The sequence below is a fragment of the Callospermophilus lateralis genome, chromosome 10 (assembly GCF_048772815.1).
Source record: "Callospermophilus lateralis isolate mCalLat2 chromosome 10, mCalLat2.hap1, whole genome shotgun sequence".
Classification (NCBI taxonomy): domain Eukaryota; kingdom Metazoa; phylum Chordata; class Mammalia; order Rodentia; family Sciuridae; genus Callospermophilus; species Callospermophilus lateralis.
Window position 1 is genome coordinate 56854137 of NC_135314.1, and position 233502 is coordinate 57087638.

Sequence of the window (233502 nt, forward strand, 5' to 3'; positions counted from 1 at the left end):
TGAGCCTAGGGATAATTTAATATCCAGACTATAGCACATAGGAATGCAGTCGCCCCCTGATTTCTCTCCTTATAAGAAAATGTTGAGAGAATCAGATTCTTAAGTCTTGCCTGGAAAATGCAATAGAAGTATTTGGGGTTCATGCATGGTCTTTGGCAGGGCATGTAGTCTACATCTCTGCTTAGAATGATTGGATCCTAGCAAGTATCTCTAGGATGACCCTTAGAAATACTCTAGGTCTTTTTGCCTTCCTTCTGTCCCACCAAGGGAGCCTTATACCTTCCTAACTTGGTTCTTCTCCTCTTTGAAGAGTAGAATGCTAGAGATGAAAAGGGTCAAAGAGGTTATTTCAGCTAGTTCACCATCTTATAGATAAAGCCATTCTTAGACAAAAGTGACTTATTCCAAAGCCACACAGTGTGTCAGTGGCAATGGGAGGAGACATTCTATGCTGACTCAATACCCAGTGCTCCCTCTTTTTCACCTTTAAGTATTTTTAATGCCAAATATACATGATAGTACATAAAATATTATCATCAATGCCATGTATTTGATACTACCTAAATTTAATTATTACATTTTTAGTGTATTTGTTTCATATATATATATATATATATATATATATATATATATATATATTCATATATGTTTTATATATGTTAAAATCTTTAACATTTTATTCATAAAGGACATTCAAAGTATTCCCCAACCCATTTCCTTTACTCCCCCCTTCAGAAGTAACGACATTCTAAGATTGGTGAGTCACATTCCCCTGAATGTTCTTACACACACACACACACACACACACACACACACACACACGCATGTATCTTTCATAATACTTCATGATATTGTTTTGTGTCTTAACAGTTGTCTTTTGTAGCTTTTAATTCATAAAAATATTTTAATATTCATCCACGTTGTCTCTCTTAATAATTCATTTTAACAACTGTGTACTATTTCATTGCATGATTGAATGCCACACTATTTGTTTATTATGTCTCCAGTGGAAAGTTGTTTCCAAGTTGTGCACAAATTGCTTTGCAACTAACATCGCTTGCATACATGTCTGTGTGCACAAGAACATGAGTTTCTGTGCAGTGGAGGCCTAGAAGGGAAATCATGAGGTCCTAGGATATGTACGCCTTCTGATGTACAAGCTGTTGTCAAATGGTTCTTCAAAGTGGTTGAACTCATTCACCCTTTTCACACCTTTTCCAACACTTGACTGGCTCAAATTTTTACATTTTAACCAGTTTGATGTATGTGAAAATCATGGATTGTTTTAATTTTTATTATCCTGATTGGTGGTCCAAGTTAGTGGTCCAAGTTGAGCATCTTTTAATGTTTCACAGTGAATCAAATTACCTCTAGGTGAATTGCCTGTTCATCTGCCTTGTCTTTGGGCTGTTTCCTACTGAATTTTAAAGAGTTTTTATATATTCTAGGTTTTGCAGGGTTTTTTTTTTTTTAACCTTTTAATGCACAATAGATATCTTTTCCTAGTTTGTGGTTTATTTTTTTCATTTTGTTTTGTTGCTTTTATTTTACATAACTTTTTAATTTAATATAGTCCCCTTATAGTCTCATGCAATAATTCACATCTGACTCCAGATATGGCTATTTTCCATCCACAACATAATTCTTTATTTCTCTGAGAACACAGACCCTACAATTTAGCTCAATTCTGACACTGTGTACCTGGATATAGGGGACAGAGTCAGATACCATAGGTTAAAGTCTCGTCTTCCAAGACTGTGCTCCCCAATTTCAAATGTCAATTGCAAGTGGAAATGGTCACCTGTGATTCTGATTGTCTGGCTATGTTCCCACAACTCCAGTCCATGGTTCCCACAACTCCTTCCTTGGGTTCAATAATTTGCTGCAATGGTTTATGGAATTCAGGAAAACAGTTTATTTACTAGATTACTAGTTTATTTTAAAGGATACAACTCAGACATAGACAAGTGGAAGAGATGCACAAGGCAAGGTAAAGGAGAAAGGGTATGGAGCTTCCATGTTTTCTCTGAGCACATTACTCTCCCAGTACCTCCACATGGTCAGCAACCTAGAAGCTCTCCAGAGCTCATCCTTTTCAGGTTTTATGGAGGCTTCATTACATAAAGCTACTATTGATTAAATCATTGGCCACTGATGATTGAACTCAAGCTCCAGTTCCTCTCCTCTCTGGAAGCTGGGAAGTGAAGCTTAAAGTTCCAACGCTCTACTCACATGGTTGGTTCCTGTATGAGTCAGCTTTGAACCACTATAATGAAATACCCAAGATGGGCTACTTACATAGTAAAAAGAGGCTTGTTTTGATTCGTTGTTCTAGAGGTTAAAGCCAAAGATTGGGCAGCCCCATTGGTTTGGGCCTCTTGTGAGGGTGGCACATTGAAAGCAGGAGCCATGTGTGGAAGTGAGTACTCACATCATGAGCCGTATGAGTACTCATATCATGAAAGATGAATGGGAATGACACAGCCCCTTTTGACCACACATCTTTAATGACCTAAGGACATCCCACTAGGTCCTACCACTCAAAAATCCAGAGAACCTATCAAATGATATCATCCTGAGGGCAAACCCACACATGGGCATTTGAGGGACACCCATCCAAACCATAGCAGTTCCCTTGGCAACCAGCTCCTACCCAGGAGCCTTCGACCTTCAGTCATCTCATTAGCTTACAAGAACACTTATTACCTCAGAGATTCCAAGGTCTTTAGGAGCTATACTCCAGGGGTGGGGGTTGGGAGTATGGGTGGAGAAAACCAAATAGCATTTCTTATTGTGTTACAGTCTTATGTATATCTTTTAAAATGAATTATGTTTTAAAATTTCTATTTAAATGTCATTCTTTTCTTCAAAGTCATATGGATATTCCACCATATTTATTCTAAAACCTTGAAAATTTTTGTTTTTAACATTTGGAGTATAAGAAGTTTGGAATTTTTGCATGCAGTATGAAGAAATGATACATATTTTACCTTTTAACATACAAAAAGACATTTGTCTCAGCTTTGCTTATTAAAAAGTTTATGGTTGTCCCACTGGAATATGCCACCTCTGTTACATATGAAGTCTCCATCACTCATAAGGGTGTGTACTTCTTGAATCTCTTTTATGTTTCACTTGTCTGTCTGTCTGTCTGTCTCCAAGGATGCAAACACCACACTGTTTTCCTTGCTCTAGCTTTCTAGTTTTGAAGTCTGTTAGAGCAAATTCCCCCACTTCCTTCTTCAAAATTGTGTTGACAACTTACCCCCCTATAATTTCTATTCAATTTTAGAAACAGTTTGTAAAAAATTCTAGGGAAACTTTTCAGATTTTTGTGAGCAATATATAGAATTTATTATTTTTGGAAGAATTATAATCCTTAAAGGTATTGGGTATTCTCTCCAAGAACATGATCTATATTTGGATTTATTTAGGTCTTTAAAAACATATTTTCAGTAACTATTTATGATTTTCTTAAGATATTCTATGTATTTCATTAAATTTATTTTTTGTTACTTTTCAGGTTTATTGTTATTGTAAGTGTGTATTTTAAACTCATAATCTTTCAAATGTATCTTGCTGGCATATTCAAATGTCAGTGACATTAATATATTGACCTTGTTTCCAGCAACCTCATTTGCTAGTCCTTACATGCAATGCATAGATTCCCTTAGATATGCTGTGTAGATAATAGTCATAATATTGTAAATAAAAACATCTTTATTCTTCAGTTCCAACCTTTTTATTCTTTTTTTTTCTTATTGTGCTGATTATCCAGTAAAATGTTGAATAGGATTGGTAATTACGGAACACACTTGTTTCAAAACTTCTTTCACTAGATTTTACCAATCTCTGACTTTAGCCCAATTTCAAAATGAACTGTTTCCTTATATCCTACTAAGCAAAAATAGGTCTCCCAGCCCCTACTGACCCAGACTTCCCCACACAGTGATGAACTCATTCACCCAAACTCATTCAGCCACTTCCACTTAAGAAAATTGTCCAGCCATCCATAGGACTTTTATTTGGATGATCTACTATTCTCTCGGGTGTAATGTGTCTGAAGTGATTCAAAACCTGCTCTTCTCTCTGTGTATCTATATTCTTCACATGCAGGACCATTCATCCAAGGTCAACAGACAGAAACCTATATTCTTCCCTCAATCACCACTAATGATTGGTTTGGGCCCCCAGTATCTTCCACATTAATTATAGTTACAATTCCTTCATTAGTCTCCCACTTTTGGTTTCATTTCCCACCTACCATTTTTCTCACTGCTGCCAAGTTTATCTTTCTACAGTGCACTTCTGCCTCACCCAACTTAAAAATGCTTCGTTGGCTCCTCATTGTCTATTGTATGAAGCCTTAGTTCTCCAGCTGGTCAGACAGGCCTTTTATTCACCTTAGCTAGATCTCTATCATACTAGTCTAGCAAAACTGAAGCACTTATAGTTCAGCTGTGATGTTCCTTGGTGCCGTGATTTTTATTTATTTATTTATTTATTTTTGCATGCTGATCTCTCTCTTCTTGGATTGCTTACAAAGTAAGACTCATTTTCAAACCCAGATCAGATGCTACTTCCTCTAGGAACTATTGATAAACAAATATTTATTGAGTGTTATTTATTATGTCAGGTACTATACAAATGCAGGGCATATAAAAATACATGAGACATAGTCCAAGTCTGCTAGCATTAGTTAACTATTCTCATTTCTTGCCTTCCATTAGTCTTAAGTGCCTGGTGCATGATTTTAACTTACATGATTCTTCACTTTCTTGTGAGTCTAACAAATAATTTCCATTTTTGCTCAATACACTCAGAAATGAGTGAATTTACATTCTTTAAATACAGAGGCATATGCCCAGTACTCAGAAACCACACAGTATTCAGCAACATTCATGGATTAAGTTTCAACTAGGAAGTATAATAATAAATAATGAGATCACAGCACAGTACTGGTAGTCAGTCCCTGGCTCAGTCAACACACAGAAGCATAGTATAGACAGGGTGGTGATTAAGGGTACCTCAGCAGACAGACTGCCTAAGTTTGCATCTCAGCTCTGCTGCCAATAAACTTAGGAAATCTGGATAAGTTACTAAAACTTTGTGCCTAAGTTTCTCCTTTTTAAAATAAGGACAATGATACCTCACTGCCTAACATACCAAATTGGATTTTGGATTCATATCAAAAAAATGGTTGTTATTATTATTAATTTGTATATGAGAATAGTTATCTCTCACTATCAGCTGGTCAAGCAATATATTTTTTTTTTACTTCTATGTCTAGCAATGAGACAACTGTCTGTTGTTCTGAGCCAAATAAATACTCTAACTTAATGTTGATTGAACTAATAGCAATGTTGGAAGAATAACTGACTCAAGAGAGTTTAAGGCTTGGAATTGGGATTTCCTTTATGTTTGAATGATACAAGTGGAAAAACCTATATTAACATACACTGATAGAGTTGGCCAGCTATGAACACAGATTGAGACACACAGAGGTAAGGGTCAATGGTATGATAGCTAAGCTGGAATCAGACTGTCTCACCTAGACTCAGTACTCCACCTCCAACTAGCTTTGTGATCTTGGGCAAGTTATCTCTTTGTCATCTCAGTTTTCACATCTATAATAACAGCCCTTTCAGCATACAGTTATATTGTGGGAATTTGATGAGCTAATGCATGTGAAGCTCTAAGCATACTGCATGGCACATGGTGCATAATAATTGTGAAGAATAAAGATGCACATAGTAGACAGAGAGCAGATTGAAATAAAATTAACCTAAGTGTTCACCAAGAAAAGCTACAGAGGTATTCAACTGAATAATTCAACTGAGTAATTCCTAAGAGAAAATAAGGCGATTCTAGTTCTTGATTAAAGTCATTTTGTTTGTTTCTACCTAATTTTCCAACTTATCTCAATTATGTTTGGTTTAGAACACCAGGATTTCACAAAATGTGTTCTATAGAACATCTGCCCTAAAATATCTATAAGAAAAGGGTTTTGAGTGATGCTGCATACCATATTTTCCTTGGAGATTCAAACATTCAGTAACACTCCAAGGGTTTAGTAAGTCCTGAAATTTTGATTCATTTAGTTTAATCCAGCTTTTCTCAAATTGATTTGACCTTAAAACACTTTTTGAAGTAAACTTTTAAAATTCCATGAAATTACCATTCCATGGAACAAACATGCAGAAATAATTGCTTGATGAGTATCAGAGTGGCATTTATATCAAAGCAGGGACTGAAGGGTATGGGAAGTAAGTGGGAGAAGGAGAAGGCTCAACATCACAGACATCCAAACATATACAATGTTCCTGGGTTTATGTGCAGAATCCCCCCAGGGGGTTAAACCAGCCCCCCCCCCCCCGCCCCCCCCACTGCCCTCCTCCTGCTACTGCTGTGCTGGGATCCTATCATGGCAGATCTAAAGTCTCTTACACATACTTGACCATCTGCTTTTGGCCACATACTTCCTGAATTTACTTCCTATTTTCTGGGAGAGACTACAAGAAAAACATTTACAGTGAAGAGGCCTATTGTGGGAACCAGAGGCAGACCCAGGAGCGGGGGTGGGGGAGGAGGGGTGAGTTGAGACTTTAAATCAGATCCAGGACAAGCATGTCCCCCTGAATGAAGCTGAGATGAAAGACACAAGCAGCACCAATAAAGAGGACCCTTCATAGCAGAGCAGGGCAGGAAATGTGCTTAGGAGAAGTAATAGTGAGTTCTAAAGTAGTGACCAGAGGGGAGCCTCCAGAAACTCTGTTTAACATGTTTCTATAATTCTGTTCTTAAAAAAAAAAAAAAAAAAAAAAGGTTATGGGAGTGGTTGTGTTTGTTACAGAGGGGGAGCAGAGTCAATGAGAGAGCACTGATAAGAGATAGGTATTTAAAATGCTTGCTCTCTACTTACATCAACCAGAGTTATCTGTGATTTTGCAAGTTAATGTTGTTGTTTGGTTGGTTCCCAAAGGCAAGTGTGCCTTTCTCCCCTTTGCTCTTCCTGTGGGTCCCTTCTAGGAAGAGAGACTGAGATTCCATCCTAGGTGGCCTATGGTAAAGAGACCTAGTTGTCTTTGTAAGTTCAACAGTCAAAACCTTGACCTTGGGAGAGCAGCAGAGAGCAAGGAAGGCCTGGGCGGGGCGGGGCTGGGCGGGGACACATTAGTGATGCCTACCTATGGATGGTGGGAGAGGGCTGTTTTATTAAAGTTTCATTACATTTTTTTCTACTTTTTCTATAATGAGTTTCTGTTAATTTTACAGTCGTGGAAAATTGTTTATGTCTGTGGTTCACACCTCACGTTCTAAGATCTTTAGTTTCCAGAAAACTTGAATATACATCCCACATAAATTTCATTAGTGTTTGTGTCGCGGGGAGAAAGTTTTCTAAGCATAGAGGAGGGGACGGAAATATAACACAGGAAACACCCTAGAAAGTTTTATCCACATAATTCTAGAAATCGACAGGGGAGAAATTTGCAAGATGTGAGATTGCTGATGAACGCCTGGAGGAAAATGGCAAGGCGGGCGGGGCCAGTGGCAGGAGAAGTGCTTCGGTGGGAAGGACGGTCACCAGGCAGCCTGCGGCGGAGGTGTGTGGGTGGGGGCGCCAGGTAGGGCAGGTGCCCGAGGTCCTCCGGGAGCCGGGGGCGGAGCAGGAAACCGCTGCCTGGCCAGGTGCAGGGCGGAGCCTCCGGGAGCGCCGCAGGTGCGGATGAGCGGGTGTCACCTGCCGGGTGACCAGAGCCGACCCTCCCACCGAGCGGCGCCGGGTGAGGGGAAACCCGAGGGGATTCTTTGGAGATGAGCGTCCTGGGCGGCGGCTGATGAAGAAAGACACAGAGTCCTGAAACCCCTGAGCTGAAAGGGGCCAGCATGGGCTCAGAGCTGCCTCCGTCTTGGCTGCTACTCTTCACCTGGCTCCCAGCAGGTGAGCCGTGGAAAAATGGGTCCCACTCTGGGCCCTGGGAGACAGGCAGCCATTGCTTGGCCTTGCAGAGCTGGCCACCGGCAAGCAGTGGAGGCCTGGGCTGCACTCTGGCGGTGCTCGGCGCAGGGACTGGATCGAGTTTCTGCCTGTAGCAACCTGTTGTTTTCCTCTTTCACTAGCCCTGGTCCTTCCAAAAGAAATCCAGAGCATTTGGACTTTCCCTCCAGATCTTTAAAGCTAAAGTGATAAGAGGGAAAAAAGCACCATTCCTAAAATTCCTAATTACTTTCCCCGTTCATCTGATACTTGCTTTTTGGTTATAGATATGCTAGCGACCATATTGGCCCAGAAGTGCATTTCTTTCATTTTCGAGAAGTCATAGTGTATCATCAGCATATGAAGGAACGTTTGACAGAATCCTATTTTATAGGACCCCAACATGTGCCTTTTTGCTAACAGTGTTCAGTGCCACTTTCCTACTCTGTAACCACTCACTTCCTTAACTTTACCCCTGCTTGTTAACTCTCCTTCAGGTGCCCAGCCACCTACTGTCTCAGCTTCAACCTCCACACTAACTCCCTCTCTACTTTGGAAAGCATGATTTTGAGTGTCTGGGTATGGCTCTGGAAATAGAATTGAAGCATGCACCAGGTAGGAAAGGGTAGCTGGGTGACAGAATGTGCAGGCTTTTCTGGCCTTTTTCAAATTTAGGTGTAGGTGTGACTTTGCAAACAAGAATTATAAGTTCCCTTGGAAGTTCCACCCTGTTTTATATCATTTTACCTTTTTCCCCCTACCAGTAGCTACCCACTTATCTTTAAGTTGTCAGTGGAAGTTTAGCTCGAATTTGCTCACAGATCAATATGAGTACGGTATGTTTTTTTGAGCGGAAAGAAAGTTGTAATATGGCTATGTAGGCAGAATTTCCTTTTTATAGGTTTGATAGGACAGAAGCTGTGCTCAGGAGTAACCAAATCTCACCCAGACAGGATTCCACAATAACTTAATGCTAAGAATAAAAGCAAGGAGGATTGCGAGAGGGTAGGAAAAACAAAAAGTTAGTATTGCCAAGGCCCTCTGGCTTACAAGATTTTCTGGTGGATATAGTTCTTATAAATTGTCTGATACTCACTAGACAAGATATTGGACACCCACAGTGCTTAAGAAAATGGGCTAAACCTCACCTAAATTTAAGTACCCAAAATTCCACTAGAGCAGTCACCAGCTTAGACTGTGAATGCAAATTCAGAAAAATCCACAGCTCACAGTCTTTTCTCAGTGCTCTGCATGTTCATCTCAAACTCCACAATTCTGGGGTCTTCAGAAATTATCTGGGCTCTCTTTTCAGAGAAATAGGGGTCTGCTCTCACCTTCCACTGGGAATCTCATTCTCACAGTTAGGATTTTAGAAACAGCAGTTACCTGGGTCAATAAAACAAGAAAAGAAGTCTTACAGATGAAAATCCCTGTAGGGTATTAACTCAGTCCTTAAATCATCAGCATAATGTTTTTAAAAGCTATCTAACTCTAATGAACAATATTGAACACTGAACATTTTTCAAATACAGTGATTATAACCAAAGAGTATATTCTTAGAATAAGCAGCTTGCTAAATGGTCAGGGACTTAAAATCTCTGTGCACCTGCCACAAGATATTAGTAGCTCAGACACTGAAGTAGTACAATTACATAGACTGCTGTATTTGCCTGATGTGCCTTAAAAGGAAGCCTGTCTGCATGATATGTTTTAGAAAAAGAGAGTGCCAAAAGAAAGAAATTCCTAAAATGAACACCTAAGTCCACTTTCATTTCATACATGAGAATTTAAGATTTCAACTTTAACTCCAACACTTTGAAGGGAAATAGCTATTTTAGCAGATATTTTCCCTGGGTGGGGGATATATATAATGTAAATAAAACTGCACTCATCTATTTAATGTGGTTTTCCATCAGTAATGTTTATGTGACTCTAGGCAATTTATGAAATTGTTCAAGGTTCCAGTAAATAGTGATGACAATAGTACATGAAAGGTTTTTGTGATGTGTAATTAAAATGAAATTTTAAGGCACTTTGTTCAGTGCCTACACAAAGCAAGAATAATAAATATCAGCCTGGTGATAATAGTAGACTCGATTTAGGACCAAGTAGGATTGTTTAAATATAATGTTAAAGAAATTAACTCCCCCTTCCCCTGTGGCTAAGAAACTGAACAGAGAGATGACTCTGTTTTTCAGCTTTTCATCACTGTTACAAAATAACTGAGATAATCAACTTAAAAAAATAGGAAAGACTAAGCACAGTGGTGCATGCCTGCCTGTAATCCCAGTGACTTGGGAGGCTGAGGCAGGAGGATTGCAAGTTCAAAGCCAGCCTCAGCCACTTAGTGAGATCCTAAAGTGAGACTCTGTCTCTAAATAAAATACCCAAAAAGGTTGGGAATATGGCTCAATAGTTAAGCACCACTGGGTTCAATCCCTGGTACCAAAAAAAAAAAAAAAAAAAAAAAAAAAAGGAAAGTTTCATTTTGGTTCATAGTTTTGTAGGTTTCAGTCATGGTTGGCCCCATTGCTTTGGAGCCTGTGATGAGGCAACACAACATGGTGAGAATGCTTGGTGAAAGAAGCTGCTCACCACATGCAGTCAGGAGCAAAGAGAGAAAGAGAAAGAGACCAGGGTCCCAATAACCCCTTCAAGGGCATGCCCCAAGTGACCTAAGACCTCCCACTAGGCCCTGCCTCTTAAAAGTACCATCACCTCCCAATGGCACCAAGCTGGGACCAAGCCTTTAATATCTAGGCCTTTGGTGACACTACAGATCCAAATTGTAGCAATGATTATCAGGTAAGAACTCAGAATCTACTTCATGTTAACTGCCACTTAGGTAAATTAATTGAACTCCCTTTATCTGGAAAACAGATAAACCTCTACTAAGTAGCCCCCTGCAAACCCAATAAGGCCACCTCTTGTCAGGTGGATTAAGATCAAGCACAGCATCTATAGCATGGTCAACACTCAAGAAATATTAGGGATGAGTCCATTCCTTCTGTTCCCACCTCTTTCTTTACTTTTAAAGCAAACCTCCCCAAATGTCTCTTGAGATCAAACTGAAAATCAAGCTTCCTTTCTTTCTTTTCATATGCTTTTCACTATTCCCAGCTAAATACAGTTTACAATGGACATATATGCACATAGGCAAGGTTTATAAAAAAGAAACAAAAGGGTCACAGAAGTCTTGTTATCGTGTCAGATAAAATCATAATATCAAATATTTAAATTCATATAAATTAATCCTGACGTTAAAACTAGTAAATAGAAAAATCCAGTAAGTTCATTTCCAGTAAATATGTATTTTGGAAAATCCTATACTAGAGTGTGTTCATTGTGGTCCATCACCTGTTCTCTTCTGTTTTCAAAGAAGAGTCATCCCAGCTCTCTGATTAGCATTCAGATTCCCACAACTGCAAAGTATAGGCCACTAGTATGATGGTGTCTGGTTTAGGAACTCATTGGTTAGTGTGGCTTGGGGCCCTGATGGAGGTTCTGAGGTCAGGGAGTCTTGTGAACTTACCGCAGTCCTCATGCTCTGAGCTACGGAAAAATTAGCTGACAGAGGTGGGTGGGTTTTGTTTTAAATTTTTTTAATTCTTTGAATTTTTTTTCTTTAGAAATACATTTTTATCACTCAAATGATGCCTGGATACCTGCTCCTTAGTGCAAAATATTAAGATAAGGTGAAAGTACCTGTAGCTCTTTTGCATTATTTGCTAATATCTCTGGTTGCCTTCACCCAACCTCAAAGTTTATTCTTGGAATGAAAGTTTATTCCTGTCCCCTACCTCCAAATTCTAAAAGGATGTGTGTCATTTGTGCTTTTGTGAAAATTGTTAACATTGTAGAATGGTGTTACCTTATAGAACCACCAGTTATCAACTTGTAATGTTTTGGGAAATCAGAAAATGTATCCCTAAGGTATCTTTAGATGCCTTGGAAAGAGAATATCCAGACTAGTAATCTCCCCTGAATGGTGGGGAAGAGGAGTGGGTTATTCCACAGACTTCATGAAACCTGATGTGATAGATAGCAGAGCTTCTCTGTGGGGAAGACACAGATGATAGATAAGAGACTGCCCACTCAGCTTCTCCTTGCCCCCTTGGAGGCTCCTGAAGTACCTCCCCAGAATCCTAGTGCTCTGTGGACACAGGCAGAACTCCCATCCTCTGTCTTCCCCTCTCAGCCAGTTGTACAGATAGGGAAATCTTGTGTCTTGGACTGGGACAGGGGAATGTTTGAGAGCTGGGACGAGAACTCTGGCACTCTCTAATCCTTTGCTCTTTGCCCTATCTCATACGGTGGAGCAGGTTTGTTTTGTTTGATTGAATCCTGGTATACAGAAATAGAACCAAGTTTGTCTGCCTAAATGCCGATTATTAAACCCCTGACCCCACCCACAGTACAGTGGAGAGAGATGTTGGGTAATTAATGGATTGTGGACCTGGATTTCTTTTAGCATAATAATTTGTTTCATTATTTGAAGTCCTAGGGAGAAAATAAAATTGCATGTTTTAAGAACTGGGAAGATTCCCACATCTTATCTTTCTGTAGTTCTTATTTCTAGATCTCCTGGTTTGCACATGTTAGAGGATAGCAGTGTGATATTTTTCTTCATTTCCCATCTTCAGTTAATCCCCAAATACGGTTGCTCAGTCCCACGATCTGCTGCTGCTTTACTGTTGTAGGCAGCAGTACTCTCAGTAGCCTCTGTTGAGCACTTTAACTCTGTCCTCCCCTCTAGGTCTACTACCTCTCTATCCACTTCCAACCATCCTCTACTCAGATGATAGGTTAACCTACCTGGATTAATTTTTCCCATCTTCACTTGAATTGTGAACCTCCCTATAACTTATAAGCTTTTTGTTTGGAATTCAAGGCTCACTAACTTGGGCAGCCTTGTTCCCACTGATATGGGAAATGGTTTAGTGTACCCCATGTCCCCCTAACACACACGGTTCTTCCTTGCTTTTAGTCTGGCTATTCTACAAATAGTTAAGTTTAACCATTTGTTCTATGAATTTTTAGAGCACTTAAAATTTGTTCCAAACCTATCTTGCATACATTCATTCTTTCATTCAGCCAGTGCTTAATAAGCTATGTGCAAGGCATTATGCTGGCAAACAAAAGCAGTCGTGGCCCTCACTGCCATGAGACTCACTGTCAGGAAGGGATGCAAAGACATGTACAAAGGCAACTGTGAAAGAGGCATATGGTACTACAAGAACACGTAATGGATGGATTTTGTGCAATCAGGAGGCCCTCCCTGAAGACACAATGCTTGAATTGATAGCTGAGGAATGATCATTCTAAGCCAAAGGAATAGCATGTGCAAGATCACTGGATGGGAGCTCAGTGAGTATGAGAGATGGGAAGAATGCCAGTGTGACTATGGGGAGGCAGCTGCTGGGAGTGTGGTAGAGACAAAGCCAGAACCGTGGGTAGGACCAGGTATGCTTGTTTTCATGGACCATAGTAAGAGGTTTAGTATTTGTCTTAAGGGCAATGGACAAGCTATTGGAGGTAAGAGTTAGGGGATGGAACAGCAGTATAGAATCCATATAGAGGGAATTGGAGGGTGTGCATGAATGAGGGCAGATAAGGCAGAATGCAGACTGGAGGTAATGGCAGCTTGTACTAGGATGGTTGTGAAGGTGGAAAGAGAGAGATTCCAGAAATATTTAGAAGATAAACAAACCCAACCTGATTACAGATTGCATATGAAGAGTGGGGGAGAAAGAGAGATCAAGGATGATTTCTAGCTTTTATCTTGTCCATTCACTAAGATAATAAACATGTAAGAGACCCAGGTTTGTATGGAAGGATGGTGATTTATGCTTGATTCAGAATATGAAACAATCAAGAAGAGTCATCAGGAGCATTGGATTCATGTATCTGTGTAGTGCCTTTTTGTACACAGATAAGATTTAATATTTAAAGCTCTAGTAGTTTCTGAGCCATACTGTAAGACTTATCCATAACAAAGTATTTTGTTTATGTGTTTATACTTGTTTATCATTGACTCTCTCAGTGAATATAATTTCTAAGAGTAGACCAACCTTGTCTCTTTTATTTGCTGTTGTATCCCTGTCATCTAGAATAGTGCTTGGCTCAGAATAGGTACTCAAAAATTGATGAATATGTGCATTCTCATGGGGCCAAAATTTGCATGTGCTCTGAGATTAGTATGTGGGGACATGAGTCACTAATCTGGGTGAATGGCTTTGGGAAACCCCGAGTGTCTGCCCTTCAGCCAGGTCTTATTCTTTACCCCTAGTCACCAAAGGAATGTTAAATTCAAATCACCTGAGTGGCTTTTTTTTTTTTTTTAACCTAATAGTTTATCAAAATTTTTCGGTGAAGATTGAAATTTTCCCCTTTTGGAAAGATTGTGGTGAAGCATGGATCTCTTATTCATTGTTCACAACATTTTTTCCCTAAAATATCTATTAAATATCTATTAGAAGACTTATTCCCTTTGACCCAGCAAGCTCACACTGATATACATATTCTACTGAAATAAAAGTATGCATGTAAAGATATACCTATGTAAAAATATTCATTTCAGCCCAGCATGGTGACATACCTTGTAATCCCAGGGGAGGCTGAGGCAGGAGGATTAGAAATTCAAAGCCAGCCGCAGCAATTTGGTGAGGCTCTAAGCAACTTAGCAAGACCCTGTCTCTGGGTAAAAAAATTAAAAAGGGACTGGGGATGTGATTCAGTGGTTAAGTACTCCTGTATTCAATCCCCAGGACCAAAAAAAAAATTTTATTTCAGCAATTCATGTCAACATTGTTCGTAATAGTGAAAAATCAAAAGCAACTTAAATTCCCACTATTAGAAAAATGTGTAAATAAATTACACTTCATCCATGGAGTAAATTTTCATATAGTCACTAACAAAAATTAGATCTGTATGTACTAATATAGAATATGCTATTCATTTGAAGAAAAAGTTGCAAACCAATGTGTATAATATGATTAATAGTTTTTAAAAATAATGTAGGAAAAAGTATAGAGGGTTATACACCAAATTATCAACAATAGTACTTCTAGAGAGTGAAATTCATGGCAATCAAGGAGGAACTTTCTATTTTACCCTTCTCTATTGTTTATTTTATATTAATCAACAGAAAGAAATATGTGATTTTTTTCTTTCTCCCCGCACCCCCCCCCCCCGTATTAGGGATTGAATCCAGGGGTATTTTACCACCAAACAATATCCTTAGTTTTTTAAAATTTTTATTTTAAGACAGGGTTTTGCTAAGTTGTTAAGGCTAGCCTTGAACTTGTGATCCTCCTGTCTCAGCATTCCGAGTCACTAGAATTACAGGTAGGCACCACTACATCCAGCTGAAATAGTGTTTCTGTACAAAATGATGGAAATACATTTGTGAACACCCCTTACATTTATGAAGTCTCCTCAAAGGGTCAAATCTCATTTAGAAAACTTATCTAAAAGACAGGTGGCACATTAGAAACAGCTTAGGCTCTGTGGCCTTATGTAAGTTAATGTGAGAATTTTTTTCACCCATGATATCGAGGGGGGGAAAAAGCCCACATATCTCCTGTTTTGTTGGGGTTTTTCTTTTGTAAATATTAAATGAGATAAGATAATGTATATCAAAGAACTCAATATCATGTCTACCAAGAAAGTAAGTGCTCAGTGTCCATCACTGTCCTCCTCGGCATAGCCACATGCTTAGCTCCCTGCCCCTCTAGCCTAGCACTGTTGAGCGGTGCACACCAGACCTTGTTGAACACACGATACCTGGACAAAATTCCTCCCTCCTATCTCACTGTCCTCACCCCATTTCTCCTGTCTCAATACTCTCTCCTTTCTTGTCCATTATTCATTGCCAATCTCTTTCCTCCTTGATTCTTCTAGTATTTACACTGTTATCTAAAGAAATGTAATAAGTATTGATGGTAAATATACTTGGGGAGATAGCTTGCTCAGACGTAAACTCTGATAGGATTGAACCTGTGTACTTTTTGTTAACCTGCTGAATAGAGCTGAGGAGCCTGTGTATTTGAGAAACACACAGAACACAGAGCCCCCATCCGTGTCTGCATCAGGCTGCAACCATTACCAGGAATGACTATGCTCTGTGTCCCTGCCTACTACCCTGTGTTAGTTAGCTTTGCAAAACTATAACAAAATACCTGAGACATCAACTTGGAGGAAAGGATGATTTTGGTTCACAGTTTTGGAGGTTTCTGTCCATTGTTCATGGCCCAGTTGCTATTGGTCCTAAGATGAGGCAATGCATCATGGCAGAAGCACATGTAGAGCAGAGCAGCTCATCTCATGGAAGCCGGAAAGCAAAGAAAGAGGTGAAGAGACCAGCATTCCACAATTCCCTTTGAGGCCCGATGACTAAAAACTTCCCATTAGGCTCCACCTCTTAAAGGCTCCACTTCCTTCCGTGAGTGTCTAGCTGGGTTGTAAGCCTTTAGCACATGGGCCTTTGGAAGACATTCCTGATATAAACTATAGCACTCCTTCTACCAAGCCAGACCCCTTTGTATGGAACAGAGGGGGAAACACCGTGTAGTCCCCTCAAAGCACTTTTTAATTTAAAATATTTTATTTTGCACCTATATTCCTATACTATGTAGATGAATCATCTATGAACTGGAACATCTTCCCCAATTTAATACAACATAAAAGAGACAGACTGAATTAAAAGATGTACAATGATAAACCTGTGTTAGGGAATATAGGTATTTAGCTGCCAAATACTTGGCTTTTATTGGTCTATTTTGCTTTTACTTTACCCTAGGATGGTAGTGTCCCCTTGGCATAGCACCATGGTCTTGGAAAGTACCTTGTGGTGGGAAACAGAGAATCCCCTTCCCATCCGTCCTTCCCATAACTCTAACATCTTATTCTAAAGTTTCCTTTTCTACCCTTCAATGACAGGTCTCCCTCTCTTCCTCTTTCACAGATGAGGCAAACCAAATAGGCTCGCTGGTATACAGAGCTACAGAGTTTTTAATATATTAATTCATTTATTGCAATGAAAAGACTATAATGATAGTTTTCATTTGTATAATTTTAATTCTTTCAAAATGATTTTTTTTACATGCTGGCCTCAGTTGATCTTAGTCTCCTAAATTAGACAAGATAAGTACAAATGGTACAAATGAGATCTGACGTGTATTGAATGCCTACCATGTGCCAGGCTCTTTGCTAAGTAGGGAACATTTATTATCCTCTAACCCTAAGAGGCATGTATTGACGTCACACCAATTTTGCATATAATGAGAAGGTGTAGTTTGGAAATAACTTACCAGGCCTTTAGGGTGAGGAGTGAAGGCAGGGTCTGAACGTATCGAGCCAGACTCCAAACTTAAAGTTTTCAAGAGCAAATGATACAGACAATTAGGAGGCGAGGGATCTGGAAGAAGGAAATGCCCTTAAATGAAGGAAATTTAAGAATTTGGAAACTTTTTTGGTGCTAAGTTTGAAAGAACAAGGATGCCACCAAGATGTTTATTTTGAAATACTCAAGAGGGTATTTCTCTTTTTGAAGCTGCTCATATTTTCAACCCAGATTCTGCTGGGTTTTGGTCTCTTCTTCAAAACCCTACCTACTTACTGCTTAGTGGGGATGCCCAGTGTGGTTCGTTGTACAGAGAAGCAAGAGACTAAGGGTAAAGAGAGATGGGAGATTTTGGCCTTTGACATAGGCTTTTGCTACTTACTTTTTCTCCTTCCCAATCTGGAAAATTGATATTTTAACAGTCCAGTGCCTGACTTCCACCTTGGAAGATTACGCTTGCCTACTTGGGAAAAATTGAGTTTTAGTGTCATTCAGGACCTAAAATCATATCTTGGTGCTGATACGCATTAGGTTAGGTATGTGTTGGTGTGCACATGGGGGCTTGGCTAATATCCTCTGAACTTTTGTCCACATAGGTGAGCAGAGCTGATCCTGCTCTAAGGGGGGGTTGAGAGGATTAGAGACAAAGAACATATATTATCTGGTGGACAATAGATGCTGAGGGCCAGCAGCAGCAACTGGGAAGGAAGAAGTTTGCTGGGTTGTTAGGACCTCTTCTCTGGGGACTCTTTCATGTGTGTGGGCGTGGGTGTGGCAGGGCAGAGGGTGAAGGTGTGAGATCTGTGTGAGATGATGTGAGGCTGGCATTCCCCTGGAGGGAGGGTGAGTGAGCTCAATATGCTCAGAACACGTGGGGACCTCACATATGTCAAGCCTCAGAATTCATACGGGGGTGAAGTTGTAGAGAGAATAAAGAGCACCAGGCAGCAGGGCCAGCACTGACGCTGGCAAAGGTGAGTTGCGTTCCCCAGACGTGCCTTGCCCATAATAAGGGCATTCACATAAGGAGATCTAGTGTGTATTTGGTGATCAAGGTGATCGCCCTTGTCCTCATTTCCCTCCCTCAAAGGGATCATATTCACCAATCTTCAAAGCTTCTGGCGCCAGCCAAATTTTTTTTTTTTTCCTGACCCTCAGCAAGCCTGCCCTCCCCTCTCCCAAATGCTGGATCTCTGTACAAGTAATGTTGACTAGAGTCTTTGAATAGACTATATCAAATTACCATTCCACCAAATAAAGAACGGGTAGGTTATTAATCGCCATGCTAGAGTGGCAATTAATAACCTGGTCCCAACCACCAATTTGCAAACTTTGAATACTAATTATTCTTCTTTTTGTAAGAAATAGCCAAGCAGAGTGGCAAGAACACTGCTCAGGGACAGAATGTTGACTCGGACTCCCTTAGAAAAACATAGATGGAGACGCGTCACTTAACTTTTCCAGCCTCAGATGTGTTGCATATGAAGTGAGCACAGCTTGTCTCCTTCCAGGATCATGTTTAATGTGTATATATATATATATATATATAATTTTTTTTGGAAGGTGCTCTGTGAATCTAAGGTTTTGTTTTTCTTCAGTCAGTATGTTTTACTGAATAAAACATGCCCTTGTTGACAAAGGCAGTCTCCACTCATTACCAGAATCTTATCTGTAGTGCTTCTATTGTTCAGTGAAATCTGTGATGGCTGAAGGCTGCAAGGTCTATTTCAGGACACTTCTGGAAGAACAAACAAACATCAAAGGGGTTGGTGAGGGAGGAGCAAGAATAAAAGAATCAGACTGTGAAATAATCCATGATAGACTTAAGGTACGCACAGGGGCCTTCCATTCTGATTGGCCTGAGTTCTAAGAATCCTATGGTTGGTAGAAGTAGCAGCTGTTTTCCCCCAAACTCCTGAAGGTTTATTCTGAAAACAATGCTCTTTTCCATTCACAGCTGAATAAGGAAGTCATCTATCTTCTACTTTGATGCTGTTACTCTTCTTTAGAAAAACATACAGAAATCACCTGTGAATTGGTAATAGGCAGCGGATTGTGATTTAGATTCCCCACCATACCCCAGCCTCCCACCCAAGGCTGCCATCAGCCCCCCTTGTTTATTCCCCCACCTCCCTGGCAGCCAGAGGCACCAGCTTGAGTGGATTCCTCTAGGCTCCCTAAGTAACTGCCCCTTCCTGATGAAAGTCTTTGCTTACTCTTTTTCTTCTTTCCTCAGTGAGTTTCCCTGCCCTATCCCTATTTGCCTGCATAATCCTAATCCCACCTGAGCCTTAGGGTCCAGTTTAAATCCCTTTATTCTGTGCAGTCTTCCTGCCCACGTCTCCCCTGTCACGCAGCTGAGCCCTCTTCCTCACATCTGTCATGGGAGCAGGGTGGTAGGGAGGGGCATCTTCATCACAGCCTAGTCTTGGGGACCTGACAAGTCATTTCTGAGGGCCAGAGCCTGCCCTGAACAGCATTCCACTGCCCCTTCTGGACATGAGAAACTCAGTACTTCAGAGGATGTACTTCAGAGTACTTGACAGTACTTCAGAGGATGGTCTCATGAGGGCTGTGGCCAGAGATGAAGCAGGACCCAGAATCACAAGGCTTTCGCTATCAAGACAGGCCCACGACAGGCCCACTGAGCTGCTTTGCAAATGGGGACACGCCACCAAAATGAAGGTGGCTCCCCCTGAGAACTCTCTGGAAGAAAATGCTAGAATCCCCTTCTCCTTGGCTCTCATAAGGGAAAAGAGGGAAGACACTCAGACAGGAACACAGCAGTGTACGTGTAGGTTCTGATCCAGGCATCAAAAGTGAATTAGTTCATTACATTCTTGCCAGGACCTGATGAGGTTAATGCAGGTTAATGGTAATCTCTTTCTGGAGATGCTTGGACCCAGAAGTGTTTTAGATTTTTGAGTTTTTCAAATTTTGGAATATTTGCATAGATTTTACCTGTTGAGCATCCCTAATCTGAAAATATGAAGTCTGATATGGTCTAATCAGAAACTTTTTTGGGTATCATATTAGCATTCAAAAAAGTTTTGGATTTTGGAACATTTCAGATTTTGGATTTTGAGATTAGGGGTGCTCAACCTATAGTATTATCATTATTTCCACTTGGAGCTGAGGAAATAGATGCTTAGATAATAAATAGCTTGTCCCATGTCAATGAAAAAAAAAATTGATTTGAACCAAGTTGTAACTGAATCCAAAGCCTATGGGTTGATTTTTTTTTAAATCTACTCTAGACCAGTGGTTCTTAAGTATGGTCCCTAGAGTAGTAGCATCAACATCTCCTGAAAGTTTATTAGAAATATAAGTCCTTGGGCCTCACCCAAGTTCTATTGAATCAGAAATTTCTGGCACAGGGTCCAGCAATCTGAGATGTCTCCAGTCCTGCTGGTGATGCACACTCAAGTTTGAGTGCTGCTAGTCTATACTAACTCTCCCCCAACAAGAGGCCCCCTGCTAACTCGGCCTAGAAACCATGCTAACATAGGAACATGCCAAGACATGGTTACTGATTGACCCCTGACTGTGCCAAAGTCCCACGTGGTGCTTCTGTGCCACCTGGCTCCTCCTCAAGGTACGCTTGGAACTTTAAGGATGCCTACAGGTTTGGAGGGTTGTGTAAAGGAATTTTTTCAAAGAAACAATTTCTCCAAGTCTTTCTTAATATGGTTTGTCACCATCTGACCATTTATGTTTGATTTGCTCTGTGATTATGTTGACTGGCTGTCAGATTTTCACTGGTTACTGTGTCCTTGGTCATTCAACAAATATTTATGGAGTGCCCTATAAGTGACAGTCATGGTATGAAGTGTTTGTGTTTGAAGAACAAGCTAGAGACGAACCTGCCAGCTGTCCCAGAATCTCCAAGGAGCAGACTACCACCAAGAAGTGGGAAAGGTACTGCCTGATGTAGGCAAGGTTCTCTAGAGTTCGTGGGAGTTAGACTTCTTTTTTCCTATCCCTGCCCAGGGTGCTGAGGGCATTCTCCAGTCCCTGTTCTGCCCAGTAAGAAGCCAGGCTCTGCCTGTGAGCTCCCAGCCAGCCAGGCAAGAGGACAGGCAGTGAGTTTTGCTCATTTGCATTGCTTTTATTATTGTAAGAATGAAAGTAGATCACCTTCCACATTGTCCCCTGCTCTTGCCTTCAGGGTGCCTGTCTTTGCTGGTGACGGTCCAACACACAGAGCGTTATGTCACTCTGTTTGCCTCTGTCGTCCTCAAATGTGACTATACCACCTCTGCCCAGCTCCAGGATGTGGTGGTGACATGGCGCTACAAGTCCTTCTGCAAGGACCCCATCTTTGACTACTTCTCTGCCTGTAAGTGTCCTCCCCCTTCTTATTCTCTCCATGTCCCCAGCACCTCTGTGATGTTCTATGTCTGGGATCTAGAAATTATTTAGGATCACAAATCCTCATAGTGAGAAGAAGCCACAAAGATGCAGTCCCTTCATTTCATAGAAACTGTGCATAGGCTGACAAAATAACTTGTTCTAGGTCACATATAAGTTTATTTAAAGTTTTTTGTTTCACCTTGTTCTGAAAAGATTTAAGACAGCTCAGACATTAAGCAAAAGCAGAGCTAGTCCTGCCTCCTGGTCCATTCTTGGGTCAAGCCAGCGTGCTAAGCTGATGATGCCGACCGGTCTCCCATCACCCCAGGGCCTTAGAATGCAGAAGAGAAAATTCCAATATCACTTAGGATGCAGGGCCTTAATGGTCATTTGTGAAGCCTCCTGCCCTTCCTCAGCCAGCCCTCCTGGCGAATGGCCATTCCTCAGTGGTCTGCACACTTGCAGTGGTGAACAGCTTGCTTCCCCTGGCTGCCCCTTTGCAGTTGCCCCTCTTGCTACTACACAGCCCCTCCTTATGTTCAGCCAAGTCCCATCTCTCAGTAACAGTGGCCTCACTCATGTCAGCTCTGCTGTCTGGAACCAGAATCCAGAGCCCCACAGTCATCCTGAGACAATGAGTCTTTTGGAAATGTTGAGAATAGACGTAGATGCCCTGTTTGGAGGAAGGAAATGCACTTTCTGAGATGAGGCAGAAGGAGCAGGAGGCATCAGCTTGCCATTTTTAGCCCTGGGGTATTTGAGTAGAACCACAAGATCTGACTGTTTGAGCCACTTACCAAACCAAAGCCACTTATCACCCCCAAAGACTCCTCTCTAAATTGAAGCTATTTCCTGGGGTTACTTTTAAAATGCTTGGGTCAAGTGGGGAGGAAGGGGACTAGCATAGCAGACACTGGCTACCAGCAGATTTAAAAGCTCTCAAAGCTCCTAATGGAAGGGCAGGTGGAGGAACACCGGGAACAGAGACTGGGGAAACTCTGTAACTGAGACAAGGGAAGTTGGGCTGGGAGATGAAGGATACAGCCAGGACTTGGAAATAATGACCTGTAAGGGGGCTGGAGGCTCCTTGCTGAAAGTGGGGTTTCTGCTATCACCTGTGGTTGAGGAACATCACCTGGGAATTTACTGGGCATCAGAAGCTCAGATCCTATTCCAGACCTGCAGAATCAGAACTTCCTGTGTGACTTGAGTGTGTCCTCTCTCCTCAGCATACCAAGCAGCTTTATCCCTGGGCCAGGACCCCTCCAATGACTGCAATGATAATCAGAGGGAAGTTCGCATCGTGGCCCAGAGACGGGGACAGAATGAGCCAGTGCTGGGGGTGGATTATCGGCAGCGCAAGATTACCATCCAAAACCGTGAGTGTGGGGGAGGTGCAAAGAAACTGGGGGTGGGGGGAGGAGCAGACTTGGGTCTGGCAGGCTGAGTCAGCATGGGATTTCCCAGTTACTTCTGCTCCTGGGCTCCTTGTTCACTCTCATTGAGGAAAATGCCAGATTCTTAGAATGTGCTGCATGAACTAAGGTTACTTTCCTGGAATGTGTGGACTAGATGTTCAACAGCTTTGGCTAAAGGTTTGGATGGAATGAGTTTCCTTGCTTTCCTGAGATTCATGGCTAAAGTGTGGATTCCGTTCTTTTGATCCTTTCCACAAATTATTCTCAGGGTCTACACAAACCCTAGGTCCTTGAGTTCCTCTCGGGTCATTCTTGTTGCCCATCCAAAGAAAACAGGGACTTGCAAGTAGGTGGCCACTTCGAGACCACTGTCCTCCAGTGAGAGGGGAAAGGGCACGGGACTCAGATACAAACCCCTGGTGAGAATCTCACTGCTTCTGCTCATTAGCTCAGTGACCAGCGACAGGTCAGTTATTTCCCCTGGCTTCTTCCTTCATCTGAGAGTTGGGCATAATGTGATGGCTTTGTCTCCCCACATGTGATGTATAGGAGCTGGGTCTACAGCAGTTTTATTCTTTGTGCCCAGTGCGGGGAGCACAGCCAGATACAGGTGTGGCTGCCAATTCTGCACTTGGAAGGCAGGTGAACTTGGGCAAGCCCCTTTAAAATTTTTAACCTCAATTTCTATATAATGGGACTTGCCATAGTACCTATCTCAGAGATTTCTGAGGACTATGTAAGATTTTGTGTAAGAATAACTTAATATTCACTGATTATACAGTGATCATCAGTTATTCATCAGTACATTTTGTATGAATGGGTGCATTAGCTCCCCATGCTCCTAACCTATGATCCAGAATTGCTGCAATGAGTTATCAGCACGGTATTCAGAGCCAATTTCAATGAGTGTTATGTGCTGTAATAACTTTTTTTCTGATTAACAAAAGGGAAAATATACCCCGCAGGCCACTCGAGATGCCCATAGCTATATCCTGAGGAATCAGTGAATATTCAATGACCACTCAAAGGTAGATCATTTAAAGGTCAGTTTAATCCTTGCTTCCAACTTTCTCTATAATTCTGAAATCTTATCCTTTTACATTCAACCTCTGATTTGCTCAAACCAGCCCTTGACTTCTTGGCTTTAGGAAACCTTTGTCCTTCTTCCAGTCTCCAAGTGCATCCTAAAAGATTCAAGGTGGCTTTACTTTCTCCAGAGCCCCAGCAGAATTAGTTCTGATCCAACCCCAAGTTTAAATCCTCTTTCATTAGCAACCCCACTTTATAGTTTCCAAAGGACACAAGTCCTCTTGGATGATCATCCTTACTCTTTTGTCATGTTCTAAGTCAGAGCAGTACCTTCTGCACCTCCACTTCCTCATGCTGCCTCTTCCTCATTCCTACAGGAAAGCAGTCTTTCCCCCTGGGTTTTATTTCTGCATCTCGGCTCATTGAGACTTCCTGGAGCCTTTGCTTTCTGATACTTTCATGGCTGTGTTTGCATCATTTGAGATGCCCTTGTCAAATCAGTTCTTGGGTCATCTAAAATATTAACCTATCTGAATGTCCTTATTATACTGACATCCCTTAAAAAAAATCTGTCACTCCAATAAAAAGATGGAGCAGATTTACAATACTTATCAAGCTTAAGGGGGGCTTTCTCTTAAAGCACTTTCACTGTTCTTCCAAGTCTAGGGTGAGCTTGTTTATGGGAAAGGCAGTGGGTTTGGAAAATTGTGGGTAGGAAAAACATCACAGGTACTGACGTAAAAGAGAAGGAAACAGAAGTCAAAGTTTGCTCCAGTGTTGCATGACCTTGTGTTTTTGTTTCATTTCCTCAATAAATATCTCTTGACAAACAGACAATAAAGAATCGCAGATATGACCACCAACTAGGCAAGAGCAAATCTACAATACTAAGTTCTTTGAGACTAGCCAATGTTCTTTTGATGGAGGGTAACAGCAGGTACTGCCATCATTCAGGGATGTGGAGGCTGCTCTGCTACCTCTGACTGGCTTTTAAACCCTTCCAGGACAGAGAAGTCCTTGTTCCTCTTCAGATCTCCCACAGTGCCTGACGTGGTGTTGGGCCCAGGAAAGGTCTTTAGTGAATATTTGTCCAATTTGCTGAACTTCAACATGTATGTTAATATTTATTGTCACAGGGGGGCAGAGTATTCAGTGCTCATGAGAACTTCAATTCTTTTCTTGGGTAACAAACTCTTAAAATATTGGCATTTCATTCATACTGCTTCAAGTTCATCTCATAATCAGTCCCTTCAAGATCCAGAGATACTTGCTCATCTCTAATGAGGGGTCCAGGCCGGAGAGTTTTTTTATCTGGTTTGGAGAGGCCAGTAGAACTGTGTCTGGGAGCACTAGATTTGAGGCAGAGAGACACGGGTTTGAACCCACCTTCTGCACATTATTTGGCCAACTCCCTGGGCTATTTATGTTTCATTTTCTCATCTTAAAATGCAGTGAAATTCCTACACAGCAGGTAGGATTAGATTGAAAGTAAGCAAAAGCCCAAAATATTAGTGCCTTAAGGAATAAAGAAGTTTGTTTCTCTCTGATGTACAAAATCAGAAGTACATAGCCCAGGCCTAATGTGGCCTTGTTCCATTAAGTCCTCGGGGACACAAGTTTCTTACAGCTCAACAAGAAGGTCATCTTCTTCCTCTTAGCCCAAGATGGAGCTGTAACATTTGTTCTTCAGATGTATTAGTCCATTTATCTATTGCTATAACAAAATGCTAAAGCTGGGTAATTTGTAAAAAAAAAAAAAATTAGTTTTATTTATTTAACTCCTCATTTTGGAGGCTGAAAGTTCAGGATCAGATGGTTCTGTCAGTTTGGCCTTGGAGAGGGCCGCCTTGGCTGGATGGAGGATGACCTCATGGTAGGAGTGTGTGTTAGAGGCAGAGATCTCATGGTGAAATAGGAAACCAGAAAGCCAAGGGAGCCAGGCTTGCTCTTTTATAACAGTCCACTGTCTTGGGAACTAACTGAGGTCCTACAAAAACAATGTTAATCTCCTTCCAGATTAACATTGCAATAAGCTCACCTCTTATAGGTTCCACTACCTTCCAACATCCTACACAGAGGACCAAGCTTCCAACACAGGAAACTTGGGGGACACCCTCAAACCCTATCCAAACCATAGCACCAGGTAACAGAGAGGAAAAGATATATGGGAAAAGGGGGAAAAAAGTGTTCTCAAGCTGTTTTGAAGAAAATTCCTGAGAGCCATCATGTGACACTTCTGATTGCATTTTATTGGCCATAACTGAATCACTTATCCACGTCCATCTGTAAGAAAGAATGGAAAACACTTCCCTTATTTTGGATGCCCCCTATTTTGTGCTGCTATATCAGAATACCTGAGACTGAGTAATCTATAATAAGTAGAAATGTGTTGGTTTACAGTTCTGAAGGCTGAGAAACCTGGTGATGGTCTTATTGCTATATCATCACACAGCAGAAGGTGAGAGCGTGAGAGGGTCCCAGACTCACCCCTTTGTAATCCCACCCATGAAGGGGGAGCCCTCGTGGCCCACTGGCTTTTTAAAGGCCCCATCTCTTAATACTGTTTTACAAGGCAATTGAGTTGTGGCATGAGTTCTGAAGGGCCAGACACTCAAATCACAGCAGCTGCACATATGGCCCAAAATTCAATTCTGTGAAGGGGAGCATATATGCTGGGAGTCAAGGGGTAATTTCTACCTCACCCACTTACAGGGTCTCAGTGGGAATTGAGTGAGGCCATGTATGCAGAATCCTTGTGACGTGCCTCATGGTAGGCTCAGAGGTAATAAACTCCACCATCATTATATGGAGAAGGAGGAAGGAGGAAGGTCTCAGAGGAAGGAACTGATACCCATTTACCAGGCTCCTGAGGATGTGGAAGGATAATGCTGGGGTCTTGAAGCTATCGTGGGTCAGAAACCAGTGCCTGTCTACTGGCACTTTCTCCTTCTTTCCCATGTAGGAGCTGATCTTGTGATTAACGAAGTGATGTGGTGGGATCATGGAGTGTATTATTGCACCATTGAGGCCCCAGGGGACACATCAGGAGACCCTGATAAGGAGGTGAAGCTCATCGTCCTTCGTAAGTGCTGCTAGAATTTTCTGCTTGACTAACCCACCACTGTGACACTTTTACACAGGGGAAAACAACAACAACAAAAAACCAGAAACATACCTGTTATTGTCATTGGATTATGAACCTCTGAAGTTCCCTTATCAAAGCTAAACCTAGGGGCTGGGGCTGTAGCTCAGTGGCAAAGCACTTGCCTAGCATGTGTGAGGCACTGGTTCAATCCTCAGCACCATATGAAAAATAAATTCATAAGCAAAGATATTGTGTGTCCATCTACAACTAAAAAATATTTTTAAAAATTAATTTAAAAAAAAACAGCTAAATCTATGTTTCCAGCATATTGCTCAACTTTACCATGTGGGTCAAGAGCTGTGTTTGCTTAGACCTCTAGAGTGTTAGAACAGGTGGCATTCTGCTGAATATCCAGTACACTGCTGCTCGTCGTCTCCCCTGCAGACTGGCTGACAGTGATCTTCATCCTTCTGGGAGCACTGGTCCTCTTCCTGCTGATTGGAGTGTGCTGGTGCCAGTGCTGTCCTCAGTATTGCTGCTGCTACATCCGTTGTCCCTGCTGTCCTGCCCGTTGCTGCTGTCCTGAGGAAGGTGAGAGGGGACAGACCAGCAGTGAGATGGGGTGGGATGCTCAGCACTCCAAGTAGATGGGCTTCCCATGCCAAGATCAAGTCCCTGGGATCTTCCTTTTCCCCTCTCTGCATTCTCCCATCACAGGCCCAGAGGACATTAGCCTCAGCCTTGTAAATGATGCTTGGGGAAGCTGTAGAGCCTTGCAGAAGGTGGCTGATAAGAGGATTTCTGCCTGTCCACCTCTTACTCTGCCTAAAGCCCCTTTCATATATCTCTGCGTACCGGTGGCGTTTCCTCAGTGTCCCTGACTATCCTGTGCTACAGGCTTTGCTCCCAGCACTGACCTTGCTTGGGCATGAGGTATCTAGAGCCAGTGGTGTGAGAGAAGGCTACCTGTAAAGGAAAAAACAAAAACACCACTTAGCACACCTTTGATGCCAGATGTGAAATGTGGTTCCTTCTTCCCATACCACGCAGTTCTCCAGCAGACACCAATTTAACTCCCTTCTGACTCTGTCTCCCTGGAGGTAGCAAATATCCCCAGGTTAAGTGTTCAGTCCTACAACTGCTCCCCGGGTCTGATGCAGTTGCAAGTAATAGGATGTCACCTATTCTTCTGACCAGCTGACTATAAATTGGGATTTCCCCCACCCACCTCCTTGGGTTCTATTCATTTGCTAGAGTGGCTTGCATAACCCAGGGAAACACTTCATTTACATTTACCCATTTATTACAAAGCATATTTAATGAACAGCCAAAGAAAATGAACAACGAAAGAAAGAGACACATAGCGCAAGGATTGTGGAAGGGGACATGGAGCTTCCATACTGTTTCCAGGTGCACCAAGTATATTCTAAACAATTCAGTTTACCCAGAAGCTTCCTGGACCCAGTCCTTTGGGTTTTTTAATGGAGGCTTTATTATAGATGCTTGATTGGTTAAATCACTGGCCACTGGTGATCAACTCAACATTCAGCTCTTCTCCCCTCCCAGGAGGTTGGGAGTTGGGTAGAGCTGAAAGTTCAACCCTCTGATCATGCATTGGTCTGAAGCTATCAAGAGGCCCCTGGTCACCAGTCATCTCACTGACATACAGAAACTCACTACTCTGGAAGTTCCAAGGATTTTAGAGCTTATGTCAGAAACCAGAGGCAGAGTTCAAATATGTATATTTCTTATTCTATTATAGTTTCATGGTGCTCCTTCAAGATGATTGAAATAACAGGAGAAAGGTATTAAGAGCAGTGATTCTCAAACAAGCTCACATTAGAATCGAGTGGAGGTTTCTTCACAGTGAACTGCTGGCCCCACTCCCAGAGTTTCTGACCCAGTGGATCTGGAGTAAGGCTCAAGAATTTGTATTTCTCAAAAGTTCCCAGGTGATATAAGGCTGCCGGTCTGGGAGTCATATCTTTCCCTCCATGTGTTAGGGGCAGGGAAGAGGGAGCAGAATATCTTGTTCTTACTTTGGTCTTTCTTAGGACTAAAATTTGATTCTTTAAAACAACTACAACATGCCCTCAAAAATTTGGCTGTAGAATACTTGGTAAAGGTGAAAGAATAAAAAGTTATAATGTGAAAATCTTTTCTTAGTGAATGAAAGGAGTAGAATCAACTGCTTTAAATGAAAATAATTATTTGAAAATAATATTTCCTGTTCCTGATCATGTAAGTAAAGTACCACATTGTGAAGTATTTGGGAAATTCAGGAAAATGTAGACTAATCTGAGCACCCAGAGATAGCCACTTTTATCATTTTAGTTCACTTGAAAGTAAAGGCTTTAAAGGCAAATACAGAATTGCCCAGTAAGATAGAAACAAAACCTAACCTGCAAGGTCAAAAAGGTCATTGGTCATTGTTTCAGGCCTGTGCTCCAAAGTTACTGTCTTACAGGAAAAGAGAACTAACTTTTGTTGGGCAACTATAATGCATATGTCCTTTGTATATATTTCCTCCCAACAACCCTAGAAGTCAGATGTCATCACTGTTTAACAGATGAGGGGACTGAAAGTTGGAGAATTCTCACAGCTAGCAAGTAGCAGTGGCAGTGCAGTGTTCACTCCGTGTGCATCTGACTGTGAGCGTCTGTGTGTCCCACAACAGGGGCTGCCTCTGCCTCAGTGGGTATGTCATCCTGGGATGGGCTGAGACAACATGGACTCCTTAAAGAGGAGCTTCAGGGAGAGAGCCCATGGAGAAGTCACAGTTGCTGCATAGTTTTATGTGAGATGGGAGGAGAAAAGCTCTCTCAGGTTGCCTTCCTAGAACCCCTAAGCCTGTGGGGCATTAAACACGGGCAGAACTAGGGACAAAGCGAGCACAGATGATAAATGCATCCAACCAGTGAGCTGATTAAACAGAGGTTCCGGCAGAGAATAGTTTCTCCAAGTGGTTGGAGTTCATGGAAAAGGACTGGTAAAAGGAAGAAATGCAGGCCACAAATAAAGATCCCTGGGCTTGAGCGGATGAGGTCACTTCCAGAGTACGTCACTAGGGCACCCTGTCCTGAGAACTTTGATGACAAGAGTAGAGTTGCGTGGAGGGGAAGGAATTGTTCACGAAGGCTCTCTGATGGGGGAAGCAGGTCTAGACTAAGGTAACTCTAAGCATGTTTGTAAGTAAAGAACCAAGACCAACAGCAAGGAAGGGAGAGATCACTGAGGGTGAGGGCGCTAGGGTGGCCGGGGTGGGGGCAGGGAGCAGTGGCAGGCCTATAGGGAAAGAACTCGCCTTAGAAAGGGAAGGGAGGGAGGCATCCTGACCTCTGATGAGGCAGAGGAAGTCATTAAATGAGGGAGGAAGCTGACCCAGCTCCTGTCAGCCTGTCTTGATTTCCCCAAGTCAAAGCACTACACACAGAAGGGACTTTGGGAAGGATGCCCGTGTCCTGGAACTTCTCTAACCACAGTCTGGCTTCCCCAAATGTGAGCCACCTTCCTGTGAGAGGTAAAAGCAGAGAGGAGAACAATGAAAGTGACACCCAATTTTAATAGCCTATGATTATCCACTGAGCATGGTGAACAACCCTCAGTAGGACTCACAGATGAAAGTTCTTGAAATTGAGTCATTTATTTATTTATTTATTTATTCCATGAGAACTGGAGAAACAGCTTCTCAGTCCCTGGGTCGGTTACTGGCCCTGTTCCGCAGAGAACCTCCAGGCACACCCCAGTGCAGGGCTAGTTCCTTGTCCTCAACAGCCATGATGTCACCAGCTGAAAGTTCATGGGGGAGGGGAAGCCCTGAGAAGTGGGGAATGTTGAGGGTGCTGCTGGAGTGGAGGGAACGCGTGCGTGCGTGCGTGCGTGCGTGCGTGCGTGCGTGCGTGCGTGCGTGCGTGCCTGCGTGGTAGACAGATAACCTAGGAAAACCCAGTTGGGGGGAGGGCCATCTGAGGCAGTGGCCCGATTGGGTACAAGGAGCATGGCTGGTGCTTCCCCAAGGCTAAAATGACAGGAGTTCAGGGGGCCTAGGGATTCCAGGAAGCTCTTGAGAATGTCGCTGAGAAGACTGGCTGGTCAAAGTAGGGGAGACTGGTAGTTTGGAAAAAAAAAAAAAAAGGACTGAGTGATTAAAAGGAAGACAAAGAAAGGGGATGGTAAGGACTGGTAACCAGTTTACTGGAAAGTGAAGTTAGGGGCCTCAAAGGCACAAGTTTACATGGTGATGCATACTGAGGACACCTGCTGGAGGGGAGGGAACATGCTGGTCTCTGTAGGAGGGTGGGGTGTTGAGTGTCACTTCTGCTACACAGGGGATGTCTTAAAGAATGTTCCCTGAGCCTGGCGTGGTGGTTCAGGCTGTCATTCCAGCTACATGGGAGATTGAGGCAGGAGGATTGCAAGTTCAAGGCCAGCCTGGGCAATTTAGCAATAAGACTCTGTCTCAAAATAAAAAAGGACTGGGGATGTAGCTCAATGGCAGAATGCCCTGGGTTTAATCCCCAGTACTGAGAACTGAGATTTTTAAAAGAAAGAAAAAAAGAAAGGAAGAGGGGGAAAAAAAGGGAAAAGAGTACAACTTAGCTTTTCCTCAGAGATAAAGATTAATATGCCTTTGGTGGTTTAGTCTCCTGTGAGTTCTATGGCAAAAGAAGCAGTTTATTGCCAGGTGTGGAGGTGCACACCTGTAATTCCAGCAGCTCAGGAGGCTGAGGCAGAAGGATCATGAGTCCAAAGCCAGCCTCAGAAAAAGCAAGGCACTAAGCAACTCAGAGAGACCCTGACTCTAAATAAAATACAAAACAGGGCTGGGGATGTGGTTCAGGGGTCGAGTGCTCCTGAGTTCAATCCCCAGCACCTCCCCCTCAAAAGAAGCAGTTTATTATAACAATTTATTATAACAATGAGAGCCCCTGTCTATTGACCATCTGTCTTCTGTGTTATGCATTTGATGTGTATTGCCTCATTTAACCTCAACAACCTTATGAACAATTATCACCTCCAGCTCACAGATGAAGAGAATGAGCACAGAGACTGGAAACTCACTCAAAGTCCCATGGTTAGTACATACTCAGAGGCAAATTGAAGTCCATGAGACCCTCAAAGCCTATATTTAAGGAAACCTATCCCTGAGGGTCCTTCTCTCCAAGTGTAGTTGAGGATCCTCAGCAGTCACCTCCAAGGTGACTCCCAGCATGTGTTTGTTGAAAACACATACTTTCTTGCCTTCTGTTAGACTAACTGAAGGAAAGTCTCCAGGAGTGGGACCCAAGGAAGTTGCCAAATTCGGGAACATCTGAAAGAAGCCAGGATTCAGTTAAAGCAGTGGCAGTAGGCAGGGCTGTTCCCAATGGAATCAATCAGATGTCCCCAGGCCTTAGGGGCAGAAGCTAGTTGAACTACGTCTTTAAAGTTGTGGAGTCGCGTTAGAGAGATATAAACTGAAGAGGTTCTCCTGGGGAAGGTTTATTGGTTTCATCACAGAAAATAAAAGAGCCTAGGGACACTGTGGTGCAGCAATAAATAGGCTTGAGCATCCGAGAGTCACAGGTTCACACCCTGATTCTGCTGGTCACTGTGGGACCTTGGACTGGGAAGGCCTCCTCTCCCAGCCCAACTTCCTTGTCTGAGTCCCACATTAAGGTTTTTTTCAGAGGATTAGCTAGTTTATGTAAAATGGCCAGGTGTGGTGAGCAAAAAGCATTGTGCTTGCCCACGGTGGCCAGTAGAGGGAGCCAGGGGGGAAGGCTCCTGTTAGCAAGAGGCAAAGTGCTTACTTTGTGGACTTCTCCTCTGCCAGGGCGGAGGGCTGTCAGTTGGCATAAAGGCGTGGCAGCTGAGTGAGCTACTTTAAGTTTGCATCCTATTTCCTTCAGGCTGGGCCGTGACTCACCATCAGGGCTGGAGCTGCAGACACTTGTGGGGGCTCTGCTGCCACCACTTCCTGTTGTGTTGGAAGTTTGCTTCTCACTGGAGCCTCCAGGTGGCCCTCCAGATGGCCCCTTGGCCACTGGCCTCAGCAGACCTACTCTGTGTTGCGGGGTCTGGAGTGCCTGCCTTCTGCTCCCTCCTGCTGTTCTGTGAGGAAGGCTCAGGCAGAGCCGTGCTATTCTCAGGGTGGTCTCAAGGTCTGGTGAATTGAGCGGGTGTTGAGAGCACCAGGCTACGGGATCTGTCATGGCTCATAGGCCAAGCATAACATGCAAGTACGTGTTCATGCGTGAATAGGCAGAGACTTTAGGAGTCATGCAGTGCTCAGCTACACTACCTCAAAATAGAAATTTGTGAACAAAACAAACAAATACTTTTATTTTTAACTTGCACTCATTGTAGGCTGTGTGCTTCAGACCAGCTGCATGTGGAGGGCTCGAGTGACTCTTCTATGGACCCCTTGTGCTGCTTTTTTACACTCTTTTCTTTGCCCTGAAAAGGAGTGGTATTTCCCTTCCCCCTTCCTAACCCCACTCTATCCCTTAGAGATTTCCCCTAATTAGGGGAAACCCCAATACTTCATAAAGTGAGGAGAAGAGTGGAAAAGAATTGCTGGAATCTACTTCAGTTTTTGCATGCTAGGGCCTTTCTCCCATGGCGCTCACCCATGGCACTCTCTCACCCAGAGCTGGTGTTCCTGCAAGAAACACCTCTGGACGTCATGCCCTTCCCTTTGCTCCCATCAATGGACAGCCCTAAGCTTGCCTAGCTGGCAGAACTAAGGAGCCCTCAAGTCCTGACTTACAGCTTCCTCTAAGACCTTTGCATCTGTACCTTTTATTTCTCGCCTGTGGCTTCTGGTTTTGCTGCCTGTGATCTGAGATGTGATTGTGAGCTAGTATCTGTGTATATATCTATGCACTTCAGGTGGTCTGGGAGTGGGCAGGATGAGGAAGTATTTTTGAGGCTAGGAAGTTGAGTTTGAAGAGTACACTTTCCTGGGGTGCAGAGATTATAGTCTTGTCTACAGGAAATTTATTCCCAGCTCCTTGCCAGAAACATGGGTGACTTGCTACGCCCTTAACTCTTACTCCCATGCAAGATGGTGAGAATTGACATTGGAGGAGAGAAGCTGGCCTCGTGGCAAGACTATTAGGTGGACAGAAGTGAAGTGGTAGGTGTGGGGCCTTCCCTGGCTGAGGGTCTGCCTTTCTCCTTCTTCCCCTGCAGCCCTGGCCCGCCACCGCTACATGAAGCAGGCTCAGGTCCTAGGTCCTCAGATGTTGGAAAAACCCCTGTACTGGGGGGTGGACAGGAGCTCCCAGGTTTCATCTTATGCAATGAACCCGCTGCTGCAGCGAGGTAAACCTTGCCAGAGTCTTGGGAGGGGGAGGACAGAGGGTAAGGGTAGGACCATGGGTGCATCTGGGCCTCCATGGGTGGTGTGTATGATTGAGGATGGGAAGGAGTAGAATCAAGCTAAATAATGTGACTTTTGATGTCCTGATTTCAAGGTGTTTATTTTGAGCCAGTAGTTCTGCATGTTCTGTCCTTGTTTCCATTCAGATTTGTCCTTACGGTCCAGCCTCCCACAGATGCCAATGACCCAGACCACCACTCACCCTCCTATCACCAATGGTGTCCTGGAATATTTGGAAAAAGAGCTGCGGAACCTCAACCCAGCCCAACCTCTGCCCAAAGCCAGGTCTGGCCATCCCTGCAGCATGCTGTCCTCCCTGGGTTCCGAGGTTGTGGAACGCAGGATCATCCACCTGCCTCCACTGATCAGAGGCCCATCCTCCTTGGGGAGGACCAGCGACTCCTCACACCAGCTGTGGCACACCCCAGTTTCCTCCAGACCCTGGGATCTGAGGGAGGGGAGAAGGCAGCACCATTACTCTGATTTCCACCAGGAGCTCCAGGACTGGGGGCCAAAACCCTGGGCACTGGGGAGAAGAGAGCTGGACCACCCAGGGAGTGGAAGGCGCCACCATTCCAGGCGGAATGGGTCACCCACGCCGCCCTGGTCAGACAGGGACAGCCTGAGCGATGGCTTCTCGTCCAGTGAAGCCCGCTGCCAGCCCAGCCACCCGCCTCCCAGGAGCCACTGGGAGAGGCCAAGCAGGCGCAGGCCCCGGGAGAGTGTCCCTAGACGCAGGGCCAGCAGCTGCTCCCCGCCACCGCCCTCTGGACTCAGCTCTTGGAGCTCCGAGGAGGAGAAGGAGAGGCCGCCCCGCAGCTGGGGAGCCCGCCGCCACCGCTCGCAGTCCCCGAATTGGCCAGAGGAGAAGCCGCCCAGCTACCGCTCGCTGGATGTCACTCCAGGCAAGAATGGCAGGAAAAAAGGGAGAGTGGAGAGGCGCCCGGTGAGCCTGGGGCATCCTGCTGAGGGTTGGGCGTGGGCAGAGGACCCCTCCAGCTAAGACTGGCTGCAGCTGGCACGGGCGCCTCCTGCTGGTGAGCCGACTGCCAGTGCGGGGTGCAGGGGGAGGCTCCCAGCTTGCGAGGGCTTCTGGGCCCCATCACTCCTGCTCACCTGGTCCTGTGAGGCAGGTGCAGTAGGGTCCTCCTGTTTCACAGGTGAGGAAATGAGGCTGAAATGATTTGCAGCCTGCGGGTGGGGATGCAGGCCTAGGCCTTCGCCCTAAGCCTGTACCTTCCTTTTTTTTTTTTTTTTTTCAAGGCTTTGCCTCCTGTCACAGCTGTGTGGCTTTGCTTAGAACCCTTATTTTCATACCCCAAATTAGAACATGCAGGGGGCTTGAGGATGTTTGTCGATTCAGCATGCAAAGCCCATGTATATGTGAGGATGAGGCCTCTCACATACCCCTGGAAGGTGTCGTTAAACTGATACACAAATCCTGGTGTCCCAAATATGGCCCAAAACTTTAGGGTATGCGAACAGACAAGGTGTCAGATGGTCTTCACCCTATAATGGGAACATAGGAAGACATAGGCTTTTGGGGTCTCCAAATATAGATCTTTCTTCTTTTTTTAAAAGATTATTATATGATTAATACACCCAAATGACAGTCTCCCTTTAATGCTGCTAATTGTTGCCATCACTCAAAAAAAAAAAAAAAAATTAACGAACTTCTGAGAAACAACTTTCAGGATACCATAAAAATCTTTTTTTTCCATTCAACCAAGATCATTTTTCTCTTTTGCTTCTGTTGAGCTAGTCAAAGGGAACTGTAGACAGCTCTAAGGAAGTTCCCAAAGAGTAGAGGGATATTATCAGAAAAGTGTAGTCTCTTGTGGGCTTTGAAGGATACACCTTTCATTTGGAAGTGTTTTTGTTTTTGTTTTTTAAAATCCATCATACATAGTGTGTGCCAAGGAGCAGGCCCCCTTTCTAGAGCAAATCTTGGTTAGAGAGCAATTTTTGAGGAAAGAATAAAGACCAATAGGCATTTCTGAAATAATAGAAGTTGTGGCATATTCTCCCCAAGTAGTCCATGAGAGACAAAGATCAGCAAGCATGGAAATAGCTGGGGTACACAACTGTGGACATCTTATGCAACATCTCCCTTGCATCCACACAGCAATCTGAGTTCAAGCAAGACTACAATTTTCTGATAATTACTCTCTGCTCTGTGAACTTCCCTCATAATCCTTTGACTAGCATAACAGAAGCAAAAGAGAGTAGTGTTTGCACAGTGATCCTCACTTGCAGATGGCACAACTATTCTTCCATGTTAGCATTAAGAAAATTAAATCCCGAAAGAAAGTGCAGAATTAATCAAAGCTGGTACAACTATAGTTACTTTCTTGATATAGTAACTAAATATGTCTTTTCATTTTAACAGAAAAATTATAATTTTTTAAAGTTTTGGTCCAAGATCGGAACTCTACTTTCTCCTAAGTTAAATCTTTAAGTTAAATTATGTGACTTGTAAGTGAGAGAAGTGTTCCAAACACTGGAGTAAAACCTTTCCAAGTCCTATTTCATTTAATCCTCACAACAACCATGTGGGGCACAGAGAAGTCAAGTAACATGCCCAAAGAGCCAATAAGAGTGAAGCCAAAGTTTAACACCCCTCTGACTCTCAAGCCTGTGCCTTTTTCAGTAACTCATACTACCTCCTTAGAAAAAAGGATCACTTAGAACAGTATGTTATAGGACAGATCCCTTCCCCAAGAGGACTGCTCCTTTGCACACCATGTATGACGGATCGTTTTTTTTTTTGTTTTTTTGTTTTTTGTTTTTTTTTTAAGTCACAATAGAACACACACTTCCAAATGAAAGGCATACCCTTCAGAGCGCACAAGAGACTAACTTTCATAAAATATCCCTCTACTCTGAGAACTTCCCTAAAAGCCGTTCACAGTTCCCTTTGACTATCTCAATAAAAGTCAATGAGAAAAAAGGTTTTGGTCAAATAGAAAAAAGATTGGGAAAGGTTGGGAAGAATGACATTTTCTAGTGACGTTATTTCTTCCTAATTTTCTGGAAGTATCACAGCTTCCTTTATCCTCAAGACGTATACAGCAATAATTTTACCACAAGTCAACCAAATTTTCAACCATAAAGTCATTTTTGAGAGGCAAAGTGTTTTTTCCAAGGTCATTTAAAAAAGTTCCATTGTTTGGGGTGTCTTTGAATTTGTTTCCCAAAGAGTTACCACTTGACCACATTCAACATATTCTGACAGTCCCCAGAGGCGGAGAGACAAAGCTGGATTGGTGGATTGATTATTTTGAAGGGCCCAGTGTTTGTGTTATTTATAGCTTGAATATAGAATGCCTTTAGTGGGGCCAAAAGTCTTCAGGTCAAAGTCTTTCTCTCCCCCTCTTTCCTTGGTGGGTCTGGATACTCCCCACAAAGGTTATCTTCCTAGCTTAGCAGCTTGCAGCTAAATTCAGACATTATAGTACTGTTAGGCCACTAGATGGTGATCTTTGATCATGTGTCACCTGAAATTTGCTTATTTATAGAATTAATAGTATGTGTCACTATTTTTTAAGTCAAACTTTAGCTCTTACAGCATTACCATAACTTCAACAAAACATTGATTAAAAATTCTTTAAGTCTTCATAGAAATAGCAATTAAATATTTTTGGCTTACATGGAACTTTCTCTTTCAAGAGTAATGTTTAAGAAACAGAAACCTGGCTACTGGGCACATGATCTCATTGTACCTGAAATACATGAGAACTGTTCTCTGCACAGTACCCAGGAGAAGATGGATCTCCTACCCCACTACAGTTAAGATATCACGTCCACCAAAACTACACTCTCTGAAATAGAAAAAGCAGAAACTTTAAGGTTTTTACTCTAGAGATTACAGACTGAATGGCCCCTGTGTTCTGGCCTCATTAAAATTGATGTTATTTCTCTTCACTCTTATCCTAATAGAAAGGGTTTCCAAAGGAATTTCTGGGTTGTTCCAAACTTGACCCACACTCATCTGTTCTAATACCAAGAGAAAACTACCATGTTTTTCTCTCTGGGTTAACCTCATATTTTCTTTAAGCAATACCAGCTTTTTTCTTTTTGTCTTTGACTTTTTGATTTAATAAAATATTACATTAGAATTTTTATAGCTTAAATCTACTTTAAATAAAATATCTATTCCTTCAACTTTCTAGGTCTTCCTTTAACTGGTTCCTTTTGCCCCATTTCATTGTTTTCCTCTCTCAGAGAATATTCATCCCAGAAGATTTTGATTTAAAAGCATGACCCCTAAAACTCACTTTCCTAATAAATTGGAAACATACTTTTTACAGAAACACGAATGTCCTACATATATGATACCTTTAGAATAGTATATTACAGGACAGACCCCTTATCTCCCTATTTCAAATAAGATGAAGACTTACATGCCCACGGATTATAACTGTAGATGTTCAAAAATGAAGTGAAATGATCTCTACAATACATAATTAGAGAAATACAATAAAGAAACATAAACCATAGTTCCTCCTCTCATCCAACATGTAGAAAAAGCTCAACGACCAAGTGGAATAACTTTTGAAGAAAAGCCACTGAGAGCTGGGGTTGTGGCTCAGTGGCAGAGCACTGGCCTAGCATGTGTGAGGCACTGGGTTCAATTCTCAGTATTGCATATAAAGAAATAAAATAAAGATCCATTGACAACTAAAAATATATTAAAAGAAAGGAAAAGCCACAGAGTTTGGTTAGGAAGAGGTAGTGATTTTTGAAAAATAACTCCAGAAAAATACTAAAATATGAAGCTAAACATTTTAGAAAAGGGTGGAAGAAATGATTCAGGAGATACACATAGGAAGAGGAGACTACCTCCAGAAGGAGTGGGAGAGAGATATTGATGAATGGAACAGGGTATTTTTTTTTTTTTTAAGTCTACAAGAGACTTGAAAATGTTTGAAAAACAGCAAGCAGGAGGCAGAGTGAATAAGACTCAGAACTTTTCAGAAATAAACATTGTTTGAGGGACACTATAAAGAAGGAGGAAAACAGAGAAAGTTAAGCCTGGGGAAGGAGACTGACTCTATGAAGAGTCAACAGTTTTCTTCAGGTTCAGATCTGCAGTACCACAGACAACACTCACTAGGGTGTGAACCAGCGCACCTTGTATGTTGTTTGCACAGACAGTGGATTTCAGCTGACTGGATTGTTTTGTGTTCTTCTCTTCCTCAGGAGAAAGACAGCTCCCATAGTGGAAGGAGTGTGATCATTTAGTCCCCAGGCATGGCACCACTTCCGTGGCTCCATCTCCGCTCCTGTGTGTCATCAGTGTCACCCAGGTTCCCAGCTGACTTGGGGGCAGGGGACACTGCAAGTCTGCCACCAACAGCTTTGGCTTAGATTCTGAGAATCAAATAGAGGAATTTTAAAAACAAGAGTTTGAGGAATTGATGACTAGTTTTAGCCTTGGTCTATGCTCTCTGCATAATTTTTACCGTCTTTGATCTGTAGTGGACCCTAGCTGGGATGTGAACCCTCAGGAACAAAGTAGCCTGAGTCTTCAAGTAGGTTGCAGTGCTAAGGACCGGGGCCATTCTCAAACTGAGATCTCAGGAATCTTTAAGAAGAGATTAAAAGTGCTTCAGGAACAGGAAATCCATAGAGTATTGGGGGGAAATTCCCATGGGAACTTGTCTCCCTCTATTGTAGATCTTGGGGGGACCTTCCATGTTTGGAGTCTGAACTCCTGCTCCCATCTCCACTCCTGAGGAATCCTGAGTTTTCACTCCAAAATAGTCCAGAGATTCTATAGCTGTGAGTCCTTTCTCAGGCTGTTTATTGTACATGTAGAAAAATCACAAAAAGCAGTTTTGCACAGACCTTATTCCTGTCTCCTTTTCTTGCTCATTCCCCCTCTACATCTAATTTATATTTTCTTATATATTATGTATCCATTAAAATCACTTTAAATGTTTCTTTGTAACCACACAGTCTAAATAAATAAGTAAAGTATACTGGGCTTAGGATTCTGCCTCTTATAAATATCTGCTTTTATACTTTGGTATCCTTAATTACAGTAGCTCATTCTTCTCCCTGAATCTAATGGAGTCATTGATAACCTCAGGCAGGGGGACCAGTTGGGAGTCCTGCCAAACAACCATGGGAAGCCCTCTCCTTCCCTCCTGGACCAGAGACTCCTTTTCTTCTGAGGTGAGTTTCTAAAGTGAGCCTGAGGAGCCAATAAGAGAGGCCCAGGTAAAGAAGGTGACTCAATCAGGGAAGCTGAACTGTTTCCTGAGGCCCAAGGCTCTTCTTCCTTGCCCAGAGACACTAGGGCTGACTGGTAAAACCAGGAAAAGAAACCTGTCACAGCTAGCAACCTGGTCCTAGAAGCTATTTTGTGGAACCAAGACTCTCCACCCTGGCCCAGAGAAAGCCAGGTAGCAAGACTCTCCCACATTCCTACCTCACCAACAGATATCTGAGACCCTGTCAGGGGGTATTCCTTCTTTCACAGAGCACCAGCAGAGACTAGTGGGGCCCACGCAGCACCAAATGAACCAAGCAAGCCAAAATAACATTACAAGGGCTTTGGAAATTGAACTTCCATTGGACAGTAGGCAAAGACCTGGATGCAAACAATAACAGAGTGATTCCCTATAAAACAAAATAATAAATAGGACCCAGGGTCACCTAACATAACAGACAAAATGTTTAGAATATACATCAAGAACCAAGAAATCAACTTCATTGAAAATGGAAATCAACTGATGCTGCCACTTGATCAATCAGATGTTGGAATTATCTGATGAGAATTTTAAAAGAAACATAATTACTGTGCAGATCGACTACAAATTCTCTTGAAACAAATAAAAAGAATTAAAAATCTCAAAAAAATTAATAAAAAGTGGAAATTATAGAACTGAAGAATACAACAACAAATTCAAAACTTGCTAGGTGGGCTCATCAGCAGAGATGGAGGATAGAATCCGTGAGCTTGAGGGCTGAGCAAGAGAGATAAAATAGACTGGGTTCTGTGGACAATAACAAAACACAACATTCATGTCACTAGAGTCCCAGAAAACAAAGAGAAAGAGGGTGGGGGTGATTGAATATTTGAAGAAATAATAGCTGAAAACTTCCCAAATTTGATGGAAGTCTCCAACATAGGGATCCAAGAAGCCAAGTCAATCCCAAACAAGACACACCCAAAGAAATCCATGCCAACACATATCATAATTAAACTTTTGAAAAATAAAGTCAAAACTTCATTTAAGCAGCCAAAAAGAAATAGTGTACTACATGCAGAGGAACATTAGAGGATTTTTCAACTGAACCACAAAAAAGGAAATGTTCAAATACTTCTTAAGTGCTGGATGAAAAAACATCCATCAATCTACAATTCTATTTCTGATGAAACTACCTTTCATGGGTGAAGGAAAGATAAAAACATTCACAGATGAGTGAAAAACAAAAAAAATTTGTGACTAGGAGACCTATCCTTAAAATGCTGTTGAATAGGAGTTCTTCCAATAGGAAATGGTAAAAGAAGAAAACTTTGAAGAAGAAACAACAAAAAGAGCAGAAATATGGGTTCATACAATCTCTTTTAGGAGTTTGATGATTGAAACAAACTTCAATGTTGTCTGGTATTCAAAACAATGATATTTAAGGATGAGAAAGTCAAAGGGACTTAAATGGAATTGAGCTTCTATATTTCATTTAAAATAGCAAATGTTGATACTTATACAATTTTTACAATAACGTGTAACACCCAGGGTAACCAGTGTGACTTTTTGTGTGAAGAAGCAAACCTAAAACTAGTATAAATAAATCAAAATGGAATCTTAAAGAATATTTTCAAGTAAACTGCAAAAAGATAAGAAAGAGAAAAAGATTAATGAGAACCAGTGAAAACAGAAAATAAATAATAGAATAGCAGATTAAAATGCTAGCATAACAATGATTACCTTGGATGCAAATGTTCTAAATATACCAATCAAAAGATGAAGATAGGGAGAGTGAATTAAAAAATAACCTACATGTATTAATCTCCTATTACATATGAGAAACTCCAAATTCAAACACAGGTAAACTGAAAATAAAAAGTAAAAAAAGATATACCATGTACACATTAATCAGAAAAAGAAAGAGAACAGTAGTAGCAATAACAAAGATTTCAAAGCAAAGAAAATTACCAGAGACAAAATGAGATATTATATAACAATAAAAGGATCAATCCACTTAGGAAGCACAACATACTAAAAGCTAAGCCACAGATAAAGCTAAAACTGATAAAACTGAAGTGAAAATTAGAATAACCTACAAATACCATTCAAAACTTCAGCACCACCCCTACTCCCATCCCCAGTAACTGATAGAGTTATGAGGCAGAAAAATCACAAAATCATGGGAAATCTAAACAGTACAGTCAATCAAGAGGATCTAATTAACATATCAAATATACAACCCACATCAACAGAATACATTTTTCTCATTTGCCCATTGAACACTGACCAAATATACATAAACAAACAAAGTGTACTCTAAAACAAAACTTGATGGCCAGGCATGGTGGCATATGCCTGTAATCCCAGTGACTAGTGAGGCTGAGGCAGGAGGATTAGAAGTTCCTGACCAGCCTGGGCACTAAAAGGTTTGGGGTTACAGCTCAGTGACAGAGCACTTGGATTACAGGTGTGTGCCACCTTCTCCAGCTTAGTAAACTTCTAAAGGGGAATTAACACCTAGTTTACACACTGTCCTTCAAGTAATGGAAGAGGAGGTAAAATTTCTCCTCATTCAGTACAAAACCCAAGAAGGACATTACATGAAAAGAAAACCACAAACATCTATCTTAAACTTAGAAACAAATTCTTAAATAGAATATTAGCAAACCTTTTGGCACATAAGAATAATTATATGCCAAGAACAATTGGGATTTATTCCAGGTTAGTGAGGTTTAAGGATTTGCATCTAAATCTTGGAGAGATGTTTGTTTATAGTTATCTGCTTTTGAGAAATAGGGATCTAATTTCATTCTTCTTTTCACCAATGTATGTTTCTGGCACCCTTGTCAAGAATCAGATGACTGTTGCTGTGTGGGTTTGTCTCTGTGTCCTTTGGCTATTCCATTGAGCTACATATCTGTTTTAATGCCAGTACTGTTATATTGTTTTGTTTTTTACTATCGATCTGTAATATAATTTGTGCCTCCAGCTTTGCTCTTTTTGCTCAGGATCACTTTGGCTATTCTAATTCTTATTCTTCGATACCAATTTTAGGATTTTTCTTTTTCTAGTTCTGTGACGTATGTCATTGCTATTTTGATGTCTCTTGCATTGAATTTGTAGATTGCTTTCAGTAATATGCTCATTCTAATTATATTAATTCTGCCTATCCGTGAACATGGTATGTCTTTTCATCTGCTAGCATCTTCTTCAATTTCTTTTTTAAATGTCTTATAATTTCCTTGTAAAAGTCTTTCTCTTCCTTAGTTAGATTTTTTTCCCTAAGTGTTTTTTTTAACTATTGTGATTCTTTTCCTAATTTCTTTCTGAGCAGAAGAATCAAATTGTTTTAAGATGGAAAGATTTGAATAAAAATTTCACCAAAGAATATATGAAAGTTCCTAATTAGCACATAAAAAATGATCCATGTCATTAGTCATTAGGAAAATGAAAATTAAAACCAGAATTAAATGCCATTGCACTGCCACTAGAATTGTGTGTTAGTTTTCTGTGTGTTAGTTGGCCTCTAGACTGGTGTTTTCCATGACAAAATGCCATAGATGCGTGTCTTAAACAAAAGTAATTTATTTCTCACAGTTCTGAAGACTGTAAATCCAAGATCAAGGTGTCCGCAGGTTTAGGTTTTTCTGATGCTTTTCTCCTTGGCTCATAGATGGCTGCCTTCTCTGTATGTCCTAATCTCTTTATATAAGGACATCAATTGGATTGGATTAGGACACCCCATAAACAGACTAATTTTAAGTTAATTGCCTCTTTAGAGCCTTATCTCCCAAAACAGTCACATTCTGTTGTACTGGTGTAGGACTTCAACATATGAATGGGGGTAGGGCACAACTCAGTCATCCTGTGGTTATTCATACATAGAATTCTCCTACAATAGAAAGGAACACTTTACCAACACATACTATGAAATGGATGAGTCTCAAAAATATTATGCTAAAGGAAAAGAAACCAGATGCAAAGACCTCATATTGCATGATTCAATTTATATGAAATATCCAGAAAAGACAAACCTATAGAGACAGAAAGTATATTAGTAGTTGCCTGGAACTGGGTTGAGCAAGAGATGGTGGCTGAATGAAAATGCTCTTACTGGGATGATGTGAATGTTCTAAAGTTGGGTTGTGGTGGTAAGACAGAGTTCACACACAGGGAGCTGGGGATTCTCCACCTGGACCTACCACATTGCAGTCAGGATCTCTGAACTTCAACAATGAGACCTTTTGGAAGTCAATGGTACCCTACAGATATCAGAGAACAAATATCAGACTGGAATTGTGTGGCCTGCAGGCATGGAGATGGTTGTGAAGATGAGAAAAGAAGTGAAGAGAAACCAAGTTTAGGTCATGTGAAAACTTATCAGACTGAAGTCAAAAAAGGGCACTAAAGATGTGCTATTAAAAAACAAAAGATGGATGGGCTGGGGATGTGGCTCAAGCGATTACGCAATCGCCTGGCATGCACGTAGCTCTGGGTTCGATCCTCAACACCATATAAAAATAAAATAGAGATATTGTGTCCACCTAAAACTAAAAAATAAATATTAAAAAAAGATGGCCACAGTGGTTTACTTGAAGAAATCCGTGCCATGAAGGAATTAAAACTTAATACAGTAACTAAATCTGCTCTTAGTGATGATATTGATTTTGAAAAAATCTGCAAAAAGAAGACTTATCAACTATTAGTGTAGGATGACTTTTTCTCACTGAGTTTCAGTAGCACCACTGAAAAGGATTTTTAAGCCAAATTCTATTGCCTCTGATAGAGCAATTGCCAGGTTGACAATACACTCTCTTTTGAAGAAAAAAAAATAGATGTGCTAAAAGCTTCTGTCCAAGCCTTTAAAGATGCAAGACAAAATGCTACCCAAGTTGACTTTTCAAAAAATACTTCAGAAGAAAATCACTTTAAAGATACCTTATGTTCAAATGATGATACAGGGAAATTACAGCATGAAGAAATTACCACCAGTGATCAAAAAGTGAAAGAAGCCAAAATACTGGCCAAGAAATCAATAAATACTTCAAAAGAAAAAAATAACCAAGGTGGAACATGGATCCAAAACAGTGAACATTACAGATTCTCTGTCCAAGCCTTTGGGAAAGGATTCTGTAGTTCTTTGAGAACCTGAGCGGACACCTGCTGAAACAAATATGAAAACATTAAGTCAAAACAAACAAACAAACAAAAAGGGTCTGGTAGCTCAGTTAGCAGTAACAGTGATAGCAAAGAACAATTATATGAAGAGAAAAGGGAGTATTTTGGTGAACAGCACAGAAGAAAGCTTCTACAGACAGTCTTCCAGTCTGAGATAGTGACAGCAGTGAGGACTTCCTCATTGGGAAAGCCAGGTGGACACCAAGGAAGGAAAGTAGTTTCCAATCTTCAGCTAAGGAACAAAAGCCCCTCCAGCAAGTGTTTCCCAGGGAAGATACACATGAAGCCCATTGGAATATAAGAAGTGACAAAAATACACCGAGTACAGAAGCCAGAAAGTTAGAATCAGTGTTTCTCCACTCTTTATCTGGATCTAAAATCTCTAGAAGGAATTATAGACAACAAGCTCCAAAGAACAAAACCCCAAATTTTCTGGAAAACAAACCTCAGATTGAGAATTAGTTTTAAAAGAGGTGTGAAGAACAGCCATCTAAAATTGCTGTGTTTCGGGGGGGGGGGGATTACATTTGATTAATTAGAGCTTCTTTTTGGACATGGATTTCTATCTAAAGTTATTTTTCTGTTCCCCCCTGTCCCTGCGGGATATATTTTTTAACTAGATTTTTATTGTACCTAATATCTGAGTAAGTGTTATTGGAGGGATTATAGAAGGTTAAGTGAGAGTTTAAGTTGTGTTTATAAGTGTCTTTCAGAAATCAAGTACATACTTAAATTCATTTTTTGTAGTCCTCCTTGGATTATTTCTTCCATAAAAATTTGGGAATTATAGCAATCTTAGGATTTCTCATTTGTTCATATCATGAAGCGTATTTCACTGGTCCAACTTTTTTTATTTGTATTGAAAATAAATGTCCCGGTGTATTTTAAATATCAATAGAAAAATTTGAGGAACTCATTTAAAAATAGATTACCTTTGTTAGAAGTTATTCTTTTTTTCTTGTCTCTCTTTTTTTTATTTGCTCTAATTAGTCATACATGCAAATAGAATACACTTTGACAAATCTGATGTAAATGGAGTATAATTTCTCATTCTTCTGGTTGTACATGATGTAGAATCATACCAGTCACATAGCCATATATGTACATAGGGTAATAATGTCTGATTCATTCTACTATCCTTCCTCCTCCCATAAGAAGTTATTCTTTTGAGCAAAACAAAAGCAGTTACTTTAATATGGTTGTACAGAAAATAAATTACATAAATAAATATTGATTTTTATTATAGTCCTAAAAGAGTTTGACTGTGGAGATGGTGAACAGCTTTGTAAATTTATAAAGTTATTAATCCATACATTCATAACAGATGAATATCCTGTATATTATACCTCAATAAAAACTTTAAATATAGTTAGATGAACATCATTCCAAGTATCTTTTCCTCTGCATGTATAAAATGTAAACAATAGATATCCTTTTAAAATGTACTTACATGAATGCTGTTTTTAGATTTAAAAAAAAACTGGCTTGACTTTAACAGAAGAAAAGGAAATTGAAGTGAAACTGGAGGAATTTTTAAACTTCAAATCTTTCATTTTGAGGTATATTACTTCTTAAAGGAACTCTCTCAGATTATGAAATAAAAACAAAGGAAAAATTTGAGCAACCCTCGTCATTGTGCTTTAAAACCTCAGGGTTCAAATGGACTTCCTGGTATAAAATCATAAATGCTACCACTCATACTTCCATTAATATTACAACCCCTTGCCTCCCAGCTTAGTTTTATTTGTAAAATTAAACAAAACTCCTAGTTTATGTTTATTTTAGAAAATCTTAAAAATATCATTTTTATTCAAGGTTTTTTTCCAACCTCTGTAGGAAAAAAAAAAGAATTCTGTTGGTCATCTTTTAAAAAAAATCAAAAGCTATTCTGGTCTTTTACAAGTCTGTAGAAACAAAGTTACACTTTTTTGGGGGAGGAATTTCCCGGAGAACAGAGGTCATAGACCTCATTAAAAGTTTAGGTACATCAAAATATGAACTGGCCAACCCTTTGGACTTTTGAAATGAGCTCAAACATTGCACAATTCTTAACAAACAAAATGGCTTACATTTCAGATAAGTCTTTAGATAGCATGACGGTATGTGAATCTTAATTTCTTTACCATGAATGAAAGGAAAGCAAATAGAGAAATAATGGGTAAAGACAGAGGATAGTCAAGTTTTATATTACTGGAAACCTTATCATGCCTGAATGAGTTTGTAAATCCAACCTTTCTTTAAACAGCCAGGTCATAAATACACTGCGCTTCCTAGATCCTGTTATCAGACAAAAACATGGTTTACAAGATAGTGTCTGAATTTTTAAAAAGTATTTTTAGTAACTGTTTTTTATTTTGTTCAGTTTCCTTTTACATTGATACTCTTCTTGGAAGCTTAAATTTTGGTTTATATATCTTATTCCTTATAAATGAGAACTATTAATCCATTTACATATGTAAGTATTATTTCATCAAAGTTTATAATGTTATCTGTTTAACAATCACAATTCTCATAATTATTTGGTATCAATTTTACATTAACTCAGCTTCTCCATTCCTGAGGTCTTTATTTTTATTCATCTTTTCTTATCTGGATTTTTTTTTAAAGAGAGAGTGAGAGAGAGACAGAGAGAGAGAGAGAGAGAATTTTTTTTTAATATTTATTTTTTAGTTTTCGGCGGGCACAACATCTTTGTTTGTATGTGGTGCTGAGGATCGAACTCGGGCCGCACGCATGCCAGGCGAGCTCGCTACTGCTTGAGCCACATCCCCAGCCCTCTTATCTGGATTTTGATCATCAAAGAGCTTTTGCCAAAAATTCTTATATAGGCAAAGTTCCTTGAGTTTGTTCATGCTTATGGAAGTTGTCAGTACCTTAAAATGTCAACCACACCTTGGAATATTTTTTCTTTCAAATATTGTAGCAATTGCAACTTCTGTAGGAAAAAAATATCTTTGATATTAAATATTTCTATGGGAAAAAATGAGGACAGTCTGTGGGGCTTGTTTTAATCTCTATTTCATTTTCTCTCTTTCCCTGCTTCAGTAGATCAATATTTCTTAAAGTCTGGTACCTGGGTGATCTGCATCAATTCAATTCCATTTCTCAGGCCCTTTATATCTATTGAATTAGGAATTCAAAGTACAGAGCTCAGTACTTCATTTTAACAAACTCACCCAGTTGCTTTTCATGTACACTGAAACTTGATAACTGATTAAATATTTACTTTGTCTGCCTGAATGCTTGAGAATGTCTTGTTTGAAATTCAGGACAGAATCGAGAGCTCTCTATCAAAATTCGCTGGATTCCTTTTTCAACTCTGGCTAATTGGCTCTTCAGCTTGATGACCATCCATCCTGGGATGATTTTAATTTATGGCTATTTTCCCAGACTAGTGCCTCCTTTCACTTTCTAAACTTCTCTAGTTTAGGTGATAGGGTACATGGTCACTCTACTTATTACCAATGAGCCCAGTTGTTTTCAAAATATCTATGGCTTGGGGCAGGAGGTGTAGCTCAGTGATAGACAGTTTGCCTAGCATGTGTGAGGCTCTGGTCCAATTTCCAGCACTGAAAAAAAAATGTGACTGACCAAAATGTGAAGCCATGACAGGAGAATTCAGCTAGCATCCCATAAGGGTTTGTAGCAAAATCATGCCTGTTTTGAATTATCTTCATTTTGAGAGAGAGCTCTTGGCTCTGTATGGGGCCTTCGTAGAGACTGGACACCTACTTATCTGTTGGACACCAGCTGCTTCATTGATCCACCCAATCATAGAGTCTAGCATACCATTAATACTCCTTCATCATTTGGTGTACTGTATTTGGGATTGGGCTTGAGCAGGTCCAAAAGGTAAGCTGGACGAGCAGGTGGCTATCACTCCTGGTGTGGTATTCCCATCCCACTGTTGTCCTGCCCTCATCTATGTTTAAGCCAATACAGTGTTCCCTATGACCAGTTAAATAGAAAAAAAAGAGTCTAATTTGCACTTTTGCATGAAAGCTGGAGATGAATTTTTGTAATGCTGCAGCCCCATTAAGGGATGACCCTTCAGTAAAAGAGTAGAGATTTCCTTTGAATGGGAGGAATTTTAAGTGAGATATCTCATTGGGCATCTTGACAAAAGGAAAGATGGTCTGAGGAACAGTTTTAGAGTAATGAATGGTTAGGAAATAATGATTTGGCATGTCAGTCAAGGAAAGGAATAAGATATAATAACTTGGAAAAACTTGTCCTCTCTGGAGAAAGGTATGTGAAGGGATCTCCCAAGTCTAAGAACATTTGTATCCTATGGCTCTTTCTGCTGAGAAAGCTTTCTTTTTTAAAAAAAAAAAAAAAAAAAAAAAAGAGAGAGTGAGAGGGAGAGAGAGAGAATTTTTTTAATATTTATTTTTTAGTCTCGGCGTACACAACATCTTTGTTTGTATGTGGTGCTGAGGATCGAACCCGGGCCGCACGCATGCCAGGCGAGAGCGCTACCGCTTGAGCCACATCCCCAGCCCCGAGAAAGCTTTCTTTACCCAGGTAAACATGATAGCCCTCCTATTGGAACCCAGTGATCATTTATTCAATGCCAGTCATTCCTGTGTTAAGCCACCATGGTTACTGCATCAACTCTTCTACCTATTAAAATAATCAATCCAAGCTGTCTCTGATAACAGGATGCTTCTCATTAGTTTCATCCTGAGACGACATCATCCTTATTCAAATCACAGAAGTTCTTTCAACATCAGTATTTTCCATCTTAACCTCTGGGGTATAGAGAACAGACAACACTGTGCCTTTCAAATATTTTGGCACTACCTTCATTAATGCATCTCTCAGTGCTCTTAGGACAAGCTGTAGGGCTCAGAGGTAACAGAATAAATTCATTCTTACATTCTCATCTGCCTAAATCTTTCTACTACTTTATCTACAAGGGATTTCTAGAATTTCAACTCAGCATTGGCCAATTTTCCATCTATCAACAACAACAAAAGGAAACAACTGCATGTATGAGCATATTGGATGCAGAATCTCTGTTAAATACGCCTGTATAATAATGTAAGCTTAAATTTATTTGCATCCATCCCTGGTGCAGTACTCTTATAATTCTATACTTGGACAATAGAAATTGGTGCAATTCTGTAACTCCTGCTCCAGACAGGCCTCTTGTTCCCAAGTTTGACTTTGCCCATGGATATTGTAGGATCTGCTTCTAGTTATAGATTTGGAGGCAATGAGGGAGAGTAGAGGAGGGCAGGAGGAGAATTGGCACTCACTGGACAATTAATCACCCAAGTGGAACCACTAGAAGGTCTTCAAGCAAAGCAAGGTCACCATCAGGCAAGGGTTAAATGGGGCTGCTTCTGATGGTAACAGAAGCCCGTTGGGGTTTATAGTTAATAGATATTGGAGCCATCTGGATCCTCTTGGAGTAATCATTCCAGTTCATGGGTTCTATATCTTCCTAATTGATAGCCTGTCTGGCTACCTCCTTCACCCAGAAGTCTCAGAACAATACAGAAATCAGGTCTGTTAGAAGTAGATTGGGCTGGCTGGGTTTGTTGGTTATGGCCAGCCTAGGAAGCAGGCCTCATGCCATGCCTCTTGCTGCACATTTCAACACAGCCAAGCCCCACTGTACAGGCCTCCTAATTTCTCAGGAACCACCAAAGATCTCATAAACTCTCCCTTGCTGCTGTACCAAACATTAATCTCACCCTTGAGGAGGTTGCCACTTAAGTCTGTTGGGGCGGTGGGGTCGGGCGGTGGGAGGGGGGAGATCAACAAGACAAAATAAAAATCATGTGTGTTTGAGTTTTTCAAAATTATGTTGGAAAAACTGTTCTTCTTCTACACATTATAATCAACACAGAAGACTTCTGGGTCCCTAAAATTATAGAGGTCCTCACCAGCAAGCAAGCAATGAATTCTGCTATAGCAGACACCACCTGGTGGCCTATAATCCAAGTCCGCTCTAATGCTGTCAATATGGAGGAACCCCGGCCTTTTGGTTTTATGGAAACTTCATTGCATGTTGAAGGCTAGTAGACTGAGTGGGGAAACCCAGGAGGTCTCTCTGTTCAGATTCCTCCTTTTCTCTCTACTCGACATTTCTTCCTGCAAGGTATGGGACAGAACTTTCTGAATGGTAGTCTTGTCATCTACTATCAGACTGCCTTTCTCTGACCCACCTTAGGGAAGAAAACTTCTAGTTTTAATGACTTCCTTAGGGGAGGGAGTTATAAGCCAAGAACCATGGACAAAAGAAAATATCTATCATTACATAAAAGAAAGCAATTTAAAAAAAAAAAAAGTCTATGATAGTAGGGGAATGACCGAGAAAAACAGTTTTTTTAAAAATAGGTTTTATTTACAATGTACCTTTTAAAATATCTTAAAAGTTCTGGTTCTGGCCATGGTTGAAGGTTCCATTCCTTTCTAGCTCTCCTGGTAGCTAAAATAATACAGGGCACAGGAAGACCTGAAGATGGACAAAAGAAAGTGGACCCCAGAGACTTTGAGATTTGAGGAACTAGGTGGTAGTAAATTTGGTTTTCTTTTTACCTCCTACATATCCCAGATAGGTGCCAGAGAATTTTCAAGTGGGAACCAGCCAATAAATAGAGAAATAAATAAGTAAGTAAGTAAATAAATAAATAAATAAATAAAAGTCTTCCATTTGTATTCCTGATGACCTTCTTTGGCTCTGTTCTGGGAAGCAGTGAAGTTACTTGAAGCAGTGTGATCCTTTGCATCTTACCTGTGGGATTTGTCAGGCAGATCCAGGACAGTGTTCATTCTAGGGATAATTAATCCCCACTACAAATATTCTCAATAGTATCCCATGAATTGCTAATTTTCCAGTCTAGTTGGCGGAACAACACATTATTCTCTGTCCTGTGTGGCAGGTACGGCGTCCCTCATAACCTTATAACCTTTCAAATAATTATTTCCACAGTTCCAGGTGGTTTCCTCACACGCCTGCACTTAGTATTCTCCTGAATATTCAGTGTGTTGGGGGGCACTGGTCTCTGATGCCGCCCCCCACCAACACACACTTTTGTGCAGCTTCCTTCACTTTGGTACTTACTCCTCTGAATTCTTGTCACTTTGGTTTTCCTGGACTCCTTATCTCAGGGAGTCCACTAGGATAATTAAGTTTTCCCTCTTTTTTCATGACTAATATCTCAAACTCAGCCTTTGTATGGCTCATTTCATTTCTCTCCCATTCAGGGGCAATTGTCCTTTGATATCTGGTTTTTTGATGTCTTTAAAATCAGTTCCATGCCTTTTGTCTGCTTTTATTTGTTGATTTCTTTTTTTTTTTTTTTTCCACATAGGATGGTAAATTCAGTCCTCTTGCTACATCTTGACCAGACGCTGAAGGCGGCTTTATTTACTTTTGAAGAGGTACTCTGGGATCTGTCGTATTTGTGTCAATTAATGCCTCTAGAAGTGGAGCTCTTAAACCCATTTCAAAATAAACGATAATGCAGATTTATCATTTAAAATAGTTCAGCCTGGCGTGGTGGTGCTCATCTGTAATCCCAGAGGCTCAGGAAATTGAGGCATGAGTTCAAAGTCAGACTCAGCAAAAGCAAGGCACTAAACAACTTAGAGACCCTGTCTCTAAATAAAATACAAAAAAGGGCTGGGGATGAGGCTCAGTGGTTGAGTATCCCCAAGTTCAATTCCTGGTACCAAAAAAAAAAAAATTAAATTAGTTCTATGGAAAATATTATAAAACTTTATTGCAAGATAGTAAAAAGATCTAAATACATACAGAAATATACCATGTTTATAGGGGGAGATACTCATTATCATAAAGATGTTGACTTTTCCCTCAAGTTGGTCTATATTTTATCCATATTCATATCTAAATTCATGTACTTTTTGAGGTTTTGGTTGATTTTTTTAAATTTTCATGTCATTTTTCTCTCTTTATGATATACAGTTCTATGAGATTATGGTTTCTCAACTTTTGCACTAGTGTCATATTGGACCAGATAGTTCTTTGTTGCACGGGAAGGGATTGTTCTCTCCCTTGCAGGATGAATAGAAGTATCCCAGGCCTCTATCTATAAGATGCTAGAGCACTCTTGTTGTCGGGGTTTTTAGCCGCCACCCCCATCTCTTCCTGACCTGCGGGAGAAGCAGGGAAAGCAAGCCTTGACCAGGATGAGCCAAAAAAAGGTCGACTGGCGGCCTGCACCCAGCCCTCCCTTGATGGAGGACAATCAGACACACCAGGGAGAGGAGTCGAAGCAGAATCTCCTTTATTGAGGAAGTACACACAACTTATATACTGCACAGGAGCCAATCAGGATAAAGGTCAGAGAGGTGGAGCAAGTTCACGTGTACACCCATTTCATAGTCCATAAGGGAAGGCATGAGCTGTCCACCGGGCAGAAGAGTCCTGGACCTATCCTGGAGGCGGTTTGCCTTTTCCGTCACCACCCACAGTACCGCCTCCTGGCTGATCGCCAGGAGCCATCCCAGCCACGTGTGTGGGGCCCCAAGACTGGGAAGCGGGCAGCCATGCCCTACATCTTGTGATCACCAAAACTGTCTCCAGACATGGCAAAATCATTCTCAGATGGGAACGATCAAAATATTCAGTGACTCCACTTACACACAACACTTCCATCCTCTGAAATACTTTGCTTCTTCACTGTGGTCCACAGCTCCCTCCTCTCCAAATTCTGGCAACCACTGGCCTGTTTTACATCCTATAGTTTTGCCTTTTCCAGAATGTCATGTGAGGGGCACCACACAATATGCAGCCTTGCAGGTGTGGTGTGTTTCTCTGAGTAAAATGCATTTATGATTCCTCTATGTTGTTTTAAAAACCTAGCTTCTTCCTTTTTATTTATTCAACTATATGATTGTTCCATGGTTCATCAATTTAACTGTTGAAGAACATCTTGGTTCCTTGTAGGTTTTGGCAAGATAGATGAAATCTGCTATAAACATTTGTGAACAGCTTTTGGTGTGCACATAAATTTTCAATTCACTTGGATAAATACCTAGAAGTGAGATTTGGGGGTCATGTGGCAAAGCTGTGTTTCAGGTATGAGACAGCCTCTCTAGCTAGCCGTCTTATGGGGTTAAGAGACATACCAGAAAATTAGGAGTTAAAAAAGTCAATAGAGCCAGGTGCAGTGGTGCACACCTTTAATCCCAGTGGCTTGGGAGGCTGAGACAGGAGGAGCACAAGCTCAAGGCCAGCCTCAGCAATTTATCAAGGCCCTAAATAACTTAGTGAGACCCTGTCTCAAAATTTAAAAAACAAAATAAGAAAGGGCTAGTGGTGTAGCTCAGTAGTAAAGTGCCTTTGGGTTTAAAAAAAAAAAAAAAAAGACCCATCTTCAAGGTCATGAAAGTAACATAACACACCAGGAGACAGGAAATTGAGAAGCCCAAGTTGAGAAGCTCAGCTTTCTGAGATTGTGTGGTCAACAGAAATATCAAGAAGCTAGAACCATACAAGATGAGGTCATTAAAATCAAACCCAATGAGACAGGACAATAGCATGCCCTGTAAAGTAATATTATAATATTAGAGATTCTCCTAGATGATAAGGGACACATTCCAGGTGGTGAAAGGCAAATACATGCATATAATAGTCATAGATGTAACTTGCAGTTGCCCTTACTTTATTAGCACAGTAAAAAACACACCCCGTGGTGCAGACTATAATGAAACATTCACACAAAGAAGCGCAATAAAGAAGCGCTCTGGCACAACTAAAACCCCACCTCCACCTGTAATGACATTGAGTCTGGGTCCCTGCCTACCCTACAGACACCATAAAAGCTGTACACTTTTGTCCTCTGAGACAGCCTGACATGCTCTGTCAGAGCTGCAATGCCCTTCAGAGTAGAAGTCCCCATGAAAGCCTTGCCTGTATAGTCACACTTACTGATCAGTTTCATTGCTACCGTCACTGGGTCAGATGGCCCATCTCCAGTATCATATTTAATCAACTTACTTATAAACTATCAAACGGTCTTCAAAAGTGGCTTTACCATTTTGCATTTCTATAAGGGAACAAATGAGATCTCTGGGTGTTCTTTTATCCTCCCCAGCATTTGGGGTTGCTTTTTGTTAATTTTTGTTTTCTTGTTTTGTTTTTTCTTCACATTGTAATAGAAGTGTAGTGGTGTCTAACCATGAGTTTAATTTGCATTTCTCTAATAACAAATCTCTACATGTGCTTCAAGTATATTCTCTGGTGTCTGTTTATTTATTTTGCTTATTTTTAAGTTGAGTTGTTTGTAATGCTTGAGTTTTAAGAAGGAAAAAAAATGAACTACATAGGAGTACATTTGGTTTGATCCCATTTCAATCAGTTACAATAATATTCAAAATGAAATAATACATTGTTTTGTATACAAATATATTTGATAAAACAATTTTTTAAAAAGCAAGAGACTTGGCAGTGAAGTTGATAGTAGTAAGGTATTTTTTTTACCATTTTTTCTTTTTAATTTAACTTTTAATTTTGAGATATAATACATTCATGTGTAGTTGTAAGAGAGAATACAGAGACATCCTTGGTACCCTTTATCCCAATTTCAACATCTTGCAAATCTGTAACATAAACAGTATTACAAGTAGGATCTTAACATTGGTATAGTCAAGAGGCAAACCATGTCCACCACCACAGGGTTCCTCATATCACCTTTTTATAATGTCCACTTCCTTCTGCCCATCCATTCTGTAACCCCTAACAACCAATAATTTGGTCTCCATTTCTATTTTTGTTGTTTGAAAATGTTGTATTAATGGAATCCGATGTTATGTATCCTTTGGGAATTGGTGTTTATCACACAGAATAATTCTCTTGAGATGCACTCAGGTTGGTGTGTGTATCGATAGCTAATTATATTTTACTGTCTAATAAGGATGAAACATAGTTTGCTTAACTACTTACTTCCTGAAGAACATCTGAGTCTTTCACAGTGTTTGGATATACAAACACTATAAAATTTTCATATACAGAGTTTTCCTTGTTCTAATGAATGCCCAGGATCATATGGTTTGACATTTAGTTCTATAAGAAATTGTTAAACTGTTCTAAGGTGTGGCATTTTACATTCCCACCAGCAACACATGAGTGTTTTAGTCAGCTTTTTTATAGCTATGACTAAAAGACCTGACAAGAACAATTATAGAGGAGGAAAAGTTTATTTGGGGGCTCATAGTTTCAGAGGTCTCAATCCATAAGAGCTGGCTCCATTCCTGGGACTAGAGGTGGGCAGAACATCAGGGCAGAAGAGTGTGGTGGAAGGAAGTGGCTCACGTGATGATGGGAAAGCAGAGAGAGACTCCATTTGCTGGTTACAAAATATATACCAAAAGGCACACCTCCAGTGCCCCACCTCCTCCCCACACCCTACCCACTTTGAATTACTGCTTAATTAATCCCTATCAGGGGACTATTCACTGATTAGGTTAAGGCTCTCATAACCCAGCCATTTTACCTACGAATGTTTTTGCATTTTCTCACACATGAGCTTTGGAGGGACATCACAAATCCAAACCATAAAAGTGGGTAATACAGTTTCTCTGCATCCTCACCAGAATTTAGTGTTGCAACTATTTATTATTTTAGCTACTCTATTAAAATGTAGTTGATATCTTATTGCAGTTTTACTTTCCATTTCCCCTGAAGCTAAATGATGTCAAACATATTTTCATGTGCTTACTTGTTATCCATATGTCTTACCTTTTAAAGTGTCTCTTAATATTATTTGCCTGTTTCCTAAAGGAATGATTTTTTTATGATTTATTTGTTTACTTACAAAATTTTTTAACAGTTCATAATTTGTCTTTTTATCCTTTTCACAAGGGCTTTCACAAAGAAATGTTGATGGTATTTAGATTAACTAACTTTCCCTTTTATGGATCATATTTCAGTAGTAATTCTATGAACTCTGCCTAAATCTAGATCTCAAAGATTTTCTCCTATGTTCTTTCATAAATGTTTTATAGTTTTATGCTTTCCATTCAAGTCTGTGCATTTTTAGTTGATTTTTATATGAGGCATGACCTTTAAATAAAAGTTCTTGGTGTTGTCTGTCTGGTTGGATTTTTGTTTTCGTGGGGATGTTTTTATTGTTTAGTTTTTGTCTGTAACAAAAAATGCTTCAGCACTTTTTGTGAAAAAGGAAGTTCTTCTTCCACGGAATTCTTTTTGCACCACTTTCAAAAATTAGTATTCACAATACTGAAGAAGAACAAAGATGGGAAACAGATACTACCTAATTTCAAGAATCTCCATAAGCTATGGTAATCAACTGTGGTATCATCAAAGATACACAAATAGGCTCAATAGAGAAGAACTGAGAAATAAAACCATTCAAATACTGATCTTTGACAAAAAAGCAAAGGTGGTACGATGGAGTAAAGAGTGTCTTCTCAGTATGTGCCATGGCAACAACTGGAAATCACATGCAAGAAATGAATCTAGACATAGGCTTTACATCCTTGGCAAAAATTAATCCCAGATCAATCATGGATCTAAAGGTAAAATGCAAATCTATGAGACTTCTAGAAGAAAACAGGATAGAATCTAGGTGACCTTGAGTTTGTAATAACTTTTTAGATATAACACAAGAAGCATTATCCATGAAAGAAATAACTGATAAGTTAAACTTCCTTAAAAATTAAAAACTTCTTATCTTAGAGAGATTTAAAAAGTCTAATTTAATATTCCTTATTAAAAGAACCATGGAAGCCAGGCACAGTGGTCCAGGCCTGTAATCGCAGTGGCTCTGGAAGCTGAGGCAGGAGAATCACCAGTTCAAAGCCAGCCTCAGCAAAAGAGAGGCCCTAAGCTCAGTGAGACCCTGTCTCTAAGTAAAATACAAAATAGAGCTGGGAATGTGGCTCAGTGGTCAAGTGCCCTGAGTGCAATTCCTGGTATCAAAAAAAAAAAAAAAAAAAAAAAAAAGAAAGAAAAGAAAAGAAAGAAAGAATAAGAAAATCCAGTGAAGCAGACTTAAAACAACACTAAATGGTCAATTGCTATGCTTACTCTCTATATGTAAATAATTAGGCCATATCTAATGAGACTAGACTTACTTTGCAAACAAATTAATCTTACTGTGATTATCTTTGGTAGAAATAGGAGTGATCATAGGGAGAAAATAATGTTTCAGGACAGTAAAAAACTACAGTGCACTCATTACCTGTCCTTTTTATTTCTTTTGGTTTTTGTTAAACTGAATTGGATCTTGAATTCTTCTAGTTCCCATCAATATCTGGCTACAACTCTCCAAACTAACATTTCAATTTTCTCCTACTCTTCTGACTTGAAACCATTAGAAACTAAAACTATCCATTTCTTGAAGTCCTGAAAACTAAGGCTGGAAGACTTGATATAAACTTCAGGGAAATCATCACAAAATCTCATAGGTGGAAAATTTCCATGGCTGTTGATGTGGAAGCCACTCACGGGAACACCCTTCGATATCACCAGAGATACTCAAACTACAAACCAGGAAATTTCATTGGATTGAAACTGCCATTCTAGTTCCACCAGATAAAGATGCTCCAAAATCAGATCTAGAAATCTCAACTGGCTGCCCTCTGAACTCAGAAACTGGCTTTTTGTTGTTGTTGTTATTATTTTTAGATATACATGAGTATGTAGAGTGAATTGTGGCATTTTATGGATACATGGAATATAACTTATTCTTATTATGATCCCATCCTTATGGTTGTGCATAATGTGGAGTTTTACTGGTTGAGTATTCATATATAAACATAGGGAAGTTATGTCCAATTCATTCTACTGTCTTTCCTATTCCCATCCCTCCTCCCTTCTCTTTATTCCTCTTTGTCTAATCCAATAAACTTCTATTCCTCATTCCTCCCACCCTTTATTGTGTGTTAGCATCTGCATATCAGAGAGAACATTCGACCTTCGGTTTTTTGGGATTGGCTTATTTCACTTAGCATGAGAGACTCCAGTTCCATCATCCATTTACCAACAAGTGCCATAACTTCATTCTTTTTCATGGCTGAATAATATTCCATTGTGTTTACATACCACAGTTTCTTTATCTATTCATCCGTTGAAGGACACCTAGGTTGGTTCCATAGCTTAGCTATTGTGAGTGGAGCTGCTATAGACATTGATGTGGCTGTGGCATTGTAGTATGCTGATTTTAAGTCCTTTGAGTATATACTGAGGGGTGGGTCAAATGGTGGTTCCATGTAAAGTTTTCTGAGGGATATCCATACTGCTTTCCAAAGTGGTTGCACAAATTTGCAGTCCCACCAGCAGTGTATGGGTGTACCTTTTTCCTCGCCAATGTTTATTGTTACTTGTATTCTTGTTAATTGCCATTCTGATAATTGCCATTCTGACTGGAGATGAAATATCAATGTAGTTTAACTTGAATTTCTCTAATCACTAGAGAAGTTGTACATTTTTTCATATACTTGTTGTGAAGTGCCTGTTCATTTCTTTTGCCTATTTATTAATTGGATTATTTGTTGTTTTTTTGTTTTGTTTTGTTTTGGGTTTTTTTTGGTGTTTAAATTTTCTGAGTTCTTTATATATCCTGGAGATTAGTGCTCTATCTGAGTTGCAAGTGGCAAAGATTTTCTCCCATTCTGTAGGCTCTGTCTTCACATTCTTGATTGCAGAAAACAGTTCATAATTTACCTTTTTTGTTGTGGTGGTATGTGTTTCCACAGACATGTCTCTTATTAAATACCTGTTTACTAAAACCATATAAAGTCATAACTCTGATGGGAGCCCACCTACAACACTGTCTCCTGAAATGACACTGTAACTGTTTAACTCAAGTGACCTATCCTCAGGTTCTGTAAGATACAGGGCAATCTACTGTCTCAACTGTTAATGTATGAAACTTTCTTTTTTTTTAAAATATCTTTTATAGTTGTAGATGGACAGAATGCCTTTATTTTATTTGTTTATTTTTATGCAGTGCTGAGGATCGAACCCAGTGCCTCACGCATGCTAGGCAAGCCCTCTGCCAGTGAGCTACAGCCTCAGCCCTGTTAATGTACGAAACTTTCTAACAATAAAATTTCAAAAGGGGGACTATGAGAGACCAGAATATACCAACACACCATATGCCACCTTGGTATGGGGATTATTTCATGTTGAAAGAAATTGAGAAGGAATATATATAAGATATAAGAAGAGATACAAGAAGAGCTTTTTAAGATACAAGAAGAGGTTTCTGCTCTCCCCCATTTGCCTTAAAGCAGGAAATACATTTACCAAGGTATCCCTTCTCCCCCTCTCTACCAAGGACAGCAGTTGATCACCAAAGTCAACATTCGCCCTTCTTGGCCTCAGTACCAGAGTTATCTACATAACAAGCTTTACTAACTAGCCTTTATCTGCTACTTATTTGCCTTCCTATTATGGGCCACCCCTTTTCCTCCAAAAATTTGTGTTCTTTGTTGAAGTGATGCTATATAAACCACCTGGTTGATTTTTACTCATCTTCTGGGTAACTTCCAGGCATACATAAGATACTCATGTTATTAAACTTGTTTTTTAAAAAAAAAATTAAAAGAAAACTTTTAGACGAGTTGAATTTGAGATTATCTGAGCAAGGAGATTCATGAATCAGTCAGCCTTCGGAACCCAAAGAAGTTCAGAAAGCTCTGCCCCACAAGGTAGGCAGGCAGCCTTTATGGCCAGAAAAAAGGAAGTGAGGTACAGAAACAGCTTTTGATTGGTTGCAGCTTGGAATTTGCCTGTTCGCACATGGTTGGATCAGTTGGTTGCCTGTGATTGACTGAAGTTTGGCTGCTGTCATCAGCTGAGATTCAGCTATTTGTTGCAAGAGTATATTCCTAAATTAGGCTTTCAGCTAGTTTACATTCTATATTAGGTTATGGTTCTTTATGTAAGTACTCAAAGTGAAAATTCATCCTTGGACCAAATTTAATTTAATTTAAAAGTTACTGTTAAGCGAAAGAGAAGACAAGCCAAAGACTGGAAGAAAATATTTACAAAACACATATCTGAGAAATGACATGTATCCAAAATATACAAAGAACTTTTCAAACTCAATAAGAAGAAAACAGATAACCCAATTTAAAAATGGGCAAAAGATTTGTGTAGATAGCAAATCCACCAAAGATATACAATTGAAAAAATGAGATATAAGATAGACATGTCTCTGAAAACATGCTTAATATCATATGTCACTAGGGAATTGCAAATTAGAACAATAATATACTACTACACATCTATGAAAATGGTTAAAAATCCAAGTAACTGAGAACTCCAAATGCTGATGAGAATGTGGAGCAACTGGAACTCTCATTTACTGCAAAATTGTAGGTTTTTTGAAAAACACTCTGGCAGTTTCTCATAAAACTAGAAATAGTTTTACTATATGATACAGAAATTTTGTTCCTAGGTAGTATTTACCAAAATGAGTTGAATACTTGCATCTAACAAAAACCTGCATAAGGATGTTTACAACAGTTTTGTTAATAATTGCCCAAATTTGGAAACAACTAAGATATTCCTCAATAGGTGAATAACTAACCAAACTGGTACATCTATATGATAGAATATTTTTCAGTGATAAAAGAAATGGAATATCAAGCTACAAAAAGTCCTGGAGGAACCATTAATTCATATTGCTAAGTGAAAGATGCAAGTCTGGAAAAGCTACCTATCATATAATTCCAACTATGTGACATTCTAGGAAAGTGAAAGTATATCAAATATCAGTGGTTGCCACAATTTAGAAGCACAGGGAATTTTCAGGATGATGATGATCATCATCATCATCATTATTTTGGTGGGGGTAATGCTGGGGGTTGAAATCAGGGGCGCTTGACCACTGAGCCACATCCCCAGCCCTATTTTGTATTTTATTTAGAGACAGGGTCTCACTGAGTTGCTTAGTGTCTCGCTGTTGCTAGGGTTGGCTTTGAATTTGTGATCCTCCTGCCTCAGCCACCTGAGCCGCTGGGATTACAAGCATGCACCACCGCATCCGGTTCAGGGCAATTCTCTGTATAATTCTGTAATGGTGGATATGTGACATTACACATTTGTCAAAACCCATATAACTGCACAACCCAAAGAGTGAACCTTGATGTAAAATATGGATTTTAGTTATAATAAAGTATCAATATTTGTTAATTAATTGTATCATATGTAGAACACTAATGCAAGATATTAATAATAGAAGAATCTCAAACTAAAGTTTCTTCTCAGCAAAAGAAACAATCTGTGAGGTGAACAGAGAACCTGCATCTTGGGAGCAAATTCTTACCCCTAACACATCAGATATAGCACTAATCTCTAGGGTATATAAAAACTCAAAAAGCTAACCACCAAATAAACAAATAACCCAGTCAATAAATGGGCCAAAGACTTGAACAGACACTTCTCAGAAGATGATATAGAATCAATCAACAAATATATGAAAAAAATGTTCATCATCTCTAGCAATTAGAAAAATGCAAATCAAAACCACTCTAAGATATCACCTCACTCCAGTCAGAAAGGCAGCTATTATGCATACAAACAACAAGTGCTGGCAAGGATATGAGGAAAAAGGTACACTCATATGTTGCTGGTGGGACTGCAAATTGGTGCAGCCAATATGGAAAGCAGTATGGAGATTTCTTGGAAAACTGGGAATGGAACCACCATTTGACCCAGCTTATCCCTCTCCTAGGTCTATACCCAAAGGATTTAAAAACAGCATAGTACAGGGACACAGCCACATCAATGTTTAAAGCAGCACAATTCACAATAGCTAAACTGTGGAAACAACCTAGATGCCCTTCAGTAGATGAATGGATAAAAAAAAATATGGCATATATATACCATGGAATATTACTCAGCAATAAAAAAGAATAAAATCATGACATTTGCAGGTAAGTGGATGGCATTGTAGAAGATAATGCTAAGTAAAATTAGCTAATCCCCCCAAAATAAATGCCAAATATCTTCTCTGATATAAAATGACTTACTTAGAGTCGGGTAGGGAGGGGGAGGATGGGAGGAAAAGATGAACTCTAGATAGGACAGATGAAGGAGAAGGGGCGGAGCAGGTGGTTAGTAAGGATGGTGGAGTGTGATGGACATTATTATCCAAAATACAAATATAAAGACGTGAATTGGTGTGAACATACTTTACTAACAACCAGAGATATGGAAAACTGTGCTCTATATGTGTAATAAGAAATGTAATGCATTCTGCTGTCATTTATTTTTTAAAAATCAATAAAAAATAATAGAAGAATCCATGGGTTCAGAGAAGGGAGTTCATGTGATCTCTGCTTTTTGTATAAAACTTAAAATACTCTAAAAATAATAAAATCTGTTAAGAAAAAAATCAGTTTGGCATATTTATACGGATCTGCTCCTGGGTCATCTTTTCTATTTCACGGTGTCCATCCCTCTGTCAAAACTACACAGTATTGATTATAGTGATGACATAGTAAGTCTTAGATGAACTAATTTCTCCCATGTCATCCTTTTCAAAATTACTTTATCTATTATATTTCCTTTGTCTGCATGTATAATTTTGGAATTTTCTTGTCTGCTTACAAATCTACTGACATTTTGACAGAAATTTATGTTAAACCCATTTGTCAATTTGGTGGACAAATGATATATTTTCTATGCTAGGTCTTCCAATCTATGCGTGTATCTATATTTATTTAAATCTTCTTTGATTTTTTTTCCATTGGTGTTTTGTGGTTTTCAGATGCAAGTTCTGAACCTGTTTATTAAATTTGCACCTAAATATTTGTTTTTCTTTGGTAGAGTGTAAGTGATATTGTAAATCATGAATGGTGTTGAATTTTGTCAAGATATGTTTCTGTATCAATCGATGTGATCGTGTGATTTTTCTTCTTTAACTTTTTAGTATGATGTATTTAGTCCATTGACTTTTGATGTTGTTCTGAAATGTTAGAGCTTTTATCTGCTATTTTATCTTTTTTTTTTCTGTGTACTCTCTCTGATTTTCTTTTTCTGTCTTCCTGTGGGTTATTTGAACATTTTTTAGAATTCTGTCTTGGCTATCTGTAGTGCTTTTGAATGTACCTCTTGTATGAATTTTTGGGGTGGTTGTTCTAGGTGTTACATCACATTACACATTCACATACCCACACACAGTGATTTGTGTCTTACAGAACATACAACTTTGTTGATTTTTAAAATTCAAATAGAATATTGTAGTGCCCTCAGAAACTGAGAAATTGATGCCAGCTAATCAAACATCAGAGGAAAGATCTCTACGGATTTAAGGAGGAGATTGTCCCTCACATCAAGAGAACCGTGAACCAGCTGCAAGGTCAATGCATTTTAGATCATTGGAATCTACCTTTCCAGAGAAGTTGCTATAAGAATTGGACAAGAGTGGGATGCTAACTGTTTAGCCTTAGGAAGTCCAAGCAGTGATGGAGCTTAATCAGGCTCCAGTCTTGTTGCCGGAGCAAGATTCTAGAGGTGCCCCTTGGTCAATTAACTTGTTATTTTGTGAAGAAGTCCAGGAGGTACCTAGCAAGAGAGGACAGAAGGATGCCGGTGTAGTGAGAGAATATTTGAGGCACTGGATTAGTTGATTACCAACCAGAATAGAGGAAATCTAAGGTATACCCGAGCACACATGTTGGCACAGGCCCTATTATTATTATAGGTGAACTGCCTAGCACGAGTCTGGACATAGTAAGTGCTGGGTTCGTGGCTATAATTACTACTATTACCACTTCCTTCTTCTTCTTCTCCCCTCCTCTTCCTCCTCTCTCCCCTTCCTCTTCCACTGTACTTTATTTTTTAAAGATAAACATCCGGCCTACAACATTGGGCATAATACTTATTTTCTTTCCAAACTTTTCATCACTCATGAAACTAAACCAGGGTTCCCCAAACTTCTCGTGTCTCTTGGTGTCTCAGTAACTCTTTTATGCTCTAGGCCACAAGAATACTGAACTGTTCTATTTTTTAAAACCAATCAACTGAATAAGTATTTATATGCTAACAACTTAGTAGTCATGTAGAAAACTATTACACATAAATTGAAAGGCAAAACAACACTTTCATTTCATTCTTAAGTAGCCGCAGTGCCTACTAATGCACGAGTGTACTTGTGGAGCCTGCACAACCTTTCCAACCCTGGATTCGGGTTGGATAATGCCATGCTCACTTCCAGTCTGACATGATTTTAGTGTGGTATTTGTTCTTTCCAGTAGCAACTACCAAAAAACCCAATTCTGTAATGACTGGTCATTGAGAGGAATGCAATCTGCCTTAATGTTTAAACTATGAACTCTCTCCTTTTTTTTTTTTTTCAGGGGAGTGGTGGGTAACCAAGGATTGAACTCAGGGGCACTCAGCCACTGAGCCACATCCCCAGCCCTATTTTGCATTTTATTTAGAGACAGGGTATCACTGAGTTGTTTAGCACCTCTCTTTTGCTGAGGCTGGCTTTGAACTCACAATCCTCCTGCCTCAGCCTCTTGAGCCACTGGGATTACAGGCGTGTGCAACCACACCCAGCTGAAACTACAGACTCTCTTAAATAGTAGTATGCATAATGTTCAAGAGATGTTTGTATATGTCTCTCTTGAAAAAATTTTAAATGTACCTGGTCCCTGGGAGTTTGTGGCAGTGCCCTGTTATACATTGGTCCACAGTTTGGAAAACTAGGCAACTGCACAGTAATGATCAGTAGTTGGGGTCACCTAGAGCTAAGAAGCCATAAGTCAAGGATCAAGTTTCATATGTCATTGCCCTTTACTTTGGATTCCAAAAGTCAGAATGGTTGTTCCATCTGACTTCCCATGATGGTTTAATTTGTCAATTTTGAATTTTTAAGAGAAGTGAGAACGTACCAAATGAGGAACTCCAGTCCTTGTTTTAAGTCAGCATTAAGGGTGTTCTCTGCTAAAGCTTATTTATGCATGAAGAGGGGTGCAATAGATTGTGCTAGTTTTCCATAGATATTTTTTTTAATCATTGGATTACCAAACTTGATTCTTTTTTCATCTAAAATTAGATTTTCATATCTCTGATATATCCTTGGACTTTCTCCATTTCTTTAAGGTCTGGAATCTTGGGGTGTGATGTTGACATGTCCTGTGTGGTGGAGGGGGGAAAACCATTGTTTCTGATAGAACTAAGGAATTCTAGTACACAAGAGAATTTTTTAGGTAAATGAGGACACTCTCATTTTGCTTATGAAAAAAAGGTAGATGATATATCATTGAATCTCTCTCTCTCTCTTTTTTAAATCCAGTTTAAAAATATTTGCCTTTCAACTGAATGGTTTAATATACTTATATTTGATGTGAATTATTAATGTTTGGATTTACAGCTGTCATTTTGCAATATGTTTGCTATATGTTTCATGTTTTTAGTTGCTCTTTGCTGCCATATTTTGTTAATATATATTTTATACTATACTAGTCTACTTCCTTTGTTGGTGTTTAGTTTCACATTTTTGAGTAATTTTCTTCATGGTTGCTCTGGGGGGTACGATATATAAGTTAATTTAAAGAAATTGAGTTTTGCTTAATACTAATTTAGTTTTAATAGTATTAGAAACTTTGCTCCAATAGAACATTTTCTCTCTTATTATTATTATTGTCATATTAATAACATTTTTATAATGTTAAAACCCTCAAGTACATTTTCATGGTTATTGTACTATGCAGTTGTCTTTTAAAACCACTTAGAGAAGAATAGAAAGTATATTTATGCTGTCCCTTATATTTACCTCTGGAATTGTCTTTATTGATGCTATTCCTTCATACAGATTAAAGTTGTTACTATCTAGTGTTATTTCTTTCCAGCATAAAGGACCCTCACAATTTTTTTTATTTGATGCTATACTTTTCAATTCTAGAGTTTCTATCTGGTTCTTTTCTGTAATTTTTTTTTCTTTATTGATATTGTCTATTTGGTTAGGCACTTTAATTCTTTTTTTTTTTCTAATTAGTTATTCCTGGTAATATGTTTTAACAACTCAAATTTCATCACCTACCCACACGAGGGTTGTTTGCTCAGGGACTTCCCTTGGCTACTTCTGAAAAGGCTGCATTCTTTGCAGTATGTTGCCACTAAAATCTCTACTTATTTAAAAATTTGTTTTGGTTGTTGTTTATACTTTTAAGCCTATCTCCCTAGAGGTTTTCTCTGTGTCTATATAGCTCAGTGGTCAGACCATGATGGGGTAAAAGACTTTTTTTTCTTTTTTGGATTGGGGGAATACCTGGGATTGAACTCAGTGACATTCAACCACTGAACCACATTCCCAGCCCTATTTTGTATTTTATTTAGAGACAGGGTCTCAGAGTTGCTTAGCGCCTTGCTTTTGCTGAGGCTGGCTTTGAACCCACGATCCTCCTGCCTCAGCCTCCCAAGTTGCAAAGATTTTCTTAAATGACCTGGATAAGTAAATCTCCATTTGCTGAATGGATCTGTTTGTGTATTTATATATCTCTTCAACAATCTGGCAATTATGTCTGCCTTAGGTTTCACTTCCTGCTTTCATTGCATCCTGGGTCCAGTCAGGGCTGAATAAGTAACTGGGTCCTTGTCAATGTCTCCTGAACATATACACCTCCTTCCAAATCTCCTTAGAGCTTATCAGAATTCTCTTTTTCTTTTTTCTTTTTGTGGACTTGGGACATAACTCAGTGATAGAGCACTTGCCTATCTTGTACCAAGCCTGGGGTTCAATCTCCAGCACAGCAAAAATAAATAAATAGAATTTTAAAATCTTTTTAATAGACACATGATAATTATACATATTTATGGGTACAATATGATAGTTCAATACACGTATACAATGTGTAATGATCAAATCAAAATAAATTAGCCTTTTCATTTCTTTTCATCTTTTTTACTTTTTCTTTCTCTTCTCCCTCTTCTCCCTCCTCCTCTTCTTCTTATAGTTTTTGTTTGTTTGTTTGTTTGTTTGTTAGGGCTGCTTTACTATTGGGCTACATCCCCCATCTCTTTTTATTTTTTTATTTTGAGTCAGGGTCTCACTAAGTTGCCCAGGATGGCCCTGAACTTTTGATCCTTCTGTCTCAGCCTCTGGAGTTGCTAGAATTATAGGCACATGCCACTTCACTTTCTCCTTATCATTTCTCTGTGTTCAAAGCCTTCAAACTCCACTCTCCTAGCTCTTTATAAAATATATAAAAGGTTGCTGTAAACTATTCAAAGCTTTGATGGAGTTTATCAATGCTTCTTATAGATCCCTTGTTCCTCAGGTCACTCTAAACTTTTTGCTGGTCTCTTACGGCTTCAGCCTATATTGTAGTCCTATATCACGGTTGCGATGCTGATCTTGACTAGATTGCTTCTGATTACTGTTCTAATAGAATATTCCCAGATAGAGGTACTTAGGTCAATTCCTTCCAGCAACAGCAAGTCCTCAAGACTACCTTGCCACAGTGCTGACATATAGAAGGAAAAGGATTTAAAAAAAATACCAAAATGAACACTAGGAAGGCCATGAACAATTCTAACATGCATTTGGAGTTCCAGGAGAACATGAATAAAAGGAATAAAAGTTTACATTCAAGACTTGGAAAACTTAATATTGGAAAAGATGCCAAATCTTCTCAAATCCAGATGTAGAAGCAATGCATTCCAGGTTGAGATCTCAAAAGATCTGTGTGTAATCATGGGTATGTGTGGGTGTGCAAGTTGACAAGGGCCAATGGTTCTAACTAGATAGGTTATTAGGAGTCAGGTCAGGTAGGGCATGTTGACCTTGTTAAGGAGTTGGAAGTTTATCCTTAAAGCAAATAGGGAGCAGTGACAGGTTTTAAAGCAGAAGAGCAACACAATTTGCATGTTAAAATAGATCATATTGTTAGAAGTGTTAAAACATAGATTAAGCATAAAAGCTATTGTCATAATCTAAAGACATGATGTTGACTTTTAATTGTTTTAGTGACAATGACTGATGGGAGAAAAGTGGGTAAAATAGAATCTAAGAAACTTGTTGATAAATTGAATATGTGCAGCCAGCAAAGGGTAGAGTCAAATAATGCTTATGTTCCAAATTTGGAAAATGAGTTGATGGTGTTAAATTTTGAGCCACATGATCATAATGTTGTGATTTTCTTTTGCAGTTCCAAGTAGCCCAGAAGCAGAAATAGATGTAATGTATAGGTTTGTGCAGTGGTTAAAAACTAGCAGAAATGATGGAAAGTCAAGAAGGCAAAAAATTCTACAGTGCTAACACACAACTGAAATAATTGAGCATGAATCCCAGGGTAGTTTCAAGGCAAATGCAAACAGATTAGATTGTAATTTGAGAGAAGTGGGATGTATCAATAGAAGATTATAATGAAGATAAAAGAGTTCAATGGGAAGTGGAGGGAATGTGAAAGTTCAGATCAAGATTAAAAATTTCAAAAATAGAATTTTTTTTTTTTTTTTTTTTTGGTGTGTGTGTGTGCCAGATATGGAACCCAGGAGTACTTAACCACTGAGCCACGTCCCCAGCTCTTTTTTATTTTTTCATTTTAAGAATGGACCTCGCTAAGTTGCTGAGGCTGGCTTTGAACTTGCAATCCTCCTGCCTCAGTCTCCCAAGCCTCTGGGATTACAGGCATGTGCCACTGCACCTAGCGCAAAATTAGAGATTTGGAAGGTAGCATCTTTCAAGACATACTTCAGTTTGAGAAAAAGCATAGTCTGGTGATGACCGTAGGTAAAATGGAGATCATTGGAATTAAAAAAGAGGTCAGAGAACTGGGAGTTAATGGTTTTTGTCTATGGATAAGAAATACTCCAAAAGTGATTGCAGGAGATAAGTCACAAAAGAACTGAGAGCCAGATACTACAGTTAGGAAAATACAATCACTTCAAAACAATTTTGAAAACAGAAAAAGTTTTGAACTCATTGGTGGTAAGAATAACGTTTCAGCTCTTCCTTTTCCGGTCTCGACTACTCCAGGAGCAGCGGCTTATGGTACAGACATGGCCAAGTCCAAGAACCACACCACGCACAACCAGTCCCCAAAATGGCACAAAAATGGCGTCAGGAAATCCTGATCACAAAGATATGAATTTCTTAAGGGAGTAGACCCAAGTTCCTGAGAAACACATGTTTTCCCAAGAAGCACAACAAGAAGGGCCTGAAAACAGTGTAGGCAAGCAACGCCAAGGCCGTGAGGGCACGTGCCAGGGCTATCAAGGCCTGGTAAAGCCCAAGAAGGTGAAGCCCAAGATGCCAGGGGTGCCAGCAGCAAGCTTGGCTGCCTTGCCTTTCTCGCCCATCCCAGGGGTCATAGGCTCTACTAGCCAAAGGCCAAAGCCCAAGCCCAAGCCAAGACCCAGGCTGCAACTCCAGCTCCATTATCAACTCTAGCTCCTGCTTCTGCTCCCAAAGGTGCCCAGACCCTCAAGGGTGCCCAGGTCTTTGTGAAAGCTCCATAGTAAAAGCCTCTGTCTGGAAGTGCGAGAACAGAAGGACTGGTGTGACCCCTAGGCCCCTATCTACAGGAAACTGGTGTCCTCCTGGGCTATTTGTATAAATAAAACCAGAGACAGGAAAAAAAAAAAGTACATTTCATCCATCTTTGTCTTTTGTGTATACTGCACATCTGGAACAAGCAAATACTTGACAAATATTTACTGATTAAACTGACTCCATTGTCCTTTTTTCCTCCGAAATGCATATTTATACATGCTATGTTTAAATGGCTGTTTCAAATTGTTTCAAATTGAAGAAGTAACCCACAACTAGTTGCAAAAATAGCCAACCAAGAGAATCAGAGGAAAGACCATCACAGGTAATGCAAAGGTCCTGGCCAGGAACAAGTGTGGCTGCTTGAGAAGCAAAGATGACTAGTGTAGTTGTAGCTCAGTGGTCAGAGGAGCAGAGAATGAGAAAGACCAGGTTAGACAAATTCAGATCACCCTTTAGATTGGGTTAAGTAGATTGAATTTTATTCTGATTAGGATGAAAAATCATGGAGAGTGGTTATTAAGGAATGGATCAAGATCAGATCTGTTTACTTGAATCTATGGCATCAACATATTGTTAAACTCCCTCTTCTTTTCTAACCTTATCTCCCATTATTACTCTCAACAAATCAGCCTATTTATTATTTCCCCAATCACACTCATATTTTCTTGTCTGTCTTTTCATCTTTGTTTGTGAAGAAAGCTCTATCTGGAATGCTTTCTTATCCCTTGCTTTTATGTCCAGACTCTTGTCATTTTTGAGGTCAAAGCTAAAACACTGTCTGTTCCATAAATCCTTTCTTAATTCCCATGGCCAGAAGTTATCTCTCCTTTCTATGTACTACCATAGCATTTAGCAAATTTCTTTGGTATAGGTCACATTCTATCTTCATTAAACATGGAAAAATAAGAAGCTAAACAAAGATCATTATATTACTATGAATTTAAATGTATTTGTATATTTCTTATCTTCTTTGAGATTCTTTATTTATGACCATTTATTTGTCCCATGATTCCCAACATAATACCTTGCAAAAGAAAGGAGAAAAGAGAGACCATTAAACCTGAACTGTGGAAGAAAAAGGAATCAGGTACACTTGCATATAAATTACCAGAACCCAGGTTTGCTAATAGGAACAATTGCTTCCTTCAGGCCAAAGATTATTGTTTCATGCTGGGTTTACCTAATTGTAATAAAGAGTATGTCTTTTATATTGAATCCCATTCTCCTGGGTTTCCTCTTACTTCCATAGGTCACCTACCTCTTTGCCTTTGTTGCATCCTCCTCTTTCCTCAGATATCTAATGTTGGAGGATTCCAGGACTCAGTTCCTGAATCATTTCTCTACATACATTTACCCCTAGAAAGTCTCATTCTGTTTCATGACTTTAAGTAGCGCTTATATGTTGATGATTCTCAAGTTTATATTTGTAGCCCCAGTCTTCTACTTGAACTTCAAACTCAGATGTGAAACTGCCAGTTCAATATTTCCAGTTAGGTACCATTCACTGGCATCTGAAACTCAACATGTCCAAAACAAAATGATTAGTTACTTTACACCCTAAACCCATTCTTACTCCAATTTTTCTAGTTTCATAAAATTATACTATGATTCACCCTCATTATTCAAATCCAAACCTAGGAGTCAGCATTGATGATTTCTTTCTTTGTCCAACCATGTTCAGATCTTGTCAGTTCTACCTTAAAGTTTAGTTCCCAGTCAAACTACTTCTCCCCAGTTCTATTCCTAGCGCCAATTCAGGAGCTTTTTTGTTGTTGGTGGTGGTGTTGTAGGGACAAAGGAGGCAAGGCACCGAAGAGAGCAGGAAACAGTTTTATTTGGCTGTAGCCAGGTTCAGAGGGCACAGCTTTTGCTGTAATCAATCAATCCCCTGAACCCAGAGTTCATATACATTCAGAGTTTTATACCCAGCATGTAAGGGGAGGGGCTCAGAAGTTCATAGTCTGCAGAAGTTCACATAAAAGCACCTTTTTCTTTCACTGTTCTGGGCAAGTTAACTCTTCAAGGACAACACCTGAGAAGGGGAGAGCTTCTTCTCCCCTTTCTTTCCTCCCCTTCCAGCTGTTACCATGGAGCCCATTTGTAACTTATCTTAAAAATGTAGACATCTCTGTGAAGCCCAGCTCAAGTCCAGAGGCCTTATTTGCACATTTCTACAAAGTACTATACTGGATATGTTTGTGAAAAACTAGTAAGAGGGTGTCCAGCACCTGGAGTGCTGGTATCCTTATATAGATAAAATAAGAAGTTTATCTACATTGAACTCATTCGCAGAGACCCTTTTGCTGACAGTCCTAGAATCAGCCATGGTGAAGAGGACTTTTCTGTGGAGAAAGGGGGTGCCACTTCAGTGGTGGTGCTGGGGATTGAAGCCAACAGCACTCTACTCCAAGCTACATCCCCATCCCTTTTTGTTTTTTTGTTTTGAGACAGGGTTTTGCTAAATTTCTGAGGCTGGCCTCAAACTTGTAATCCTCCTGCCTCAGCCTCCAGAGTCACTGGGATTACAAGCAAGTGCCACCAATACCTAGCAAAGCATGACCATCTTTTGCCTGGAATATTCCAAAGGTCCCCTAACTGGACTCCTTTTCCCATTTCTTCCCGTCTATAGACATTTCCCCACTCAATAGCCAGACTGAGCTTAAATAAAGAACCATATTGTGTCACTCATATTTTTAACCTCTAATTGTTTCATACCTCACTTAGAATGACCTCAAAATATTTTATCACGGTCACAATACCTCACACAATCAGATCCCTAGCTTTCTCTGACTGAATCTTTGGTCTTTTTGCACACTACTCTTGTCATACTCTTGTCATCTTATCCTGATTGCTCTTCCTCATTGTACCATGACTTTCTCAAGGCCTTTGAACTCCCCAGGATCTTCACAGTCAGTCAAGATAAGAAAGGCACCTTGTGGGTCATCATATCATCATATATCCAACAGCTGGTTCAACCAATGGCATATAGTTGAACTCGAAGATGTATGTAAGTGAATAATGACTCTCTTTCAAAACTTTGCGGTAAGCCTATCCTGTCTTGTAGTTTCCAAAAACATCTCATGTTACCTTACATGATTTAACAGAAGTGCTTTGTTCAGAGAATAGCAGTTGCTAGCTCTTCTGGTCTGACAACTTCTGGAATGTTGTACTTGGTTCCAGTACTTGGTTCACTTATTAAGATATTTTAATCTTAATTGCTGTATTTCAGGTAAAGTATATTTCTTTATAAGAGAAAAATCCAGTGGTGAGGAACCATTACAGAAATTGAGAATCTTTAGCTTGATGAAAATTAAGAGCATTCATAGTAAAGGAAAGAACTCCTAAATAGCTAAAAGTCTGCCACTGATAGGGGTTATGCTCATTTTTGTTTGCTATAAAGAAAAGAACCAGTAGTCAGATGTAGGAAGCTGTTGATTCAGCATATCAAAGAACTGCCTAACAGTTTTGTGGAAACTAGTGTTCTGCAGAACATGATAGCACATTAAGCTAAACAATGCCTCGTGAGTTTTTTATCTTATTTTTTATTTTATTTTTCACATGATCTCTCGATCTTTAATATGCAAGTAATAAGATAGTATGCCTCACTTCCCAAACGTATTTGTCCATAGACACTTTTATTCACCAAACAGTGTTAACATTTCTTGAAACAAAATTTACAACACAGTTTGGTTTAAAGCAGCTTAACAATGAGTACAGTCAGATTCACATCAAGATACCTGGGGAAACTGAATGGTATTGCTGCCAGTTTTGTACTTCTGAAACCTTAGTTATGAACACTAAAGTACATAAAACTTGAGGAACTAGGGGAAATTCTCTCACCTATTACATTATTAATAATGTGAGACCCAGCACTGTTCTAGATGAGAATAGCAAAGTAAAATGAATAGAATAAGGCCCTCAGGTTCAACAGAAATATACTACACAGAAAGATCAAGAGAGTAGAGAGAAAGAAGCAGGGGAGAGAGGAAGGGAGAGAAAGGGGAAATATCAGGGACTGAATTAGACCAAATTATATTCCAGGCTTTTATGCGTATGTCAAAATGAGTCCTAGTGTTATGTTTAACTAAAAAGAACCAATAAAAAATTAAATAAAAAAGAAATATACTGCACAATCATATTTCCAGGTCTGTGCCATCATTAATTCATTGTGTGCAAGGTAAGTTTCTCAACTTTTTTTCATTCATACAGGCAAAAACCCCTCATTCTCTGGTCCCTCTCACACACAGATTTTGATAGAATCCTCAGGCAGGACCATTCCCCTTTGTTGAATGTTATTATCACTTAGAACCTCAAATCTGAGAATTAATATTATCCTTTTTGAATAAGCAGGAAATTTCCAAGACTAAAGGAAGAATTAGCATTTATATATTTATGGAGAAAGTAAGCCAGGAAAAATCTTAAAACTTTGAGGCTAAATTAAAGAAAAAAATTAAAGGAAGTTGGCTGTATAAAAGCCTTTTGTTATTAAAGATCTGTTGCAACAAGCAAAACAAGAAGTAATAATAAGAAAAAGCAGTCCTGGCAATACTGAAAAGCTAAGTTGCAAAATTATAGTTAATGTCAATACAGCTATGCACAGAAGAGCATGTAGTCCAAGGGTTCAAACAGTTCCTAAGAGCAATGTGCACTGTAGAGGACTGAACAGCTCATCAGGATTTCTGCAATTTCTATTTGTTTCTATTTCCCAGGACCATGTTTACTAATGTTCACTATCTTTAACATGGTTTCCAGGATCTATAAGTACTGAGAAATGGGATATATGCATGAGTATGTAAGTACTGTGGTAATCAGAAAGATACATCTTCTATATGTTAACAAAATGGCATATTGTCTCCTTCCATTTAAGATCTTATTAAACATGGACAAGCCAGCCACTCCCTGGACCAGATCATACCACAAAAACCACTCTTGAGGTCCTTGTGAAGAACACAATTACATTACTGATAAATTAACTTGAAAAACCACGTTTCTAATATTGTGCATTTTTGCCTCTAAACTAGCACCTCAAAAATTGGGGTCATCAATTCTAGAGGGCAGATACCTTTAAAGGAATCCTCAATAACTGACTTATTTCTTTCTATCACACACTTATATTTTATGCCTATTTGGAGACATGAGGCCAGCTTGAGAATGACAGAAGGTTTACTGAGTTCACTGATGGATGGGAAAACACGGTGTCTTAGGGCCTTGATGAAAGATGTACTAGAAAATTCAGTTCTGAAATTACCTCTACCATGGGAGAAAGGTATAAGAAATCAGCTCAGATATGATATAACCTTTCTCCTAAACCAGTAGGAGAAAAAAAAATTGCTTGAAGATAGGTGATGACTGAGATCAGGAACAGGAACTGGAGTCAGTCCAGGGAATCATCAGAGCTTTGTATTCTTGGTCTCTAAGTTGATCACCTCCCCTTGGAAATGGAGAATCTGCTTATCCGCTGGTTGGTGAATATTCTCTGACTTTACAGGTTCGTAGTAGTAGCCCATGATGGAGAAGATCAGGCACACCACCAGGAGGAGGCAGGAAAACAAAATGAATTCAGCCCACTGCAGGGAGAAATAAATACAAGAGGAGAATATGGAGAAACCTGAAACTAAAGAGAACTTTATGGGGTGGAGACTGAGGGGCACCTTGACTGAAGGTTCACCAATTCAGATAGACTTCTCCTAGGGGAACACTGGGTTCACTGCCCCCTCCTCACATAGGCATAGAGTGGTCATTATTGTCACCCACACATCTACCTCTTGACAATCTCTAGGTATCCAATCCATCTCATATCACAGCACTGAGTGGGGAATGTAGGAAACAGAAAGACAGGGAAAAGGAAGAATAGAAAGTTGTAGGAAAACTTTGAGTAGACATGAACTCCTTGCTTCCCTTGGATCCATACCTGTACCAGGCCACTGAACTGCGCCACAACAAGCACAATGATATTCCCAACTGCAACAGTCAACAACCAGGCTGCCTGGAGTACAGACTTCATGCTAGATGGAGCCTAGGGAAGACCAGGTTTGTAAGTAAACAAACTATATGCCAACCCTTTACCCAAGAAGTCTATCCAGTAAACTTCTCCCACGACAGTTTCCATATTTGAATTTCCCCCACTAAGTTCAACTATCACATTGATTGCAGGGATGGTAATAATGTCAACAGTAAGAAAAAATTAGAACTCTTGAATATTTTAATTCATTATGTCATATAATCTTTATACAATCCTAAGGGATAAGTTATATTAGTATACTTAAAAGAAAAGAAAAATAGCATTTGAGTGATGATAATGCATTTGCTTAAGGTTACACAAAAGTCATGCAGACAAAATCTGAACTTAGGTAGTCTAACTCCACAGAGCTTAGTCTTCATATTTAAGTGTTCTTTCCCAGAGCCCAAACATCATGTACGGCTAGGCTGCACTGTCACGATCCTGGAAGTCAAGGTGACTGTTCAAGGTCATACATAGGAACCCAAGGTCAAAAGAGATGGAGGTCTTGGCCAGGATCACATACTTATGTAAGGCAGTGCTAGAATTAAAACTTGGTATCCCTCAAGCAATGACTCCATTTTTATTTTTCACTTAGAAAGTCTTACCTGAGAATAAGAAAATTCAAGTCCTGTGACAGAGAACATGACCTCAGCAACTGTAACCAGAATATACTGTGGTAGTTGCCATGCAATGGACATTTTATTGGCTGGAATGTCTTCTGTCTTCCAGGCCTGAAGACCTTGATTGGTGATCTTAGTGAGAGAAAGAGGAAATGGTCTTATCTGTAGTCTCAAGAAAATGTGCCTAATTGTAGCATTCAATGACCTATATCCATCCCTTTTTAAATTTTCATCCTTTTGCTACTTTGAAAAGATTGAACATTTCCACACAATTCCAGTTTTTTGAATTTTTTTTTTTTTTTTTTGGTAACACTATGCTCAATTGCCAGACTTCAATCAGTTACATTAAGTGAGAGTGGGGTTGAGAATGTAGCTCAATTGGTAGGGTGCTTTCCTCACATGCACAAGGCCCTAGGTTCAATTCCCAGCACTGCCAAAACAAAAACAAAAACAACTCCCCCCGCAAAAAAAAAACACCAAAGTCTGTGAGAGGGGCTGGAGTTCTGGCTCAGTGGTAGCGTATTTGCCTAGCATGTGCAAGGCACTAGGTTCAATTCTCAGCACCACACACAAAAAAATAAATAAAATAAAGATATTGTGTCCATCTACAACTAAAAATATTTTTAAAAGTATGTGAGATAAATAAATTGATGCCCCAATACCCTTAATTCTCTGAGCTTAGAGGCCATTGGGTCAAAATAATATGGTAAAGATTTCCTGTTTTGCTTCTGTTGAGAGTACAAATAATCTAGGCATCTATTTGTATTTTCTCAGAAGAAGAGAAAATCATGAACCGAGCTTCTAAATCAAGGTCAGATAGTCAAATGTTCAAATTCAAGTCATTAAGTAAATAAAACGTGTGAAATGGAAATGAGAAGAACTATGCGAGGTGGATAGCACAGGTTCCATCTAAAAGGTACAGCCACTATAGCAACAGCCAAGTGACACAGTAATATCTGTTATGGAATCCCTGACTTTATGCCAAGACACGTTAGCAATCCAAGTTCTTAGGTAAAATCTCTTGAATTTTAAATATTAACAATTAATTATTTTATTTTATTTGTCAATAAATGCAAGCCAAACAAGATAGGTCTATAGAAAGAACTGGGTCCCCAACTTCCTTAATAAGATTCCTGTGGCACAAGAATTAAAATCAAGAATCAATAAATGGGATTGACTCAAATTAAAAAGTTTCTTCTCAGCAAAAAAAACAAAAAAACAAAACAAACAAACAAACAAAAAAAACCAGTCTGTGAGGTGAATAGAGAGCCTACATCTTGGGATCAAATCTTTGCCCCTCACAAGTCAGATACAGCACTAATCTCTAGGGTATAAAGAACTCAAAAAGCTAAGCACCAAAAAAAAAAAAAAAAAAAAAAAAAAAAACAAATAACCCAGTCAATAAATGGGCCAAGGACCTGAACAGACACTTCTCAGAAGATGATATACAATCAATCAACAAATAGATGAAAAAATGTTCATCATCACTAGCAATTAGAGAAATGCAAATCAAAACCACTCTAAGATATCATCTCACTCCAGTCAGAATGGCAGCTATTATGCATACAAACAACAATAAGTGTTGGTGAGGATGTGGGGAAAAAGGTACATTCATACACTGCTGGTGGGACTGCAAATTGGTGCAGCCAATATGGATAGCAGTATGGAGATTTCTTGGAAAATTGGGAACGGAACCACCATTTGACCCAGCTATCTCTCTCCTCAGTCTATACCTGAAGGGCTTAAAAACAGCATACTACAGGGACACAGCCACATCAATGTTTATAGCAGCACAATTCACAATAGATAAACTGTGGAACCAACCTAGATGCCCTTCAATAGATTAATGGATAAAAAAATGTGGCATATATACACAATGGAATATTACTCAGCAATAAAAGAGAATAAAATCATGACATTTGCAGGTAAATGAATGGAGTTAGAGAAAATAATGCTAAGTGAAGTTAGCCAATCCCCCCCAAAACAAATGCCAAATGTTTTCTTTGATATAAGGAGGCTGATTCATAGTGGGATAGGGAGAGGAAGCATGGGAGGAATAGAGGAACTCTAGATAGGGCAGAGGGGTGGGAGGGGAAGGGAGGGGGCATGGGGTTATTAATGATGGTAGAATGTAATGATCATTATTATCCAAAGTACAAGTATGAAGACATGAATTGGTGCAAATATACTTTGTATACAATCAGAGATATGAAAAATTGTGTAATAAGAATTGTAATGCATTCTGATGTCATATATAAATTTTAAAAACAGAAATAACTGGGTCTCCAGGCCCCCAATTTATGACTTCTGGTCTAAGTGACTATTCGATTTTGGCATTTAGAATTATCTATGGCCTCTATCTTGAACAGCATATAAGAGAGAATAAACAAAAAATGAAATAACACCAGGAATACAACTGTTACAAGTTGAATTGTGTCCCTCAAGACTTGTGTGTTGAAGTTCTAACACCATACCTGAAAATATAACCTTATTTGGAAATAAGCTTGTTTATAGATGCAGTTAGACACATTGAATTGAAGTCATTAGTATATATGACCAATTTATAGGTATCCTTATATTAAAAAAGAGAAATTTGGATACAGAGAAGCACATAGGAAAAATGCCATGTGAAGATGAAGGCAGGCATTGAGGTGATTGTACCACACCCCAAGGAATACTAAATTTCCAGAAAACCACCAAAAGGTATAGGGGAGGCATGGAACAGATTCTACCCCACAGCCCCAAGAACAAACCAACCCCCCAAACATCTTCATCTCCGACTTCTAACCTTCATAACTGAGACATTAAATTCCTATAGCATAAGCCACTCAGCTTGTGATACTTTGTTAAAGCAGTCCTAGAAAATTAATTGGCCTGGATTGGTTTAATATCTGAAAATCAATTAATGCTGCATGCCATATCAACAGAATAAAAGACAAAAATCCACATTATCATCTAAATAAATGTACAAAATTTCATTTTGCATTTGACAAATTCAACCCCATTTATGATAAAATGATCAGGGGGGAAATAAAATAAAACCTCAAAAAACTATGAATAAAAGGAAACTTCAATTTCATAAGCAGCATCTATGAAAAACCTTAATGATAAAAGACTGAATGCTCCCCACTCCACCCCTAGAAAACATTTGCTCTAACCACTTCTATTCAACATTGTACCAGAACAACCAAGCAAAGAAAAGAAATGAAGGCATCAAGATGGAAAAGACAGTTCTCTCTATTTGCAAATAGCATGATGTTGTAGGTAGAAAGTCTAACGAGTCCACTAAAAAAAGCATTCAACCTAACAAATAAGTTCAGTATGGTTGCAGGATGATATAGAAAGATTAATATAAAAAATCAATTGTATTTCTATAACTTACAATGAACAATTTGAAAATGAAATTAAGAAAATTATTCCATTAAGAGCTTCAAAAGTATTGATGCATAGGAATATATTTAACAAAGCTAATCTAAAAGTTATTATACTCTGAAAGCTACAAAACATTTTCAAAAAAATAGAGAAGATGTAAATATATGGAAGACATTTCATGTTTACTGAACAGAAAACTTAATATTGTTATGATGGCAGAACTTCCCCAAAAATGATCAAAACAGTCTCCAGCAAAATCCCAGTTGGCTTCTGGTCCTAATTTGATCCTGAAATATGCGCGGCAATTCATTGGCCCCAAATAACCAAACCAATGTTGAAAAAGAAAACCAAAGTTGGAAACTCACACTTCCAGAATACAAAATTTACTACAAAGAAACAGGAAACAAAACAATCTGGCACTGGCACAAGATAGACAGGTAGATCATGGGATAGAATTCAGAGACCAAAAATAAGACCTCATGCTTAAGGTCAAATGATTTTCAACAAGAGCTTCAAAACCGTTTAATGAGGGAAAGAAAATCTTTTCAATCAATTGTGCTAGGGAAACTGGATATATACATACAAAAGAATGAAAATGAACACCTTAGCTCAGGTTATATATCACTCAAAATAGATTGAAGACCTTCACGTAAGAGCTAAAACTACAAAATTTTTAGAGGAAACCATAGGCATGAATCCTTGTGACTTTGGTTTAGGCAGTGGTTTCTTAGATATGACACTGAAACCATAATCAACCAAAGAAAAAGTAGATAAGTTGAACAAAATTGAAAACTTTGTGCTTCAACAGACAGCATTACTAAAGTTAAAAAAAAAAAAACAACCACCAAATTATTAAGTGGGAGAATTTGCAAATTATCTATCTGACAATAGGCATGTCTAATATATATAAAGAATGTTTACAAGTCAATAATAAAAGAGATAAATAACCCAATTAGAAATTGGGCAAAGGATCAAAATAGACATTTCTCCAAAGATATACAAATGGACAAGAAGCACATGAAAAGATGGTCAACATCTTCTCTAACCACATCACTAACCATCTGGGAAATCCAAGTCAATACCTTAATGAGATGCTGTTTCACACTACCAAAGTGGCTCTAACCAAAAAAGGAAACCCATATTGGAGAAGATGTAGAGAAATTGCAACCTGTACACACTATTAGTGGGAATGTAAGATAGTGCAATTGCTTTGGAAAATCCTGGAAGCTTTATGAATGGTTAACCATAGAGTTACCATGTGACCCAGGAATTCTACTTCTAGATATATAGCCAAAAGAAATGAAAATGTATGTCCCCACAGAAACCTGCATATGAAGGTTCATAGCACAATTATTTATAAGCCTCAAAAGTCAGAAACAACTCAACTGTACATCATCTGATGGGTAAATAATAAAAAGTGGTATAGTCATACAGTAGAATATTATTTGGTAATAAAAATAAGTAAACTAATTGGTATGAATATACTTCATATACAACCAGAGATATGAAAAATTGTGCTCTATATGTGTAATAAGAATTGTAATGCATTCCACTATCATATATAAATTTAAAAAAAATAAAATTTAAAAAAATTAAAAAGTAACAAAGAAAAGTTTTAAAAAGAAAAAAAGAGGAAAAAGGAAAAAATAAAAAATAAATGAACCACTGATGGATGAGCCTTGAAAATTATGCTACATGAAAGAAGCAGACACAAAAACATTCTATGATTTCTTTTATTTTTATTTTTACTCACTTATTTACCTCTTTTGGTACTGGACATTGAACCCAGAGGCATTCTACCGTTAAACTACATCCTCAGCCCTTTTCATTTTTTATTTTAAGACAGGGTCTGGCTAGTTGCTGAGGTGGCCTCGAACTTTGGACCATCTGCCTCAGCTTCTCAAGTCGTTGGGATTATAAGCATGTGCCACCATGCCCAGCACGTGATTCTGTTTACATGAAATGTCCAGATTACAAAATATCTTAGACAGAAAGTAGAATAGTGGTTGCCTAGAACTAGTGGTTTAGGAAGAAATGGAGAGTGACTTCTAATGGGAATATGAGGTTTCTCTTTTTCTTCTTTTCTTCTTTTTGTAGTAAGGATTTAACTCAGGGGTGTTTACTGAGCCACATCCACTGCCCCTTTTATTTTTTTTATTTTGAAACAGATTCTCACTAAGTTGCTTAGAGCCTTGCTAAGTTGCTGAGGCTGGCTTGGAACTTACAATCCTCTTGCCTCAGTCTCCTGAACCACTAACATTACACATGTGCACCACCATGCCCAGCATATGAGGTTTCTTTATGATGTGATGAAAAATGTTCCAAATTGTACAACTCCGGTTATATTAGGAACCACTGAATGCACACTATGGAATGTTTTTTCTCTATATATATTGAATACATATCAACACATATTGAACACATTAATATAGTAAAAGCCATTGTATACTTTAAATGGGTAAATTATACGGCATATTAATCATATCTCAACAAACATGTAATAAAAATATATAACCCAAAGGATCAAATTAAATTAATCAATAAATTATATAAAATTGTATACATGGTATTCTCATCACACCTCTAAAATATTCCCTCCTATTCATTCTTTTTTATCTTTAATAGTGTCAAAAGTAATTAAATAATAAAATTTAACCCAAGATTGGTACCAAAATTAAAATGCAGAAGTACCCTGCCCTGATTGCTGAGACAATTGTTTTTGATGGACTGATCAGTTAACAGATCCCCAAACTTTGTGTGGCAATTGACATTTACTATTGGTATTGGTATTTCAGACTGTGATGAGTTAGTAGGTTAAATTTCTAGAGAGCTAGGAGACCTGCATATGGAGCCACACAAGGAGACATAAATAATTTTGCATTAATAAGCTTTGGTTTCTTAGGGCTATAATGAGACTGGAGTAGATCATGTGATCTCGTAGTGAGGACTCAAGATGAATTACTTTTTCCCATTCCCAATACGATTTGCCGATTGCTGATGTATTTTATATTTAAATTCCCTCTGAAGAGAGTGGGCTTTCTAAAATCACTGTAGAAACTACCACCTTACATTAGAAATAAGCACTTGACCCTGTCTTGTCGGAGTCTTCTCCCTTTGCCCTTCATCCCTGCCAAAAGGACCCCAGGATGTGGTGGAAGCGGGCAAAGGGAGGTAGCTGTGAGCTACTTACATTAATAATAACAAACAGATACGATGCACCGAAGTCTAGTAGACCCAAATTCAGAGAAAAGTCCTTATCTTCAGTTTTACAATGCACTGCAGGGTATCTGGAAAAGGATGAGTTTAGGTTAGGATATGCAGCATGGCTCAGCACTCATCTCCAGAGAAAAGAGTGATCCCAGCTGTCTACTGATCATGAGCAAAGTCACCTCTTTGAAGAGAGATGCTTCTAGGAACAAGTTATTTTCATGCCAGGTTATTTGCCTCCTCTGACCACGAGCTCTTTATTGCCTGTAAGGTTTTTATTTTTGCTTTTAAGTCCTAAATCTGAATAAAGAAGGCACAAATCATCTTTTGTAGATTTCAGGCCCCGGTGAAGTTTCTCATGCAAATCTTATGACCTGGTGGAACAGGTCATAAGGTAAACACAGTGAACCTGAGTGGGTAAATTCTAAGTAATGAGGTGCCAATGGGACATCCCACAGAGTAAGAGTCAGAATCAATAATAAAGTTTGTGAGCCTCACAGAGATGGGCCATGTTAACTACCCAGTGTGGCCATCACAACTACCATGATCTCAACATATCCCTGCCTAAAAATGGTGAGACTGAGGGCAGGAGGCAAGAGTGGAAAAGCAGTAGGAGTCTGTCTATGCAGATGTTCCTAAGTTCCCCATCTATAGACATAGATAGCATTTTAAAAACAATTCTTGATAAAATTAAAATGTCCACAGGGCAATGCTCTTACTCTCCTCTATGAACAGTTCTGTAAGGAGACACACCATAGTCTTCACCAACACTGATGGGGGTGTCGGTACCCAGGGAGATGTTGACATCTGTATGCAAAGTGTTAATAAACCTGAGGGTAGAGAAATTATTTACAAATCAGACAGATACAAACAGGACACCTGATAAAAGAGGGTAGGGACCTTTTCTATTTTCCCTATCACTATATCCCCAGTGCCTAGAATAATGCCTGGTACATAAAGGTTCATGATACATACTTATCCAGACAAATGAAAGAAGTCACATGTAAGAAGTAATCAGTAGTCTTAACTTTCTCTAACTTCTTCTCCTTGGGGTATTAACTTATCATCTGTCACATTCTCACCAGATCTCTAGCTGGATGGACGCTGTCATGATCACCCAATTGCAACCTGAGTTTCCTTTCTAATAGAGCTTAGGTATATCCAATTTCTTTTCCTCTTAATGGTGGAATTCGCCAACTGAGACTTTACTAAAAAATAATATAATTATTATAATATAATATATAATAGAATAATATATATTAGAATAGATAACTAAATATAAAAGTATTTACATAAAAGTGACATCTTACCCTATCATGAATGAAGTCCAGTTTGACTCATGAAAAACTTAGATCTTAGTGCATAGTAATTTGTTATTGTTTTCTAGTCTCCAGAAACGTTGTACCCTTCCAGAGCCAACTTTCTAGTCTTCTGAACCTAGGTCCCTAGATTAATTCCTCAAAATGGGTTTTTGGTACATTTCTGTTTTGATAGCTTTTGCCTTTGTCTCTGCCACGGGAAAAGAAGGGTAGTTTCCTCAGAGTCTTACAGCTTGATTCCTGCACTATAGATCATCCTGCGCTGATCTAAAAAATACCCACCCTCTTGTAAGACTTAGTTCTCTTGCTTTCTGGCCTCATTCTTGCCTTATTTATTTTGAGCTGTTTGCTTTTCCTGAAGTTTATTCAAAAGCAAGTTATTATGATTGTTCCATCCTTCAGTGAAATTCAGATTTTTCATCAAAACTTCTGTACAACACTCTTCTTAACAACAACTACCTCAGCTTGGTGGCACAGGCACGTGTATCTCTCTTGTGTCTAATTCCTACCACAGACAGCAGGTGACCTCTTTGGTGCTCCATCTCTGTATCTATCCCTTGCTTCAGCTTTGTCTAGATTCAAAATCAAATCTTTTGACTTAAAATGTGAACGACACCACGATGCCACTCTAGATTTACAATAATTTAAACAACAGATTTCCAATTACCAACTTTGAAGAGAAGATTACTTGCTTATTTCTAAATTTCTCTCTCATGGCCACAGAAAGAAAGTACTTAGTTATTTTCTTGAGGTCAAGATAAATGGAGAAAATATAGGAAAAACATATTTGCAGTGGAGCAGAGCAGGCATATGGAGATAGTGTCATTTCTTTAATTCCACATGAGAAACCAAGCCTAGCTCCTTCTCACTGCCCTGGAAGATGCTTTCGGACACCAGTGTCCCTGACCTTCTAGGAGAGACAATCCCTGTTCAGAACAAGTCAAATGAGGCCTCTTCATCTGAAGCCCCAACGATCAGAAGAGACCCCAGATAAGAAAATGGTGTGGCCTGGGGTCTGCCTGATATCCAAACCTGATGGCTGTCATCCCATTTGTTGTTTTGTTTTCTATATCCTTTACCTAGAATAGAGGAAAGTAAAAAATCAGTAACAGCTGATAGAGGGAACGGATGATAAGAACATTGAATCAGCAGACAGATCCTTGATGTGGATGAGCCAGCCATCCTACTTTGAGATGGCAACTTGGAACATGGGCAATTCCTCAACTTACCATCATGCTGGAGACACTTTTCCCGTTCTCATGAATGATCAGACTGTACCAGTTCTTCTCCTCCACAGAATGCTCAGTATAGACAGACAAATTATGATACTTCAGATGGAAGTGGAAATCCTGGCTTTTTGTTTTCAGTTGCAGTTTGGAATAATTTGTTGTTTTCTGTAGAGTGAAGTACCTGTTACACTCACCTTCTATCCCAGCTTGAAAATGTTTTCATATGTTTTACTTTTTGTTTTGGGAATCACTGGGAATTAAACTCAGGGCCTTACATATGCTAGGCAAGCTATCTACCACTGAGCTACAGTCCGAGCCTGCTAACCCAGCTTGGATACTGCAATTTCATAGCATCTCAGGGTGAATGACCCCATCAGATACTAATAATTTCTTTCTTTGAATTAGTTAGTTCTAGGAATGTACCATAGGAAATAGAGGCATTCATAAAGATTCATGAGTAAGGATGTTCATTATAGGATTATATATAATAATAAAAACTTGAATGTCTATAGGAAAATATTTAAATTAACTATATATATATAGGATGGAATATTATATACTCATTAAAATCATGTTGTCATAAATTATCTAAGAACACAGGAAATGTTTACGATACAATTCATGTTAAGAAAAAAAAAATCAAGGTCAATACAGTACATAAAGCTTCTGGTTCATTCAGGTTCATAATTCACCTGAAAGGATTTGATGGACTCTATCAACAGAGAATGATTTCCATTTCCCAGCACTGTCACTTTCACTTCATCATCTGCCAGGTTCAAGATTTGTAGGTAGATTTCTTGTGAACCTGGCTGGGGTGGGGCCATTCCCTTAAAACAAATAACATATATTAGAATCACCAACAAATAACCCTCCCAGAACATGATAACACATAACTTGGTCCTGCTCTGACAACCTAACCTATGTAGTCAAAAGGACATGGTTTTCTCTCTCTGAAGAGCATTTAGCACTTGTAATTTGGAAGGCTGAGGTAGGAGGATTGCAAATTCAAAGCCAACCTCAGCAAAAGTGAGGCCCTAAGCAACTCAGTGAGACCCTGTTTCTAAATAAAATACAAAATAGGGCTGGGGATGTGGCTCAGTGGTTAAGTGCCCCTGGGTTCAATCCCCGGCACCACCCCATCCCCCCCACAAAAAAAAAAAAAAAAAGAAGAAGAGTGTTCGGTTTAGAAAACCCTAATGGTAACTTGAAGGGGGAAACAGTTCAATGAAGCAGGCACCAATGCCAGGAAACAAACTGTGTTTTTCAACTCAGTCGTGACCTTACACTTCACTCCCCATTAGTGGCTATTTGACTGCCAACAATAATCTATTAAGTATTTGGAAAGGCATCACAAAAGCCTGTGTTCCCTAAACAGATGGCTAGATATCTTGGATATTAGTGTTTGGGAATTCCCTGAAAATAAATTTCGAATCATTCATGCAAAAGTTGGGCCTTATTTTGCATCCGTATCTATTTACCTATCATGCATACTTACCATGCACTTCCTACAAAACAAATACTGTGCTAGATCCCAGGGAATCAAGAGTGAACAAGTCAGTACAGTGAACAAGACAGATATGGTCCTGCCCTCCTGGAGCTTAAGATTTGTTGAACTCACATTTATTTTTATTTCTATCACTGCTGCAACTGCAAATGCCAGGCATGCTAGGATCATACCAACTGCCATTTTCCTGAGTGATCTGCAGACAAAAGGGAGAGAGAATTGTTCTATCCTTTAGACTCTACAGTAAGAATTCCAAACTCCTTAGCCTGTCATTAAAGACCTTTCTTAATTTAGTACCAATTACTTTTCAAAGCCTTTCCCAGAACTCTTATTAATACATCTTCTCCCCCTTCTTTTACTAGAGGCACATCTCTTTGTAATTGTACCACCTTTTCCCACCTCTACCTTGACTTATGATTTTCCAATCTATTATGTCATAATATCAAAAACGACAGCAATACAACCAGATTTGTTGAACATTTACCATATATCAGGTCCTGTACATGCTTTAATTTATTTTCTTCTTCAGAAGCCTTTTTTGACCCTGGTGACTGGAAGGACTCTCTCCTTTTCTACACCTTTCTACCATTTTCATCTTCCCTTCCTAGAGAATTTAACATAATTTACCTATGTAATCGTTATTCTCACATGTGCTCTAGCTCCCTTACTATTTAGTAAACCCCTGGATGGGAAAACCTGTGCTTGATTTACATTTGCATAGCACTTGGTCCTGAACTGCCTGATGTCTGTTCAGTGAGTGGTGAGTAAATAAATGATAGGCCATTTGAATGCGGTAAAATAATAATAATAATAGTAATAATAATTTTTAAAGGAGACTTGAAACCCTCCTCTGGAAAATATTACAAAGAATAACTTCTAAAATAGGAGAGAAGGAGTAATTGGGAATAATTCTATCCTCTGCCCAACCCTGTCCCCCACTTGTTTCATAGGGACAATGATAAATTTAAAGGAATTAATTATCATCAAAAACTTTGGGCTTCTTTGAAGAAGCAACATTCAAGGACAAAGCAACAAGTTGGTTTAGGAGCCTACCCTCATATACCTTTGACTTTTAATAAAGCCTGGACCCACCCCTTCAATATCACACACTTACATTCCTAGTGAAGGCTTTGACTCTCATTGATTACACCCAACTCCCACTCTTCAATATTAATTGGCACATAATTCAATGAGGAAAAATAGAAGCAAAAACAATAAACCAAACCCAGACACAATTAAGTAGAAACATACAGGTATTGAATCTGTATCAAAGTGAGCAAAGACTGAATCAGTTTGTAGTTAATTCAAGGTATAGTGAGCACTTACGAGAAGTTAATTCCACACTTGGAAATCAGAGGATAAATGACAAGGTCAAACAATGGGATGCAGACAAGAACCAAAAAGGGATTTAGTACCTGCAATGCATGGTAAAAAAGGATTAGCTACAAGTGTTCTCTCATAAGTGTGAGCACATGCTGGTATTCGCATGCTTGCACTCTCATCCACATAAACTTAGTACATATGGAACGATTCAACATTTCTCAGCCCTTTACACCCAAGTCTATCTTCCTTGTATAGTACCTTCCAAATATCCCAAGGGGCTACTTTCTCTCTGAGAGTGTTTTTCGGCCAATCATATTCAGAGTTCTCCTCTCCCACTGTTACTTTAAAAATTTTTTTTTTAAAAAAAACATTTTTAGTTGTAGATGGACACAATAACTTTATTTTATTTATTTGTTTATTGTTATGTGGTGCTGACGATGGAACCCAGTGCCTCATATGTGCTAGGCAAGCACTCCACCACTGAGTCACCCAGTCCCTACTATGACTTATTTTCATAGCTTAGTTTCATAGCTCAAAGGGAATATGACATAGTCAAGGGAAAGGAAGGAGAGAAGAAAGAAGTAGGTATTGTTGAACAAGAGGCTTAAAAGGGAACTGGGAGTCATCAACAGATTCTGACTTCATTGCTCACACAACAAAGGCTTATACTCTCTTTGGCAATGTTTCCATTACCCACTGCCTTGACAAAAAAAGAAATCCAATGATTATACTTTACCTGTGGGGGGACAAGCTCACTCTCCCTGGAACTGGGAGGCAGCTACTTTCCTAATATTTAAAGTTTAAAAAGAATTTTATCATCTCTGCAGTTGTTTCTCCTCAGTATATAAGAAGAAATGCATCGGATTACAGCTGTTAATCCTAATACTGCAGGTAGAAGGATAGATGAGGAAAGAAACACATCCACATGCCTACAGGGAAGTCTCCTACCTGCATCTGGTCCGGCTGAAGCACAAAAAATCCCTGAAACATTATAATAAATGGTAGTGAGATGGTGCAGAAGACAAGAAAAGTCCAGATGAATAATCTTGCTAATTAGCAGGCAAAAGCATTTAAAAGAAAATTCATCAGATCTTTGGTTGACGACCACTATCTTGCCTGTTTGGGACTGAGAGCAGACTTGGAATGGCTTCTGGCTACATTTGGTGAAGGCTGATGGGCCTAACGGAGAATATTCTTTTCTGTGTACATGTTGAGTATACCTGAAATGCTTGGGGTTAGAAATGTTTTGCACTTTGGAATATTTGCATATATATAATGAAATATCTTGGGGATGAGACCCTAACCATGAAATTCATTCATATTTTATATTTTTCTCATACACATGGCCAAAGATAATTTTACACAATACTCATAATAATGGTATGCATGTAATAAAGTTTCACGGTTGGAATTTTCCACTTGTGGCATCATGTCAACACTCAAAAAGTCTAGGATTTTGAAGGGATTTAGATTATGGATTTTGGAGTTAGGGATGCTCAACCTATACTATACTTTTCTTAGACTTTGGAGAAGATAGAGTTGGTGTGTTTTTATTAATCTCAGCAACTGCAGTCACAAGTGGTAATATTGAAAAGGAAAAGACATTGTTCTTAGGGTGAGGACTCCCACTGACACAGTGCTTCCAAAGTTGTTCTCCAGAGGGTCAACAAGAGGACCACCATGGTTAATCTTGGACTACTAGAGAAAGGGAGAGGTAAAATTATATTTAGCAGGCTGGCTTCAAACATACTGCTAATATGACCCTGTCTGTCTTCTTCAGAACTATACTATCATAACCTAGGAAGTAGAACAGTTGAGAGCATGGTTGATACTTTGAGTGAACTGAAGAACAGCATTTGGAAAAAGAGAAAAGAATATTTACAACTTTTCCATTCTTTCCACATCCTTATTCAAAATGTTCTACCTCTCACAGGTCCCTGCTGGGCCATGCCTGAGAGATGGAACCAGTTGTGTAATGACACCAATCAAACCTGTCCCTGCTTATGTTCTAGGATTAGCTAGAAGAAAATCTCCACCCCAGGTCTGTATCACTTCATTTGATATCCCAGTATCTAGCTACATCCGGGTATACTTATTTCTCATCCTTATGTTCCTGATTTCTAAAGATAAAGTTCTGGGTTTTATTTCATTGTCTGCTCAGTGCTTAGGCTAAATGCACCTCTAAAATGATACTGTATTGATTTTTAGGAAAAAACACTAATAAATTAAATTTTCTTCAATATGGATGATGAAAAAATAAACCTCTCTCAAAAATCTCTTCTACTCACCAAATTCCCATTCATCTTGGTGGCTTGCAGGGTCCATCGTGAGCCCTGGGGCAGACAAATGTTAATAAGTTAAATTTCTATTCTATGGGAGTAAAGTAGTGGAAGAAGGGGTGGCTTTCAAAAGGACTATTCTTACCTGCTGATCCAAAAGAGCCCAGAACATGGGCAATGGAATATAAAGGAACAGTATCCTGGTCAGTGCCTTCACATCCATAATGAGACGCTTCTGCAGGGAGAAAGAAAGAACGGGCAGAATTGCCAGAAGGTCCACTTAGAACAGAAGTGCCCAAAAGCAGAAAGAGAAAAGAGTCAAATACACAGGAGAAGATGTATTTGGAAGACCCCATAGAGCAAGGAGACTTCTGCAGTGTTCACTTACTGGGTACTTCTCAGAGGCCCAGTCCAGCCAGTGCTGTCGCTTTGGAATATCCCCAGAACGGTTCTTGAAGCGGTTGGAAATAGCAAACTAGGGCAGAGCATAGATATCAGGTGAGAGAAAAAGAGGAAACCATTCTCTGCCTTTTCCAATTCTTTTTTTTCCTTTTCCCTCACACACATACACACATACCTTTTGTGACCTATTCCAACTCTTTGATCTCATTAGACATTGAATTTCAGAATACTCAAGATAAAAATTTATCTTTTTTCCCCATTAACATCATATATAACTATATATCAGAATATTTTTGCCAATTTCAAAAATGATTATGCTATTTTTTAATTTAATGGTTAAGTAGACATATGGAGAAAAATAAATTAATCTCAGCTTGTCAAAAACCATGCATGTAGAACAGAGATCACAGAGAAAAATAAAAGGCCATTTCCAAAGGTGCATACACTCAGCATAGCATCTCTTTATTCTTTTGATTGCAAAAGGTAGGTACTTACCCAGATACATTTCGTAACTTGAGCCACTATGTTTCCTTCAGGAGGTGGTTTTTTGTACATTTTGCTTCCCATTGCAAACACAACTGCAATTGATACACAAACAATGTTCTTAGCATGTCATTTGGTGTGCTCGGTGCATCAATGCTGAACTGTAAGAGTGATGGGCAAATCTCATTAAGAGATTACACTTCCTGACTTTGATGTTACAAAAATTACAAGCCAAGAAGAGATAAAATAGTCAACTGGTATCTATTGAGACTTTCATGTAGTCACAGAGATGTAAGTCATCTTTGGTTTCTCATTCTTCTTTCTCCATCCTCATATCTGATGTTACCAACTTTCATAGATCCCCTTTCTTCAATGTATTGTCCATTGGCCCCATTTAGGTTACCGTTGCTCCTACCCTCGTACAGATTTCCCAACTTTCTACCCTTGATTATAAAATGGCCACCAACTTGTTTTTTATCCTCTGATCTCTTCCTTTTTTAATCTGATGCCATATTAAAACCTTCTTTCCAGAATCTTCCTAATAAGCCTGAATTCCTAGAAGGAAAGATTCTCTAAAATTCATTATTAACCTACCATATTTAAGGTTATTTGTACATGTAAATTATTAAGCATTTTACATGCATCAACTGATTTAACCTGACAAAATATACATATTATTATCTTATACACAAATAAATCAAAGATTAAAATATTAACCAACTTGGGCTACAGATGTAGCTCAGAGGTAGTGCACTTGCCAAGAATGTGCAAAGCCCTGGGTTTGGTCCCTAGTACCACTAAACCAAACCAAACCACACCAAACAAAAAACGTACCATGTGTAAAGTTATACAACTAGAAATTGTCAGGAATTTTTTTCACCTGAGACCATTCTGATTCAAAAATCCATGCTCTTAACTACATAAAGCATCTCATTCAATAATCATTGCATCATACACTGTACTAGATACTACCAGGAATACAGGTGAAAGGCATGGCTCCTGTCCTCAAAGGACACCTCAGCCTACTATTTTTTTTAATGTTTGTATTATTGCATTAAAATTATACATAATAGTGGGGCTCATTTTGACATATTCATAAATGCACAATAACATAGTTAGCTCCATTTCAGGCTTCAATAGTTTCTCTTTCCCTCCCCTCCTCCCTCCCCCTAATCACCTTCCTGTACTTGATTGGTCTTCCTTCTATTTATTTATTAATTTTTAATTGGTGCATATAGCTATATACAAAGTTTGAATGCACTGTGATATATTCATACATGCGCTTATCAATGTGGTCAACTTCATTTCCCTAGTTCTTCCACTTTCTCTTCCCTCCTCCTTTCCCCTTTATCTCCTGTCTCTGTCCTACTGATCTTCCTTCCATTTTTGCAAGGTTCCTTTTTTAAAAAAATCCTTTTCTTTCTCTCTAGCTTCCACATATGGGAAAAAACATTCAATCCTTAACTTACTGAGTCTGGCTTATTTCTCTTACCACAATGTTCTCCAGTTCCATCCATTTACCAACAAATGACATAATTTTATTCTTCTTTATGGCTGAGTAGAACTCTATTGTAAATATACACTACATTTTCTTTATCCAGTCATCTATTGATGGGCACCTAGGCTGGTTCCATAACTTGGTTATTGTGAATTATGTGCTATAAACACTTGTAAGCATATATCAATATGGCATGCTGATTTTAGTTCTTTTGGATAAATACCGAAGAATGAGATAGCTGAGTCACATGGTTGTTCCATTCTCATTATTTTGAGGAATCTCCATACTACTTTCCTAATGGTTGTACTAATTTGCAGTTCCACCAACAATGCAAGAATGTCCAACACCTCACCCCCACACATCCTCACCAGCAATTAACATTACTTGTATTTTTGCTAATTGCCATTCTAACTGTGGTGAGATAAAATCTTAGTGTATTTTTTATTTGCATATATTTTTAAATTTCCATATATTTGTTGGCCAATTATATTTCTTCTTTTGAGAAAAGTCTATTTAGATCTTTTGCTCATTTATTAAATTATTAGTTTTTTGATTTTTTAAAATTTTTTATATACTCTGGTTATTAATCTCCTATGGAAGAGTAACTGGCAAAGATTTCTTTTTCCCTCAACCTACTGCTTCTCACCTTATGTTTCATTACTCTTCTTTAGGTACATTATGCTCTAACCACTATTCATCATTCTTACACAAAATTATATTCTGTACCATTTGTATTCTTTTTTAAACATTGTTTAGTTGTCAATAGACCCTTTTTTGCTTGTTTATATGTGGTGCTGAGATTCAAACCCAGTGCCTCACACATGCTAGGCAAGCTCTCTACCACTGAGCTAAAACTCCAGTCCCCATTTCTATTCTTAAGCTCCTCCTGTTTCCTATAACCTACATCTGTATTTTTTATTTCCCTTTTATTTTTCGAATTATTGGCAATAATTTTATGATTATAAAATTTTTATGATTATAAAATAAATTTTATGATTATAAAATAGTAAGTGCCATATTTTTCAAGTTTACTAAACTTCAATTAAAATCAGTGGAAAGATTTCATCTTGGTTCCTCTCTACGTATTTTGCCCTTTAACAAATTTCCCATCTCCAGCAAGATGCCTCTCTAATACATCTCTGCTAAAGATGGCTTTCTCAGTCACCAGTAGCATTTTCCAATATCCTTACATAACAGAACTCATGAGTTATCTTACTTTTTTCCCTTTAGCTTTATAATTTCTCCATCTTCAATCAGATTAACTCTACCATGTCCTCTCAGTTTCCCCCAAAGCTTCTTCAAACAGCATAAATTATCTATCATGACCTTCTTATTGTTGAAATAAATAGAGTTCAGGGAAAGAATGATAATGCTGAGAATGAAGTGGTCAGATAAAGAGGTACAAAAGAAAGATTTTGCATGGGAAATAAATTGCTTACGAAACTAAGAATGATCTAGGAGAGGCCTTATCCCTGTCAATGTTGCAACAGTGACAGTGGAGTGATAAAGGATGGCTTGTAATCAACTTGATAGTGTCACACTTAAATTTTAAGGTCATTTATCTGAAGGAGTCAGAAATGTGTTTCTACACTATCTCCTCCCTCTAGGAGATGATGTTGCTTACTGCACTAAGAAAACTGAAGTCTTCAATGGAAATTCCATTTTCTGTCACCACATCCATTAATTCCTGTGTCCACATGCATCTTTTCCTTCCTCCATTTAGGTGAAGGTGATGTTCCTCCTCTGTCTAAAGCTCATTCTTCCATGTGGCTTTCGTACCAACGATACTGTCCTTCTTTTTTCATCTTCAACCTGTTTCTATACTGGATTTTTCCTAATAATATTTGGGCTCAATATCTCATCTCTTGAATTCCTATCACGTTCCAGCACAAATACTTGCTGTTTTCACTTTTTAAACCTTATTCACTTCCAAATTACTCCAAACAGTCTGATATCACCATATCAATGACATCCTTGTTGCTATAAGGATATTTTCACTTTTAGCTCCTCGCCCAATAACACCTGTCACTCTGAACAAGTCCCTTCTTGAAATCCTCTTTGTATTCAGTATAGCACGATTACCGTTGTGGCCATCCCTTCTAAATTTCATTTGTAGAATTTTCCTCTTTGCCTGTCCTTTATATGCTTGTGTGCCTTGAGGTTTGGTCCAAGGACTTCCTTTTATCTTATTTTAATTATCTCTTCTTTATCTGGGCTCAAGATTTAATTGCTATCAATGTACTCATGACTCTAGGTCTATATCTATAGCTCAAACAATTCCTCAGAGCCCTAAACCAGTTATTTCCAAATAACTATTTGTTGATTATAATTGTTTCAAGAACACCTAAAATGCAGCATATCTAAAACAATATCTAAAACAAAATTCATCAACATTGCCTGTTCTCCCTCACTATCTCATTTGACAACCTCACTATCTACCCAATGGTTTGAGCCAGAACTCTGCATCCAACATTGACTTATCTTCTCCCTTATTTAACATCTTTAATCATACCTAGGCTTGTTAATTCTACCAGGGCCTCCTTAGTGAGTTGCATAAGGCACTTGCCTTGAGCACAAAATTTAAGGGAGTGCCAAAAGTGCCATAATCAAGATAAATATTATCCTTGCCTCACCTTAAACCCAACCTTTCTCCATATTACAGAGACACCATTGCAAAATAAAAATCTAACAATCATTCTTCTGTTAAAAACTTTTTTCTTTGTTGATTCCCATTTGCTTAAAGTAACCTTCATTGTCTGGTTTCTGCCAATTTCTTCTTTTTATCTTTCTCATTTATGCTCCAGGTAATCTGAATTCCTTTGAGACCTTCCAACATATCATACTATCTTCCACCTTGTCTTACAAGTACCAAGTTCTCTTTCTGAATCACTTACATTCCATTTTTTGGTGAATTGCTGCTCATCCCTGAGGTCTTCCCTTAGAACTAATTTCTTTAGGCAAACATTTTACAACTTTCAGTCTTAATCAACCATCCCTTCTATGAACTCTCTCTCTCTCTTTCCTTCTTCAGTTGTGACACTGACCATACTATACCGTCAATTTCTGTTTCCTTATTTGTCTTCCACTCCCTACTAGACAATTTAACTTCCTGCAGAGAGTGAACTGTATAGTTGTCTAATTCACCAATGTGGCCCCAATACCTAACACAAAATCTGTCACATAATAGATATCAATAGCACTCAGAAAACTAAAGCAGCCAACCAATAATGACATCCCTTATGTAACATTTCAATTTATAAAACATTACCCTGGCAGCATCTCTTTTGAGCTTCACAATTACCTGAAATGTAAATTTCCTTATTGTGCAATGACCTAGAGAAGGAGTTATAGTACTAATCAGTGGAAAATCAAAAAATACTTGAGAAAATATTTGGCACTGAAGAGAGAAGGAAGCAGAGAGTGTATGCTCATAGCTCTCCTGGAATACATTTCCTTGGAATTGAGAACTCTGAGAACCACTACCAGCCCTGATTCAATCCCAGTAGAAAATGAGCAGACTGAACATGGAGTCTCTGGACTCCTTGTCCTCTCTGGAGCCCTTTATGTGTTTGGACTGGCTATCTTCCGAGGAGGCGTCACCCTGAGTCTCAGAGTGAGAACAGGTTTCCAGGTCAATGATTAGAAACAATCATGCCCAAGTTTCCCTGTGGCCCGCCTAAACTAAGTAACCCACATATACTCCTCCTCTTCCAGGGTTCTTTAAGGTAAAGAGGATGCCACTTGATCTAAGTTGTGTTACTTTCCAACTACTTATTCTCCTCTTCTTATTCTCCTTGTTCCAAGGACAAATTCCTTGGGAACATTGAAGAACAGGGCAAATATAGTTAAACCTAGAAACTGCTTTAAAAGGCCCACAGAACTGAAAATGCCTTCTATTTAGCAAATAAATAAGTAACAACTGATATAAATTAGTTTGTGAGAGGATTAATTATCTCATTCCTTCCTTATAGCCTTGAATACACATTAGAATCACTTGAGATACTCTCAAATTTATAGATTCCCAGACCCCTGGTAGGTCCTACATGTGGTCCAGAGACTGACTTTTTTATGGGTTCTTAAAAACTTCCTATCAGTTATGGAACAGTGGGCACCTCTTTTTTTTTTTAAAGGGTTCTGACTTCATTCATAATTTATCTCCAAAGTCAAGGGAAAACTCCTATAATAACACTTACCTGGAGCATTAGCCTGAAGAGTGAATGAAGTAGTTTGTGTAAAGTGCCTACAAGGCGCTCTTCCAATTGAAGCCATCAGTGATTCTTAGTTTCTTTCCTTTGCTGGCTGTACTTACCCAGTGCGATTACCATGAGCAGTCCTGGAACTCCAAAAGCCAATGCGTAGCAGTCGTCTCCAAAACACTGCACATCTCCTGAAGAAAATTGGGGGGAAAAATTAAAAAGTAACTCTGGATCTGGACTCTTCAATATTTTATTCTTGATGTAGACATCACCATCGCTTTTCCTCCCATCACCCTTTTTTTGGTTTGTTTGTTTTTTATTTTTTGGCCAGATAAATTCGAACTAAAAGAAATTATCACGGATTTCCAAGCCATTATAAAAGGAGAAGATGGACTTCAGGAAGCTTTGAACAGCTTTTTGGCTGGCCAGAGTAAAGCCTTACACAGCTTCCCCAACACCCCCCCACCCCCACCCCCGACTTTCAAGAGAGGATCCAACCTCTCAGCATGGGTGTGATAAACGTAGAAATCAAGCTCCCTGCATTGATGGAGAGGTAGAAGACTGAGAAGTATCTTGTCCGTTCCTCTGCCTAAAACAAACAGGATAAATCATCAGTGAAAGTGCCTCTAGCTCCATCTCCCCCACATGTTCAGATTTAGTGGAGGTACATACAGAGAGACAGATTCAGACACTGCCTTCATGGTATCTGAACATCCCATTAGATACTTAATAACCCCAGACACACATTTACTTATCTTTCAAACTCCAGTATGAGCAGCTTTAACATTTTTATACCCCTTTACCTGAGCAAAAATGCTCATTCTGCCCTCAATGCCTGTACATATCTACTTTAACATTAATTTCTTTACATTAAAAGTCTTTGTTTCCATTGGCTTTGTGTTCCTTTAGGACAGAAATTGTACCTTACTCATTCCTGTAATCCCTAATTCTTTGAACAGCATTTGACAGATATTAGAGACTTAATAAAGGTTTATTAACCGTATTAGTTAAGTAAATAATAGATTTTGTGGACTGTGTGATAGGAATGGAACAAAAACACAAGGCAGTTCAGTAAACTGTTGACCAAGCAGGATGGAAGATTTGACAGTGAATACAAAAAGACATCAGTGGGCTTAGAAGTGGCCGGGAAAAGTTTGGAATTGGGTTTGTCCTATTAAATAAAATATATATGTGAACCAGCTACTTAATAAAACACCTTTCAAGGAAAGTTGCTGGTGAATGATTCATTATACATTGCTGTGCTTCTTTCTGGCACCTCACATCTTTTCCTGACACAGTAGCACAATCAGTCCTTCCTCATGTTTAATTTATAATGTGCTTTGCTTCTTTTTCTGGTTCCCATTTAAACCTATTCAACTAATCTAATTTGTATAGCTCCATGTACATAGAATCCCACTTGCCAAACTCAGTTATTTTCCCAAGGTCAGCAAGTAATGAGGATCTATGGACTCTTGCACAGATAAAAAGTATAAAATAATCTAAATGGTATGATGGTAAGAGAAACACAGGAAGACAGGAGACACAGAAAAAAAAAGCAGAAAGAGACAGTAGGTACTATGTCAGAGAGAGGCTGGGGGAGGAAGGAGAGTGGGAGAGAGACAGAGGGAGACGGGAAGAGAGAGAGAGAAACATGATAAATAGCTACAAAATAAGGAATAGATACACGAACACACACATACCAAAAAAAAAAAAAAAAAAAAGGAAATTAAGAGCAAAAGATAGGAAGACAGAAATGTTGGCTAAGAATAGACTCTTCTCTTACATCATAGCTCTCTCATATGGGCTCATTTACCTTGGTCATATTGCTGTTTTTCTCCACTGACCATGGAAAGCATTTAGGGAAAGAGGGAACAATCAGCCAGGCAAATTCCTCTATGGAAAGTTATTCTATTTCATTCCATTTAGTCTCCCCCCCCTCACAAAAATCTCAAAAACTAGACATGCTTACATCATCTCCACATCACTCAATAGCTCCCACTCTCAAAGGGCTTACCTTGCTTCTTAAATACCTCAAGGGAGGTCAATTCACTACCTCCAACTCCTACTGCTTGAAGTTTTTCCTTCCATCAATCAAACAGCTCACTTCCTTTAGCTTTCACTCATTGGTCTCAGGTTTATAAACTAACATCCTTTCAACATCTATAAACAACGACTGTATGATACTTTCCTTTATTGTTATCCAAGGTAACTCTCCTCATTTTCCTCAAATGTATTTTACTCCATCTCCCCCTCACCCCCAGTTACTTTTCTTTGGATGTGTTTCAGTTTTTCTATTAGTGACCAGTATCCAGCACTGGACACAATTCTTCAGACAGGATCTAATCAGTGGACTACTTCAATCTTAGCAAATCCAGGTACCCCCCCTTTTAATACTGGCTCTACAGTCTTGAAAATACGGCGGGGGGGGGAAGGACTCTTACATGTTCTTCTTCAAACTGGTCTCCACCGAAAGCTGCCACACAGGGTTTGATACCTCCTGTCCCCAAAGCTATTAGACTCAGACCAACCAATGATAGGATTCTGAAATGAAAAATTTAGAATGCTAATAATTTTAATATTGAACACAACTGCAGAGATGGAATAGTGTGCTAAAGACAGGGAGAAATGTACACAAGGGCAAAGACCCTCTTCACACTTCTACCCGGTGAGTAAGCACTTTCCATTTGCCTTTACTCCAAGAAATATTCATGGGTCATATTGGTGACTTAACTGTCTTTATGACACTTGAGCATACTTTGTGCTAGTATGCATGGGAAGATTTTTGTTCTGGGTAGTTCCATTTACCCTTTGCATGCATCAGATGGAAGCGGATACTGAAGTTAACACACTGGTTCTCAGTCTTGTTTTAGTCAAAGAGACACTTCAATAGAAAGGTTTTTATGGATCCTAATACCACATACCTTTACTAAGCACAAAATAAAATGTTAAAATTCATCATAATAAATAGGAACAGTGTCAATTATTTTTTATAAGAAACCACTAATGAGGTATCTAATATTTATTAAATTTTAAACAAAATCCCTAACTTAAAGAGAAAAATATGTATAGGAACATTATAGCAAGAATAAACATGACCTGATTCTTAAGCAAATATAATCCTCTCTACTGACTGAGCCCAAAGCATCATAATCTACCAAATGCCTCTGGCTCCATAAACATCAATACCTTAAGTAAAGAGGGACAGAGCAATGGGAACAATACATAAATAGAAATATCTCAAACCTTGAATTTGAGTTCTACTATATATTATAAGGAAATACAATTTTTAAAAAAATATCTGGCGAGATGCAGATGCGTGGATGGATGAGTAGGTGAGAGAAAACAAAGGGTGTGAAAGTTGTAATTGTTTTCAAGCATATGAAAGGATTTTATGAAGAGAATAATAACTGGGCATTCTACATTCTCAAGTGCTTAATTAATAAAAGCAAAAGAGTTCTGACAACATAGCAAAGAGTTTGACTGCTCATAAAACTCTTTTCTTAACCAATTTGGTAATAAAACTGTAGAGTGGGAAATAAAGGGATACCTCTGGTAAGAAAATAGAAAATCATCTGTAATGAATTCCTGAGACGTAGACCTGTCTAAAAGAAGAAAAGTAGTTCAGATGACTCTACTCACGTGTGTACCACGTTTCCCCCCAGTATTGGTATCGCACCCAAGGACTTGAGAACATGGCCAAGCACATACACCAGGGAGAGATAGATGATTGTCCTGTGGAGAAAGTTAAATGAGTCAGTCAATCCTGCATTACCCAGAGACTTGGGTAATACAGACTCAGGGGTTCATGTTGTTCTCAGTAAACAGAGGAGGAGGAGTGGAGGAGGAGAGAATTAACCAAGAAACACAAGTAGAAATGATGATGAATGGAGTAAATAGACTAGGAAAAGGGACTGCAATTCTTCCCTTCACGTACCCATCTCATATTTACTCTTCTACACCCATTCCACGCATACATAGATCCCCCACCCCAGCTCACGTTGGTACAGATGTAACAAGAGTAGGGTGGCATTGTAGCAAGAATGATGACGTTTCAAATTAGGAAAACCAGTAGAACCGGATACCTTGACCAGAGGTGTTTTTCCCAAGGAATGTCTTTTGCTCTAGAAAGACAACTCCGAGTTAACAGGAGTGGCTAAAATAAAGGACTTTCTCTAAACCAACACTGGGATACGGAGAGAGGCTAAGGGCTTCTAGGTTCAGTCTAGGTAGTTTGGATACTTGGTTTAATTGTAGTCTCCACCACAGTTTCCTCATAGACAATTGCCAAAGGTAAGAAAGGACCAGAGAGGGAGACCATCCACTGATAAAAATTATACTGTTTGGTAGAAACTTCCTGTGTGTTGTTTTTCCAAGGAATTCAAAAGGCAAATAGAAAGAAGAGCAAGGAATTCTAGTGAGAACACATACAGAGACATACACATTGAAATATGCCACTTTACCACTTATCCTCCTTATGTGTCCTACCATACCAGAATTTTCTTGATTCATGAGTAAAATGTTAAAATTATAATGAAGCTTAGGAGTTATATACTATATATCTATGATGATTTTAAAAGTGTTTTATGCTAGGGCTGGGGATGTGGCTCAAGCAGTAACGCGCTTGCCTGGCATGCACGGGGCGCTGGGTTCAATCCTCAGCACCACATAAAAAATAAAATAAAGATGTTATGTCCACTGAAAACTGAAAAATAAATATTAAAAAAAGTTCTCTCTCTCTCTCTCAAAAAAAATGTTTATGCTAATATGAAATGTAAAAAATGGAATGAAAGTATCAGAAAGACATTAGAGATGACAGAGACCTTAGGATGTGGATTCTTAATTCTAAATACCTAATTTTCTTAGACTGGTTTTCTAGGAAAGAGACTTTAAAGGGTATTTCATGGTAGGCAGGAAATAAGAATTTGGATGGTTAATCTAGAGCCCATGCATATCAGGGGAGAGGACAGGCTTTCCCAAAAGGTCTTGTGTGATCTTGAGAAAAGTTATCTGTTGGAATAAAAAGAATTTAGAGAGAGAGAGAAATTGAATGAAATGAAATAAAGTCTACCTATTAAGAACCCCAAAGAAATGATCTATGCTAGATCATCAGAGAGAAGCAAATAAACCAAGGGCGTCTGAGCTGGAGTGATGGAGTCTGAGAGGAAGATCAAATCTTTATCCAATTGTTGGATTGAATGGATGAAAGAAGTGTAAATGGTTTAGGGGGAAAATAGGCAACCTTTTCAATGAAATACCAATAGGTATGAAGGCATAAGAAAGGAAACTAACATCATGAAACATTACCAGAAGGAGAAAAAAGTCAAGAAAGACTTGAAAATTCTGCATTTGAAATAGGATCATCTACTGGATGCAGAACTATTTTAGGTGGAACTGACCAATTCCCCAACTGTACAAATCAGAACACTGAAATCCAAAGAAGTCAAATAAACTTCCTTAAGTTACTATTTTCATCAGTAAGAAACTTCTGCTTTCTTACTCATAGGTCAGCATTCCTTGAATTTTATGACAAACAAGTTGGTGTGGAAAAAGAAAAAAGGAAGAAGTTACAAACGTTATTTCACCATAAAGATATTAAAAGACAGAACCATTTTAATTAGGTCTTAGAAACTGAGGAGTATATGCAGAGGAAGAGACCTTGCATGAAGTCAAGGTCAGACAAAAGGAAAAGATGCAGACATCCAGGAGCATAAAAAAACACATTGAAGAGAGTAGTTCTAGAGATTTACAAGGTCAAGAACCCAGTCTGATAGGCATGGGTCATATGATGTAAAAACTAGAAACTATTACTACGAATATTTTTCTCTCTTAAAAGCAACTGGACACTAAAATTCCATCCTCTGATATGTAGTTACCCTCTCAGTCAAAGTTTATAGAAATCACGATGAGACCATATGTTTAATAATTTTTGTTTTCTACTATATTGTCATTGGCTAGTTTTCCTCTGTGTGGCCTTAAAGGAAGCCTTACTTCTTCCCACACAGAAGATAAATGGATTTCCTTATAGAGTCAGGGATTCTGGTGTCCATTTTCTCTTAACCAGTTTGGATTCTGGAATATTGAACAGAGAAAGGGTTTTAGCAATTGCTGACCATATTCAGGAAATTGTCCCTTGAACTGTCCATTGAACAATATTTCTAATGTTGTTGAAGGTTTTTCATCCTCAAGATAAGACCTGAAATAGGATCATCCTGAAAAAAGGAAACTAAAGTGAAGGAAGGAGTGAAGGAGGAAGAGAGGGAGAGAAAGAGAGAGAAGGGGAGGTGAGGAATAACTTACAGTTTAAAAAGCATAAATTTGTCTTATGTTCCTCCAGCTAGTGAAGAAAACAAGACTTTGGATTCAAATTAAAGAAGGTGAAGGAGGCTAGCACGGTGGCACACACCTGTAATCCCAGCGGTTCTAGAGGCTGAGGTAGAAGGATTGAAACTTCAAAGCCAGCTTCTGCAAAAGTGAGGCCCTAAACAACTCAGTGAAACTCTTGTCTCTAAATAAAATACAAAATAGGGCTGAGGATGTGGCTCAGTGGTCGTATGCCCCTGAGTTCAATCCCTGGTACCCTCAAAAAAGGTGAAGGAGAATCTTTCTTTTCTTGACTTTACAACTTTAAAAAAAAAAAAAAAACCAGACATAAAATATGATGGGAAGATAATACTAAAGGCTTATTTCTTTTGGATTGTTGTCATTATTCTATTTGTATATGTCTCTCTCTCTCTCTCTCTCACACACACACACACACACACACACACACACACACACAATTCCTGTTTCCTCTCACTCTCTTTCTGAAAGAAATATCAAGTCACTACCAAAAGAGTTTTTATTTTTTGTTTTTGTTTTTGGTACTGGGGATTGAACTCAGGGGCACTCAACCACTGACCCACATCCCCAGTCCTATTTTGTATTTTACTTTACAGACAGGGTCTCACTGAGTTGCTTGGCACCTTGCAGTTGCTGAGGTTGGCTTTGAACTCTGGATCCTCCTGCCTCAGCCTTCCAAGCCACTGGGATTACAGGTGTGCGCCACAGCACCCAGCCAAAAGAATTTTGTTATTAGAAAAAAAAAAACAACAACAAAACAAACTCAAAATACCCACAATAAAATAAAAGACGTGTTCATGCCTGTCCACATCTACACTTAGTCTTGTGCCTATTTGAGGATCTGAGAGTACATAAGTGCATAAATGTATTAATTCAAACATTCATTGTAGTATAGCTCTGACCCAGGCACTGTTCTAGGTGCTATGGATGAAAAAAATATATAATAAATGACTTTGTGCTTCAAGTTTTTGGAAGAAGACTAAGACGTATATCCAAACAATTATAATAAAATAGAGTTTGATAAATGTCAATGATGGTTTAAAAAAAAGAGTTCAGAGAAGACTAGATTACTTCTGGCTAGTAGTAAAAAAGGAGGAGACAGAGAACACTCCATAGTGTAGGTGGTATTCAAGGTGAACCTGAAAGGTTTGTATATGGAAGAGTGCGGAAGAAGGGGATTCCATGAAGTGATATCTCTTTTCCATGTTTACTTGCATCATTTTCTACTTCACAGAATCCCTTTATTTAACCTGCATGGTCAAACATGATCAAACTTAATTTTTCCACCTAACTTACTAGGTTTTCAACAGAATGCACTTTGAGAAATGCTAATTTAGATAAATCTATGAATGATGAATCCACAGAAAATAAATGAGCAATGGATATCCAAGATCCATTTCTCACTTAGAAGGACAATGTTATAAACGACAACTATCACATTATACCATGTATGTCTCTTAGTGCTAGTTTCATGGACTTAAAAGATACTGAAGTTTGCTGGGGTTGTTGTAGCTCAGTGGTAAAGTGCTCGCCTAGCACGTGTGAGGCACTGGGTTTGAACCTCAGTACCATATAAATTTAAATAAAATAAAGGTATTGTGTCCCTACAACATACACACACACACACACACACACACACACACACACACACATATATATATATAATATATATATATGACAAAACTTAAAAAAAAAAGATACTGAACTAAATGGACCATTATTCTAACTCATGGAAACAGCTTCTGGAAGAGCGCCTGCCCTCACACGCGTGTGAGGCACTAGGTTCGATCCTCAGCGCCACATAAAAATGAGTAAAGTTATTGTGTTCATCGACAACTAAAATAATTTTTTTTTTAAAAAAGAATCTACATAAAAAGGCTAAGAAGACAAACAGATGGCAAAAGAGCTAAAAAGAGAAACTGTGTAAGAAGATACCAAAGGAGTTAGGATGACTCAGTCTAGAGGAGATTTGGGGAAAGTATCAAATCACCACATCAAGATCTCTAAAATTATAAATTGCTGATATGTAGCAATCTTAATCCTCACTGAGATCAAAACAAGTAGTACAGAATGGAATATTGAAATTAGATTTAAGAAGGAAAAAAAAATCCCTGACTGAAAAGGATAGGAAAAAAATTGAAAAACCTGATAGTGGAATGAAATAGCTTTTCTGTGTCATCGTCTTAACGATATTCTTATTTGTTATTATGACCTAAGCACGAACAGAGGAAAGAAGCTTCTACACAATGCATCTGTAAAGTTTCTAGGAGAGGGACCACCCATCTTTCTTACTTGAATTTTCCCAGCCACGAGTCAGCAATGATTGCTCCCAGGATGGGGGTGAAATAACAGAGGCTGCTGAAGGCATGGTACACAGAAGTGGAGGTGTCTTCATTCCAATGCAGGAAATACAGGAAATACAGGGTCAGCACAGCTGAGAGGGAAAAAAAAATAGGAGACAAAAAGGATAGATGCATTAAAATGACTTAGGAAGAAATATTTTTGATCTCTGGCCTTGGAAGGTAGTTTGGTTTTCAGCACTCCTACTACTGAAGTAACTGGGGCATGACTGCCAAGCAATAAAGCTGGGCCCATGTGAGAGTCAATGGGCCGTGACAACCACACAAACACAGTACTCCTCCCTTCAGCCTAAGTGCATCCCCGACATCATCTGGGCCAACGATCAAGATAACATGGGGCTTCCAATATCCCTTCCTTCTCCTTTCCAGCAGCAGTGTCATTCATAGACCCCAGGAGAATGGAATTCACACGTTGAGAGCTTTTCCACTTGTATCCTCATAGGCTGTGTTCTGGTTTCCATCTTGGCCAGCATGAGTTATTAGGTGAAATCCCATAAGGCATTTACTCAAGGTCTTGGCCAAAGGAAAAGACCGATTTGCATCAAGGCAGAAAGAGCAGACAAGGGAAACAAGTACATTCGAGATCAGGCTGCTAAAACAGGGTGACTCTAGGACACGAAATTACCTTTCATGCCATAATAGGAAAAGCGTTCACAGAATTCATTCACCACAATGAAGGCAATGCTCAGTGGATAGCTGGAGCCACAGATTTTCTGTGCGACAAAGAGACAACAGGCATGAGCTGTTTTTCTCTGGTTTAACCGCTTAATTTTCCCACAACTGAAAATTTTATTTATTTCAAATCACAATAGTAGGTAATACGGATCTATGTCTCTGTTCTTCATGAAAGAACTCTTATCATATTAAAACTGCTTCCTTTGCTGACTTAGGAGTAACAGAAGCTAATCTGAGTATTACTTTATTCTTCATTGAATATGGAACTGTTCAGACGTTCCTTGATATAGGACCTGCCTACCTTCCCATAACTACTAAATGGAAAGCTGGAGATCTGGGCAAGAATATAATCCTACTTACTGCTAGAACAGAATGAGGAGATGGCCTATAAAATAATTGATACCCAAGCAGTTAGGTTTAGATGTCAGTATCCTGCTTAGCTCCATTGTGGGGACTCACCTTGTCCCCACCTACCCTATTCACCATCTGGAAGGAATCCTCGAAGTATGATGGCTTCCTCTTCAGAGGCTGATGAAATCAGGCAAAGAGCTCAACATGGAGGGCAGAGATTGCTAAAGGTAAACTGATTGATCACCTTGACTTTGGGTGAAGAGTTCTGAAATTCTGTGGAAATTAAATGTCTGCTCTTCTTACTAACGTGATTCTATGGCATCTTCGTGATAATGCTACCAGAACTCAAAGGACAATGTTATAATAATATCAATCAGAATATAAAGATGGTCATGTTTTATTTCAAATCCTTACCCATTAAAATAGCTCACCTAATGTGAGGGTGGAGGATGGAGATATATCTGTCCTTGGGAGAGCCAGATCTTATCAAGAGATTTATATTGCCTCTAATCTCATAACAAGTATACACATCTTTGTAAGTCTTTAAATTCTTTGGGACCAGAAGAAATTAATAGATAAATGAATACATATAGTAAATCAATATACTTATTCTTTTATCTGTACAGATGATACACCCACACCCTGTGAATATAAAAATTACTTTAGGATAATAACTTGCTTGAAATGTGTGTCAAACTGGGGCTTCTTACCTTTCTAGCTCACAGATTGAGAACTATGTAACTGGAGTTCATTTAACCTATTTGTACTTGCTACATGACATGATTACTGATTGTGTTAACATACTGACCTTGGCCATCCCATTACTCCTGCCTCATTGTCTCAGTTCTGTCATTCAAAAGAAATAAGACTAATACTAGCTCTCAGTCTACAATAAGAACTCAGCAAATATTAACTATTATTGTTAAAATCTCTCTACTTGTAGGATTTGACATAAGGATTAAATGAGATAATAAATTTGGAAGTGTTTTAACAAGTAATAATGTATTCTTTGTTTCTCTATCATATCTCCCATTGTAAACTGAGGGTCCTTACTAACAGAAATTGGACCTATTCTAAAACTTCTTTTGGTTTTCAGAAGAAGGCTCTGCACACAGGGGTAACTAAGGGCTGAGTTTTCGTATTGGTAAAGCAAGAACAATCACACACAGTTCCCCAGACAGGAATGCTTGCCAAGTTTCCCTGGACATTCAAATTGCTTTTTTTCCCCAAGGGTAACTCAGAATATGCAATGAAACCCACAGCAAAACTTTGGATTCCAACTATAAAAACTCTGACTGCCTCTTCCTGCTGCTTCCTCTCATAAGCAAAAGACATTTCAATATGGATTTGGTTTTCAGGTAAATCTAACTGCAAGAGAGAGAAGAGAAAGAATAGTTTTTATTCCCTAATACAGCACAGTATGAAGTTCCAGAGGCCAAGGAGGAAAGCCAAAAGAACAAGGCTACTACTGTCAGAGGCAGAAGTGAATTGAGAACTCACCGGAGATGACTTCTTTGGAGGGCTGGAAGGTCTGGGTGGTACCTCTTCAGTGGAGACAGGTGAAAAAAGAGTTTCCTTGGACTCATTTTTCTGGAAAGGATTCATGGCTGGCTCTTTTCTCTCTCTCTCCTCAAGCATTTGGCTTCAGTAGGCAGTTAGGACAGCTGCCAGCCTACAGTGAAAAGGGGGACTGCTGGGAGGAGGGGAGGCTACAGCAACTAGGTTTAACCCTGTAGGTGTCAGTTTCAGAAGCTGACTGGCTCAAGGCAAAGCTGGAAGCTACAGGAAAAGAAAGGACTGGTGTATCAGTTTAAAAGAATGATTGCATACAAAGTAAAGCATGGGGAAGTGAGAATGGATATGTCACAAATCACAAGATGAGATTAAACTAATATGGGTATCTGTTAAGAAAAACTGCAAACAATTACAGATAAGAACACAACATCTTGAGCACAGATCAAAAAAACTGATTTCAGGATAATAGCTGTCATTTACTAGATACTATCATGCGCAATATATATATATATATATATATATATATATATATATATATATATATATATGTTATATGTATACATATATTTATTTATTGTAATTCTTACTACTATTTCTATTTTACAGAACCTAATGTTCCAAGAGTAACATTAGAACTTATGAAAAAAATCACACGGTCAGTAAGTGGCAGATCTGGAATCTTTGCTATGCCATAACACATAGGAAAGGTAGAGATTAGCATCAGTAATCCTCTAGTCATTATTCAGGTATGGAAATTATGTAAATGAAAATGTAGGAATTTAGGGAATTGAAAGATTTTGAAGAAGAAAAGTTATCAAAACCAGCTTTGAGAGTCAAGAAAGATGTTGATTTTGGTTTCAACATCATAACGTTCAATAAGAAATGTCTACAAACATAAATTTAAAAAATAGGGCTCAAGAAGATCAGAGAAAAGAGTGGGTGATACACATCTGGGAATCATTCCTCTCCATTGCTAATGCCATCCCTTGCAATTTTTTTTTTCATTTCAATTGAAATCTATCCTTTTATTTTAAAAAAATTAAATGTGTGCAGAGATTGTGAACTGGTTACTTTTCAGGTGTTATTGCAAGCATTATTTTCCTGAATTTTTAGTGGATAGACTAATGATTCCAGAATATCATATTTAGTCCTTATCAGAAGAAAAACAAGAATAAACATGATGACAATAGGTCCATTTTCTACATATTATTTTTGTTAAATAGAAAAGATCTGAGAAGAACAAAAGAACATGATACCTCTCTAGTTCTCAGTCCAATGGAAAGGGGGAAGAATGGCCAAGAGCTATAAAAAGAATAAGAAAATCCAAACCACAAAGTAAATCTATGAGTAAACCATGAGGATCAGGCAACAGCAGACTACTTATTTAATTTGAGAATATGAGAGAGAAAACTTATAACTCTGTCCCTTGAAAAATTCTCACATTGTCTATTTGAATACTTTATCAACCAAAAAGTTCTTTTTCTCCCTAAACTTTAACTCAGACTTTGACCATGTTTTCTTAGCTTCTTTTGTACTCTTCATTTCCTCTCTCTCCCACCAACCTTTACCCATAGAATAATACAACTTCATTTCTGACTGTAGCATTAATGATTAGTCTTGGTTATTCTTTTAGGAAGAATGGACCTAGTTTGGCTAAGGACTCTGCAAAACAATTAAGCAGTCAGAATTTATAAGTCAAGTAGAAATAACAGGTGCCTTAATTCTGTCCATGGCTTCCCTTGCACTGGTCTTGTTTGTACCTCAACAATGACATTTGATCCTGCAGAATAGGTGAAATAGCACCTGTATGCAACACGCCAATTCATTTGTTCGCAGAAGACCCCAAATACCAAACTTCAGAGTATGATCATTGGTTTTTCTGACACTCCTTTGTTCGGATGAAATTCTTTTGATTATGGCAACAGAATGATAGTATTCATAGAATCAAATATCAAAAGTGAATGGAATCTTAATTTTATTCTGTGTAAACGAAAATTCCCTAACAAGATCAGTTCGAGTAATATTACATATTTGCCTTTGCCTTGAAAATTCTAAGTCAGTAAATCTCAATAGGTATCTGACTAAAGTTTTTAATAAGCACCACTTCTGATCCTCAAGCCAGGAATTTGGGAAACACTGGTCTTAAATTTGTCTCCTATTGTAGCCTGAAGAGTATTTCAGAGGAACTCTCAGTGGAAGGATGAAGGACTAGAGTCTCAGGCTCCCAAAGCACAGTCTAAAGACCTTTATATCATATCAGGGTGCCTCTTATATCTTATTATTTTTGGTAAGTTGCCATCAGATAGAAGAATAAAGAAGATAGCATTTCCCAGATAGGAATAATTTACTCATTGTAACACAAAATACAATAAAAGTGGAACAATCTAAATATTAGAATTAAATAACCCATAAAAGTAAAGAATATCAGTGGCCTCAATGATTGTGATATCAGAGTGAAGTTTTATAGTTATATGTAGAAAGGAGATTGAAGACCTGGGGCTGTAGCTCAGTGGTAGAGTGCTTCCCTAGCATGTGCAAGGCACCAAGTTCGATTCTCAACACCACTCATTAATAAATGAGTAAAATAAAGATTCATCCAACATCTAATAAAAGTATTTTAAAAATTTTTTAAAAAGAAAGGAGATTGAAGCTCTTATATGATAGTTATCAACATAGTTGGAGAAAAGAGGCAAAAAGGAAGTGAGAAGAGAAAGTGTGTTTAACAAGGTCCTGGAATATAAAATCAGCACACACAAAATCATATTTAAATATCAGCAACAAAGAAATAGACAAGGGGACTAAGAAAATGATTCAGTTCTAATAGTATAAAATTATGTAGGAATAAGTTTAATAAAAGATATTCAATAACAACACTAAATACTATAAAATACGGCTGGGGTTGTGGCTCAGTGGTACAGCGCTTGCCTAGCATGTGTGAGGCATTGGGTTCGAGTCTCAGCACCACTTATAAATAAATAAAGTCCATTGACAACTGAAAATTTTTTTTAAAAAAATACTATAAAATGTTACTGAAAGAAATTAAAGAAATTCTGAATAAACGAAGACAACCCATTCTCATGATTTGGAAGGCTCAAATTGTAAAGATGTCATATTCCTCAAATTAACCTATGGTTTTCACACAAAGTTACAAGTTCTGTAAGTATGGAAATGGCAATTTGAAATTTGAAATTGCCATTTCCACAAAATCCATGTGGAACTGAAAAAAGCCAAGGATAGCAAAGTCAGTCTTGAAAGAATAATTGTGGAGGACTTCTACCCAACATTTGACCTATTATAAAGCTATGGTAATTACAACAGTGACACAAAGACAGGCAAGGCAATTAATGGAATAGAATAGAGTTCAAAGATCCACACGTGTTATTTAAAACAAAAGTGATCCCACAGAACAATAGGGGGAATGATTGTATTTTCAGTAAATAAACACCATTTGGATATCCATGTGGGATGGATATGCTTATAAAAACTTACGCTTATAAAAACTCAATCCTATATAGATTTCAGATTTACATATTAAAGTAAAAAAAATTTTAAAGGAAAACATAAGAGCTGTGGATTAAGCTAAATTTCTTAAATAAGACAAAAAAAAACAGGAGAACCATGAAAGAAAAAAATTGGTATATTGAACAATATTAAAATTAAGAATGATTATCAAAGACACCATTAAGAATGAAAAGGTGGAGCTGTGGCTGTGGCTCAGCGGTAGCGCACTTGCCTGGCACACATGAGGCACTGAGTTGGATTCTCAGCACCGAATATAAATAAATAAAATAAAGGTATATCAACAACTAAAAAACAAAAAAAGAATGGAAAGGTGATTTATAGAGTGGGAGAAAATATTCATATTACATATACCTATCAAAAGATTTGTGCCCACAGTACATAAATAATTCCAAAAGTCAATTAACAGAAATAAAATGAGTGGAAGAATGTTAAAAGAATGAACAAATATTTCACAAAGAGGACACCCAAATAGCCAATAAATCTGTGGACACAATATCAACTATATTAATATAAATATGGTTTATTTAACTCATCCTTAATTAATGAATATGGAGATTTGGTCTTTTGCTATTGTAAGTAATGTTGCAATAATAGCTCTGCACATACATTAAATACTTGTGTAGGACAAAATTCCAGAAATGAGACTGCTGAGCCCATATATATTCTTTTGTAACTTTTGTAACTGCCTATTCATTTTCTTTGCCCATTTTTCTATTTATTTGTCTCCTTCTAATTCTGCAAGACCTTTTGTGTATTATTGATATTAGTGTTCTGCCATCTTTTACATTGCAAATATTTTCCCTATTGATTTTGTCTGTGGGACTTTAAAACTTAAATATAGCTTGCAATAAGGTACACAAACCTTAACTGTAAAACTCCACTAACATTTGCATATGTGCAACTCACACAACCACCACCCAGATAAAATTAAAAGAAAAAAAAAATTTCTAGCTCTTCAGTGCTGGAACTCCTGCAGAGAATAATAGCCTCTGCTTCTCTTCTGCCTTCCTGTCAAACCATCTTCTCCAAAGGTAACCAGTATTCTTATTTTCATCACCGTAGATATGTCTTGCCCATCCTGAACTTCATGTAAATGGAATAATTCTGTCTGTATTTTTTTTATTTATATTACTCAATACTACATCTGTGAGATTCGTCAGCATTGTTGCTTGTAACAAGATCCACCCCACCCATATTTGGTAGGATTCACTATATGAATATGCTACAATTTATTTAGCCATTGTTCTGTTGATGGATACTTGGATATTTTATTTTAGTGTTAGTTATTGTCAATTTAGTTTGTACTGGAAACTTTGCTTATCAGAATCACTTTCTTTGTAAGGTTCTGGGCCAGAAGAACTTGTGTGAGGTTTAGAAAGTAGAATCAGATATTACTCTTAGTGGTCAGAGATTGTGCTCCAACACTTTGAGTCAATAAGGCTTTGTCCTTAGATGATGGGTCCATATGTGTAGGGGAATGCTTCAAAGTTCATGCTGTTTTCATATCTTCCCAGGTTTTATTTTTCATCAGGGCCTTTTGAGTTTTTTCGATATTAGGGTGTGTGTGTGTGTATGTGTGTTTGGTACTAGAGATTGAACCCAGAGGGGCTTAACCACTGAACCACAACCCCAGTCCGAGGTTTATTTTTAATACCAAAATTTATTTCTTTTCTTTTCTAGCCAGTAGTGGGACACGGAAATATTTCAGTTCTCAACCTGTTAAAAACCTGTTAAAGTCAGGTCCGTTGGGGAAAAAGTACAGACTAGCATTGATTTAAAGCCTTGATCAAGATTAAAGTGATAGAGATTGTTTAAAAAACATATTGATTACTGTTTCCCTTAAAATATACTTCAAGAAATGTTGGTTCAGTGCTGAGGTTATGGCTCAGAGGTAGAGCACTCGCCTAGCATGTGTGAGGCCCTGGGTTCGATCCTCAGCACCATATTAAAAAAAAAATTAAAATAGGGATGATATTGTGTCCAACTAAAAAATAAATAAATAAATAAAAGAAGTGTTGGTTCAATGTAACAAATTCCTCTTTCTCTCAGGAACATTATAGGGAACTTTTTCGTCTCCACTTCCATAATGGAGATTAATATTGTAATATATAATCCCTCCACAGTGCTGGATCATAATGATAGGAGATTTCTCTTCACATTAGACACTTAGGTGCAAGAACAACCAGGGTCATGAGAAATCCACCAAAGATTATCTCTAAGCTTAAAGCCATAGGTCTTCATTTTCCACAGTTTACAATGATAGAAGTGGATAAAAACACCCCAAACACTACACACCAAGAATTGATGATCCCACTGAAATCACTGCATATCCAGAGAGGGCAGATGCACCTAACCTGGACTGGTTCAAATATGAACTATTCCTCACACGGTTCCTACTCCGCCTGCCCACTTTGTAACATTACTCTTATTAAGGATCAAGAAAAAAGAATGGATAGCTGGCTTTTTAAATTTTTATGGCTCAAATATTGCGTCAGGAGAGCCTGAGCTGTAGGGCCCCTCTTGTTCACTGCTCTTCTCAATTACTGATTTTACTTGATTGCTGGTCAAAGCCTTCAGGCTACTTGCATCTTGTAATCATTGCAAAAGGCTGTCCCCTCCTCTTTGACCTACAGTGGAGGAGGAAGCCAAGATGATTGCCCAGAGGCTGAGTGAGGAATCAGTGTTCAAAATGCATCAGGGCTTCACCCACCTCACTCACTGATGCCAGGACATTCCCCAACTCAGCCTGAGAGAACCAGGCCCTTGACCTGTCAGCTAGAATTAGGGTCACTTCTTGTGCTCATTTGCTATCCTGGCACATTTGGTATCAGAAACAGAAACTTTTGATCAGAAAGAAAGCAGTAATGAGGTGTTCCCCCACCCTTTGTCCTTTTAATCAAGTTGATTATTTCAAGCCTAAAATTACCAGGTCTCCAGGAGCAGTGCAATTGTGTCCCTACCTCCACCTTCCTGCCCCCTGCCCCCACTTAGACCCTCAGACTTCCCCCTTTTTCTTCTGCCTCATGCTGGTGCCACTGCTCTCTTGACCAAAGACCATCAGCTTGTACTGGGCCCTGAGATCTTTTTCAAGGTGGACTGCAGCCAGCCCTGCAGCCAAGAATCTCTTCCTTTCATTGTTTTGTATTCAGCCAACTCTAGAGAAGCCAGGATGAACTCAAAAACAGATATAAAGCGAAGAGACAGAGAGACAGCAATTTTAGAGATCAGGCCACCGGAAAGATGGCATCAGTGTGGGAAGATGCCCCAGATGATAAGTCGCCTAAATGGATGTAACCAACTTTTCAGTCACTGTCTTACACTTGGGTAGAATGTTCAGTTGGATGGTTGGGTAGATGCTGTCTGATCAGTCCCAGCCATTGTTCTTGATCATGTGTGCTAGCTGAATGATGTATTTGTCTTCTCTGGATTTCTGGTTGTTTTCAAAAGCATGTTCATATTTCCAGCCCAGGATGGTTTTGCAGTTTTCACAGTAAATGTCTGCAACTGTAGGCCATCCTGTTTGTGACACTTGCTTTTCTGCAGGCCCACAGCCCATGTTAACTACTAAGTTAAAGAGGCATGCTCCTCTTTGACTTCCTTGGAATGGCTTGGAAAGCAGTTCATCGTGATTGGCCATGTGAGCGCTACAGTGAGTGCAGCTGTAGATCCTGTGACAGAGGAGCAGATATGCCTGGAAACTCTTGAGCTGCTGACAGAGGGTTGAACTCTGAGGCAGCCTTCAAGAAATCCCCACAGATGATTCACACAGGGAACACACAGGTAAAGGCTGTGATTTGGTAGGGTGTGGGGGTGGGGCAGCCTCACACACTGGTGATGTCTTCAGGGGAAGAACTCTCAAGCAGGGTCTAGGGGTTGGTTCTTAGCAGCCTGATATCAGGCAAAGGACTGCCCTGCTCTATATTTTGGTTTTCGTCTATGGTTTCTGACTTATTATACTTATAACCTTTGTTATTTTTAAAAATTTTTTTCAGTTGTAGATGGACACAATACCTTAATTTTGTTTGTTTTATTTTTTTATGTGATGCCAGAAATCAAACCCAGTGCCTCACACATGCTAGGCAAGCGCTCTACCACTGAGCCACAAACCGGACCCTAACTCTTGTTATTTTCTAAGTGATGGAATAATGTTAAGGCACTTTAGACCTCAAATGTAGGCCTCAGAAAGCCAAGTCTTTATTTCTCTCTTTTTCTCTCTGAATTTCTCCTACCCTTCTTTCACCTGCTCTTTTTCTCCCTGAGGCAGGACGTAGAAATCAGAATTTCTCTTTCCCAAGATGGGATCATAGAAACTAAACATGTACTCTAATCTTCCCCTACAGTTATCTTAGAGATGGCCATAAAGAAATGTACCTTGTCTGATAATAATTCATTCGACTCTCCTTGTTCCAGAAGGGTCTTGCCCCATACCCCCTGAGGAAGGAATGTTGACCAATCTGAAGAGAAGGTGCTGCTGGGTTTCCTCATCCAGTCTATTAGCAATCACACCTATACAATGAAGTCTCCCCACCCACCCCGAAAAACAAATAATCTAAAAGGACAGGATTTAGTGAGTTTCCTGATGGCTGAATATGTGAAATTCCTAGAAGAGGGTGTGCCTAGACAGGGCATGGAAGATCCATGCCTATTCTTCCATATCCACTCCTATTTATCTCTTCCTCTATACCATTTGTAGTATTCTTTATAATAATCCAGGAAATATGTTTCTCAATCCTCTGAGCCATTCCAGCAAATTAATCAAACTTGAGGAGTGGGTAATAGGAACCCCAGCTTATAGCCCATTAGTCAGAAGCACTGGTGCTTTGCAAGGTGACTTGTGATTAGCATCTGCAGTGTGTGTGGTGGGGGCAGTCTTGGGACTGAGTCCTTGACCTGTGAGATCTGATGCTCTCTCCAGGTAGTGTCATAATTGAATGGAATTAGTGTCTGATGCAGAATGGCTTGCTTGCTAGCAAGGAAAACAAATCACCACCCATTTTGCAATCACCAAAGACTTCTGTACAAATTGTGGTTTGAGAGTAAAGGAAGAAACAAAACTGTTTTTTCCCAACTCACTGTCTTAAGCACCACATGTAGTCTCAGGGTTGGTCAGAGTGTGTGAATTATCCATGAACTCTGTTGCATATATAGCTTTATCCCAAAATATGGTTACCCAACTAGGATTGCTACCTCAGAATAATCAGGCTAAGCTCTGGCCAACATCAAAGATTCTGCTTAAAATGTTCCTGGGCATGAGTGTCACCTACTCCTTCACATTGAATGAGTATCCTTCTGGGGACAGAGAAGATGTCAGTCATTGCAATTTCGAAGTTATTGGCTTTTAAAAATTACACATTTTGGGGTTGAGGATGTGGCTCAAGCGGTAGCGCGCTCGCCTGGCATGCGTGCGGCCCGGGTTCGATCCTCAGCACCACATACAAACAAAGATGTTGTATCCGCCGATAACTAAAAAATAAATATTAAAAATTCTCTCTCTCTCTCTCTCTCCCCTCTCACTCTCTCTTAAAAAAAAAATTACACATTTTACCCGTTATTGAATTCTTCATTTTGACTCATTTCTTAATAAACTAGAAATTGCTAAATTAATCATTATAGAAATGATGTGTGTGAAATCTAATTCCTGAATTCTGACATGTCTAAGAGTGCCTCCTTACCAAACTATGGATGGCATTTCATGAATACATAATTCATAGATCACATTCATACCCATGTGCAGATGAAACATTATTATATTTATACTTTTAGTGCTGCAGAGTAGCTCAAAACCCTTGGATTTTTGTTCTTTAGTAACCAACTTACTTTTCCTGCTTGTATGCTTATGAATTTAATCAAACCATTCAGAACAGGTCAAACTAGGAGTATGGGCTTATAAGTATGTGTTAGGTCTTGTATAATGTACAAACTCTCAATACGTGCATCAAAAAAAAAAAAAAGGAGATACAGAAGCACAGAAAATACTATTTTATTCTTCTACATGTGTGTGTATGTATATGTACACACATATATATATATATATATACACACCCTTGAGGATATAGAGAATACTGACATACTAGGTATTGAATTTATAAAAATGGACTTTAAGAATTCTTCACTTATGGGGGAAATATCAAGGACAGAAGAAGATAAGCTGTTTGGGTTTCAGGAAGTAAACTTTGAGAACATGGTGTACATTATGTAGCTAGCATTCTAGCTCATATCACCACATATTCATTTCTTATAAAGTCAATGCTAATAAAAAGATTCTCAGTCTAACAACTTTCAGTAAAAACTATTATAATTTGCATTTATATATTAAAATGAAAAGTATGTTTTCTAGTTAGTTTGAATGTATGAGCTTGCTTTAGTTATGCAATAAATGATAGTTTATTATAATAAATGTAGTTCTCAAGAAACTAAGTATTATATAAAACAGAAATAAAAATAAGATAGATTAACTGAATGTACTCTAGAGAAAGGAAAGAAGAGAGAAAGGAAAGAGTAAAACCAAAACATAAGAATTTTTCAAAAACAACTACAGGAATTTCAATGGTAGGAGGTGAAATGGAATAAAATTTTATTTCCTAATTGCCAAAATTTGAAGCAGTTTTTGGTACCAGGGATTGAACCAGGGGCACTTAACCACTGAGCCACATCCCCAGCCCAATTTTGTATTTTATTTAGAGACAGGGTCTTGCTGAGTTGCTTAGTGTCTCACTAAGTTGCTGAGGCTGGCTTTGAACTCGTGATCCTCCTGCCTCAGCCTCTTGAGCTGCTGGGATTACAGGCATGTGCCACCACTCCCAGCATAGCTAAGATATCCTTCAGTAGGTGAACAGATAAATAAACTAGTACATTCAGACATGTACCAGTCTCTCAATTATGAAAAACATGGAAGAAACTTAAATGCTTTAAGTGAAAGTCAATCTGAAAAGGCTAGATATTTTATGATTCCAATATATGACATTCAGGAAAAGAAAAATATATGAAGACAGTAAAAAGATCAGTGTTTGCCAAGGTTTAAAGAGAAAGAGATGAGTAGGCAGAGCATGGAAGATTTTTAGGGACAGTGAAATTATTCTCTGTGTTATTACATGCATCAAAAATACTGTATACATGTGTCAAAATCCATTCAAAAATCCATTAAATGTACATAGACTAAATCCTAATGTAAACTATGAACTTTGAGTGATGATGATGTGTAATGTAGGTTTATCATTTACAACAAAGATACCATCACTCTGTATAGGATATTGACAGCGGGGTCAGAGGACATAGGAAGTCTCTAAACCTTTTGCTCAATCTTGCTGAGAACTTAAAACTTCTCTAAAATATTTTAAAAGGAACCTGCTGGTCAGTGACTTCTAATTATAATTAAATAGTTTTAATTTCTCCCAAATTCAAGGATATTATAAAAATAAACATTAATTATCTCAACACTTAATGACTTTATCCTAAATTAGTTTAGTTTTATCAAGAATTAAAGTATTTTATTTTTTCCACATTTTAATTGGTGCATTAGAGTTGTACATAACGGTAGGGTTTCTTGTTACATATCCATTCATGCACATGATATAATGATATAATTTGGCCAATATCATCCCCCACTATTTCCCTTTCTCTCCTCTTTCCCTTCCCCTGGTCCCTTTCTTTTTTTTTTATTGGTTGTTCAAAACATTACAAAGCTCTTGACATATCATATTTCATACATTTGATTCAAGTGGGTTATGAACTCCCATTTTTGCCCCAAATACAGATTGCAGAATCACATCGGTTACACATCCATGTTTTTACATAATGCCATATTAGTGACTGTTGTATTCTGCTACCTTTCCTATCCTCTACTATCCCCGCTCCCCTCCCCTCCCCTCCCATCTTCTCTCTCTACCCCGGGTCCCTTTCTTTTCCTCTACAGCTCTCCCTTTGATTTTTATGAGACTAGCACCACTGCACACCTTTCTTTTCCTTTTTCTTCTTCAGCTTCCACCCAAGAGAAAACACATGAGCCTTGACTTTGCATTTGGCTTATTTTGCTTAACTAATCTCCAGCACAACTAAGATGTTCTTCAGTAGGTGAATGGATAAATAAACTGGTATACTCAGACATGGAATATTATTCAGCCTTAAAAAGAAATGGACTCTCAGTCTATGAAAAACATGGAGGAAACATAAATGCTTTAAGTGAAAGTCAATTTTAAGTGACTCTCCAATCTCTATAGTGAGATAGACATACACACACTCACACACACACACACACACACACACACACACACACATCCTTGGGATAAAATCCAATTGGTCATGATGTACAATCTTAATGTATTGTTGAACATGATCTACTAACATTTTAATCAAAGATTTTTATATCTAAATCCATCAGATATATATTGTATATATCTCACAATGGATGTGTGTGTGTGTGTGTGTGTGTGTGTGTGTAACAAATCTTATTTATCCTTTCATCCATTTATGGACACCTAGGCTTGTTCCACAGTCTGGCTATTATGAATTGGGTATGCATGTATCACTATATTATGATCATTTTAATTCTTTAGGATAAATACCAAGGGGTGGTATAGCTGGATCATATTGTGGTCCCATTTCTAGTCTTTGAGAAACCTCCATACTGATTTCCATAGCAGTTGTACTAACTTACAATCCCACCAACACTACAAAGTGTTCCTTTTTCTTTGTGTCCTCTCCAGCATTTATTATTGTTTGCATTCTTTTTCTTTTCTTTTTTTTTTTTTTTTTTTGTACCAGCAATGGAACCTAAGAGTGCTTAGTCACTGAGCCCCAGCCACAGCCCTTTTTATTTTTTAAGACAGGGTCTTGCTAGGTTGCTTAAAGCCTTGCTAATCTGCTGAGGCTGGCTTTGAACCTGCAATCCTCCTACCTCAGTCTCCAAAGCTACTGGGATTACAGGCACCACTACATCCAACCTTGTTTGTATTCTTGATAGCTGCCACCTAGCTGGAGTGAGTTGAAATCTCAGTCTAGTTTGGTTTGCATTTCCATAAATGCTAATGATGTTGAATACTTTTTCATGTATTTGTTGGCCATTTATATTTCTTCTTTCAAACAGTGTTAATTTTCCCATTTATTAATTGGGTTATTTGTTGGTTTTAGGGTTAAGTTTTCTGACTTATTATATATTCTGGATATTAATCCTGTATCAGAAGAGTAGCTAGAAAAGATTTTCTTCCATTCTTTAGGTTCTTTCTTCACATTTTTTTTTTGTTGTTGTTGTTTCCTTTGCTGTGTGCAGAAGCTTTTTAACTTGATGCCATCCCATTCATTAACTTGGCCTTATTTCCTGAGTTTTAGGGGTACTATTGATAAAATTGTTGCTTATGCCTACATGTTGGAGGGCTGACTCTGTTTTCCTCTAGTAATTGCATAGTTTCTGGTTGCATTCCTAGGTTTTTGATATACATAAGTTGACTTTTGGACAGGGTGAGAGATAAGGATCTAATCCCATTCTTCTATAGGTTGATAACAAGTTTTCCAAGAACCATTTGTTTAAAAAGGCTGTCTTTTGTCCAGTGAATGATTTTGGTACTGTTGTTAAGGATCAGATGACTCTATCTGTGTGGATTTGTCTCTGTATCTTCTATTCTATAACATTGTCTTTTTATGCCAGTACCATGCAGTTTTTGTTACTATAGCTCTTTAGAATAATTTGAAGTCAGGTATTGTGATGCCTCCAGCATTGTTGTCATCGTCGTCCTCCTCCCCCTCCTCCTCCCCCCCCCTCCTCCTCCTCCTCCTCCTCCTCCGCTTTGGCTATTCTGGGTCTTTTATTCTTCCAAATTAATTTTATGATTTTTCTTTCTAGTTCTGTGAAGAATGTCATTGCTATTTTGATGGGGATTGCATTGAATCTATATATTGCTTTTGGTATATGGCCATTTTAACAATATTAATTCTGCCTATCTATGGCAGATCTTTCCATCTTCTTGAGTCTTCTACAGTCTCTTTCTTCAATGCTGTATAGTTTTAGTTGTAGAGATCTTTCGCCTCCTTACATAAGATTTATTCCTAGGTATTTTTTTTTTAGGCTATTGTGAATGGGATTGCTTTCCTGATTTCTTTTTCAAAAGATTCATTATTGGTGAATAGGAAAGGTATTGATTTTGTACCCTGCTACTTTGCTGAACTTGTTTATTGGTTCTAGAAATCTTCTCGTCGTATTTTGTGGGTCTTCTAAGTATAGGATCATATGATCTGCAAATAGTGATAATTTGACTTCTTCCTTTCCTTTTTTTATGCCTTTTATTTCCTTCTCTTGCTCTGGCGAGAATTTCTAGCACTACATTAAAAGAAATTATGAGTGAACATCTTTGACTTGTTCCAGATTTTAAAGGAAAAGCTTTCAGTTTTTTCCCCATTTACTATGAGGATGGCTTTGGGTTTTTCATATAAAACCTTTATGATGTTGAGGCAAGTTCCTTCTATCCCTAGTTTCTTCAGTGTTTTTATCATGAATGGGTGCTGAATTTTGTCAAAGGCTTCATCTGCATCTATTGAGATGACTAAGTGATTTTTGTCTTAAATCTATATATGTGATGTATTGTGGTTGTGTTGGTCAAATGTGGTTGAGTAGGTCACTCGGCTACCTCAGTCGCGGGGGCAGGGATGCACAGTCAACAGACAGATACCAGGAATTTGTGAGAGATGGCAGCAATGTCCAGCAAGACGTCCAGCAAGTTCATTTATTATGGAAATGAATACAACTGATATTGAGCTCGGTTAGGGCGCATCCTCCAATCATACACAAGCAAAGCAGGTTATACAACATCTAGAAGCCAACAATCATAAACATTGTTACGTGGTGGAAGGCAGATTAGTAGGGTCTTTGTCCCTATGAAAGGGGCCTTATCACTGAGGATGTGGTTTCTCAAAAGGCTGGATCCTGCAGGTGTTCCTGTCAAGCCTGTATGAACATAGGTTTTTCAAGCACTCTGAGTTGCTAGTAGCTGCTAGCTGCAAACCTAGAGTGACGCCTACTTGCATTACACTTAATGATTTGTGTATGCTAAACCATCCCTTCCTCCCTGGGATAAAACCAAGTTGGTCATGATGTACAATCTTAATATGTTAATATGTTGTTGAACATGATCTAACATTTTGTTAAAGATTTTTACATCTTAGTTTATCAAGGATATTGGTCTGTAGTTTTTTTTTTTTTCCTTAATGTGTCCTTACCTAGTTTTGATATGAATGGGACAGTAGCTTCATAGAATGAATTTGGAAGTGTTGAATCCCTTTCTATTTCATGAAATAATTTAAGGATCGTTGGCATTAGTTTTCCTTTTAAAGTCTGATAGAAATTAGCTAAGAATTCATCTGGTCCTGAACTTTTCTTTGTTTGAAGGCTTTTAATCACTGCATCTATCTCATTGCTAGTTATTGGTCTGTTTCAGTTTTCTGTGTCCTCTTGATTCAATTTTGGCATGTCATCTGTGTCTAGAAATGTATCCATTTCTTCTAGATTTCCAATTTATTGAAGTGTAAGTTTTCAAAATAGTCCCTAAGGCTCCTCTGGATTTCTGTAAAATCTGTGGTGCTTTCTTTTTTTATCTTTAATTTTATTAATTTGAGTCTTCTCTGTTTCTTTTGGGTAGTTTGGTTAAGTGCTTGTTAATCTTATATTTTCAAAGAACCACTGTTTCAAGGATCCATTGTATTTTCTTTTTAGTCTCAATTTCAACAATATTGTTTTTGATTTTAAATTATTTCCTTCCTTCTACTGGTTTTAGAATTGGTTTGTTCTTGTTTTTCAAGGGCCCTAAGATGCATCATTGTTTATTTGGCATGCATAGCTATAAACTTTATTTTTAGAACCGCCTTTATAGTGTCCCAGAGGTTCTGATATGTTGTATCATTATTTTTGTTTGATTCTAAGAATTTTTTTGGAGGGGGTACAGGGTATTGAACTAAGGGGCACTCAACCATTGTCACATCTCCAGCCCTATTTTGTATTTTATTTATAGACAAGGTTTCACTGATGCTTACCACTTTGATTTTTGCTGAGGCTGGCTTTGAACTTAAGATCCTCCTGTCTCAGCCTTCCAAGCTGCTGGGATTATAGGCATGTGCAACTGCACCTGGCTGACTAACAATTTTTAAAATTTTTTCTTTGACTTTTCTATCACCCATTCATTAATCAAACATGTATTTTTCAACCTCTGTGTGTTTATATAATTTCTCATGTTTATTTTTCATTTCATTCCATTATGATCTGATAAGATGCAAGGAATTATATTATTTTTTTTATTTGCTGGAGTTGCTCTGTGGCCTAAAATATGATCTATTTTGGAGATGGTTCCATTAGCTGCTGAAAGTATATTTGGCTGTTGTTGGATGAAATTTATATTTTTTTAATTTTTTTTTTTTTAGTTGTAGCTGGACACAATAACTCTATTTTGTTATTTAACTTGGTGCTGAGAATCGAACCCAGTGCCTCACACATGCTAGGCAAACTCTCTACCACTGAGCCACAACCCCAGCCCCTGGATGAAATATTTTATAGATGTATGTTAAGTTCCTTTCATTTACTTTTTTCAGGTCCAATGAGTTTTTACTGAGTCTATGTCTGGATGACCTAACTATTCATGAGTGAGATGTGTTGAAACCATCTAGTCATATTATACTGGAGTCTCAGTCTTTAATTTGAATATTGTCTGTTTTATGTAATTAGGTGCACCAATATTTGGAGCATAAATATTTACTATCATTATATATTCTTGTCAAATAGTTCCCTTTACCAGTATGAAGTAAACTTTTTTGTCTCTTTGGATTAATTTTGGATTAAAGTCTACTTTGTTAGATATGACAGTAGCTACTCCAGCTTGTTTTGGAGCTCCATTTTCATGGTTTATCAGTCTATCCTTTCTTGTAAAGAACATATAGTTGAGTCTTGTTTTTTAATCCATTCTAGCAGTCTATGTCTTTCAGAGAGTTGAGACCACTGAAGTGTTGAGACCACTTACATTCAATGTTATTATAGAAAGATGTTTATTAATTTCTGCCATTTTCATTTATTTAAAATGTTTAATTTAGTACTGTTTCTCATTTTTAAGCTACTTTTCAAATGAGATTTGTTAACTTGTGAGCTCTGAGGCTGGGTTTTGATTTCTCCTGTGTAGAATACTTCTGTAGGTATTTTCTATAGTATAAACTTAATAGTCAGGAATTCTTTTAGTTTCTGCTTATCTTGGAGGGTTTTTATTTCTTAGATTCTGAAAGATATCTTTGCTGGACATAGCAATATTGGATGATGGTTATTTTCCTTCAGGACTTGGAACACATCATTTCAAGCCCTCCTGGATTTTGGAATTTGTGCTGATACATTGGAAGTAATTCTGATTGGCTTGACTCTAAATGTGACCTTTTTCTCTTGAAGCTTTAAAATTTTTACCCTTGTTCTGTATGTCAGGCATTTCAATCATAATGTGTCATGGAGAGGTTCTTTTTTGATATTGTCTATTTGGGTTCTGAATGCTTCCTGTTTCTGGATGTCCATCTCAAGAATCCAATTATTTTCACTGCAAATTTAAGGAATATCAGACAGGAAAGGCTCAGATATAAAATTTAAACCATAGAAATTTATTAAATTCATTATAAATCATTAATTTCACAATTTGAGACAGAAGTGAGAAAAAATAGTACATTGAACTTAGGACTCTAGAAATCTTTTTTTTTTTTTTTTTTTTTGATAGTGCTAGGGATTGAACCCAGGGCTTTGTGCATGCAAGGCCAGCACTCTACCAACTGAGTTATATCCCCTGCCCTAAGATTCTAGAAATCTTGAATTCCAACTTGTTAACTAATAACACCTGGGCAAGTTAACAACCTCTGACTCTGTTTCCTCATTTATCAAACTTCATAAAAATTTTCTTTAGATTAAACAAAGACAACACATGAAAATGCTAGATTTCAATAAAAAGTTAAAAATTATGAATTGAATTTAATTTCCTTTATCATAAAAAGTGAAGGCATATTTTCCTATCATACTAGTTTTTATTCTTAATACAAAATAAATTATCACATGCCTTAAAAATGTTATATTTATAGCTAAAAATTTCCTTAGTCATCACTGTCACTTTCTGATTCACTCAGCTGCAAATCATTTCCTAAAATGAAAGAGAAATAACAAAATTTTAGTAACTAAATATTTAAATTAATTAGTAGTAATTAATTAGATATGAATATTTACTTATTTTTCATAACATAAATATTATGCAAAATGTAACACCACAAGTGATTCTATTTAGATAGCTTTTTGTCATTTATAATCATATTATTTATCTTGTAAATAACTCAAGTAATATTGCCTGAAAAGAAAAAAGTATTACCATAAAACTTTTGTCATAGCTTTAGCACCACTGGCATCTGCTTTAGTCTTCTTTCACATACCAACATTACTTTTCTTGACTTATTACATGTGGTTTAGATCAGATCATCATTTTGGAGAGTTAAAAAAATGTTATAAAATTTTTTACTTAAAATGCAGTCAAAGTCATTAAAGAACACATTTCAAGAATATGTCATCATTCATTATTTTTGTAACTCATCTTTGATTTAGTCACGGGGCTTATTTCAGTGGAGGACAGACAGTAAACAAATGAACAAACATGTAACATAAAGGCCAGTATGAATAAGAGCTATGAAAAATAAAGATGAGTATGGAGATAGTGGTGGAAGGTGTTTTAGACAGGGTAGCTAGAAAATATTAATGTAGAGAGAAAGTCATAAAAAATGAGGGTGGGGAGATGTAGATGTCCAAACTAAGGGAACAGCAAGCAGAAAAGCCCCAAGGAGGGAGTATGCTTGTTGTGTTCTTTGACTTGCAAGAAGCCACTGTGGCTAGAGTGGAATGAATGAGGAAGAGAATGGGGGGAAATGAAATAAAGATATCTAGAAGGTCAAGGTAAAAACTGTGAATTTTGTTTGAAACATAATGAGGATTCATGTGAAAATTTTAAGCAGGCAGATGACGAATGAGAGCTGTACATCCATGAATATACTACAATGGAGAGGAAGAAAAACAGAGGGAGGGAGAGGAATTGAATCTATTGCAGTTTCTCACATAAGAAAAAATAGCTTTGAAGTATCTGGAGCTTGTCCTTTCATCCTTGATGTTTACTACTGTGGATTTACTACTGCGTTGGGTTCTATATTTATTCGTATTTATCCGGCTTATTAGCTGAAATAGATTCATAACTTCCTTCAATTTTGGAAAATTCTCAGAATTGAGTTTTCATTCTATTCTTTTCATTCTTTCTGGAATTCCCACTGCACAGTGTTTAACTTTCTGTTATCTTCCTTATCTCTAAACTGCTCTCTCACTGTATATATCTATCTTGTATCGTGTTCTGGGATAGTTCCTTAATCTTATCTTCTATTTCAATAATTCATTCTTCAACTGTGTCCAGGCTACAGTTTTTCCCATTTATTGATTTAAAAAAAAAAAATTCAATGACCAACCTTTCTGTTTTTACTTTTTTGTGGTGCTGGTGATAAATGCTCTACTACTGAGCTATATCCCCAGTCTTTGAATCTTTTTAACAATCTATTGGATTTTGATTCATTTCTGCTTGACTTTGTTGAATAATATGGCTTTTAAAGTTATATCTTTGTGCATCTTTTGAACATTTTTAGCAAACTTCTTTAAACGTCTTTGTCTTAAACTGTTCTATAACAAATTTTCATTTGCAAAGAATTCATGTTCCAATTGTTAATTTTGTTAGCTTTCTAAGCATTAGATTTTTTTCTTATGTTTTAGAATTATGTTTGCTTGTTTACTAACCAAAGAGTATCCCCACCTGTACCAATACCTTGCATCCTCTCATCCTCTCCAAAATACTGTAGCTTCAAATATAAGCAAGACTCAGGTTCCCTAAATCATATCAAGCACTTTTAATCCTTCCCTGAAGCTCCTTACCACTACCAGCTCCTTTTGAACTCAGGAGCCAATGAGTAGGGCTTCAGCCTGACCAAGCCACAGTTTTATGTTTGTATTCTAGTTCCTGTCTATGGACATGTTTATTTTATGTTTGATCCTGGTCATGCCTGGCTTTTATCTTTTAATATTTTATCCATTGTTACAGTATTTGGCACAAAGATAATTTTTAAAATATAAATTCACTGTGCCATGCAGTACCAGAAAACTATCCTACAGTTTTAAAAAAAAATTTCTAAGAGATAAACTCTCCTGAACTCCAAAATTCTATAAGACAATGTGACCTTCATTTCCGAGGAGGAAACTGAAGCTTCAGAAAAGTTAAATGAATTATTATTGATTAAATAATTGGTAAGTGATAAAAAGGAATACAATCCATTTATTCTGATTGAGCACTCAGTCCTCTAGGACCCAGTAATTTCTCCGAAAAATTTCCTAATGTCTACTCAGCTTCTCATTTAGTCCAACCAACCTGAGTTTTCTCAGTGCTCCCTTAGCCATTTCAATTGAATGGTCCAATTTTAACTCACAAGTCAGGAACAATACCGAGTAACTGGAGGTTCAAAATATCTTTTCTGGTCCCCAATTAACTCAAAGTTTACTCTCTCTACCACTCAGTCTTGGTTCCTCCCTTCATTAGTTCGGTTATTGGGCTAGTTAATTTTTTTCAAGATGCTTACCTTTTTTCATCAGAATTAGCAGTCAGTTCAGTTTTAAATAAATAGAAAGTTCCTTTCCCCAGGGAATACCAACCTGCATGCCTTGATTAAAAAGTATTTACTGAGCATATACTATGTATCAGATACTATGCTAGGTGCTAGTATTCTATGATGAGCAAAACAAAACAAGATCCCTGTCATTATGGAGATTCTACTCCAGAGAAAGACAGTAAATCACACAAATAAATGTTAATTTACAATTGTTACAACTGTTATAAAAAATATATCTGGGCTGTGACTGTGGCTGTGGCTCAGTGATAGGGCACTTGCCTGGCATGTGTGAGGCACTGGGTTGAATTCTCAGCACCACATATAAATAAATAAAATAAAGGTCTATCAACAACTAAAAAAATATTTTAAAAAAAGATATATCTGATATGTTATGGAGCTATACAAAATATTATCAGACTATCAGAAGAGGAAGGAAGACTTTTTTGAGAAAGTAAACACTGAACTGTAATCTAAAGAAGAATATTTAAACCACATGAAAGCAAGAAAGGTTACTGGTTATATGAATAGCATTTATAAGGGCACTGAGAGGAGTAAAAGTATTTGAGTACAGTAATTAAAAGAAGGCAAGAAAAGAAATAAATAAAACCATTATGTAAAATATTCTGTCTCTATTTTCAAAGAAATCATGTTATTAAAAAGTTTAAAGCAGGGGCTGGGGATGTGGCTCAAGCGGTAGCACGCTCGCCTGGCATGCGTGCGGCCCGGGTTCGATCCTCAGCACCACATACAAACAAAGATGTTGTGTCCGCCGATAACTAAAAAATAAATATTAAAATTCTCTCTCTCTCTCCCTCTCTCACTCTCTCTTTAAAAAAAAAAGTTTAAAGCAGGAGAAGTAAATTGTATTTAAGTTGTGAAAAGATCAATATAGCTATAATGTATATAATGGATCAAAAATGGCTTTGCGTAGATAAGGGGTGAATCAGTTAAGAAATAATTATAGTAGTTAAAGCAAGAAAAAAATGAAAGTTGAACTAGAATGGTAGTGGCAGAGATGGAAGAGAAGTAGATAAATTTGAAAAATATTTGTGAGGCAAGTTCAAAAGGACTTGGTGAAGGATTAGCTACACTGTAAAGAGACCCAGAAACTCAACCCTTGAATGTAATCAGGCTTCTGTTCTGCATAATTAGATGAATGCTCCCTTTCACTAAGAAGAAACAAGGTGAGCCAAGGATATGAAGTGGGTTGGGACAAATTGAGTTTGGATTGCCTTTCACTAGGAGATGCTAGAACATGTGTGTAGACCTCAGAGGTCTGGGTTAGAGATGAAAATTTGCAAGTTACCTGCATGTAGGTATTGACTAAAACAGAAACAAGAAAGAGATTATCTAGGGAAAGAGGACAGAATAAAAAGAAAAAAATGACTCTGGAGTAAGCCTTGAGGAACTCCAACTAAAATGACTGAATAGAAGTTTATAAACCTGCAAAGGAGAAAGAAAAGTATCTAGAGGTTATAAAAATCAAAAAAGCATTATATTACAGAGTCAAAAGAAAATGAATAATTCAATAATTAAATAAGAAGGTCATGGTTAACAGTGTTGAATACATAAAATAGAAGTCTTCCTCTTTACCTAAAACTTAGATCACAATCCATATGGCTCCACCGTGAATTCCTACTTTTCTAATTGCTCATGTTTATGTATACTTACGTAAAGTATTCATTAGAAGGCCACTGTTGTCATGAAATCTATTATGACTAGTATCTACATCAGAAGTCCTGTACTGTGGTATGGCAGACATGGTAGGATGTCCTGAGATATATTTCCCTGGATCAGGAGAGGTTTTGCCTCTTTCATCTTCTGAGTCATTAGAACTATCCTCACTACTTGAAGATGAAGAACTTTCAGAATCTGATGAACTCTCACAACTGCTCATCTGGTCCATTAGACTAGCTTCTGCTTTCAGTTCTGAAAATAAAAAAGAAATAAATAAATAGGTTAAACAAATAATACTGAATATAATAAGATTAGAATGTACTGGTTTCTGAGAAACCATTGATGATGAATCAATAAAGCCAAACATACATCATCTAAAGCATTCTATGTAGCTGGGCACAGTGGCACACACCTGTAATACCAGAGGCTTGGGAGACTGAAGCAAGAGGACAAGTTCAAAGCTAGCCTCAGCAACTTAGCAAGACCCCAAGCAACTCAGTGAGACCTGTTCCTAAAGAAAATATTAAAAAGGGCTGGAGATGTGGCTTAGTGATTAAGTTCAACCCCTGACCAAAAATAAATAAATAAATACAAATAATTAAATAAATAAATAAAGGATACATTAAAAAAAAAAACTCTTCTATGATTGCCATACTTCAGGCAATTATGAGAATTAAAAGACATATACAATGTCTATATCTAAATTCTACATTTATTTATACCACTGTATTTAAATATTCAGGTAACTAAAATAATATGTAATAAATAATGTGAAAATTAAGACTATAAAAATTAATACCTATTTTGGCAGAAATTATCTTCCATTTTTTTCTTATTCTCTTATATATAATGCAATGTGATACATGCCAATGAATTTCCTCATTCTTCTCTATTGTTATAATATTCCTTTATATAAATATACCATAAATTATTCTTTTCTATAAATGGATATCTTTTTCCAGTTTTTAGCATTATGAATGAAGCTGTTATGAAATTTTTTCTATAATTCTTTTTGTGAATATATGCATTGACTTCTCTTGGGCAGAAAGTGAGGAGAGCTGAGTGGCTCTCCTCTACTTCATCCATCCACCATGAAGTTCTGTTTCATCTCAGGCCCAAAGTCATGGAGTTGGCCGGTCATGGAGTTGGCTGATCATGGACTGAACTTCTGAATCTATCAGCCTCAAACTTTTTGTCTTCAAAGTTGTTCTTGTCAGAAATTTTGGTCATATGATTAAGGGCCTGGTTCTGCACCTGAGGCAGCATTATTTTATGTAAATTTATTTATTTATTTCATATATGACAGCAGAATGCATTACAATCCTTATTACATATATAGAGCACAAATTTTCATATCTCTGGTTGTATACAAAGTATATTCACACCAATTCATGTCTTCATACATGTATTTTGAATAGTAATGATCATCACATTCCACCATCATTAATTACTCTATGCCCCCTCCTTTCCCTTCAATCTCTCTGCCCTACCTAGAGTTCGTCTTTTCCTCCCATGCTCCCGCTCCCTATCCCACTATGAATCAGCCTCCTTATATCAAAGAAAATATTTGGCATTTGGATTTTTGGGATTGGCTAACTTCACTTAGCATTATCTTCTCTAACTCTACCCATTTATCTGCAAATGCCATGATTTTATTCTCTTTTATTGCTGAGTAATATCCATTGTGTATATATGCTACATTTTTTTTAATACATTCATCTACTGAAGTGCATCTAGGTTGGTTCCACAGTTTAGCTATTGTGAATTGTGCTGCTATAAACATTGATGTGGCTGTGTCCCTGTAGTATGCTGTTTTTAAGTCCTTTGGGTATAGACCGAGGAGAGGGATAGCTGGGTCAAATAGTGGTTCCATTCCAAGTTTTCCAAGAAATCTCCATACTGCTTTCCATATTGGCCGCAAAAATTTGCAGTCCCACTAGCAGTGTATGAGTGTACATTTTCCCCCAATTATGTTGTCTTCATTATACTTGCCATTCTGACTGGAGTAAGATGAAATCAGAGTGGTTTTGATTTGCATTTCTCTAATTGCTAGTGATGATGAACATTTTTTCATGTATTTGTTGACTGATGGTACATCATCTCTGATAAGTGTCTCTTCAGGTCCTTGGCCCATATATTGATTGGGTTTTTAGGGGTTTTTTATTTTTTGGTGTTTAGCTTTATGAGTTCTATATATACCCTAGTGATTAGTGCTCTATCTAATGTGTGAGGGATAAAAATTTGCTCCCAAGATGTAGGCTCTCTATTCACCTCACAGATTGTTTCTTTGGCTGAGAAGAAGCTTAGTTTGAGTCCATCCGATTTATTGATTCTTGATTTTCATTCTTGTACCAAAGGAGCCTTATTTAGGAAGCTGGGGCCTAATTCTACATGATGGAGATTAGGGCCTACTTTTTCTTCTATTAGACACAGGGTCTCTGGTTGTATTCCTAAGTCCTTGATCCATTTTGAGTTGAGTTTTGAGCTTGGTGAGAGAAAGGGGTTTAATTTCATTTTGTTGCATATAGATTTCCAGTTTTCCCAACAAATGTCTACCATTGTTGAAGAGGCTGTCTTTTCTCCAATGCATGTTCTTGGCACCTTTGTATAATATAATTGTAGTTTTGTGAATTAGTCTCTGTGTCCTCTATTCTGTACCATTGGTCTACCAGTCTGTGTTGGTGCCAATACATGCTGTTTTTGTTACTATTGCTCTGTAGTATAGTTTAAGGTCTGGTATAGTGATGCCACCTGCTTCATTCTTCCTGCTAAGGATTGCTTTAAGTATTCTGGGTCTCTTATTTTTCCAGATGACTTTCATGATTGCTTTTTCTATTTCTATGAGGAATGTCATTGGAATTTTGATTGGAATTGCATTAAATCTATATAGTGCTTTTGGAAGTATGGTCATTTTGATAATATTAATTCTGCCTATCCAAGAGCAAGGTAGATATTTCCATCTTCTAAGATCTTCTTTGATTTCTTTCTTTAGAGTTCTGTAATTTTCATTATATAGATCTTTCATCTCTTTCGTTGATTCCCAAGTATTTTATTTTATTTTTTAGGCTATTAAGAATGGGTAGTTTTCCTCATTTCCATTTCTGAGGATTTGTCACTGATATATAAGAATGCCTTTGATTTATAGGTGTTGATTTTATATCCTGCTACTTTGCTGAATTCATTTACTAGTTCTAGGAGTTTTCTGGTGGAACTTTTAGAGTCTTCCAGGAATAGAATCATATAATCAGCAAATAATGCCAACTTGAGTTCTTCTTTTCCTATATGTATCCCTTTAATTTCTTTCGTCTGTCTAATTGCTCTGGCCAGTGTTTCAAGAACTTTGTTAAATAGAAGTGGTGAAAGAGGGCATCCCTGTCTTGTTCCAGATTTTAGAGGGAATGCCTTCAGTTTTTCTTCATGTAGAATGATGTTGGCCTGAGGCTTAGCATAGATAGCCTTTATGATGTTGAGATATGTTCCTGTTATATCAAGTTTTTCTAGTGTTTTGAACATAAAGGTGTGCTGTATTTTGTCAAATGCTTTTTCTGCATCTATTGAGATGATTATATAATTCTTATCTTTAAGTCTATTGATGGTGATGAATTACATTTACTGATTTCCATATGTTGAACCAACCTTGCATCCCTGGGATGAATCTCACTTGATCATGGTGCACAATCTTTTTTATATGTTTTTGTATTTGATTTGCCAGAATTTTATTGAGAATCCATGGCAGCATTTAAAAAAATAAAATTTGTAGTTGTAGATGGACAGATGCCTTTATTTTATTTGTTTATTTTTGTGTGGTGCTGAGGATCAACCCCAGTGCCTCGTGCATGCTAGGCAAGTGCTCTGGCACCGAGCCCCAGCCCCAGCCTACCCATGGCAGCATTTTGAGGTAGGGAAGCTTTGTGAGGCAGGGCCTAGTTGGAGGTCGCCAATCACTGGGGTAAACTGTTTGCTCTGCCATGCACTCCTTGCCATTACCATCTGACACCCCAATCAGAGGCCTAAAAGCATGGACCTACCCGATCGTGGATTAAAATTTTTTAAACTGTGAGCCAAAATAAACCTTTTGATTTTATAAGTTGATTATCCTAGATATTTGTTACAATAATGGAAAGCTAACATAAGAGGAAACATAAATAAACTAATTTTACGAGGTTGAGCATTTTTATTTTGGGAATGCTTTTTAATCGCTAATACAAGTTCTTTAATGCTGTGTTAGTCAGCTTTACGTTTCTGTGACCATAATACCTGTTAAGAACAACTTAGAGGGGAAAAGTTTATTTGGGGCTCACAGTTTCAGAGGTTGAGTTCATGGTCTGCTCAATCCACTGTTCTGGGCCTGAGGTGACACAGAGCATCATGGCAGAAGGATGTAGTAGAGGAAAGCTGCTCAGCTCATGGCAGCCAGGAAGGAGAAAGAAAAGAGTTGTGTAAAGCCAGGGAGAAGACACATAATTCCCAAGAGCATGTCCCCAGTGATCTACTTCCTCTAACCAAATACCTTCTGCCTACTGTTACCACTTAGTACTCCATTCAAATTATTAATCTATCAAATGGATTAGTCCACTGATTAGTTAGGTGGCAGCTCTCATAAACTCAACGTTTCACCTCTAAACGTTGCTACACTGAAAACCTATGAGCTTTTGCGGGTCACCTTATATCCAAATCATAACAAGTATTTATAGGAGTAGATTATCTACTTCATCTTGGTTGAGTTTTGCAGTTTTTAACTTTTTAGAAATTGGTCTATTTCTTCTAAATTGTTATATTTCTGAGTATAAAGTTTTAATATTCCTCTATAACCCTTTGAATAGCTATTGCATTCTATAATGAACTCATTACTGGTTATAGAAATATATATTGTATTTCTGAGGTTAGTAAATTGTGTTTTGTTTTTATTTTGTCTCTTATTAGAGATTTATCCACAGTATTAATTTTTTGATGAGCTGCTCTTACTGATTTTTTTCTATCATTTTTAGGTTGTTAATTTCATTGATTTCACTTATCATTTTTATTATTTGCTTCTTTATGCTTGTTTGGGTTTAACTACTTCTCCTATTCTAGTTTTCTTGAGGTAGGAACTCAAATTATCATAACACCTTTATTCTTTTCTAATGTAAGCATTTGGTGCCACAAATTCCTCCCTCAGCACTGCTATACTGTATCCCACATATTTTGGCATGCTGTATTTATACGTTTAGCTATAAATATTTCTGATCTTTTATTCTTCTTCTTTAACTCATAAATCATTTAGAAGTATGCTAATTTTCAAATGTTCATAGACATTTTTCCTATTGTCTGTTATTGATTTTTAGTTTAATTCCCTCATAGTCAAGGAACACAGTGTGTATGATTTTGTTTTTCATAAATGTATTGAGGTTTGTTTTATGACTCAGGATATGAAATATCTTGGTGAACACTTAATGGGCACGTGAAAAAAAAGGTGCATTCTGTTGTTGTGCATACTGTTATATATACATGTATGTGTGTTAGATCCTGTAGGTTGATTGTGTTGTTCATATTTTCTATATATCTTTATTGATTTCTTATCTAGTAGTTCTATTATTGACAGCTGCTGATAGTAGAGTGAAGTCATAACTCAAGCATAACTGAATTTTTATATTTCTCCTTTCAACTCTATCAGTTATGTTTTTGATGGACAGAATGCCTTTATTTTATTTGTTTACTCTTATGTGGTGCTAAGGATTAAACACAGTGCCTCACCGTGCTAGGCAAGTGCTCTGCAAATGAGTTACAGCCACAGCCCCAACTCTATCAGTTTCTACCTCATAATTTTGCAGTTCTTTTGTTGGATATAAAACACATTTATCTTTTTAGTGGATTAATTCTTTAATTATTATTAATATACTTATTTGTAGTAATTTGTTTTGCTCTTGTCTACTTTGATATTAGTATAGCTACATACACTTCTTAAAATTAATGTTTACATGGTATATTTTTTCATTCTTTTACTTTTAAACTACTTATTCCATTTTTTCTCTTTAAAAAGCACACAGCTGTATGTTTTTTATAGACTTCCAATTTTTTCTTTTCAACTGGCTTACTTATTCATATTTCAAGTAATTATTGATATGTCAAGGCTTAAATGTGTCATTTTATTACTTATTATTTGTATTTCCTCTGTATTTCATTCCTCCATGTATCTTCCACTTCTATGGGTTACTTGAATTATTTTAGAATTCCATCTTAATTTATTTATAGAGTTTTAGAAGATGTCACTGTATATTTTTTCTTAGCAATTGGTTTGGTTTCCATTATACATACATGTCCTGCCAATGTTTTACCGTTTTGAGTAAAATGTGGAAACATCATGTCCATTTTAGTTCCCCCTTTTTTCCCCTCTTAAATATCATTGTTATAAGTAACAGAAGATATTATAATTTTTATTTTAGTTGTCATATATAATTTAGAAATCATGTGGAAACCATAATCTACTGTACTTTATCTTTCTATTGTTCTTTTTCCCTTCCTGATTCCTTTTTTTATCAATTCTTTTCTGCTTGAAAAACTTTCTCTGATCAATATTTAACAGTAGTCTCCTAGCAGCAAATTCTTTCAGTTTTCCTTTTTGAGGAAGGCTATTTACCTTTTACCAATAAAGAAGCATTTTGGTAGCATTTGTCAACTCTTGGTTGACATTTCTTTTCTTTTTGCATTTGAAAAATATTATGTCATTTTCTTTTGATCATCTGGATTTGTTGGGAAATCTGATATTTGTAGGGTGTTCTTTTACAGATAATGTGTTATCTCACTCTTGCATTCAGAACTTTTCCCTTTGTCTTTATTTTCCATAGATTTAATTATGATGTTTCTTTCATGTATTTCTTTAGTTTATTCTATTTAGGGTTTGTTCAGCTTCCTGCATCTATGGATTATGTTTTTCATGAGCAGTTTACAGGCATTATTTCTTTGAAAACTTTTCTAGTCCTACTCTCTGTCTTCTCTGAGACTCCAGTACCATTTTATCATTCTTTCACAGATCCTTAGGGCTCTGCTCATTTTGTTTCAATCTATTTCTGTTATAGTTTTGTGTAAATTCTATAAATTCTTAAGTTCACTGATTTTATTCACTCTCTAGTAATTGTGCCTATCTAGTGAAATTTTTATTGTTATTGTTGTGATTGTATTGTTAATTCTATAATTTTCATTTGAATCTTGTTAAATACTTCTATTTATTTTACATGACTATTTTTTCATTTGCTTCAAGAGAATGTAATTGGGCTGTTCTAAGATCATTATCAGATAACTGTAAAACCCAATACATTTAGGTGTTGATTTTTGTTAACTATCTTATTCAATTACTGATTTTCCTGATTTATGAGAGATAATTTTCTATTTTGGTGATTATGTTAGAGAAGATCTATTTAAACCCTTTATTTTAACAGGTAGTCACCCTATTTAGGTTTAGCATGCAGATCCTTGCCTATATTTTAGAGATGTTTAATAATTTTCCCACAGCTAGAGTTCCCACTGGTCCCTGCTGAAGAACTTGAAGGGAAGAAGAAACTTTATCAAGCAATGGGGAAAGGGAGTTTGGCCTGACAGAATGAAGACTGTTTCCTGAACCAGGTAATTTCTTTTTTTTCCTTTTGGTGGTTGGCTCTCCTGCTTATATATCATGAGTGCTTCCAAAATGGATTTGGAAAGAGAACAGAAAGTGATTCACAGTGAGGTGCTGGTTATGGTAGAATCACTCTTGTCAATGCCACACAATCTCAATATGTCTTTCCATAGGAGAGAGGAATATGAGGGGCAAAGACGGGGTTTGGGAGGTAGAGAAGGAATAACAATATTCCCAGGCTGAGTGTCTGTTATAGTGGGATTCCACTTAAATATGCTTTTTGGTCATAGAGAGTCTGTGATGTGGCGGGGAATCTTAAGTCAGGAATAGAAGAGCACTTCCAGAACTGTAACCACTCACTGTGGCATTATTCTCTTTGCTGGTACCCTTAGCTGTGTGGTCTCTGGATGGAGGAAGGGAATCCTGGGCCCTATCTTGTTTTTTAAACTCAAATTCCATATAACTTAGAGACATGAAAGCAAAAATTAGGGTACAAAATCCTAGTACAACTACTAGACATAAATTTGAGAAGACGGTTCAACCATCATAGCAATACTCAGTTGCACAGAAAGGTCAGAGTATTATTTAATAGGATACAGTCTAAGGAACATGCTATACAAATATCTCAAGGTAAATGGTGCCCATTCTCACACAAAATTAGAACAAGAAAACTATGTCAACTCTACAACTCTTTTCCCTGAGTTATGCTGCAATCAATACATAAGGTCTTTGCTACAAAAGTGCCACATGAAGGAACCACTTGTATTGGGAAATTACTGTTGAGGACATTATGTAGTTTAATGCTTTCTAGAATAGTTCCATACAATAAATTCCTTTTAGGATTTAGTAGCAAGAAAGAGTCTGATTCTTTGGAACTGGTCTCATGTAATGTAAAATATGCTATTTGTGTCTTCATTTTTGTCTTGATAGCCAAGAAGCTCAGAGCTAAATTTAATATCTTAATAATTAGCAAGTTTGTTTTAACGTTCTCTTCAATCTACTGATTTTCTATTCCAGTTTTGTACTGTATACATGTATAGAATGACACCATGATTCAAATTTTGGAAGCACTCATGATATAAAAATAAAACAAAGATCTTTTGTAACAACAAGGATTCTTTCTTTACATCTATAAGTTTAGGGCTACTAATCCATTACGGAATGAATACTGTACTGGACTTACAAAAGGGAATTAGAATTGGACAACTACACATAAATTATGAAGGTAAACTGTAGAAGCAAATATACTTTCATGGCTGGGGTCTCACTGTTGCCACAGTTACTGTAACATTAACATTCTCACTGAAGCTTGGAAAAAAGGAGGTTTAAATTCTCTTACTTCCAAAAGGACTGTATCTTCCTACAAATACCTTCCTACTGAGAAGTACACAGCAATTCAGAAAACTTGCCTGCTGCTTCTGTTTACTACATCTCCTCATTTCCCTGTTGATCTGGTGGCATCTTAGACATCTAAGCCTGGCTATACATAAAGAACCTTGACAGGAAGATGCTGTAAAGAATTGAATATGAATCATCACAGCTGCCAAAAAAGAAGAAAACTATAGTTACACACATATAAACAGCCATTATCTTTGCCCTAAATAATAATAAAAAGATATAAATTCTTTTAAATGTACATAGTCTAATATATATACTATCCTAGATCATAAGCTACATATTTGCCCCAGAAAAATGCATAATTACAAAAAATACTTTGCTCTCATAAAAGGCTTATAGTTAGTCCCACTATTAATTTAAATGAAAATCTTTACTTAATATTTCTTAATTATATCATATAAAGGGAAACTATGTATATTTAAATTTTACCTCTTTCAATATCATCCATTAGAGATGTTGGGGACATCTTATCTTCAGATGGAGAATGTTTTACAAGATTGGGAATGCTTGTTGAATTCTGCATTTGCTGATGCTGTTGTTCTATACGATGCTGAATTTTACTGCTTCCTTCAACTCTGCAATTAAGAATATCAATGATCAAAACAGGTGTGTAAGAGTTGGGGATGTCGCTCAGTGGGTGGAGTGCTTGCCTACTATGTGGGAGGGTATGAATTCAATCTCTAAGCACAGCAAAACCCAAAACAGGTATAATAGTAATAATGTCAACTTAATGAAGTTTCCAAACTTGACCACTTCTTTTCCTCAGAAATCTTTAATATAATATTCAAGAATGAAAATATTAGTTTAATTCATTATTTCTCAAGTATTTATCAAGTGCTTGCCATCTGCATGGCATGCACACAGGTCTATTTAGAACAAAAACAAAACCAATGCTCAATTTTGCACATAGGACATTCACAAATGACCAAAATAAAAGAAAAATATGTTTATAATAGGTTGAAAGTATTCTCTAAGTTCTAAATTTACTATTGCTATAAAAAGAAATCATGCCAGCATGGTGGTACATGCCTGTAATCCCACTGGTTCAGGAGGCTGAGAGGCTAAGCAACTCAGTGAGACCCTACCTCTAAATAAAATATAAAACAGGAAATGTGGCTCAGTAGTCAAGTGTCCCTGAGATCAATCCCTGGAACAAAACAACAATAACAACAACCACAACAAAACTATATTCATTTCTACATTTTCCATTCGTAACTTAAAGATATTAGTAAAGGAGATTCATATGCTTTCCTTTTTCCTTTTCTTTAAGAAAATAGTACATAATAAAATTATGCTTGACCTCTGCCTCTCACATACCCAGTCATCAAATCTTGTTAGTTTTTCCTTTACAAAGTATTTAGCACTTCACTTTCTTCTTCATTCCTGCTCTCAAAAATCCTGGTTTATACATTTTTGTTTCCCATATTATCTCATTTTACTCAGTCTCCTGATGGGATTAAGATTTCAAAACAGAACTTAAAATATGCCAGTTACTGATTACAAAGATTTTAATATGTAACAACTGACATCAAAAAAATCTTAATTTCTTAGTTAATAGTAAAGGAATTAACCTCAATCTTACTTTTACCACCTTACCTCTAACTCACTATTGACATCACCCCTACCTTATTTCCCAATACTTATATACAGGTACAAAGAAAAAATTCTGCTCTGTTCCAGGAAGTCTGATTCATTGGCCCTGAAAAAGTAAAAAATATCCTGCCTTCAAATCTTGCTTATATCTTTGTATTCTTTCTGATCAATATAAATTATTATTTTCCCAACTTTCCTACTAGTAAGAATCAAAGAGGCTGGAAAGGATAGGTGAAGGTGAATAGATATTAAGTGGTGCTTTACCTCTAAACATCAACACTGGTCCACGTCAATGTTTATAGCAGCACAATTCACAATAGTTTTAAAATATTTTGAGACAAGGTCTTGCTAAATTGTTCAGGCTAAATTGCTGAGGCTAGCCTTGAACTTGTTATTCTCCTGCCTCAGCCTCTTGAGACACTGGGATTACAGATGTGTGCCACCAGGCTAGGCTCCAGACTCCTTCTTTGAGCTAAGGTTGGATTAAAACTCCTCTATTTTTTTTCTTTTTTTATTTATTTCTTATATAAATGATGATAGTGGAGTGTATTACATTCATAATTATCCATTCACAGCACAGTTTTTTGTAACTCTGTATATAAAGTATGTTCACACCAAATTATGCCATTATACATGAGCTCTCTTATTTTTTTGCATACAATTCTTAATACATCTTTATACCACCATTTATCATATCTCTGTTTGTATATAAGGTATGTTGAAACCAAATTCACTCTTCATACATGTATTTTGTATAATGATGACCCTCTCCTTCCACCATCCTAGCTATTCCCATTCTCCCTCCTTTTCCCTCCCACCCCTATTCCCTATCTAGAGGTAATTTTACTCCCATGCTCTCCCTCCCTACCCCACTTTGAGTCACCCCCCTTATATCAGAGAAAACATTTGGCATTTGTTTTTTGGGTTTGGCAAACTTCACTTAGCATAATCTGCTCTAATGCCATCCATTTCCCTGCAAATGCCATGATCTTATTCTTTTTCAGTGCTTAATAATATTCCATTGTGTATAAACACCACTTTTTTTTAAATCCATTCATCTACTGAAGGACATCTAGGTTAGCTCCACAGGTTAGCTATTGTGAATTGTGCTGCTATAAACATTGATATGGCTGTGTCTGGATAGTATGCTGTTTTTAGGTCCTTTGGGTATAGTCTGAGAAGAGGAATAGCTGGGTCAAATGGTGGCTTCATTCCTAGCTTTCCAAGGAATCTCCATACTGCTTTCCAAATTGGGTGCACTAATTTGCAGTCCCACCAGCAGTGTACGAGTGGACCTTTTTCCCTTCATCCTCGCCAACACTTGTTGTTGTTTGTCTTCATAATGGCTGCCATTCTTTCTGGGGTGAGATGGTATCTTAGAGTAGTTTTGATTTGCATTCCTCTGATTGCTAGAGATGATGAGCATTTTTTCGTATATTTGTTGATTGATTGTATATCCTCTTCTGAGAAGTGTCTGTTCAGGTCCTTGGCCCATTTATTGATGAGATTATTTGGGTTTTTTTTTTTGTTTTGTTTTGTTTTTTTGGTGCTTAACTTGTTGAGCTCCTTATATACCCTAGAGATTAGAGTTCTATCTGATGTGTGAGGGGTAAAAATTTGTTCCCAGGATGTAGGCTCCCTGTTCACCTCACAGATTATTTCTTTTGCTGAGAAAAAACTTTTTAGTTTGAATCCCTCCCATTTGTTGCTTCTTGGTTTTAATTCTTGTGCTATAGGCATCTTATTAAGGAAGCTGGGGCCTAGCCCCATATGATGAAATTAGGGCCTACTTTTTCTTCTATTAGACGCAGAGTTTCTGGCTTAATTCTTAGATCCTTGATCCATTTTGAGTTAACTTTTGTGCATGGTGAGAGGTAGAGATTCAACTTCATTTTGTTGCATATGGATTTCCAGTTTTCCCAGCACCATTTATTAAAGATGCTATCCTTTCTCCAGTACATGCTTATGTAAGATAGTTGTATATTTGTGGGTTAGTCTCTGTGTCCTCTATTCTGTACCATTGGTCTACCAGCCTGTTTTGGTGCCAGTACCATGCTGTTTTTGTTACTATTGCTCTGTAGTATAGTTTAAGGTCTGGTATAGCAATACCACCTGTTTCACTCTTCCTGCTTAGAATTGCTTTAGCTATTCTGGGTCTCTTATTTTCCAGATGAATTTCATGATTGTTTTTTCTATTTCTATGAGGAATGCCACTGGGATTTTGATTGGAATTTCATTGAATCTGTATAGTGCTTTTGGTAGTATGGTAATTTTAATAATATTAATTCTGCCTATCCATGAGCAAGGTAGATCTTTCCATCTTCTAAGATCTTCTTCTATTTCTCTCTTTAGGGTTCTGTAGTTTTCATTGTATAGATCTTTCACTTCTTTTGTTGATTCCCAAGTATTTTTTTTTTTTTTTTTTAGGATATTGTGAATGGGGTAGTTTTCCTCATTTCCACTTCAGAGGATTTGTCACTGATATACAAGAATGCCTTTGATTTATAGGTGTTGATTTTATATCCTGCTACTTTGCTGAATTCAATTACTAGTTCTAGAAGTTTCCTGGTGGAGTTTTTTGGGTCTTCTGGGTGTAGAATATAGAATAATATCTTCAGCAAATAGTGCTAATTTAAGTTCTTCTTTTCCTATATGTATTCCTTTAATTTCTTTCGTCTAATTGCTCTGGCCAGTGTTTCAAAAACTTTGTTAAATAGAAGTGGTGAGAGAGGGCATCCCTGTCTTGTTCCAGATTTTAGAGGGAATGCCTTCAGTTTTTCTTCATTTAGAATGATGTTGGCCTGAAACTTAGCGCAGATAGTCTTTACAATGTTGAAAACTCCTCTATTTCTTAAAAATATTTTTAGTTGTAGATGAACACAATACCTTTATTTTATTTATTTCTTTTTTGAGTGGTGCTGAGGATCAAACCCAGTGCCTCACACATGCTAGGCAAGCGCTCTACCACTGAGCTACAGCCCCAGCCCACTAAAAATTCCTTTTTTTTTTTTTTTTTTTTAACAAGCACTCAAGGTAATTCTTATGATCTTAACCTCCTTTCAAGGTACATTTTCAAAAAGACTTCCATGAATGCTCTAATCAACTATAACCTTTACCTTCCTAGAGCTATTTTTAATCTATACTCTCTGTACAGCTTTTAGAGCAGGTATCCCTAAATTACATGGTAAATAATGCACTAAGTATTTCCAAAATTTAAGATAGCTATATTTTCCTGTTCATTTTAAAAATTAAATGGTCTGTTAATCTGATTTGAATGCTGAAGTTCTGAGGTTAGTGTTTATATAGTAAACTTTCCTTTCTCTAGTGTATTACATATTCTAGGTGCTCAATAAGTTTTTACTAATGGAAATAAAATTATTTTGTTAATGTATAATGACTGCTTCCAGTCCATCCTATGAAAGCATCTACAAAAGAATAAAAGGCATGCTCATCCATACAGAAAGCATTCAGAAGCAAAACAAGCTCATCTATCTATCTATCTATCTATCTATCTATCTATCTACAGGGCAATGTGAGAATTGACCAAGGATCTCCACCCACTTAAAAATTAGAAAAATATTAAAAGATTTCTCAATACCTCAAAAAAACCTTATACAATACTTTGACTTAACTGAACATTTCCTTAGAAATTCCTATGTTGATAAGATGATTTATTTAATTGAACCACCTACCTTGTTTTTTTTACAGTGATGTTGCTGCTGAGTTTCTCTAGTCGACATTCTCCGGTATCATGGTTAATAATCAAAATGCATTCTTTTAAGTAAGGTTTCTTTGAACCTTTGAAAACAGTGACTGGTGTAGTTGAACCCTGTTTAAAAAGTTAATTATCATTACTTGAAATTTATAATAAAAATTCAGTTGGAATGGACTTTGAGTTCTTCTGGTACTGTATTTCTCGATCCATGTTATACTTTAAGCAACTTATAAACTTAAAATTTACTAACTTAAAGTTTACTAACCTGGAACCAAAAATTAAGGTTTAAAAAGAGATGGTGAAAAAGGCTAAGTTCTCAGAGCTGCTATCATTGTGGAAAGGGAAAAGAAGAGGTACTTACTCTAACCCTAAAGATTTGTTCCACTGGTCTATAATGGGTAATAGGAATTGAATCTATTATAAACATATATTTTACATGTAAGGAAACAAGCCTTGAATTATATTTCCTATACCACTTCTTCTTCCTAAATTTAATTTTTAAAATCTGGTATTTTCTTAGTGGTACTTCCCTATGAAGATTAAGGAAAATAACCATTATAAAGTATAACTGTTATACATTAAACCCACTGATTAACTGCAGCATCCTTAAGAGTGAGAACTAGATATTATGTGCTTCATGATATAATTTAAGATAAAGTGCACATCATCACACATACTTTTTTCAACAAACAAAAATTCCAAAGACTCTAACTCTTATCAAAGCTCAAAGAATATAACACTGATTAAGCCTTTAGTTATATACCTATCATTTATAAGAAATATGGTAAAGAGAGAAACACGTTAAAAAATACTAGATGGGAGTAATTCTAACCAGTTTCTCAATAAGTCATTGGAATAAAAAGGAGAAGGGACATTTATATAATAAAAGAGGTAAGAAATACAATATGAAAATCAATATGGGAATTAGGGCTAGGGATGTGGCTCAAATGGTAGCTCACTCACCTAGCATACATGAGGCACTGGGTTCAATTTTCGGCATCACATAAAAATAAAAAATAAAGATATTGTGTCCACCTAAAACTAAAAAATAAATATTTTTTAAAAATCAATATGGGAATTAAAAAATTTTTTGTAGTTGTGTAGATGGACAGAATGCCTTAGGGGTGGGGGGAACAGGGGCACTGGATCACTGAGCCACAACCCCAGTCCTATTTTGCGTTTTATTTAGAGACAGGGTCTCACTGGGTTGCTTAGTGCCTCACTTTTGCTGAGGCTGGTTTTGAACTTGCGATCCTTCTGCCTCAGCCTCCTGAGCTGCTGGGATTACAGGCATGCACCACTGCGCCCGGCTTTATCTTTTATTTGTTTATTTTTATGTGGTGCTAAGGATCGAACCCAGTGCCTCACACATGCTAGGCAAGCACTCTGCCAGTGAGCTACAGCCCCAAAATGGGAATCTTACTTGGATTCTAGTTAAGATATTTTAAAGACAAGTGTCTTAAAAAAAAAAGGACATTTTCAAGGTTATCATGAAAATGTGAATATAGACCAAGTATTATTGTTAAGTGTGATAATATAGCAGTACTTAGGGAAAGATAAGAATGTCTTCTCAGTTGAGATGCATTTAAAAAAATCAAAATAAGTAATGGCATAATGTCCAGGATCTGCTTTAAAATATGCCAGGGGGAAAACATTGGTAAAGGAATAATTAGTAGTGGTAAGTACATGGAAGTTCATTATACTATTCTGTCTTTCAAAATAAAAGATTTAAAGAAACCTAGACTATTACCAGTAATCTATATCTACCTTTGTGCTCCTCCCTATCTTTTGTTATGCCACCTGTAAAACTGAAGGAATTTTATGTTTATCATTCTCTTGCTTTATTCCACATATCTGTACCTCTAAGTAGTATAGCTATCTTATTTTTGAACTTTATAAAAGTGTATTACATTTTTAAAACATTAATTATAATGATTTTATCAAATAAAATAGTACTATTAGATCAGGTGAGGAAAAGATGATTTCCAAAGACTAAAGACCTGTCATTATTAAAGCACACAATCACTAGAATTTACTAAGTGGCCACTAGGAGGAGTTAAGAAATAAGTTTAGTGACTGAGAATGCCGTAACTGCAGAGAGAGGAGGTAGATGAGTAAATTGTGGAAAGTGTAGAGTGAAAATGACAAAGATTTAAAAATGAGGGCTTTGTTTTGACCTCTAAGACCAGAGTGATCTAAGGAAATCAAGAATCAGAGCACACAGATAAAGACACATCTGGGCTGGCTCTAAAAGGGTTAGGCATGGAGCAATTAGCTGAATTCAGAAGCATGATCATGACAAAACAAACTGGGTCCACTTGGCTGGCAAGTTAATTTTTCACATATATTGGCTGAAAACAAGTGAGTAATATCTATCAAAATAGCAACCTAAAGACTCTCAAGTTACAGTTAGTAAGAGATTTGTGCAATGTTTTTCTTAAGGATGTTTTATTATTACCTATAATGGAAAACATTTTAGAATTACAACATATTATTGTACATTGAGCTCCTGAAGAATAAAAACTGGGTCATTAATTTTAAAAACTGTTTCCAGTACCTATAGAAGTACCAAGACCTTTACAAATGCACATGAATGTTAAATACAAACACCACAAAAAATTTCTCATCATAGGTCACAAGTTTTCATGATCTCTGTATTTGCTTTCTATGGTTTAAACAAGTTTTACAAACTCAACTTTCTTCCTCAATGAAATGAACACCACTCACATAACCTTTAAGCCTTAATTTCTTCCCATTCCCTTGCAGTACCAGGTAACTAAGAAATATCTGAACCATCTTTAAATAACTATTGAATACCTCCTACTATTTCCATGTTCACTGCTATTATCCAACTTCAGAACCTAATTCATTACTTCATTTAAGTTACTGTTCTTTCTCTCTTGCTCTAATTTTACTTCCTACTTTGCTGACAAGAAAATCTAATCATATTGTTCCCATGGCTAAAATATTTACTTTAAAAAACTTATGCACTCAGGATAAAAATCATAATCCATAAACCTATACATGGGGTCCTTCATGGTCTTCTTATCTCCTCTCCAACATTCTCAACTTGCCACTCATTCTTCACAAGAACTACATATAATTGATTTGTGTGTGCTATAATTTAGATCTGGAATGTCCACAAAGACCCATGTGTTTAAAGGCTTGTTCCCTAGACTGGCACTTTTGGAAGGTGGTGGTAGAACCTTTAAGAGTGATCTCATAGGAGGTCTTCTAATCAATGGGACTCCAGTCCCACCTCTTCCTAGCCATGAGGTGACTGGTTTTTTTCTGCCATGTACTTCCACCATGATGTGATACCCTTAGAACAAAGACCTAAAAGCAATAGGTTCACTTGATCATGAATCAAAACCTCTGAAAATGTAAGCCAAAATAAAATTTTCTCTTTATAAAAAAGTTAACTATCTCAGAGATTTATTATTGCAACAGAGAGCTAACATAGGATATGGTACCAAGAAGTGGGGTCATTTCTGTGATTATACCTGAAAATGGGAGGGCACTGGAAATGGTTTACAGGGGAAGTTCAGAAAAGTCTGAAGAAGCAAGCTACAAAAGTCCTAGAATGCTCTAAGTGGAGTATAATGGGTGATTCTGGTGGAGGCTCAGAAGACCAGAATGCTGACAGAAATGTGGACAGTAAAGATGATACTGGTGAAGTTGCACATGGAAATGAGGATTCTGTTGGCAGCTGGACTACAGGCCATCACTGTTAAATCTCAGTAAAGAATTTGTATGCATTTTATCCATACCCTGGGAACATGTGGGATGCATTTTAAGATGTGGTTCACCAATTTTAAGGCAGCAAAAGTAATATCCTATAGCATGGGTATTACAGGCTGCTGTTAGCCTGATTTACAGTGAAAATCAGGAACAAAAAAAGCAAACCAGAAATGGAAAATTTGCAGTCTGGCCAGAAAAATAGGCAGTTAAAGATGCAGTTGAGGAGAATGCAATTGCTGAAGAGATTGGCACTGTTAAAAGTCAAATGCTTTGCACTAGGAAACAAGGAAAGAAGCTTTAAGGTATCTCACCTGAACAGCAGGCCTTGTCGTTTTGGGTTTTGTTGGTATGCAGAGTCAAGGGATTGTGGGTCATACAATGTTTTTTTTTCTTTTTATTTATTTGTTTATTCGAATTAGGCATGTATGACAGCAGAATGTATTTTGATTCATTGTACACAAATGGTGCACAACTTTTCATTCCTCTGGTTGTACATGATTTAGCATCACACTATATTGGCAGTCATACATGTACTTAAGGTAAGCCAGAGCTCACAGGCAGAGCCTCTAGATTGGCTTCAGCAGTAGGCAAAGACCTTTGTGCTGTTGGGGCAGTTCTGAGTTTTTGATACATTGCTTCCAGCCTTGGAGTGAACCTGGGACACATGTACCCTCATCCTAAGACTGTACAGTCCCTTGCAATTTTGAGACTCGGGTATGACCCAGCTTAGTACAAGTCTTGGTGGCTAACAGACTGTTTCTACCACTCATCCCCCCAACCTTGGACAGCACATCAGTGGTCACAGATGGGGCTCTAAACTGTGCAGGTCCTTGTGGTTGTGAGACTCAAGTACAAACCAGCTTAGCCATCAGGGATAAGGGACTGCTTTCACCAACATGACCCCAAACTTGTGAAATACAGAGTGATGTAAAACCCTATTCCCTGTGCAGGGGATGTAGGGGAGGAAGAACAGGGCAGCAAGCAGATTTTGTCCTGGAACTTAGTGCTAGGCTGGTGCAACCTAACACTGGCGATATTCTAAAGGCTGTGGAACAGCCCTAGCATCAGAGGAAGACATGCCCCAGTCCACTGGACTTCTTCTCCAACTAGCATCACCTGGTAGCCATCTTGGTCCACAAGTCTACCTTAGCAACAGGGACCCCTTAGCAGTGTGGATCCAGCATTGTGCTGTTCTAGGCAGAGTGTAGGGTCAGGGTGAGATACAGCTTGGCAGTACTGGTGTCCACAGGTGTGGACAGGAGCTTGGGGCTGGTCCATCAATGTTGACACTTTCTAGAGCTGGGCAGAATGCTGCAGAGTTGATCACAGGCTGTGAACTGTGAATGACGCATCCAGACCTACCTTGGCCCCAGGTTGAGGCTTGTGGACCCATACTAGTACTTCAGGGTACTCTCCTGATTCTTTCTGAACAACATACCAACATTGTATTTGGGACAAAACTGGATTTAGATTGCCCTCTGGTATTCCCTGAAAAATCTGGATCTGAGGATACCTAGTGCTGAAATATTAAAAATGAATACAGGTGAAGAGAAAATAGGCAACCTGTTTAGAATTTCTGAAAAGATAGGCACAAATAAGTCAGATTAGGAAAACTGATTCTTCAATGCCCAGATGACATCATAAGCCAACGAGTATCACAGCTTTCAATAACCATGACCACTCCTAGAACTCATAATCAGGTGACAGAAACTGACCAGAGAGTAATCAGTACGGGAGAACTCTCAGAGAATTTAAAATATTTAAAATGGGTGTTATAAGGAAATTCAATGAGCTTAAAGAAATTAGAGAAACATTTCAATGCTCTAAAAGAGAAACCTAATGAAGAGATAGAAGCAATTTGTTAAACAGTAAAGCAAAATTTTAAGCTGATATACTCAGTAAAACTAAAAATGCTATAGAAAGCATCAATAGCAGGATAGATTAAACAGATTAAATTCCCCAATTAAAGAACATACAGTGGTAAAATAGAACCCAACTATATGGTGTTGATGAGAACTACTTTCCCTCTAAGAATACACATGGATTGAAAATGTTCAACATCTCTAGGAATTAGAGAAATGCAAATCAAAACTAAGATTTCATATCACTCCAGTCAGAATGGCAGCTATTAAGAATACAAACAACAATAAATGTTGGTGACTGATATAAGAAGGCTGACTCATAGAGGGGTAGGGAAGGGGAGCATGGGAGGAATAGATGAATTTTAGACAGGGCGGAGGGGTGGGAGGGAAAGGTAGAGGGCAGGGGATTAGCAAGGATGGTGGAATGTGATGGACATCATTATTCAAAGTACATGTATAAAGACACAATTGGTGCCAACATACTTTATATACAACCAGAGATATGAAAAGTAGTGCTGCATATGTGCAATAAGAATTGTAATGCATTCCATTGTCATTTATTTTTTAAAAAATCAATTTAAAAAAGTGTTGGTGAGAATCTGGGGGAAAAGGCACATTCATACATTACTGGTGAGACTGCAAATTGGTGCAGCCAATATGGAAAGCAGTAGGAAGAGTCCTTGGAAAACTTGGAATGGAACCACCATTTGACCCAGCTATCCCACTCCTTGGTTTATACTCAAAGGACTTGAAAACAGCATACTATAGTAAAGCAGCCACATCAATGTTTAGAGCAGCACATTTCACAATAGCTAAATGGTGAAACCAACCTAGATGCCCTTCAGGAGATAAATGGATAAAGAAAATGTGGTATATACACACAACAGAATATTATTCAGCCTTCAAGAATTTGAAATTATGGCATTTGCCAGTAAATGGATGGAACTGGAAAATATTATGCTAAGCAAAATAAGCCAATCCCAAAGAACCAAAGGCTAAAGGTTTTCTCTAATATGCAGATGCTAATTCACAATAATCCGAGGGATAAACATATTTTGGACTAGATAGAGGGGAGTAAAGGGAGGGGAGGGGGTAGTGAGGTAGGAAGGATAGTAGAATGAATCAGATATTATTACCCTATGTGTATATATGATTACATTACCTGTGTAACGTGACATCATGTACAACCAGACAAATGAGAAGTTATACTCCATTTATGTGTGATGTGTCAAAATGCATTCTACTGTCATATATAACTAATTAGAATAAAAATATATAAAAATAAAAAAGGATTTTGTGCTGTTGAGAGCCACAGCCGAAGGGGGCCCAGCAAACTTTCAGACTGCCAGCTGATGATTGGCTCACAGTGGCCCCACTGCTCCTCTGCGGTGATGCTCATTGGGCTGTTTCCCCGCCCTTTCAGACCGGAGCTGCTCATTGGGGGACTTTTTTGGCTCTGCCCATGCGACCCAGCCAATCAGCCTCAAGAGCAGGAGGATTGTGGGAGGTGGAGAGGCTTGTGGTTGTGAGAGAGGCTTATGGGAAGCCGGTGGTGGCAGTTGGGCTCTGAGGGTTTTTCCTGAGGATCGGTTTTGTTTGGCGTGTGTGGTTCTAAAAATAAAGTTAGTTTCTCTTGACAAGTGGCTCCTGAATTGTGCCCAGCCAGACTGTGGCATTGTGCAATGATAAAATACACAATTTAAAAATGTAACTAACAAGATATTAAAATAGGATGCTGGTCCTAAAGTAAGCTAAAGTCTCAATAATGTGGTGGAGCTATTTCCCCATGTGTGCTAAGTAAACCTAGTGAAGGGAACCAGACCAGGTTCATCTTGAAAGGGGTTTTGCCTAAGAATGTTGTCTAGCATGACACAGTAGCACATCATACTTGTAAAACCCTCATAAGCCCAGGGTTTGAGAATTAAATTTATAAACAGTCAAGAAAGTTATAAGAAATACACTGTCTGCATAATAAGAGAGATAGTAGCAAGTTTCCAATGGACATATTCATGTAAGTCCCACAAAAGTACTCCACAAAGTGAAGAGTCAGAATTGAAAATAAGCCAATCTCAGAAGTATAAATGACAAATTATTAACTGTTGAGTAAAGTGAAACTTTTCAAATTTGAAATTTTGAATTTTATAACAACCATCTATAGAAAATTGTCTGTAGGAGAAAGAGATTTGTAAATGCCCATTATTTAACCAGCTTAACAGTTTTCATTTTTATTAATTTATTCTATTATGTAACAGCAAAGAAATTAGACATTAGAAAAGAAATTGGAATTAGAAAATCTACCCTACAAAGAACCACCAGAATCTGAAGGACTCTACTGTGCTTTCTAGGCTACCATGATGATGAAAGCAAGTTCATAAAGAAAATACAAGAATCTAAATGCTTCCAATTAATAATTATTACATTTCCATATAATATCCACAGAATTAAAGATGCTAAAAAAGTAAACCTCTTACTCACTTAAAGAAGTTCTTTAAAAGCAGGGGAAAACACTCTCACAAAGGTAATTTCCATTCTTATTTATAATTGTTCAAGTACTATATGCTCAGCAAAAATATATTTGCTCTTAGCTTGGCAATTTGAACAATTCTCTTTCAACTGTCTAAATGAGTTACAGAAAAAAAGTTCAAATTAAATTAAAGTGTATATTAGGTCCTTTATTAATCTGATTCCTAAATACCTTTCTATCTTCATCCCTTTTGACCTGGCCATAGTGGAATGTATAAGTAGTTCTTCAAATATTTTCTTTTGTTGCTGTCTCTTGGTCCATGTCTTTTTCTTTTCTCTAAAATGTCTTTCCCTCTTTCCTTCAACTGGGTAACTTCAATTCACCTTCAAGATTCAGTGTATCCTGATGTCTCCTCCTCCTCCTCTGGTAGGGTTACCTTTCTTTTGTGCTCCTATAATATTCTATGTCTATTAGAGACAGGGTCTCACTGAGTTGCTTAGCACCTCACTGCTGCTGAGGTTGGCTTTGAACTCTGGATCTTCCTGTCTCAGTCTCTAAAGCCACTGGGACAGAAATTTACTGTATTTCATCTTGAAAATATATGCCCCCTATATAACTGCCATTTCTTTAAAAGAGATATTTCAATTGAGACCCTAACCAAACACATAGTAGATGAAACTCTAGATAAAGCAGAATAAGTATAAATAAAAAAGAATCATACACATAAGACTAATATAATTTAATAAGAATCCCCATTTGCTAGGAGAGAAAAAGTAATGTAAGGAATGAGATGAGAGGACTACAATTTAAGAAAACAATATTCTACATGCAAAGAAGAATTCCGTTAAATTTTTTTCTGCAAACCAACCATAGTTGACCAATAAAAATGCAGTTCCAAACAACAGGCTAATAGTTCTTAATGTCAACATAAGGCTTTTCAGTAAATTTTAAAATTAAGTGACTATTTTAGACTATTCTTCAATAAAGATCATGAAGCAAATAAGCCTTAGATTGCAGAATAAATTTCCAAACTATTTTAGAAATACCAGAATGTGAGCATTTTTTATAAGATAATAATACAAAGGTTAATTTATCTACAACATTTCAAACTGAATTGACTTTTCATTTCTTTCAGATCTTATAGGAGCAAATGAGGAATATTCAATAAGAAACCCACTCCCCATTTAATTAGCCTTAAGAAAACCTTCAGCAGCAGCAACTAATACAGTCTGACATCAGTTGGTTCTCAATAAGTGGTGTTGGCTGATAAAAGTAAGAAAAAGACAGCAGATTAGAGTACAGACAGCTTAATATACCTCTAACCATGACAAACCATCTCATTGATACACAAAAGAAAATGTGGATGGACCAGCACAAAAACCACTCCTACTAAAAATTAAAACAAACAAAAACAATCTCAAAACTCCAGGATTTTCTTTATATATTATAGTAAAAAGTTACAGTCTTTCTTTTCTCTGTGGATTGATAAAGTTAGTATAGAAGAACAAAACCCCCCTGAATACTAGGAAATTTCCCTGAAGGCAGATGGGTGTGAGGTAGAAGGAAGAAGAAGGAAATTGGGAAATTATTCTGGATCCCTGCAGTGGGTTCAAGACTTTCCAGTTTAGGAGTCAATTTGAGATCAGAAAGATTGTTGGGTGTGGCACCAATCCAGGTCAGCGATGAAGGGCAAAATAACTGCTGCAAGGAGGTCTACTTCCAGAATCAACTATTGTGGCTTTGAAGCAGCTGAGGAAGATCAGACTTCACAGGGCTGCACCTGGACCCACAGCCCTCATGACTATTCTGCTATGTATTTAAATCCCTGCTATGTATTTAAAAACTGACCATGGGAAGAAAATAGAATAAGGATAAAAAGGCTAAGGGTAGCTTTGTGGGTGTGGATGATGCTGAGGGTTGTTCTTCAGCTAGTTCTGATGATGATAACAGTAATGAAAGCAATAATATAGTATAGTGCTCAGATTGGAACTGAGGTCAGGACCAGAGGTAGAGTCAGGCCAAACCTAGACAAATCAGGATATCTAGAAACAGGCTTCCCCTAGTTCAGATGACATTATTTTGTCCCCTCAAGAACAACAGAAAGTTGCTTTGGTTGAGATGTCTGAAAAAGCTCATATTCTTATAGAAGCATTACTTGCTCTAGATAATAATGCTGCTTATGTATTTAACAGATATTATTTGTGATCCAAGATTCTCCCAACTATTACAAAGATTCTCAATATTCAGGATCTGTTGTTAAAGAATTTAACGTTCTAAATAACAAGTGTGAATGCCAAAAATTAGTGCACGCTTAAGATACACAGGAATCAAGTGTGTTATGACACATCACTTCAAGTTGGACTAAGATTGCTTATGAATAAGATTATTAATAATGAGTAACCATATATGCTTGATAATTCCATTTCAAACTTTTTTCATTTATTTTTGGTCAGAAATTAAGAAACTAAACTTCAGCTTTTGGAAGTCTTTTTAAATTTGGCTGAAAATCCAGCAATGACTATAGAACCACTCAGGGGCCAATCTTCACTGGGTTCCCTCTTTAATGAGAAACAGAACAAAAATGTTTTTCCAAAAGTTCTGGTCATTTTTGAGAATGTAAATAATAATTTTAAATAAGAAGAAAATGAATCTACAGAATCAATTCGGTGAAGGTTCACTTTTATTTTATTCTTAAAAGAATTTCAAGTGTGGACTGATAAGGTATTGGGAATAAAAAGGCACAATGATTGCTTGGTGAAAGTAAAAGTCAGACAATTCACAATCAAACTGGGTATGTATATGTTCCCAAAGAGCTAGAAGTAACTTCTCGGCGTTGTACTTTAGAAACAACATATATTATAAATGATTCCTTTTCTCTACCTCGCTTATATGGTAAAGAAATTCTTTCAGTCACTGATTTTGAATAATGGACACCATATTGTATTATCAGTGCTGAATATTTAAACAAGTTGGTCTTTGGGTTTAAGCTGGATAAATGAACATCACTGAACACATGTTTGTTGCTTTTTATCTTCCTGCCTAGCTTGAACTATTTCTACCATTTTCTCTGCATAAACAACAGTGAATCAATTTGTTATAAGTAAGCTCTCTTATGTTGTTTGCATTGTTTTCATTTGTGTATCATCAATGAAGTTGTATGTTAATGCTGAAAAGAAAAATAAGGGAAAAAATGAAATTTCTAACTCAAGGACTATGAAAAACAGACCATACCACAAAGGATTTGTATTTTAATGCAAATAGTATTTGATAGTTCTGGATATATCTAGAAATTTTAAAGCAGGCAAAATTTAAGGTCTCCGTGACCTGGTCACTTTCTTTTTCAACCTTTTCCCCAAACTAAGGTTAAGTATCCCTAACCTGAAAATTTAAAATCCAAAATGCTCCAAAATAAAAAAACTTTGAGTGCCAACATGACACCACAAGTGGAAAATTCTACACTATGAAACTTTGCTTCGTATGCAAAAATTATTACAAATATTGTCTAAAATTACCTTCAACTTGTATATAGATGCATATAGAAGATGAATGAATTTCACATTTAGTCTTAGGTCCCATTCTTAGGATATTTCATTATGTACATGCAAATTTTATAAAATAAAAAAAATCAGAAATCAGAAACAATTCTGGTTCTAAGCAATTCAGGTAAGAGATATTCCCTATACTGCTAAAAGCCCTCCAAAACTACAAATCTAATCATATTACTTTCTCTGCTTAAAAACCCCTAATGGTTCCCAAGTGGCTATGGGATAAAGTCTAAATTCTACATCACAACATAAAAGATACTCACAATCTGATCCCAACCTATCTTTCACATTTCTATTCTTGCACTTTTCATTATACAATGATTTACTATAAAGTCCACAAATTCCTTGTTCTTTCAAAGCATTAGAGCCTTTCACATGTTGTTCTGTTTGAGTAAATATTATACCCCCTTTCTGCCTGTTAAAATCCCCCTTTAAAACTCAGGTCAATTAATGTTTTCTTTGTGAAGTCTTTCAAAAGTCTATCAGAGAGTATTTGATTCAACCTATATGCTTGCACAGAATTTTTTATATGCCCTTAACTTATAACACTAATTTTTTTTTTTTTGGTACCAACTCAGGAGTGCTTAACTACTGAGCAACATCCCCAGCCCTTTTTTGATTTTGTTTAGAGACAAGGTCTCACTAAGTTCTTAAGACCTTGCTAAGTTGCTGAGACTGGCTTTGAACTTGCAATCCTCTTGCCTCAGCCTACCAAGCTGCTGGAATTACAGGCATGCACCACCACCTCCAACCAACACTAGATGTTTTTGTGTCTGTCTGTTATATCAAATTAGAATTAGAAGGCAAGAGACAAGTTGTTATCCCTAGTTAAGAATACAAAACATAGCTCATAATAGAAATTAAATGAATATTTGCTTAGACCACCAATTTTTTCAAATCATTTGCTATGATAATTCTTACAAGTATTAAATAGATAGATATTTTAAGATTATTTCACCCAAAATAGTTTAAAATATCTTTTGTTGCCTTGTTGTGCTTATTAACTACTTTAACTAACCATCATTACATAAATGTGCAATTATTTTCATTTAAATTCACTGAAAATCCTGCAAAAAAGATCCTTTTAGTCTTAATCTAAAAAAAATACTTACTTCTATATTTGGCAGAGTTATTGTCACCTGTTCACCTTTGCCAACTTCAAGGTCTCCTTCACAAGAAGTGTCAATAGAAGCAGGTTTGAAATCATCTAAAATTAGATATAAATATTGATTTTTTAAGATAGAGCAATAATACCTTGATCTCAAAAATATGAGCATGTTCTAATGCGGTAATCAGTTTTCAAAAGCCAGTAATTAAAATGGCTTAGAAAGGTATTACTATTACAAATAAGCAAATACACCAGAGTTTATTTCTGTATGCTTAATTCTGAGGAAAAAACAGAAACAGCTATACTCTAAAAATAGTATTTATTAAACAATGATAGAAACATTTTTAGACTAAAATAAACTAGTCTAAGATTTTCTGCTGAAAGCTAAATAATTTCAGGACTGGAGTTGTGGCTCAGTGGTACAGCGCTTGCCTAGCACATATGAGGCACTGGGTTAACACCTCAGCATCACATAAAAACAAACAAACAAACAAACAAATAAATAAATAAAGGTATTATGTCCATCTACAACTAAAAATAATCTTATTTTAAAAAGCTAAATAATTTAAGTGTTGCTTATAAGATGATATAAGTAGAATATTTTTTAATTTTCAGTCTTTTTCCCTCATAAAATTTTCTTAAACTACCTTTGGTCCCTACTACTACTTGTATAGCAGAATAAAATGAATGAACACACAGCAAAGTATTCATGGGAAACTTCAAAAAGAAAAAGCAATCTTTTTAGTTTAGTGCTTTAAGTTTTTCATGGATAATTACATCATTAAAGGATGTTGAAATTTAACCAAATCTTCCACTTCAGAAGAATCTAAAATATATTTTAAATGTGAATTAAATCATGGTTCAAATGATGCCATTAAAATCTATCACCTAGAAGGAATTTAGGATACTGAGCTATCACAAGCTAAACAAGTTTAAATCCTCTAAGATATGAAAGCTATAAAAAAATTATACCAATATATATCAATAACTATAATAATTTTGATATATAATTTCTCAGGTTATAATGTGTTTATTTAACACTTTATTAACATATAGCATACATACAAAATAGAAAATAAACAATAAACTTGATGAACTTTTACAAAATAACAAGTGTAAAACTACCAACCAGATTAAAAAAAATAGAACATGGCAATGCAGCTCAGTGATACAGCACCAACAAAACATGACCAGCCCCTAGATTTATCTTTATGTTAAACAGATTTATCTTTTAAACAGATTTATCTTTACGTTAACAATGTTACATAACAAAGTTTGATAGGTGAAAGTCTAAATTCAAAGTAATGGATATCCATTACTATGGTGGGTAGATCTTGGGAAAGGAGAAATTTTAATGTTCATAAAATCAACACTGCTAATAAACAAAAGACTGGCCTTGCTTTACAATGACAACTACAGTGGCTAACATTTTTAGAACACTTACTATGAGTCAAACATTATGCTTCGTACTTCATATTTAACTTTTTAAATAGGAAGTGATTACTCTGAAAAAAAAAGAAATCCATCCCTCTAGTCCTTAAACAAACATATATGTAAATGAATATAAAAATTCACACCATCTTTATAACAGATATTCTTCATACTGCTTTAATTCAAAACTGAATACATGCAAAATTATTTTTTAAAATCTCAATGTTTATCCCTATATTTTAAGAAACAGATATAAAAACAACATAAGCAATATGAAAACTGTGAGGTTGGTTTATAATATCCCTAGAAGGTACAACTGACAAATCAAAGGATAAAGATTAAACTGAAAATAAACTAAAGAGTTTGTTAGTAGTGGCAAGCTCAGTGAAAAAGATGAAAGCAGAATGAAGGTGTGAAGTTTTAGATGCTTGAATGAGGGTTTGGACAGAGAGAAATAAGTGTTAATGTCAACTGATGTGAAGACAGTGATTTGAAGAAAAATTAGAATGGAACTTGAGTATCAAAGAGATGAGAAAGTAGAAAGCAGATATCATAAAAACCTAAGAAAATGAACACCAAAACAAAACAAAACAATGATAATAGATATTATGTATGAAGCAATTTTAAAAGTTTTTCCCAATCACTTTGATCTTTCAGCTTCCCAACAATTCTGTAAAGTAGTGAATATCCCTATATAATAGATAAAGGAAATGGGAGGTGGAAGAAATGAAGTCCCTGCCCATGATGATGCAACTAATATTTACTGAAGGTAGAATATGGAAGCACAAAACCAGTTAAAATAAAAAAATGAGAGGTTAGCTAAGATATATCAACAGGTAGATAAGAAAACTTCAATTTTGAGTTAGCATATATTATTTGTGAATCTAAAGTAAGAATCAAAGTTCTTTTATAAAGGTATGTACAATGGAGATGCCACTCAAATCTCTCATTATTTATATATATCTTTCCTTATTTATAAATATCATCATGCCCTATGTGAGCACCTATGGTAATGGGCTTTTTTTGGTCTTCAATGTTTTAATTTTAACTCCTTCAAGGTCTTCTCATCAATCTATATATTCCTCTACCTCCTTCATCACTCACATCTAATCCTATATTTTCTTTCATAATTCTTTCAGAGTCATGCCCTTTCATTCTTGCTAAACACAAACTAATTTTCAGTTGACTAAAGGCTAAACTACTACAGCCTGTCCTGCTTTTCTCTGCACTTTTGTGCTATTAGAATTTGAATCCCATTTCAAAGTTCCTTCTTCCTTGAAGTCATTTTCCTACTATTCAGAATCCCAAATTCCTTTCCCCTCCTGAAGCATTTACAATGCCATTCACCAAAATCTAACATAAACTACTTGGTATTATTTACTTCTTTATGGACATGTCTATTGGATTGTAATTTTTTTAAAGAATAGAAATGTGGGTTTTGCACAGTATTTTTAACATATGGCTGTATGAAAGATCCTTGCAGTTGACTTGGGTTCATATTGCTCATGCCTCTCTAAAAGACATCCAAACTTGTTTTAAGTAAATATAAGGTGCTAAATTATGTGTAAAATATTTCTTTTCTCATTATTTCCTATGGACCATATTCATGTCTATTTCAAGATTTTATTGTTTAGTGTAGATTCTGCCATATTCCTCTGTTCTTTTCACTAGTTTACTTCTGTTCTCACAGAGTGCACACACTACCTTAATATGTGACAGAGAATTCTCTATGATAATAAATGTGTAAGACATTAGTAATGGCATCCTAGAGTAAAACCATAGCCCTCTGACTTTCAATCTTTTTCTGAAATGACAAAAGGAAAATACAAAGAGAGATGACTGTCATTTAACTACAGCTAAATGATGCTATAGAGAAGCCGGTCAGGTAACCCAAATGGTAAAGCAGACCTGTGGGAACCACAATGACCTAAAGAATGAATAAGCCCAATCTTAGAAGGTAATTACACTGTGCTCCAGCCAACTGCTGCCAAGAGGAGATATGGGCTTGATGATTGCCAGGTCACCTTCTTTTTTTTTTTTAAAGAAGGTAGAAATCTAGTTTTAAAAAAAAAAACCTGCCAAAATGGCTTTGTTTGAAATGAATAGCAGATTAATGTTCAGTTATGCAGTAAAATCATTTTTAAAATATTTAAAAACAGAAGAGAAATGATCACTAACCTATCTAGATGGTAAAAATAAGAAGACATAAAAGACATAATTAACAAGGATAATTAAATAGAAAGATTTTTAGTTTTTGCATCTTTGAGTTAAAATGTTGTTGTTTTAATGAAACACTTGGAAAAATATTTATTTTACCATGATAAAAATCAGTACTCATTCCAAAATCAGCATATTTAGTGGTATACATGTATAAATATGGTCTCCAGGCTTTTAGACCACAAATTAACAATAAAGTGACATAAGAGGTATAATTTTAAATAATATTTCCGCTTTTATATTTTAATCCCTTTGCCAAACATCAATTAGGACAAGGAGGAAATTAGGAACATAATAATATCCTATGGGGAAAAAACTGGAAATCTTGATTTTTATATAAAAGACCCTGATTTGTAGGCATTTGCAATTAATTCAAAACAAAACATATAGTTATGAGGGCCAAACAAAGTATAATCTGTTAATCTTAACCTCTGTTTTAGGGTTTTTTTAAGAAGGTTTTTTTCAATATATTATCACTTTTATTTTCACAATAAATCTTTGAATGGAATACTCTCACCACATTTTACCTTTAAATTAATGAAGCTAAGAAATGATCAAGTTAGGAACTCAAATCACATACTCTATCCATTCATATGACATGGTCTCTTTGTCTTATATCCACAGTTTTGTGCTTAGGGGGTGTTAGGGGATACAAGATAGTCATAAATCCCTATGAGAACTTGATAAAAATTATAAACCAGTTACTGTTCCCTTCCATATAAAAATACATTTGAGAACATACCTATCAAAGACTGTTTAATTTTAAGGAGTTCACAGCCTTCTGCAGCTTGTATAGAATAAGATTAACTGCAAAAGACAGAAATGTACTCAAAAGATCTGTAGCTTTACTTAACAATAAACATGAATTTATTAATCAATAAGTCTACCACAACTATTCTGGACCAATTTATAATTCTAATTATCCTACAGTTATACAGTTAAAATGTTCCACTTTTTAGTACTGCCTTTTCTTTGCCTTCAAACATGTTATTTTTTTTAAGCAAACAACTTTTCAATTTCAAAGGGTTACATATATAGTTCTAGAATTAAAGAATTTGTTGAACAATTTCATGTTCATGCTTTCCATATGCTCTAAATATCAAATGTATTCTCTAAATTGATTAAATAACTTACTTTTTAGTTCTTACTTTGAGAATCCTATCATCAATTCTACCATCGATCTATTCTCTCTGGATTTCCTTCATCTATGTTAGTATCTTCAGGTTTCAAATATAATTACTATAGTTATGAAGAACAGGAAAACATTTTCTTCTTTGGCTTTAACACTTCTCTGTTTTGGCTGTACCATCATATGTCAACATCTTCATAAAAGAACATACAATTACTATTGTCAGTTTATTTCTTACAATTTGAACTAATTCAACTAACTCCAAAACCCATACTCTGTCCCATATTCCATCCTAAGCAAAGAATCTTAACTGTAAATATAATTTTAATCAATTTTTCATTAGTATAATTTCTGACATGTGCTCTAAAGCTTTACTACTTTTTGAGGGGAAGGTCCACTTAAAGACAATTTTTCTATAGTCACTGCTCATCATTATTCCATCAGAGCAAAAAGTGGTGCCACTGAAAACTTAAAAATTTTATAATTTATTAACCTATATCTTAAAATAAAGGTTAAAACTAGCACTATCCCAAATCCAAAATTAATTCTACTGAATTCTGTTATTCAAACTCTTTTACCAGTGAATCAACTACTGCTAATCATTTAGTTTACAATTGTAAAAATATACTATACCTCCTGACCACATGCCAGACTTTTTAATAGATCTTATTTTCAAGGTCTGATAAATGTTTTTTAAAAGTTTATAGAAATTACATTTATTGGCACTCCCTATATATACATTACTATAACTCTTCAAAACTAAACATGATTACAATTCATTTTTTACCAGGCACCTATACTGCTCTATGTTTATGCCATCTTACTTAATCCTTACAAAAATTATGAAATGTCACTATTATCATTATCATTTTACACATAAGAAAACTGGGGCTAAGAGTTTAGAAAATATCACCAAAGTCAAAGTGTGTGTGCATATATATGTGTTTGTTTGTGTGTGTATGTGTGTGTATGTATGTATATACATATACCTATATATATTTTTTTTTTAAATAGGGAGGGAGGGAGAGAAAGTAGAGGATAGGATTCCCAATCAGGTTTGTCTAAAGCCTTAGTATATTAGACTATCCAAATTTCCCCTGAACATAAAAGACAGAAAACTATTTTCTCTCAAATTACATTAGCTTGAGTGCTAGTTATAAATTGGATGCACTTATCCTATGTATGTGTCACATTCTCTATTCTATAGTTTCTATTCCCTCACTCTGAATTTTTAGGAGTGAGGATCACCTAGGGAAAAACCATACGCCTGCTTAAAAAGAAAGGGGAAAAAAGACTGAAAAAATTTTTAATGTCTTCTACATAACTGTGTGTTCAAACATCTAGGTTTATTTATGGTTACTATTATTTTTGTTTTGTCTATTTTTATTATCGTTCTTGTACCAGGATTATCTAACTCTAACTTTGAAGATTTGATTCTGGGATATTAAGAACTTTTATAAGTGAAATGCTTTGACGCACTAGCAAGGAACTTGTCAAAGGCTACTTTTTTATTAATTTAATTTGGGGTTTATTCCCCTAGGAAGAGAATGTATACCCAAGTTATATAAAAATATATTCTAGAGCAATTTTATAATCTTAAACCTTATAACTTGAAAAATTAAAAAATAGTACTTTTTTAATAAAAGTTAAAAATTACTGCATACTTGAGAAAGAAGAGAGGAGAAACTATGAGAAAAAGGACTGTAGAAAACAGATAAGAACCATATCTTGCTTTGGGAAATGAAACTGAAGAGAAAGAGAAACCACAGAGCCAGTACAGCACTGTCTCACTAGGGGGAGATTTAGATGACAGAGTATGGCCATCCAATAAAAAATAAACAAAAACAGCTCTGAAGATCTTCTCTTGTCATATATCTCCCCAATTGTTCTATAAAATGGATGTTAATATTGCTTAAGAAAACCCTTTAATAAAATGTAAGCATATCTTTGAAGGGTTAAAACCATTGATTCTTCTTACATTTACTATGAACTAGTATAACTAGATTGTCTACTACAATCTAAGTAAACTTTTGGAGACTGAATTTTAATCAGGTGTTTAAATTGAACCATTGAACGTTTCAAAATAAAATTCATAAAGTTTCTTTACAGCCAATCTGACAGAATGACTGAAAAAGATGGAATGATGAAACAGTAAAGAAGGGCTGAGCTGGAGAAAGGAAGTGAAAAAATATCTGCTTTACTATTTTGCCATAGAAAAATAAGAGGTGATTCAATGATCTCAACGTTTCCTTCCTGCTCTAGAATTCTATGAGGGCTATTATGCAAAAAATGAATGTTTTATATATAAAATCATACGCTGTACTTTCCCTTCCTGTCATGTCATCCAACTATTAAAACAAGTGAGTGAACCAAAGGGTAGAAATCATAGGAAAATAAAAATCTTCCCAATAAAGAAATTAATAACACACCTTCAAATACTTTGATAATCAGTATTTGATAACAATGAAATCTGGGTTCGGAAAGAGAGAGATTAAAATGGTTAAGAACTTTTCCCCACCAAAAAAAAAAAAAAAAAAAAAAAAAAAAAAAAAAAAAAAACAGTAAATAAAAACCCTCATCAGACAGAGGTGAGGAAAAGGAAGAAAGACTGTCCCCATCAGCTTCAAGGCATTCCCTTGGCCCTGCCTTAGGTCCTTTGTACTGTTTTTCATATTATTTTCCTTTCCATTTCTGCATCATACTCTTGTCATGTTAGCCTCCACAGTCACCCCTGCAGATCTCCACAAAGTGTCCCTTCCAGTCGGTTGGTCACACTTAAATGCGCCCAAGGTTTACTCACACCTAGGGCTTCTAACAGGGTAGTGGATTACGCTGTACCCGCTCCACTCCCACCTCCAGAGGAGTGCAGGGGCGGGGAGGTTATGGGAACAGAACTCAGGGTTTGCGCCTTCACAAGCCCAACCAAGAAGGAGGTGCCCCTTCTATCCCCCGGGCAGTCCCCACTCACAGCGTATAGTGTGGAAGGCGCAGCGTGGGTGCTTCTCGAAACTCTCGCCTAACTTGAGAACTCGCTCGTGACGGTCAATGCGCGAGAGTCCCGCTGGTCCATTCATCCTTGCCCACTGGCTCCGACTTCGCCTCCACAACCATCTGCCACCTCAGCCCAAAGCAGCAACACTAGCAGCCGGCCTCCAGCGCCGCCACCCCAGACTCCGCCCCGCGCCCTACGTGCACGTCTCCCCGGCCGCCCCTGGAGCTCTGATTGGCTGCCTAGTGACGGACGCCCCGCCCCTTGGCGCTTCTCGTCCCCTCCCAGATCCCTTCCCGCGTAGCGACGCACGCCGCTTGGCAAGGGCCACCTCACTGTGGTACGTGGGGGAACTAGGATCCATTGGTGCAGGAACGCGAAACCGGGATGAGGTAACTGACCTGAGGTGGTGGCTGGGGACCGAGAGGGCCCTGGGATACCGGGATGTCCGGATGCCGGGACTTTGGACCCAGTGAACCTGCATGTAGGGCCTCTTAACGGGGGAATCGGCCAACCACGCCTTCTGTGGAGATCTTAGTGTGGAAACTGAGGCCTGAGGAGGGCGGTGTCTGGGTACAAGGCCTGGCGACTGGCCAAAGGACTGGTAGCGCCAAAGCTGAGTCTAGAATCTCGAGGAAAGGAGCCTCGGTGCTTGTGCGTGACTGGAAGGGACGCCGTTACCTCGGCAATCTTTTTGACCTTTTAATTACCGAGGAAGATCCCAGTGATATTAAGACTGGAGGAAGGACGTGTAGGAAGGAAAACGAGGATTCGAAGTTAGAAACCGCAGGCGTTTAGGATCAGTTGTAAGTGGATTTCTTTCTTTCATTTATTTCCATCACAGTGGTTCATGGAGGCGTGACTAGGGAGAGGTGATTCCCAAAGGATCAAGGCTGAAGCTCGAGCTGGTGTTCTGGTAACTGGGTAACAGTATTAATAATTGATCAATAATCGGCATTCTTTTTCTCCGTCAGTGTTCATGAATTTATTGTAAAGATGAGAAAAACATACACAAACATTTACAAATGATTGCTGTAACAAGGGGTTGATTTTCAGGACAATTGTGTAATCAAACTATACTCCCTTACTTCTTTCTTAGGCATATTTGTCAGTTTATTGTTCTATATGGGTAGGTGAATGTATCTCCCTCGGTCTGTGAACTAAGACTGTTTCATATGGTAGGTAAGTGCTCAGGTTTTAGAGCCAGGATCTCTGGGTTTGAATTCCAGCTTCATACTTAAAAGTGTGACTTTGTGCAAACCAAACTGTCCCAAATTATGCTTAAGGGTAAGGGATGTGGCTCAGTGATAGAGTGCTTGCCAAGCACGTGCAAGGCTCTGGGTACCAGTGGCAGCATTGCAAAAGAAAAAAAAAAAGTTATAAGTATGCTTATCATTAAAATTACGGGAAAAGAATACCTGTTCTTTGTGGTCCTTGACACGATTAAATGAAAGCAATTGAACACTTCATAGCACATAGTAAGCTCTTCAAATGATTATTATTAAGCTCAGTTGTACTGTCATATTTTAAGACTATCATTTTTCACTGCCTTCTTTTCTAAATTTTGGATTATTCTAGGAGGTAGGAATTGCTGTTAATTTTACTTTCAGATAAGAAAACTGGTTAAGAGAAGCTTACTTCTTTAATTATTGTCTGAATTCTTATCTATGTCATTTATTTAGCATTTCACATATTTTGTATGCTTAAGAAGTTTTACGTTTATTTTTATGTATGTACACATAACACTTTTCTTTCCCAACCAGAATATTAGCAAGGAGCCTGCCCCATATGTGTCATCATAAAAACTATAAATAGAAAATATAAAAAAGAAAAAACTGACTAGTGAACATGAAATATGGCAGAGTCCCTCTAAAACTCATAGAAATGCAGTTTCAAACAAGACTATACTATTTAAATAGAAATCTAACAGATTGGCAAAAGTGTAAAAGATAATATTAAAATATGTATTCCTACAATTCAGTCATCACCATCATAGGGAATTTGTCCTATGGGAATACTAGCATGAATTCATAAAGACTCACACATTGATATCCATTGCTTTATTGCTTCTAATAATATACAGCCTAAATGACATCCAGTTAGTGCACTTAAATGTATTTTGATGCACTCTTATAAAGAAAGGATAGCATAATGCAGCCATTGGAAAGAATGAGATAATTGTACATATTCCCTTAGAAAGTTTTGCACCTACTATGTGCTAGGAGTTGCTCCGGGCTTTCTTTTTTCTAGCACTCTTAGTAATTTTGAAATATTCTTTAAAATATTTGCAAAAGGCGCATATCCATATATGAAAAGCTTCTATTGAAGAATAAGACAAGCCAATAAAAAATGGTTAAGGGTTATGAATAGAAAATGTATAAAAGAAAAAAATGACCAATGAAATGAAATATGCCTGACCTCCCTAATATTCAAAGAAATGCAAATTAAAAGAGTATACCATTTGGATATGAAATTAAGTAAAATATTTTAATGATTTATATTTTTCCTAACAAGGGATGATTTTGATGCCTATATTATGGTCAACTTTTTGAAATAAAGGATAGACTGTAGTGCCAGTTCTGAAATCAAAAAGTGAGCTAGAAGTAGGTTATTCAGGAATATATTTTGTGATTTTTACTCTTACAAGGGAGGGAATACAATGAACATTGTAATTAAAACCATGGGTTTTGCAATCAGACTAATCTGATATGTCTGCCACCATATATTGATGAAACCCTGATAAGTTTCTCAACTTTCAAGTTTTACTTTCTTATTTTAAAAATGGAAATGATTACAAGGTGTATCTCAGAGTCCCATTGTGAGAATTAAATAAGATAATTCATTTAAAAGTACTTAGCAGAGTGCTTATCTCATAGTAAATACTTAAAGATGTTAATTTTTATTAAAAGTAAGGGAAAGCTAGGTATGGTGCTGCATGCCTGTATCTCAGCAATACAGAGATGTGAAGCTGAGGCAGGAGGATTGCAATTTCAAGGCCAACCTCAGCAATTTAACAAGGTTCTAAGCAATTTAATTATACCCATCTCAATATAAAAAAATAAAAGGTGTTAAAGTGCCCCTGGGTTTAATCCCCAATACACGAAAAAAAAAGAGAGATACTTTTTATTAAATGATGACTTATGTTGAACTTCAAATACTTAAAAAAGTTTTATATAAACAAATTTTAGTAACAATTTGAGATGTGAAGTTCTAAAATTTTTAGGAGAATTGATTTTATTCACTATACTCTAGAAATAATTTTTGGTTTTCTTATAATTACACATTTCTGAATCTTAGTGTGATGTTTAACTTATGTCATGTTAAACATCTGTCGTGTGACACAGCCACAGTGATGGGATGGAGGAAATCACCACAGCCAAGCCAATACGTAGCATGCCCTAGAACTTCCAGAAGGTTTACTCTTTTTTTTTTATTAAGTATTGGAAAATGAAGTCATGTAGATACCTTCTGCTAGCATATACCAGAATTCCAGGACTCCAAGGAAATCAGGTGTTCAGCATAAACAACATTGTTTTTAGGAACAGTGAACACTCTTTTCACAGAATAGTAGAAACCCTTCTAATATCCACATTCAAGATGCCAGCCAAGAAATGACCTTGTAAGCAGACCTTTAAAACAGTAGCCTTATTAAGTCTGCAATATGAATTTTTTACCACACACTCAGTTTTTCATGTGTAAATTCTACTCCAGAATTGTACATATCAGAGAGAGTAAATGTAAAGCTCCTAGCACAGTGAAAATGCAATACCAATACCTATTATAAATGTTACATGTAAGGTATAGGGATGTAGAACTCTTTTAGATGTACATTAATTAGAAAAACTAATTTCCTATAAAGGAAGAAATGAAAAAAAACCTGCATTTCTAAAACAAGGCAAGAAAAACTTTTTATTCGTATTGATCTTAAATTTCATACATTATTTAGGGAATGAATATTTTATAGCTTTTTGACCTTTATTTTCTGATTCTGTTAAAATACAGGTGATATGTGAAATGAAGCCAACAGGTACAGACCCAAGAATCTTATCTCTAGCTGCTGAGGTTGCAAAAAGTCCTGAACAGAATGTCCCTGTTATATTGCTGAAGTTAAAAGGTAAGAAAAAGACTTTGTGATTTTTAAATAAAATCAGTTCTATCATTGGTTCAGTTTTGAATTGTGCAGAGAAACCCTAACACTATGATATGGCAATGATTTTTTTCCTTTATATTTTTAGTATTGTTCAACATATAAAAATATAAGTAGCCTTTGGATGTGCTGAGCAAAAATAAGTATATCTTATTTTCTTTTGCCTTAGAAATAATAAACAACACACCTTTAGGAAGCTCAGAATTGAAGAAAATCAAACAAGATATATACTGTTATGATCTCATTCAATATTGCCTTCTGGTCCTTGGTCAGGATTGTTCTCGAATCCAGGGTGGGTGGACTACAATTTCCCAGCTTACACAGATATTAAGGTAAAATGAATCAGTAAGTCAGCTTGTTCTTAAGGAATTTAGTATTTTTATTGTGATTTACAACATTTACTTCTATTTTATTTATTTTCCTTATAGGAATTGGAATATCCTGTGATAGGTTTTTAATTATACTTTTAGACTATTATTTACTTACTCTATTTGGAATTTTCTAAAACTTTCCTGCTAAACTTCAATAAATGATGATCATTTATTATGCTTATTACTAAATCACAAGTGGCTGATCTGCTCTTTACTGACTCAGGAATATTTGAAGAAATTAAGAACCTACATCTGTACTTGAGAAACTTAAAATAGAGATTGGGTAGCAGTCATGTAAATGTATGTCACAAGTGGAATGAAATTGGTGCCAAAATGAAAGTGCATGAGCAGAGTAGTATAGGAGAACAGATATAAAAACTATTCATTTCACTTTGTATTTATTTTGGAGCCTAACTTTCTAAACTGCTTACTCCTACTTTATTAGATAAAGTATTTATTTAGATAAAGGCCAAATTCAAACTATACAGTTGAAAATTTTAATAAATGTATACAATACTCTTTTATTCTTTAGTTTTTGAGTTTAATGGTTTTCTTAAGTAATCTTTAATTACTTTATGTTTTGATAAAATATGCTAGCTCATGACAGTACTGATTGAGCATAATTATATTTACTAATGCTCTCTATCAAAAGTATATACTCTTAAGTAATTAATTTTAACAACTAAAGGGAAAATAAAAACTGTTGCAGTATATAAACATTTGCCAGTTAGGTGTATAGTAGGCTCAATATGTAGTTTTTATTGCTTGTTTTTGTACATTTTGTTGGAAAGACTCAAATAGTAGTACTCACTCATTAGCCTACAACCCTTGATTTGGGGATTCTTTGGTATTAGTCTACTCCATAGGTACTTTTTTGACTTCTGAGTGTTGAATTCATATCCAAAGAGTGGCTTTTATGTGAAGGTTGAAGAAGATTCATTTCTTCTAAATGACTTTTTGTCCTCTAATGTATATTGTAAAGTGTTCCTCCTAGAGTTAGGGTTTTGCTTGTTTTTCCTTCTAATAAAAGAAATATGCAGGCAGATAATTTTCAGGTCTTAAAGAAGTTGATCTGTTGGAAAGCAGAGCTGATGTAAAATTAAAGAGTATTTTATTTCCTTATCTGTCCCTCAAAAATTAATCCCATCCTGAGTGTGGTATTTTTCAGCTGTTGGATGTCTGAAATGCTTCACTTAACAGAAATTTTATTCATGAATTAAGGTATTTTATGACTTTTAGAGTGATTGAACCCAGTTCACTGAAAACTCAGCTCATGTCTTTTTATTGTGAGCCGAGTATCTTTGATTTCCTGATGGCTGACATGTTCTTTTTTAAGATCTATGAATCCTGGACCTAAATACAAACAAGATCCATACTACACTATGCTTTTTATAGAAAGTTATTAGACTAGTTTTACAACAAGTTTTTTATTGACTTGGCAACAAAAGCAGGATATTCATTAATGTACAATGTCTAAAAAAGTTAGAGCATTCAGCTGATGTTTATGATTAACACAAATAATTTACATTCTTCTTTAAGCCATTGCTGTGTAGGCTTAGATCCAGGAGAAGATGCAGAGGAATTTTACAAGGAATTACTTCCATCAGCAGCAGAAAATTTTCTAATTTTGGGGAGACGATTGCAAACATGTTTCATCAATGCTGCTAAGGTGTGTGTTTAAGTGTTTTGTGTTTATAGCCAATTCATTTTAATTCCTGAGAATATGTCCTATTTTATTTTTCAAATGTGCAATATTTGACTGAAAGTACAATTAGTATAGAAGATTTAACATTCTAAAAATCACAATTAAAAAATTATCTCTACTTTTGCATTTTTTATATGCTAACTAAAGCAGACTGTATTTTTTTTTCAAAGAATCTGCCTTACTACTCAATTTTGTGCTTCACCCGTAGTCACTTATGTCCATAACATCTTCCTAAAACATACTTTCTACTTCAATTATCTTGTTATTCCACTCTGTATGTGGAAAAAATTTTGTTCTCTAGGCCTAGAACTTTTCTCAGTAGCTACAATGGTGAAAAATTTAATAAAAATGATCTTTCACATCTCTTCTCTAATCAAGGATTAGAGATATTTTCAGTTTAATAAGTATTTCTTTTGTACATTGTACTTGATGCTACATGAACTCTTCTTTGATCCATATATTTAGAGGTATATTGCCCAATTCCAAATATTTGAAGATTTTCTGGATACTTTATTGGTACCAATTTTAAATAGAATTTTATTGTGGTCAGATAAGATTGTATCATTTTAATTCCTTGAATTATTTTCAGAGTTGTTTTATGGCCCTCTATATGCTTCATATTGGTTTGTTTTTTCTTTTTGCACTTTAAAGATTTTTTTAACATTGTCTTTTACTATCTCTTATTTCTGTTATAAATTTAGCCTTTGTTTATTTTCATTCCCCTTTATATAATATAGCCTTTTTATTTGTGGCTGCTTTTCAGACATTCCTATTTTCTTTGGTTTTCAGCAGTTTTTCTTTGATGAACATTAGTGTGGATTTCTTTATATTTATCTTGCTTGGGGCTTACTGAACTTCATATATTTGAGTTTATGTATTTATTCACATTAAGAAAATTGCCACTGTTTTTTCGAATAGTTTTTTTCCTGCCCCATTCTCATTCTTTTCACTTGGGTGTTCCAGATTGCTAAGGATCTATTCATCTTGTTATTATTGTTTACTTCAGTTTGGATCATTTCTGTTGCAGTTCACTGAGCCCTTTCTTCTGAGATGTCTAATCTGATAATATTCCTGTCTAGTGAATTTTTTATTTCATGTATTATGTTGTTTAGTTCTGTGATTTCTATTTTTCTCTTTTAGAGTTTTCATAATGGATGAGATTCTCTGTTTCTTCACCTATTACTCCCATTATTTTCTTAAAGATTCTTTACCATATTTATTATAATAAGTTCTTATTTACAAATCTAGTTCATCTGAGAGTCTTTCTATTAACTGTATTTTCTCTTTACACTGGTTCAAATTTTTCTGCTTCTCATGTCTAATTTTTTTGTTTTATAATGGACACTGTGATGATACATTCTTGAAATGCTGTTTTCCTGTGAAAATTGTTGAGAGCAACTAAATTCTGGAAGATTGGTTGAGTTTATAGAGCATTGGCTTTAGTTTTTCTCAGGATACATTTACTCTAGTTTTGTAGTTAGAGTATTGCCTTTAGTCCTGATTTATAATTCTTACTTCTTAGATGTGGTCCTTTAGTTTAAAAGTTGTTAATTCAGATTGTCTAATTAGGAAGAACTTAAGCTCCAAATTTTTTGTGCCTAACACTGGGTGGATGACGAAATTGCCGCTAATTTCTTTCAAACTTCCCCGGGACTCCTTGGAGTCTCTTCTCACACATGCACATTATAGAAATCAAGAATTTATTGGAAATGTATAAATAGATTTTAGAACTCCTTGCTTTGTGGCTTACTTCCTTCAGAGATATTCTGGCAGCCCCAAACTCCAACTACTGATTCCTCAGCCTATTTAGGCTATAGTTGTTTTTGTTTTTTTAATTGATATATAAAAATTTACATATTTATGAGGTGCCTGTGATGTTTTATTACACATATACATTGCATAATATTTAAATCAGAGTATTCATATTTAACTACTCAAAACATTCATTATTTCTTTTTAATATTTATTTTTTAGTTTTAGGTGAACACAATATATTTATTTGATATTTATGTGGTGCTGAGGATGGAACCCAGTGCCTTATGCGTGCTAGGTGAGCACTCTACCACTGAGCCACAACGCCGACCCCACACTATTTCTTTACAGTGAAAACATTCAAAATTCATTTTTACAACTTTTTGCATACATAGGACATTATCATTACCTATAATCACCACATTGTGCCATAGAACACTAGAACTTATTTCTCTTATCTAAATACAACAACTTTTTCCCATTTCTCCCCTCTCCCTACTCTTCCCAGATTCTGGCAACCACTATTCTACTCATCTTCTCTGAGGTTTTGTTTGTTTGTTTGTTAAGATCCCACCTTTGAGCAGGATTCCATATAAGTAAGATCATGTGGTGTTTGTCTTTCTGTGCCAGGCTTACTTCGTCTAACATGATGAAATTGACTTCTATTCATATTGTTACAAGTGATAGAATTTTATCCTTTATGACCAAATAGTATTCCATTATATATATGGGCCACATTTTTATATTCATTCATCAGGTTCCATACTCTTTCCCATAATGGTTGTACTAATTTACATTCCCACCCACAATGTTTAAGGGTTCCCTTTTTACCACATTCTTGCCAGCACTTCAAATCTTTTGGATAATAGTCATTCTAACTAGAGCCAGGTGAAAAGTCACTGTGGTTTTGATTGGCATTTCCCTGATGATTAGTGATGTTGAGCATTATTTCATATATTTCATGTTGGCCACTTGGGTATATTCTTTTAAGAAATGTCCTTTTAGTCTGCTGCTCATTTTATAATCAGTTTTTGTTTGGTTGGTTGATTGGTTTTGTTTTGTTTTGTTTGCCATTAAGAAGTTCAGGTTCCTTATATACTCTTAACCCCTTATCAGATATATAGTTTGCAAATATTTTATCCCATTTTTAGTTTTATGTAATCCTGTTTGTCAGTTTTTGCTTGTAATTCCTAAGCTTTTAGAGCCTTAGCCAAAAAATGTTTGCCCATTCCTCTGTCCTAAAGCTTTTCCCCCATATTGTCTTCAAGTAGTTTCAGTTTCAGATGTTAACATTTGAATTTTATATTCATTTCAAGATAATTTTGTATATGATGAGTTGCAGGTGTCTCAATTCTTCTGCATGTAGATATTCAGTTTTCCCAGCACCATTTATCTCCAGTGTGTGACACCTTTGTTTTAAATCAGTTGAGTATGGATTTATTCTGGGATACTTATTCTGTTCTATTGGTCTATTATACCTATTCCCTGCTGCTTTGGTTACTATAATCTTATATATTTTGAGGTGAGTTTTATTCATTTTTTACTCATGATTCCTTTGGTTATTTGAGGTTGTTTTTTTTTTTAGTTCTGTGAAAAATGGCATTGTTAGATTATAGCTTCTTGTTTGAACTCCTTTCCTTGTGATTTGTTAGAGATCATTTCCCTGTGTTACACAAACACTGGCAAGTACTCTTGACAGAAAAGCCAGAAGTATTAGGGATCTCCTGAAAAACAGAACCAAAAGGAGCTACTTCTCTCTCTCTCTCTCTGTCCTCCCAACCTCCTTCCCTCTCTTCCTGGAGGGTGGAGAAGCAGGGGCAGTGGGAATTGGCAACTGGGGAAGCTGACAAGTCCCAGGATCTACAGTTGGGTGGTGGCATAGTTCCAGTCTTAGTCTAAAAGACTGAAAACCAGTAGAGCTGATGGCATAGTACCAGTCTAAAGGCCAACAGGCTCAAGACTCAGGAAAAAAACGGTGTTTCACTTTGAGTCTGGCCAGCTCAAAGGCTGCCAGGCAAGAGGAATTTCCTGTTATTTGAAGGAGAATCAGCTTTTTTGTTCTTTTCAGGCCCTGAACTGACTGGATGAAGCCCACCAATATTAGGCAAAACAGTTGTCTTTACTCAATCTAAAACATTAAATATTAAACTTATCCAAAAATATTCTTGTAGACATACCCAGAATAGTGTTTGGTGAAATATCTGGGCGCCCCCATGACCCAGTGAAGTTGAAACATAAAATTAACCATCACACAAGATAAAAAATTTGTATCTCAGCCAATACATTTTCTTTCAGGGTCGCATCTGCATGGTTTTGTCTATTCTTTAGGATCTTCAGATAATTGCTTTTTACATTTTTTCCCATAATTTGTCATTTTGATCAACAAAAGGTTGGTTAGCAAATTATGGTCTATAAGCCAAATCTACTCTGTTTTTGTAAAATAAACTATTGGAACACAACTCCATCCATTTGTTTATATATTATCCATGGGTGCTTTCATTCTACAACAGTAAATTTTAGTTGTTAGAGAATGTAACACCTAAAATATTACCTGGCCTATAACTAATAGAAAAGTAAAATTTATAAAGAGAAAGAGAAGGAATAACAAATGTGAACAAGAATGTTCAGAAAAAAGCTTGAGGAACCAGTGGTACTTGATGAATATATCTCAAAAGAATGGATAAGTTTTGGAAATATGAGGCAGGGGAAAGGGACAAGATCAAAAAAGAAAAAAATAAGTAAGTATGGCATATTTGAATTCCTGTTCAGATACTTACCAGACTTAAATTTATTACTCCAAACTTTCCGTAAGGTTTAAAAGTAAAGTAAGGTTGGACAAGATTGCAAAGGGCATAGAATTTCAGAGAGAAGAATTTGAACTTGAATGTACAAATATTAGAAAAGGCTTTTTATAAGGCATGAGTGTGCTAATAAGAAAACATTTCTAGATTATTTCAGTAAGTTAGAGCTAAGGTAATAATGCCTTGATTCTTTGGACAAAGAGAATTAAATGAGATATTATGAAAGAAACATTGAAAGAATATAAAAGATAAAATATCAGACACTGGTTTTAAATGGATAGTGTATATCATTGTAGAGCTAAATTAAGCTGACCTCAAGGGTTTAAGGCCTCATAGATGTTTAACAGAATTAGGAAACTAGAAACTTCATGAAAAAAACAACATAATTGCTTTGAAGTCAGTTGAATTTTCAAGAGGATATGTCCAAGTTAAATATATGGAATCAAGGTTTGATATAAAGGACATGTCAGTACTACATCTGTAGTTTGGGAAAGCCTCATAGATGAGTGCTAGTTAAAACTTGGAAGAAGAGAGTAATAGAGAATGAGCTTTCTTAGAGAGACAGTTTAGAGTTAATATCCAGTAACCATGTCCCGAGCCTTAGAGATGTCTGAGATAGATGTGATTTATTTGTGCAAAGTGAGAAACTGTGGCTCTGTGTGCTAGATAGGTAGAGAAAATCGCAAAATCTTAAGAAAGCCATATTTAATTTTTTCATATATTTGTCACCTTAAAGATATGATTTTTAGGTGCTTTGCCTGCAATTTAAAAAATTTAAGTGGCAATATCTATTTTTATGGCTTCATGGTCTATTTCTGCACGGTCCAATATGGTAGCCATGAACCCTCTACTAATTCAGCATGTAATATACCTTTGTTGAGGAACTGAGTTTTTTGTTTTATGTTGTTTTAATTATTTTGAATTTAAAAAGTTGTGATTAATTAGTAAACTTAGGTTTGAAACAGCTTGAAAGGGTGTCTACTTTTTCCAGTTGTTAGATTTTTAAAATTCTAAGTACACATTAATTATTTCTAATGAGAATTTAGCATCCAGAGTGAGTGGTCTAGAAATGTAGCTGTACTACCCTTCGTGACTGACAACACTTGAGAATTACCATGCCTTTTCTGATGTGTCTTTGGGTGAAAATGGCAAAGGCAGTTTATGGAACCAAAGTGATTCTTAGATCTAATATAACATTTCTTTTGTTTTAGTGTTTTTTTAAGAAGGTAGGTTTGTTGTTTGTTAACACATGCCTGTTTACTGAGCACTTAACTTTGTCCTAGAATAATGGGAAGAAAATACTTAGCATTATTACAGAGAATAATCATAGCTATCATAAATTTTTATTCTTGTCCTCACTTTTTTGCTGCAGAACATTCAGAAAATGTTTAAGTTAATGTCCTTTATAACACTTTTTGTTAAAGTTAGGTAGCCAAGCCAAGGTAGCACACACCTGTTAATCCCAGCTAATTGGGACGCTTAGGCAGGAAGATCACAAGTTCAAAGCCAACCTGTACCTCAGTAGTAAAGAATCCATGGGGGATGGGGAAAACAATTCCCATGCGTTCTGTCTGCAGGGATTTAAGGAACATCCACTGTATGAGACTCTGGGGTTAATCCCCAGTACTACAAAAAAAAAAAAAAGTTACATGGCCAGTAAATGACAGAAATTTCCAGTGGAATCAGTGTTTCTTATTTTCCACTGTAAAACACTTAATTAGACTAATATTTCACGTTACTTTCCAGAAAGGAAAAACAAAAACCAAAAAAATCATCATTTGTTTATTGAATAAATATTGATTGAACATTTACTATGTTTCAGAACATTGAGTTATAACAGGGAGCTAAATGGCTTGATCTCTGCCCTCATTAAAACTGGAACTGAAAAGTACTATTAAAAAAAGCATTATATACTGACACCTACATTTGCATATTGAGGTGGTTTTCAACCTGGCCACATAACCACCAACTTTTCTACCTAACTGTAAAAGATACAGATGTCCAGACTTTGTCTTTAGAGAATGAGAGTCAATATATTTGGGCTAAAGCCTGTGCAAGGGTGTATTTTAAAAACTTCACACATAATTCTGATGTATAGCAAGTGTTGAAAAATGCTAGTGTATCAACTTATATACTTTTGTACTACTTATTTTGTTTTATTTCATCTGGATAAAAGCCATTTATGGAAGGTAGAGTAAGTATTAAAATACTATAACCACAAGTTTTACAGTTAAGAAACTAAAAGGACTACAAAACCATGTAGTTCTTAGATCCAGAAACTGAGTCTTTTTTTTTTTTTTTTTTTTTAGTGAAAGTAATTATAGAAATGTCAATTGTGTTTGTCTTTTGTGTAAAGGGTGAAGAAAAAGATGAAATACTGCACTTTTTCCAAATTGTGACTGATTCTCTGTTCTGGCTATTAGGTGGCCATGTTCAACTCATACAGAATGGTAAGAGAAAAGATTTTAATGTAACTGACAATAATTGTAGAGTTAATTGCTAACAGTTTGATCTTTTCTAAAAATAAACACCTTGTATACTATACAGATAACCATAGTGAAGTGCCATCATGTTGAAATAATCCCATAATTAAAAAGTCATTTGGATATTCCAGCTTTAAATAGTCCACATTGACAATGTGAATATTATACTCAAGGTAATATTGCTAAAATACAACTTTCTCCTTAGCTTTTTTCTGTTTAGCAAATCTGACATAAGGATTAATAAGAAGTTTAATCTTGGAAAAATAATTTGTTTTAAAGATTACTGTTACTGTTTTAGATATGCTATAAGACAAATTCCTGTGTACATAGTAGATATGATTTAACTCATATCCTAAGTGAGAATAAACGTATATTAATGACATTTTACTGAACTTTAAAGTCATATATTTCTGCTTACATTGAGAAATATAAATATGGGTTAATTTTATGTTGTTTGTAAGATTAAGAAAATATTTCTTGGTGATAATTATAGCACAGTTCTTATTCTTGAAAAATTTCATTTAACTTAAATGCGACACCATAAGAACATTGTTTTTTCATTATTTTGTTTCGTTTTAGGAAATAATACTTAAACTGAAATCTTCTTTTATTTCAGCTTTTTTCCTTCAGAATATAATAGACATTGAGTCATATAGTTCTATAAGCATTGTGAAAAAAAACATAATCCCATTCTATTTCCCAAAGGCATCTACTTTAATAATGTTTTATACTTTGGATAGTTATATGTTCATAGCTAAGTAAAAAATTGCAGAGTACTTGAAATATGCCATATTCCATATTGAAACTACGTTTGGAACTAGATTAAATGATTGTAAATTCATATGCAAAAAAACAAATTAGTACATTGAAAATGAGGTTTCTGACAACCTTTTCATTCTAAATGGAAAAATCTCCTGGAGAAATGGCTGACTATAGGTCTGGGGTAGGAATTATACAAAGATAAACCCAAAAGGCTCTAAAATACCAAGTGGAAAGGAAGCAATCAAAATCTATTAGAATTCTGTGAAAAGAAGTCAAGAGCCAACCTGGTGCCTTTTACTGGCCAAATAAGGAAATTGGAACAGTCATAAAGATAATAACTATAATTGATTGAAACACATCAAATTCATTAGCAAGACTTTTTTAAAAATCACCATAATGTCTGCTAGGGAACTTATTTTTTATAATTATCTTACATATAGGTAAAGAAAAATTTCTCTTTGTAAAAGTATTCCAGACTATGGCCATTCCACCACTGAACATGCCCAGTCTTGTCTAAAAGTGTTCAAAGTAATTAATAAGTGAAAATGTATGATAGCACAGCACCCATTTTGCAGCCCTTAGTGATTTAACAGATTTGGAGATTATTTAGTCATGGTTGTCATTAGGTGCTTCCTAATGGATTATAGCGTCACAGATAAGCTGTATGTGCCAGAAATTCTATCTTGGGTCATTTCAATCCTCTAATGCCAACTATTCATATACAAAACATCAGAGAAATAAATTATACCTCTGGAATATATTCAATAAAACTGGACTGAGAAGTTGAAAGAAAACTAGAATGAGAATTGACACAGTTTATTCAACAAATAAATTGCAAGGGAAATAAGAAAGAAGAATCTATAGGTTAAAAGGAATTTCAAAGATAGCTAATCACAATTCATGCATATCATTTGAACATTGAATAAATTTTAAAAATTCACAAAGCAATTAGAAGTTGATACACTTGACTGGCTATTTGATGAAATTAAGAAATAGTTATTATGTTTTATTGCTTAGTAATTAATGTCTTTTGGCAATTTATATTGAAAAATTTATGGATAAAATAATTTGATGTCTTAGATGTATTTCAAAATAAAATGAGAGTGGATGAGGAAGTAGGTAAAATAAGTTTCACCACCAGTTGATCATGGTTAAAGCTGATTGACTGGTTTGTGGGTATTCATTATAATCTCTTATATGCTTTTATGTATGTTCGAAAATTTCATTGTAAAAAGTTGAAATAAGTAAATAAATGGGTACAGCGTCAGTTTTTGTTTGGAGCAGTAGTGGCAGTAAGGTAGGACTTATTCTACCAAATAGTTTTCTGACTATTGAAAAACAGAATAGGAGCTCTAAAAATAAGTTATATAATAATATATTATAAGCTAACTGGCATAAAATTAAAATGGAATCACTGTTTAGTGAGTTATTTCAGCTAAATTTTTCCAGTGGGAAAAAAAATTGTATACATATTAGGTACTATGTGATTTTAGTGAATTCAAAGTTAATTCCAAAGTTATTAATAAACATTTAAGTAAATAAAAATGGAAAATATGCTTATTCTAGCTACAAAGAATGTTTTAACTAAACTAACAAAACATAAAAAGCAATAGAAATATTTAATAATAGCAGAATTATTTTTAAGTTGTTAAACATTTGGAAAACTGGTGAGTAGTGAAATACTGGACTATATAAATAGAATCAAAAAAACAGGAATTAATATTGGAAAGAAATCAAATCTGTTCCTTCAGAAGATAGAAAAGGGAAAGAGTCACATTATTTGATAGAAGTTAACATAGTGTCCCACAGAGCCAGCTTGCCAACATACTTGATTTTATTTTACTTTTCTGCTCAGCTTTGAAGAAGGGATAAATAGATAGATAATGACATTTACTGGGAATATACCCTTTTCTAGGACATTTGTATTAGCCTTTGTGAAAGTTACTTATTTCTAGTTTTACAGATGAAGGAAATGGCGTTTCGAAGAGGTTAAGCAACTTGCGTAAGCATATTATGCCAGTTCTTCATAATTTCTTCTCAGTATTTAAATTAATTCATTGAAATTCATTACTAGAAAAGGTCTTCAAATTTGGAATATATTATTTTATGTTCAGTTTAAAGAGAGGTAATAATAAATTCATTACTATTTATAGAAGTTATCTTGAGTGTAACCTTTCATGAAAATAGAATGCCTATGACTGTTTAAATACATCTGCCTACATCTTAAAATCTTTATTGTAGAGTACAAAAAGCCAAGAAATTCAGCAAAAATGGTCATGCTTTGATTATATTTTAAAAAGACAAAATTCCACTTGTGGTATTACAAAATCTACTTTAATCTTTCTTTCTTTTCTTCTTTTAGTATTACAAAGTGACCATTTCTTACACTTACTGCAGACTGACAATGTTCAAATAGGATCTATAGTCATGACTTTGCTACAGAATATACTGCAAATCAACAGGTGACTTGATTTTATATAATGATACTGATTTTTTATTTTTTGAACAGAAGCATTACCAATTTTATTCCAATTTTGCTGAAATCAATTGTATTTGACTTGTATGTGATACTTAAGCTCTGTTACCATTGTCTTTCAGGAAAAAATGTAAAAATACGATAAAAGATTAGAAATTTATTATCAAATTGCTATCAAAGCTTAAGAAGATCTTAGCCAAATCTCAGGCTTAAAGAAGAAATTAGTGTAATATCCAAAGAAAAATATTAGGGTCACAGTAAAAAATGCTTATTCTCTTATTTATTTAAGAAGCAACAAGCTTAATATTGTGATAAATACTAAAGAGGCATATTAAAAAGTACTAGTTTCCTCAGATGAAAATAAAAAGGCAGAATATACACAGTTGAAATCATTCTTTCAGTTCTGTGTGAATTAAGCAGCTAGTATGTGCCAAGTACTGTCTGTCATTCCATTTACAAAGTTGATTAAAACCCAGAATTTATCTTCAAAGATAAATGGTGGTAGAGTGGAAGAGTTAGGTAGACACATGAACCTGTGTTATGGAATTAAATATGTGCACAAATGTTAGAGAACTTCTGGCCCAAACTGAGAGGGGATTCTTCCTAATGAAGATAATACCTAAGATGAAATTTAAGGATGATAAATTGTCCAGGGAAGATGAGGAGAAAGCAGTATATGCAGATAATAACATGCAAAAACATAGAGGTAAGAAACACACTGAGAGTGAAAAGTAGGACAAATCATTGTTGTTGGGACTTAAAGTTCAGTATCAGAAATGCCTAGCAAGTTCTGCAGAGGGTTAAATCTTGAAAAATTTATATTCTATGTTAAGAAAATTAAGTCTTATCCTATAGGCAGTGGGAACCATTTTAAGTGAAGATATTTTTAAGTAGATGAAAATGGTCAGATTACATTTTAGTTTTTTTACTCTGGTTGCTACTGGAAGAAAGGTAAGTGGAACAAAACTCTAGACAAAGATGGCACCTAGAGGAAACAATCTCAAAAATGCAAGTGAAGGAATGAAATCTTGATTTTGAACACTGATACCTGGGGATGGATTTTAGAAAATAACCGATTAAACTCATCAAGACTTCATGTACACTTTTTGTTACGATGGAATAGTAGAAATGGATTTACCATCACCTAAAAAAAAGACATTAGTTTTCAACAAACTGAACATGAGTCAACTAATGAGTTAAAGTAAGCCCAAAGAAAAAATAAATGTTGTATTAGATTTCTGTCACTCTAAGACAGAAATCTACCTGAGACAGTCAACTTAGAGAAAGATGATTATTGCTTAGTATTGAAGGCTCCAGTTCATGATCAGTTGACCCCATGGATTTGAGCCTGTGGTGAGGCAGCACATCATGGAGGGAGAACATCGTGGCTGGAAAGCAAAAGAGAGGAAGGGGCCAGGGACCCACAATCCTCTTCAAGAAAGTGTCCCCAAAGACCTAAAGACCTGCCAATAGGCCTCATCTCTCAAAAGTTGTAGCACCTTCCAATAATGCCATCATGGAGACTGAGCCTTTACTATACATGGACCTTTCAGGGACATTCAATATCCAAACTGTAACAGAAGTGAACCTCACAATTATCTTGACATAGTATTCAAACAGCTTCTAGGCAGTGATAGAGGGAAGTGTATCCCATCCAGACTGAGTTGAAGACAGAGAGAGCTGAAAATACAAGAAGAACAAGGTAGCTAGAGTACACAAGACAGAATATCAGAGAAGAGAGCTACCAGAGATTGGCAAAGAGGTCCCTTCAAGTCAAGAGTGAGGTAGAAATATTGGTCACATATGTGTAAAAAGAAAGGAAGAAACTACCCAATGTCAGGAAAAGCAATAATTTAAAAGGATTAAACAAAACAAAACAAAAAAAAAAAAAAAACACACAGTTCTAGGAGCTTACACAGGTTTGGGAATCATGCCTGTTACTAAAAGCTAAACTGGAAAACCTCATAAACACTGGAGCATCAGGTAGGGTGGTATCCAAGATGGTTTCACCCTGTTGCTATGAAGTGGCACAAAACTGAGCACTATTCCAGACCATCCAAATCAATCATAAAATTGAGGCCTAAAAAGATCAAACTATCTCAAAGTATCTTAACTAAACATGGCTTTTGAAACGCTATGCATATTACAACCTTTTTTTTCTCACTGGAGGGTATATAAATGTAGGAAGTATAATTCTTAATAAATAAGTTGGATTTATCCCAAGAATTTAAGGCTGGTTTAATATCCTAAAGTCAATCAGTATAATGCATCACTTTAACAAACCAAAAAAAAAACAAAAACCACATCATTTTATCAGTAGATATAGAAAAAGTCTTTGATAAAATCTTACATTCATTCCTCATTTTAATTAAAAAATCTTCTAAAGTAAATGAGTTTTAAGTGGTAGAACAAAAAATTGATATAAAATATAAACTGAAATTTTATATCCAGTTAACAGTCAGAAGTTGCAATATTTAAGAATTGCAATTTATAAAGCATAAAATATTAAATCCAACAAAAAATGTTAAAGACCCATTCACTGAAAACTGTAAGTATTGCTAAGAAGAATTAAAAAATGTAGAAATAAATGGAAAGATGCCATGTTGTATACCTTAAACGCATCCCAATAAAATTTCTATTTTTGTAGAAATTGACAAACTGATTGTACAGTTCATATGAAAGAAAAGGATTTAAAGTAGTCTAACCGGCTTTGAAATTGAATAACAAAGTTAGAGAACTATACCTAATCTAAAAACTTTCATAAAACTACTATAATTAAGATGATATGCCGGGCTGGGGATGTGGCTCAAGCAGAAGCGCGCTCGCCTGGCATGCGTGCGGCCCGGGTTCCATCCTCAGCACCACATACAAACAAAGATATTGTATACACCGATAACTAAAAAATAAATATTAAAATTCTCTCTCTCTCTCTTAAAAAAAAAAAAAAGATGATATGCCAGTGATGTTACTTCTTTAATACATCAGAAACATCAATGAAACAAGATAGAGTCAGGAATAGACTCACACAGATATGAATAGTTGAGAAGAGTAAAGGTCATTCATTGGGGAAAATAAGTTTTAAAATAAGTTGGAACAGTTGGCTATCAATGTGCAAAGACCTACATGCAAAATCTAAAATATAAAACTTCTTGGAGAAAATTAGTATAAAACCTGTGTTGAGCAAAAATTTCCTAGATTCTTAGGTGTAATGCTTAATGTAAAATCTGCAAAATAAGCAATTTATCAGACTTAAATTAGACTTCATCAAAATTTCACAAGTCTATTTCTGAAAAGATACTTTTAATGAAATAAAACATTCACAGACTGGGAAAAATATAAGCGAACTATATATCTTATTACATACTTGTACGTAGAATACGTAAAGAACTCTCAAATTTTAACAAAAAAATTTTTTAAAAATGTGGAAAGTAGACCCCGCGCTTGCAAGGTAGGCGGGCCTGCGACCCACGGGCAGGTCAGGCCCAGCAACCTGCGGAGGGGCACAGCTGCCCCACGCGCCTGCAAGGTAGGCGGAACCATGACCAGCGACAGAACAGGCCCAGCGGCCCGCCAGACACATCGCCCCGGTTGGGGGAGGGGCAGAGCCACTGCGCGCCTGCAAGGTGGGCAGAGCCGCCGCGTGCCTGCAAGGTAGGAAGATCTGCGACCCACCGGCAGGTCAGGCCCAGCAACCCGCGGAGGGGCACAGCTGCCCCACGCGCCTGCAAGGTAGGCGGAACCGTGACCACCGACAGAAAAGGCCCAGGGGCCCGCCAGACATATCGCCCTGGTTGGGGGAGGGGCACAGCCACCGGGCGCCTGCAAGGTAGGCGGACCCGTGACCCACCAGCAGAACAGGCCCAGCAATCTGCAGAGCGGCAGAGCCACTCCCCCCACTCCGCACCTGCAAGGTAGGCGGACCTGCGACCCACGGGCAGGTCAGGCCCAGCAATCCGCGGAGGGGCACAGCTGCCCCACGCGCCTGCAAGGTAGGTGGAACCGTGACCACCGACAGAACAGGCCCAGCGGCCCACCAGACACATTGCCCCAGTTGGGGGAGGGGCAGAGCCGCCGCGCGCCTGCAAAGTAGGCGGACCTGCGGCCCACCAGCAGATCAGGCCCGGCAATCCGTGGAGCGGCAGAGCCGCCCCACGCGCCTTCAAGTTAGGCGGACCTGAGACCCACCGGCAGGTCAGGCTCAGCAACACGTGGAGGGTCAGAGCTGCCCCCTGCGTCTGCAAGGTAGGCAGACCTGTGACCCACCAGCAGAACAGGCCCAGTGGCCTGCCATCGCCCCGATTGGCGGAGGGGCAGAGCAGCCACCAGTGCCTCCTAGGTAGACAGACCTGCAAACGACAGAAAGAACAGGCCTAGCAGCCCGTGGAGGGGCAGAGTCGCTGCTCGCGCCTGCAAGGTAGGCGGACCTGTGACCCACCGGAAGAACAGGCCCAGCGGCCTGCAGAAGGTCAGAGCCGCCACCCGCACCTGCAAGGTAGGCAGACCTGCGACCACCGAAAGAACAGGCCCACCGAAAGAACAGGCCCAGCGGCCTGCCGGCGTGGTAGGCACATTGCCCCAATTGGAGGAGGGGCAGAACCACCGCCAAAGCCTGCGAGGGAGACTTTGCAACTATACAAGAGCAATATAAATATATAGGGGGAAATATCAATAACACAACAGTTTCACCAAGCAGAAAGAAACGCGATCTGTATGAAAAGACAAGGAAAGAAAGGACCACAAGCAATGCAGGTCAACTCAACTTTAGAAGACGTAATATCTGCAGCGGATGGAATGTCAGATAAAGAATTCAGGATATACATGCTTCAGATGACCTGGAGTCTCAAGGAAGACATTAGACAGCAAAATCAGACAATGAAAGACCACTTCGACCACTTCGACAATGAATTACATAAACAAATCCAAGAAGCAAAAGATCAATTATACAGGGAGATAGAGGTTATTAAAAAACAAACAAACAGAAATCCTAGAAATGCAGGAAGCAATAAACCAACTTAAAAACTCAATTGAGAATACTACCAGCAGAGTAGAACACTTAGAAGACAGAACATCAGACAATGAAGACAAAGTATTTCAACTGGAGAAGAACATAGACAGCTCAGAAAGACTGTTAAGAAACCATGAGCAGAACATCCAAGAAATATGGGATAACATAAAGAGACCAAATTTAAGAGTCATTGGGATACAGGAAGGTATAGAGGTCCAAACCAAAGGAATGAGCAATCTATTCAATGAAATAATATGAGAAAACTTCCCAGACTTGAAGAATGAGACAGAATCCCAAATCCTAGAAGCCTACAGGATGCCGAATGTGCAAAATCATGAGATCCATACCTAGACACATTATAATGAAGATGCCCAACATACAGAATAAGGAGAGAATTTTAAAAGCTACAAGAGAAAGGAAGCAGATTACATTTAGGGGTAAACCAATCAGGATAACAGCTGATCTTTCAACAGAGACTCTGAAAGCTAGAAGATCCTGGAATAACATATTTCAAACACTGAAAGAAAATGGGTTCCAACCAAGAATTGTGTATCCAGCAAAATTAAGCTTCAGGATGGAAGATGAAATTAAAACCTTCCATGATAAACAAAAGTTAAAAGAATTTGCAGCTAGAAAACCATCTCTTCAAAACATCCTCGGCAAAATACTACAGGAAGAGGAAATGGAAAATATCAATGAAAACCAACAGCGGGAGGTAGTACAGTAAAGGAGGGGGGAAATAATCAAAGAGGAAAACAAACCATGTTTAGTAACATAAACAAATATGACTGGAAGAACAACCCATATCTCAATAATAACCCTAAATGTTAATAGCTTAAACTCACCAATTAAGAGACACAGGCTAGTAGAATGGATCACAAAACAAGACCCAACAATATGCTGCCTTCAGGAGACGCATTTGATAGGAAAAGACATACATAGACTGAAGGTGAAAGGTTGAGAAAATCATATCACTCATATGGACTTCGGAAACAAGCAGGAGTGTCCATACTCATATCAAATAAGCCAAAGTTAATCAAAAGGGATAAAGAAGGACACTACATACTGCTCAAGGGAACCATACACCAACAAGACATAACAATCCTAAATATATATGCCCCAAACAATGGTGCAGCTATGTTCATCAAACAAACTCTTCTCAAGTTCAAGAGTCTAATAGACCACCATACAATAATCATGGGAGACTTCAACACACCTCTCTCACCACTGGACAGATCTTCCAAACAAAAGTTGAATAAGGAAACTATAGAACTCAATAACATAATTAATAACCTAGACTTAATTGACATATATAGAATATACCATCCAAGATCAAGCAGTTATACTTTTTTCTCAGCAGCACATGGATCCTTCTCAAAAATAGATTATATATTATGTCACAGGGCAACTCTTAGACAATATAAAGGAGTAGAGATAATACCATGCATCTTATCTGATCATAATGGAATGAAATTGAAAATCAACGATAAAAGAAGTAAGGAAAAATCATGCATCACTTGGAGAATGAACAATAGGTTACTGAATGATCAATGGGTTATAGAAGACATCAAGGAGGAAATTAAAAAATTCTTAGAGATAAATGAAAACACAGACACAACATATCGGAATCTATGGGACACAATGAAAGCAGTTCTAAGAGGAAAATTCATTGCTTAGAGTTCATTCCTTAAAAAAAGAAAAAACCAACAAATAAATAATCTAATACTTCATCTCAAAATCCTAGAAAAAGAAGAGCAAAACAACAGCAAAAGAAGTAGAAGGCAAGAAATAATTAAAATCAGAGCTGAAATTAATGAAATCGAAACAAAAGAAACAATTGAAAAAATTAACAAAACTAAAAGTTGGTTCTTTGAAAAAATAAATAAAATCGACAGACCCTTAGCCACGCTAACGAAGAGAAGAAGAGAGAGAACTCAAATTACCAGCATACGGGATGAAAAAGGCAATATCACAACAGACACTTGAGAAATACAGAAGATTATCAGAAATTATTTTGAATCCTTATACTCCAATAAAATAGAAGATAGTGAAGGCATCGATAAATTTCTTAAGTCATATGATCTGCCCAGATTGAGTCAGGAGGATTTTGACAACCTAAACAGACCAATATCAATTGAGGAAATAGAAGAAACCATCAAAAGACTACCAACTAAGAAAAGCCCAGGACCGGATGGGTATACAACAGAGTTTTACAAAACCTTTAAAGAGGAACTAATACCAATACTTTTCAAGCTATTTGAGGAAATAGAAAAAGAGGGAGAACTTCCAAATTCATTCTACGAGGCCAACATCACCCTGATTCCTAAATCAGACAAAGACACTTCAAAGAAAGAAAACTACAGACCAATATCTCTAATGAACCTAGATGCAAAAATCCTCAATAAAATTCTGGCGAATCGGATACAAAAACATATCAAAAAAATTGTGCACCATGATCAGGTAGGATTTATCCCGGGGATGCAAGGCTGGTTCAATATACAGAAATCAATAAATGTTATTCACCACATCAATAGGCTTAAAAATAAGAACCATATGATCATCTCGATAGATGCGGAAAAAACATTTGACAAAGTACAGCATCCCTTTATGTTCCAAACTCTAGAAAAACTAGGGATAACAGGAACATACCTCAATATTTTAAAAGCAATCTATGCTAAGCCTCAGGCTAGCATCATTCTGAATGGAGAACAACTGAAGGCATTCCTTCTAAAATCTGGAACAAGACAGGGATGCCCTCTCTCACCACTTCTGTTCAACATAGTTCTCGAATCACTGACCAGAGCAATTAGACAGATGAAAGAAATTAAAGGCATAAAAATAGGAAAAGAAGAACTCAAATTATCACTATTTGCAGATGACATGATTCTATACCTAGCAGACCCAAAGGGTCTACAAAGAAACTATTAGAGCTAATACATGAATTCAGCAAAGTGGCAGGATATAAAATCAACACGCATAAATCAAAGGCATTCCTGTATATCAGCGACAAATCCTCTGAAATGGAAATGAGGACAACCATTCCATTCACAATATCCTCAAAAAAATAAAATACTTGGGAATCAACCTAACAAAAGAGGTGAAAGACTTATACAATGAAAACTACAGAACTCTAAAGAGAGAAATAGAAGAAGATCTTAGAAGATGGAAAAATGTACCCTGTTCATGGATAGGTAGAACTAACAACATCAAAATGGCGATATTACCAAAAGTTCTCTATAGGTTTAATGCAATGCTAATCAAAATCCCAATGGCATTTCTTGTAGAAATAGAGAAAGCAATCATGAAATTCATATGGAAAAATAAAAGACCCAGAATAGCAAAAACAATGCTAAGCAGGAAGTGTGAATCAGGCGGTATAGCTATACCAGACTTCAAACTATACTACAGAGCAATAATAACAAAAACAGCATGGTACTGGTACCAAAACAGGCGGGTGGACCAATGATACAGAATAGAGGACACAGAAACCAATCCACAAAATTACAACTATCTTATATTTGATAAAGGGGCTAAAAGCATGCAATGGAGGCAGGATAGCATCTTCAACAAATGGTGCTGGGAAAACTGGAAATCCATATGCAACAAAATGAAACTGAATCCCTTTCTCTCGCCATGCACAAAAGTTAACTCAAAGTGGATCAAGGAACTTGATATCAAATCAGAGACACGGCGTCTGATAGAAGAAAAAGTTGGCTATGATCTACATACTGTGGGGTCGGGCTCCAAATTCCTCAATAGGACACCCATAGCACAAGAGTTAATAACTAGAATCAACAAATGGGACTTACTCAAACTAAAAAGTTTTTTCTCAGCAAAAGAAACAATAAGAGAGGTAAATAGGGAGCCTACGTCCTGGGAACAAATCTTTACTCCTCACACTTCAGACAGAGCCCTAATATCCAGAATATACAAAGAACTAAAAAAATTAGACAATAAGATAACAAATAACCCAATCAACAAATGGGCCAAGGACCTGAACAGACATTTCTCAGAGGAGGACATACAATCAATCAACAAGTACATGAAAAAATGCTCACCATCTCTAGCAGTCAGAGAAATGCAAATCAAAACCACCCTAAGATACCATCTCACTCCAGTAAGATTGGCAGCCATTCGGAAGTCAAACAACAACAAGTGCTGGCGAGGATGTGGGGAAAAGGGTTCACTTGTACATTGCTGGTGGGACTGCAAATTGGTGCGGCCAATTTGGAAAGCAGTATGCAGATTTCTTGGAAAGCTGGGAATGGAACCACCATTTGACCCAGCTATTCCCCTACTCGGTCTATTTCCTAAAGACCTAAAAAGAGAATACTAAAGGGACACTGCTACATCCATGTTCATAGCAGCACAATTCACAATAGCAAGACTGTGGAACCAACCTAGATGCCCTTCAATAGACGAATGGATAAAAAAAGTGTGGCATTTATACACAATGGAGTATTACTCTGCATTAAAAAATGACAAAATCATAGAATTTGCAGGGAAATGGATGGCATTAGAGCAGATTATGCTAAGTGAAGCTAGCCAATCCCTTAAAAACAAATGCCAAATGTCTTCTTTGAAATAAGGAGAGTAACTAAGAACAGAGTAGGGAGGAAGAGCATGAGAAGAAGATTAACATTAAACAGGGATGAGAGGTGGGAGGGAAAGGGAGAGAGAAGGGAAATTGCATGTAAATGGAAGGAGACCCTCAGGGGTATACAAAATTACATACAAGAGGAAGTGAGGGGAAAGGGGAAAAAATATAAGGGGGAGAAATGAATTACAGTAGATGGGGTAGAGAGAGAAGAGGGGAGGGGAGGGGGGAGGGGGGATAGTAGAGGATAGGAAAGGCAGCAGAATTCAACAGACAATAGTATGGCAATATGTAAATCAATGGATGTGCAACTGATGTGATTCTGCAATCTGTATATGGGGTAAAAATGGGAGTTCATATCCCACTTGAATCAAGGTGTGAAATATGATATATCAAGAATTATGTAATGTTTTGAACAACCAACAATAAAAATTAATTTTAAAAAAATGTGGAAAGTAATTGGATGCTTCATGTAAGATGTAGTGGATGTATGAATGACAAATAAGCAAATGAAAATATTTTTGTTCAACATCCTTTGTCAGTAGGAGATACCGCTACATAGCCATTAAATGGCTAAAAGTTCAAACACTAACTCAAGTGTTGACAATGATACGAAGGAGCTAGATCTCTTATACATTGCTTCTGGGAATGTAAAATAGTACAATCACTGTGAAAAATAGGTTAGTAATTTCTTAACAAGCTAAATGTATACTACCACATTATATATCCATTCTACTCCAATATTCTTATGTATTTGCCTAAAAAGAATTGTACACAGCTCTTCATAGCAACATCATTTGTAATAACCAAAGACTAAAAACAATTTAGATGTTCTTCAACAGGTAACTAAATGGGTGCTATATCTATTCAATAGCACACTACTCAATAATAAACAAGAATGAACTCTTCACATGGCAACATAGAAGAATATAAAAATAATGCTCCATGAAAGACACAAGACAGCAAGAAATATATACTGTGTAATTCCATTTATGTAAAATTCTAGACAATGTAAACTAATTTGTAGTGACAAAAAGCAGATCACTGATTGCCTGAAGTGTCAGTGAGGCAAGAGGGAGAAACTATAATGAAACACATGGAAGCTTCGGGAATTATGATGTATTCATTTTCTTGTGTGTGTTGGTGAAACATCAAACTGATCAAATTCTATGTTATCAATTATACTTTAGCTATTAAAAATAAAAATCCTCAGGATGTGGTGAGTTTTGTAATGAAATAAGATAAAAGATACAGTCAAGTATGACACCAAGTTGTCTATTTTGGGAAACTGGACTCTAGTATATGAAATACATAGGAGCTGGCTCTGTGAGATAGGTGATGAATTCAGTGTTGGATAGGTTGGTTCAGCAGGCAGTAAAATAAGTGTCTATGGGGCTGGGGTCATAGCTCAGTGGTAGAGCGCTTGCCTACCATGTGTGAGGCACTGGGTTCGATTCTCAGCACAACATATAAATAAATTAATTAAATATAGGTCCATCAACAACTAAAAACAATTTTAAAAATCAAGCATCTATCCAAATCTTTGTAGACTGAAAATTATCAAATGTCCATCAATAACTGATTCATGAAGATAGGTGAACTAGAGTTACAGATTGATTTACAAACTAACAATTTATAAATGGTAGTAAAACTGAACAGGAGAAAAGATAAGGTCAGTGGGAAATATGAATAGATGGAGAAAAAAATGGGTTGAAAATGGATTCCTGGGGAATAATCTTTAAGGGGTGTGCTGGGGAAGGGGAGTCTATAAAGGAAACTTTAGAAAATTTTGTCAGAAATATATGGGTGGAGGGTGAAGGAGTGAACAGAAGAACGTTGTATCAAAGAATCTATGTGGGTGGAGAACATCAAGTACAAATAGGTGGTAGGAAAATAAGCTGTTAGTGATATATATGTGACATGGTATTTGTGAAGTTATATTAATTAAATGCACTTTGATGAAGTGTAGTGAAGTAATGAGGAAGAATGCCAAGTGTAGTCATTTAAGAAATGAATGGGGAGGGAGGAAATAGAATCATGGAAGTTTGGACTTGAAGCAGAAAAATAAGATGGGAGTTAGTGGCCTGCAGAAAATATTTTTAGGATTGGGAAATTTAAATAGCATTTAAAAACATTTGAAATAATGTATTATAATCCATTAAATCCTTTTGGAATGTGGAGTAAAGAAGTAATCAGACTGGATAGGTTTATCTACGGAAGGCTTTTTGAAATGAACATATATTTTACTTGAGTTTTGAATGGTGTGATAATAATGAAATGATGCAAAGGAAAGGATTGGACATCCCTGGCATAAGAAATAACTTAAAAACCAAGGCAGCATAGAAACATGCGTCACCAAGATTCCCACATATTTCGATTGAATGATCTTTAAAGTCTTTCAACTCTTGAGATTTTTGAATTTAGAATAGGCTATTGGAGTCTCTTAAAATTACTTTGGTCATGATTGAAGTATAATTTCCAAAAGGCTAAAAACATGACATAAGCAAATATAAAATTTAAATGATCAAAAATTTTATTCAACTCTCTCATGAGGGAACTAGTAAAATATTTATAGAGGCTCAAAGGAGAAATGGAGGGAGATTTATAGAATTGGTTTGTCAAAGGATTATAGAAATGAACTTGCAAATAAATTTTAAAAAATACTAATAGAAAAAAGATCACTGTCTAATAAAGCAATATATCATAGTAGCCTTTAGAATTACCTTTTGTACAGGACAGAAATCATTTGCATTGCTATTGTGTAGGTGTCTTATTTGCCTTGTTCTCAACTAAACATCATTGACAATATTCAATTTCTATCATCAAATTTAAAATACCTTAATAGTAAGTGGTCAAACAAAGGTATATGTCCCTACAAAATCACATGCTCCTTAAGGCACATAGTGAAAGAATAATGAGTAACCCCTTTTGACTTTTTCTAAGTTGTAAATATTTTTCATGACATCTGTAATACAAGATGAAATTGTCAGTATAATGAAGGAAACACCAAGGAAAAATAAGATTCCTCCTAAATTAAGTATATAATCTCTGTACATTACCTAGCAATTGACCTTGAACTGTCTTGTGATTTTGCTCATATTGTTGCCTTGAAATTTTTGAAATGCTTGTTATTTACTATGTTGTGAATTTCTCTTCTGAATTTGTGAGTTTCTCTGAGGAGAGGACTTTTTGAGACTACTTTTTGTATTTTCTATTATATCTAGCATGGTACCTTATACACAACAGGAATTCAATAAATTCAATAAATAAATGTTAATGTTTTAGGGGCTGGGGCTGGGGCTCAGCGGTAGCACACTTGCCTGGCACGTGTGAGGCACTGGTGTTCGATTCTCAGCACCACATATAAATAAATAAAGGTCTATCAACAACTAAAATAAAAATTTTTTAAAATAAAATAAAAAATAAACAAATAACTGCATATTTTATTTTAAATTTATAATAATAACTATGTATCAATTAATAATGATGTTTTTAAATTTTTTTCTTCTATTAGTGGTGATTTACTCAGAATAGAAGGAAAAACCCTGCATTCTATTTTAGACGAAGTTATTTTCAAGATTTTATCAACTCCTAGTCCAGTCATAAGAAGAACTTCTACAAAGCTTCTACTGTTGATGGCTGAATCCCATCAGGAAATTTTGATTTTACTGAGACTAAGTGCCTGCTACAAAGGTAGTACATCCATACTTTTCTTTTCTTGGGATTCTCAAAAAAGAATGTTTACTGATGGTATATGAAACACAAAATTCTTATAAATTTATTGAATTATGCAGATAAAATTTGATTATAACAGAAAAATGTCTATATAATCAAGCTATCAATGTCTCTACAGTGGCATGTGATAGTTCATAAATGAGGTTATAAAAAGTATTTACTCCCTCTCTAACGAAAAGATTCTGTGTTGAATATACCATGTAGTATAATAAAATAATGACCAAAGAAATCAGTGATTTTATCACAGCTAGCTTTATTAGAAAAAAATAGAACTATGCTGGAGAGGTTGATAACCCTTTTGGCATTTATATCAGTTAATTAATTAATTACTCTTTAAGTACTTCACTGCCTTTCTTCAGAAACAACAAAATCTGCCTTGCCTCGAATATCAATCACATATGTGTAAAAAGACCCCGCCTTTGAGGCTCAAAGGACTCAGTGTATTACATTCTCACATAAGAGCTTTCATTGACTTGAGCATTTACTATGTATAAGACACTGTTCTACATGCATTAAGTTTTTTAATATTTATGATGACCCTTTGGGATACTTCTATCCTCATTTTATAGATATACAATAGAAAGCATGGGAAAACTAATTTATCCAAGATCACACAGATCATGTACTTTTTCCAGTTACGAGCAAAGTTATCTGTTAGCTTTTATTTCTTTGCTGACCAGAGCCATGAATTAATTATGATATATCTTTTTTATTCAACATAATTAGGAAATGGGTTTCTATTTCATTAAATATATTTAATATAGGATTATCCCATGACTTCCCACTAGTCCAAACCAAAACAGAAACCAAACACCCCAGATCCTTTCCAGTGTTGTAGATAATCAGAGATCTCCAAGGCCCTCATCACTTTTAAGGGTCATGGACCCTGAGGCCTAGAAGTAATATATGCACGCATAGCGAGAACCAGGATGAGAGTCACAAAACTCACTGGACTATGTGGTGCACTTAATAACTAACAACTAAAATGGCATTTTAATCATTCTTTATGATTTGGAAGACACTTTAGCAATATACCTTGCATTAATCATTGCTGTGAACATTTTAATTATTTTATGAATTGTAGGAATAGAGAGGAAGAGAAGGTACTATTAATAGAACTCTAGTTGAATTGTGTCAGATGTACATTTCCCAATTCTGCAATTAGATTCCTACATAAATGTGAATGTCCAGCAGAGTTCATTATAAAGGGTTTACTCTTGATTGATATTTCAACAGTAGAATTTATTCAGTTTTTTTCTTGATATTTTATAATTATCAATATTGCTGAGAAGTTTGATTTTAAAGAGACTGTAAGGCAGGGGAATATTTATACCATGGCTTTGTAATTGTATACTGAGAAGAAGCCACTTTATTTACTTTATTTATATTGAATAACACATCATTCCAACATGCTCTGTTATTTTTACTTTTTGTTAATACTCTATTATTTACTTTTTGTTAATACTCTATTATTTGGGAATGAAAATGCGGTAGCTTAATGTTACAGCACTTCTGTGTTTGTTCAGGAATCTGTTGACTTATCCCAATATTAAATGTTAGTGGTTTTTTAATTTATTTAATAATGACTTTTCTTAATTAATAATGACTCATTGTAACCTACTTAAATACTTCTACAAGGTAGGCATATACTGAGTAGGTATTCTTAATAATGATCTTTAAAAATGTTTTGGTTTTTAAAATTGTTTTGGTTTTGCTGTGGTTATAGCTCAGTGGTAGAGCCTTGCCTAGCATATGTGAGGCCCTGGGTTCAATCCTCAGCACATAAAATAAATTTAAAGAAAGGTATTGTGTTCATCTACAACTTAAAAAATTGTTTTTTTAAATATTTTGGTTTAAGGCGTCTTATTTTCAAACAAGTTTCTGTCTATTATTTGACTAACTGTACTGATTCTATCGTTCTTTATTAAAGAGATTGTCTAGACAACTTTATTAATTTTTTTAGATTGAACCCAAGGACAACCCAAGATACCTCCCCAGCATATTATCTTTTAATTTTCAAAGAGGGTCTTCCTGACTTGCTGAGGTTGGCCTCGAACTGTGATTGTCCTGCCTTGGCCTTCCAAGTCACTGGGATTATAAGCATATGCCACCATGCCTAGCTATGTGGACATATTTTTGTATCAGATCTCACAAGTGAGCAACCAAGAATTATCAGGATAGATGAATATCCTGAACAACTCAACCTTGAGTCTTTGAGGAAAGGAAAAAAAAAAAAATCATGTGATTAACCTTGTTATATTCATTCATTTCTAAACCAGACTTTTTAACTTCAAATTAATACTAATTATCCAGGCATGGTAGTCCATGCCTGTAATCCTAACAACTCAGAGGCTGAGACAAGATGATTTCAAGTTCTAGGCCAGCTTCATCAACTTAGTGAGATTCTTTCTCAAAATTTAAAAAAAGGGGGTAGGAGGCAAGTATGTAGCTCAAGGGAAAAGTGCTCCCCCCCAAGTACTACAAAAAACAAGTAATACTGATTATATAATAAAATCAATTTATTGTTTATATCTTTTGTTATTCTATTTCAGGACTCAGAAATCTACTAAATAAACAGGAAACTGGGACAGAATTTAGTCAAGAACTTACACAGCTCATTAGCCTTTTAAGCCCTCAGATATATCAGGAAGTAGAAGACCAGGTATTTAATTATAAAAATAATTGGGGATATTTGCTAACTGAAACTATTGAGTTACAGTTTTCCTTAAATGTGTCTCACTTTCTTTTTCTTAATATTTTAAGCAAAATGCTTCCCTGGAAAATAGAAATATCTTTAAGAGTGTCTTTTCCATTTGGCCTACCCATAAATATAATTATAGTCTTGTTTATAGATGCTACCACATCAGGTTTTGGGGGGTTTTTTGTTTGTTTGTTTGTTTGTTTGTTTTTCAGGAATTCTTATGAAATTCCTATCTCTGATATTCATCATCTTTTATGCATAAGCTATTTAAACTTTTTCTTTGCTTTTTTCTTAAAAATATCTAATTATGCCAAACTATGTAGTTATGGAAGGCTAACCTTTTTAGTCTTTGAGAAATAATAATGCTTTTTGCCTCTACATGAAAAATTATATTAATAAAAATTAGAAGTTTGGGCTGGGGTTGTGACTCAGTGGCAGAGCGCGTACCTAGCAGGCATGATGCACTGGGTTCGATCCTCAGCCCTACATAAATATAAAATAAAGATATTATGTCCACCTAAAACTAAAAAGTAAAATTTTAAAAAATTAGAAGTTTGAGGTAGAAAATTATTATTTTAGTATATATTATTTCATCATACTTCCTTTAGTATACTTGAAATGGTGGCTCCAAATACCTCATTCCAATAGGAAAGTCATTTCCAGGTGAAGATTTAAAATAAGTATGGAAAATAGACTTAAATATAAAACAATAAAAACTATTTTTTAATTTAAAAGTCAATAAGTGCACTATATATTTAAAATCCTGAGCCAAAAAGGTAATACATTTAAAAATACAGAGTCAAGTTAGGCAGGAGGATGAAGGGGAGAACCTGAAAGGAAGAGAGCAGAAGAAAGGAATTTCCTGCTTCTTTGTGTGAACCTTCACATGTCTTAAACTAATCATAAAACTGTATATGTGTTTGACAGATACAAAACAGTGTACCAAAAGCTTTCAGAACTATGAAGATATTTGAACAACCACCACAAAAGATCAACAGAGCTTATAGTCAGAACCAATCAACCAGGTTGATTGCCTATTAAATAAAAATAATGACAAGGTAACTCAAAAAAGATTATGAAAGGTTAGGCATTACTATGAGGTCTTTGAAAAGAAAGTGAGATTAAACAGAATTTGGAGCTAACTAGATTACATCTTGAATATGTTCTAGATAATGCCTGACTGAGCCTAACAAACTTCCTTTTGGAGGTAAGGTATAGTGTTCTTAGGCCTTCCTTGTCCTGGGCCTATGGATTTAGTGTTGTCTTCTACCCATTGTTAGAGAAGGAGATTAATTCTTGCCCTGGCCTGATATTTTAAGAAGTATACATTTTAAAAAAACTTTCCTTTAGATGTCTGTAAATTATTTCTGGCATATAATTTCAGAAACTACATCAAGCAGCTTGCTTGATTCAAGCTTATTGGAAGGGTTTCCAGACTAGAAAGAGAATAAAGAAGCTTCCATCTGCTGTGATTGCTCTGCAAAGGAGTTTCAGGTAAAGACGTTTAGTGATAGGAGTGATGATCTCAGGGCCTTATTAGGAGTACATTTGAGGGGCTGGGGATATAGCTCAGTTGGTAGGGTGCTTGCCTCAGATGCGCAATGCCCTGGGCTCAATCCCCAGCACCACAAAAAATAAATAAATAAATAAAAATACATTTGAATGAAAACTTAAGGGGATTTTGGTGGTGGTGGTGTTGCTTTGGATTTTTTTTTCAATTTCTTTATAATATGTGTCCTTTTTTTCCTTGCTTTCATTCTATTGCATATGTTACTGACTTTCATCTCTCCAGTAACTATATGCAATTTCAAAGCAAAGGGCATAACATAAGAAGATTCTGGTGTGTCAAATATATAGTCCTATCTACTTAGTAAGATTGTTTATGGGCCAAGCATACAGAGGGAGCCAATGATATTTATATTAAATCCTTAAAGCCAACAGTTCTCGTTAGTATTTTTATCTAATTATGATAAAACAGGTATGAATATATAATAATTAAATTGTTAACCCAGTTTTTCTGAGTAAATGGCATGGATGGATATGATCCTTAAGATCTGACAGTTTATCATTTATCTGTATTTCAAGTGGACTGAAAATGAAATACTGAAAATGTGGTCCACTTTTGTTATGACTAACTCATGTAGATTCTTAGAGGTTACAAAAAGAACAAAAAAGGATTTAGCTTTTAGGTCACTTATGATAAGGAAAAACCATCTCAGAAATTATTTTCCATGTAGCCTAACTTAAAGTCAGGTTTTAGCTCACTAAAATGAAACTAGCATATTACAGAAGTAAACTTTTTAAAGAAAACTGAAACTCTTATTTTAATAAATGCACCTGCATTTCTCAGTTATTAAAAAAACATTTAAAAATAGCTATGGGGTTCAAAATGCTATATTGCCACAAAATTGAGGTCATTAAAGTTACTCTGGCTGGGTCTCTTAATGGATGTCCTCTTCTTTGATGATAGTTTTCTTCAGGAAAGACTGAAAGATAAATTATAAATATCACTGGGCATGAATATTGTTGGTAGCAAAAAAAACATTAATTTTTAAAACATGAATTAAGTGCCTACATGCTAGAAGATGCATTGATGGAAATATATTATCTATATCTATCTAGAGAGATGGAGAATTTAATAGACTTGATTTTGTACCCACTTCAGCCATTTTTTGGCTAAGTGATCTTGTATATATTGCCTCACCTCTCTCAGCCTCAAATTTTCAATCTATTAAATTGAGATAATCATCTATTTCCTCATGTGTTAGTCAACTTTCTGTCACTGTGACAAAATACTGAGATAAATCAATTTAAAAGGAGGAAAGGTTTATTTTGGTTCATAGTTTATCAATGGATTAATCTATTGATGAGGTTAGAATCCTAATGATTCAGTCACCTTCCTAAGACCCACATCTGAACACTGTTGCCTTGGGAACCAAACCTTCAACATATGAGCCTTTAGAGGACATTTCAGGTCCAAATTATAACAACTCACAAGACTGAGATAATATAAAGTCTTTCATCATACTACCTGGCACTTAGAAAATGGTAGGAGGAAAAAATGCATTTGGCAGATTTTCTGCCCTTGAAGATTTACAAATCTAGACAGACACATCAAATAAATAGACTCATGAGAGGCAAGTATTATCCTTCTGACATTCCTTCAAATGGTTGGTAGTAAATAAAACATTAATTTTGCCTATCCTACAAGCTGTCTCTTTAAAAAAAAAAATGGGGGAAAATAGCATTTTTGTGGTCAAATAAATTTGAGAAATACTAAATATTTGAGTACCACAATATATATTCTTCAACTCAAGAATCTGAGATGCTCTTGTCTTCTGTGGTGAAGTCAGAGTAGTTAACTACTTATGAATTCTACCTGTAATGAATCTCAGGTAGCTGGGGTGTAGCCCAGTGATAGAATGTGTATTTAGCATTTATAAAGTCCTGCATTCAGACCCAGCACCAAAATAGTATTACAGGATTACAGATTTTGTCCACTTAGAAGTATATTTATGGAATTTGATTAACATTCCACTATTTTAAAATAGAAATTCCATTGCTTTCTTTATGTAACAAAACCAGACCAGTGTGATTATTTAAAAAGATAAACTGAAGGCAGTAATGATTTATTTCACATTATGTGTTCATTTCCTGTTCAGTATTTGAAATTTGAGATTCTGGAATACACAGAAGTTCAGTTTTAGCTCTTAGGTTTTATTTACATTTTTTATTTCAAATGTACTCCAGACTTTAGCACCTTTCCTCTTATAAATTGTTACAGTTTATGCAAATGTCTGTCATTTCCTTTGTAGCTGAGGTTTTTGCCTCATCATTTTTAGGTCATTAGCTTCATAATTTCTCCCTCCCATGCTTATTTGGGGGAGAGAAACTACTGAAACTACAGATTTGTCCAAATTGATCAGGGTTTTTTAGATTCAGCAAGAGACACTTGTAGTCACATTCTTGCTAAAGCACTTTCATAGGAAGCTCATTTTTATTTAATTGTTTTTCATGGTCAAAAACTTTATTTTCTATTAAGCATCCTTTTTCCCGGCAAGATTTTCTGAAACAGCTAACAGCTGCTCTATTCATGATTTATGTACCTTTACCTTGATGCTGATGTTTAGGTATGTTAGTTACATTTGTTTGATTTCCCTTTGATTGGTGCCTCTGTTAGTCTGAGGCATAATACTGAGCAGGCAGCAAACACTTTTAAAAGTGAAAAACTGCGTGCCAGTGGTCAGATACTTACTTGTTCTTGCAAAAATGTCTGTTGGATGAATGATCTTTTTAAATTTTTAAGAGATTATAAAAACTCATAGCAAAATAACTAGAATGTAACTAAATGGTGAAAGGAACATTCAAAATCACATCAGTTCCTGATAAATGTTTTCAAACATGATATTAAAACTCATGAATCCAAGAAGCACATATATTTACAATTTATGGTTGGCATTATGATCATTGAATCCCTCTTTTCTACTCCCTTCCTGGTTTGTATTTTACTTCCATTTTCATGCTCCATGGTCTTTTCATTTTAACCATATTTCATAGCCTGCATGTCTGAACTATTTCCCAAACCCAGTTTCTGACAAATTAAATATGTTAGCAAGTTGTTTTAATGACTACCATGTTTCTTACATTATTAGTGTTTTAAATATTGATAACACCATATTAGACATTACTATCTATAACAAATTAGAAGTTAGAAACAGGTAAGTGTTTTTTTTTTATCAGTCTGAAAGGCCTGCTCTCTTTCATCCTCCATAAGTGGGTAAAGGTCAAAATGCCATAATCTACATGCTGTACCACTTAAAAATTGGGGTGAGGGAGTGTCTTTAGGACAGGTTTCTTATCAACTGCTCTTTGGGAAGGGAGAGTCCCTCACCTACTTGATCTCCAATTTACCTGTAAAAAGAGATACTTCATACCTATCCAACTATTATTGATGGAAGTTTCAAAGTTGTGAGAAAACAACCACAGTAAAAAACATTTTTTTTTGAGTTTTCCTTCTTTACTTAAAAAAGATTTCTTTTAAAAGTTACAGTTGTTACTAAAATGCTAATTGATTGTTTTTCTTTTTCAAGAGAAAGCCGCATTTAACTACACCATTTTGTATTCTAGCTTAATACTGCAAAACGGAAGCCAAGATATTAGAGTTAGCAGTTTAATTCTAGGCAAAGGATCTAAGAGAAAACATGCTCTGGAAGGAGACGTACAGATTAATTCTATAGAAGTAAAATAAATCGTGTATTCTGTTTTCCTTTCCTCTGTATCCTCCTGGCTTTCTTTTTCTATGGGTATCTGAAAGCATTTTGAGTATATTTATTACAAACTAATATTCATGGTCTTTTTACATAGTGATGAAGGTAAGAAGCAACAAAAACTGGGTTGGGCAGGGTGCAGTGGTGCATACCTGTAATCCTAGTAGCTTGGGGCTGAGGCAGGAGGATTGTGAATTCAAAGCCCAGCCTCAGCAAAAGCAACAAGTTAAGCAACTCAGTGAGACCCTGTCTCTAAATAAAATACAAAATAGGGCTGGGATGGAGCTCAATGATTGATTACCTCTGAGTTCAATCCCCGCTACCAAAAAAAAAAAAATTGGGTTGGAAAGGCTAAGGAGAAAGTTGATAAATATAAGCAAATAATATAAAAATAATAAATAAGATGTTTTTAACACATGAAAAATTTATAACTAGTTATAAAATAATGTTTAGTAGTCAAGTAATTGAGAAATAGGTAAACCTAAGGAAAAAATCGGCCATAATCACACCATGTAGTAAAAATTGCTATTGAAATTTTAATGGTTTTTATCATTTAGTCTTTTATGTAACTACATATAAATTTTTAGCACAATTTGGATCACATTCTTATATATCTGATTTAATTTTTACCTGATACTGCATTACATGTCACTAAATATACTTTGAAAATTCTATTTTTTCATAGTTCATAGAATCCCATTAGATGAATGAACCAGTATTTCTTTATCCAGTCTCTGTTGTGGCATATATCATTTATTTTCATCTTGTTACTGTTGTGATACTATGTTAGCACATCTTTGAACACATTTACATATTTGATTATTTCCTTAAGAAAATTATTAGAAATGGAATTTGTTGGTCAACATTTTTAAGACTTTTGATATGTATTTCAAATATTTCTTCGAATATTTCTTTTGATGAATGTATCCAAATATTTCTCCAGAAAAGTACAGCAGAAGCACATGACAGTATAATTCATCATACCCTACCAACACTACAAATTTTCCCTAAGAAACTTTTTTTGTCTGCATTTATTTGATTACTTATGACATTAAGCATTTCATACCTTTCTTGAGTGGACATATGATTTATGAAATTGTGTGTAAGGCACTTACTGTTTCCATCACAGATCTAAACGAAAAAAGACACAGCTGAAACTCAATAGGCAGAAGGAAGAAGAGGATCTTAGATTACAATTGCAGCTTCAAAGACAGAGAGCCATGAGACTTTCTCGAGAATTACGGCTGAGTATGCTTGAAATAGTTCATCCGGGTGAGTGGCATTATCAACTTCAAAAAACTAAGAATGTTTAGAGTATCTTTTAATTAGCTAACGGATGATTTCTTTATTATTTTTTTTAAATAAATGATAGTGGAATGCATTACAATTCTTATTACATGTATATAGCACAATTTTTCATATGTCTGGTTGTATATAAAATATGTTGACACCAATTCTTGTCTTCATACATGTACTTTGGATAATTATGTCTATCACATTCCACCATCCTTGCTAATCCTCTGCCCCCTCCCTATCCCTCCCAACCCTCTGCCCTATTTAGAATTCATCTATTCTTCCCATGCTTCCCCTCCCTACCCCACTATGAGTCAACCTCTTTATATCAGAGAAAACATTGGCATTTATTTTTTGGAAATTGGCTAACTTCATTTAGCATTATCTCCTCCAACGCCATCCGCTTACCTGCAAATGCCATGATTTTGTTCTCTTTTATTGCTGAGTAAAATTTCATTGTGTATAAATGCCACATTTGGGACTGCAAATTGGTGCACAATATGGAAAGCAGTATGGAGATTCCTTGGAAATCTGGGAATGGAACCACCATTTGACCCAGCTATCCCTCTTCTTGGTCAATACCCAAAAGACTTAAAAAACAACATACTACAGGAACACAGCCACATCAATGTTTAAAGCAGCACATTTCACAATAACTAAGCTGTGGAGCCAACCTAGATGCCCTTCAGTGGGTGAATGGATTTAAAAATGTGGCATATGATTTCTTTTTTTTTTTTTTTTTTTTTTGTATTTATACCTTTGCTGTGTTTTTTTCACCTAAACCTTACTAAATTTCTTGAGTCAAAAAAAGTTGCATTTTTTTCCTAATTGATGATGAGCAGTATCCCCACCAATTTTTCTTATCTTTCAGATAAATTTGCAAAACATAAAAATTTATATTTAAAGATAGCTGTTAAAGACGTAAACTTGTTGAACTTAAGTAAGAAGTTAGAATATTGCTACATTGTGCCATTAGAACTTTACTTATTCCCTAGTACAAACCTTGTGATATCTTCTTGCCATCTGTGAGAGACTAAGCTGGAATTAGTGTAAGTGTGTTCTGGGAGGGCTGATGGGTACAAGATTGTTTTTTTTTCTAATTTTTCCTTTTTTTTTAATTTTTTAATATTTATTTTTTAGTATTTGGCGGACACAACATCTTTCTTTGTATGTGGTACTGAGGATCGAACCCAGGCTGCACGCATGTCAGGCGAGCGCGCTGCCGCTTGAGCCACATCCCCAGCCTAATTTTTCTTTTTTTATTATTCATTCCCAGGACTCTTCACTAGCACCTTATTTCTCTTCTTTTCCCTTAAATGTAGATAGTGTCCAGAGTTCCAGCCTTACTCACTTATCCTCTTTTACTCTGTCTAGTATGTCCCATCCATAACTATAGCTTCAACTATCAGTTGAATGCTTGGCACACAGAATGCTTGGCACACATGTTTGGTTTCCATCCTCACCCTCTGTCCTAAGTTCTAAAGCAGTACTGTCCAGTACAGTGTGTTAAATAAATAAAAAGTTATATGTCTGCATCATCTAAAACAGTAGCCAGTGGCCAGAGGTGATGTTGAGTATTTGAAATGTGTCTAATGCTTTCAAGGACCTAATTTTTAATTTTTATTTTATTTTAATCTAGGTAAGCACTTAAGTCTAATGTCTACTACTTGAGACAACATAGTTTTGTAGCAAGCTGCCTGTTGGATAGCTTTTCATGTTTATCCATAGACATCCCCAAAACTAGTGTCATCGTTTTGCCTCCCAGATTTCCTTTTCCTTGCTTCTCCATTTCAGGTGATACCAACAATCTACTTCATTTCCAATCTGAGACATCCTAGAGTTCCTTCCCTTTCTTACCTCTACGTCTTATGAGTCATTAAATCCTATGATTTTTAAAACTCTATCTCAGATATACTCCCTTTTTTTTTTTTTTTTGGTACTGGGATTGAACTCAGGGGCAGTTGACCACTGAGCCACATGCCCAGCCCTATTTTTTTATTTTGTTTAGAGACAGGGTCTCACTGAGTTGCTTAGTGCCTCATTATTGGTGAGGCTGGCTTAACTCAGGATCGTCCTGCCTTAGCTTCCCTAGCTGCTTGGATTTCATGCATGTGACCCTGCACCCAGCCAAATATACTCCCTTTTTATTACCACTGGCACTACCTTCTACTGTTTTTTTTTTTTTTTTTGTCACTTTACAACTGTGAGCCCTGGGCTGTATGCTAACTCCCAGAAAGTAAAAAAAAAAAAGTAATCTGTGTAAACCCAACTGGAAATTTGGATGAACACCAAGTAAAGCAGGTAACCAGTCATAAACATATTTTGCCTTTTCCATCTGGTAGTACCAAGTGATTTCCTAACCATGTACTCATGATTATTTCTTTTAATGTTCTATTAAATTTTCAGCCCTTTTTTCATTATCCTGCCACAAAAATATTATGTCCTTTCTCTAAAGAAGGTGCATAAGCTGAGAAAGTTTTTGTTTCTACATTTTAAAAACTATGTAAAATAATAGAATTGGGAAAATTAGTGAACAATATTCTTAAAAGAGTAAGATTGTTATTATTACCATTGTCCTGATTCCAGAACTTAAAAAAACATAGCAGTAAGTATGTTGTAATAGCATCTGTCATCTTTTTAGGTCAGTTGGAGAAATACAATCGGGAAATGGAAGAGAAGTCAGCACTAATTATCCAGAAATACTGGAGAGGGTACAGGGAAAGGAAAAAATTTTACCAACAGAGGCCATCTCTTACGGAGTATAAAGCAGCTGTCACACTTCAAAGAGCAGTGAGTCTGATGTAGTAAAAGCAGCTCTGAAAAAGAAGGCAAAAATGTGTTCACACCTGACACTTTATTGACCTAATGTAAAAACTTCATCAAGTCACTTAGCTTTCCTGAATCTATTTCTTCCTTTATAAAATAAGAACCTCTTTGCCTCTGGCCAAAGCCATTCAGTCCGTAATGCTTCCTTAGAACCATACCATACTGCCGTGTTTTTTTATTAACATATTTTCTTTCTTTCTTGGACTACAAGTTACTCGAAGATAAGGAGCTGTCTTATTTATCGTTGTCAGCTCTCAGAATGTGTGTGTTGTATGAATGGATATTTTTATCTTACCTTTTCCATTCAGTTCTTACATAGGTCAGTATTATTCTGTAAGTTGAAAAGTCCTATGCAAGTGCATCATTATCAGATGTGATTCATTTAAATATACAGATTACATATTAGCTATAATTATTATTGATGACATATTAAGTATAATTATAATTCTACCTTCAATTGTAGAATGATGTTTTTAAATAATAATTTTGTTCTGAAAATTTTCTAGAGCAGAATGTTTCCTTTCCTTGGAAAAGCATAACATAAGCTGAGTTTTTTTTTTCTTTTTTTCATTTAATAATCAGTTTTTCTAATATCCACTTGTTCTCTTATACAGAATTGAACTTCATATTAGGTTTTCAGGTCTTAAAACATTTATTTTAACAATCCTTTATTATTGAATTTTAAGATCAATTTTCAGTTTTTCACTATGACAGATATTGAACATTCTCTGTTGATTAATATTTTATGGAGGGCTGGGGTGTAGCTCAGTGGCAGAGCACTTGCCTCGCATGCATGAGGCACTGGGTTCAATCCTCAGCCCCATAGAAAAATAAATATATAAAGGTATTGTGTCCATCTACAACTAAAAAAATATATATATTTTATGGAGATATTTTAAAACTATCCAAAAGCACAGTAGAATGAGTTCTAGGGAAGTAGGAAGAAATACTTTTCTCCTCCTACAGGCTCTTTTGGGGAATCTCAGGTTTTAAATATAATATATCCTCCTACACTATCATTAAATTACACATACTCCTGATATTTACTCCATGCTAAACAAAAATGTCTCAGGATTTACCCATTGATAGCAAGGTTGGAGACACTTAGAAGAACCTTTTAGTCTTTTTAAAACTTTTACCTAAGGGCTACCTCCTTTTTAAAGTCTTCCCTGCCAGAGAATTAGCTGGGCTTTTATGAGGTTGACTTACAATCTTGCCTGATTTAAGTGAACCCAGTACTTTATTTTTTGTTCTGTTTTGTTTTGTTTTCAGAAACACTGACAAATTTAAGAAAAAAAGATACACATTCAAGGGAATGTGGAGCCCAGAACTTCATAAAGAGGCCCTCTGAGATAACACCAGTTTGTTAATCATTCCCTAGAGAGCAGTGGTCATTATGGGAGTGTATCTGAAATCTAGGAAGGTCAAGTCGTTTTGGTTTTCATTCTTTCCATGGCATCTGAGAGGAAAGATTAGTCACATTTGCCTCATGTCTGCCCAACCAAAAGGAATTAGTCTCTGTTTAATAAGAACAAAAAGGGATGGGTCAAAATCATGTATATAGTCTTTGTATCTCACTACCAAAATAACACTGAAGTCAAAACAAAGCTAGCAAACTTGAAAAGGAAATAAGAAGATTGGTTTTTTTGTTTTGTTTTGTTTTGTTTTGTTTGTGTGTGTGAGAGAGACAGAGAGAGAGATGCTGGGAATAGACCCTTTCCTAGGCAGACGCTTTACCACTGAGCTACATCCCTAACTCTAAAGTTATTTTCAAAGGAGGAAAAGAGAAAGAAAATGGCAAAGTACAGAGAGAAGAAAAAGTAGTAGAGAATATTAGGACAATGGTCAGTAAAGGATACATTTTGCTATATTTTTAAAGCTTCATTTTCTAAGATCTGTATTATCCACTATAGTAGCTATTAAGCACACATGACTGGACATGTAACTAGACCAAATTGAAGTATACTCTAAGTGTAAAATACAGCAGATATTTATTTTTATGTGGTGCTGAGGCTTGAACCTCAGCAGATATTTTAAAGACTTGATAGAAAGAGTGTAAAATATCTCATTTATCCTTTTTTATGCTGATTACATGTTGAAATGCTAGTATTTTATGTATGTTTTTATAATTTTTATAAGATTTATTATACATAAAATATTATCTCACCTATTTATACTTTTTTAATGTCACTAGAAAAATTACATATGTGACTTACATTATATTTCTTTTTGTACCACTATTGACCTTGGCAAGTAAGAAAGGGAGATAATTCATTAGCTTCCTTGAAAGTAATAGAAGGGAATAAGTTTATCCTTTCAATCAACTTGTCCTTCAGTAGATGGGTTATTAGTGTCCTTGGCAGGAAAAGAAAGGCCAGACTGTTATCGTCGTTTTCTTCTTCCCTAACATTATACAAAAACAAGAGACATTGCTTATCTAGTAGTAAAAATTGATGAAACACTATGAAAATTGGCCAGTTTCAAATTCCACGGCCTTACTCACATAGACAAGTTGTAACTCTCAGTAGGACTACAGTGCTAGAATTAAGTTTGAAGAGTTAGCTGCCTTTTCCTTTTGAATGTTCTAGGATGCTCTTCTCTTGCTTTCATCTATTGAAATTAAGAAGCTGAGAAAGGGGATGTGTCCTGCTCCCTAGAGCCAGAATGATGGCCAATCAATTGCTATGTGCTTGTAGCAGAAAAGTATTATAACATTATTATACATGTATGTCACTGACAAACCACAAAAGGACTTAGTGAAACAAACCAGTGGCAGTTAAACAATAAACAAAATGTTAGAGTATTGAAAAGACAAACATTAAAGAAAAGAGATACGAGAGAACAGTCAAGGAAGCTTTTCTGATCTAGAAACAGAGAACTTCCCAACATTGCATCATAAGCCCAGGGTGGTACCAAAAGCATGGGGTGGAAGACGGAAAGAGGCAAAAAAGAAAAGTCAAGGAAAAGGAAGAATAGAGGGAAAGGAAAGGGTCCTCATTAGGGTTGGCAGGGTGCACAAGAACAGTAAAGGATCTAGTATCATACTAATAACAGTTTTATATACTTAATGTTAAGACCTCCATTCATTTTTTCTTCTCAGCTCTCAGAGTGCTGTCAGCCAGGCTTATATCCTATAGACAGTATATTGGAATTATTTTCTCTGGGAAATATGAACAACCCAAGAGAAAAGTCATAAGTATGTTCACACTGAAGTGCCCCAATGAAACAATATGGTTCATTAACCCTATATTGAAGTATACAGTAGATAATCCCTACCCAGCTGCTCAGAATTTCAAAATAGCTCTTTATGACCCACCCTTAAATATCAGCTGAAAAGATAAGTGTCTTGGAACAGCTGAGGAAAAGCCATGACCAAAACAAACTGAGTAATGCTATTTGGTAGAAGGAGACATTGCAGAAATTCTAAAATAAAATTTATCTTTATATATTATTTCTTCAGATAAAAGAAGATAATTCCAGTTGGAGATGGTTTAGAACTGATGTAAAGGAAAGCGTACATAAACACCTTTTAATAGTAGGAATTAAAAATTCATGAAACCAATTCAGGATGTTGTATAAAAGGTAAAAATAGAAATAAAATTTGATAGAAATATTGAAAGTCATAAAAACCTAAGGGGGAAGTTAAGGAAACATCTTAGAAAGTGACACAAAAAGATTATCAGTCCAGGATGTTCAACACCCAGAAATTTACAGTAAAGAGCAGAAAAAACAGGAGAGGAAATCAAATAACTTAAGATTTTACAAACTGAATATTATGACCTTTAGATTAAAAGGACCAACTAAATATCTAAGACAATGACAGAAACACACCTACATTTATTTTACATTACCCAGAAATATACTAGGATCAAATGGAGTTCTCAATAGCACATACTTAACCAAACACTAATTAAGGGCAGGTCAAAGACTTCTTAATTTAGTTTTATTTTATTTTTTGAGTTGGGTCTTGCTAAATTACTTAGACTGGCCCCAAACTGATGATCCTGCCACATCAGCCTCTCAAGTAGTTGCAATTACAGGCACATAGTACTGCCCCTGCTTTCCCAAAGACAATTATAAGCATCACAAAATCTCTGAAACAAAGGAGTAATCCAAGAGAGAAGACAGTGTGGAATCCAAGAAATGCAAAGGAACAGTGAAAGGAGTAGCCAGTGGTGAATGGGGACAACAGGATAACAGCTATGCCCCAAGAATAGACAGAGTCAAGTCAGAAAGTATGTCCAAGAAAATGTATTTGGCAGAATGCCTGATGTGTTGTAATGTCTTGACAATTAGGGCAGAGTTCACATAACTGGTAGTAACTATATAGAAAATGAAGCACAAAAACAGAAGAGAAATTTTAATCCCAGAGTAAATATTCAAGAAAGGAAAAATAATCATAATGTATGCTTCAAAAGTGAATAGCTTTTATGTAGTAATAATGTATATATATTCAACATTGATTTAACTAAAATTTTGACATAATAATGTTGGATGGATGGGATATGGAAAGTATGTGGGAATATAAAAGTAAAAGGAATTTAAATCCATAGTTTACATTCTGAAAAAATAAAACAGAAAAGTAGATGGAGATCACTATCAAAAGAAAAACCTGATAAAAGTATTTCCTTTGGGATTGGGAACAGGGTAGGGCAGAGAATGGTTGTTCGGATAATAATTACTATAACACTGACACTTTAAACAACAGAATTATGCCAACAAACTTTCTCTGGAAAGAGCTAGATAGGGAAATATTTTAGGCTTTACTGGACGTGCAGTCTTTGTAGCTACTAAACTCAACAGTTGTAGTACAAAGGCAGCCACAGACAATAGTAAACAAATGAATGTAACTGTGTTCCAATACAACTTTATTTGCAGACATTGAATTTTGAATTGCACAAAGTTTTGCATGTCACAAAAGATTCTTTTCCTTTTGAATTTTTTTAACCATAAAACATACAAAACCATTTTTGGCTTTCAGGCAATATCAAACCTGATAGCAGCAGGGCGCGGTGGTGCACACCTATAATCTAGTGACTCAGGAGGCTGAGACAGGAGGACCACAAGTTCGAGGTCAGCCTGGGAAGTTAATGAGATCTTATCTTGAAATAAAACAAACTAAATAAGAAAAGATGGAGGTGTAGTTCAGTGCAAAGTGCCCTTCGGTTTACAAAAAAAAAAAAAAAACTGGAAACAGACTGGATAACTACTTCTTTAAAGAGTGTGAACTTGTAACTTTGATGAAAATAAAAACAACAAAGAAAAGAGTAAAAAGTCGGAAGAATGATTTTGTCTCAAATCATGCCTGTTACAAGATTTGTTTTCCATTGTTTTGTGGTGATGGAGATTCAACACAAGACCTCATGCATGCTGGGCAAACACTATACCACTAAGGTATATCTCCAGTTCTATTACAAGATTACTTATTTTACCAGGAGTCCATTCTGAAGGACATGAGAAGACATTCAGACAATGCTTTTGTCCCCAGCCTCATACCTTACAATTTTATAATATTTTCTCAATTACCAAATGTTTTCTTCTATATTATTTCTTTGATATTTACAATCCTGTAGGACATGTAGAATCAGGGTTCCTGTTTTCTATAGACATAGAACCTTTCATAGAGCTCATGTCACTTGCTCAGAATCATATAGTTAATAAGGAATTAGAATTGAGACTAAATCAATATTTATTTACTTTTTTATCTCCATTGCTTACTACAAAAATGATATCTGAATATACCCTTATAAAACTTTGAGAGCACTACAGAATATAAATGGTCTTTGCCTTACAGTAGTGCAAAAGTGATATGCATTCAGTAGAAATCAAACTACGGTGTTAGGTAGGTTAATGCATTTTTTACTTATAGTATTTTCAACTTAAACAGTGGTATTTTTTAGGACATAACCCCTCACATGTCATGAGCATCTGTAGAGTTAAAAAGTCACTGTCCTTCCTTACTCGGTCATAGTCCTGTCCCCCTCCTCATACACACTTAGAGTTACCATTGTTACATTGGTGTTATTACTCTACAATGTAGGGAGAAGATACTATTAGGGGAGAAAAAACAAGAAAAAATAACAAACATTTTTTTCTCCTCAGGTCCTTAGATTCCTAGCAAAGTGCCGTGAGAGAAAGAAACAACTTGCTCCTTGGCAAAGACTCCAGGAACTCACTGATGCACGCAGAGTTGAACTGAAGCAACAAGTGGATGATTATATCAGAAGACATTCAGTATGTAGGCTTCTATGCCATAATATCCATATTACACTATTCCATTGCATAGTATCTACCAGTAAAGCAGGGTTTTATGATTCTGAACATTATTGTTGATATAAGATGATTCATTGACTTTACCATAGTGTTAATGGATTTGTAGACTTTATTTATAGTAATATGGCCATAGAGGTATACTTAGTGGCAAAATGTACTTTGCTTCAAATCAGTTATATCTTTTATCATACTAACAAGACTATGTCATTTTTTTTTACAATACTACAATAAAACTTTAGCTATGTTGCATCTTCCAAAACAATAATAGTATATGTAGCTGTCAGTATTTATTCCTATATATATGTGCTCAAACAAACATGAAAAATTTGCTAGATTGTTAATGAACCTTCAGGAGCTGATAAGATACAGCATTTGACTATCTACCTTTTATGATTTTATTACTATAATACTGCTAACACTTTTTTCCCCAACAGAAAGATCCATATCTTTGACTCTCAGTGAACACAGTACTGCAAATCAAGTGTTATTTGCTTCTACCACTCTCTTCTCTCTTTCTCTCATACTAGTATGCTTCTTGAATTTTACAGAGAAAATTGACAATTTATACATTTCAATCAATCAGAATTCTTATTTCTCTCATCTGAACCAACCATTCATAGTATCTTTTGGCACTGTTCACATTAATTTTGTTGATTGTGATATCATTGTGTTTTAGTTCACTAGAATAGTCAACTAGTCTCCCTCCCTTCCTCCTTGCCTTTCTCATTTCTCCTTCCCACACACATAAACATATACTTCTAAAACCTAAAGATTCTAGGTAACTAATGTTAGAGGTTTGATGTGATATTTAAGTATTTCTGTCATTTACTCTTTCATTCTTCCGAAGCTCCCAGCCCCTCAAAAATATATATACAAATAGGAAGCAGAGTACAAATGTGTTAGTGACTAAGTGTGAATTGGATAACCACTGGAACATAGAAATGATAAAAACTAATTTAGATAGCAGGGTTCAGTCCAGTGATATAACTAAGGCCTCCTGCTTATAGAGGCTTTAATATTTATTATATAAATTTTTAATAAAAAATAACTGACTCTTATAATGTGTACCACATGGCAAATATTTTCAGGCCATTTAGCCTCTATGGTAGCTATTTATCTCTGCTGTTGTAGCATTAAAGCAGCCAAAGAATATATATAAGTGAATAGGTGTGGTTATGCTTCAGTAAAATTTATTTTCAAAGGATATTAGCTTTGGTTTGCTGGCTTTTTTTTTTTTTTTTTTTTTTGGTTGATATACATGTGGTTTTGCTTCAGGTAAATATTGGTGTCATAGCCCTTTTTACAGGAAGCTGAAGAAGAAGGACTTGTAGGATGGGAGCAACGAATATTTTATATACCAAATAACATTTTTTGTTGGCCCAAGGATTTTTTTTTTACATAATTCTGTTCAGACCTCTTTGAAAGGGTGAAAACAAACCTAATAACCCTATGATAAGGCCTTTGTTTTTGAACAAAAATTATGGTAATTTTTAGTAGTATCTATAAGGTCTAAAAATAAAAATGCATAAAATCAAGGAGGGGAGAAATAGATATATAAGGATGCAAGGCTTTTATATATATAAAGTTGTATGCATCACTCAAAGGTGATTGAGAAATTAAAGAGATATACTATGAATCCTAAATCAATATATAGCTCAGTTGGTAGAGTGCTTGCCTCACATGCAAAAGACCCTGAGTTCAATCCCCAGCACCACCAAAAAGAAAACTAAATCAACCACTAAAATTAAACAGCAAAAGAGTTAAGCTAATTAGCCTATAAAGAAATTAAAATGAATCATAAAGGCTAGGGATATAGCTCAGTTGGTGGAGTGCTTGCTTTGCATGCAGAAGGCCCTGGGTCCAATCCCTAGCACCCCAAAAATAAATAAATAAATAAAACATACTTTATTAATCAAAGAATAGGCAGAAAAAAAGGAAGCATTAAAGAAAGTGATGGGACAAATAAAAAATATCAAAATGATAGACTTAATAATGACCATATTACAATAAATGTAAATGGTTCACCAATTAAAACACAAGTATTTTCAGATTAAATTAAAAAGTAAAGCCTGAGTAAAGAAACATATTTCAAATATGAAAATATAAAAGATAGAGCAAAGTATAATGGTGTAGGGCTATTTTTAATGAAGAGAAAATTTAAAATTTCTAAATGTTTATGTACCTAATGACAGTTTCAAACTACATGACACCAACATGAATGAACCTTTAAGAAATGCTAAGTGAAATAATCCAGACCCAAAAGGAACGTTTCATTTATCTGAGTTAGAATAGTTAATAGAAGCAGAAAATTAAATCATAGTCTCCAGGAACTAGAAGTTAGAGAATCTAATCTAGAAATAAACTCATATATATAGCTAGTTGTTTCTTTACTTTTTCATTCTTCCAAAGTTAATGCAGTAGAGACACTGAAGCAATTATATATCTTAAAAAATTGAACTTGATCCACACATCATACCATTTACAAAATTTAACTCAAAATGAATAACAAACTTGAATGCAGAACCTAAAACTATAAAATTTCTTGGAGAAAAATTGTGACCTTAAGTTAGGCAGAGATTTCTTAAATACAATACCAGAAGCAAAAAGGAAAAAAAAAATGATAAATTGAGTATGTAAAAACTTAAAACTTCTGCTCTTCAGAAGACACTTAAGAGAATTAAAAAAGAGGATAGATTGGGAGAACATTTTTGCCAAGCATATCCAGAATATAAAAAGGTCCTTTAATCCAGAATAGTGAAAGAACTTTCAGAACTCAACAATAAGGGCTAGGGTTGTAGCTCAGTAGTAGAGGCACTGGGTTTAATCCTCAAAACCACATAAAAACAAATAAAATAAAGAATGTTTGGAGCAAGATACTCCCTTTAAAAAAAAAAAAACTCAACAATAAGAAAGTATATGACCAATTTTCTAAATTAGACAAAATTCAAACAGAAATTTCATCCAAAGAAAATACACAGGTAACAAATTAAAAGATGCATCATTAGTCATTAAAACAATAAAAAAAAGTGAAAGAGGCCAGACAAGTTAAAATGCATGCTATGAGATTTCTACTTATATAAATTTTAAAAATACAAACTACAGTTAACAGAAAGTAAGTCCATGGTTGTGTGATATGGGAAGATGGGAAGGGTGTGGGTAAGGGAATATCAAGGAAATTTAGTGGTGATAAATATTTATTTTCATCATGGTGATGACTTCATAGACATAACATCTGTCAATGCTTAATAAATTGTACCCTTTCAATATTTGCTAGTGATTATTTGTCATTTTTACTGCAGTAAAGCTGTATATTTTTTAAAAAACAAATTTGACCTAAATGCTGGTTTTTGTTTTTTTTTTAAGTTGGGATTAAGGGTTCTGAGCTTTTAATGCACAATCAGACTGGCCATTAATAAAATATGACCAATGAGCCAGACACAGTGGTTCATGCCTGTATTCCCAGCTATTCAGGAGGCAGAGACATGAGGATTATAAGTTCAAGGTCAGCCTGGATAACTAAGTAAGACGCTATCTCAAAATAAAATTTTAAGGTCTGGGAATGTAGCTAAGTGGTAGACCATGTGTGAGGCTTTGGGTTTAACCCCCAGTACTGAGGGCAGGGGGAAATTAAAAAATATGACCAATCTCTTAGGTTCTGGTCAATCATATTAACAACTCCTTCCTTAGCCAAATAACAGAACCAAATTGCAGAGAGGTACAGAAGCACAACTGACAGTTCTTCTCTGTGAACAGAGAGAGAATGAAAGGAGAGAGAAGCATTTTTCCTTTCCACCAAATATATCATAGGTTCTTGAGCTCTATAGAGTAGACTGATTTGCTTTTAACAGTTTTAATAATTTACAAATTTAATTAGCTTTATAAAAATTACATACTCAAGCCACATGCACCACTCCCCAAATTCTAATTTAGTAAATTTGATACATAGCCTCATTATTCTATATTTTTAAATTTTTAAAATTTGTTTTAAATGTAAAAATCTGCAAAACACAATTTTAATCATATCTTAATATAAAGTTTTTAAGAACATTTATATTGTTGTATAATCATCATCACTATTCATCTTCAAAATGGTTTTCATCTTAGAGAACTGAACTCAAACTGTATCCATTAAATATGAACTCCCTTCCCTCTCCACCCAGCTTCTGAACCATCATTTAAAACCATTTTCTCTCTATGAGTTTGACTACTCTCCTGTAAGTACCACATAGGACTGGCTTCATAACATATCCCTCTGTGCCTGATGTATTTCACTTTGTATAATATCTTCAAGGTTAATTCATGTTATAGCTTGTAAGTCAGTTTCCTTATAAAGTCTGAATAGTATTCCATGGTATGTTTATAAGACTTTTTGTTTATCCATTAAACAATAGTACATAGGGTTCAAGTCTCTCCTCAATCTTGCCAGCATTTGCTCTGTTTTTATAATAGAAAATAGGTATGAAGTTTTATCTCATTGTGATTTAGATTTGCATTTCTTTAATGGCCAATGATTTTGAGTATCTTTTCATGTGTTTATTGACCATTTGTATATCTTTACAGAAACGTCTGTCCATTTTTAAGTTATCAGATATATGATTTGCAATTATTTTATGTCATTCTGTGAGCCACCCTTTTACTTTGTCAATAGTGTCCTGATATACAAAAGTTCTTCATTTTAATGAAGTCCTGTTTTTTAATTGTTGTTGCCTAGACGTTTGGTGCAAGAAATCATTGCCAAAACCTATATTGTGATGCTTCCCTTATGTTTTTTCCAAGTTTTACAGTTTTAGCTCTTACATTTAGGTTTTTGATATCTACCTACCTACCCCTCCACACCTGCTCATATCCTATATGTATCTGTGAGGGTATTGCTTGTAGGACCCTCATGGATATCAAAATTCTCAGATGCTTAATTGGCATAGTATTTATTCCATGTAACTTATACACATCTTCTATATATTTTAAATCATCTCTAGACTGTTTATATTACCTAATACAATGTAAATGCTAAATAAATTGTTGTTATGCTATATTATTCAGGAAATAGATGATCAAAAAAAATTTCCTCACTAAAAATGCCATGTTTTCCTAATACTTCATTATTGTAGTTGGTTAAATCAAATTTGTAGTTGATTTGGAGGGATAACTAATTCTGGTGCATACTCCCCCTGTCTTTTAAAACAAAGTGCTGCTTTGGCCATACTTTTATTTGCTTAAGATTCTGTGGCTGAAAAGTAAGGTATTGACTAGACCAGGCTTACAGAGAAAGCTGTGGTGAAAAAGCTATGGCGTCAGAAACTTTATCAGCTCTAAAGCTAAGATTATTTCCTCCTTATCCAAACTAATCATTTAAGTTTCCCTTAAATTAGCTGACTAACCAAAGGAATATGACCTTATAGCTGATTTGTGTCACTCATTCTGTGAAATCAGAAGCAGTTATAACATTATAACTTAAATATCTAAGTTTGGGAGTAGGAATGAGTCAGAAGTAAGATTGTATTTCAAATGGGGTCCATAACTAAAAGAATTGTCCTCAGACAGTGTCTTTACCAAACCCTTCATAAATTTCACTACAATCTCTCAATCTTATCTCTTCACCCATAATACCACATTGTCTGCAGAAGTGATATATGGTATTACACCAAAAAGAAATTTCTCCACCTGCATTTTTATCTAAGTCTGTTTTGAAATCATTTAGTACTTACACAAGTAAACAGGAGTCATCCATGAGATACATACAGCTAAGTATTCTAGAACTCTTAGTCATTGAGCAAAACACAGTTAAATGTCCTTCTTGTGACAAGTTTTTCTCTCTTGTTTTTCCAGGGTTCTCAGATATCAGGTGTGGCCAGCAGGGAGCTCCATGCCCAGGCTCAAGAACAACTACAGCACTACTTTATGGGTAGGACCCTGGAAGAAAGAGCTCAGCAGCACAGAGAAGCTCTTATGGCTCAGATCAGCACCAATATTGAACAGTTAATGAGTATGTGCCTTCCATTTTTGTTTCATAAAAGAAATAGCCTATGCAAGATATGTGGCATCCAAAATCTTCACAAGAAAACCATTGTTAATGGTCTTTTAATCCAACTCCCATCCCCAGGAAATTTCTAGATCCTGTCAGCACACAATGATTTCAAATGATGCAGCTTCTATAACTTCCTTCTTGTGGACTTCTCTCAGCCTTACTAACATTCATATATGTTAGCCCAGACAAAGTTATAAATTTCAAATATACTGAACCCTACTAGCCAGATTCTAATGTAATCCCAGAAGGTTTTAGTCATTTTTGAAGATGATAATAATTTTATCATTCTTTTTAATTTTACTTATGTTTTGGTCCTGGAGATTGAACTCAGGGACACTAAACCACTGAGCCACATCCCCAGCCATTTTTTGTATTTTATTTAGAGATAGGGTCTCACTGAGTTGCTTAGTACCTTGCTTTTGCTGAGGCTAGCTTTGAACTCAAGATCCTCCTGCCTCAGTCTTCCAAGCTGCTGGAATTACAGGCATGCGCCACTAGGCCTGGTTATTTTATCATTTTATAATGAAGTGCTTTCACAAAAGTTTCTGTGTTTAATGACTGTGAGTGTTTCTACCAGCTATAGCTGCAGCTGTTGGATACTAATATACCATCCAAAGTAACAGATTCAGAATTCCTGTCCCTGCCTGTTGTAGCAGAGTTCCAGCTCTGTAGTTTCAAGTTCCTACATGTTTGGCATAGGATGCTTCCACTGACCTGTTTATTTTCTGTTTATTACAGAGGCACCAAGTCTGAAGGAGGCAGAAGGGAAAGAACCTGAGCTATTCCTAAGTAGATCCAGGCCTGTGGCAGCCAAGGCCAAGCAGGCCCATCTTACTACACTGAAACACATACAAGCACCCTGGTGGAAAAAGCTTGGAGAAGAACCAGGTGATGAGATTGATGTTCCAAAGGATGAGCTTAGTCTAGAATTAGGAACATTATTCATTGGTGGAACCAAACCGCCCTAGGGAGTTACCATGAAAATTGACACATGTTATATTTCAGGAAATTATATTACTTTTGCCTCTGGCATATGCTGTTAGACTAGAGCTATCCTAATGTGATTTTCCAGAGGTTTCTCTCCCAACAAGACTTACAGACAGTAAGCAAAGAGTTATCATCTACCTCTTTTTCAATTCTCTTTTTCTTTTTTCTACACCCCTGTCTGTGGTCCCACATACGTATTTGTGTGGCTTTCATTGTGAAACTAAACTCAGCATGGCATTATATTGTTGATTAAAATGTGAAATGTCTTTTGTTTCTGCTCTTTTACAATTAAATGTTTTTTTTTCTAAATAAATATGTTCAACAGTTGTTCTGAAAAACTTGTCAGGATTATTTCAGCTTTTATGTTGTTATTTAGAATTATTGTTTTTATCATCATGATCACTAGATGTATGTGCTTGGCCTTTATTAAAAGGTAAGGAAATAAGTGATCAATTGAAAGACATTTCACTATTCTATAAAGTAATGGTTGAACTCATTTTCCATTTTCTTCTAAAAGGAACTATATATACACATACACATCCAATTGGAGTCTACGCAGAAAAAATTTCTCCAGATGCAACTGCATTATTTTTATTAAATTATGACAACTCTATAACTACTGCTTCCCTTTTGTCTCCTTGGAATCTCAGAGCTAAATATAATGTCTAATTTTCATTGCATTCCTAGATACGTATACAATTATTTGGCTCTAACTTAATAATCCCTGATTTATGTATTTACCTTTAATTATATTTTAATACCCAAAGTCACCTCAGATTGTGTTTGTAACAATACAGAATTTAAGGGGCTGGAGATGTGGGTCAAGTGGTAGCACGCTCGCCTGGCATGCGTGCAGCCCGGGTTCAATCTTCAACACCACATACAAACAAAGATGTTGTGTCTGCCAAAAACTAAAAAAATAAATATTAAAATTCTCTCTCTCTCTCTCTCAAAAAAAAAAAAAAAATACAGAATTTAAGTTAAAACAGGAAACAAATCATGACTCTCTATCATAAAGAACCCAGAGGGTACTCTTTGTGTAAATCAATGAAAATACTAGAATTTCTAGATTGGAAGACCAAATGTATAATGTCTATTTTCCCAAAATTAATTTTACTAAAATTCCAGTCAAAATCCCAATGTACTTTATATTCATACTTGGAAAAAATGTATATAATTCACCTATAAGAATAAATAAATGAGGACTGGGGTTGTAGATCAGTGACAGAGCACTTCCCTAGCACTTGTGAGAAACTTGGGTTCGATCCTCAGCTTCACATTAAATAATAAATAAATAAATAAAAGTATTGTGTTCAACTAAAAATATTTTTTTTAAAAAAAGAAAAAACATGAGAATTCTGGTTTTGCTTAGAATGTAGAAAGCTAAATGAAAATGTTGCTCCCACCTTAATTAAAAAAAAAATGCCAGATGATCTACAACAAATTTTCTTGAACCCATCAATCAGATAGCTAAGGCCTCAAGCCAACCAAGTAAACCAATATGGAACTCAGCAGCTGTGAAATAAGGTATTTCATCTTTGAGAGAGCGAAGGAAAAACAGGTGATTATGGGAGAAGAAATCAACTAAAATTTTAACAAATTCCTAAAGGCCAATGTGGGCTAGGATGTCCACTCAGAATACCTAGGCTTCCCACAAAGAGAATTAGAACCAAATGCTCACAAGAAAGGCTAAGGGCAAGGCAGGAAGCCTGAGGAAACCTTCTTAGTGGCACAGGCAAACATAAGGTGATAGGCTGCTACAAGATAACATAAAGCAGCTCTCAAAGCTCCACCCACTTCTCCAGTCCTTTCTCTTAAAAGTCTTAATCTGCTAGAGCAGGAAAAGCAAGCTTTCTTACCTCCAAGAGTCAGGCTAATTCCATTGCATGTGAGAAAGAATTGGGGAGGGATAGAAACAGGCACCCTAAAGACAATCAGAGTATTGCTGAAGACCCGGCAGAAACAAAAACACTTCGCTGCCTAAGTCCGGCTGGGCAAAATAACCAAGAGGTGACAAGCAACTTGAAGGTTGAAGCAAGAACTACTTTATTGTGAGTGATCTCAGCAGGAACTGAGAACTCAAAAGTAGCAGGCACCCAAGGTAGCAGGAGCTGCTTCTCTGCCAGACCGCAGAGGTACATATACCCAACTAATTACACACAGCTTAACTTAATTGACATCATCTAGATACAGCAGTCAGTCATTAAGGAATCCTCATCATCTTAATGGCTCGCTGGCATTGGCTCACAAACCACTTCTCCTAGCATACTGCCAGACACCATCTTAACTTGGTTGTGGCCCTCATCATCTCCCCCTTTTGTTTAATTTAAACAACAAGTATGTGGCTTAGGGACCGTGCCTGTTTTAGGTTGTTCAATACTACATATGGTCCTTACCCGTCATTGGATGGTCTGACCTCAAATCATCAGCCTCCTGTCTTAGGTTGGTACCATTGTGATTGGATCTCACCCGTCTTTGACTACTGGCCCAACACACTCAGCCATACTTGTGAATAACAACTATCACAAGCAGAAGGGAGGAGGATACAAAATGCCATGATATCAAGCCATTGACTACTCCAAGTGAGAAACCCCTGGAAAAACTGTACCACAGAAATTACTGTCAGCAAAGATTCCCTGGTACTAATTACAATTTGTTGTATCAGTTCATAATGCATATAAGTGATATACACTCCAGGTAAGTTCCGCAAGCAGCCCAAAGCAGAGGGATCCATTAATATGTCTATTTTTTCTTGAAGTAAATATTAATGCAACAGTTTGTACAGTTTGTGTGATAGCCATCACAGAAGCTGTAGTAGCAGCAGAAGCAGAAACAGCAACAGTTGTGATGATGGCAGCTGTAATTCCAAAGTCTCATTTGGTTTTTCAGTAATACTGGAAATTATTTACATTATCCTGAACAGAATTATCAAATATAATGAAAAGGAAAGGTGAAAATAAATAAACAGATCTGTAAAACTCCTTATTTGTTCACTTTTTAAAACAATACCCAATTTAAATTAAACTGTTTAAGTCACGTGAATAAAAAATATTTGGATCCAGTTTTTCATGAGCGCTCCTAATATATGAACATACACACATACAGACATACAACACATAACACAAGTGTGCACACATAACAACAGTAAAGGCCTTGTAGCTTTTCACAGGTGAAATCGCCATTGCAATGTTTAAAAACTGCAGTTGATTAAAAAAATAAAACTGATCAGAAAAACATTAACCTAGGTCTGTATGAGCTCAAAAAATAAAATAGAAAAATTCTTTTTGTAACTTGCATATGGGTTTGAAGGTATTCCCAAAAGTAAGCCTCAAGGTTTTTTACATTTGAAATAAGCCCTAATGGTGCTCATTAGCCTCCAGGTGTAGGAAAACCATTATCACAGACATAAGAATAGTTAAACTGGGGTTCTGGATATCAGCTGTTATGGATTTTAAGCCAAATCATCTTCTTTTTGTTCTGTAGAAATCGCTTTAGTTAGTCTCTCTGGAATCCAAATCGGCTGCTGTTCTCCCTGTGGAAACACACAAACAGATCTCCGACTCCAGACAATCACTGGGTCAGGACCTTTCAATTGTCCAGTTAGAGTATCCTTCCAAAGTACCTTTGGCTTATGTACATTTTTGGACACATGTGCCTTTCTACAGCACTAAGTCCTGATGAATCCAAATTTTAAAAGTTTAACGTAAAAAGGTGTATGTTAAGTTTATCATTGGGGGATTTATATCCCTTCCCAATTCCTTTTTTTGTTTTAATAAGTACATTTTAATAGTTTGATGAGCTCTTTCAACTATGCCTTGTCCCTGTGGATTATACGGGATTCCTGTTATGTGAGTAGTGCCAAATGATGAGCAAAATTGCTTGAAAGAATCAGAAGTATAGCCAGGACCATTATATGTTTTTAACTATTTTGGAATGCCCACAGTGGCAAAATTTTTTAAACAGTGAGATACAATATCTTTAGTTTTGTCTCTGGTATGAAGGGAGCCATTAAATATCCAGAAGAAGTATCAACTGTAACATGTAAATATTTTAATTTTCCAAATTCTGGCAAGTGTGTGACGTCCATTTGCCAGATATGATTAGGTATCAGTCCTCTAGGATTGATTCCAAGATTGACTTGTGGTATAAAGGTCACCCAAATTTGACATTATTTTATTATATGTCTAGCTTGTTCCTTAGTTATTTTAAAAACACTTTCATAAAGTATTAGCATTAACATGGAAGGGTTTGTGAAAATTTGTAGCTTCTAGTACAGAAAAAATATGTATGTCATGTGTTGTTTTATCTGCTAAATCATTGCCCAAACTAAGGGCTCCAGGCAATCCTGTATGTGCCCTGATATGTCCTATAAAGAATGGATCTTTTCTGTCCCAGATTAAACTTTGTATAGCAGAAAACAAAGAGAAAACAATAGAGGAAGGGGAAATCCTACCAGCATCTTCAAGGGAATTTATAACATTAACTATATACAAACTGTCAGAAAATAAATTAAATATGGAATCTTTAAACATCAAAAAAACTTGTAATACTGCATTAAGCTCTATCTTTTGACATGATTGTTTGGGTACTAAAAATGTAAAAGCTTGATCAGGGGTAATTACTGCTGCTGTACCATTATTTGACCCATCAGTGAATATATTTGGAGCATTCATGATAGGTGTTTTTCTTGTCATTTTTGGAAAATCTACAGGATGCGAGGACCAAAAAGACAACAAAGGATTGGATGGAAGGTGATTATCAAATGAACAAGTAGATTTGCACATGATTATTGCCCCACTATTTAACTCATTAGCTAACTCATTAATTTGATCCATAGTATATGGAGTGATAATTTTGTTAGGAGAAATTCCAAACACTCCCTTTGCTGCCTTTATTCCTTTGAGTATTAATTGTCCTACAGCCTCAGGATACCTAGTAAAAAATAGTGTTAGGTGAATAAGATAAATGAATCCATAATAATCGACTTTCTTGCCAAAATACTCCTGTAGGAATATTTTTTGTCGGTAGTACAATAAATAATAAAGGTGAACTTATATCAATTCTATCCAAATGCATATTTTCCATATATGTTTCAATGAGTTTTAATGTGTCTTGTTTCAGGTGTTAACATGCCATGTGAATTTGGATCTGATGGACCTTTTAGGGTATTAAATAAAGGTCCCAACTCTCCTGTTGGTATGCCTAGATAAGGCCTTATCCAATTTATGTCTCCTAACAACTTTTGAAAGTCATTAAGTGTTTTAAGTTGATCTACTCATATTTGAATTTTTGGTGGTCGGACCATGGTTGAGGATAGTAGAACTCCTAAATAATTAATCGGAAAATTCAATTGTACTTGCTATCTCTAGATTATAATTTTTTAATAAATTTGAAAGTGTGGCATAACATTCTAACAATGTGTTTTTATCTTTGTGTGCTAATAATACATCGTCCATATAATGAAATATTTGTAGTTCAGGATTTTGATTTCTAAGTGGCTGGATTGCTTTGTTAACATAAATTTGAAACATAGTTGGGCTGTTAGCCATCCCTTGAGGGAGTACTTTCCATTCATATCTCTGATCAGGACCTTCATGATTCAGCGCAGGGACAGTAAATGCAAAATGTGGACTATCCTCAGGATGAATTGGAATGGAAAAAAAACAATCTTTAACATCTATAACTAAAACATACCAGGTTTTTGGGAAAGCTGACAATTGAGGAATCCCCAATTGAGCAGGTCCCATGATAACCATCTCGTTATTAATAGCTCTTAAATCTTGCAATAATCTCCATTTACCAGATTTCTTTTTGATGACAAAAATGGAAGTATTATGGGGAGTACAGAGAGTTGTATATGTCCCTCCACTAATTGTTGTTTGACCAAGTAATGGGCTGCTTGTATCTTTTCTTTAGTCAGGGGCCACTGAGGAACCCATACTGGCCTTTCTGATTTCCAAGTAATTTTTATTGTCTCAGTGTCCCCTCCTGAAAACCCAATCCATGTCTATCTGTTTTTCGATCTATTTGTATTGGTGCCACTATACCTTGTCCCTGTTCTCCTAATCCTTTTCCTTTCCTAAAACCTTGTCTAGCCACAATAGTGGGCACATTTGGATTGATGTTATTTGTTAATGTTAGACCTAATTGATCTAGAACATCTCATCCCCATAAATTTATAGGAAGATGATCCAATACATATGGCTATATAGTTCCTTCACATCCTTCAGGATCCTTCCCATCTAATACCATTGCACTTATGAGGGGATTAGTTGCCATTCCTAGGCCTCAAATCATTTGAGTGGCTTATTGTAATGGCCAATGTTTTGACCATTCCTGGTGAGAGATACTGCTAAGGTCTGCACCTGTATCCAGTAGCCCATTAAATTCATGTCCTTGTATATTTAATTTTAGCATGGGCCGAGAATCTAAATTTAAAGAAAGCATAGCCCAATCTATACCTGTGGAGCCTAATCCCCTAGAACCTCTTTCTCCAGTACGACTGGAAAATTTATCATGTAGGCTGGGTATTATTAATACCTGTGTAATTCTGTCCCCTGTGAAATTACTGATATACCCCTTGGAGAACTGGCTATAATTTTTATTTCCCCTTCGTAATCAAGATCAATTATCCCAGGACTTATCGTAAGTCCCTTTAGAGTAGAAGAACTTCATACCAACAATAAGCCTACTGTTCCTTGGGGAAGAGGTCCCTTTACCCCTGTGGGAATGATTTGAACTCCCATTTCTGGAGTTAGTACTGCTCTGGCAGAGGCGCAGATGTCCAACCCTGTGCTCCCTCTGGTTTGTCTAATGAGGGATCTAATGGATAATGTGTCCTGGGCACTCCCCTGATGGTGTTGCTGGGTTCCTCCAATGCCCCGTATATTTGTGGTCGTGGGCCCCGGAGCATTGGGCCCCCCTGTCTGTTTTTTGGCAATGGAGTCCAATTTTTTCCTCCTTGATATTGTGGGTAAATACCTGGTCCTTGTCTGTTTTTTGATAACAGATTACCCTCTACAGTAGTCTGAGAATGGCATTCATTAGCCCAACGTCTCCCTCTATGGCATTGTGGGCAAATACCCGGTATTCTACTCCTTTGATACCCAGTTTTGTTAAACCCTCCTCCTATGGGGCAACTCCTTCTAAAATGTCCTGTTTGTCCACAATTGTAGCATGTTTTTGTCCTGGCTCCTAATGCCTGTTGTACTGCAGCTGCCAAGACTTGCCCCTGTTCATTAATGTCTCTACATAGTTTAATATATGTGTTTAAATCTGTATTTCTTCATGGTCTAATGGCCTCCCTATGTAATCTATTGGCTTGTTCGCAGGCTAGCTGTTTAATTAATGGAATTGCTTATTCTGCATCCCCAAAAACTCTGGTAGCTGTTTGTATAAGCCTATCTACAAATTCCACATAAGGTTCATTAGTTCCGTGTATTACTTTAGATAATTGAACTTGCAAATCTCCATGCCCTTGTAAAGTTTTCCATGCCTTAACCGCAGCTGAAGCAATTTGTGAATAAATGGCAGGATTGTATTGAATTTGTTGTTACTCACCCTCATAAGGTCCCTCTCCTAGCAACATCTCTATACTTCTCTGAGGATAACCAGCTGCTGCCTTTCGCCTAGCTGTTTCCATACAAAATTCTTATTGGCAGCCTTCCACAGCAAAAATTGTCCTCCATTTAGTGCAACTCTGCACATACTAGCCCAATCTGCTGGGCTAGTATATTCAAATTGGCAATGGATTCAACCATACTTACAGTGCAGGGTGCTTGAGGACCATAAGTTGTCACAGCCTCTTTCAGCTGCTTCATTGTTTTGAAATCTAAAGCATGGTGAATTCACTGCCCTCCTGCCTCCTCAAATACAGGGCATGCTAATCTTTGAGGTCCTGTCTCAGGATCCCATCTATCAACTATGGGGGTTGGGGGCCACTCAGCATATGTTGTCTCCATAGATGGAGCTGTTGGTTGAATACCCTCTGGTGATAGAAAGGGGTTAGTAGCAACCTCCCATTGTATTTTTTCTCCTGATAGCCCTTCCTTCTCTAAACTTTCTTTTCCTGTCTGACTAACTTGAGAGACTTTTTCTTTTACTTGATTTAAAATGTGTTGAGAGCCACAGCAGAAGGGGCCCCAGCAAACTTCCAGCTGATTGGCTCACAGCGGCCCCAGCTATGATCAAATTGATGAGTTAGCTAATGAGTTAAATACTTGGGCAATAATCATATGCAAATCTAATATTTCATTTGATAACCACTTACCATCTAATCCTTTATTGTCTTTTTGGTCATCGCATCCTGTAATTTTTCCAAAAATGACAAGAAAAACACCTATCATATATATTCACTCTAAATATATTCACTGATGGGTCAAATAATGGTACAGCAGCAGTAGTTACACCTGATCAAACTTTTACATTTTTAGTACCCAAACAATCAGCTCAAAAGGTAGAGCTTAATGCAGTATTACAAACTTTTTTATTGTTTCAAGATTCTATATTTAATTTATTTTTCGATAGTCAGTATATAGTTAATGCTATAATAGCCCTTGAAGATGCTGGTAGGATTTCCCCTTCCTCTACTGTTTTTTCTTTGTTTTACACTATACAAAGTCTAATCTGGGACAGAAAAGATCCATTCTTTATAGGACATATCAGGGCACATACAGGATTGCCTGGAGCCCTTAGTTTAGGCAATGATTTAGCAGATAAAACTACACATGACATACATATTTTCTCTACACTAGAAGAAGCTACAAATTTTCATAAAAAGTTCCATGCCAATGCTAATACTTTACAAAAGCATTTTAAAATAAATAAGGAATAAGCTAGACAAATAATAAAACAATGTCAAAATTGTGTGACCTTTTTACCACAAGTTAATCTTGGAGTCAATCCTAGAGGACTGATACCTAACCATATTTGGCAGATGGATGTCACACACTTGCCAGTTTACTTTATCGCTTACCCTCAGGCGTTCCCCATATGGGCCACCATATGCTGTAGTCAGGGTGGGCTGCCTAAGTCCAGCTGGGCAAAATAACCGAGAGGTGACAAGCAACTTGAAGGTTGAAGCAAGAACTACTTTATTGTGAGTGATCTCAGCAGGAACTGAGAACTCAAAGTAGCAGGCACCCAAGGTAGCAGGAGCCGCTTCTCCGCCAGACCGCAGAGGTACATATACCCAACTAATTATACACAGCTTAACTTAATTGACATCATCTAGATACAGCAGTCAGTCATTAAGGAATCCTCATCATCTTAATGGCTCGCTGGCGTTGGCTCACAAACCACTCCTCCTAGCATACTGCCAGGCACCATCTTAACTTGATTGTGGCCCTCATCACTTCACCCTGGCAGAATGACAAGAAATCATCTTGGGCCCCAAAATTCTATGCCAATACAAAGCAGAGTCTGTTGATGCTGGGGAGGGAACTCCTACCCATGACCAACACGGATAGACACACAGAAGTTGGGCTGCCATTGGGTAGAATAATAGGAACTCTGAGAAACCCTATTTCCAAGCACTATTAGAAGAGACCAGACCCAAGATTTAGGCTGGATCAGGACAGCAGAACACCCTCTGTCCCAATAACTAGCCTAGCACAGAGTAATAAGCAATATCAGTTTATCCCTAGGGTAGGAGAAAGTACATGGAGAGAGATGTCTGTGGTAACAGGCATACAGAAATGGGTGAAAGTAGGGAGTGGGATAAGAACACAGAAAGCCAAGCTTCCCAGACCCCATCCTGAGCACAAAGTAACAGCAGCTAAAAACGAAATTAATTTGAGATTTTATGGTTTAGATACAAGAAGTCCCCCATACACTCATGTGGGAGATGATGTAAGAAAGTTTAGAGATGAAATGATTGGGTTATAAAATGTTTAACCTAATCAGTGTATTAATCTGATAGGGATTAACCTGATGGGTAACTAACTGTACACAGATAAGGTGTGGCTGGAGGAGGAGGGTCCCTAGGGGTATGTCTTTGGGGTTTATATTTTGTCTTTGTTGAGCAGAACCCCTTCTCTGCTTCCTGGTGCCATGTTGCTAGCTGCTTTTCTCCACCACACTCTCTATCATGATATTCTGCCTCACCTCACACCCCAAGGAATGGAGCTTGTGGTGATGGACTTAGAACTCTCAAATCATGAGCCCCCAAATAACTTTTCCTCCTCTAAATTTGTTCTTTTCAGGTCTTTTGCTTGCAGCAGAGAAAAGCTGACTAAAACAATGATGTACTACATATAAAACCCAGCTAAATTGATTAATTAGGCTTAAACCACCTGCAATACTGCAGTGGAATTGTGAAGATATCTCCCTGGAGTTAACAGGCTCCAAAGTTAAAAGCACTATCCTCAACAAAAATTCTCTCTTCAGATACCAGCCAGAGGTTCGGGGATCTAATTGGCAAGTAATTTGGGAATTGCACAACATTTTCAGGTTTAATAATTCACTTACAGAAGTTGAGAAAGCAGTATACTTACGATTGCTATTTTATTAAGGACAGATTATCAGATCCAGTCATAAACCATATGTAATAAAATGAAATTAGACCCCTATCTCTCACCCTGCATAAAATTCAACTCTTAAGTAGATCAAGGACCTAGGCATTAGACCAGAGACCTTGCATCTAATGTTTATTTATTTATTTTTTTTAGTTTTCAGCGGACACAACATCTTTGTTTGTATGTGGTCCTGAGGATCGAACCCGGGCCGCACGCATGCCAGGCGAGCGCGCTACCGCTTGAGCTACATCCCCAGCCCTGAGACCTTGCATCTACTAGAAGAAAAAGTAGGCCCAAATATCCATCATGTCATCTTAGGAACTAAATTCCTCAATAAGACTCCTGAAGTGCAAGAAGTAAAATCAAGACTCAATAAATATATCAAACTAAAAAGTTTCTTCACAGCAAAGGAAACAATCAAGAACATGAAGAGAGAGCCTTCAGAATGGGAGAAAATCATTGCCACCTGCACCTCAGATAGAGCACTAATCTCTAGTACATACAAAGAATTCAAAACACCAAAGCAACAAATAACCCAGTCAATAAATGGACAAAATAACTGAACAGGCACTTTACAGAAGAAACAATGAGTGGTCAACAAATATATGAAAAAATGTTCAACATTACTAACAATTAGAGAAATAGAAATTAAAACTATACTGAGATTCTATCTCACTCAGTCAGAATGGCAGTTATCGAGAATATAAGTAAAAATAAATATCAGAGAGGATGTTAGGGGAAAGGTATGCTCATACATTGCTGGTGGGACTGCAAATTGGTGCAACCATTCTGTAAAGCAGTATAGAGATTCCTCAAAAAACTTGGAATGGAACCACTATTTGACCTAGCTATCCCACTCCTCAGCATATACCCAAAAGGCTTAAAATCAGCATACTTTTCAGTGACACAGCCTCATCATAGCAGCTCAATTCACAATAAAGAAACTATGGACCAACCTAGGTGCCCTTCAATAGATGCATAAAGAAAATGTGGTACATACACACAATGGAATATTACTCAGCCATAAAGAAGAATGAAATTATGGC

General features: G+C 36.8%; 4 protein-coding genes and 4 pseudogenes across 6 annotated transcripts; 5 read left to right on the plus strand and 3 right to left on the minus strand.

The window, feature by feature from the left end:
• The first annotated feature begins 21443 nt into the window (after positions 1-21443).
• Positions 21444-39816, plus strand: Ildr1 (immunoglobulin like domain containing receptor 1). The gene is made up of 7 exons (XM_076867007.1): positions 21444-21660; positions 22904-23053; positions 27084-27203; positions 27651-27797; positions 34383-34514; positions 34719-35518; positions 39775-39816. Exons 1-7 carry the CDS (start codon positions 21444-21446, stop codon positions 39814-39816), a joined length of 1608 nt encoding a protein of 535 aa, XP_076723122.1.
• A 5269-nt stretch (positions 39817-45085) lies between these two features.
• Positions 45086-54491, plus strand: LOC143407830 (serum response factor-binding protein 1-like; annotated as a pseudogene).
• A 16423-nt stretch (positions 54492-70914) lies between these two features.
• Positions 70915-71373, plus strand: LOC143408024 (large ribosomal subunit protein eL29-like; annotated as a pseudogene).
• Positions 71374-76396: 5023 nt separating this feature from the next.
• Slc15a2 (solute carrier family 15 member 2) lies at positions 76397-110203 on the minus strand. Of its 2 annotated transcripts, XM_076867749.2 has the most exons (22): positions 110066-110203; positions 108165-108252; positions 107472-107613; positions 102480-102572; positions 101282-101381; positions 99339-99429; positions 98954-99031; positions 93159-93241; positions 92650-92736; positions 92407-92496; positions 92271-92315; positions 90931-90963; positions 89986-90074; positions 88774-88855; positions 87848-87982; positions 87156-87320; positions 86959-87005; positions 85327-85437; positions 84591-84687; positions 78014-78160; positions 77319-77423; positions 76397-76974 (listed from the first exon to the last, which is right to left on the minus strand). In XM_076867749.2, exons 1-22 carry the CDS (start codon positions 110201-110203, stop codon positions 76798-76800), a joined length of 2223 nt encoding a protein of 740 aa, XP_076723864.1. In that variant the 3' UTR covers positions 76397-76797. The 2 variants fall into 2 exon arrangements, with proteins under 2 accessions (XP_076723864.1, XP_076723865.1); XM_076867750.2 differs by lacking the exon at positions 102480-102572 and having other exon boundaries at positions 110066-110170.
• A 6763-nt stretch (positions 110204-116966) lies between these two features.
• Positions 116967-117920, minus strand: LOC143407831 (protein yippee-like 2 pseudogene; annotated as a pseudogene).
• A 9372-nt stretch (positions 117921-127292) lies between these two features.
• On the minus strand, positions 127293-166902 carry Eaf2 (ELL associated factor 2). The gene is made up of 6 exons (XM_076868349.2): positions 166716-166902; positions 158975-159069; positions 146228-146364; positions 141372-141517; positions 131948-132205; positions 127293-127737 (listed from the first exon to the last, which is right to left on the minus strand). The coding sequence occupies exons 1-6, from the start codon at positions 166819-166821 to the stop codon at positions 127691-127693; spliced, it is 789 nt and encodes a 262-aa protein (XP_076724464.1). The 5' UTR covers positions 166822-166902; the 3' UTR covers positions 127293-127690.
• LOC143408692 (armadillo repeat-containing X-linked protein 3-like) lies at positions 149853-157134 on the plus strand (annotated as a pseudogene).
• A 154-nt stretch (positions 166903-167056) lies between the features above and the next one.
• Iqcb1 (IQ motif containing B1) lies at positions 167057-222174 on the plus strand. 2 transcript variants are annotated; one of them, XM_076868158.1, is made up of 15 exons: positions 167057-167128; positions 167581-167660; positions 170739-170850; positions 171053-171215; positions 172794-172923; positions 179869-179962; positions 183120-183219; positions 196350-196528; positions 199123-199232; positions 200656-200765; positions 205668-205810; positions 208473-208621; positions 214760-214891; positions 220757-220913; positions 221694-222174. In XM_076868158.1, exons 3-15 carry the CDS (start codon positions 170751-170753, stop codon positions 221921-221923), a joined length of 1797 nt encoding a protein of 598 aa, XP_076724273.1. In that variant the 5' UTR covers positions 167057-167128; positions 167581-167660; positions 170739-170750; the 3' UTR covers positions 221924-222174. The 2 variants fall into 2 exon arrangements, with proteins under 2 accessions (XP_076724273.1, XP_076724272.1); XM_076868157.1 differs by having other exon boundaries at positions 167581-167652.
• Positions 222175-233502: the final 11328 nt, after the last annotated feature.

Bases quoted from the DNA above. Each gene is read 5' to 3' on its own strand.
- Ildr1 (XM_076867007.1), top strand. From the start codon at position 21,444: ATGAAAGTAGATCACCTTCCACATTGTCCCCTGCTCTTGCCTTCAGGG. The intron at 34,515-34,718 runs GTAAACCTTGCC...GTTTCCATTCAG, and splicing joins GAACCCGCTGCTGCAGCGAG to ATTTGTCCTTACGGTCCAGC. The intron at 35,519-39,774 runs GTGAGCCTGGGG...TCTCTTCCTCAG, and splicing joins GGAGAGTGGAGAGGCGCCCG to GAGAAAGACAGCTCCCATAG.
- Slc15a2 (XM_076867749.2), bottom strand. From the start codon at position 110,203: ATGCTTGAGGAGAGAGAGAGAAAAGAGCCAGCCATGAATCCTTTCCAG. The intron at 92,737-93,158 runs GTAAGTACCTAC...GCTCTGCCCTAG, and splicing joins AAGTTACGAAATGTATCTGG to TTTGCTATTTCCAACCGCTT. The intron at 84,688-85,326 runs GTAAGAGCATTG...ATCCTTTTCCAG, and splicing joins AGAACTGTTCATAGAGGAGA to ATACCCTGCAGTGCATTGTA.
- Eaf2 (XM_076868349.2), bottom strand. From the start codon at position 166,821: ATGAATGGACCAGCGGGACTCTCGCGCATTGACCGTCACGAGCGAGTT. The intron at 159,070-166,715 runs GTGAGTGGGGAC...ATCTAATTTTAG, and splicing joins CGCCTTCCACACTATACGCT to ATGATTTCAAACCTGCTTCT. The intron at 146,365-158,974 runs GTAAGTATTTTT...CTTTTTAAACAG, and splicing joins TAACTCTGCCAAATATAGAA to GGTTCAACTACACCAGTCAC.
- Iqcb1 (XM_076868158.1), top strand. From the start codon at position 170,751: ATGAAGCCAACAGGTACAGACCCAAGAATCTTATCTCTAGCTGCTGAG. The intron at 172,924-179,868 runs GTGTGTGTTTAA...TTTTGTGTAAAG, and splicing joins GTTTCATCAATGCTGCTAAG to GGTGAAGAAAAAGATGAAAT. The intron at 199,233-200,655 runs GTATTTAATTAT...ATATAATTTCAG, and splicing joins ATCAGGAAGTAGAAGACCAG to AAACTACATCAAGCAGCTTG.